We start from the raw sequence: 253032 nt of genomic DNA, 5'->3' as shown, positions 1-253032 counted from the left end.
TGCAGAAAGTGTATTTCAGTTCAAATATGTAACTAATGTTATTGCTTCATAAATTAAACCACAGGCATTGCAAATCTGACTTGATGGTTATGCTGCAATATAATACCTCCTTTTAGAACAGTAAAATAAATAAATACAGGCGTCTCCAATGAGGTTTTACTAAGTAAAAATATATCCCCCAATCTTCAGACTCTCAGTCATGCTTATAGTATAATGGGAATATACACAGCTTAAACTGTCTGACCAGCAGGTGGCATATCCCTACCTGCCAGCAAGCACAAATAAGCAGGAACCACATTATCTACCAGTGCCTTTTCTTCCTGCTGTTGTGAACAGCTGTGACTGATCAGAGTCAGATTTTGTAATTACTTTCATTTTCCTAAAATTTCTTTCCCTCTCTTCTACTTAACGTCTTACTTGAGTCAAATAGAAATAAGATTCTGTTTTAAAAACAATTAATGACACTTATTCTTCAAAGTGCTATGTTTCCTGTAGGGGAGGAAGACTTCTCCTCTATCTAATGTGGGTTCATCCAGCCAGAGAACGAATTAAATTCACATGAGACAGAATAGCAAGAGAAAATTAAACAAAGCTTTATGAGGACCATGGCCCGGGGCCTTTCTTCACAAAGGAAGAAAGGGCACCGAAGAAGTGGGGTGCACAGAATGGTTATATGCCCCCAAACAGGGTGTTTCACATGTGATTGAAATGTCCCTCCCACAATGGTCACAAGATTGTTCTGCTGGCACAGCGCTTGATGGACACAGCAGGAGGCAAGTCTATTGTCTGGAGCTGGGTGGTCACAGGTGAGCACAGCAATCAGTTCCTAGCCTAAGGAAAGATGCTTAATCCTTAAAGAAATGCCAACGTTGGGAGGGGGAGGGAAGTCAGTTACAGGAGGTTACCAGAAAAGCACAATAAAATGCAGATTTAAGTCCTTGCCTTTGGCCTTGATTAAGAGTTTCTAGAGACAGGGTCATCTCCTTTCTTCTTCCTGGTACAGAGAGGGAGACACCTTTACAGATAGAGAGTTCCTTTACAATGTAAATGTCTCCTAACAAAGGGCAAGCAAGTTCCACTCCTCAGAGCCTCCTTCCCTGTCCCAGTTTATCAAAAGCAATCAGCCTCAAACAATTCTCAGGACAAAGAGACATATCTTGGGGTGGCCATTTCCAGGTCTCCATAACTTGCATCTTGAATGTACAGACAACACTCAAAACTCAATAAGAAAACTAACAACTTCACCAAAGATATCAAAATCGCAAATAAATACATGAACAAATGCTCAACATCATTAATTATTAGAAAAGTACAACTTAAAACCACAATGACATACTACCACACACTTATTAGGATGGCTGAAATGAAAGAGATTGACCATATCAAATGTTGACAAGGGTATGGAGCATCTGGAACTCTCACATACTGCTGGTGGGAATATAGAATGATACCGTCACTTTGGAAAACAGTTTGGCGGTTTCTTAAAAGTTAAACATGCACTGACCTTATGATTCAGCCATTCTGCTACTAGCTATTTTGCCAAGATACATAAAACACATGTCCATGCAAATATGTATAAGTGAATATTCACAGCAGCTTTTTTGGTAATGGCCAAAAGTTGTAAACAAAAGATGAATGAATAAACAAATTATGGTATATCCATTCGATGGCATATTAATCAACAAAAAAGGAATGGACAAATCCACCTGGTCTTCCATTTCAAATCTCACTGACAAGTTTTTCTGTACTCTTCAGACTTATCTTCAGTCTGAGAAGAATGATTCTCAATGGTTCTGTTGAACATGCAACTTTCACACAGTTATTTCCATAATTATTCTGTGGCACTTATAATACAGTTTCTGGAGCAATAAGACTTTTATTGTATTGCTGCCTCTGTTTTAACAGAAATTTTATTGCAGAAATTATGATAGAGTCACTATTATGATTCTGAGGATTTCTTTTCAACTCGCTCATAGGATGGAAATTCTTTCCCCCAGGTAGTTTTTATTTTAATACTGCTTTGGATTTTTGAGTGGGGTGTCTTTTGGAATTGTGGTCTGTTTAGGATTTTGTTCAATGGCAGAATGTTTTCTTTTGCTCCCATACATATTGTGGCTGAGAAGTTACCCCTGGCATGTGTAGGGGAGGAAGACGTTTCCTCTACCCAAAGTGGGTTCGTCTGGCTGGAGAACGAATTAAATTCACATGAGACAGAATAGCAAGAGAAAATTAAACAAAGCTTTATGAGGACCATGGCCCAGGGCCTTTCTTCCTGAAGAAAGAAAGGGCACCGAAGAAGTGGGGTGCGCAGAGTGGTTATGTACCCCCAAACAGGGTGTTTCATATATGATTGAAATGTCCCTCCCACAATAGTCACAAGATTGCCCTGTTGGCACAGTGCTTGATGGACACAGCAGGTAGTGGTCTGCTATCTTGGATGGCATAGCAGGAGGCAAGTCTATTGTCTTGAGCTAGGTGGTCACAGGTGAGCGCAGCAGTCAGTTCCTAGCCTGAGGAAAGATGCGTCATCCTGAAGGAAATGCCAATGTTGGGAGGGGGAGGGAAGTCAGTTACAGGAGGTTACCAGAAAAGCACAATAAAATGCAGATTTAAGTCCTTGCCTTTGGCCTTGATTAAGAGTTTCTAGAGACAAGGTCATCCCGTTTCTTCTTCCTGGTACAGAGAGGGAGGCACCTTTACAGATAGAGATTTCCTTTACAATGTAAATGTCTCCTAACAAAGGGCAAGCAAGTTCCACTCCTCAGAGCCTCCTTCCCTGTCCCAGTTTATCAAAAGCAATCGGCCTCAAATAATCATGCCAAAGAGACATATGTTGGGGTGACCAATTCCAGACCCCCACATTTCCCCAAACTCTATACTTTAGCTATTCCACATAATAGGATTATTTGGATCAAGTTAATTTTAAAATCTAAAGAACTGATTCAATCTATAATGTAAAAATCTAATTTGAAAAATTAATTGGCATAAAAATTAATTGAACTTCTTTTTGTAAATTACTTAGAGAAGAAAAGAGATTTTTAATATGCTAGCCAAGGACCCTAGGAAAGAATTAATGAATGTGCTTCAAATGGCCCATGAAATCTATAGAATTATGTACCAGGGACAGTCCAGTGGCATACTGGTTGAGTTCTCTCTGCTTCAGCAGTCTGAGATTCCCAGATTCAGATCACAGGCGTGGACCTGCACACCACTCATCAAGCTGTGCTGTGGTGGCATCCCACATACAAAATAGAGGAAGATTGGCACAGACGTTAGCTTAGAGACAATCTTCTTCAAGCAAAAAGAGGAAGATTGGCAATAGATGTTAGCTCAAGGTGAATCTTCCTTACACACAAAACAAAAGAAAAATTTTTAAAAAATTATGTACAAAATATTGTTTGGAGGAGTGCTTTATCTAAGGAAATGACAACTTTTAATTACTAAATTCTCTAGGACAAGGAGAATATAAACAAAAAAATTATATAGTAGTGGATGTATTTTCTTTAAATTACTGTAAATCCTTATATCAACATAAGTAACACGGACATGTTCTTTTCTCTTGAACATTTCTGGTGTCTCTTTAAATTCTTTTCTTTAGTCTTTCACTAAATGATTTTAATTTTGAGCCAAGTTAATTTCAAGAAGCATGAAGTATTTAGCATTTTCCAACCTTGGGAAGTTCTCACTGATGCCTCCTGTAACAAATATTCAGTAGTTTAAATTTTTTTAACTTGTGTGAAATTTAGCCATCTCTAGATTCTAAGCACAGACCATTTAATTAAAGGTCCTTTTTCAATTTTATTTAAGTAGTCTTCTTGCTTTCTACTCTTTCACACGTATCCAAAATCTTGATTAAAAATAAGATTTTATAAAGCATTTAGAACAAAAAAGCAAATTGAAAAGACCCCCAACAGGAACCCCAAAAATAGCATATAAGAAAATATACATTTAAGTTAGAGAAAAGCCAATCTCATTTTAGGGAAGTAACTTAGACTATCACTAGATGATAATTTTTTTTAACGTCATAGGAGACAGGTTCTTTGTAGGTTTAATTCATATGTGGGAAGGAAATTCCAAGGCTTATATTCAAAGGAAGAATATAACCATGGAAGAATTAAGAAATTCTTGTTGTCAGAAGAAATAACAAAACCTTTTCCTGACCCCACATACCTTTCTGCCTCAGAGGAAGGCTTTAAATCAACAGGTCTTATTATTCAAGTTATTTCATTGCAAGCAACCAAAGCTGCCTTTGGTTGATTTAAGCAGGAACTTAATTAATTAATTAATTGGATCTTGAGTAGCTCCCAGAATCACCAGAAGCTCAGGAGAACCAGTCTCGAAGGCAATGAAGTTAGAAACAATGCCCATAGATCACTCTTTAAAATGAGTCTAATGAGTACACCATCACTTATACCAGTGACTATTAGATGTTGCCCTTGTATTGTTGCTATTACTAGTGTAGGGGCTGGAATTGGCCACCCCAACATATGTCTCTTTGGCATGAGGATTATTTGAGGCTGATTGCTTTTGATAAACTGGGACAGGGAAGGAGGCTTTGAGGAGTGGAACTTGCTTGCCCTTTTTTAGGAGGTATTTACATTGTAAAGGAAATCTCTATCTGTAAAGGTGCCTCCCTCTCTGTACCAGGAAGAAGGAAGGGAATGACCTTCTCTCTAGAAACTCTTAATCAAGGCCAAAGGCAAGGACTTAAAACTGCATTTTATTGTGCTTTTCTGCTAACCTCCTGTAACTGACTTCCCTCCCCCTCCCAACATTGGCATTTCCTTCAGGATTAAGCATCTTTCCTTAGGCTAGGAACTGATTGCTGCACTCCCCTGTCACCACCCAGCTCAAGACAATAGACTTGCCTCCTGCTACGCCCACTGAGATAGCGGACCCATTATCTGCTGTGTCCATCAAGCGCTGTGCCAACAGGGCAATCTTGTGACTATTGTGGGAGGGACATTTCAATCATATGTGAAATATCCTGTTTGGGGGTATATAACCACTCTGTGCACCCCACTTCTTCAGTGCCCTTTCTTCCTTCAGGAAGAAAGGCCCCGGGCCATGGTCCTCATAAAGCTTTGTTTAATTTTCTCTTGCTATTCTGTCTCACGTGAATTTAATTCGTTCTCCAGCCAGACGAACCCACATTTAGGTAGACGAAAAGTCTTCCTCCCCTACACTAGCATTGGCTACTCAATACTGCCCCTAGTACTGCTTGATTATTGTCCCTTGAAAATTGACCTGCATGCAGAACTGTAGCCCAAACTGCCATTTTTGCTATTGTTGTCAACAGTTCTTCCACCTCTACTGCCATGTCTTCACCATTGCCACCATCACCTACACCACTTACACCACTGCCACCACTAGCAAAGAGAAAATATTCCAGTCCTTTTTCTCCTTGGAAACACTAGGCCAAGAGAAAGGGTCCATTCTCTAGATGCCAAGGAGGCTGGGAAAATGAGTATCCAGGGTTTATTGGCATTCATGTTGAGAAATTGGCTACGTCTCCCACCAAAACTCACCAAGTAGGAAGAATCCAAATGTACAAAGGAATAATGGCACTGAGCAGCCAAAAAATATCCACTGAGGTTCTTCTCCTATTAAAACTTCTAAATCTGTACTTGGTTGCATACACCTGTGTGTATGATTACATACAACACATCATAACTATTCCTTGCACATCAAGTACACACTTGTTCTCTCTACCAAGACTTACTAGTTACCACATCCCGTTTCAAGATCTCTAGAGGATGCCCCTTCCTTTTCTTATTCCAGCATAGTCTTGTTTCACTGACCTTTAAAGTATGGACTAATATAAAATAATATGAGAGAGGGGGAGAAAAGAAAGAATGGAAATTAGTTTGTAGTATGTTTGTGTATACACATGACCTTGCAAGGAAAAGAAATGTAGATACAGTCTTCTTTGTATCTACAACTGGTTGGGAGGCTATAGTTGGCATTTATGACCGCCATATCTCATGAATCATCCCGTTTCCTCATTCCTTTTTCCTTCAGCCAAAACCTACTCTGGCCTGAGATCCTTGCCTGTTTTTGGCCTGGCTTCATTTCTTAGAAACCATGCCCTGAAAGTCCTGTCTCTGTAGTATTAGTTTTTAATCCATTTAATGGACATAGAAGCACCAGAGACCTTCTCAGTTCTATCTATACTCCTTTCTGTCCATATTGTATAGTAGTAAATCTGTTTCCTTTTGAGAGTCAGGCTACATCACCCAAGCCAGTTGAGTATTATTGCCTCTCATTAAGTGGCAATAGCAACCTAAAATGCCAGGCAGTAATCTCAGCTTCCCATTCAGTGGAACTGTTACAGTATCTGCAGGGAAAACATTCCTCACTGGGTATACTCAAACCTGTAAACAAGGAAATAGAGTTGTATATATAAGAAGCAAGTGCTGTGACTATGAGAAAAAACACACCATTCAACGAATGAAAAGCATATAAGCCATCCTACGGGAAAGCAGCACAACCTCACAAGAATTTATCTCCCAGCTGGCACTGTAACTGAGTCTTCTTCTGCTCTTTTATAAGACAGATTGCTTCTCAATATTAGGGCATATGGTAAACCCAGGAAATCCCATGCAAACCAGCTCATTGGACCACAAATACGTATCTTCTGAATAGTGACTAACTGAATAGCCTCAAAAAGCCAGATAGGCATCTCTCCAGCTGGTAATCATAGCTTCTAATTCAACAGAACCATTACTGTGTTGACTAGTTGAAAGCATTCCTGCTTTGAGTGCTAATACATCCAAACCTTAATCACTATCATGGAACACTGTATAACATGCTTCTGTCCAAGGAACTTATCTTACAGCAAAAGAAATAGTGAAGTAGAGCCCAGAGACACAGGGACAGGAACCAAACATTGGATCTCAGACCTATGCTCAGACCCATGACGTTATGTAAGCCCCCCAAAAATTAAATACTAACCTAGGAACAGAGGACAGGAAGAGAATAGCTTACATTGATTGAGTTTACTCTAAATTTGCTAGATTAGGTTTTCTCTATTGGCTAGAATAGACACTTGAGACTGAGAGTGAGTTCAGTTGTATAAAAAATAGAATTGTTTTGGGGGACATGAGTTTTATTGTGTGGGAGACTGGAATTGGCCACCCCAAGATATGTCTCTTTGGCATGAGGATTATTTGGGGCTGGTTACTTTTAATAAACTGCAGATAGGAAAGCAACTCTGAAAAGTAGAATTTACTTACCCTTTGTTAAGAGACATTTACATTGTAAAGGAAATCTCCATCTGTAAATGTATCTCCCTCTCTGTACCAGGAAGAAGGGGGGATGACCTTATCTCTAGAAACTCTTAATCAATGCCAGAGGAAGGACTTAAATCTGCATCTTGTTTACTGTACTTGTGCGGTAATCTCCCATGATCAACTCCCCCACTACCCCCAACATCCTCCTTTGCCATTAGCTGAAGATGATATTTAAGGTGGTGGCTTCAGACATTTTGGTGAGTTGCTCAGCTTTCCTGAGCCTCTCTCATGTATATATGTTATAAAGCTTTGTTTAATTTTCTTCTGTTATTCTGTCTCGTGTGAATAATTCATTCTCTGGCCAGAAGAACCCACAATGGATAGAGGAAACGTCTTCCTCCCCTACAATAGAATGAGAAATTTGTCCCTTCTCTATGTTAACAGTTTAGGATATGATGTTTTCTTAACTGAAAAAATTTCACACAATCATGTTCACTTATGTATATTTGGTCAGTTGCAAACACCAAATTTAAATCATCAGCGATTAAAAATCTCCCCCTATATGGAAGAGTCCTACTTAACTTTCACTAGACTGTATGAATTTCTGGAGACCAGGGACCATGTCTTATTCACTTTTTTTACTCTCAGCACCCTTGATAGTACTCTTAGCACAGAATAAATACTCAAAAGTGTTTAATGAATGAATGAATAAAGTAGAGAGGAAACACATTAGCAGAATGATTCTGTTGGTTGTGCAATATCAACAGTGATGAACTGTTCCACCCACCCCATTATCTTACACGCATACCTTTACTCAGTGAAAATTAAGTTGACTACAATTAAGAACACTTCTAAAATTAAACTAAAAGTCAGTAGACTCCCTTTCTGCCTGGTTCCTAAGTAACTCATTGTTAAGAAGTCTGGAATTTAAACCAGAAAATGTAACCTTATGGGCCACTTGGCAGAAAAAGCTAATATCACAAGTCCAGTGTTCTGAAACTGTAGCCAAATGACCCATAAATTCTGAAGCCAGGGACCCACCCACTTCATATCTTCCTTACAAGACGAAATGCAATTTCTTACTTCCTACTTAGATTTTTGGTATTAAGCAGCACTCTGTAACTATGTCTAAAATTAGATGGAAAGAAAAAGCCTTATTCTAAGACTTGCTTTTATTGCAAGATGGTGACTTGAAAATAAGCTTATTCATTGTTCCCTTTTGTGTAGTTCTTACCAAGTAATTGTAGGAAATAACACAAAATATTCTCTCTATTTTGAAAGGCAGGAAATGTTAACACAGAGGATTTACATGGAGAATATGTCTTTAGAAAAATATATTTCCTACTACATTCCATGTTATGACACTTGCTCTAGAGGACCCCATGTAATTGATTCAAGGAACCTAACGAATGAGGAGGAAATTGAGCTAAACTTAATTTTTAAATCAAAAGAGATATTTTTACATGAACTTGTGTTTCTATAGTAACGTACTAAACAGGAGTTAGAGAAACATTGTGTAAGCGCTATACTGGTAGCTGTAGATGACAGGGTATCATGACAAATAATAGATTCAAAATACTGAGTTCTCACCTACATGAAAACGCAAAGGCTTTTTTCCCCCAGAGCCTGTGAGCAACCTACAATTCTCCAAAATAAGTAGACACAGAACATTTAAGAATACGAGAAGTTGGTCTTTAAAGATTGCATTGTTCTAGCTTTCAATGGTATAATTGAACTGAAGTACCACAGGATGTAAATATCAATCACTCCCCCACAACCTCCTTCTTTGTTGCCATTGGAAGTCATTAATTAACACATCTTAGAGATTTTTTATGACTCAGAATCTAAGGAGAATCCTAAAAACTATTGTTTGGTGGTAGGGCTAGGAAAATCCAACAATTGTCATGGCAAGAAACATTAGTAATCCATCCATTTACGGAAAAAAATCTAAACAAGTAATAAATTTGAGTCTTGCCATTAGAGCATTATGAATTTATGGCAAACATCTGCCTATGACATTAGCAGGAAAGTATTACTTCTCTAACCATGAAATTGCCACTTTCAAAAAGTATTTCTAAGGTATTGTAGGTAAATTCAAGTATGGGAGTATCTACATGAAACCAAAAGTTCTAACATTTGTCTTCATAACAGGATCTTGAGAGAGAGATTAAAACTGGAGACTCATATTTAGGAATCCTCTGCCTAAAGCTTGTGGGCACTCTATAAATATTAACTATCAGATTACCTTTGGTGCAAGATCAATATCTATCTCTACTCCCCTTTGGCTTGCACCATTTTCATCATTTGAATTGCCTATGGCCATCTGCCAAAATCTTATCTTTTTATCTGAGATCCAACCTCCTCTATACCTTCCCCAGGGTCTGACACAGACATAGACACAAACACATCTTGGAAGTGTACTCTCAGTTCTTCTAACACTTTACTTTTACATCTTACATGATAATTATCAAGTCTTCAATCTTCCGTTTTAGGTATTTGGATAATTCCTAGGGCCTTCTTCCAGATTAACGATTCTCAAAATTTACAGCATGGATTAAGAATCATTTGGGTCACTTGTAAAAACTTCAAGTTGTCACTCCCACAAATTCTGAGTCAGAAGGTCTGTGGTGAGGCCTTGGAATCTGGCCTCTCAATATGTTCCCTATGTTCAAAGTTTTATTCTTGGTTTCCAAAAATTTCCCTCTGCCTATAGCCAAGTCACAACCTCTTTCTTAAGAACATTCTGGCTATATTCTAGTGGTTTAGAAAATTTCCATAGGTTCCCCAGTCTATCATCTATCATTTTGGCTATATTTGAATATTAGTAAGATCAAATAGGCTGTAACAACAAATAATCCCTCACATGTCAATGACTTAACACAACAAAGTTTTATTTCTCCTTCGTATCACATGATCACATGCCTGTGCAAACTGAGTATCCCACCTCTATATTTCAGGCATGCCATACGAAACATATGACCTACAAATTCTTTACAGTATGGACATATATCACTTATCCGATTTCAGTAGCTAGAACTAATCATACTGCCTCCGAACTTACTGTGAGGGAGATCACGAAATATAGGATGTTTTTGGTGCACTAAGAATCTCTGCCCAAATTAAAATGTCAATGGCTTGGTTTTTCATAATATCCTGCGGCAACTCCAACACAAGATGTCCGAGGGAAGATTCATCAGCATGGTAAGAATCTTGATAGCTATCAGTCCTTGAGCATTTACTAAGTTATTGTGGTTATGTGCAATGCAAGACTAACTTAATTCTTACGCAACCCATGAGGTGGGTTTTATTAGCTGGACTTTTTGAAAGCACTGAAATTTAGGAAGGTGTGGTAATGTGACTTGCCGTAGTACACGAAGCTTGTAGGTTTTGGAGACAGCTATCAAACCAAGCCTGTATCTCTAAAGCTCATTCTCTTCCAGGGATGCTTTGTATTTCCTTGAAAACCACTTACTCCAAGTAGTTTTTATAAGCCAAAATTATTACTCCCCATTGATTGTAGAATACAGGCCAAAGTGTCTTGGCATTGCACATAAAGCCTTTCCTGACTCCATTTTTTTTTTAACTCTCTGGCCTACTCTATCGTAAGTGCATCCTTCTAACAATTTTATTTCAGTGTATTTTGATTGTAGAATACAGTCCAAAGTGTCTTGGCATTGCACATAAAGCCTTTCCTGACTCCATTTTTTTTTTAACACTCTGGCCTACTCTATCGTAAGTGCATCCTTCTAACAATTTTATTTCAGTGTATTTTCATACTAACCCTGAGTTTTTTCTCACTTTAATCATTCTTCCTGCTATTCTCCTTGTCTTATCTAGCTAATTTTCATCTATATGTCAGGTCTTACTTAGACATCACACTTATTTAAAAATATGAAGATATAAAAAAAGAGTTGTAAACATTTAGAGAAAATCAACACTGTGAAAGAGAATCACTAAATTTGGTCAACAAAACAACTAACTTCTGATGGGGGGAAAAGAATGAGCAGAATACTACATTAAAACACATTAAAATAAAGATAAGGTCCTAAAGGAAACTTAAAAGGCTTTATTTTATTACATCCATGAAACATTAATGGATTTTTAGGAAAAAGAGTTTGTGGATATAAAAAATGATTGTTAAAATATAAAAAATTCAACAAATGGACTTAATAGCAATATAAATACAGCTAAAGATTGCATTATTGAGCTGCAAGATGAAGTAATAGAGGGACTTTACCTAGACGGAGAATCAAGGATTGTTTTCCTGGACAAGAGAGAAGCCAATTTGGCACAGATTGTGGAGTGAAGAGAAAATAAGGAAAAATAAGCATCTCTTTTCAAAACTTTGGCTGTAAAGGGGAGGAGACAGTAGAGAAGTCTGAGTTGAGAGATGAAGGATGAGTTGAGATGACACAGTGAGAGGATGGAAGAAGTGTGTTCCAGTGAGCATGAAACACTGGGCCAAAGCCCCACATCAGCCAAGAGGAAGTATTGGATTGTAGCTGTGATACCGGACCAGGTAGGACTGGGCTCCTGGGGCAGACCTGGCCCTTAGTATGGGTTCTTGACCACGTGCAGGAAAGAATTCAAGAGCAGCTCAGGAGAGATTATAAAGGTTATTGAGAGACAAAGCTAGGCTGATTAAAAAGAAAGTAGACTAATGTACGTGAGGAAGGAGAGCAGGCTGGGCTGACCGGGTGGAAATCGACCTACCAGCCCCGAGTGGGGTCTGGGCTGCTGGTTTATAGCAGCTAAAGTGGGGAGTCTGGTTGGAAGCTGGGGACTGGTCAGTCTTTGGGCCAGTCGTTCACATCCTGCAGATCAGGCACCAGGCTTGTGATCAGACCACTGGTTGGCTACCTGGAGTGGTCAGGCATTTGGTCAGGCTCATATCCTGTGATGTTCAGCCACCTGCCTCATGTGTTTCCAGAATGGAGGAGAGTGTGGCCCCTCTTGTTGGTTCAGGAGGCAGCCCAGAGGAAGCTGCATCCTCCCAGAGGAACTGTTTACCCCTCCTATCTCAGCTGGAGTATTTTAAAATGTTGGGAATGGTCTATGAGATGAGACTGGAGAGTTAGAGAGTGACTGGATCAACAGGACGTTATGTTATCTGAACATATGTCCCAGTTTTCTGAGGGTTCCTGGTTTATGTAAATCGTCCTAAAGCATCTAGTAATAGTTGCCCTTCTTGCTTTCAAAAGTGTCACATTTGGGGCAGTAAGGTATATAGTTCCCGTATATAGGTGTGGAGACATGAAATTGGCCACCCCAAGATATGTCTCTTTGGCATGAGGATTATTTGAGGCTGGGTCCTTTGCAGACAGGAAAGCAACAGAAAAGTAGAATTTATTTACCCTTCGTAAGAGATATTTACATTGTAAAGGAAATCTCTATCTGTAAAGGTGCCTCCCTCTCTGTACCAGGAAGAAGGAAGGGAATGACCTTCTCTCTAGAAACTCTTAATCAAGGCCAAAGGCAAGGACTTAAATCTGCATTTTATTGTGCTTGTCTGCTAACCTCCTCTAACTGACTTCCCTCCCCCTCCCAATGTTGGCATTTCTTTAAGGATTAAGCATCTATCCTTAGGCTAGGAACTGATTGCTGTGCTCACTTGTGACCACCCAGCTCCAGACAATAGACTTGCCTCCTGCTGTGTCCATCAAGTGCTGTGCTGGCAGGACAATCTTGTGACTATTATGGGAGGGAAATTTCAATCATATGTGAAACACCCTGTTTGGGGGTACATAACCACGCTACGCACCCCACTTCTTCGGTGCCCTTTCTTTCTTCAGGAAGAAAGGCCCCGGGCCATGGTCCTCATAAAGCTTTGTTTAATTTTCTCTTGCTATTCTGTCTCATGTGAATTTAATTCATTCTCCAGCCTGACGAATCCACTTTGGATAGAGGGAACGTCTTCCTCCCCTACACATGCCAGGGGTAACTTCTCAGCCACAATATGTATGGGAGCAAAAGAAAACATTCTGCCATTGAACAAAATCCTAAACAGACCACAATTCCAAAAGACACCCCACTCAAAAATCCAAAGCAGTATTAAAATAAAAACTACCTGGGGGAAAGAATTTCCATCCTATGAGCGAGTTGAAAAGAAATCCTCAGAATCATAATAGTGACTCTATCATAATTTCTGCAATAAAATTTCTGTTAAAACAGAGGCAGCAATACAATAAAAGTCTTATTGCTCCAGAAACTGTATTATAAGTGTCACAGAATAATTATGGAAATAGCTGTGTGAAAGTTGCGTGTTCAACAGAACCATTGAGAATCATTCTTCTCAGACTGAAGATAAGTCTGAAGAGTACAGAAAAACTTGTCAGTGAGATTTGAAATGGAAGACCAGGTGGATTTGTCCATTCCTTTTTTGTTGATTAATATGCCATCGAATGGATATACCATAATTTGTTTATTCATTCATCTTTTGTTTACAACTTTTGTCCACTACCAAAAAAGCTGCTGTGAATATTCACATATAAATATTTGTATGGACATGTGTTTTATGTATCTTGGCAAAATAGCTAGTAGCAGAATGGCTGAATCACATGGTCAGTGCATGTTTAACTTTTAAGAAACCGCCAAACTGTTTTCCAAAGTGACGGTATCATTCTATATTCCCACCAGCAGTATGTGAGAGTTCCAGATGCTCCATACCCTTGTCAACATTTGATATGGTCAATCTCTTTCATTTCAGCCATCCTAATAAGTGTGTGGTAGTATGTCATTGTGGTTTTAAGTTGTACTTTTCTAATAATTAATGATGTTGAGCATTTGTTCATGTATTTATTTGCGATTTGGATATCTTCTTTGGTGAAGTTGTTAGTTTTCTTACTGAGTTTTGAGTGTTGTCTATACATTCAAGATGCAACTTGTGGAGACCTGGAAATGGCCACCCCAAGATATGTCTCTTTGTCCTGAGAATTGTTTGAGGCTGATTGCTTTTGATAAACTGGGACAGGGAAGGAGGCTCTGAGGAGTGGAACTTGCTTGCCCTTTGTTAGGAGACATTTACATTGTAAAGGAAATCTCTATCTGTAAAGGTGCCTCCCTCTCTGTACCAGAAAGAAGAAAAGAGATGACCTTGTCTCTAGAAACTCTTAATCAAGGCCAAAGGCAAGGACTTAAATCTGCATTTTATTGTGCTTTTCTGGTAACCTCCTGTAACTGACTTCCCTCCCCCTCCCAACGTTGGCATTTCTTTAAGGATTAAGCATGTTTCCTTAGGCTGGGAACTGATTGCTGTGCTCACCTGTGACCACCCAGCTCCAGACATAGACTTGCCTCCTGCTACGCCCACCGAGATAACAGAGCGCTACCTGCTGTCTCCATCAAGTGCTGTGCCGACAGGGCAATCTTGTGACTATTGTGGAAGGGAAATTTCAATCATATGTGAAATATCCTGTTTGGGGGTATATAACCACCCTGTGCACCCCACTTCTTCAGTGCCGTTTCTTCCTTCGGGAAGAAAGGCCCCAGGCCATGGTCCTCATAAAGCTTTGTTTAATTTTCTCTTGCTATTCTGTCTCATGTGAATTTAATTTGTTCTTCGGCCAGAAGAACCTACTTTGGATAGAGGAAATGTCTTCCTCCCCTACAAAGTTATTGATCAGATCCACATTTTGGAAAACATTTTCTTTAGTGGGTGCTTTGTATTTTTCTTTTCTTCACAATATCTTTCAAAGAATAGGAATTTTTAATTTTGATGAAGTCCAATGTATCAATTTGTTATTTATGGATCATGCTTTTGTTGCCATATCTATGAAACCTTGACTAACCAAAGGTCATAAAAATTGTCTCTTTTATTATCTTCTTGAAGTTTTATAATTTTAGGTTTTACATTGAGCTCTATGATACATTTAGGGTAAATTTTTGTATATGGTGTAAGATAAATTAAAATTCATTCTTTTTTCAAGTAAATATCCAGTGGATCCATTTTTAACTTTGATAAATATTACCAGGTTGTTCTCTACAAAGCTTACACCATTTTACACTTTTACCAGCAATGCATGAGGGTGTCTCTCGCAGTTTCACATCCACCAGGAAAAAGTAGTATCTTCATCTATCGTTAAATTGCTTTTTTAAATTATAAGCAAGATTGAGCATCATTTCATATATTTTAGAGCTATTTGTATTTCTTTTCTGTGAACTGTCTATTTCTGTCCTTTGCTCACTGTTTTCTATTGGGTTCTTGGTTATTTTTCTTTTTCTTTTAGGAAATTAATTTAAAATGTTGAATTCAATTTCGTTGCTTTTTTTCAAAAAAAAAAAAAACTTTCAGAGTGTAACACATGAACCCTGAGTTTGTAAAAACTATTTAAAATTTTAACACAGTGACATTCTGTTTTTAAAGGAAGTCTCAAACTACTTGATTAGAAAACTACTGCTGAGTTAAACATGGTACTTTAACATTCAAATCTCCTAATTCACCAAGATAATTTTCAACGACACGGACTGACAAGACCAGCATTTGAAAAGTCCAGAGACACAGTCAGGCCATGTAAATAAGTTGCTTTGACTTAAATAACTAAATGTTTTACTTTCTTTTACTGTCTATGTTTGCAAAACAAAACTACATAAAACAAAAACTTGGCTCCAGTCAAGAAAATATTTGTGGATCTTCAACAGAAGGACTTCCTACTGTGGCTTTCCTTAACAGCATCAACACTATTTAGCAAAACTATCACCTGTGGTAGTTTGGTTCCTCCACATCACAAGGCAAGAATAGTAAGATTTTATGATGTTGAAACTTAAAGATAATTGTTCCTTAGACAGCTCTTGGCAGACGAATTTCACCTAAACAAGAGCTTAATGAATGCCATAAATTATCCTTTTATTAAAGCAGAAACTAAACCTCAGCACATTCTCTTAGAATAAGTAACTCAAGTCCTTCCTTCTAAAGCAAAGTTACAATTTTCGGTGACTGTGAAAAGTTTTCCTCAACATCTAAAAGCCAAAAAGCCCATTTTTTTCCTTTAAACCTTATAGCATTCTAAAAGACTCACTTGGGAAGTATAATGATTTAACTATTTGAACTTGAATAGAAAATACTCCATCTACTGTGACAAATCATGGTAAATTTAACAGCAATTATCATGGTTATGAGAAATACTTTTGTGAATTGCAAAGTTCTGCACAAATCTCTTGGACAGTTAGAGAAAGTTCCTGCAAAACTTTAGCATTTTCACACTAAAATAACTGTTTTCAAGGCTGGGTTATCCCAGAAGAATGTTAATTTCACTGTTATTAAATATTCAAGATTTATATTCTTTTCTCTGTGTGATTTTCTAGTTTCCAACAAAACTTTTATTCTTTTGGATGGCTGCACATTCTAATTGTCCAAGCAGGAAAGAAACCAGAGTAGACTCTGACCACATACTAATTTACACTTATCTTCCCTGCCCTAGGAGAGATCTAAATCAAGTTTGAAAATTAGGTATTAATTCCTCACACATCATGGCCATAAAATGCCAGAGTGGGTTGTTCCTGCGTGAGGTCTCAGCAATGCAACGACTTACTTGGGACCTATTTCTGCACTGATGACTTCTGGAGTAGGGTGGGCTTCATGCTAAAGGTAATGAAGTGGGGCTAGATTGAACTTCCAGGAGCATTTCAGCAGAAGATTCTGAAAGACAGACCTAGAACGATAACTGAAAATCTTTAGAGGACTCTGTAATTCTGGTAACTGCCCAAGAAAGAGAGTGAGGCAACCCATAGTGACAACAAAAAACAAGGCAGTAATGGAACCCATTGGCCTCTTTCTCTTTCAAAGCCTCTTCTTCCTTGTCCTTAGCATATATTCTGGGATCCACACCCCCCGCCCCCCGCATTTATCCAAGTGCTTCTTTCCCATCTGTTTCCTGGTGAGGTCCTCTTTGTCCTCTTTTCCCCGTGGCAGCCCATATCAGACTTGATCCTTATTTTTATTCTTCTTCTTTCCTTTTTCCCTGGAGTATTCACCCAAATGCTTGACTTCAACTACTAACTCTAAGCTATTGACTCCAACCTTGACAATTCTGTCCCCTCACCATAAGCCCCAAATGCCTGTTGGACATTCCACCTGAGTGCCCAGCTCTGGCTTGAAGTCAGTATATAAAAGGAAATTTAGAAACTTTCAACTGCCACTGGCCACGCAGTCTCTGACTCATGTCAGTCAGCGTGCTGGGCGCAGGAGATAATCAGTGAACAAACAAGATGGGTCCCTATGCTTTTGCAGCTCAAAATCTAGCAGGGAAAATAGGTATCAAGGAAATTTTCACACAATAATTATTCTAATTATGATAGTTAAAAGGAAAACATCCTGTGACCTAGTCTATTTTGGGCATTTAAGGAAGGCTCTTGTAGGAGTGAAATATTTTGGACTTCAACATCCTTTTATAAAAACGTTTTCTTTCCTATACTCTTTTGACAAATTTCAGAATTCTTTGGGCCTGCCCTTCCTGATTCCTTTTTGCAAATGGATCTCTTCTGGCAACCTTGAAAAATCAAACTCCCTGAATTAGCAGATTTAGTGAAACACTACGCAGAAGAAACTTTAGATAAATTTGGAGGCTGAAAACATTTATAAAAATTAAGCCCTGTTCTGTGTTTAGTAAGCATGTAAATATGTCCTTGTAAAATTAAGACAGGACATTTTCAAAGTCATCTGGATTTCAAGGAGTGTAGGTTTTATTCTATGAGAGTTCTTAATATTTGCTGGTTATCATTGAATAACCATATTTAAATGAATGTTTATAACTCTAGAAGAAACGTAAACCGCTGTTTTTCCTTGTTAGATAAAAATACCTTAGAATTTCATCTTTGTCTCTTTTCCATGCATAAAATACGTTGTCCTGTCAGATTAATTATTTAAAAGCAATGCAAAGATATTTATTGGACACTTCCATAAGGAAGTGACATTTTAGATAGGCCGTGGGGGATGAATAAGAAGGAGGGTAGGGGGAGGGTGAAAGGGGTAAAGGGGGACATTTGTATGGTGATGGATGGCAACTAGACTTTTGGTGGTGAACCGATGTGGTCTATACAGAAGTTGAAATATAATGATGTACACCCAAAATTTATGTAATGTTATAAACTAACGTTACCTCAATTAAATAAATAAATAAAAAGAAGCTTGAACAAGCAAAGATGGAATTAGGAAGATCTATATGATAAAAGTTTCAAGGAGGAGAGCAGCATGGTAGGTTAGAATGGTTCTGCAAAGGTAGTGTGGCTGAATTACAGGGAATGTGGATCCCCTTTAGTCATACAGGCCATGTAAGTAATTTTAAATTATTACTTGGCATATAGGGAGCACTTCTTGGAATGCTACTTTGGGTAGAAATGTGAGAAAATAGAGCTAGAGAGTTTAAACCATCATCACCAATTTATTATCGTCACCATGAGCACATCCACTACGCTCATTTTAAGTGTTAAGTGCTAAATGAATTATATCCCTTATCTCTAATTTTCACCAACTGTGTATCATAGATGATAGCATCATTTTAAAGAAAGAATACTGAGATTCAGAGATATCTGAGAAGGCTTTGTTGAGAAAGTGACATCTAACTTGGGATCTGAAGAATACATGCTAGCTAGAGAAAGAGGCACGGAGGAATATTCCAGGCAAAGAGGATGGCATAAGTGATTTTGGCAGGAATTTGACAAGACCAGATTAATATTTTATAAAGTGTGTTCTAGCTGCAGAATGGGGAAGAGATTGCAGAAGGGCATGACTGGAAATGGGGAGACAAGCTGGGAGAGTGTAGCATTAGCCCTAGTGAAACTTGGTAGCAAACTGAACTGATGGTGCTGGTGGAGGGGAAGGGAAAGTTGACAAGATTTCAGAAATATTGGAAAGTAGAATGGATCGTCAGCAGGGTCCAGTCGACCTCTTCAGCATAAAAGAAATGTTCTATAATTGCATTACCCAATAGGGTAGCCACTAGCCAAATGTGACCATTGAGCTTTTGAAATGTCACTAATGCAACTGAGAAACTGTATTTTAAATTTTATTTAAGATTAATTAATTTAGATTTCAATAGCCACTTGTGACTTGTGGCTACTCTATTGGACAGGGCAGGATTGGGTAACTTTAGCTTACTCTCCTTTTACATATCCTTGCTCTAATTACAAGGTCTGTTAAGATAACCTCACTCTGTCCAAATTTGCATGCGTCTTCCGTGGTGACTTTAGTCTTCTCAGTACTGTACAGATATATGCAATGCATATTTTTTCTTCTATATTTGCTCATATTTCTAACCTCACCTATCTTGCTCTGTCCTCTCTGATTTATTAGAAACTAACAAGTCCCATATTTCCAGGAAAGTTCTAATGGTTATTTTTTCTCATTAATATATCTTTCCTTGTCAGTCGCATGGTCTTGTCTGTCTGTCCACATGATTTCAAGACAAGTCACTGCTTATTTCTTGCTCTTTCATATTTTTTATTGGGTGATAAGTTGATGTCGGGTCTCACAATAAACTAATATGCTTGAAAGAAGGGGACACATTCTTTGCATTTTCTATATTTCTTCCTCCGCTGCTCAGCATGTCATTAGCAAAGCCATTCTTGAAGACAAATTCTTGCTTACCATTGTGATCCTCCTCATTACAATGTATACTACGAGGTTTCCATTTCCTTATATAGATTTATTTCTTTTCAAACAAAACAAATTTAAAGTACAGGAAAAATTAGATCAGTGGTTTTTTAAAAGTGAGGGATATATGATTATTTTGACCTTAATTGAATTGACTATTGTTAGTGAGTAGTCCCTAAAGATGACTGCTATCAATTCCTTCCCTCCCAGTATGTGCTTGATGCTCCACCCTTTAAGTCACTCAGCCCCCTCCCCTGCCCCATTTGAATTTGGGCTGGCCTTCTGACTTGCTTTGACAAACAGAAACCAGTGGAAGGGAAACCGTGACAGTTCCAGGCCTACCCTTTCAGAAGTGCAGTATCTTCCTCTTTGGCTCTAGGAAAGCCAGTCGCCAGGCTGTGAAGTTCAGGCTAGACTACCGGAAGAGGAGAAACCACAGAGCAGCCACAGAGAGGAAGGGCACTGAGTTGCCAGACATGGTAATGAAGGCTTCTTGACTTTTCCAGGTCAGCCAGCCTCCAGCTGAATGCAGCCATATGCATAACCCCAACTGATACGACATGGAGCAGAACTGCCTGGCCAAGCCATACCTTAATTACTGACCCAAAAAATCATGGAAAAGGGTAAAACCATTGTTGTTTTGAGTGGTTACATTTTGGACTGGTTTGTTACACAGCAATAGATAACTGAAATCCTATCCTTAGAAAGAAAAAACAAGGAGGGGGGCCGGGCCCATGGCCGAGTGGTTAAGTTCCTGTGCTCTGCTTCGGCTGCCAAGGGTTTTGTTGGTTTGGATCCCGGGTGCGGATTGGCATCGCTCATCAGGCCATGCTGAGGTGGTGTCCCACGTACTACAACTAGAAGGGCCCACAACTAAAATATACAACTATGTACTGGGGGGATTTGTGGAGAAAAAGAAAAAAAAAATGAGATTCAGTCATAGTAAGGTAACTAACCTCCGTTTAATTACTTTCCTGATCCACCCGTTCCCCAACCCCCACAAGTTTATGGCATCTCTTTACTGAATAGCCAGTGGTTGAACCAAATGACTCTGCCATAACAGAAAACCAAATATCATTCAAACCAACCCAAGAGCTTCAAAACAGAATTTGAAATATGCTTTTCTGTATGCTTAAATGTTAAGTATGACATTCTGAAAGGGAAAGCATCCTGTATTCGAAAGTGCTCTCTTGAGTGTGAAACTTATTTATCAAACACAGGAAAAAAATTTGCTTGAAAATAGGTTTACCTAAATAGCCATCCAAGATCCCTTAGAAAGGTGTTACTTGATTAAAATATTGGATTTAATGTTCCTGGACATACGTCATGACGTATCTTAATTTTGCTCTTATTTATAATATTTTAAAAGTGATATTTTTTTGACTGGCTTACCTATTGGAAAGGTGATACTTATAAGATTGGTGAGATATTGATTATTTACTCACAAAGGTAACTTTAAGCTAAAGGGATTAGTAATACTATTTTAATGTCTGAAATGATCGAATTTTCTGCAGATTTGATCCACGTTAGGTAAATCATCTCCAACGGTTAGCAAGTCAGTGCTTTGCCACTCATCAAAATGTCTCCCCTCAGCTGTCATTTTCTCATCATTAAACAGCTGATCCATTCTTTGCCATTATGTAAGTTTATTTTATAAGCTATGCCTTCATGGAGCAGGTCAAGTGGCTAAAGTGATTATACAGCTAGCCACAGAAGATAAAAAATAACATAGCTATCTATTTTCTTCAATTTCCCAAGGACATTTTGAAGGTGAGTGTATGGCAATGCTGGTATTTGTGACTTATCTTGCGGTAGAATAGTAGTTGGGTCCAACAGAGCCAATTTTCCACTGATGTAGCTGCAGCCTGAAGAGCTGCTCAGTCCATTACTGTGGATTTCTGCGTGAGCCGATACACCACTTGCCAGATGAGGTAAATGAATTTACAAGGATATGCTCTTTCAGGCTAGTTGATTCTTTTTGACCAGGCTATTTTGTAAATAAATGCTTCTGAAAAATAATGGACAATGCCAATCTCATTTACAAACTGAGGTCTTCTCTAATCTTGTGGAATAATAAGATCTCAGAAATGAAAAGAACTCAATGATTCATTTAGTATCTCTACCCAGTCATGCATCTCCTTGCCAGAGGGAGCATCTAGCACAGCTCCCAGCACACAGTAAACATTCAACTAATGTTTACTGAATCATTGACTTGGTGAATAAGGGCTGCCTACAAATTTTAGTAAATAAAATTAATCTTTGATTTTCAGCACATTCTAAAGTCATTTATATTATTTAAATACACTGTAATAAATGTTAACTTTTTATTAAAACTTCTCCAAAATAAAGGTTTGAAGAAATAGACATGTCATGATTCATATTTACTAGTTTATTAAAAATTATTTTTAAAAATTGTAGTTCTTTATGTATTGTGCTGACTATAGTAACAAAGAGTTTAAATATACTTTAAAAGTTTTGTCATTTAAAGCTTACTTCAATATGATGAACTTACAAAAACTGAACTTGAAAAAAATCAGCAAACTGAAAATAATTTAGTTTCATCGTTCATTAGTTTTCCTAGGGTTGCTGTAACAAATTACCACAAACTGAGTGGCTTAAAACAACAGAAATTTATTCTCTCGTGGTTTTGGAATCAAGGTGTTGGCAGGGCTATGTTCTTCCTAAGGCTCCAGCAAGTTTCTGGTCGTTACCCACAATCCTTGGTTTGTGACAGCATAATTCCAATCTCCGCCTCTTTCTTCATGTGGCTTTCTTCCCTGTGTGGTTGTGTGTCTACAAATCTCTTTTTCCTTTAAGTCCATTGCTGAAAGACATTAAAGAAGACCTGAGTAAATGGAAAGATATATAATGTTCACGGATCAGAAGACTAATTTTGACAAGGCGTCAGCTCTTCTCTAACTGGTCTATAGTATCAATGCACTCGCAAACAATTTCAGTAAGATCTTTTGGTAGACACTGTCAAACTGATTCTAAAATTTATAGGGAAATGTAAAGAATTGAAAATGACAAACGAATTTTTAAAATGATCAAAGTTGAAGATGTTACGTTACCTGATTTCAAGAGTTATTATAAAGCTATAGTAATCAAGACTCTGTGGTATTGGCTTAAAGAAAAATGAATAGATCAATGGAAAGGATAGAGTCCCAAAATGGATTTATATATATGTTCACCATATATATATATGGTGAATGATTTTCAACAAAAATGTAAGGACAAATCAGTGGAAAAAGGCTGGTCTTTTTTTTTTTGAGGAAGGTTAGCCCAGAGCTAATATCCATCACCAATCTTCCTCTTTTTGCTGAGGAAGATTGGCCCTGAGCTAACATCCATGCCCACCTTCCTTTACTTTATATGTGGGACGCGCCTGCCACAGCACGGCTTGATAAGCAGTGCGTAGGTCCGCACCTGGGATCTGAACCAGTGATCAGAGCAGAGAGTGGGAACTGAACTGCTAGGCCATTGCCCGGCCCCTAAGCTGGTCTTTTAAACAAACCATGCTAGAAAAATGTGATATCGATGAGCAACAAAGAGAACTTAGATTTTAAAAAACCTCAAAATAAATCATAGACATAAATGTAAAACCTGAAACTATAAAACTTCTAGAAGAAAACATAGAAGATAATTTTTGTGACATCAGATTAGGCAAAGATTTCTTTGACTCAACATCAACATTGCAATTGATAATAGACAAAGCTGAATAATCGGACTCATCAAAATTAGAAACTTCTGCTCTTTGATAGATAGTTAAGAAAAAGAAAATACAAGTCACAGACTGGCAGAAATTATTCTGTAAACTGTATGTGATAAAAGACTTGCATGCAGAATATATAAAGAGCTCTCAAAATTTAGGAATAATAAAACTAACAACCCAATAAAAATGAGCAAAAGATTTGAACAGTCACTTCATCAAAGAAGATTAACAGATAGTAAATAAGGACATGAAAATATGCTCAACGTCATTAGCCATTAACCCACAATGAGACTCCTAATGACAACATTATTAGTCATTAACCCACTTCTATACACCAATTAGATTGGCTAAAATTTAAAAGACTAACAATAATAAGTGTTGGCAAAGATGTGAAGCAACTGGAACTCACATTGCTGTGGGAACAGAAAATAGTCAAACTATTCTGGAAAACAGTTTTTGTACTTTCTTAAAGGTTAAACACTCACATTCTATGACAGCTAGTCCACTCCTAGATATTTACCCCAAAATAATGACAGCATATGTGCACATAAAGATTTGTACAAAAATGTTCATAGCAGTTTTATTTGTAATAGCCCAAATCTGGAAACAACTAAAATGTCCACTGATGTGCGAACGAGTAAACGATTTGTGGCACATCTATACAATGGACTACAACTCAGCAATAAAAATGGAATGAACTACAGATGCACTCAACAACGTGGATGAATCTCAAAAGAATTTTGCTCAGTGAAGGAAGCCACACAAAAAATAGTACATGTTGTATGATTCCATATATATAATTATAGAAAATGTAACTTTATTTATAGTGATATGAAGAAGATCAGTGGTTGCCTGGACGGTTGTTTTTAGTGGTGAAAGGTGGGGCTGATTACAAGAGACATCTTTTGAAGTGATGGAATGGGTCATTGTTTTGATTGTGGTGACGTCATCACGAGTATATATGCACCAAAATTTATCAAATAGTACACTTTAAATATGTGCAGTTTATTATATATCAATTATAGCTCAATAAAGTGAAAAAATTACTAAGTAAACGTCATATGGGTTGAGTACTATTTTAAAGTCCTCAACTTTTATTTCTACAGTAGGCTTCTATAAAATAAAGGTCTGGTTACCTTAAAAAAAATTCACGTAGGTCTCTTTCCTCAAGTTAATTTTGGGCAGCATAACAGAAATGTCTAGAGTTCTAGGGCATTTTCAAATAGTAATAAACTACAGTTTAATCTGTGATAGGGAAAGAGGAAGAGAAACAGAACCTCTGGACTTAAGGGGTGACAAGTGGTGGGTGGGCAGAACAGGAAAAGAAACCAAGAATGAAAAATTGGAAGTATACTTGGCAGGGGGAAGCCTCAAGCTGCGCCCACACATTTTCGCCCACCGCTTTACAGACTCTCCAGGCAGGTGGCTCCAAGTGGATTAAAATGTTACAGCGTATGGCAGGTCCTCAATCACAAAAACGGGCTCCTTCCTGAGTTGGTCCAGCCAGCTGGAAACTCTGTGCTTGGCGCGTTAAATGAAGGTGGACACTGGCCGCCCTCCCCGCTCTCCTCCTCCGCGGGGCGCCGCGTCCTGTTCTCGGTCGCCCCCTGGTGGCGAGCGCTCGGAGACCCGCAGGCGCAGGGGTGAGGCGGGAGGGCAGGTGCCGGCCACAAAGAGCTCCGCAACCGAGGAGAGCGGCGGGTACCTCCCGCTGCTTTGGCTGCTTCTGCATCCTGGCACCAGTCTGGCTGCCCCGGAATCCAGTTTCCCAAACGCAGCGCTCACTCTGGCTCCTCTCTGCTTCCGTCCGTCCTGTTTCATTCAGGTCTTGCCGGTGGGACTCTGGGTGAGGGAGCTGCGTTCTATGGTTGTGACCTCCAGGTTTCAGGGCAGAACTCCCAAGCTTTTGGAAAGGAGGGGCCGCAGAAGAGCTCCAACTGTAGGAAGATTTCCACTATTAGGAGAACTGAGGGAAGAGGGAAACCCGATGGCTCCCTTAGATCCTAAAGTTCCCCCCCCACCTTAAAGTCCACCCCGCTCCCGCCTTGTCCCATAGATTTATCTGTCACTTTACCATAGCGTGCCGAAGGTTGGAGATCGTCCTCACGTTCCACTTTCCCAACCTTCAAGTGGCCAAGGGAGGTCAGTCCAGAAGCGGGGACTCTGCTCATCTGCCCCAGGGCATAGTGGGAGGGACATCCATGGGCTCCGCGGGTGAGGTGAGGACCAGCGCGGTGGGGAGGCGTGGATTTATGATGGGGGGAGTTAAGAACAGGCAGAGGCGCCCACACCTCCAGCTTCCAGCCCAGGCGAAGAAATTGCCTTACATTCCCGTCCGCACCTGATTGACAGGAGGGGGATGTCGCGGCCCAGGAGGCGGGTGTGGGCGTGTAGAGGCGGAGACAGAACCCAAACCGCACGCCAGGCGGGTCAGGGTTTGCTCTCCTAGACGGTTGGGGTCTAGGTCTGGTGCCACCTACCCAGCCAGGCTGGCCGTGGCTCCGCAGAGCCGGACGCCCAGAGCTAGGAGAGGATCACGGAGCGTCCCCCGCTGGGGCTGCCGCCTGCAAAGAGGGGGCAGGGCAGCCCATAGCCCCGTGCGCCACTTCCCCGGCAGCTTCGGCCGCGGCTGGGACTGGCTCGCCGTTCCCTCGCCGCTCTGCGCGGAGGTCCGCCTCCCCCTCCCTCCGCCTTCCCGCGAGCTGCCTCCGCCTCCTTCTTCTGCCTCCACCCTCCACCCCATCCCCGTCTGTCGGGAGCTGGGCTCTGAGCCCTCAGTCTGCCCGAGCTGTGGATGTGGGCGCCAGACAAGTCCACGGCACCTCCTCCCAAGATGGACAGCCGCTACACCAGCACTGCGGGCATCGGGGACTTGAACCAGCTGAGCGCGGCCATCCCGGCCACGCGGGTGGAGGTGTCCGTGTCCTGCAGGTGAGAACGCAGCCCTTCCCCTCCTTCCTCCTGCCTTCCCATCTGCCGGGTTGATAGCGCTTGGTAAGCGCTCGGCGTACCCCGAGGCTTTGCGCGGGTGAGAAGTTGTGCGAGGAGTGGGGAACACCCCAGTTGTGGGTCTGGAGTCACCCCCGGGTCGAGTGACACGGAGCGGAGAGGGGAAACTAGAAGCGAGAGGTGGGCTACGGGACTGAGATGTCCTCTTTTCGTTTTGGGAAATGCTGTAAAAGTTGCCTGGAGTGTGACTCAGCGGCGGAAACCCCGGCCACCGCCCACTTTACAAGCCCTTTTTCTGTCCTGTCACTTTTCAAGCCCTTTTTCTGAGCTGTATCGTTGGGTGATGACGGGAATCGAAGGGGAAAGCTGTGCCAAAAGCGCTTGTGACCGCTGCGCGCGGAGGCCCGGGACTCCCCCTGCTAGGCGCGTGCAAATCTGCTATTGCCACTGTTGGCTCGAACCTCCGCAGCTTCCTCCACACCCACTTCCTGGACCCATCCAGCTTGCTCTACCCCCACCCTACCGGGCCTTTTGCCTTAAACTTGATAGAGATTTCGGCTCCAGCCCTCTTTGCAGACGAATCGTGCCTTACCTGAAATCTGGGAAGTCACGACTTTCTGCCTGCAAGTAGACACATTTGAGTGCTTATCACAACTCCCTTACCTGACGTTCTTTGGGTCAGTTTACCTGTAAATGAAGCAGCATAATTGCTATATCACAGAAGATTTGGAGAAGGAGATGGGCAGACAACACAAAATTGGTAATGGCAATAGAAGGCAAGGGAGAATTTGAGAATTATAATATTGACTCCAGCGCCTACTCCCTTCTTCACACACTTTGATCTCTCTCGGTAGAAAACTCTGTTCTCACTTGTCCACTTTCGCCCTAAGATTTTTTTAATGCCCTCAAATCCTCCCCTTCCTTTCCTTAGCAAAACTTGCCTTGAAAAAAAATCTAATAAACATGGGTAATCTTCCATGTAAATAAGCCCTGAAGCTTGAAAATGCTGTCACCCCAGTGGTACTTGATTTTGCATTTTCACAAGACGAAGTCTAAAGCCAAAGAAATGAGTTTTGTGTGTGTGTGTGTAAAAATTCAAGCACCCACAACCCTAGCAGAGGTTTTAATTAGGGAATAGGGCCTATCCTTTAGCTATCCTGAAACTACAGTCCATGATTGCTTGCTTCCTCTTGAGGCTGACCTCAGACTCTGAAAACAATAATGCTGATAATGATAGCTGACATCAAGCTCTTGCCTTATTGCGGTCACTGCTTTAAGTGCTGCCTGAGATTTCTTTCTGTCAATTGAACAGGTGGAGCTGTATGGAAAACTCTTTTTAGAAATTAATTTCTAGGCCTTTTTCTTTACTCTGAAGCTGACTTTGGATGCTAGAGGAAGGTTAATTAATATATATGGATAATGCATAGCCAGAAGTCCTACCATAGCGGCATTTTCTAGAATTCTTATCCTCTGCTCAACATCCTCCAAAGTCTAAAGGGCATGTGGCCTGTACGTGGAATGAATATAGAAATGCTGTAAATTAAATCTGAATTTCCCATAAGCTCTTTAGGGATGCTGGGGAAATTATATCTTGGCTGGTCTTTCTGCCAATAGGGTCCACATTTAACTCCCCTTTTTTGGATGCTTGTTTGCTGTGGGTGTGCTGGGAATTCTGAAGTCAGTTGGCTTTAAGCCAGGTTGTTTTAGCTTGCTCCCTCGGACCCTGGAGAGTCGCTTGTTCCAGCCCTTTTTCATATCATTGATTTGGTGTCTTATTTTTAATTTTTAACTGTTCAGATAGAAAAAAATTCCTGAAAGAGAACCCAAGTACTTATACTGTTGAGAATTGAATCTTGTGATCAGAGATGGTGGTCTCCTTTGGCCTTTGACATGAGACCTGGTGACAGATTCTAGCTTTGTGACTTACTCGTGTTGTTACCTTGGAGTAAATTCTTACTGAATCTAAGCTTCTTCATCTCTAAAATGAGGATAATTATGGTATTTACCTTATATGGAGTGTTATCAGATTTTAATAAGAGGATGTCTGAAAAGTGTCATATACAATGTTGACACAAAAGAACATGTTCAAAAGTGTTAGCTATTATTATGATATTAGAAAGGATGTTTATTGAATAAATGTGTTATATATGATTCAGTTATGGAATTCTGTAAATAGTCTGGCTCTTTTGAGCTTCAGTAAAGCAGTTAAAGAAGACAAGGATAGAGGCAGTCTTGGGATACCCTGTTCCCTCTTTCTCTTTCTTCTTTCATGTGCGTAAAGAGCACATTTCCTAGCATGTTCATGGGGATTTCGCATAGCAATAGGGCACCATTGTAGGCTCCTGAGACCTACTATGAGCAAGCAGAGCAAGGAATTCCCTTGCCTTTTCATATCAGAGACCTCTGATGATTTGCTAACACTTAAAAAGCAACTCAGGAATAGAATCCCTTTTGATAAGCTCCTTTCGCTGCCCCCAGTCTCAGACTTTTTAATAACTTTATGCCATTTTCATCGTTATTTTGGGTGAGGTTAGCAAATCAGCAATCGAAGCTTGAAGCTAAATATAATTCATGGAAATCATTTAGTCTATTCATTCATCAAGTGTTTGAGTGTCTTTTATTTGTCTAGCGTTATGCCATTCTCTGTGAGAAAATGTAAAATCTGGTTGGGAGATAAATATTACATGACACGTGATAATGTAGGACTAAATCTAAAGATGAGGTTCATTCATACGGAGGGAAGGGATCATGGTGGAACAAAGTGCTTGGAATAAACTACAGAGAGGAGATGGGGCTCGAGGAGAGACGAGACAGGATGGATGGGCGTGGTTTGCTTTAGAGAAGAGACAGTAGACGTGGAAGTTTTGTTGTGAATACAAACTTGATTGTTAGGGTGACAAATGCACTTTGCTAGCTTTATTGATGTAGAGACAAGCTCCTACTTTTTGACTTCCCTTCAACCCATTGTTTAGCATTTCTTGCATTCATTTTTCTTTATTATGTTAATTCATTGATTTTTAAGTTACTTGGCTTACCCAATTAAAATGTCTATAGCTGAAATGATACCACCTTAGAAACATAAAGTAACATTTCTAACATTCCCATTTTATTCTGAAAACAGATTAATATGGAATGAGGTAAAACCAATGGGAAAAATAATGTACAGTAATCACCTGTTTTCCTTGGGAACTTGGTTTGTTGCGCTATTTCTAACACACTATTTTGATGATTTATGTCTTTTTCTCTGATTGGGAAATTAGCTTATCCATTTAAAAGCAGTGAGAGGATTCTGTATTTCTAGGCTTTGTAGGTTAGCTACCATAGGTCAATCCTTTCATAGCAATAATCCTATAATGGCAATAAAATTAATTTTAAACACTAGTATCTAAGGAAGAATATGAAGTGGACATTTATTGAGTGCCTTCTTTGTGCTAAACATCTTAAAAAGTTCTTCCTGAACGGCCATAACTCTTTTGCCTAATCTCTCACCACTCCTCACACGAATTCGTGACTGAATGTAGTCTAACAGATATGTGCCTTCTACATGCCAAAGATCGTGACAGATAAATGTGGATACTGTCCCAGGGCATGTGCTGTTATCCTGCTGGACCAAGCTCTCTGCCTGTGTGGCTGTGTGCATGTGCTCTCCCTGGCCTGAGCATCCCTTCCTCCCTTCCCCTTCTCTTCCTGATTAGCCTGTGCTCCTTCTTCAAGACTCAGGTCAAGCATCATTTTCTCTCATGACTCCTCTCCCAAGGTGGATTTTGCTGTATTCCCAAAGCCCCTGGTATGTACCAGTATCATAGTTATATTATAATTCTTGGTGTCTGTGTTCTCCTTCAGGACATGTTTTGTCTGTTTCGTGTCCGTGTATTCTGAGCTTCGCACAGAATGTGAGGTAAATAAACGCTGGATGCCATAATTCTCTGAATGAATCATCTGGCAAGGGGAGGGGAGGTTGCCTGTTAAAACATAAACTCCTAGGTGCCCCACAAGATCCACTGCATCAAAATTTGTGGGAGTAAGTCCCAGGAATCTGGACTTTGAACAAGTTTACCATGTGCTAGTTATACCACTAAATTTAAAAATATATATATATGATGGTGAAATGAACAAATCTATGAATAAATCAGTTCTGAACCTAGTGTCATGTGAGTGGTAGAGTCAAAAGTTCCTGTTTGCTTTGGGTAGCACCATTGGTGATCCTTTCTCGTCTTGCACCACCCACCCCAGCATGCCAACAAGATGTTGTCAGGCTCTGCTGGCACTGCTGGCTTCTCAGACCCCATATTATACAAGGATGATGAACTGTCTGTTGGAAATTTTGTAGCAGGCTTTTTTTTAGCATTACCCTACACTCTAAAAATTTTAATCTAGTTTGATGAGCAAATGACTCTGTGACTGTAGTCACTTGGTTTGGATTAGCACTATCTGCCTTAGTAAGGAGTTTGGAGGACACTTTTCAGTGATGTGTGGCAGCTGGCTTAGATGGCATTGAGATAGGAATTTGTGTGCCAGTTATTAAAGGGATTACTAAAAATTGTCATGTAAACCTAAAATTAAATAAATTCTATTAAAAATAAAGTTAAGACACTCAAAGTTCTTACTTCCTAATTATTCTACTACATTTTACCATTATCTATACCCTTTACTATCATCTATGTTCTATCTTTTTAATCTGTGTGGTGAAAACATTATGCAGTTGTGTGCCACTACTCATCTCATTTCAATCCATGGTCAGTGACATCCCATTGGTAGCTTGAAACTGGCCATGCTGGGAATAGTTACACCACGGAAACTGGCAAACACTGCAAATCAGGGTTTGACTTATTGTTTTCTTGTTGTCTGCACTTAAGACATTCTGTGGGAATCAATTGACCCTATGAAATTTACAATAAAAATTATATGTAAATTGTGTGCTCAGCTACGCATACTTTATATCAGTAAAATTTATAATAAATTATGTCCACAGACATATGCATTCCACTTTTTTGGGAGAACTCATTGTTAATCATATTCTTGCACATCATTGTTTATAGGCCTTTTGTGACAGAGAAAGCATTATGCAGACGAAAATGATTGCTGTTAGATGTCACTATTAGAAATGATAGTGTCAAGTTCAGCACTGTCTCTGGTCTTGCTTCTCTGCTGGAATGAGTGGGGTTGTGTGATCTTATAATATGAAAGATTTTGACAGCCTGCAAGTGTATTTTGAACAAAACCGGAAGATGATTGAAATTTTGAAAGTTTTTTACTTTCTTCTCCCTTTCATGTGGTCCTCTCCACATCTTCTTTGTTCTTCTCTTGCTTTGAAGACTTTTTTTCTCTGTTTCTCCATCCACTGGTAGCATATACTTTGCAAGTTTACACGTTATATTTCCAGCTATACTTAGTGATTAACGGACCATCTGGGAAAGCAAATTCAGATCCTAAGAGGGAGAATCTGATTGGTCCAGCGGGAATTGGCCCACTTTGAAGCAGATACCTGTGCTGTTCCGATTATCTGTGGTGAAAGAGAATCAGAGTGTTCAAACACAGCAGTTGGGGGCTCCACCTGGGTCCACTTTGGTTTATCTCTTAGACACAGTTTACCCTTCTGTAGTCAGACAAAAAGTTCAAAGTTAGTCTGTAAATAGGTTTTCAAATGATGTTGCTAACTGATAAATTACGAAATTATTACAAGTGAAGGAAATTAGAAAGCCTGTTATCCTGTTAACAAGGCGTATGATAGGTAAACTGAGAGCAGTCGTGGAATGGCCATAACCCTAATCTTCTGGCTGGGCAGTTCCTGAAGTCCTGAGGTTCAGAACTGCAGTCACCGTGTTATGCTTTTTGGGGCCATATTTGGGTTTGTCCTAGCCCCAGAGTTTCAGAGAAATTTGTTCTAGGGGCGTATCTGGACGGCGATTTTGAACTCTTAATGTGGGAGTCGCCCAGGTATATTTTAGCAGAGAAAAGTTTTACTCAGGTTGTTGTTCCACCAATATTTTGGTCTGCCCTGTGTTTTTTAGCATTTCGGGCCTTGGGATGTGGAGAATGTGAGTCTAGAAGCAATTCACAAAGCAGGGCCCCACGGGAAAGGGTGTTAACAGCTGTGTTCTTTCAGGTACCTTGTTTGTGGCATAACAAGCAGAAGCTCGCGTTCCTTACTGAGTTTACTCAAGGCAGAGAAGAAAAACAGTTCCTCTCAAAGGGGTTTTATTCAGTTGCTAGCCTGTTTTAGAATATAACACTTGCTTGTTAGAGCCAGTTTTGCCTAGGCTGGAAGAGCATGGGTGTGGAACTAGGCCAGTCTACCATTTACTAGCTGTGAAACCTTGGAAAGTTACCTATTCTCTCTGTTCCTCAATTTCTTTATCTGTAAACTGGGAATAATAATAGCCCCCTCCTCTTTTATTTGTTTCAAGAGTTAAATAAATTAATACATCGACATAAGTTAAAACACTGCTTGTCACATTAAGTACTCAGTAATTACAAATGAATATAAACACAAAATAAAAATCACCCACTATTTCCTCAAACTATGAGCATTTAGTTCATTTCTCTCTCATTTATAAGATCATATTTATAGTCATTTCCTCTCTCTCCCTCTGTGTGTGTGTGTCTTTATGTTCTCACATTGTATGATGGGATCATACTATATTCTATACAATTTATCTTCCGTGCTTTTCTGTTACTATTATATCATGAAGATATTGCTGTCATTAGTTTTTGGAAATATAACCTTTTGTGTCTGTACAGTACGCTGGCCTCTGGGTATGCTATATTTGTTTAACTTTTCTATTATTTTCCGAAATTTATTTCAAAAGTTACTATTCAAAATAATGCCACAGATCAGATTATTATTTACAAACGCTTGGTAACGTCTATGATTTTTTTTCCTGAGGCTAGTCTTCTCGAGCTGAAGCTATTAGTAAGCTATCTTCTCAAGGAGATTTTAATAGCTCGTTTTGGTTATTTTGCCCCCCCATTGCTCTTTAAACAAGCAGAGTCAAGTCTACACTACTGGCTGCACCTTTCTAAATACTTTTTTTCCCATGAGAAAGTTGCATTTAAAGATTAATGAGAATTTGGGGCAGTGGAGTCTAACTGCAAGAAAATGGAATTAGGAGTCAGACAGATGTCTTTAAATCCCATTTTTATCCCTTTTTGGATAACTTGGTTCAACTTTTGGAATCTCATTTCCTAATCAGCAGCATGGAAATGTTATAAAAACCAAATTTATGGAATTATTGGGTAGTAAATGAAATTGTCTGTAAAGTGCCTAACGTCCTGTCTGTCATGAGAAAAGCACATGATAGTTGTTAGTCTTATCTCAGTTTCTTATCAGTATATTACTGTGTGACATGCAAGCAACATAGAAGAGAGGACACCTGTACTTTGGACAAATTTACAATCCATTTGGCGAGTCATAGAAATACGCAATGCAAGGTGACAGTTATAAAACTGCACATTAAAGACCATCCATTATAGCCCAGGCTGCAGACCTAAATGTAGAGGGAAGCAGAATAAAACAGAGGTCAGAAGAGTGTGGATTTGGAAATGCATACTCAGTTTCTACAGATTTCACCCCACGGCTTCCCCACGCCAACACACACAATCAGACTGGACTAATGGGGTTTGACAGGTAAGGAGGTAATCTTTAACAACAAAACGTTAGAATGAAACACATTCTAGCACCATCTTGCATCTGACCAATAAAATCAACGTTTAGACAGCTCTTTCATGTCAGACACATGATAAAACAGAAATCCACGTAGAACACCGCACAGGCTGAAGGAGGACAAGCATTTATTGCCAATAATAAAATGAGATGTATTTAAAAGGTGTTTTGCCCCAGTGGCCAATGTTCACTGCCTGACACCCAATACTGTAATATTTTCAAACTTATGACTACCATCAGTATTAATGCCTCTCAGCCAGGGACATTAGCTACCAGGCATTCCTTTTCAAATTGTGAGACATTTTGTCAAGTTTATTCTACAAAGAATAATACTCCAAACATTCAGAGGGAATTATCAGATAACTTCCTGAAACTCTGAAGAAATAAAATATCATTGATAGTCCCTGGGAAATATTTCTATTTATTAGACAGTAAAGCTATTTGAATATAAGCTGTACTAATGAGGCAAGAAACATGACAGCTTTGCACATTGGTTATATATTTTATTTAAATGAATGTCAAAATCTAAATCTATGTGAGGCAATGTGTAAAGCACTTAGCACATGCTAATTCACTCAGTCCTTACAACAATTTTGTAAAACAGGTGATGTTATGTCCCATTTGACAGGTGAGATTGAGGTTCAGAGAGAATTGAAGTAGTTTGGCCTAAGTCACGCATCTAGGAGGTGGTAAGGTTGAGCCCATTTTTGTCTAATTCTTAGGTGTATTTTTCTGACCACTAGCCATATGCTGTCACTCTTCCAGAAGTTCTTTATCTTAGGTTTTAAGGACAGGCTCTTTCCTATCAGTACTGATGTGTTAGCGACTGAAAAGAAGCTACAAAGCTGGGAGACACAATTATAATGGATGATATCAATACTGTCACAAAGCGGGATATAGAATTCTTTTGTGTTTTTTCTGTCTCCAATTGATGAAAGCTGTGGGTAGAACAATTCAGATGAATGGCATAAACTTTAACAATTTGATATTTAATTTCCAAGTATTGATTCTTATCTTTTTTCCACTGCTGAGTTACCTAATGAAGCTGTGGGAAATTAAGTAATGAAAGGACTATTTAACTAGAAATCAGCAGGCAGAGTGAGATGAAAGCTAAATGCTGGAGAAAGGTGATGGACTCGGCAAATTAAAAGTAGAGGAAAATTAATTGAATCGACTATATGACATTTGTATTTGCCATTGGAGTTGAGAATTGACCTCAAGCCCTATTTCAATCCACTGCTTTCTTAATAATGAGGAAGTCATCATTTAACTTGCCAGCTTTTCATTAATACATTCCAGGGTTCCTTTCACCACACATATGTTCTGCAGAATTCCATGTAAATAAAATAATTACTTAGATGTTGAAAATGCCACTACAGTATTCTGACTGGCTGAATTGTGACATGAATTTGTAAAAGTCAGTATTTTCTACTTTGCTAATTAGCTGCTCTCCCTCCCTCACTCTCTCTATGTATAATAAGTAACAAGTGACACATTAATTTTATTAAGAACGATCTCAAATGTCAGAGGGTGTAATGAACCAGATATGATTATAATTGCCATAACTGGTTGAAACCAACACATTTCTCAGCCTTATTTAGCATAATAGTGGTTTTAGAATCATTTTGATAAATTTGTTTCTTACTGGCCACAGGTCCTTATTATTGTGCCATCTCAATGTGTATAACTCTGGTCTCATGTTTCCCAGCTATACAGCCAAGAATATAGGAGAGAAAGAGCTAGTAGAGAGAGAGAGCAAATGAGGGAGACTCTAAGTGATACCTGAGAACTATACCAGAACAATAACTTTATTTGCTAAGCCCATCTAAATTACCTACTATTTTGGACACAGCTTATTATCTGACTTATCTTGATATCTGAACTTTTAAATTAATTGTGGAAGCAGAAACATTAGAAAGTTGATCTCAATTGATTTTTATGCCAGTGGTTTTATCCAAAGCCTCTTTGTAGGCATTGGGAAAAGGAGACATAATCAATATTTAGTTATTAGTGACTGTTTCTCTTAATTGGTAATTAAAATTAGTGAATTTAAAATATCTTTGGAGAGAAGTATGAAATATACTAAGGGAAAGATGATTGATTTTCAAGTCAAGATTTGTCCCATAATTTAAATTAAATGGTTTCAGTGTCTTTGTTTCACTTAAATCGTTTTGCCATTTGAATGTCATTTATGTGACTTCCTGCTGCCTTATGGAATGTGTCCTCAAAGTATAGTGGAAACCCCTGAGCTTTTATTCTGTTTCTGACACTGGCTCTGTGACCTTTGACAGTCCCACCACTTCTCTGGGCACTAGTTCCTATGAAAGGTTGAATCCCTGGTCTGCATGACCTGGATGTGACTAGGGGCTTGATAATGCTATGCTTCTAGAAGCAGGACCTTGAAATAAAATATAAAGATGCTCTGATTTAAGGAAATCTTGTGATCAATCGTCAATGGCCATTTGAAAGCTTAGGCCCTAATTCTAGTGTCTGAGTTTTAAAAGTGATATTAAGGTAGATTATTTCTAATGCCAACCACTTCCTACTTCAAAGTCCTCATTTCGCTTAATAGTCTCTTCCCAAAGGGATGTCAAGTTCTGCTGTTGCTGTTCTAGTTTTTCCTCTTAATAGGGATCTATAGCTAGTTTTCTTCATCCTGAAAAGGAACAGTGTTTGACGTTAATAGGTATCTGTGCCTCTCTTGCAGTTTACTTTTGTATTATGTTACCTTTTTTCCTACCACTCTGTGGCAAATATAGAGCTTATAGTGGAGATGCAAGTGGGTTAGATCTTAAGTGCTGGCTGCCTGAAGTAGTAGCTGGAGGGATTCTCACGGAGCACCTGGGCTTTGTGGGAAAGACGGCTAGAGTTGACTTTTGAAATAAAGTAAACCAATACGATGTGGCGTGAATGCTGTTACTTTTTAATTGTTAGAACCTTTGACTGACTTACCGTGACTGAGCAGTCACTGAAACTTGTCTACACAGCTCTTCAAAGTGTTTGTCACTTCCTTTCCATTCGTGCTGCTGCCATTCTTGTTCAGGAAGTTACTATCCCCTAGACTATTAAAATATTCCCTATGACTCCAGAATTCACTTCCTTGGTCTATTTTTCACATATTGTATAGTTAGCTTCCTAAACAAAGGCTGAATTGTGTGATTTTCTTTTTGCAGAAAGTTTCAGCGTTTCCTCCTTGTTTACAGAATAGAATCCAAGCACCTTAACATGGGGTTCAGCGTCTTTCCTCATCCTGCCCAGACAGCGCCCTCCAGTCTCTGCTCAGACGTGGACCATAGCCAAAGTGGAGCACTTGCTCATCTCCAAATCTCTGGTGTATACTCTCACTTCTCACCATTATTGATGCTTTTGGACAGGCTGAAAAGCCTTCTGCCCACCCCCCTCACATTTCTGAGCCTAGCCTTGGTTGTCAAGATATACCTCACTTACAGCAACCCGTGAGGTTTTCCTAGACTCTTGCAACTGTAATTAATTGTCTCGTCCTTTGAGTTCCCACACCGCATTTCTTGTACTTTTATTTTATTGTGCTTATAATTATTTAGGTTTTTGCTTGTCTTGCTCTCCTACCAACTTTATGAGTGTGCATTTGTTTTATCATTGATTTTCACAAAACCTAGCTGTGTGCTTTGCACATAAAAGGTTTTCAATAAATGTTTGCTGCCTGATGGACAGATTGGAAGGAGGAATCTGGACACCCATGAGTTTGTGTATGTCTACAACCTTAAAAATATTGGTTGATATGCACAGTAAGAGCATTAAAATTACTCACTTTACCATACAATGTAATAAAAATGTAATTATTCAATCTTAGTTTATATAAACATTCAATAAAGTTTTATTTGTGAAGAAATGAGAAACAAATAATTTCAAGTTAACTTACTTTGTCTCTAAGTAGAGCAAAGCTGGTTTTAGAAATAGGCACTTAGTACTTCCTAAATACTGACAGACGGTTTACTTATTTAATCTGGGATGAATACTATGTAAAAAACAAGGAGAGAGAAGTAATAGAATTTGTATGTATGATATCCTAGATAACATTCTTTTTGTTTGTTTGTTTGTTTTGTGAGGAAGATTGGCCCTGAGCGAACATCTGTTGCCAATCTTCGTCTACTTTGAATATGGGATGCTGGTAGAGCATGCCTTGACGAATGATGTGTAGGTCTGTGCCCGGGATCTGAACCTGTGAACCCTGGGCTGCCAAAGCAGAGTGCACAAACTTAACCACCAGGCCAGCTCCTCTTTTCTTTTCTTTTTTTTTTTGCCCTGAGCTAACATCTGTTGCCAGTCTTCCGTTTTTTCTTTTTTTCTCCCCAAAGCCCCAGTGCATAGTTGTATATCCTAGTTGTAAGTCCTTCTAGTTCTTTTATATGGGATGCTGCAAGAACGTGGGTTCATGAACAGTGTGTAGATCCATGCCCAGGATCTGAACTGGTGAACTCCGGGCCGCTGAAGTGGAGTGCGCGAACTTAATGGCTACGCCACCAGGCTGGCCCTCCTACATAACATTCTAAATAGGAAAATAAGTGAACATGTCTTTGACCTAAGGAAGATTTTGTGTTGGGGAAAGATGTTTCTATAAATTACTTTTATGAACTGAACTGATAAAGTCCAGCAAGACATGGTAGTTTCACTTGGGTATAATCTGGGGTAAGAAGAGCTATTGGTGGCCTGGCCGCTTCAAGAAGCAATAGGTTTTTCATCTGCTAACATGCTTTCCCTGTGTATTTGCTCCACCAGTTTTAATTTTGTGCCACAACATGGTAAAACAAAATTTTAGAAAAGCCTATATTCCACTAAACAAAAAGTGTCGAGAATGGGAAAATGGAAAAGGAAACAATACTTTCTGTAGGAAAAGGAAAAAAATAGAATTTATTTTTATGTGCACAAGTGAAAAATGATTGTGTTTATTTAAATCCAGTCACTATCCATAAATCATATCATTTCTTACATTTGCCTTGTTGCCTAAATAATTTCCTAGGTGCTCGTAACACAGCTGAAGTATCTAAGTGCTCATTTGACTACATTTAACCTGAACTATTATGTTCTGCCTGATTACATCCAATCTTTCCAGAGACCCTGACCTCAAGAGTGGTTCTAACTATGTTAGAAAAAACCAAAATTGTAAAGCCACTTTGTTTCAGTGAGGGCAATAAATAGATGAATTAGTTTAATCTGTGGTGGTGGTGATGATGATGATTGACGAATATTTCCAGTGGACGTATAAAATGCTGTGATTTAAAAAATGAAACTATTGAGTGGTTGAATTGCTTTCATCTTGGGGGCATGGTCTAAACCAACTATTCTAAACAAGGGTTGTCATCATCAGAATTACTTCAGGGGTTTTCAAACTACATATTAGTACTCCTGAAATCCCAGTTTGCGTCCCTACAACGAATAAGTCCTCCCCAGCATTTTCTCTATGCTGTCATTATCGAGTGGAATTTCTGCCAGTTGAACCTCAAGCCCTGAGCTTCTGCCTCTTCTACATCGTGTCTTTAACATGGCGAACCACTCTGCTTCTGACCAGATCCAGAGCTGTCTGACTCTTGCAGAGACCATGGCATTAGTTCCTTTACTCTTGAACCTCCCATCTTGCTTTGGCCAACCTCCTCCTCGCTGCCGCAGTTCCTGCACAATGCGCTGCCAGAATGCTGTTCAGAAATGGCAAATACCATCATACTCTTACTCTCTTGTTTAAGACCCGTTAATTTCCTATGAAATAAGTCCCTGGAGATCTTCCAAATCCTGTCCTAGCTTTTCAGCCTCATCTCTTTCTCTCTCCGTCCCATGACGCTCTCCCTCCCCACTGTCCTCTCTAAACTCTAAGCCATTTCAGACCACTTGCATTTCCTGAGAGAACCATGATGCTCATGGCTTCGTCCTCGTGGGAGTAGTTCTGCCTCAGTCATCTCACTTGATAGACTGTAATGATAGTTAGAGCATAACCCTCACTATGAAGACTTTCCCTGATCCTTCAGCTAGAATTGACTATCCCTTCTTTTCTGTATCTGTAATGAATTTATTATATGCGTTCCACATTTTGCTGCACATATTTGTTTACAAATATCTGTCCCCTTATTGGAAAATAAATATTCTAGAGCCAGGAGCCCATGTGTTCATATCACAGTCCCAACATCAAATCCTTTTTCTGTCACTTAGTAACTTCGCGCTTGTTGAATAAACATTTGAAAGTGTATCAGACAATTATTAAATTATAAGTTCCCATAGGACAGGAACTGTGTCTTATTCACCTTTGTATCTGCTTAGTATCTAGTCCAATGTTTTGCATACAGAAAGTGCCTAATAATTATTCATTCAATGTATAGTTGAAGAAAGGAAAGTAGAGCATCCCAGGTGAATGGGAACCATGACTGGAAGGCAGAAATGCAGGGAAGAGCGTCACGTCTGTTCCTGTGTTTATGCCTTCCAGTCATGGTTGGCATGAAAAAAATAAAAAAATATCAGTTGTATAAAGACCGGATGAAGGAGATGTGGCTGAACGATTGCATATGCCTGTTTCACTTCGTTATTTTTTAGGATTCGTATAACTATATGTAGCATGGGTTCACAGTTGCGACTGAGCTGGTGTTATTTTGGACCTTGAGTGTTTTTGAGAGGGGGCAAATTCCTGGTCTAATCATCTGTGACAAGGATAACAGATGCATATTAGAAAATTATTCTCAGTCTCCCTATCTCAGCTGGTCATTTGTGCTTACAAACAAATTTCCTTCCCAGATTAATCCTTCATCTGTTTAAATTGTGTTGTTGATTCTGCAAGGCTCAGATTGCTTTTAGGGACATTTGAATTGTTCAATCATCAGTGACCCAAAGAAATTACAGAAGATATTATTTAAAATCTGGAGGACAAAGCAAAATAGCTATCAACTTGGCCTCACCTTTATAGGCATGTTATTTTTCTCATTGGCATAGCCTATGTATTGATTGATAAATCTTAAAGAGAGCTGACTCAAGACAACCCTGCATATAGATGAAGATTTTCTTTTGAAATCTTGGGCCCAAAGATGCATTACCTCTTCCCCACATAGAAGCAATATGTTGCTCAGTAGCTAAGAGACAGAAACAATTAGAAAGCCTAGTCGTGTGACCAGTAATATATTTTGGGAGTGGTGCTTGGAAGGCAGCAACATCTGAGCTGATGTTGGGCAGAGTTGTGTTAGCCTTCAGCTTTCTGCTTTGTGGTGATTGGTGGACCTGTCACACTCATCAGCTCTTGGTTTTTGGCCAAGTGATTGTCACCTACAGATGCTTCCTGCGTCGACTCTGGGAGAAGTAATAAACCCTGAAAGGCTGCTAATCTAGCTGCTTGTTTAAAATATGTGGAAGCTCATTGTCCACCCTGTTGTTAGCAAGTGAGCTGAAACTGGTTATTGCTTTTAGAGTAGACAGGAGAAGGGATTGAGGAAAATGATGACACGCAATCTCGAATGTTGTAACATGCTCAGGGAAATGTGTAATGTATTAAGGAGCAGAGCACAAATTTAGAGATTGAAAGATCTGGATTTAAACTGCAGCTCCATATAGTACCAACTATGAGAGTTCAGGTAAATTAATTAATCTCTCTGTGCTCTGGTTTATAAATGGGGATGGAAATTCCTTCTCACATACTGTAGTTGCTATGAGGATTGTATGATATAAAATCAAAGTATTTAGCAAGTTCCTGTCACTTAGCAAGGAAATCTTATTTTTAAAATGACATTCAACAGAAATAGTTGGACAACGGTGGATCACATCATGAAGACAGTGGAGGCTCTCTAAAAAAATCTATAATTTAAAAAAAATGCTACACGCTTGTTGTAAAAACACACAAAAAACAAGCCAAACAGCATTGGAAAGGACAAAGGAGAATGTACAAGTCACCCCAATTCCACCCAGTGTTAGATCACACCAACTAGATATCTCTCTGTGCATTTATTTAGATATGTATGCAAGGCGTGTATCCATTAATATCCATGTTATGATGACTTAGATAAGGTGGACACAATTTTTCCTTGGATTGCCCACTTCAGATATTAATACCTGAACCTGGCTTCCTCTCTGCAAGCCTGGTGCCACCTGCCTGGAGAGCAGGAACTCAAATGCACCTCTCTAAGCGAAACATCTCAGCTGCCATGCTGGTAAATCCCTCTTCCTTTCTCTGCTTCCACAGAGCCCTTGCTGCTGTTGTTAAATTGTCACTGTTGACGTGCCGCTGGAAAGTTGCAGTGATGCCCTTTTGCTACAGGGCCTGGCATGTGGTCTTGCTACCTGCTGCCCCCTGGAGCCCTGCTCACTGCCTCGTGGTGCTCATCTCTGTTGACTTACCAGGGTTTTGTGGTTCTCTTCTTGTTTTAGTTTCCCAGAGTCAGCTATGTTCCTGACTCTGACATTTTATCTATTATCTATCATCTACGTAACAATTATATTTTAACTTTAATTACTGTATCATTTCTGTATTGATGTTTCCAATGCATTCATTATCAAATAAGTTCATATTTTCTCTGGGCCTTCTGTAAAGCTTAGAAAGTATTCTTCATGCCAAGATTTTCAAAATAGTATCTTACATTTTCTTCCATTTGTTTCTAATTGGTTCTGGTTGATGTTATATTTTCTGCAATTTACTTTAAAATATTTCAGCAGAGACAGTGTTGTATAGATCTGTTTGTTAGACTGTAAAGTTAAACCTGAAGTATCCTAATCAGGACAAGGTAATCAAGGACATCACCTTGGATGTGATGCAGTGGTATTTGAAGTCTAATCGGGAGTTCACACTCCAGAAGTGGCTACTCTGGACTGTTATACTATCTTTATCCTTGATCAGCTCCAGAGGGTTTTGTAATTACTCTGGATGTCAGAAATGACTTTTTAATTTACTGGTGAAATGTATGGTGATCAGATATGTAGATTGACCACATCACACCACTAGATGGTTATAATAAGACAGACGATAATAAATACTGGAGAGGATATGGGGAAATTGGGACTCTCCTGCGTTGCTGGTGGGAATGTAAAATGGTGCAGCTGCTTTCAGAAACAGTTTGGCAGTTCCTCCAAATGTTAGAGATAGAGTTACCATGTGGCTCAGAAATTCCATTCCTAGGTGTACACCCAAGGGGGATGAAATCACGTGTCCACATAAAAACCTGTATGCAAATGCTCATGGTAGCATTATTGATAACAGCCAAACAGTGGAAACAGCCCAAATATATATCCAATGAACAAAATGTGGTATGTCCATGCAAGGGAATATTATCTGGCAATGAAAAGGAATGAAGTACTGATACTTGTTACAACATGGAAGAACCTTAAAAACGTCATGCTAGGTGAAAGAAACTAGTCACAAAAGACTGTATATTGTATGGCTCCATGATTTGAAATGTCCAGAGTAGGTGAGTACATGAAGACAGAAAGTAGGTTAGTGGCTAACAAGACCTGGCAGAGGTGGAATAGAGAGTGACAGCTAATGGAGACAGGGGGTTTTTGGGGGCACCTGTGATGAAAATGTTCTAAAATTAGATAGTGGTGATAGTTGCACAACTCTGTCAATAAACTATAAAGCACTCAAGTGTACACTTGAAAAGGGTGAATTTTATGGTATGGGAATTATATCTGAGTAAAGCTGTTATAAAACAAGGTATGCAGATTGGCTGGAAATATTGCACAAGTGAACAGGGCATACATACCTAGTGAGTTCTGTGATTATGCCGTTTAGGGCGGGCTCTTGGCCTAAGGACTCCTTGAGTTGGGGGTAGGCGGGGCACGGAGTGTTTAGAGGATTCTCTAGACTGATTTGACCAGAAGGCTAGATGAATCTCGCCACAGAATATTGTCATATCTGCCTTAAGGTGCTGTTCGGAATGCCTGAAAGCACAGAGAACTGGAACTTCTTTAAGCTTATAGAGCACATTGTGTGACTATTTTGGGTCCTGCTTACTAATGAATGTTTGTTTCTTTGGCAGAATTTGGTCTGAGAGTTGCTTTCCTGGTAAACTAGCATTTGGCAGCAAGGTTATAGTGAAAGAGGGCTACATAGCCCTCACACACTTCAGCAATGCAAGGCAGCAGATGACTACCAGAAAGTCCAAATTGGATAGGACAGTTATTAACAGTTGATAAAATTATTGACCTGTGTGTTCTCATCATGCCTTCAATCACTTTACTTAATTGTTTTTTTAATTTTGAAGGCTTTTATTAGTTCATTCTCTTGTCTTTTTCTATGTACAAAATTAAATCTTCTGCAAGTAATGATAATTTAATTTTTCTTTCCAATACTGTCTCATTTTTGTTTTATATCTTATTGCCTAGAACTTCCAAAGTGATGCTGAATGATAACAGTTCATTTCATTTTGTTTTCAATAATGTAGACAAATAGTCAATATGACCAATACAAACATCAAAAATCAATTAAAAATTTACAGAAATGCACCTTAAGCACTTACTATTCTTGTGACTTTGGCCACTTTATTTATCCTCTCTGAATTTTATTGTGTCATCTGGAAAATGGTTTCTGATAATAATTGCTGCTTGTTAGGATTATGGCAAGGGTTAAATGAAATGATTTACTTAAAGTCTCAGCACAGTAGCTGATACTCAGCTCAGTAAATAGACAGTAAGTGCAGAATTTGTGACATAGGTTCGCCTTAGTTAAATGATGGCACATGCTGGAGGGAATAATCGGTTCTACTTGCCCAGGGCACAGGAATGGGAGGCTGAAAGAGGAATTTGTATTTCCAAGCAAGAATGAGTTTGGTGAGGAAATTTAAGGAAAAGGGGATGCTAGGGATAAAATGTGAGTATGGAAATATGAGGCAATATTAGCTTATGAGACTGAAAAAATCTGAAATGTCTGGAGCTGTCTGTGACGTGGAATATGGATAGAGGTACAGCTGGAGAGAAAGCTGGGGTCAGAATGTGGCAGGTTTTTAGGGCTGTTAAGGAGTCTGGAGTTTCTGTAGACAATGGGTTGTACGCAAGGGAGCTGTTTGGCCAGGTTTTGCTATGGAGAACTTTTCTCTTGGAGACCTCTTGACGAATGTACTGAGAGACAGGAGGCAGGAAGCCCAGTTAAGAGCTCTAAGGTCTGGGAGATAGTTGAGACTAGGAAGCAGAAGCCAAAGTGGGGAAGGCATTAGGGGAGAGGGAGAGGGAAGATGGCTCTGGGGTCCGGCCGGAGTCTTGCTTGGAAGAAAGGTGATTTGGACAGTGTTGCTGTGTTAGTTTCCTGTGGCTGTTGTTACAAATTGCTACAAACTTATTGGCTTGAAACACCGGAAATTTATTCTTTCACAGTGCTGGAGGCCAAAAGGTCTGGAATCAGTGTTGCTGGGCTGAAACCAAGGTGTTGGTAGTGCCGCTCTCCCCGTGGAAACTCTAGTGGAGAATTCATCTATTCCTTGCCTTTTCCAGCAGCTGGTGGCTGTGGGCATACTTTGGCTTGTGGCTGCATCACTTTAGTCTTCATGGCCAGAGTCTACAGATCTCTTGGGGCTCTGTTCACATATTGTTTCCTCTGTTTATGTCAAAGCTCCCTCTGCCTTGTTCTTATAAGGATGTATGTGATTGCAGTGAGGGTTCACACCAGGAAAATCTCATTTCAGGATCCTTAATTTAATCATATCTGCAAAGACCTCTTTTTCCTAATAAGGTCACATTTATAGATTCCAGGAATTAGGACGTGATCTGTTTAGGGGACCATTATTCGGCCTTCCATGGTTGCTGTTTACTGAGATAGGAAGTAGAGGAGCTACAACACTGGAGAAAAGATAATGAGATTCGTTTTGTATATGGGTTTTAAGTTTTTAAGACTTGTGTCCTGTTCTCCGTCTCTGTTTATCCTGCCTATTTTGTTAACATAAATGTTATGTTTCTTGGGCCAGCTCCAGGGCTGAGTGGTTAAGTTCACGCGCTCTGCTTCCGTGGCCTGGGGTTTCGCCGGTTCGAGTCCTGGGCGCGGACTTGGAACCGCTTGTCAGCCCATGTTGAGGCGGCGTCCCACATACCACAACTAGAGGGACCTGCGACTAGGATATACAACTATGTACTGGGGCAGGGATTTGGAAAGATAAAGCAGGAAAAAAACCAAAAACAAAGGATTGGCAACAGTTGTTAGCTCAGGTGCCAATCTTTAAAAAGAAATGTTTCTCTTCTCCAGCTGAAATCAAGGGTTGAGTTCTGTACCTTTTTCTGAAAGCCTGCATCACCCTGAGTTAACCCTATCTTACATGAAACCAATGGGTTCTTCCAAATCTGGCATGTCGGATATGTCTGAAAAAGCTTTCCTTTTAGGTAATTTCCAAGAATATCAATCATTGGTGAATTCCTCAGGAGAAACATAAAAGTTTTCATTGTTATTTGTCTTCCCCTCAAGTTTCTTTTCGTATCTAAATTAAGTTCAATCCATGTAAAGGTTGAAACTGTATTTTTACCACTGACCTTTTCAGCTCAACAGTACTACTAAATAAATACTTGAAAAAACCAATTTCAGCAAAAACTGAAAAATAGCAAAGTTTATTTTATTCTCGCTTTTTTTGGAGTAATACGTATCGTGTATGATAAAGTTCTACTTGCATGTCAGGTTATGAGAGGAAGCTGTTGAGCTGACTTTTTAGTTTATTTGCACAACTTCAAATCTGAGAGTCTTTTCTTATTTTCTTGAAAGCCAGATAATCTTAAGTACTTTCCAGTGACCCTCTCCTTCAGAATTACGTGGTATCTTAGATTCTAGCTGACTTTGACTTTTCAGTAAGCTTCAGTTTCAAAATATTTCATCTTTTCATTTCTACAGCTTTTACTTTTTGCCTGTGTACCATCTGTTTTTCCTTGCCATAGAAATTGTAGTTTCAGGAAAAATATTCTTTTCTTCAATTTGTATGCTAAGTTTCCGAGGATAATGTTTGTTTGATGAATAAAATAAAGAATGAATATATGAGTCAGAGAGAATTAAATATTGCATTCAAATCACTTCCAAAGATGGGGTCAATTTCCTTTCAGTTACTCAAAAAAAAAGTTTTGATTTTCTTGTCTTTTTAAAAAAAACTCTGAAAACTGTTTTGTGTATGTGTGTTTTTAGATATATATATTTATTTTGTGTGTCTGTGCATTTAAATACATATATATTTAAAAATACATATGTGTATTTCTTATATATTTTATAAATCCCACTGACATGGAGCTTATTTACAATTCCAGTAAAGCAGTCATTGCCCAGTTTCTTTAGTTAATGGATTACTTATTAGGGCAAAGGCCCTAAATACCACCTTCCTCTTCTACTCTTCTTTGCATGATAAAACATCATACCATACCTAAGGTGTAGAAAACGGACGCTTTTGATTAGGTGCTGAAACCGTTCATTCATTCGCCAGATTCTTGTTGAGCCCTTGCTTCTGTGCAAGCCTGTGCTAGGTTCTGTGGCTGCCTAAGCAATATTTGGTAAAGACCTTGAGGGTGGTCAGTGGTCCTGAGACTATGCTGAATAAGAGGTAAAAGAATGGCCCCTCATAATTTCCTAAATTTTAGTTAAACCCAGAATCATTTTGCTCATAGACATGGAACAATTTTCAGGGGAGATCTTTTAGTGCAGAGGTGTGGTTCTCTGTTTACATGTGGATTATGCTGGACAGTGTTTGTAAAATGATAAGGCGTTGTTTGGCTCTATTTATAGGGTATATTTTTGTTCCTATGGAAAATTAAATAGAACAATTCCACTCCGATATAGCAGGAGAGCCCCTTCAGTGTTGTCTAAGCTCTGCCAGCCACAGTTAGCAGTGCTTTTTGGAACTCCCTTCATACCTTCGTTCTGAAGACTTATTCCCTACAAGTATATTGCATGTTTTACTAAATTAGCACTTTGCAAGGTCACAAATAGTAAAATTGTCTTTACTCTGAAACCGTTACCTTTAAAATTCACAGTGCATACCAAGTAGATTTCCTTTTCCAAATTGCATCTGTGGTAGGATAGTAATATTTACTTCCCTTTTAAAGGATTAAAAAATTCAATGTTTGCTGCGCTAGCGAAGAATAGTGTTCGTCAGGGGGTTTCATTTACCAAGCAGGAAAGAGCAGCTGACCTGCAACTCACTTACAAATCACTTTTACCTTAAATCATTACCTAATCATGTTATTAGAAGTTCTTATTTTCCACTGATAAAGCCTCATTATGTATAATAGAAAAGGATACCTGAATGTTTTAAAAATAAGGTACTTATTTCAAGATATACATTCTTTTAGATTGTTTTAATTATATACACACACCTATAAATTGTTTTTTCCTAGTATATTTTAAAAAATATTTGGGGTAAGAGCTAACCATTGTACCTGATTTTTTTTTTGGTTGTAGCTGAATCAATTTGACTCTGTTTTTAGGTTATTGTTTCTTCTCTCCATAATAAACAGTTATTTTATATACCATCCAATATTACTACTTATTTCTGTGAGTTTGTCTTCCTCGTGAATTTCAGGCTTCTTGAAATAAGGGAACATGTCTTCAATATTTATTGTATCTTCGGTGTGCAACTTAGGTCTTGGGAATAGAGTATTTGCTTGAAAAATACTTGCAGAATTGCACTGAAGTTTAAAGAGAATTGCTGTTTTCTAGTTAGAGAAGGATGAGCCTGAGCCGTACTTTTAAGAGGTTAACTGGCTGTTCTGTATGGGTCTTGGGATGTCAATTGAGAATAAAAACTATAATGGTCAAGAAAACTGTAATATTTTTGTTGGCCACTCTGTGTGCTTCAGTGCTGATAACTCTGTGGGAAGCTATCTTCAAATTGGAAGGTAACTTGTTGGCCACAAAATCAGAGCAGGCAGGGTTATCAGAGGAGCTAAGTGACCACTGTCATCAAGGGAGGGTAGCTTGATGCATCAGTCTCTATTGTAAGGGACCAATATCTGTGAGGGTTCACTAGTAAAGGGGGAGATTCATGGAACCCCTTCTCCTGGATGGTCCAAGAAAGGTGTTATTAAATTCTTGCTTCTCTGCTCTCCTATTTCAGGCTTCATGCAAAATACCTCTTCCGTTAACCCAATATTTCTTCATGCAGGCTACAGTTTAATTGGATGGATCTCAGCTTTAGTGATGCTGTTTCAGTCGTACTCTTTTAAGTCCATAGTCCAGGCATATTAATTGGAATTTGAGGATGAGTAGTTACTAGAACAACTCAGGCAATTCACAGATTAGGTTATTTCTTCAGTTAAATTTTCTAACTCCTACTCTGTATTTTTGCCATAATTTCTTTTCAAGAATTTGCTCTTCCTTGTTTTGGCTACATCTAGATTTACAGAATAGAAAGACACATTCAGGATTTTGAAGTCCAGCATCATGTTATAAAATTATAGGCATAAAGTTATAGGCATAACAGTTAGGAGTAATAGGCTGAAGCAAATGACAACCCCATGGAGGCAAGAGTAGCTTTCCCGTGTAAAAGCTGATGAGGTGTGTGTGTGTGTGTGTGTGTGTGTGTTTATGTGTGAGTGTGTGTGTATTTTTTAAAGTGCCTCATACAGAAAGGAAAGATAGTTTTCTGTGCATAAGTGCAGTTAGATTTGCCCTCCTGTCCTATTTTGTACGCAATATCTCTCTTCATATTGGTCTATGGACAGGAACCCATTTTCTTTTATACTCTAGTGGCTCAACCAATAGGTAAAATGGGAGGCCTTTCACATTTCCAACACTTAGGAAAATAAGTTGTTCCTTCTGGACTTCTCCAGACAGTGTGGCATTTTGTAAAGAACAGAGAAATCAGATTCAGAAGAGTTGACTCCATTGGATTATTCTGTCCTGGGCTGTGTGCTTTTATTCATTGTCTCAATCTCTCTGAGCCTCAGCTTAGTTTCTTTTTTTATAAAATGGCCTTTGCAATAATACCTATCTCATTTTACTTAATGTGAAAGTGCTTTGTTTCTAATAGGATATTGGGAAGGTAAAAATCTTGCATTCCTATCATAAATCTAAACTTTATGATGCATTGTGATAATCACTCATCTTTTGCAGTGTATACAGCATTTAAGAATATTTGCCTTTTCCAAACTTTTAAAATCATATATGTTTGAGTAAAGTAGTCTTTTGGGAATTAATTCTAGTCAGAGATAGCCTATTCTATTATATTCATATGACCAAAATATAACTGAAATTTATTGTCAAACAGCAATGGGAAAGTTAAATTGCAAATTTCAGGACTAAGTTATGAAGAGTTTTATTTTTCATCATGTAAAGGATCTCAGATTTTTGTTTCTTTGTTTTTGACCTTACCGTTATGTCTTATGGATCATAATGGCTGGAAGAAACATTGTGACCAGTGAAGTCTATGATTAAGAATATTTGTCTTTATTGTTGATAGAAATCCATTATTTTATATTTGTGGTTAAAGATTGTAGGTCTTTTTTAGATAAATAAGGCATTGAAATCTCACTGTTTTCTTTTAAATGTGTATATGACAGTTTTTGAATCCCAACCACACTGTAAGGGTTTGCACTATCTCTTTTTGATTTTTATGACCTCTGAAAGAAAGAATTGAATTACATTTTTTTAGGACACTTTATGAGCAAAAGTGGGAGACACAGGGAGGGCTGAAATTTCTACTGAAGTGGAGAACTACCTTCGTAAATATCTATCAAAGTAATTTCTCAAGTGGAAATGCTTTGATTTACTGTTTTTCAACCTTTGCTGGAGTCATAGTGTCTGCTTAAGGGGACAGAAGGATTATTTTAATTTGATTTCTGACTAGTGGTCTTTGAATCTGACTTAATACCAAATCTAAATATGTTTGAAATTTTCTCTTCTTTCTAGGAATATTCCAAGACACAATCTCATGTTTTTTGTCTGTGTTGCATTGTTTTGTTGACTATATTTTTGTTTTCTCACTGTACAGTGATTCCATTTCTCACTGTACAGTGAAGCAGTAACTTTTGAGGACCTGAAATAAGAAAGGATATCAGATTGATAAGGAAAAAGAAGGCCATTCAGACACCAAAGGCAGTACAAATAAATACACATGAGTAAGCAGTCCTGGCGGAGGACTAAGACAGCTTAAACATGAGAGTTTTATAACAAGTATTAAACATGGAAGTGTAATTTAGCTATTATAAATTATTACCAATTAATAGAGGATGAATATGAAGCATAGATTTAACTTTTGGAACCTTCAAGGCATCATTCTAGATAGCCGAATTTTTCAGACAAGGATATAGCTTTAAATGGTCACTTGTTAGGAAAAAAATTAGTTTTAGATGAAAATTTTTCAATAATTGCCTTATTAATCAGAGCATACAGAATTAACTTTTTTTTGATTACTCAGGGTTGTTGTTATGAGCATAAAGTATAAGATTGTAATACTGTCACTGAAGGTAACAGGATACCCCAATATCAGAGGAATCCAGACTTTCACACTTTCTGATTTTCCATTTTTATTCTGTTGTAGATGTGGAAATAGCTCTAAAAAAGAATAAATAGGTGCTGATAATGGTTTCGTAAACCTTTTTAATCTTTTCTTCTATGGAAAAGAATGGTATAACAAGATCTGTACTTTCATCTTAAATTCCCAAACTACAATAGCAACATAAAACTCATCAGGGTTGATGTCACACAAATGTCAATAGATGGTCATTGTATGGACTAATGTGACTGTGGGCTCTGAATCCCAAAGAATTTTGCATTAGTAACTCACAATTCCGGAAACATTCTGATTATCTATATACTCATTAGTCAAGGGATAAAAGGAAACCTAAAACAGTTAATTCTCTCAGAGGGATTTTAACTTTAGAATGTGGAGAGTCTTGTTATCGGCTAACTACCGTGCTGGGCTCAACAGATGAGCCCCCCTGGCTTCTCGAACTCCAGTGATACTCAGTTTGACTAAGTACAAGCAGATCTTTAGCAAACTTTTGTTTAGTCATATGTATGCATATAATATATAGTACATATATAATATATATACACATTTATATATATATTTATATACATCTTTTGGCCTTATATTCCTCTAACATTTTGTGTTCTATTCAACAGAAATCTTCTCGACAGAGACACATTTTCAAAATCTGATCCAAGTAAGTATCTTTTACTTGCTTTTTCAAACAGTCTGCTTATCTTACTTACTTGATTTAGCAAAAATTGTATGAAACTCATAGTTCTTGTTTAAATATTTGTATTAAAACCTAGAAAGCAAGAAGGGGGATGGTCTCAAGCCCTGCCTTCTTATTTACCTGGGCAGTACTTGGTGTAACGAGGGATTTGGTTAGCACTTTGAGAATAAGGTGAAAATCCAGATGACTCCAAAGTAGGACAGTTCACTTTGAAATGACAACCTCGTGGTATGGCCATGTGGTAGAAACTGTATTGGAAAGACAACCATATGCACCATAATTTTAAGTGATTGAGTCGCAGAGTAATACTTTTCCTTTTTTTTGGTAAATAAAAGCAGTATATAAAGGCATTCACAACTGAATGAAATATATAATATCTTCTTGTATGAGCTGAATTTTTTTTTTTTTTTTAGTGAGGAAGATTGGCCTTGAGCTAACATCTGTGCCAGTCTTACTCTGCTTTGTATGCAGGATGCTACCACAGCATTGCTTGACGAGCAGTATTTAGGTCCGTGCTCAGAATCCAAACCCGCAAAACCTAGGCCGCTGAAACTCTTTTGCGAACTTAACCACTATGCCACGGAGCTGGCCCCTGAGCTGAATTTTTTGATTCCTAATTACAGCTAATGAAAATCAGAGGTGACTTGTAAAAGGAAAAAAACAGTTTGAAATAGAAAACAGCAGAATTAATGTATAAATCAGCTAGTGTTTACAAATCTTGTGCTATTTAGAAATTGACACCTGGCAGTCCTCCATCTCTAAAAGTGTGTGAACCAATGTGGTTTAATTACAGGGGAAAGGTTTTGTTAGATGTTAGACGAATTCTTGAGGTAGTCATTGGGGAAAAGGCGTTACAATTGGTGGGTATTAAAAATTCCTGGGGCTTGTTTGACAAATGGTCAGGACGTTTTTTAATCCCTTAATCTTTCCCTCAAACCCTTAATCTCCCCTTTTTCGACTTCCTTTTGTGGTTGACAGGATTTCTTACCTGTTGCAAATTTTAAGGGTGGGAATTGAAAATATGAAATGTAGAGTAACATACTGAAATATTTTAAAGTGTTAAACTATAGTTTTAAAATTTATCTACATCTGTAGTGTAATGTAGATGAAGACGTTAGCAAAGAATTATTATATTTTTTATGTGCCAAGCTCTATGCATATTAAGTTCTGAAGATCTGATATAGTTTGTTTTTTGTTTCTTTACAAAAAATTTTAATCAGTTGATGATTTGCTAGCAATTTTCTTGCAAGAGTAAGGCTAGAAGTTAGGAATTAATTTTGATGTTTTTGGACAGCTGAAAAGTAAATTGTATACACATTCGTATCCGATGTTTATAAAAGACATTTACATGTATTTATTTTTTTCTTCTTTTGTAGTTTGTGTCTTATATGTACAAGGAGTTGGAAATAAAGAGTGGAGAGAGGTAAGAATTAAAATTTTTTAAAAAATGACTGTGCTGGAAGATATGGTATAAGTTAGTATTTGATGAAGATGATACTTTGCTGTTTTTAGTTGTCTTTTTCAACCCGAAGATTGAATTCTTTTTTTCATTTTATGAAAGTAACCTTTGTGTTTGTTTTTAATAATCCTGAATGTTTGGCTGATTTATGACCTTCTTGTGGAATATTCCAGCTTGAAACTTGTACTTTCCTCAGTCAAAAGTAAATTCAATGTGTTGCAATCTATTATGTAAGTAAAATGTGTTGCAATCCTTAGGAAATTGAAGTCTCTGGACTTAATCTCACTTTGAGAGGTCAATGGCTGATTTTCATAAAATACTGCCTTTAAGGGATTTGAAATGTGGTGCTTGATATCACCTATCATCTGCTTTTTGCCACTTAGTAATTTATTTGAAAATAGAGTAGAAACTCAGTTTTCTAATACAAATATACTTTGTTTAGTGAGGCAAAAGCAAGGAGGCAGAATTGTTATTTTCATTAATTTAATTTGTAGTTTGTGTCCCCATTCAAATGGAAGAATGGTTGCTGGAAAAGAAGGGAGCATATTCAAATAATAGACATTTCCCTCTACTTGTAGTTGCTGGTTATCTTAGGAAGCTAGTGCATCATTTTAATGAGGTTACCGTTTCTGGTGAGATTTCCCTAGTGAGATTCGTGCTATTTGTTGCCACAGATTGCTTTATAGTCAGCCATTTTACCTGTGTGTCTCTGTTGTGAGAGAGAGGGTAAGAAGAGATCATTATACTTTATTCTCAAAACTGGGAGAATAAACCAATTCAAAAATTGTCCCTACTGATAGTGTGTCGGTGGGATACCAAGCCCCACTTTTTCCAATCTAACTGCTTCTGCACATTTCCATGTTGTTATCTGATATTTATCTCAAACTCTGCCTATCCAAATGTAAACTCATTATCCTTACCCCATGTCTGCTGCTTCTTTGCTACAAATATGGCTAATAACATCACCAGCCAAAATATCAAACTGCAATTTCTGCTTCCATCCTTGATTTTCTCTCCCACACCTTCCTCATTTAATCAGTTATCCAGTGTTATGAATTCTCTTTCATTAAAATGAAAAAATTTCAGGTGAGCCATCTCCTTTATTCAGACCCATGTTATCTTTTGTCTTCCCTATTACAACGTTCTCCCCTCCAAATCCTTGCCCTTCCGCTCTCTTTTTCCTGTCTAATTATTCCTTTGGTTATTTTCCTAAAAGACATGCTGTCTCTTGTCATTCACTCTAGAGTTCCCTTTCTCAAAGTCTTAGGATGATCCAGTGGAACTGCTGACTGACTTTAGGTGTCAGGCTAGATGGGGCTGAGCATTTACCAGGAGTGCTCAGAAAATAACATTACTTGAGCCACCAATAAAGGAACTGAGATAAGTATCCATAAGGTACAGGACTAGGCATCTGGGCCATTGCAAATCGCTCATGATGAGGCTTTCCTGTTGCCTAAGCAGCAAAATATCAATTTCTTACTTAAGTTACAAGGTCTTCATAATAACGATGACTGACTGTTCTGAGCCCTTTAGTTATATTGACTGATTTAGGTTGCACAACAAACTTAAGAGGTAGCTGCTATTATGATCCTCATTGGACACTTGAGGAAACTGAAGCACAGAAAGCTTAAGTGACTTGACCTAAGTTACACAGTCGTAAATAACAGAGTGGGGATTTCAACGTAGGCCATCTGGCTTCAGAGCCCATGCTATTACACCACCTTGCTCTGCAGAATGCTTATCTCAAGCTTCACAGCCTGGTTTTATTAATGGAAATAAGTTCTATAAATTGATCCTTGGGGCTTTGTTCTTACTTTCCTAAGCTTGTCTGAATGAAGGACAAACAGGAAGAGGAGACCTACTATTTAGGGAAAATGAGATAATATTAAAATAAAACAGAAAACAATATTTTACTTGTTTTTTTTTCTCTTTGAAGGAGTAGACAGTATTAGTAAGAGGGAATAAAAACAAAGTAGAAATTGAGAAAGTGATGAGAAATAGGATCCAGAATTATGTTGAGTGGGTAGAAGCAAATAGATGAAGAAAGAGAGATACCAGTTAAGAGGCAATTTCCATAGATGGTGTTTCAAAAGAATTAAAAGTGTTGAGAGTTAGAGAATGATCTGGAAGAATAGAAAGGAAGTGCCAGATGCCAGAGACAAGCATTTTGGAGCTAAAATCCATTATGTTTAGCAGGTGATTAAACTTCCTGGATAAAGGAAAGGGGTAAAAATATGAAACACACTATATATATATATTTAAATCCCCACACAACCATTTGAGAAAGACAGTTTCCTTATTTTGAGAGCCAGTAAGATGTAGTGGCTAAGGGAGAACACTTGACTTCTCAGTGTCTCTCTTTCCTTATCTGTAATGTGGGGAATGATGGTAATGATTCTAGCTCATATGGTGGTTGTGAGGATTAAATGTGAACCATTGATAACAGTGTCTGGCACATAGTAAGCATGTATGACTAAGGATTCATTGGGAGTCTAGGAGATTAAAAAACTCTTCTAAGGATAACAAAACTAGTAAGTAGCAGGTAAGTAAATTCCTGCATTATAAAATTCTGTAAAATTCATTGCCTAAGCCCAGCAGTTGATGGGAAAATGACCTATGGGATTTACTTGGCCCCAAACCTAATATGAAGCTGTGGTGTTACACAGCTGCTAAAAAGATAATGCAATTTGAGCATGCCTTGATGGATGTGCAGTGCTCACATCAAGGAAGATAATGCTATTATGTTGAGCTATATGTAATTGTCATTTTTGCAGGTCAAAAATGGCTAAATGTTGGCAATTTCATGTGATTCAATCAAATATTGTTGTATGTTAGTCTGGTGGGAGCAAATCTGGAGGGTTGCTTTTCAATTTGAGACCATCAAAATGCCAAGTGTGTATTTAAGGAGGGCTACCATCTTGAAGAAAGGGATAGAAGCGATGCCATATGAGTAAAGGAATGTTTAATTTGAAAAATGCAAAGATTTTGAATAGTCATAATAATTGTCTTCAAACTTTTAAAGTATTTTCACTTAGAAATGGGGGTACACTTACTTGAAGTTGAGACAAAGAAGGAGGAAACAAAGTTTGGCCTAAAGGATGGAGAGACAAAGAGGCATTATATAATCCATTATGAGGAATCCTTTCTGACACTTAGTGTGTCTCACAGCAGAATGGGTTTCTTAGAATTGTGTGTTGGAACTATAGTGGATGCCCTGCCACTGGAATTTATAAACACGAGCTGGACTGATTCATCAGGAAAGAATTTGGACTTGATTGGCTCTAATTTCCTTCAGGTGTGTTATTTTATGATGCTATAGAGTTCACAAGAGTTTTCTAGTAATTTTATCAATTCTTCCAGTTATCTTTACGTATTGAACACTTTTTTATAAGATAATAGCAAAAACCACTCTGACAGTTACTCTCAGGATATTTGGAATCAGACAAGTGAAACAATATTATAGATTATTAATAATTTTAAATATATATACCCATTTATTAATTGGACTTATATTTATTGAGTGACTATTATGTAGATACAGAGGTGGATACAATTTTAAAATAGACACTATTTCTACCTCAAGGAACATACATGTAGTTGGAGAATTTTACCAGCAACTTCAGTGTGTCTATACAACAATTTACTAATTTAGCTATGAACACTATGTCAATAATATAGTGGTTGTGTTTGTATTTGAATTTAGATGCATTCTGTCACAGTATGTAGTAACTAGCCATATAATTTTATGTTCTAGGATGAAATAGTTTTGCAGAGTGAGAAAGAATAAAAAAAGAGCTTCAAATATGTTGGAACAAATGCTCCAAATAAAGGGATAGAAACATTATTTAAAATTAATCTGTAGTTGAAATCTACAATTTTAAAATTATATCTCACACTATTAGAATTACCTGCATAGCTTCAATAAATTCCATCTAATGATTCCAACTTATCAAAAACTCTTGAAGTAATTGATCTTTTAAAACTAAAATGATATTTCAGTGCCTAATGATTTTGGAGCTAGAAATGATACTTAAGTGCTACAAATTATGAAAATATGAAAACCTCTTAGTGGCAAGTGGAAATAGCAAAGTAAGATCCCTCAGGATGCACACTTGATGTTGAGAGGTTCTGAAAATGTTGCAATTAACTTCTTTGAGTTAAATTTTAGTTATCCATGGGTGATCTATTTTGTGAATTACTTTTAAACACTTAAAATTATAGAGTTGATTCTAGATTCCCTAAGTCAGTGTATGATGAAAGCAAGCAAGCTGAAGTTGTTTATAATCTGCAGTGATCATAGTTTGGAGGCAAATCTATTGCCAAATGCTGATTCCTATAGTTTGACATTGTTTCTGCTTCTGCACCATTCCATTGACATTGAGGTATTTTAACATTTATTCATCTCCATACTGAATAATATGTGTATAATATATAAACATATACACACATATTCAGAAAGAGTGAGAAAATTTTTCACGGCTCAGCTTAAATATTAATTTACCTGCTTGTCTTGTCTAACTTTTGCAACTAGAATTTGCTCCATGCATCTTTAAGAGCTCATAACTTCTATATCTTTCTTATGGTCCTGTCACCTTCTACTTTGTGTCATTCAACAAACATTGACTTTTTTTTTTTTGCTGAGGAAGATTAACCCTGAGCTAACATCTGTTGCCAATCTTCCTTTTTTTGCTTGTGGAAGATTTGCCCTGAACTAACATTTGTGCCATTGTTCCTCTATTTTGTATGTGGGTCACTGCCACAGCATGGCTGCCAATGAGTGGTGTAGGTCTGTGCCCGGGAACCGAACCTGGGCTGCCAAAGCAGAGCACGCTGAACTTAATCACTAGGCCGCAGGACTGGCCCCCATTGAGGACATTTTTGTGAATTTATTTTCTTATGTCTTAGCTTCACTTCCTAACTCAGTCCTCCTTAAAAGTCAAGCTCCTGCACCACAGCATTTAGGATAGGGCTTTGTTCTTAGAAGGTGCTCAATTATTATTTGTTGAAAGGATGAATTTGAGGATACCCTCGAATACGTGCACACATTTAACTATCATGGTTTCAGAAGTTATGAGTTGGAAGAATCCCTTTAGATCACTTGGTACAAAGATTGCATTTTTCATACGAGAACATTTGTGTGGGCTGCTACCTAGTTATAAGAGCTCACTGCTTATTTGGCTGCTCTTTATTGTAAGTTTACGTATTTTGGAGATTGAATTACAGCATCCATTGAAAACATGCTGTTCATCTCTTAAAGCTTAGAAGATACTCATTTCAATCTCTCCTTTTTGTTCTATAGAAATATTAGAGTGGAGCATCCTAAGTTATTGATGCAGGAAAGAGGAAGCTCCCACAGTCTGTAGGCGATCACTGTTGCCAAACCTTGAGGGTGCTGCATGGCTATTGACTGTCTTCACTATTGGCTTCCTGCTGCAGAGCACCTGAACATTTTTGTTTGTTTGGTTTTCTTTTCTCTTTTTTAAAAAAGATTTTAATTGCAGTAAACTGCTGAGCATTCACTCAGTAGAGATTGTATGCCTCTAGTAGACATTCGAAGGATTCTCCCTGTATGTATTGTGACTTCCCCACTGCGACTGACTGAGGGGATTGTAACAGAAGACGTTTGATGAACAGACGTGTGGCATGTGGTTGAAAGACCTTTGTAAAACTAATGTAGTCTATGGAGGGTATAGTCAGTCCTAAGGCATTACTGTTTTAGCACAAATAATGTTGTGTATCTCTAAAGAAAATACTGTCTACATTCATTTGATTCCCAATGTGAGCCATCCCAGTTTTGGAAAGAGAACTGCAGGTTGGCCTCGAAGTTTTTCTGTTTAGAAAATAAAATAGTTTTGCAAATATTCCTGGTCATAGATAATTAGAAGCGGTGGCTTAATGTAAGTTTCTCCTAGTTTATAAAGCTAAGTTGAAGTCCATTAGCTCTATCAATATTTTGTGACTGATTGAACAAAAATCACACTTTCAACAGAACTTTGCTCATTCTTAGTTGAGAAACAAATCCAGAATAATTTTGGTCTCTCGAATTATTTTTTCCTGTTCTGTTTTATTTATTTTTTATTTTTTTCAGCTTTGTTGACATATAATTGACATATAACATTATATGAGCTTGCGTACAACATAGTGATTTGATATATGTATATATTGCAAAATGATTACTATAATAAGGCTGTTGAACACACCCATCACCTCACATAGCTTTATTTGTATATACATATATATTATATTCATATATAACTTTTTTGTGATGAGAACTTTTAAAATATGTTCAAATATACAATATAGTATTTTTAACTATAGTCACTATGCTGTACATTACATTCCTAGAACTTGCCTTTATCTTAGAACTGGAAGTTTTTATCCTTTGATCACCCATTTCTCCCACTTCCCACCCCAGGCAACCACCAATCTGTTCTGTTTCTATGAGTAGTTTTCTTAGATTCCACATATGTCAGATCATAGAGTATTTGTCTTTCTCTGACTGACTTATTTCGCTAGCATAATGCCCTCAAGATTCATTCATGTTGTAAATGGCCTAATTTTCTTCTTTTTTATGGCTGTATTTCTATGTTTTTCATATATACCTTTTAATTGAAATGAAACACACCCAAACAAAGGATACAAATCATACAGCACAATGAATTTGTTAGATGTGAACACATCCGTGTAACCACCATCCAGATCAAGAAATAGAACATTACTAGCATCCGGGAGTTCTGATTGTGCCCTTTCCTCCCAAATTAAACTGCCATCCTGACTTCTAGCGCTATAGAGTAACTTTGCCTATTTTTAAGCCTTATATAAATAGAATCATGTGTATATATTTATTTGTGTCTAGTTTCTTACACTCAAAATTATGCTTGTGGGATCCATCCATGCATATGGCAACAGTTCATATTTGTGGCTATCTGGTTTTCTATTTTATGAATATACCCCAATTTATGTATCCATTCTACTCTGGATGGACTTTTGGGTTGTTTCCACTTGTTGAATGTTATAATTAACTGATTAGAACATTCTTGTACATGTCTTTTAGATCTTATAATTATATATTATTGTTGTCTGTACATGTGGCAGTAAAATTTCTGAGCCACAGGGTATGTATATTTTAATCTTTAGTAATACTGCCAAATTATTTTCCAGAATTTTCCATCTGCCATTCTCCTCGCAGTCCATTCTTGCCAGTTCTTTGTGTTGTCAGTCTTTTTAATATTTCCATTCTGGTTAGTGTAAAGATTTCTTGTTTGCATTTTAACTTCCTGGTGAGTAGTGTAGCTGAGCAGCCTTTGGTAGGTCTCATGGCCATTGGGCTATCCTCTTATGAAGTGTTATGTTCAGATGTCCCACCTATTTTTTTTTTATAGACTTTCAGGAGTTATTTATATCTTCAGGACAGGAGTTTTGTTGTTTACATGTCTTGCAAATATCTTCTTCCCTTTTGTAGCATGGCTTTTTAAAAATATTTTATTTTTCCTCTTTTTTTCTCCCCAAAGCTCCCTGGTACATAGTTGTATATTTTTAATTGTGGGTCCTTCTAGTTTTGGCATGTGGTACGCCGCCTCAGCATGGCTTGATGAGTGGTGCCATCTCCGCGCCCAGGATCCAAACCAGCGAAACCCTCGGCTGTCGAAGCATAGCATGCTAACTTAACCATTCAGCCATGGGGCCGGCCCCATGTAACATGGTTTTTTATTCTCTGAACCATATATTTTGGTGAACAGAAGTTCTTAATTTTAATTTAGGTCAACATAGCAATTTATTCCTTTATGATCTGTGCTTTTGTTCTGTTTAAGGAATCTTTGTCATCTGAAGGCCATGATGATGTTCCCAAAATTATGTTCTAGAAGTTTTATTGTTTTAACTTTCTTATTTAGACCCGTAATTCCCCTGGGATTGATTTTTTTAATATGGCTTAAGGGGAAGTTTGCTTTGATTCCATATGGTATCTAATTGACCCAGGAGCATTTATTGAAGAGATTTTCTTTCTCTTCTGTGCATTCCTATCACCTTGGCCATAGAATGACTGTAGATGTGAGCGCTGCCTTCAGGCTTCTATTGTGTCCTATTACTCTGTCTTAATAACTTGTTGTGAGCATTTTGTAGCTTTTTCTTTTTCTTCAAGATTTTCTAGGCTTGACTAGGGAGTCAGCATTTTTTTCCCCTAAAGGACCAGATGTAAATAGGGGTTAGGGGTAAGTATTTTAGGCTTTGCAGTCCCTATGGTCTCTATTGTAGTGTGAAGGCGGCCATAGACAATACACGAATGGTTGATTATGGCTATGCCCCACTGAACCTTAATTAATAAAACAGGAGGCAGGCCAGATTTGGCTCATGGGCCGTAGTTTTCTGAACCCTGTTCTAAGATATTCTTAGCTTTTTACATCTCCATAGAAATTTTAGAATTTGTCTATTTACACACACGCATTATGAGGTTTGAGATTACATTGAAGTCGTAGATCAATTTGAGAGAATGGAAATGTAAAATAGCATGCCTTATAATCCATGATATGGATACTTATTTATTTATTTATGTTTTCTTTAGTTTCTCTGAATAATATTTTATAATTTTATGGAAAGGATCTTATACAACTTTTACTGTATTTACCCCTAGTGATTTCATATTTTTTGATGCTAATGTAACTCATTTCTCATTTCTGTTTATTATTATGGTATATAAAATATCTGTTTATTTTTTGGATAATAACTCTGAAGTGACCTTGCTCAGTTTATTTACTAATAATAGTTTGTGGATTTAAAAATTTTTCTTCATAAACTATAGTGATTCGCACATAAGTTTTAATTTTATCTTTCTAATCATGATATTTATTGTGAAGACAAGTACATCTTATAGAGTGTTGAATAAAAGTGTTGATAGGAGGCATCCTTGTCTTGTTCCTGATCCTAGGGGTAAAATTTTCATGTATTTGCATCTATGAGATATTATATGATTTTTCTTTATTTTGTTAATGTAGTGAATTACATGATTGATTTTCAGTATTAAAACAAATATATTTCTGGAGTAATCCAACTGATTCTTGATATATTATCTTTTAAATATATTGCTTGCTATGCTTTGCTGATATTTATTAGAATTTTGCATTATGTTGTGAGTGATATTGACCTATAAATTTTCTTCCTTGGCATAAACTTGTCGGATTTTGTTGTAGGGATAGGGCAGACCCCATTAAATGTGTTTGAAAGTATTTCCTCTTTTTCTGTTCTCTGAAAGAATAGGTGAAAAATTGATCTTCTGTCTTAGTTAAGTGTTTGGGAGATTTTGCTGCTAAAGCATTCTGAGCCTGGCCGTTTCTTTGTAGGATGTTTTAATTTCAGATTCAATTTCTTTCTTACATATATGTCTACTCTGGATTTCAATTTCCTCTTCTGCCAATTTTGTATCCTCTATTTTTCAAGGAATTTCACCCAAATTCTCAAATTTATTGGTGTAAAGTTGCTTATAATATACTCAAGTTATGTGAAATTTAATTAAAGTAGGATCTGTAACGATGCCCCGCTTTTTACTTTCTGATATTGATTACTTGTATTTTTTCTTTTTTTCCCCCCATGATCCATCTTGATAGAAATTTGTCAGGTTTACTAGTCTTTTCAAAGAATCAACTTTTGCCTCTTTTGGTTATCTCTATTTAGTTTTTAAAAATGTAATTGTTACTGCAATTATCTATATTTTTGCCTACTTTTTAAAAAATTTAATTTGCTGTTCTGTTTCTAAGTTCTTGAGATAGATAACATTTATTGTGTTATTTTTCTTTTCTAATTATGCATTTTAGCCTATAAATTTCCCTTTAAAGAAGCTTTGACTATACCCAGCAAGTTTTGATATGTTATACTTTCATTAGCTTTCAGATTAAAAGTGTTTTTTTTATAATTTTGAAAGTATCTCGCCCTTACAGAAAAGTTGCAAATATAGTATAATTTTTTTCTTTTGAACTATTTGAGAATAAGTTGCCAACATGATGCTTCATAGCACTTACATAAAGGACATTCTACATAACCATAATATAATAATCAGAATCAGGGAATTAACACTGACATATTCCTACCGTCTAATCCTAAGACCCCATTCAAGTTTCAGCAGTTGATCCAATAGTATCCTTTAGCAAATGGATCCCATTCAGTTACCTATTACATTTAGCCGTCTTTTTGTTCTTTTGGGTTTTTTTTGGTCTCTTTTTATCTTGAGTAGTTTCTCAGTCTTTTCTTAACTTGATGACCTTGACACTTTTGATGATGGAATGCCACCTTTGTTGTTGGTGCTGTCCAGTTGAGTCCAACTCCTACTGACCCTGTGTACAGCAGTGCGGAACCCTGCTTGGTGTTTTTGCGCCATCCTCTCATCTTCTGGTGCCATTGGTTAATGAGTATTTGGAGAGATACTTTGACAATATATAAATATCTCCTTCCTCATTAAACTTTTAATATATTCATTTATTTTATAAATGTAGACTCATGGTTTCCTCTTTTAATTCGATGGATTTTCATATGTTACTAGCGTTTATTTTGGAGCTCAAATTGCCCCATATTTGCCCAATGGGAACACCTTCAAACTGGTTTCTGTGTCCTTTGAAAGTTCCCTATCATTCTTTTAGCAGTTCCTCACTTTAGGGCTTTATTCTTTCTCTAGTAATGTTTTTTGCCCTAAATTCTGTTGCATGATATTTGAATAAACTAGCTTTCTTTTGTTTAATATTTGTATAGTTTATCTTTCTCATGAATTTACTTTCAACTTTTCTGTGTTTTTATATGTAAAGTGTGTCTCTTTAAGTAGTAGATAATTTGGCTTAAAAATAAATCTGCGTTTATAATCTCTGTCTTTCATTTGAAATATTTAGATCATTTACAATCAATGTCACTACCAATACGTTTAGGTTTAAATTTACTGTTTTACTGTTTGATTTTATTTTACTCACATATTTTAAATTCTTTGTGTCTCCTTTTTTTCCTTCTTTGGATTTGACTGAATATATTTATTTTCCCCAATATCAGCTTGTTAATTTTACTTTCTTTTATTATTCTTTTGTTAGTTACTGTAAAGATTTCAGCATATAGCCTTGATATTTTAGAATCTGATGTAAATTAGTTTTGTTACAACTTCACGGAAAATACTGATCCTTAAAACATTTTAACTCATTATCTCCACTCCCGTCTTTGGTGCCATTTTTATGAATGTTAATTTTGCATATAATGTAATCACACAAGACATTTTATTATTTTATATCATCAGTAGTCTTTTATATTTTTCATATATTTCCTATCAGGTGCTGTTTGTTTTTTCATGCATTTGTATGTTTCCTTCAAGGATCATTTTTATTCTTTATGAAGAAATCCCTTTAAAATTTCTGTTCACACAGTTTTGCACTTAGACTGTCAATGAATTGTCTCAGTTGTTTTTAGAGGGCAAAGTCTTTTATTTTGCATTTATATTTCTCTTTTGTTTATTGTAAAAAATAGAGAAAACAATATAAAAAATGAAAAACAAAGTGAATTATTATAAGGCAAACGTCCTTGTAACCATTAGCAAGGTCAAGAAATAGAACCTTGACAGCCACCCTAAGAATTCCTTCCATGTGCCCTCCGAATCAGAGCACTTCCTGTTTTCAAAGAGTAATGATGTGTGTGTGTGTGTATTTATGGTTTAATCATCCACGTGTGCATCTCTTGACATTATAGTTTAGTCTTGCACATTGAAAAAAAGACTTGCATGTATTTTGTGTCTGTTTTAATCTACAGCTTTCCCTTCATCCTTTTGTTTTTCTTACAACTTATCTCTTAGAGAGTCTGGACCATCTGACTTATAGTTTCACAGTTGGGGGCTTATTGACTATATGCTTATGATGCAGTTCACTGTTTTTTTTCTGTTGTTTGTATTTCTTCAATTTGACAGATTGAATCAGAAGGTTGATTAGACACAGGTTCAACTCCTTCAGTAAATCTATTGATCGTGGTGTGAACTTTCATTAGGAGGCAAATGATGTCCTGTTTTCACTCTTTTTTGGTGTTAGTAATCATTGATGCTTAGCGCCTAGATTATTGGGAATTTTCACTTATTAGTTGGAATAATATTATCCTATATCAACATTATGAGATCATATTGCCATTGCATGGTTTATTTTCTCTCTTTTAACCTTAATTTAGTCTTAGTTCTATAAGTAGTTCTCACCACTGTTCCATTGTTGATTGTTAACAATCTATGTGTTTTAAATATGAAGAATATAAAATCTTTTGATCACATTTTCTTTCTTTGAGTATATTAAATATGTTATTTCATTTTCTTCTGTCATAAAGCATTTCTATCAAAAAGTCTGATGAAAATCTAATTTTATTTTTCTTTAGGTCATTTGCTAAAGAGTTGTTATTTTTAATATTTGTTTATTCTTTGCTTTGATTTTCTTCATGGACTTCTGTTATCGTGTGTCATATCCTCTTTGCCTGTATTCAATATTTGCTACCTTCTCTTAGCTCTGTTCATCCTCTTTGATTCTTAAAAACAAAAATCTTTCTTTCCAATTACTGATAAGATGTTATTTATTGCGCTCATTTACTCTTATGTCTTTACTAGTTTCTTTCATTTCTAAAATGTTGTTTTATTTTACCTCTATTTCTTCCTTGATTTCTATCACCTCCTTTCTCAGTGTTTCTAATTCTGATTTATGCTGTTCTTTCATGTCTTCTACAATTTTATGTGTTTGGTTCTATATGAAATGCTGCATTACACTTCTGATCTGGTTTTTGAGTTTATCTTTTGGCATGCTTCCATTTCCTGTAGGAAATGTTCTTCTTTTTTCTTTTTCTTTTTTGGTGAGGAAGATTGGCCCTGAGCTAACATCTGTTGCCAATCTTCCTTTTTTAATTTTTTTCCTCCCCAGAGGCCCAGAACATAGTTGTAAACCCTAGTTGTAAGTCATCCTAGTTCCTACATGTGGGATGCTGCCACAGCATGGCCTGATGAGTAGCGTGCAGGTCTGCACCCAGGACCTGAACCTGCGAACCTCTGCTGCTGAAGCAGAGTGCGTGAACTCAACCACTCAGCCATGCGGCCAGCCCCAGAAATGTTCTTTGTTTTAATAGTAACTTTGTATGTAATTGTACCTTGATACCATTAGTTATCCTGAAATTTAAAAAGAATCTGGGTTCAGATAGCTTTTCCAGCTTCACGAAGCTCTTACTTCTGTTCAGTTACAGTCTTCAAAACTATGGCTAATTGTTGCCGAGACTTCCTAGCGTTGCCTCTCTCTCCATTTTTATCTAGACTTTCTCTTTTCTTTGTTAGTGTTTGTTCCAAGCAAAAACTATGCTCACATTAATTAACTTTCCTTCTCCCCAGCATTGGGCCCTTCACCTCTTGGCTGCCCTTGCATCTCTGCAGTACTATCGAACAATAAATTTTTGCATTTTATCTACTTGTTTGGTTCTCAGCAGGAGTGTTGGTTGTCACAAGTGACTCCATTCGAGCTGGAGACAGAAGTCTTCATGCCTGATAATAATTGCTAAATATTTTACAGGAAAAATTAGCAATAACTTGAGGTTTTAGATGACTTTATATTTCTCCAGAGTGGGTTCAGTTTTGCTTATAGGGAGACAGGAAGGCTAGGAAAAATTCACCTTAATTCAGTCAAAGATTTGACTGAATTTAAGCTGAGCTCCATTCCTCCTGAGGATTGATTTTCTGATTCATCTTTACTCCTTGGTGTAGCCCTCTGGGGTTCCAACTCCAAACTTTTGTACCCTTATTTTTTAATCCCTCTTTTTTAAAAAAGAAATTTAAACTTATCAACAAGTGGAAAGAAATATAGAATGAACATGCGTATAACCTTTTGTGGATTTTTAAAAACTTTATCGTCTGCCTCAGCTTGATGAGACTGTGGAAGTCTTTGCTCAGCTTGGTTTCCCTTTATCAAATACAGGACCCTATAGGGCTCCTCTTTTCTCTAGGTTTTTGGTTCCACAACTTATAACTTTTTGTTAGCGCTCTGGTGCCTCCAAAAAGATTATTTTAATATTTTGTTTGACTTTTCTAGTTATTCTCAGAGGAAGGGTTGGTCTGGAACAACCTAATTTGCCATTGGCAGAACTAAAAGTTTGTTCTGACCACTTTGAATTAAAATAATTCTCAGACGGCTTTGCAATGTTTCTATTTTTCTGCAAAATTCTCAATAAAAAATTAAAGTGAATAAAACTCACAAATTAAGCATTGGGAATTTAAGCCTAAAGGTCTATCTTATACAATAATTCCAGGAAGGAGAGAAAGAGTTGTAAAATCTTAAGAAAGACAGTAATAGAATTTAGTAATTCTAAAACAAAAATCTAGGAATTATTGATTTGGAACATTTTAAAGATAATTGATCAAAAGCTAGTTTTGAGTATATGAAATTCATTATTGCCTACTTTTTAATAAATGCAAGTCAATAAGATTTATTGTGCATTTGTGTGTAGAACTACTTTTAAATATTCAAAAACTAGAGTTGGTGTGAATATTTTTCAAGTTTATTTTCAATTCAATTTAGATAATCATCTAAATAAAATAATCTAATTTAAAATAATTGAGTTGATTAAAATAATAATGTGTCCAATTCATTTAAAAAATATTTTGTCTCGCATAAATGAAAATCGAGCTGATACGTGATAAAATTAACCAATATTCCCCAGTGAAGACCTCCTGGATAAATTGAGTCTAGTTTTTTTCTCTTCAACTGGTAAAACATGTCCCTAATCACAGAATTAATAGCAAGCAATGATATAGTAAAGGCAGTTCCTTAAAATATTGTTACTTTTTAAAGTATGATTTACTGTAAAATATTTTAACTAAGGTTTTAAAATACTATAATCTAATTTTAAAAATTGATGGAGTTTAGTCCTTTCTATATTTTATGTGTGACAATTATAGAGATGTGCTCAAGGTGTCCTCTTTTGGATGGCTAATGATTTAGGTTCATTCTTAAAAGTAGAAGATCCTAGAAAGCGAATGAAAGTCCCTTATGTGGAATATTCTGTCTTAACCAAGAATATTAGAAGGAAGTCATTTTACTTCTCTTTCTGTGTGTATATGAACATGTATATCTATATCTAAAGCTACATCTCATTAATCTATAATAATGTAAGACCTAGATAAAGCCTTCAGACTTTTTAATTTGTCTTCTTATAGGTAAGTGAATTTCAGATCATTGATCTGTAAAAAAAATGTCTTGGATATTAAGTTACATGCTGGCATTGTATCTCTTTTCCTCAAAGGAAAAGATCCAAGGATTCTCTGTTAATCCCAATGTTTAACTCCTAAAAGGGAGTGTATAAGAATGTAAATCTTCACTTTTGGTGTTGTGTGTGTGTGCATGTATGCGCCGTTATGCTTGGTATCCTTTAAGTAGGTTGGATATGTATAGTCCTAAACTGAGATTTTTTTAAATTGAATTTATCTTAATATTCTGTCTGTACTACTCAGTTCATATAGTCTTTGTGTCCAATCTCTGGAGACTGTCCTTTGTATATCACTGCTACTAAGATTTATTTCTAATACAATAACTGAAATAAAGATGTGCACTAGTCCAGATGACCTTTTCCCTCCATCACTTTCACTTCAGTTGACAAATGAATATGAGACTGAGTGGTTGTTCTGAGCCTTCACAATACATTAAACCTTTCTGAACATTTTTCTCAAAACAGAGTTCATCTGCTTGGTGCCATAAATAGATGAATGTTCTTTCCAGTACTACTCTTCTGAAGCAGTTTAACAATTAGTTGATTTAGAAATCAGGAGTATTTCAATTCTATCATTTTCTGCAAGATTTGTTCCTAAATTGGAAAAGTAGGTATGTATCCGATTAGCTCAAGCATAAGACAAAGGAAAACTTTCAAAGACTTGATTGTGAATTGTTTTTTATTTTTTGCTTAAAGTTTTACAAGAAACAATTTTTTTATGTTCTAACGAAATTAACAGTTTACATGCTTTTTTCAAATGACTGAGAACTTTCACATTTGGTGAATAAAATAACATTTTTCTATATTTTTCTAATTATGAGATGATGAAACTTAATACCATATAAATATGTGGCAGTGCTTGACTGTCCACATATTTGGATATGTTCATTGTGCCAGGGATTATTGTAATCAGGTTTATAGGTGCTCCTGACAATCCAGTATTGTTGATATTCAGAAAAAGAATTTTTAGGATACAAGTTACAATTTTTTCAAGTGTAACTGTTTTTGGGTGTATACCATCAAAAAATATTATTAATAATTTTTTTCCTCAAAATTTTAATCTTCTCTGATCTGCTAGAATTATGCAACTGTGCATTTTCCAAGGAATTAGAAATTTTTTATTTAGTACTATAAGGCATTAGCTAAGACTTAAATTTCGTTTCATGTCAAAAAGATTAATCACTTGGTTGATAGCTAATATATTCCAGCCTCTGGGAAAGAATGAACATATTTCCCATGAGATGAACTAGTTGTAATGTGTCTGTGGATTTCTTATAATTGCCAGTTTCACTTTTGATAATAGAATGAATTAAAAAACAGAAAAACTGCTGAAAAGTTTTGTTTCTGATTTTAAAAGTAAAACATACTTATTGCCGGAAATTAGGAAAACTTAGAAATACACAATGAAAAAAAACAGTTAGAAGATAATTGCTACGTTCTGGTATAATTTCTTCTATTTTTATCTGTATATCTATAAACTTATATTTTAATCAAAATTGTTATTATATTGTACGTTATCCTTGATTTTTTTTCTGAACAATATATTGCAGATCTCCTTTAGTTAACCATTTGTTCAATTTTGTACAGGTGTAAATCAAACAGATCTGTATGCCTGTACCTTCATGGAGCTTATTGTCTAGTGAGAAAAATATGAAACAAACAAATGAAGTATAATTCCAGAATATAAGTTTTATGAAAGAAGAAAACCAGTTGCTGTGAAGGAGAATAATTTTAGGGGTGGGGGACCAACTTTAGATTGGGTGTTTAGACCCAGAATGCTAACATGTAAGCAGAGGCTTCAGCATGCAAGAATGCGGTCAAGAGTATTCCAGGAAGAAGAAATAGCAGGTGCAAAAGTCATAAGATGGGAAGGGTTTGGTGTGTAAAGGGTTCTAAAAGAGGACCAGCTGCCTGGGGCAAAGAGAAAGAGGGGTTGCTGACCCATGATGAGATTCAGGAGGTAGACAGGGGCCAATTCCTGTAGACCAAAGAAAAGATCTTTTATTCAAAGTACTATGGGAAGCCATTAAAGACTTTCAGGTGGTGAAATTGCATGACCATGTTTACATTTTTCAAAAGATCACTCTGGATGTTATATGCAGGATGAATTTAGAGGGGGAACAAGAGTAGGTAGAGATGTGAGTTAGGAGGCTCTTGAGGTAGTCCATGAGAAATATGAAAACCTGGCATAAAGCTGATGACAGGAGATATGGAGAGAAGATGACAGCTGTGATGTGTGTTGGAGTTGGAATTGACAGTTTATGAGATAGCAAGGGATAGGGTTGGTGGGTTAAAAAGAAGGAGTTGAAAAGGATGACTCCCATTTTTGTCCTAAGGAATCAAGTGGATGGTGGTATCATTTATTGACAAGTGGAAGAGTTGGGGATTGGGGTGGTGGTTGTGGTGTAAAATAAATAGTTAAAGTTTAGACGATAATTCTGAGGGACCTGTAAGACAACCACATGTGTAAGTCAAGAAGACAGTTGTATGCATGAGTCTGTACTCGGGCAGATCTGGGCTGCTGACATACATTTGGAAGTTATCATCATGTAGGTGGGATTTAAAGCCAAAGGAACAGATAACCTAATAGAATAGTGAAGATAGACAGATGAAGACGGCCTCGAACTGTGCTCTGACGATGAGAGATTGCCTGTCTGAGAATCTCAGAAGAAGAGAAAAACAGGGGAGTGTGGCGTCAAAAAGCCAGAGGAGATTGGTTCAGAAGGAAGGAGTGGACAGCTGTGTCAAATGCTGCTGAGCAGTCTGATGTGATAAGGGCCAAAAAGTGACGATTGGATTTAGCAATATGAATCACTGGTGATATCGCCAAAAGCAATTTCAGGGCTACGTGTTGGAAGGCCTATTGTAATACATGGTCATGATTTATAAATGATTAGCTAAAATTTTAATAGCTACATATTAATCTTCACTTGAGATAGCGGAGTCTACTCAGCCACCCATAATGCCCATAATGCTGAAAAGCCAGTGTTCCCAAAGAAACAGGCTTGTAGATATTTTAATCATAGGCGCTGGTGAATTGCTGGCTTGCAGCTCAATGGACCTTTCCCTGGGGAATTTCATTCTGTCTTCTTCCCTCTTAGTGTGAGTTTGGGTAAAATCCGCAAGAGGGGTTTGGGTGCTGGGGAATATGGGAACTGGCTGAGTTTCTCTTTGAGAGTGTTGTGTCTTTGCTAGTTTGGTGCTCTTTGCTCTGGTCTGGAAACCATTTTGCCTCCAGGCAGTAGAAAGGCTGGGTGGGTCCAGGTTCTCTCTGGTTCAGACTTGTACTCTTGACCTCTGCACTACTCTTTTAGCATGTGCGGGCACTGCCAGCCTGTAGTTATTTGGTACGTACTCTTATTCTCATTCCCTTAAAATTAAAAACCATAAATAGGCTCACTCTTGAATCTTGCCAGGGTCTAACAGGTTCTATGCTGAAACAGAGGAGAGTCCTAGAAACAATGTAGATTTTATAGCCAAAAGGACCTAGGTTGGAACCCTCTGCCTCAATTTTCTCATCTATACAGTGGGACTAATAATACCCACTTTGTAGAGTCATGGTAAAGATTTAAAGTAATGTGTGGAAAGTGCTTGGAACAAAAGAAAGTACTCCATAAGTGGTGGCTGTAGTTATTATTATTGTTTGAAGTAAATACTCAATATTTTTGAAATGTTCACTTAGTTACCTGGGTTATGGTTTGTCTATATGATGGTGGTCCCTGATATAAGACAGTGTCCACTGCATAAACCTCTGCAAACTAGTTCTTTTTTGAATAATTAGTTGGCCGTAGCCTGAGTAGATCCTTTGTCTACAGTATTTTGTACCATAGTTTTGTTATCAGAATTTATGTAAACTCATGACCTTCACCTTTTAGTGGATTAGCACAGTTCTTTTATTCCTATTAAAAAGATAGTTTTTCCTTGAACTTTTAATAAAAAGTTGGTTCTCTGATAAGACAGCATGCATAATGCTGGTCAGAAGTAAAGGTTATAATCCCCTCATTAGAATTCCAGGACAGTGGAGGAGAAGAATGTAAGCCAAATACAAAAAAAGAGATGGAAAGTGTGTATTTCTGCTGTGTCTTTGGAAGCAGTACCTGATGGCCTTCCTTCTCATTGAAAGGAAGAAGGACTAGCTGTGGACTTTTGTTTCTTGGTTTTCACTTCCCCGAAGATGGAGAAACTTATTTTTTCTAAGCCAAAGTGCAATACACTAGCTTAAAAACGTGCAAAAATCGTAGGTCCCATTTTGGCTATCTAGATACTGTAAGAATTAAAACAAAACCAAATGATTGAAGTGTGTAATAGATTGTAAGAAAATCCTCCCCAGTGCATGGCTAATAAACTGTTTCACGTAGAGGACTGCTTGGTTGTGAATACCTTGACCCCTCCAATTGTAAGAATATGTGTTGATCTAGTTATACACTAGGTTAGGAAATATATTTGTGATAAATTTAAATTTAATGTAGAAATAGCTTCTTTTGATTAGAAAGAATTTTGGCTTTCAAGTAGGGAGAAGAGGGCCGGAAGTGTTATGGCTTGTTATATGAATTTCCAGATGCTACTTTTATAGTAAATTTGAATGAACTCAGCCCTCATTTTCTGAATTCCTGAGTGAATAAGAGGGATGATTTGATCTCTAAAAATTTTTCTGAAGATCTTTATTTTATCAGGTCATTTGGATATTTATTGCTTACGTTCTCCAGGAAGTGTGTTAAGGCTAAGTACCCTATTGTAATAAGTATGGTAATAAGTAACCAGTGCAAGGCCTGATTTTAACCTCTCTCTCTCTCTTTCTCAACAGTTTGGAAGGACTGAAGTAATTGATAATACTTTAAATCCTGACTTTGTAAGAAAATTTATTCTGGACTACTTTTTTGAAGAAAGAGAGAATCTTCGTTTTGACTTGTAAGTTCTGTTAAAAGTTGCATTTTTAAAAAACTGATTTTTAAAGGCAATTTTCATAACATAAGGCTGGGTCCTATGGTTGCACTGAATACTAGATTATATTGGCAGGAAACCAGATTAATTCTGTGTAGAGTGTGGCCTGAGCACTGTCCCTCACTGCTTTGCCTTTTAGGTTTTTGGCTATATGCTTACTGAAAAATAAGTGAATTATTTAACCAAGTAGAAATGCTGGGTGGTATATATGGACATTCTTTCAAACCATCTTATGCCTCAATGGGTTTCTTAGAAGTTCTGCATATACTCGAAGGTGATCTCATTTACTATCCTGGTTGATGTCTTTCAGATCTTTAAGTTTCTCTTCAGCTGTTTCTTTGTATAGTACGGGGGTCTCTGCCTAACTATGACTTCCTGATATCCCTTCACAGCCTCGTATTTCCAAGATCCAGGATGCTAGAACCAGAATTTTTAAATATTTTTAATATTCTTGTTATTTTGATGCTGAATCAGGCGTATTAAAATATTACTAAGTTCAATTCCCTGTCCACAGAGAATCCTGCTTATAAGATATTAACTATTGAGTTTCTGTTTCACAGAGGAAAACTGTGGTGATTGTTGAAGTATCTGGATATTGTTAAAAGGAAATCTATTGAGAGGGAAAGTATCACATATAGTATGTGCTTAATATATCAAAATAATTAAACAGAGTTTATGAACATCACAAATATTTAAAAAGATCAATGACTTATTATCAATAGCTGAAAACAATAAAGTGTACCATACTGTCACAACTTATAAATATTTTTTGATAACAAAAGCTATCAATATCATATTTGAAAAAAATCATAATTTGCCTCCTAATGTAAAAAGAAAATTCTCTACTGTTAAGAGTCTTTCTCATTTTCCTCTAAAATGTGTGCCGTAAAATAATCTGCAGTATTTCTGTTTTAAAAAGGAAAATCTTATACTAGGCCCTTTACTTCAAGAGTCGTAGGAGTCCTAAGTATTCATTATATTTATAAACAAAATTGATTATGCCCCATTTAGCTTTTATTTCCTTGAAAGCCTTTTCTAAATAATAAAAATGAGGTTCATGAGAAAAAAACTTAAAGTGCAGTGTAATGATTTCCTGAGCATGTTTGCCATGGAAATTGCACATAGTGGTGTTATTTAAAAACAGACTTATAAATCATGTAGAATGTGGTTTCATTCTCGAGACCATTGTTCAGGGCCTTCATAGCAACTGTTTTTAAGAATCTTCCTTCTCCCTCACCCCGGCATAGTACCCCCTTAATTTTTTCCCTCTAGTTTCAGATTTAATTTTATCCTAAAACCAGTCACCATTTCATGAGTCTTTGTTCTCTCTCTCTATTTCCCTTTCTCTCTCCCTTCCTTTCTCATTCATCTGTATTGTTTTCTCTCATTTAAAAGTAATAAATATTTAATTTAAACTTTAAATAATATAGGCACTTAAAATTGAAAGTTCCCTGTTATCCCAGTATGAAAAAAACCATAAAACCACAACCAAAACTGTAAATGACTCCGTGTACATACTGTCATATTTTTTTTTAAAGGTACTCATGTATACGGGAATCTCAACATTTTGAAAATCACAAATATTTTCCTGTTACTTGTATTTTTCAGATATCTTTCTATGCCACTGAATATATATATATAGAGAGAGATTATATGTATATACATATATATATCTCATTCATTTTAATGGTTGCATAGTTCTCCTTTGTTGAAAAAAACTAAATTTATTTAGCCAAGCATTTACTGATGGACAATTTGCCTGATTCTCTTTTTACTATTACATGTAATCCTTCAGGCAGTATCCTTGTATGTAAATTTATTGTAATTTGCTGTTTTGCATTTTCAGAGTATAAATTATTCAGAGTCAGATTTTGGGATGTAAGGATATGGACGAGACTACTCACTCCTTGGTTCTAATCTTTGAGACCAATTTAGAGATCCTCTAGGCCTTGTTAGTTCTCTGAACTCCTTATCTATGTTTTAGCTCTTATTTTTAGAACCATTTCTCTGTTTTGTTTTGGTCACTGTCTGCCAGCAGGCCCCTGTCACCGTCATGAGCAGCTGCTTCTTGACTGTACTCACCCACTTTCCCACACTGTTGTCTCATTTTGGCCCTCCTTGGACTGGTTTCTTAAGTCCACGTCTGTTCATCTTTCTTCACTTGATATTCATAACTATGGCTATTATAGAATTGCGCAGGTAGAATGAAAAGAAAAGAAATGGTGCCCTCAAAAGGATGATAGCAATCAAATGTTAGTCAATAGACCAGTGAGCAAAAATTAAGAGCTGAGCTAGTCATTCTGGAGAGCAGAGGAAGGTAAAGAATTATTTACTTGTACAGAGAGGCTAGTGAGCATGTGCTCATCTCTACTGAAGACGAGGCTATGGAAGCTAATGGATTTTAAGGAGAGACCAGTTCAAGAAATGTAACTCCGCTAAACTCACTGCTGGTTAGTCATTTAAATATTATGTCTTGTTTACCAAATAGCATTTAAGAATCACTTTGATGAACTAATGAGTCCAGACGAGAATATGTTAGGCTAGGGAGGCGCCTGCTACTTACAATATTTGTCAAGCTTCCTAGGTAGGCTTAGGACCAACGAGGGAAGACTTAAACGTAGGAAGGAAATTAGGGCATTGATAGAGCTTAACGCACTTCTCAAGTGTTTGATGATAAATCAGCAATATTGTCTAACTTCACTGTTGGTGTTTCAGGGAATTAAAAAAAGAAAACAAGACTTCAATGCACTGTTGATGGAAATATGGAAGGAAGGAATGATTAGATGGTTTAATATGTTTGTTAATAATGTCTTCATTATTTATAAAGTAAATGAAATAATTAGAGAAGCTCATGAAGTTTGAGGATGAGTATGTAAGTTTTGTAAAGCACAGACAGAAAGAGGTGATTTGTGATAGTAATATTATTACTGTTATTCACAGAGTGTAATAGAATCATTCAGGGTGTGTACCCATATTTAACCTCAGAAACCAAATTTCTGAGGTGGAGCCATCCCATTTTTATAAATGAGAAAACCAAGGCCCAAAAAGTTTAACTAACGTGTTCCAGGGATCTGTGCTTTCCAATAGAATTAAATTTTGCCTGAAATAGTTTATAATTAAATAGTACAAAACCTGAATTTCTAAAATATTATGAAGATTAAAAATAATATCTCAACTAGGGTATTTTTGTTTTTGCCTTGATTATCTAATACTGATGAAAGTATATGTTTGAGGTATTCTACTGCACAATGAATGTAATAATGTAATGAAATATATTCAATCTAAGTAAGCAAATCTAGGAAATTACTCTTCAATTGGAATGGGAACATGTTGTATTATTTTATCTCAGCGTGGCAAGAAAAATAAAGGAACACAACTTAGTGTAGGGAAATTGACATATTTTAACTCCTTCAGCTTTCTCTTTTTTTCTAAGAATTATGGTAATTCTCACAGAAATTGTGTAATGTTCAAAATGTGAAAGCACATTGCAAAATTGAATTAAATATATATCATTTGACTTTGTAAATGTATTTGGTTAATTTCAGAAATTTGATTCATATAACATTGTTTCAATTTTATATGATCTCTGAAAAATTCCAACAATTAGGGCCGGAGAAAGGAACATCTAGAGAAGATTATCAAGAAAAGCAACAAGTATGTTCTCTTAGTGTAGTATTTTTGATACATTTTTAATTAATTCCTTTTGATTTCCCATTTATTAGAATATCACACATAATACTTTTAACCTGTGAAAGCAGAGAGCAGGCTCTCTTTCGTTTTTATTTTTTTACATTGTGATTTTTTTTTTCCAGCGTATCTACCGAAATAAGTGTGGAAAACAGTGTAATTGTTCACTAGTTATGTGTATCTATTATACCTCTGATTAGTTTTTGAAGTTTTTCTTAGCAATGTGTTATTCCTAGGAAAAAATGTTCATTATAGAAAATTTGGAAAATAAAAAAATGGATAAAGTAGGAATAAAATCACCTGTAATCCCAACCTGCATCATCCAGAGAACTCCTGTAAACACTCCAGCATGTTTACAGGAACATGTCTGCTTGAGGGAACAGCAATGCTGAAGAAGACAGTAGTCTAAATTGGCCAACAGAAAGATGTAAATGGTTTTCAGAATTGTTTTGTATTCAGCTAATCTGTCCATTGATTTTACAAAAGTCTAAAAAGCAGTAAAAAAGAAACTTTGAAAGCGTCTGATCTAAACAATTGCGTATCATGGAAGGTTCAAGAAATGGCTTTCAGGAGCTTTTTTATTCAACTTTCAAAGTAGACGGAAAATTATAATGACAGAGAAAGAGTGAAAGAGAGATAGAAAGATAGAAAGAGTGAGAGAATGAGTAAATATGTATTCTTGGCTCCACTGGTCCAAATTCCTGTGAGTTCTGATTAATTCACAGTAATTATTATTATAACTGTGATATGCCTGAGATATATTTTTAAGATTAGTTTATCAGTTGTTAGTCTTAAAATTCTCTTGCCTTTTTGATCTGATGTGTACTGTTTGTTCATCATGCTATGTATATATCACAGATAAAGTCATAAACTTTGGCATTTATTTACTTTATTATAATTATCACCCTAGTAATAGTATGGATACTTCATAAATCATTTTGTTATTACAGTTGAAAACTTTATTATTGGCAGAACAGCTGTACAAAAATGTCTTTGAGTAAGAAGTGTGGGTAGTCATATCATTACACAGTATGTGCTGAAGAATAAGAAAAATGAGATATAGCTGTTTTCACTCTTGGTTTTTTTTTAAGGTGTTCTTTTTGGTGAGGAAGATTGGCCCTGAGCTAACATCTGTTGCCAATCATCCTCTTTTTCTTTTTCTCCCCAAAGTCCCAGTACGTAGTTGTATACCCTAGTTGTAAGTCCTTCCAGCTCCTCTATGTGGGATGCCACCATAACCTGGCTTGATGAGCAGTGTGGAGGTCCGCAGCTGGGATCCGAACCAGTGAACCGTGGGCCACTGAAGCGGAGCGTGCAAACTTAACCACTCGGCCATGGGTCTTGTTTTTCCGTTTAGACCAGAACACCAACAAGGGAGTTACAATTCTAGATTTGACTTAACCTAGCAAATTGTTTTCCTTCTTGATAAATCAAATGGTGATAATCATGAAATGTGTCATTTTATTACAATCTAACTTTCAAGGCTCTCAACACTTTGGTGGAAAGTAAGTTGTTTTATTTCTTCCAGTAACTGTGTCAACACTGTCAAGTCCAGTTTTCTCCATCAGTTAAGGGTTCCCTTAACAATCTCAAGATTTAATTTCATGACTTTTCAGTTACTTTTGTTTATTAGAACTATCCCATTTTGTTAGTTGTTATGTACTCTTCACTAATCTCAAACTTAATCCAAAACTCTTACTTCCTCTCCCCTCAGTTGCAGCTGTTGTCTCAGCTCCTTTCAGGAGAGAAGGGAGGTGGAAGAACAGAAAGACAGGCGAGGAAAGATGTGGGTCTCCTACCTTCTGAATAATCTAGACCTTAGAGGGTACCAGCCTCAGGGGACACTTGTTAAACACCCTGCTTGTCTTCCTCACTGTGGAGGAGGGACTAAAAAGGACATTGTGCCTTGTTCCTCAGCTCTCAGAAGGCTCTTCCTAGGATGGCCTCCTGACAGTTCTCTTCCACTGGCAGCCCCAGGGTGGACCTGCGGGTAGGTTCTGTAGCTGACTGGGGAACCAGATGCTGTCCTCCACTTCTCATGAGCACCCCAGACTTTGGAACGCCCCATCACATGGCTTGGAGGAGTGGAAAGAACCTCCTCCTGTCCCCCAAGAGATAGGGAGTAGCCTGTCACTTTATGAGTAAGCTTTGTGGGGAAGGGTCTGACTCTGATGAGTTTGACTCATCGGAGCTCTGAGCTGAGCATGAGGGAATACTTAGAATCTTTTGTTTTCACCTTTGGGCCTTGGTTGGAATTCCAGAAATACAGGAAAAATTTCAGGCAACATTCATTACCCTCCAATAGAAAACATAATCCTTGGGAACCACTCACATCGGTTACTGCCAATTCAACGTTAGTAAGTTCTACAGCAGGATGAAGTTGCTTACAAAGTTGCCCATAATAAATTAAGGTGTGGTGGGATGCGCCCTCCTTGGGGTAAGCTAGTGAGCTTCCTGCTTTGTTTCCTTAAGGAGGATATGATGCTCATAAACATAGACACACACACACGCACATTTTAACCGTTTAAGATGTAGTGTTTATGTTCTGACCTGTGAGGGTGAGGAGCAGAGTAGTCTTGATATGTTGAGAAAAGTTAGAAGAAAGTTCCATTAAAAGAAAAGTCATGGTAATTTCAAATGCATTATAATCCAACATATTATCTACAGCCTTCAGAGGTATGCTGTAAATTACCTATTTTTGAGATAGTAGCATTAAAAAAACCTTTGTTAAAGACAATGAAAGAGGATTGCATTTGAAAATACTTAAGCTCTTTGTGATGAAAACATAAGCTCTTTTCTTTTTGCTTCTTTGAACTGAAATGAACATACCAGTGTTATTTATCCTCAGTCCACACTAAACCCTTTATAGAAAACAGTTTCCAGGACTGATTCCTGGAAAGGAGCCAGCCTAGTTAGGTTTCACCTTTGATATTGCTACAGTTACGCATTTTCATTTTACACTTAAAAAAAGTTGTCTTGAATAAGAAGTATTTTTTTGTACTAACATCTGTAGGCCTTCAGTAGATGTTGGCAATTTGCTGATGTAAAATTCTGGGTTACTGCTGTTGTGAGTGATCAGAATTCCCTGATGTGGAGAGTACTTTGTATTTCTTCTCAGGCAGGTATTTGCGTCACCAATTTTTTTTTTTTTTTTTGAGGAACATTAGCCCTGAGCTAACATCCACTGCCAATCCTCCTCTCTCTCTCTCTCTTTTTTTTTTGCTGAGGAAGACTGGCCCTGAGCTAACATCTGTGCCCATCTTCCTCTACTTTATATGTGGGATGTCTACCACAGCATGGCTTGCTAAGTGGTGCCATGTCCACACCGGGGATCTGAACCAGTGAACCCCGGGCCACCGAAGTGGAATGTGTGCACTTAACCACTGCGCCACGAGGCTCGCCCCACGTCACCAATTTTAAAGCCAGTTTGTGGTGAACGTTCTTTGCTGGGGAGTAAGTGCACCTCTGTCCAGCATCAGTACACTCCAGCTGTTTCTGTCTATTGTTGATTGAGATGCTTTGTTTCTTTGTGAAAACATTCTTGTCATGTGAGAGGGGTGACTTTAATTAGCCTTAAAGGAAAAGGCAGTTAATTTCTAGTAGGAAGCTATGCACAAGGAATGTGAAAGGAATATGATTTGGGAGAAAGACTGGAGCCAGTACAAATATTTTCCTGTTCAAGAATCCAGCAAATTGAGGTTTATTTTGACTGTTAGCAATTTTTCCATTTCTACAAGTTCTTTAAAATGAGAGGCTAAAGTGATAGCGAGTGATGTTTTCCCAGGATCTCTCCAAGAAATCATTTATTCCCAGTACCAACAGGTCAAAAATAGGACATATGGTAGTCCTATGTAAATACATTTCTCTTTCTGTAAAATCTATAGTTTCCCCAAATCTTGTGATTGGGGAAAAATAATCGCATTACTTTTGCCAAATTTTGAAGTTAACAATAGCATTTAAGATACTAAGTAAGAATTAAAATGTACAGCAGTGACAGACTGTTACCAGCACTTGTTTGTTTTTTAATGGCATCCAGAGAAGAGGAATTTCAGTTTTTAGGGAATTTTGAAGAGTATTAGGATATTATTGAGCATAGAAAACAGAAGTTTTAAACTTGATCTGTTAGGCAGCAGAATCGATGACTGTGAAGATATTAGGACTTCTGTGTAGGTTGTAGAAATAAAAGGACCCAAGGATTGTGAATTCTAGTATTGGCATGTGGGCCACAGTTTATGAGAAACTTCTAAATTTGCTAAGTTTTTCTCCCCATTGGTTTAGTTTTGATTCACTTTTATATTATTTATGTTTTTTGGAAAATACTGATGTTTTTCTCTGGCTGTATTTTATGGAAATAATTTGAATTTTATATTTTAATCTTTTAGGTATGATGTTGATTCAAAGAGTCCCAACTTGTCCAAACATGTAAGTTCATATTTTTATGTTCTTTATGATGATGGCATAATACAAATTATGATATTATGATTTATAATTGAAATTTATGTTGATTTATTAATATTAAAGTTATATGTCCCTACCTTTACATGTAATAATTGTTATAGAAAATAAATAACATTTTTAAAGGACTCTCGAATAACATTTGGAGAAGCTTATTAAAAGAAAGATACCTTCAGGATGTGAAATGCATTAATTTTACTTATTTTTTATTTTTGTGTTTTTAAAGAAATAATGTCCGTGCCCTGGAATGTCCGAAGTTGGGTCAAGGCTAAGCAAGATGAAATAGGGAGCCTGTCGCTTTTAGGGAAGTTTCATTTCTGAGAGAACAGGAAGTGCTTGGGTAAAGGCAGAGTGGTTTTCTATTGAGCTGTCCCTGTAGTTCATGGGCTGAACAATATTTTCTAAGTACCTTCTCATGCCAGTCACCGAGCCAGTTTCTGAGGGTACAGTATGAGCAAGACAGACGTAGAGTCTGTCCTCAAGTCACCTAGTCTCTTTTATTTTTGGGTCCTGATCTTCCCATTCCTCTTTTCTTAAGAGCACTACTCACCAGGCATCAACCCTTACCTGGGGAAGTTTCCAGATTCAGGAGCAGCAGGGGCGGCAGCGCTAGGCAGATAAAGAGGCGGAGGTGGGAAGAGAAGGAAGAGCTTGAGATCCCCTGTCTAAGCACTGAGGGTTCCATCAGTGTCTTTATTGACCTGTGGGATTGGAATTAGGCCAGACCTAGTAGGAAGGGCTGAATGGGGGTGAAAAGAACATTCTGAAAGGGGTTTAACTAGGTTCCAAGTGATCTCTGAGGATCTGGATGTAGAATTGGCAGCTGTGCCAGGGTTGAGGCCGATAGGACTAATGTTTATGCCCAGAGACTCAGGAAGGTGAGATTTTTTTCACTTCTCCAATGTTGTAGCCTATTAACTAGAATGGATGGATATATATTTATCATATATATTTGATTTCCAGTGTAGTTTGGAGAATGTCATTATTCAGAGAAAAGAGGGAATATAAGGCATGATCTCAAGCGAAGAGACTGATTTGGGAAAACTGGAAGCCTGCTAATGGCAGTTAAAAATCATAATTTACTGCTTCTGTCCTTCATTAAAGGACGTATGGTATTTATTTTTGTTATGAAGCATAGTGAAGAATCACTGGAAGAAAAATTCAAAGAAAATCTGTCTGATTGATTTTTCTACAAATTGAAAAAAATTCTATAATAGGCTCATTCCTTCCCAGAAATAAAGTTCATTGTGGTTGCCGTGTCCCCTTCCTTCTCCTCATGATAAGAATTACAGCATTGTGGCTGGACATTAACACTTATTTTCATAGCTTTATATTGGAAGTTTTCCGCATTTCATTGGAAGACTCAGAGGAGAAACCACATTTTCTAGTCAAAATTATTTAGATGCAAGGAAAGAAAATGCGTTCCCTTATCTCACATGTAGGTGGTTTGTTATGGGGATGTAGGAGCATCTCATAAACCTGACATGTGGCTTGCCCTTCTGGTAACTGCAGCTAGAAACAGGCACTTTGGGTTGGGACTGAGACAACTATTTTCTCCATTTTTTTCTTTCTGTGGCCATGTCTTCTTTGCACTATGACTTTTCTCTGAGCTTCTCTTTCTCTCTGAAGACCAAATTTCTCTGTTTATTCATCATTATGCACATAGGAAAAATAACCTCCGTAACCCTGACTAGACATAGTCTTTCAAGCGCCCCCTCTCCCTGAATATAATTTCTGTGTTTCTCAGTTCAAACTGTCCTTCAGAGGGCATAATAACCGGACAATTAAGGACATTAAGGGGTTGGATATTTTGAAGGTGAGTGTGAAGGTGGTAACTTGTGGTTCTTACCAATGTAGTTGCCTTGAGTTCAGGGCAGAGAGTAATATTTGGGATAGGAAGGTACCTCAAACATGATTAACTATATCTTCCTTAATAATCAGTAATAACTATTATACGACATATGTCTTGTAGAAGTCATGAATATACATATCTTGTCAAATATTTTTCTTTTGTAGAATGGCTTTTTTTTTTTTCATAGGAAAACTTCTGTGTCTTCCTCATGGTAAAAATTCTTATCTTGACTCTACCCTCATGATATCTCCTTTACTATCTTCTCATCACCATACTTCTTTACGGAACATCCTGGGTTTCTATTATAACTTCCTTTTCATTCTCTCTTCAACTTATTTTACTGTTTTCTGGTTTTCATTTCTGCTTTAAGTATTCTGACACGGGTTAGTCAAAATTTAATGTCCTCTTTACCTTACTTGACCTCCCCATTATTTCAGACACAATTGACTACTCTATTCTTGAAATACTCACCTCCTCTGACTTCCACGGAAACTTCTCTCTTGCTTCTTTTCCTGCCTTTCTGTTTACTCATTATCTATCATTTTTCAGTTTCTCTTCCTCCTCCTGTCCCTTAATATTAGTGTTTCTCATGGCTATATTTTCAATTTTCATCTCATCTCACTCTATAAGCTCTCCTTGGGAAAACTCAACCATTTCCACACCTTATGCTGATGACTCCAAAGTGTTTATCCCTCTACACACCTTGGCAAACCCACGTCTCCAACTGCTTGTTAGAGATTGACTGGTAGACATTCTGCAAAAGCCTGAAACTCAAATATCTAAAATGTATTGCCTTTTCCATCCCAATTTTGCTCCTCTGCCAGTATTATCTATCTTGAGAATTATCGTCAACACTGGATACTTAGAAAACTATTGTTAACCTCCTTCTTTCTCACATACCACCTCTAGTGAGCCACCAAATTCTGCTCACTCTAGCAAAGAATTTTTTCTCTTCTTTCCTTTCTTGCTGTTACTACTTTAGTTCAGATTCTCATCAACTTTCTCCTAGAGGATTGCATAGCCTCCTATAGTTCCTGAGGTTTATATTAGCTCACATTTTAATGTATTCTTTACATTTCTCTCTGTGTTATATTTCTTAAATAGTTTTAGTAAGCAATGCAAATTAGTTAATAACTGCCTGAGCTTATAAGTAGATAAAGCATGTCAAAAGAGGGAGGAAATGTGTTTCTAAATTGTTACAAGAGTTGTTAGAGATGACTGCCTTGAATTTCTGGTAGAAATTAACAACAACAACAAAAGCCCTTCGTTACTTGAAAGCATCCAAGTACAGATTTTAGGTAAAACGGCATATAACTCATTCAACCCAAAACGAATTCAGGAAGCGTTTGGAACATCAGAAGTACCAATAAACAAGCAGTTCTATTCCCTGAGGGTACGATTCTTTAAAAATATTGTTGTCTACCTGCCAATTTTGCAAAGTGAAATAAAAACTGGAACCTTTTAAGCAAGACTGCTAAGTGCCTGGGTATGCATGTGGAATGCAGGCACTTATCTTTTACAAAAGGGATTTGGTAGCAAGAGAGATTCCTTGAGTGAACAATAATAAATCTTTTTTTTTTTCCATTCTAATTACTGATAGTTTTGAAAGAAACCCCTTTCTTTCAAAGGATGACTGTATTTGGTTTCTAGTACTTAAGGATCTTGGGGCAAATTCTTAAATTTTTTGGAGCATTATGGAAAATGGAGATATAATATAGAACTGTACCTTAGATTTCTAACTTTGCAAATGAATATGAGGGAAGTGGATAAAGGATCAGTGGATCAGTATAACTTTGATTCTATTGGTGTTGGAAAAGTTTTTAGTGGAATAGCATCATACCCCAGGGTGACTTGTGGAATCCAGGGACATATTCCTTTAGAGGATTTATCCATTTTAGGGTTCTTTAAGGAAGCTACTTTACTAAAATATTATCCCCTCAAAGTATTAGATCCTGTGAACAAAATCTGGCATTTTGTTCTCTAAGTTACTGTTGAGCCCACTCATCTTAATGCCGTTAGGAGAACTGCACAGCAGATTTTCATTTGCATAATTTAATTGCATCAGCCAAATCATTAATGAAAAGATTAATAACAGGCTCATAATTGGTGTATTTAGGATTCTACATGGTGTTCTGGACTAGATGACATTGAAACTGTACTTTGTGTACTAAATTTTCATATCCACCCATCCAAAGTGCATTTATGCATTTGATTGCTCTCAAAAAGTACCCACTAAAATTTTTGTTTTAGACTTGTTATTGGCTCATTGGATTATTTTGACCACAAAACATCAGCCTTCCATGAAGTTGTATATGTTCTTTATTATATTTTCTGAATATCATATATATAAACTTCTACATGTAGACTAGTTGCATTTGAAAATTTCATTTGCAAGTTAATTGTTTGGACCATGAAATGCATTTTCTCATAGGAATAGATTTATGTGGGGCAAGATTCTTTCATTAGAATAAAAGCCAATTTAAGCTATATATAACTGAACTGAATTCTAATGTGTATTCATACAGTCAGGCAAGCAATAAATATATTCCAGGCACTGTTCCATTGCTGAGGAAGATAGCAATGAAAGAAAGAAACAAGGTCCTAGTCCTAAAACAGGTTACATTTTGGAGCTGGAAGGTGGAGTGGGCAGATTTATTCAATAAAAACAAACGCAAATAAATGATTAAGATAACTGACTTCATTATAGCACTCGTATTAATAAGATATTGATACTGACAGAGTGACTGATAAAGCATGTTAGCTAGAATCTTAGGTTTCCCTTAACCAGGCAGCTTGATTCTACACCAGGTTTCACCCTGAGTATACTTTTTTTTTAAAGTTTGTCCTTCAGTGTAATTTCCTTTTTTTTTTTTTTTGCTGGGGAGATTCACCCTGAGCTAACACCTGTTGCCAATCTTTCTCTCTCTCTTTTTTTTCTCCTCCCCCAAACCCCAGGATAAAGTTGTATGTTCTAGTTGTAGGTCCTTCTAGTTCTATGTGAGCTGCTACCACAGCATGGCTACTGACAGATGAGTGGTGTGGTTCCGCACCTGGGAACTGAAGCCTGGGTATACTTTATTAAAGAGAAGAAGGGAATATTGAAAATCTAGGGGAAGAGCATTCCAGGCAAAAGGAACAGCAGTGCAAAGACCTTGAGTCAGGAAAGAATTTGGAACGTTGGTGTGACCACCACATATGGAGTATTGTGAATGATGAGGAGAGCAGAATGGAAGAGTTGGGAAAGGTACACAGAATTCAGATGGCGTGGAAATTTGTAGACCATGGTTAAAAAAAAAGTTGGGTTTTTTTATGGATTTCATTGGAGGATGATATGTTCTGATTTATACATTTAAACAACCACTGGCAGCTGAAGTGGAGAATGGGGTTGGGAAACAAGACTGGAATTAAGGAGATTGATGAGAGGTCATTGAGAGGACATGACCACCAGTTGACCCGTGAGCTGGACTCTGGCAATCAGAGGCTTCTCACTCCCTCCCCTGTCTTTGGAATGTCCTTTCTGCCCGCTGTTCCCATAGTCAGAGCCATTTCAAAGACACGGCCTTGAGAGAGTAATGTGTTGTTGAGACCATCTGGACTATATATGTGACTGAACCCCATTAAGGCCTCTGTATAAACTTTTAAGATTCTGGTGGCTGGGGTGGAGATCTACTCATTTTGTGGTCACCCAAGAAAAGGAATTCATATGTAAGTTCCTTTGCTTCTTAAACCTGCCACCTACCCATCTGGAGTGGTCTGCCTCTTTCTTCCGTCTCTGCTTGCCCTCTGTGTGTGGGGGCCAGTTTCAGATTTCCCCTTGGGAATTCCCTCAGTTGCGAACCAACAGAAACCAGTTATAAGGCTGCTGTAATTTGGCTAGGTGAACAATATTTGGTGGGTATAGCCCTTGAAGTAGTAAGAAGTGGTCAGATTTGGAATATATTTTGGTGATATGATTGCTGATGAATTGGATATCAGATGTGAAGATAAGAGAAATTACAATGACTCCTAGGTTATTGGCGAGAACAGCTGGATAAATGATGATACAGTTTATTGCATTGAGTTACATTGGGTAGGAAGAGATTGAGGTGGTGGGGGTGAGGATAGAAATCATAGAAATCAGTGGTTAGAGCAGGTTTATGTTATTTGAGACCCCAGTAAGCCCCATCTGGAGATACTGCCTAGGCCGTGTCTGGAGACTATAGAGACATAGATTTGGGAACCATCAGCTTATATAGAGCTGGAACTCAATAAAGTTATCTAAAACAAAGTATAAAAAAAAGAGAAGAGAATAGGAGAGAACCTTGGGGGAACTTCAGCATTTAGAAATGTAGTGGAAGAAGATTAGCTAGAATTATCCTTTTAAAGGGATGGTCAGGACATGTCACTTTCCAGTTTAGACCCTCCAATGGCTTCCCTCCACACTTAGCACAGAATTCACAGTCCGTCAGGGGCCCTTGGCTCCCTCCTCTCCTTCCATTCCCTTCTTTGCTCATTCTGCTCTAGCCCCACTGACCCTCTTGCTTTTCCTTGAACACCCCAGTATATTCTTATCTCAGGGACTTTGTTTTTGCTTTGTCTCCTACCTGGAATACTTTTGTCCGAAATATTCACATGCGTTTGTCCCTCATATTGTTCAGATTTCTACGAAATTGTCATCTACTGAGAGGCCTTGCCTGACTGCCCTGGATAAAGGAGCTTTCCGTGTTTCCTCTGATGCCTTTTCAATAATAACTTTCTTTTTCTATGTAGCATGTTTTCTGGTCCTAATTAGATGATGAGAGCTAGCCTTCTAAACGTATTCAAGCTGAAGTATTTATGACTGATGCTCTATAAATGGATTATGTTTCTATTTGCATTTTCAATAGAGTCTTATAGAATCTGTCTTAGACTTTGAGAAGGAGATAGGGACAATGTCTGAGGTGGGTTTGATGACGGTATCTTCAGCACTCATTAAGTTACATTATGTGGGATTGTTGCATGTTAAACTGGCTCTTACTCAAGACTTAGTATTTAATAATGATATTGTATGATAGTATTATATTTAATATTATTACTTAATAATGCTATAATATATTTCATATTATTTAATAATAATATTTAGTGAGTTTTCTAGTTATTTGGCCTGTCGGCTCTCTCACCATGTTTACTAGCATATGGAATATTTACTTATTTTCTGTTAGAATCCTACATTTCTCACTTCTTTACTAATGAGAGCTAGTATTCTACAAAATATGATGTGCCTCTGGAAAGTAAATATTTTCCATAGATGTTATATTTGTAAATAGTATAGCTTTGTTTTAAAATCTATTTATTGTATGGTTTACAAGTATTAAATATGTATGTTGTGGATAATTTTTCAAAATTGGCTAATTTCAATCAATGACCACCCACCCACTCATTGCTGAAAACTTAATTTTCACTTAATGTCTTGTTTAACTGTCTTCATTTGGACTCTTAGCAAGCAAAAAATATTGTGAAAATAAAAAATTGTGCTGAGGGAAAAGAAAGAAATTCAGCTTCAGAGTATAATTTTGAAATTGTATTTGTATTTTAACTACTGATGTCTAAGTTTAGAACTTTTTATTAATCTCTTGGAAGTAGGATTGGCATTTTAGGTTTGTAGATCTATCCATCCATTAAAAAGCCATATCTTTGCTTGAAAAAAAAAGTGTTACCGTGTTAAAACTGTGACAAATTAGTTCTACTACAATATTGAATCCAGTTGTTTCATGTTGAGTTTACATTGTACCCAAAATAGCATATAGATGTGCTAACAACCATTAATAAAGTAGGAGTCATTGCTGGAGCAAAGGACAACCATGTTCCATTATTATAAATGATTGCCATTTTAGTATCTAGTGCATAATATAACTAAGTCACACTTTAGTCTTTATAGTTGATGTGATTAGTATGAATTAAATACAGAGGAAGTCAGCAATATTAGCTGGGAGTACTGGCAATAAAATATGAGTAGATAATGCCAACAATAAAATTTCACAGGTAATACAAACTTTCCTCATCAGTTTTTTTCCACATTGTCAAAATATAAAAGCAAGAAATTTTGTATCACTTATTTTCTCTTGCTCTTACTGGCTTAGCATGAATGTGCTTCTAATCAGTTAAATGTTCACAAGATGAGTAGAAGCAATAAATGGAAGCAAATCATGACTCTATCTTATCAAGAAATTGAATGATTAACTCCTAAACAGTTGACTGCACCCAATCACTGTGCTTTATTAAAACTTAGCTATCAATAAGCCTATTTAATGTCTTTTGATTTAAATTATCTATTAATTAGAGATGTTATATTTCAGATACTCATTGATCACTTTATAAGACGAAAAAGCCATTTAAAGATTTTCTTGTAGACCTTTTAGGAGAAAGATGCCACACTATTGAATGCTTATGAGATTGTTTATGATGATGCTAATAATAAACTACATGCATTGATTAGCTTTGTAACAGTATAGAAATCAGAAATTTCACTTACTTTAAATGCCTCTTGGTTCATTATACCATTGTTTTAAAAATGTCTTTCTTTTATATATGTATGCTTATATGTGTACTATAGTCATGCATTGCTTAATGACGAGGATATGTTTCGAGAAATGTGTCCTTAGGTGATTTCATCATTGTACAAACATCATAGAGTGTTCTTAAATCAAGCACAAGAGAAAATGATGCAATGGAGAGATGTGGTAAACACAAAATGTGTGAGGCCGCTGCTGGAGTAACAAGGCATACTGTTTTGCAGTAAACTTTTTTAATAAGTAGAAAGAGTACTGTCTAAAATACCAATAAAAAGTCTAGTATAGGAAATATATAAACCAGTAACATAGTCGTTTATTGTCATTATTATTATGTACTGTACATAATTGTATGTGCTATACTTTTATATGACTGGCATCACAGTAGATTTGTTTACACTAGCATCACCAAAAGCACGTGAGTAGTGCCTAGGACAGCTATGATGTCACTAGGCAATAGGACTTTTTCAGCTCCAATATAATCTTATGGGATCATTCTTGTATATGCAGTCTGTCATTGACTAAAACGACATTGAAATGACTGAAATGTCGTTATGTGGCGCATGACTGTAGTTAACATGTAAGATAAGTTAGTGTATAAGAAACATTTGGATTTTATAATGGCACTCAAAATGAGCATTTGTATTGACCATGAGTATAAAGTGGTTTGGCAAAGGAAATATATAATTTATTCACATAATTATAGTATCTCCTGTATTGGAACCTAGTGACAAGTGGCAAGGTTTGAGTATAGAGTAATATTCTTTTAACCCCAGGGAAGTAGGGAGGAGAAGGGAGGCATATATTTATTAAACGTTTACCATGTTCCAAGCATCTGTTCTAAGTGCTTTGCATACATTATCTTATTAAACACTTTGCTGGGACCGGCTGGTGGCGCAGCGGTTAAGTTCGCACGTTCCGCTTCTCGGTGGCCCGGGGTTCGCTGGTTCAGATCCCGGGTGTGGACATGGCACTGCTTGGCAAAAGCCATGCTGAGGTAGGCATTCCACATATAAAGTAGAGGAAGATGGGCATGGATGTTAGCTCAGGGCCAGTCTTCCTGAGCAAAAAGAGGAGGATTGACAGTAGTTAGCTCAGGGCTAATCTTCCTCAAAATAAATAAATAAATAAATAAATACTTTGTTTAGTTCTCCCAACAATTTAATATGTAGATATTATTTATTATGTCCATTTTATAGATTAGGATACTGAGACAAAGAGACATTAGTAAATGGTTCAGCCAGAATATAAGCACAGGCAGTATAAACCCTCATAATTCTCACTCCTAAAGCATGGGTTATATTGCTTTGCTGAATAAATAAATGTATGTATGTATGTGTGTGTAAAAGATCTTTTAAAAAGGATGCATAGGAATCATTTCTTGCAAGCAAGCAAGCAAACCAACAAACAAAACCAGTTCATTTACTGCAAAATAAATTACCTTTTTATATATGTGGAATTTTTAAAGCACATAGCATAATGTAATTTTCATGAATATAGATAAGTAGCCAGCTACAATATAATATAAAATGTAGATGGATGAAATCAGTAAAAACTGGTATTAAAGAAATAATAAAGTAATAATTTTGAAGAAATTAGAATATTATATTCATGTGTATAGTTTAAGTAGACATTCTCCTGAGTATTAACAAGGAAGAGAACAGAAACATGAATGTGTTTATATAATAGTCAGCTGGAATATGGTGGTATGGCAATGCTTCCCTGGATTTCGATCTGTGTTATGCTAGTAATAAAACTAGATTTAGATTGTTGTGGGAATAATCCAAACGCTTCCTCTGATTTGCTGTTTTTTTAACTACTTATGCAATGTGAAACATATCATTATTATAATGCTTTGTATTGCTATGCTCTCTGCTTTTTTCTTCTTTTCCACTTCTCACTGCTGGGTCTTTCAGCTTTAATACCAGCATATTGGATTCAGGTTAATATTTGGATACTTTTAAAGAGTGGTCGAATGCATCCTAGATACTAAGAATATGGTTTGTGTACATTTAAACACATTATCAAAACTAAGTTCTGTCTGTGTCTTATTTAGATTATAAAGTTGTAATTAACTCATTTAACAAATATTTATTGATCTCCTGATCAGCTTTGGGAAAGCCCAATAGTTAATGTGATTGAATAAATTGAGGGATTTCTCAACTGCCAGCCAGTCGAAGCTAGATTTGGTCTATTTGGTCTATGCGTGTGTTAGAGTTGTGGAAAGGTACCTGGATTTATTACTGGAAATTCTGTTATGACCTAATTATGACTCATCAACTGGAATGCAACATCATAGTAAGAAACAATAAAGCAGTTCATGTTATAGCTAATATTTATTTCTATCTTTATCTAACTATAGACCAAAGTATCTAAAAATATCCTTTAAAGGACACTAATTATATCACTAATTTTGTGTAAAATGCATAGGAAATGTGAATCGTTGGGATGACAAACAAATGGATTCAGTAGAGCTTTCCAAAACAAGGAGTAGTGGACAAATATTATGTTTGATTTTTGCATTGTGAGTAGTAAATGTGTTGCTTGATTGGGAATACACAAACATAGCAGACGTGTAACAACTACATAAATGCCATTAATATTTAGAGGCAAAGTGTGCAATAACTATAGAGACAATGTGTGTAGATGCACACCACATCTTTTTATTGCACATTTTGTTGATTTTATTATTTTAATTTCCTTTTTGGTCCAGAATGATGATATTTGCGTGTTCTCTGTTAATATGTGTCTGCCCTAATATGGATATGCTCAATGCTTCTGTTTGTTTTCTTGAGTAATTATAGCACAGAACAGCTTTTACTGAGACTTATTACTCCATTGGCCAAATCCATTTAATATGTAGTATGTGCACCTGCCCATCAATATCAGTATCTTTATTTTTTCTAGAAAAGCTTTCTAGAATCCCCCATATGTGGTTTTGCTGCTGACTCAGAAGAGCAATGATATATTCCAAAACTTCAGTATTCAGTTCTAACTTTCTTCTGTGAGACTTAGAGAAATTTAGATTATTTTTTAACCTGTAAACCTATTTGTAAAGTCTCTTTTGAAATTGGGAAAGACATGTTATTATTAAGGATATTTAATTTAAATATGTCAGAGCTTTACTTTAAGTACTTTTTACCTACTTTGAAGCAAAGTTTAAAACGATTTGCAGTTTTATGAAGGTATTGTCATTCTGTCAGCCACCAGGTTCCAGATTCAGAGTTATTTTCTGTCTCTCTCTCTTCGTCTCCCCACTGCCCCACCCCCCCACCATGAACAAGTACAGGTTACACCAAATCTTGTCACATTTCTCTGCACTGTTCCCTACCATTTGCTACAACTTTAGTTTGGACCTTAACACTTGGCTTCTTATTAGCTACAATTACCAAGCAAGGGCTCACCATCCAAGGTGCATAAACAGCCTGTTATTACATCAGCCTTTGGGAAAAGAAAAATAGCTTTATTTACAAGATCGATCTGCAAGGAGACAGGAGGCAGATGCTCTCAGATCTGTCTCCCTGATCCAGGGCTTGGGGCAAAATTTATGGGAAGAAGAACTGGGTGGTCTAAAGTGTGGAGATAGATGATTGGAGGTAAGGAGAAGTGAGGTAATTCATCTGTGCAAGCTTCATGAGGTCAAGCTTCATGGCTCTTCGTAGGACTCATGTTCACAAAATGGTGGTGTTAGCATGATCTGAGGGTGCAGTTTTCAGCCCTTTGATATCAGAAGAGTCACTTATCGGGCATTTGCACAGGCCCAGTTGATGGGTTGGTGGTCTCAATCAGCCTGAACTGGACATGGAGTCGTTTTTCAGTTTTGGAAAAACCACTCTTAATTACTCTGTTAAGATGGAGTCAGTTGGACTAGTGCTAGAGGGCCTGTGGTTACACTAGTATCACCTTCTGATTGATCTGGCTTCTGGATTTTTCCTCACTCCTCAGTCCATTCTGCAAATTGGTACCTGAGCAATCTTCTGAATGCACTGTTCTAATGGCATCCCTGCATTGTGGAAGGCTTCCAGTTGCTTCTGATTATCCTGAGGCAACTTTTTTTTGCCTGGCCAAGAGGGCCTTCCACAATCTTGGCTCTTCATCTTCATTTCTGCCCTTTACTTGAGGCCTTCTCTTTTTTCATTGCATTCTTGCCTAAAACTCTGATCTGTTCTCTAGGACTATGTAGGGGAGGAAAAATTATTTTCCCTCTACCCTTTTGGATTCTTGGCTGAGACCCCTCTGTAATAAAAAGGACAGATTAATGGGAGAAAAACAAACAGAAGCTTAATAACATGTGTCTTCTTATATACATGGGAGATACCAAGGAAAACTGAGTAACTCCCCCAAACGGCCCAAGCCATCACCTGAAATACCATCTCCAGCTAAAAACAAAAGAGGTTCTTGGGGGATAGGGAGCCAGTTATGGGAAGTTTTCAAGCAAAGCATAGTGAAGGAGGGTATGGTTGTTGTACAAATTTAAGTCTCTGCCTTCTCTGGTGATAAGAGTTTCTAGAGATTTAGTCATCTTCCTCTTAATGCAGGAGGGAGAACACTCTTACAAACAGAAATTTCCCTTATAAATGTAAACATCTCTTACAGAAGGGCAACTTCTAACTCAGTTTTCAGAGCCTTTTCTGTGTCTGCTGTTTCTTAAAAAAAAATCAGCCTAAAATAATCCTTATGCCAAAGAGGCGTATTTTGGGATGGCAAGTTCTGCTCCCTTGTGACTAGAATGTCCAACTCTCTGCTCTCCATGATCTGATTCCTACCTAGTTCCCAAGGCTTATTTCTTTGGGGGGACATATTTTGCTCATCATCCTAGTCTACAGTGGTATTTTTTCCCCTCATGAGACTTAGAGCACTCTCTCCTTCCCTTTTTTTTCATTGAACAACATAGCTTTTACTTTTGTGATTTTATGCATTTTAAAATATCATTTAGTAAAATCTAAAGCAACATTTTGTTTACTGTCATTCCTCTGTCCATCCTTCTTAGAGTTTCTCCTGGGCCAGGTCACTGTACAATTTAGGGAGATCTGCCACCTTCTCCTTGAGGACAGATTGGAATCACATACGGCTAAACTAGAGAGTGTGTCTCTCCCTGAAACACCTCTGTATTTTCTTGACCCACTTTTCCAGATGGTGTTGGAGCCCTTATTTTATTGGCGTGTGAAGTTGCATTGTATTTATGATATTTAAATTCTTAGGCAGCATATCAATCTAGAATCAGAACATCTGGGTTATTCCTGACTCTGCTAGTTATTGACTGCCTAAAACATGGAAAAATCAACCTCTTAGATGATTGGTTTCTTTATCTGTGAAATGACATATTGATAACAGACTTCACATTTTCCAAGGTTATTCTGAGTCTTGAAAATAAGATTCCTCTACTTGTACGCTAATGAACTTTATAATGTGTTATACTTAACCCATTTTTAGGCACTTCATATATGCTAATATTAACTCATGCAATAACTCATTGAATCCTCAAAACAACTCTGTGAGGGGGAGTAATACATGTTAGAGATGAGGAAACTGGAGAGCTTAATTAATTGCCCAGAGTCACAGGCTGTCAGGGGTGGTACTACAATAGACACCTAGCAGTGTGGCTCTGGACCCTAGTTGTAGCCGTGACATCACACGACCTCTCTGTAAGTAGCACTGATATTTTTAGCCACCTCTGCTCTGTGCTGTCACGGTTTGCCTCTTCAGCCCAAAGCTTAGTAGTTTCACAGACATCCAAAGTCAAATTAAATTGTGACTTCAAATCCTGGAACTTTTTCCCATTTTCATTTTAAGTTAAAAAAGAATAAGAAAAGAAATGCAATATCTAAACACTCAACAAGGCTGCTCTGTTATTAAAAAGATAAAAGGCTGTGCAAACTTAGGGGAGAATCATGTGCTAAAATTAATGCATATTGAGCTCATTTTATTATTGAAAGTTAGAGAATTCAGTATTTCAGCAATGAAAACAATGCAAGTATGATGTACAAAATAGATAGTGTAAAGACAGTTTGGGAAACTATGAGCTTTAATCCTTTTATCTATTGCAGGACTTTCTGGGACAAGTGTTTTGTACATTGGGGGAGATTGTTGGTTCACAGGGAAGTCGCCTGGAAAAGCCGATAGTGTAAGTATCTTTTAATTCAGACGATGAAATGTTAACCCTTCAGCTTCTATCTTGGCAGTTTGGAATTGATGAATACATGGTTGTAGACCAAAAGTGGGTGTTATAATCTCATTTGAGTTTTTTTCTCCCAACAAATAATTTTGACATGTTTGTAAAGGATAATTTCTATTTCCGCTGTTGTATGCCATGCTACAAAATGTTCACAAAATGCAGTGAGCAGATTTAAATAAGAAAATGTGTTGTTTTCCTTTTGGTTGTGCTAGTAAGTCTTAGACTTAGTACTTTTTGCAGAAGATTTTACTCTTTTGGGCCAAGGACTATATGTAGCACTGCCTTTTATACCATATGTTTAATAAATGCATTTTTGGTGATTGAGATTTTAATAATAATTTTTTCTACAAAATCGGTCTGTAAAGACGACAGCAAGTGTGTAAATGTTATGAGAAGGCGGTCACTAAGAATTGCATCTTCCATCTTCACCTTCAATTACTGGGATCATGTTTCGTTTTCAGATCAATTGCATGGGATGATCCAGTTTTCTCCAATTCCAAATAAGACAGAAAACAAACTCTAGATATTTTCCCTAGTTCTTTCTCCTCCTCATCGTCCTTCTTCCTCCCTTGCTAACCTTGATTATATTTGGATTCACTTAACTGTTTATAAAAATCAAAAGATCTAGGGAGAATACTAAGGCATTTGCAGAGCTAACCACAATGTTTAAAAGTTTGGGGAATTTTGAAGTCTATATCTTCACCAATCTTTTAAGAATCTCCAACTCACAAAATAAATGTCGGTCGAAGCTCCACAAATTTGTTCACCTTTGACATCAAACACTTGAATTGGCTAAGGGATCGTTCTCACTTTCCGTATATAAAACGGAACTTCGTACTTAGTGTCTTCAGTGCTGTGCAAGAACTTTGTAGGCTACTAAGAAGTCTATGCATTCTAACTTCGTTTATTTAACTTGATTTTCTCAGAAAATTATTACTGAATGTCAGTTTGAAAACTTTTGCATATCAACTACTTTTTAAACTTTCTTTTCATGTGTAATTTGTTTTCACATGATAGAATTTGGAAGCTTATGATTCAAATATATTTATACCCACTTTAATAAGTAAGAAGTAATTTGTAAAGCAAATATAAATATTTTATTAAGTGTGTATAATTCTTATTGCGTTTTCTAGGCTAGTGACTTAGGCTCATGAGGATTCTTGGAAGATCACTAAATCTACCCTTTTTTTGTTAAAGAAAAGAATCAGTAATATACACAATGCCACCTTAAGGATGCCTTTAATATTCTTCGAGAGAAAACAAAAGCAGTTAAAATAAGGTATTTTTATTTCAGAGCAACAGAATAGAGATTTTTATGGAAGCTGTGCTCATATTTTTAAATTGATAATTTTATTGGAAATTTTTCTCTGGTGTTATTTTCTGCATAAGAGGAAGTCATAACTCTTCTTTCAATAAACTCTTAGATTACATAGAATTTTTCCCAGTGGAAAATCATCATTATATTAGCCTTGATACATGTTAAAAAGTTAATATTATATTGGTTGAGGTATGTGGTAAATAGAATATACTGTGAGATGTGGTCCTTGTTCAGCTGACTCAACAATTCCCACTAGACAAGACCAGCAAAAACAAATTCATGCTAAGGGGTGAAGATAGCTAGAGAAACGGTTGGCAGAATATGCAAATGTTGTAGTATTTGCTGGCAGTCGAGTCATGATCATTTTACATAATCAGAAAGGATGCATTGCCCTTGAGATTTTTCTTAGCTCCTGCTGAGGATGGGGTAGCGTAAATGTTCGGACAACATGGAGCTATTGTAACTACATGTTTTGCTACACCTATAGGATATTTTTTAATTTAGGCAAGCTTACTAAAAGTGTTGATATTATTTCTTTCTTACTGAAAAAGGTACAATTCATTAAATTTTTTGAAGTATATTTAACTAATCTTTTATTCAGCCTTTGATCTTATTGGGCAATCTTTTCAGGCAAATAAACATTAAGAAAAGTGTTTAAAAGTGGGCTTATTGTTTGAGCAGTGGGAGATTTTTATATTTTTCTAAGTAAATTTAGCTAAGCAAGTGTTAATACTAAATGGGTAATGAAACGTAGAGCTTGGCTGTAACAAAAAGGTTGGTACAAAAGAAAGAAAGAAAGAAGAAAACTATAAAAATGGCAGAATGATGGCTTATTACATGGAGGAATTAAAGTGAATACTTGAGATAAAGAGAACAAAGGAAAGAGATGAAAGAGGGAACTCAAATAGGAGATTAATAAAAAAAAGGACAGTGAAATTGAATGCAGTTATTTTGCTAGTGGAAGGATATTTTGGATTTATTAATCAAAGCATTCAGTAATATACTCATGTGCTCTCACCTGAGCAGTTACTCAAACCCAGGTGAACACTGGATTGGAAAAAAAAAAAGCATTTTGTAGTCACCCACCTTCTTGCTTGAGAAAATATTGGCTTTTATTAAAAACTCTAGCTATGAGACAGGTGTGTGTCTAGAGCAAAGGAAATAGGTGTATTTAAGAGCCCGGTCCACTGGGCTAAGCATGCTGTCTTGGGCTCCTGCAAGTTCAAGTGCTTTGAGAGAAGATGCAACTTCTTTTCAAATGGCATTTTACCCCCTTACCTCAACCTCAAATGAAAAGCAATCAAAACCGTTCGTATTTTTTCTTTGAAAAAGCATAATTGGGTTGAGGGTGTGAAATACTGTTTGTGTAGAAGCTTTCTTTGCCCATAATATTGAAGTAGCCCTTTATAGCAGCTGGTTGCTCCATGGATGCTTTCAGATTCCACAGTCATCCCCGCTCAGTGACATCCTTTTCTATGTAGTTGAGGTTTTGAACCAACTTAATGGACAGATGGTGGAGAGAGATGGGAAGGCTGGAAAACAGGGGATATTTCAGTGGAGGAGGGAATGGCTTTAGAAGAAAGGATGGAGCCAGGGAGAACATTGTAGATGATGCCAGGTCAGGGAAGTGTTTTCTTCTTTGACAATAAGCTTGATGACAAATGCATCTTCTAAAGATTTCATGTTTTATCACACAACATATAAAAACAGTGGAATATATGAAAGCATGGCAGAAATGATGAAGAAGTTCATATTGGGGAAATAATATGTATCTAACACTGTAGCCCTTGTATCTCTATCTCGTAGTTCCTTTTACCTCTGCCTGTCCCTCCCCTCCCTAGGGAACCTGCCCTGGCCAGGGCTTAGCTGTCCACTTAAAGATAACATTGTAGGATGGTCCCTCAACATCCGACTATTTTTCATGGTCTGTTTCTCATGGCTGGAGATAGAAATAGAATTTGTGTACTCTCCTGCTACAGCCATTACTTTTGGCAATCTGGTTAAGGAATTAGGAGACTTTCCCTATCTGGATGGCTATAGGCCTCAGAATTGCAGCACAGGACATCTCCTAAGGCAGATAATCCACCCATAATTAATAGAATGGGCTAATCTTGAATTTAAGAAGTCTTTCTGTGTCCCAAATGTTATTTATCTTAAATAGCATTACCCAAGTGATTTAGTGCTTATTTATCAATTTGTTTTAGAATGGAGATTTATTTTCCCATTAGTTTCCCATTTATATTCTAAATTATTCAAAAATATTCTTTTGTTTTCTTCCCTTTAAATGGTCTGGTTTAGATCATTTTCTGTTAAGGTTTCAGAATAATTTGTTCTTAATTGCCTCAGAAGCGGTCTGTTAAAAATGATGGTAACTATAAAATTTAGAGATTTAAAGCAGACATACTAGAGCTTTAAATTATTTATTATTAATCAAGGCTTTGAAAACTAAATTATGTTTATTACAAAGGAAGTGTGGCTTCCTGTATATAACTCATGCCCTATTAAATAATCAGAATTTAAATTTAAACTTGTCTTTATTTTCTGTGCTTCAGTTATTGTTGTCACTTTTAAAAATAGATTTTCTCATTGTATTATGAGAATAGAAATTATTATTTTAAAAATATTTTGTAGGAACTTAGGTGAAATTTTTTGAAATTGATATTCACGAATTTTTAGTCTACTTTTTAATGGCAGCTCAAAATTTTCACAATTTCCAACAGTCTGTTCTGTTGGATTCAAGTTTTGAGCAAATACATTTCTCATATCTTAATTCCATCCTACACTTTGGTCTTTTCCCTAACCCTCCTAAAATGAGTCTTGTGCTGCTTAATTTGTCTGCAGCATTTACTGTGTCTTTCTATGACTCATCGGCTCCTCTCTAAATCGTCCCATTATTATTTAGCATTATACTCACTCAGCAGTGTGTTTTCTCATGCTGTGAGATTGTATCCAATTTTCTGTGTGATGCTGTCAGAGAATCTTGCTTCTTCTATCTTTAGGGATCTCAGTGATGGATTCAGCAAAGCCTTCCAAAATGCTAGAATCAGCACCAGTTTAAAAAAGATTGCTATTCTCTCCTCTGGGAGGAAAGTATTTATTATATTCATCAAGTAATAGACCTGTTTGTTCCCGGTACTCTCATCCAGGTGTGCCTGGTTCTGTATGAAAGGATGGGGCAAAGAGGCAGGGACTGGTGGTGATTAGAAAGAAGATTCTAACTCTGGGAAGGAGTGGGAACTCCCAGGGTAACTGAACCAGCAGCTGTTTTGGCTAAGGGAAAAGATTATGTTCTTTGCAGGCTGGCTACAGCAGCAGCTTGTGATCCAGGCAATCAGTAGTGTGAGAGGATAAAGGGAAGGATGCAAGAGGTATTAGTGAGTGTCCTGACAGGTGTGAAGAGCACAGGGACAGGGACTCAGAGAGGCAGGTGGTAACTGGAAGACCGGCTTGCGGCTGTCTCATAAACATGGGAATCCCAACTCTGACATAGGGTTCAAGGACCAAGCCCTTTGGGTGCTGAAGTTCAACAATGGAAATGGGGGGAGAAGACAAAAATAGAAAGGAAGCTTGGGAATAAGGCAGAAGACTGAAATAGAATATGGCTTGAGGGGGACTTGAGGCTGAGCCTTAAAGGTTGGCTTAAAGATCTGACTCAAATGTTGCCTTATCCTGAAAGCTCTGTGTGTCTGTGAGTGCATGTGGAGGTCACGAGTCAGTGTGAGAAGGAAGAGGAGGAGGAAGAGGGGTGGGAAAATGGTTAGTGTTGAAGGTGAGAAACACATAAACTCACAATAAAGCAGTGCATGTCTTTGTTGTGCAATTTTTTGCATGTGGAAATATAGTCAACTTTGGGGGAAATTTTGACATTCAAAGTCATCCTGACTTTAATAACTTCCCTGAAAATTAGATTGATGTTGTCATGCTCTGGTTTATTTTATTAGAAAGAATATTGAGTTGGGAATCAGAAGAGGATGTTTTTAGTCTCATCTCTGCTACTAGCTTGTTATATATTATTACAAAATTTGTACATCTGTATTATATTTTTATCTCTGTAGGTCACATTTGTATTATGAAGAATTTAGTCTAGAGATAAATAAATAGCCACATAATGGAGTTGGTTGTACATGGACTCTGGGGGCAGTCAGCCCTGGGTTTCTTAATTTATTAGGTGTACAATTTGAGCAAATTGCTTTAAATTCTTTAGCTCCAGTTTCCTCACCTGAAACTTATGAATAATACACTTTTAAAAGAGTCGTTGTAAGAAATAGCAATACTTTATATAATTGTCATGGAGAATACTGGAACTTAATAAACACTCAAATGGTGATTATTGATATTGTGTTGTTATTAAATATAGCCAATATCTTTTAGGAAAGACTTCTTAAATCAAATCACCTAATAATCTTCTCCATCTCCCCTTTCCTCCCTCACTCCCATCCTTCATTCCTGTCTTTCTGTCTGTATTTTTGTCTTTATTTTTCTTAGAGAAGTGTTTAGCTAGGAATTCAGCAAGCTTACATAATGGGTAATTTTGAACTAAACTTGATTACATTTATATAAATTAATTATAAACCAAAGATAAATATTAAAAACTATTTTGTCTCTTTTCAGTATAGAGCTGAACAGTCAAATTGGGGGAGTGAGTTAAATTTCTGCTTTTCATTAGTTTGGGTTTTACAAGCATACCTCCTTTTATTGTGCTTCGCAGGTGTTGCATTTTTACAAATTGAAGGATTGTGGCAATCCTGTGTTCAGCAAGTCTATTGGCACCATTTTTCCAACAGCATTTGCTCACTTTGTGTCTCTGTGTCACATTTTGGTAATTCTTGCAATATTTCAAACATTTCATTATTTATTATATTTGTTATGGTGGACTGTGATCAGTGATCTTTGATGTTACTGTTGTAATTATTTTGGGGCACCATGAACCACACCCGTACAAGACAGCAAACTTAATTGATAAGTGTTGTGTGTGTTCTGACTGCTCCACTGACTGGCTATTCCCCGTCTCTCTCCTTCTCCTTGGGCCTCCCTATTCTCTGACACAACAGTATTGAAATTAGGCCAATTTAATAACCCTACAATGGCCTTGAAGTGTTCAAATGAAAGAGAGAGTTGCACGTCTCTCAGTGTAAATCAAAAGCTAGAAATGATTAAGCTTAGTGAGGAAGGCATGGCGAAAGCCGAGATAGGCTGAAAGCTAGGACTCTTGTGCCAAGCAGTTAGCCAAGTTGTGAATGCAAGGAAACGTTCTTGAAGGAAATTAAAAGTGCTGTTCCAGTGAACACATGAATGATAAGAAAGCGAAACAGCCTTATTGCTGATGTGGAGAAAGTTTTAGTGGTCTGGATAGAAGGTCAAACCAGCCACAACATTCCTTTAAGCCAAAGCTTATTCCAGAGCAAGGCCCTATTAACTCTATTCAATTCTATGAAGGCTGAGAGAGGTGAGGAAGCTGCAGAAGAAAAGTTTGAAGCTAGCAGAGGTTGGTTCATGAGGTATAAGGAGAGAAGCCATCTCCATAACAAAAAAGTGCAAGATGAAGCAGCAGGTGCTGATGTAGAAGCTGCAGCAAGTTACCCAGATCTAGCTGAGATGATTATGAATGGGGCCACACCAAACAACAGATTTTCAGTGTAGACAAAACAGCCTTATATTGGAAGAAGATGCCATCTAGGACTTTCACAGCCACAGAGGAGAAGTCAATGCCTGGCTTTAAAGCTTCAAAGGACAGGCTGACTCTCATGTTAGGGGCTAATACAGCTGATAACTTTAATGCTCATTTACCCTTCTGAAAATCCAGGGCCCTTAAGAATTATGCTAAATCTAGTTTGACTGTGTTCTATAAACCGAACAACAAAACCTCGACAACAGCACATGTGTTTACGACATGGTTTACTGAATATGTTAAGCATACTGTTGAGACCCACTGCTCAGAAAAAAAGATTCCTTTCAAAATATTACTGCTTATTGACAATGCACCTGGGTCACCTAAGAGCTTTGATGGAGATGTGCAATGAGATTAATGTTGTTTTTATGCCTGCTAACACAACATTCATTCTGAAGCTCATGGATCAGGGAGTAATTTTGACTCTCAAGGCTTATTATTTAAGAAATACATTTTGAAAGACTATAGCTGCCATACATAGTGATGCCTCTGATGGATCTGGGCAAAGTAAATTGAAAACCTTCTGGAAAGGATTCACCATTCTATATGCTATTAAGAACATCTGTGATTGAGGGGAAGAGGTCAAAATATCAACATTAACAGGAGTTGGTAAGAAGTTGATTTCAGCTGTCATGGATGACTTCAAGGGGTTCAAGACTTCAGTGGAGGAAGTTACTGCAGGATGTAGAAATAGCAAGAGAACCAGAATTAGAAGTGAAGACTGACAATGTGACTGAATTGCTGCAATCTCATGATGAAACTTGAACAGATGAGGAGTTGCTCCTTATGGATGAGCAAAGAAAGTGGTTTCTTGAGATGGAATCTACTCCTGGTGAAGATACTGTGAAGATTGTTGAAATGACAATAACAAATTTAGAGTATTCCATAAACCTAGTTGATAAAGCGGTGGCAGGCTTTGAGAGAACTGACTGCAGTTTAGAAAGAGTTCTACTGTGGGGAAAATGGTGTCAAACAGCATCGCATGCTACAGAGAAGTCCTTTGTGAAAGGCAGACTCAATCAATGCAGCAAACTTCATTGTCTTATTTTAAGAAGTTGCAGGGGGCCGGCCCTGTGGCTGAGTGGTTAATGTTCCACATAATCCACTTTTGGAGCCCAGGTTCTCAGGTTTGCATCCTGGGTGCAGACCTATTCCACTCATCAGCAATGCTGTGGAGGCATCCCACATACAAAGGAGAGGGAGATTGGCAAAGATGTTAGCTCAGGGCTAATCTTCCTCAACCAAAAAAAAGAGGAGGATTAGCAATGGGTGTTAGCTTAGGGTGAATCTTCCTCACCAAAAAAAGAAAAGGAAAGGGCCATTCAATAAATTAAAATGGAAAAAAAAAAATTGTGCAGCCACCTCAACCTTCAGCAACCACTGCCCTAATCAGTCAGCAGCCATCAACACTGAGGCAAGACCCTCCACCAGCAAAAAGATTATGACTTGCTAAAGGCTCAGATAATGGTTAGAACTTTTTAGCAATAAAGCATTTTTTATTTAAGATACGTTTTTTCAGACATAATGCTGTTGCACACTTAATAGACTATAGTTTAATGTAAACATAACTTTTATACGTACTAGGAAACAAAAAAATTCATGTGACTTACTTTTTTGTGATATTCACTTTATTATGGTGGTGCAGAACTGAACCCACAATATCTCTGAGGTCTGCCTGTATAAGATAGTGTTATTATTTTGTTGGAAATGTCCTGAATTTCTAAAGCATTGGAGCTGTGTTCATATGTAGTTGCAAAATGTAACAAAATGTAATCTAGAGTTCAGTATCAATTAAAAATTATTTTTCTCTCATTTGCAAAGATCACATAGATGTGTATACATATTAGTAATTTTCATATTATCCAACACATTAAAAATTGAGCCATTGATTGCATCTTAGAGAGATGTTAGATGCTTCATGGACTTAGAGTAAGTCTCCAGGAGAGCCCCAAATGAAAAATTGTGCATTCTCCAAAGGCCAAGGGTAGAGGGAATTGTAGTACATTTCCTTATGTATATTGTGCAAGATTGTGAGTCTTCTATATAATGGAAATTTAATAAATGTTAAGCTGGACCACTTTGTTAAATTCATTTGTGGATCTGACCTCATGCTCTGGAAGGATTTGCAGAGATTGAACTGTTTTAACCCAAAAAAGCAGACTGTATACAGCTACAAGCCCCCACCCTTCTCTGCTTTACTCAGGAATTCCAGTGGTTATAGCTATAGGCATATAGGTGAAAAACTCTTCTGAATAGAAAGGCTTGTAAAGGATATGGCCAGTCGTGAGAGAGATATAGGTAAGATAAATAAATTTTTCTCAAAATAGCCCTGTATGTCATCATCAGAGACAAACCCTAGAATGGTAGATCTGTTGTTCTGATTTGAATATTTTTCTGTTCTATGAGGCTTGTGTACGACTAACTCCTTTAGGAACCCCAGTTTAAGAAAGAAAAATAAAAGGCAAAATCATTTTATGTCAGTGTTTACTATATAGACTATATTACTGACTAGATTTGTTTACTTTTCTGTCAGACAGAAGCTGAGTACAGTAGAGGTCTTAGAAATTTTTATTTATTTCTTTTAATTCACTTATTCAACAGATCTTTACTGAGAATACGTTATGGACCAGAAACTGTTAGGGACTAAGTAGACAATTATGAAAACACAGAGTTGTTGCTGTCCTCCTTGAGTTTACCATTTATTCTTTAAATGAATAGTCACACAAATAAATGTAATTACATATTGACATAAACCCTATGAAAATTAGATTACTGACTTCGACCAGAATATATAGGCCATATTTAGTATTTGAATGTTTGTCATAAGTGCATTGGGAAAGTTCATGATTTTTTGTTCAAAGAGGTTCATTCACTTCTGTATGGAGAATGGTTGTGGGTAGTTAACAGAGAGATGAGTACATTAACTACTGTTGGAATAATCCAGTTCAGAGGAGAAGTGGGCTGATTAAAAATACGTTTTGAAGGTTGATTTCACAAAGATTGGTGGTAGGCTGGTAGTCTTGGTTGAAGAAGAAGATTTCAAGAATGACCTTCAGATTTCTTGCACAAGTAACTGAGTAGATACTGTATTCTAAGATGAAGATCATCCATTTCTGGATTTGCCACAAGTGATCATCAGCTTTAGGAGTAGATGAGTCATTCTATCCTTATGTTGTAGATGCTGGTGTTTACCCAGAGTAGAAACCTTTGCAACAATTTTTTTTATTTGCATTTGCCTAAAGTCATTGGGTTAGATTGAAAACTGGTGGAAAATCCTAACCGAAGGAAAGAAATGCTGAGACATGATCCATGTTATTTTGGAGGATGGGTTCTAAATTAAATAGTACCTGCCTTTATGGAATAAACATTCCTAGTTTCACTTAGTTTAAATATCAGATGAGTTTCTAAAGGGTTACCCTTTTTATGGACAATGTTTAGAAATCACATTGGGATAAAATCTTTCAGAGAAACTATAGCTTCCTCTACGGTGAAATTCATTTCTCCTTTGTTCCTTCTCTGCTCTTGTTCGTATATGGCATAATTTGCTGGATTCTTGGATTCAAAATGCAGGCTGCGAATATTAGTTCTATAGTTAAGCAAACTAGTAGGTGAGAAAAGACCTTTATGGGCCAACTTTGGAATAGACACATTGGTCTGAGCTCTAACTCACTGTTGAGATGAATGTTTGGAACAAACATTTGGGGATTGTCTCTGTTCTTGTACTTACACTCAACTGGTTCTTTGTCCTCAAAGCAAGTGGAAAGGGAGCAGTAAATGTTTTTTAAAATAATACTAGCAGCTAACTTGATTGAGTTCTTATAATATGTCAGTCGCTATTCTACCTGCTTTACACATAGTAACTTCTTTAACCCTCAGAGCACCATTATGAGGTAGGTAGAGATTGTTGTCATCCCCGTTCATCAGGAAGAAACTGAGACAAGGACTCAGGAGTAACTAGCTTCAAATAGGGTTGTTTGTTTTGTGAGCCTATATGCTTAAACACAGCACTATATTGCCTTCAATAAATATATATTTATGTACAGCTCTAAAAGAAAATTTAAATTTTTATTCTATTTCATTTTAGTAATACAGAACTATTTACTTAAAAGTCAAGAACATCTCTGGATAGTGAGAAGAGCTTTCAAGGGACATCCATTCTGACTAAGGTCATTTCAAGGATGAGATTCTTTCTCATTATCTTTTACCCACACAGCTCTTCTTCAAGCACAGTCCAGTATCTCACTTTTTCCTGAGATAAATAGTGCTCATCCCTACAAAAGTTTCTGCTTCTTGCATCTATCTTGGGTCATGAACACCCAGCTTCTATGGGCTACTCCAGGCTTCCGTAGGATGTGTGCTGAGATTTTTCTCTTCCCTATGATTACTGAGAAGACAGCAATAACCCTGGAAGTAAAGAGAGGTATAACTTTCCAGTGCCAGCCAGGTATGTCCAGAGGGATTGCAGCTACTCTTTCTGTGGTCAACTAAGATGAACGTACTCTTCTCCAGGGGTAGCATTAAATTTTCTCAGAGCCAAATAATCTAAATAGAAAGACTACTACAAGAAATTTTAAAAATAAATCCATATATAACTTTTTGGAAAAAAGTAAATAAGTATATCAGGGTTTTTTTTGCTGGTCTTCTGGAAAATCATTTTGAGTTCACTGTGTGTTGATAAGTAAACTGCACCATGTTCTCATCCTTCCTGGTCGTTTCTTCCATTTGGTAATGCAGGATGACCTGCCTCCATTTCCCAAAACACAGAGCTCTCTGCTGCCTTCTTCCCTTAGAAAATTCAGGAGAGAGAGAGATTAAACATACTGTTAGTGTTTTTATTTATTTATTTTTATAAGCCTTTGTGAATAATTAGCCTTGATTGGGCTATGGTGCCATTTTAGGTACAGGTAGATTTTCAGCAGGCTGCCCTGAGATTAAATTCTAGTAAATGAAAAATCTCAGTAATCTTTGCAACTCACTGTCTACTTTGATACCAGTCTTGTTTGGCTCCTCCCCATAATCATGGAGGTAGATCAATTGAATCTCAACTATTTCTGCATTTGAGTGAACTCTGAGGAAAGACTCTAAACATGGAGGGCAGTTCAGTAAACTGACATTTCCAAATATATCTATATTCCAACATATATTTTTAGTTATTTGCATGAATGTATTGTTGTTTTAATATAAATACCATTTCGAGCTAACTGAATTGATAGCGTCTCCCAGCATTATGAGGATTCTTTCCTCCTTCCTTCATACTGTTTTTGTTTGTATTAAATTCTCTATTGTCCTTTCTTAAGCAGGTCTACTGAAAAACATAATCAAAGGAATACACAGTAGATGCTCCTGCTCTTTCTTATTATATTAATTCACCTGTGAACATATGTGGGCTCCACAGCATGCTGGAGCAAAGCACCTGAACAGCCTTCTAAAATTCAATCAAGAGGCTGAATCCCACTCCATCCCTTTCTTCATGTAACAATTGTGAGAGGCTTAAAAAGAAACCATTATATCCTCTGTATTGTAGAGACCTGCCTTGTAAATAGTAAGAATTAAATAAATGTTTATTGAACTAAATTTTCCAGAATAATAGTCACACTGTTATGCTTCTTCCTTTTTGTTAAGTACTCTAAGTGTCTCTCCTGCACATTATAACTTTGTGCTTCAGTTTCCCAGAATTTGGAACAGAATTCTTAGATTATAATATCGTTGCTCCATGCGCATTTTACTACATTACAAATGCAAAGTATACTTTTAGTGATATGAGCAACCTAATATTGGATAAATGGGTAGAACTAGTTTATCATAAGCAAAAAAAGTAATTTCTTAAAAATTTTGACATGTGGTATTTAAGAGCTAGGATCACACCATTCTTGTCAATAATTGCTTTCAAAGAAAATCTCAATCTCCAGAGATAATGAGCAGTTTCCTTTGTTTTTATTACTGAAAAACTATGTATCAAATCATTGATTGTACTCATAGTGATTCTGTACCATGATAATAACCATCTTGTTTTCCTTTTAATGTCAACATTTACATTCTAACTATAAAACAAGATCACATTTTATTTAATTGTAGTGTTAAAAATTGCAGAGTAACAGATGGAGTTCTTGATGAGCACAGTGTTTCAAATTTTAAACAAAGGTTATAGTTTCAGTTTTCTGGTATGTGACTTATTTTACCAGTGAACATAGTGTGTTTCCTTTTGTGATCATTGGTTTAATAAAATCTTAGAAATGGCATTTTGTTAATATTTTAGAGATAAAACATTGCATAGAAAGATAAATGCATCAGCTTTGAATGAAATGAATCATTAGTTTTGAAAAAACTGTGCTTGCATGGATCTTTTATCTTTGCCTTTGGAAATGACATAATTTCCTCATGTAATTAGATCTCGAAAGAAAACTAATGTACTAAAAATAAGTTTCTCTCCACTTGAATGTTAGAGTTTTCAATTATTGGGCTGTTTATGTGGCTTTGATTTTTCTTTGTTTAACAAGAAACATTTGATATCTTATGTCAGCAACCCCAGCTATTTGCCTTCTCTGTATCCACACCCATGGATGCACCATAGGGTCATAGCACAGAACCAAATGGTCTGGTGACATCACTGACTCCTGGGCTCTGTCCCCAGTTCCACCTTCAATGCTCTGTGACCCTCTTGGGCACATTTTCCCTGTCTCCTCAGCAGCTTTTCCAAAAGGTTATAAATAACCTTCTTCAAGCTCTCTATCTATCTCCTCTCATCACTCCCAGCCTTTTATTTTTACAACTTTACCTTTGATTCTCAGAGAACATAATGCCAAATAATATTAGTTGCTATATTTGTTATTTAGCACTCTATCGGACTGCATCAAGAACTTTACATATATTATAGCATTTAATCATTCCTCAATCTAGCGAAATAGAGATTATTAGTTAAATTTTGCAAATGTGAGGCTTAAATAAGTTAAATACCTTGCCCAACATCAAGAGAAGAAGTCAGCAGGATGGCTTGTTAAAAATCAGGTTTGGCTCCTTAATCTTTGTTCAGATTTTGTCCACTACAGGTGAGATTCATTTTACCTTTTTCTCTCCTGGCTTAGTTGAGCATATGTTTCTCTTCTTCAGGTAAACAGTTTCCTCCATCTGAGCCCAAATTGCGTGCTACACAGACATCCCGGGGGGCATTGTATATATCTTCAACTTTCTCCCTGCCGTCCCCAAGACGTGCAACTGTGCTTCTACCTTATGCTAGGGCTCTCTCTCCATTCTTCCCATCATGGCAGATAATCTTCAAAGACTCTTCTTGTACAGCTTGTCAACTACCACTCCCTCTTCAACCTATCTTCATAATTCCACTCAAATGGCTTACTTGGGGCCAGATACCTCCTCTGTGCCATATCTAGCAGGTGCTTTCAATTCTCAACTGATTTGGCCTCTCTGTGGTTTGTGTGCTATTGACCACCTCTTCCTTGAAATTCTTCTCCCTTTGTTTTCATGACACCGTCTCTCCTAGTTTTCCTCCTGGATTTCTGGAAGTCTTCCTAGTCTCCTTCACTGGCTGAAGAATGACCTGAAATTGTGTGCAGAATGCTGGGTGACATTTTTCTCCTAGCTTTTATTGAGTCCTAAATGTATCTGTGACTCAACAAAGATTAAGGCCTACAGCCTACACGGTATGTTACTCTGGATGATCTCTTATATAGCCCTAATTTTAACTGTCACCTATATGCCATTGATGCTCACATCTTATATGTGTTTCTCTCCTTGGCTCTAGATGCATACATAGAACAGCCCACTGAACACGGATGTCTCAAAGAAATTGCAAACTGAATATGCCCCAGAAGTGAATTTATCATTTATTTTGTCAAAACTCCCCCTGCTCTGTCCTTTCTCTGTGATAGCATCACTGGACAGTTTTCTAAGCAAGATAGCTGAGAGCCGTATTGCGCTCTTGCTCCCTCTCTCCTTCCTTTCCCAATAAGTAACCAAGTTTTCCGGAATCCCTTGTGCATCTCCACCTCCACTACCCTTGAGCAGCAACCCTTCTTGCTTAGATATTTATGCAATTCTCCCAACCGGGCTTGATGTCTGTAGTTTCAATCGGCGTCAATCCTGTCTGCATGCACCAGCTCCTACTGGTCTTTCTGGAGTCAGATATAAAGTCCAGCCCCTTCCCTTGTTTGAAATCCTCCAATTCTTTCTCATAACCTTTAGGGGAGAAAACTCAACTCTTTGCAATAACACTTGAGACCCAGTTGTGTACTCTAATATTCCCGAACATACGTTATTCTCTGAATGACTTGCATTTCCTTCAGTGGGTCATATTCTCACATTGATCTCTGTGTCTGGAAGGCATTTCTGCACATTGTCCCACTTGCCAGTGTGTACTCACCTTGTTAGACTCAGTTCCTGTCACCTGTGTACAATCTCCTTTATTTCTGCCAGAGTAAGATTGATGTCCCATTTTTGGTGTTCTAGCACACGCGTCTTATTACAGTTATAATATTCATCACATTTTATTGTTACTGCATCAGTATCTGCACCAGTTACAGCATCTTTACTGTGTGTTTATTTGTTTTTCTTCCCACTGAGCTCCTTTAGGCTAGGGACTAAATCTTCTTCAACTTTATTTGTTTCTTTACTACCTAGCAAAATGCCTATAAAAGGGTAAGCACTCAATACATCTTTTTAAAATGATTGTATTACAGAACCCTAGAGAGTACTAGTTGCCATGCCTTGCACGTAAGGTGATAACTCAACAAATATTTGTTGCTTAAATAAGCAAATGTATTTTATTCTGTTTGTATTGCAATTCTGTAAAACTAAGTGATCTATGTATCTAATTTGTTTTGCTTTTTGGACCTATAATTAATATGAAATACAAACTTCTATTTTCACTAGTATTTCACAGTCAAAAAGTCAGTTTGACTATCATTTTCATATATTAGTATCATAAGTTCATGAAATAGGATCATATGAATAATTCATTTTGAGATTAAAGAAGGATTCATACATTAACAAAGAAAAATCATAGTTTCATGTTAGGCTTACCTCTTATATTAAAATCATTAATGTTGATGAATAACAAATTAATTTTTACATGTTTATTTCTGTATCATATAGTTTGCATTTCACTACAGGGCAAGTTTCAGTCAATTATTTGTATAATCTGTTTCCCTACTAAGATCTAAGTCTTTTCCTCTCACAAGGCAAGTATAAACAGAGCTCTCATCTATTAATTATTTAGGTGTTACCAAATTTTAGTGCAATATTACATAAATACTTCATTGTGCCACTGGATAACTTTTTTTGTTGTTTTTTTGGTTTTGGTGAGGAAGATTGTCCCTAAGCTAACATCCACTGCCCATCTTCCTCTTTTTGCTTAAGGAAGATTGTCCCTGAGTTAACATCTGTGCCAGTCTTCCTCTATTTTTTATGTGGGACATGGCCACAGCTCGGCTTGATGAGCGATGTGTATGTCTGCACCCGGGTTCTGAACCCGTGAACCCTGGGCCACCAAAGCAGAATGTGTGAACTTAACCACTGTGCCACCAGGGCAGCTCCTACATTAACTTTTTTTGAATTTAATTTTTAAAAAAGAGTTAGTCCGAACAGTTTACTTTGAGTTGTTCTTACCCCAGTTGAGATAGACTGGTTTATGGTGGAAAAGGTGTTTATTTACCTTCTACCCAGTTAGGAATTAGCTCTTACTAGAGCCTATGTCCCCTCCACTCCTCCTTATAATTTGGGTATTTGTTACCCAAGTACCGCTATTTGTTACCCAAATAGCAGTCAAGACTGGTCCAAACCATATGTCAAGTTGGTAAATTTTTTATTGAAGATTATCCCTTAATTCTATTACCTTTACAGGTAAAACACTTAGAATTCTCATTCTGCCCTTTAGCTGCCTGACCTTCTGTATCATGGACTACCCTTTCATTTCTTTGTCACCTTCCCCTCTCTCCCTGCCCTCAATCAATGAATGCACTGCATCCTGTTATCTTTGGCCCGTTCATCAGAGAGCTAGTACTATAATAAACAAATCAGTGCTAAGGTTGTATTGAAAGTATGCTACTGGTTTAATTTGTTACTCTTCTTGTTGATCCATATTGAGTTATATTATTTAGTTGGGGGCTTCTGAAATCACTCTCATAAATCAAATGCAATTCAATTCAACAAATGCTTAGAGAACATCTAATAAGTGCCAGATGTCTTTAGGTATAATCATGCAGAGATGGCAATGCATAATTCCTCCATCCTGGAACTCACTGCTCTTATGAATGATCCATGTAAACACATAATAACAACTGTAATTTATTGAGTACTTGTTCTGTGCTATGTTTACACACATGTGATATTTAAAACTGCATTATTATCTTGACTTCTCAGAGGAAGAAACTGAGTTTCAAGAAAGTTAAACAACTCATTCAAGGTCAGAGTCATTAATTGATGTACTTGCGATTTAAACTCCCCAACACAATCTCTATGCACTAGGTCTCATTGTAGCCCTATAGGAGTATCTACAAGGTAGAGAGGGAGAGGAGGAATTCACCATAGTTACGGGAGTCAGAGAAGCAGCATCTGAGTTGGGCTTTGAAAAATGAAAAAGAGTTTACCAAGTAAACAGTCTAAGTCTAAGGATGAATCTGAGACCCTGAAAGTTTTAAACCTTGAGAAAGGCTGATAAAGGAGATGTTTTAAGGCAGGAAACTTTATGTTACTGAACACATACCCCTTTGGTGATATGACTTACTGCTTTTAGCTCAGCATATACAGATTAATTTTGTGAAAAATATTAAGCCTGATAGCAGCTTAAGTATGGTTTCGTTTTTCCTGTTTTTTGACTTATATAACTGAAATTATACTATATATTTTTCCATGACTTGAGTTTTTTGCTCAAAATTGTTTGTGAGAACCATCCATGTAATGGGTGATGTGTGAAGCTGTAGTTCATTCTTTTCATTGCTGTGTAGTTATCCATTTCATGAATTACAGATAGATTTACCTTATATTAAATTGATGGACATTTTTTTAGTTTCTTGTGTTTTTTTCTATATAAGTAACGCTGCAATAAAAATAATTATATATCTTTTTATTATATGCCTAGAAATGAAATTCTGGGGTCATAGGATATGTGCAGTAAAGAAGGGAAAATTTTGGCCCCTAGAACCTTTGCTGTGTGATATCACACGCATGGTTATGTACTGTACATGGCAAGAGGAACTTTGCAGATATAATTACAATGAACTAATCAGCTGACCTTAAGATAAGTAGATTATCATGAATTATCTAGATAGTCTCAGTGTAATCACATGAGCCCTTAAAGACAGAAGAGAAAGGGAGAACAAGAAGTCAGAGAGATGCAGCAGATGGAAGTCAAGGAGATTGAACACATGAGCAGTATCTTACCTGCCTTTGCTGTCTTGAACATGTAGGAGACCACATGGAAATCATGAGAAGGAAATGAATTCTGCCATCAAACTAAATGAGCTTGGAAGTTAATGCTCTCCCAGATCCTCTAGATAAGAACCCAGGCTGGTTGACAATTTGATGTGAGCCTTGTGCAGCCCTAAGCAGAGCACCCAGCTGAGCCTGCTGAAATTCTGACTTACAGAACTGTCTGATAATGAGTGGGTGTGTTGTTTTAAGCCATTGAGTTTATGGTAATTTGTTATGGCAGCAATAGGAAACTAATGCATATTTTGGTAGACAGAAGTGGGGTGCTACTATAATAAATACTTTAAAGTATGGAAGATAGATAGAAGACTGCTCCGTGGAGGAGCTTTTTATCTAATGGAGTCCCTATGACATACACAAGAGACCCACAAAGCTCTTGAGAATTTTATCCCAGCAGAAACCCTGTGAGCTTGGACTGAAAGACAGAGAAAGTATAAATGAAAGAAGGCTGTTGGACCCCCCAAATTATACTGGCAATCTCTTGCTACCTTTTATCAAAAAAGAAGAATAACCCAGAGGTTGTAGTGTAAACCATAGAAAACTAGTAGAGTTTGCTCAGCTGGATTTCAAAATCACTTTGGACTGATGATTCATCTTACCTTATATTTTTTCCCCTTTTGGAACAGGAATGCTTTAAGTATTATCCTATGCCTGACCCTTAATTGTATGTTGGGGCAGATAATTTGTTTCTTTAGAGACACAGGTGCCCTGTTGGGAGGAATTGTGCTCCATGATAAATTATACCCAGAGCCTTAACCGCACTTGTTTAGATGATGAGATTTGAAACATTTGAGCTGATAAGATTTAGATGAGATTTTTGAACTGAGTCAGTGTTGTAATGGGATGGAACCTTCGGGGACCTGTGGAGGAGGTGAATGTGTTTTGCTATGGGAGGGCCATGGATCATGGAGGGCCAATGGGTGGACTGGGGTAGGCAAGGTTTGGCTTCTATGACCCTCACATTCTGATGTCATGCCTGTGGTTATGTTATGTTGCATGGCAAAAGGACCTTGGCTGATGTAATTAAAATTATTAATCAGATGACTTTAAGATAGAAAGGTTATCCTAGATTATGTAGGTAAACCCAGTGTAATCTTGTAAGCCCATAAAGGCAAATGCGAATGTCGGAAAGATGCAGCAGAACAGCAAGTCACAGAGACTTGTAGAGTAAGAAGGACTCAGCTCTTTCGTTGCTGGCTTAAAGATTTGGGCGGCCAATGAGAAGGAGTTCAATTCTACTTCCTGACAACTTGAATGATCCTGGAAGCAGATTTTTTCCCAGACAGCTGATTCCTTAATTTTGGCCAGACACTAAGCAGAGTTCCTAGCTGAGCCTGCTGGACTTCTGACCTTCATAACTGTGAAATAGTGAATGGGTGTCTTTTAAGCTGCTAAATGTGTGATAATTTGTTACGGCAGTTACAGGAAAATAATAGAAGTAGCTTCAGAGTTATTAGAAATAAGCAAAGTGTCTTCCAAATGGTCCTACCCAATTTGCTTTTCATGACAGTATAAAAACATTCCACTTGCTTCTACTTCTTGTCAAAACTTGACATTTTTAGAATTTGTTGTTTTTGTCAGTGTGGTATATATTTCAATTAGCATTTCTCTAGTTACCAATGTGGTTGAATATCTTTCCACATATTTAATACCTGTTTGTTTTTCATCTTCTGTAAAATACCTTTCATGATTTTGGCTCATTTTTTCCTTTTAGACTATTTGCCATTTTCTTGCTGATTTTTAAGAGTTCTTACATATTCTTGATACTAATCTTTTGTTGTTTGACTATTTGAAAACATCTTTTCCTAGTTTATGACTTTTTTCTTCTCTTTTTAGTCTGGTGTATTTTGATGAATGGGCATTCTCAATTTTAATGTCAAATTTTCCATCATTTCCTTGCTCATTTGTATTTTTTATCATTAGTTAAAGAAATTCCTCATTATCTTGAGTCACATTTCTTTTTAAAAATTATATATGTTTGCTTCCTGTTTTTAAGTTCTAGATTTAAAAATATTACACAATCTTGTATTCTCAGAATAATTGCTATTAGTAATTGTTGTGTTATTGGTTGTTTGATTAATTTTTTATTTACCATCTTCAACATTTTAAGTGTACAGTTTAGTAGTGTTAAGAATAGTCGTGCTGTTGTGAAACACATCTCCAGAACTTTTTCATCTTTTTATTTTTGTGATTGGCTTATTTCACTTAACGTAATGTCCTCAAGGATCATTCATGTTGTAGCCTATGACAGGATTGCCTTCCTTTTTAAGAATGAATATTATTCTGTTGTATGTATACTTCACATTTTGTTTATCCATTCATCCGTTGATGGACATTTGGATTGCTTCCACCTCTTGACTATTGAGAATAGTGGTGCTATGAACATGGGTGTACAGATAGCTCTTTGACACCTTGCTTTCAATTCTTTTGCATATATAACTGTAAGTGGGATTGCTGGATCATATAGTAGTTCTACTTGTAGTATTTTGAGGAACCTCCATACTACTTTAAAGGCAGTTGCACCATTTTACAATTCCACCAACAGTGCACAAAGGTTCCAATTTCTGCATATCCTCACCAACTCTTGTTATTTTCTGTTTTTTTGATAGTAGCCATCCTAATAGATTTGAGGTGATGTCTCATTGTGGTTTTGATTTGCATTTCTCTTATAATTGGTGATATTGAGCATCTTTTCATCTACTTGACCATTTGTATATCATCTTTGGAGAAATGTCTATTCAAGTCCTTTTCCCATTTTTTTTGTTGGGCTATGTGATTTTTTTTTTGGTTGAGTTGTAGGAATTCTTTATATATATATGTAAACCCCTTATCAGATATTCTAGATGTTAACCCCTTATCAGATATACGATTTGCAAATATATTCTCTCATTCCTTAGATTGCCTTTTCACCCTGTTGATTGTGTTCTATGATGCACACAAGTTTTTAGGGTTGGTATAGTCCCATTTGTCCATTTTTGCTGTGCTTTTGGGGTCATATCCAAGAAATGATTGTCAAGATCAATGTCATGAAGTTTCCCCCCTATATTTTCTTCTGGAAGTTTTATATTTTCAGGTCTTATCTCTCAGACTTTAATCCATTTTGAGTTTATTTTTATGTGTGTATCATTCTTTTCCATGTGGATATACAGTTTTCCCCATACCATTTGTTGAAGAGACTGCTTTTCCTCCTTGAGTGGTCTTGGCAACCTTGTTGAAGATCATATGACCATATATAAGAGGGTTTATTTCTGGGCTCTCTATTGTATTTCAAAAGTCTATTTGTCTGTCTTTATGCCAATGCTACACTGTTTTGATTACTGTAGCTTTGTAATATGTTTTAAAGTCAGAAAGTGTGAGTTCTCCGAACAAAGTTGGATTTTTCAAAATTGTTTTGGCTATTTGAGGTCCTTTGAGATTTCATATGAATTTTAGGATGAATTTTACTATTTATTTCTGAAAAAATTGCCACTGGAAGTTTGATAGAGATTGTGTTGAATCTGTAAATTGTTTTGGGTTGTATGGACATCTTAATAATATTAAGCCTTGCAATCCATGAACACAGGATGTCTTTCCATTTCTTTGTGTCTTCTTTAATGTCTTTCAGCAGTGTTTTATACTTTTTAGTGTAAAAAGTTTCTTACCTCCTTGGTTAGGTTTATTCCTACGTGTTTTATTATTTTTGATGCTATTGTAACTGGAAGTGTTTTATTTCCTTTTTGAGTTGTTCATTGTTAGTGTGTAGAAACACAACTGATTTTTTATGTTGATTTCGTATCTTGCAGCTTTGCTGAATTTGTTTATTAGCTTTAAAAGTTTTTTTTTTAATCTGGAATCTTTAAGATTTTCTACATATAAGATTATGTCATCTGCAAACAGAAATAATTTCACTTCTTCCTTTCCAATTTAGATGCATTTTATTTCCTTTTCTTACCTAATTCTCCTGGCTAGAATTTTCAGTGTGGTGTTGAATACCAGCGGTGAGGGCTGGCAGCTTAGAGTTCATGATCTTAGAGGAAAATCTTTCAATGTTTCACTGTTGAGTATAAGGTTATCTGTAGGCCTTTCATATATGGCTATTATTATATTGAGGTAGTTTCCTTCTATTCCTAGTTTGTTTATTAAGAGTTTTTTTTTTTTTTTTTTTATCATGTAAGGGTGTTGAATCGTGTCAAATGCTTTTTCTGCATTGAGGTGATTTTTGTCCTTTATTCTGTTAATGTAGTATATTAAATTGATTGATTTTAAAATGTTGAGCCATCCTTGCATTCCAGGAATAAGTCCCACTTGGTTGTGGCATATAATTCTTTTAATGTGCTGTTGAATTCAGTTTGCTAGTATTTTATTTAGGATCTTTGCATTAATATTCATCAGGGATGTTGGTCTGTAGTTTACTTGTAGTGTCTTTGTCTGGCTTTGGTACCAGGGTAATGCTGGCCTCACAGAATGAAGTTGGAAGCATTCTTTCCTCTTCAATTTATTCAAAGAGTTTTAGGAAAGTTGACATTAATTGTTTAAATGTTTGGGAGAATTTGCCAGTGAAGCTATATAATCCTGAGCTTTTCTTTCTTGGAAGGTGTTTGATTACTGATTCAGTCTCCTCATTAATTATTGGTCTGCTCAGATTTTCTATTTTTTCATGATTCGTGCTTGATAGATTGTTTGTTTCTAAGAATTTATCTATTTCTTCTAGGCTATCCAATTTGTTGCCCTACACTTGTTCATAGTATTCTCTTATAATCCTTTTTATGTCTGTGACATTGGTTGTAATGTCCCCTCTTTCATTTCTAGTTTTATTTGTTTGAGTGTTCTTTTTTTCCCTAGTGGAGCTAAGATCAATTTTGTTGATCTTTTCAAAAAACTGACTCTTAGTTTCACTGATTTTTTTTGTATTGTTTTTCTATTCTATCAGTTATCTCTGGTCTAATCTATAAATTTTCTTGTTGGCACTGGTTTCACAGGATCTCATATTTTATTATGTTGCATTTTCATTTTCATTTGTTTCAAGGTATTTTCTAATTTTCGTTGTGATTTTTTTCTTTGATCCCTTAGTTGTTTAAGTGTGTGTTAATTTCTACATATTTGTGTATTTTTTCCAATTTTCCCTCTATTATTGATTTCTAATTTCACTCCATTGTGATTGGAGAATATATTTTTTATAGTTTCAAGCATCTTAAATTTGTTAAGACTTGTTTTGTGGCCTAACATGTGATCTCTCCTGGAGAATGTTCCATGTGCACTTCAGAAGAAAGGATATTCTGCTGTTGTTAGATAGAGTGTGCTGTATATATTTTTTAGGTCCAGTTGTCTGTAGTGTTGTTCAGATCCTCTATTCCCTTATTGATCTTCTGTTCAGTTGTTCTATCCATTATTGAAAGTGGAATATTGAAATTTCCTACTGTTATTGTATTGCTCTTATATTATGTTTTATTAACACACTGCTGGATTTTTGTTTAATGCCATTTTGTTTATATTTTTTTGCATATGCAATACTAAACTAGCAGAATCCCATAGGTGTTATTTTTATTATTGTGAAATTTTAAGTATTCTCTCTTTTCCATGATTTCTTCTTTTAATAATGACCTTTTAGACTTAAAATTCACCTTTTGTCATTAATCTCTAACAATTCTTTTTGGCTAGTAAAAGTAAGACATTTTAGTAAATATTCTATGACATAATATCTGGTCAATTTTAGTAAATATTCCATAAGTTAAAGCAAATTTTGAGGAATGAGTAGAAATCACTGAGATGAAAAAAGTTCCTTAAGTGGTTGGTAGGGTGAGTATTCCTGGTGAAGTCAGGGAGAAATGAAACATCTGTTGTGAATTCAGGGAACTAGAAGTGTGGCTCTATTGAAAAGTGGCAGGAAGGATGAAACTAGAGACTGAACAGTGACTGCATTATGAAGGATGTTATGTCCTAATTAATAAATTTGAAATTATTGTAGGATCTATATAGAGCCACTGGAAGATGGAAGGCTTCATGATTAGAATTCATGATCAGATCAATCTGGCACCAATGGAGAGGATAAATTAAAGGAGTACCAGCCTGAGACCAGTTAGGAACAAGAAAACTGCAGTAACCCAAGCAAAGGTATAAAGGTATGAACTAAGGCAGTGGTAGAGGTAAGGAAGAGGTAGTAAGAGATATGGAAAATTGTTGCAGTTAGGAAAAAATCCAACTGCAACAATAAACAAAAAGCAAAACAAACCAAATCAAACAAAAACAAACCACCCAGTCTCTCAAAAGACCATTTGTTCTTCATGTGCTCAATTTTGGAAAGGATTACTCATCTCTAATAGTTCTCTTGAGATATAGCTTCAGCTGTTTTGGGGATGAGTTCTATTATTCTTTCTATGTGTTACAAAATAGAATGGAGGAATACAAGTATGGGAAACTATTTTCAAAATTGATTTTTGGGGGTAACTTTCTATTTTGATATAATTTCAATTACATAGAAAATTTACTAGAGTAGTACCAGAAACTCCTGTATTGCCCTTTACCCAGAATGTTTACTGTCAACAAATGTTAACTTTGTCCTATGTGCTTTATCATGTTCTACCCCACATCCCTTCCTCTCATCCCCCTCTCTCATATTCTAGTTCTTTTTCTTGAACCATATGAGAGTAAGTTGGAGACTCTAAATACTTGAATGTGTATTTCTTAATAAGGGTGTTCTCTGACACAACCACAATATGATGATCAAAATCAGGAAACTTCATAATCATGCAATGATGTTCTCTAACCCACACTCCATATTGAAATTTCAACAACTGTCCTAATAATGTCCTTTATAGCTATTTTTCCCCAGTCTAAAATTTAATCAAGAATCATACATTAAGAGACAGCCCTGATGGTCTAGTGCTTAAAGTTTGGTGCTCTCACAGCTTTGATGGCCCAGGTTCGTTTCCCAGTTGTGGAACCACACCACCCATCTGTCAGTTGCCACTTTATGGCGGTGACTCACATAAAAGGACTATATGGACTTACAACTAGGATATACAGCTGTGCACTGAGGGTTTTTGGAGGAGAAAAAAAAAAGAGGAAGATTGGCAACAAATGTTAGCTCAGGGCAAATCTTTCCCTGCAAGGAAAAAAAAAAAAGAATCATACATTGAATCATACCTACATCATCAAGTCCTGATTTTAGTCTCTTTAACCTAGAATACTTCCTCAGCTTGTATTTTTCTTTTCCTGCTTTGCATTGCTTTTAATAAAATTTGTATTTTAGAATAGGTTTAGATTTACAGAATAGTTGCAAAGATAGTACAGAAAGTTCCTGTATATCCCTCATCCAGTTTCCCCTAATGTTAATGTCTTACGTTACCATGGTACATTTGTCACAACTAGGAAACCAACATCGATACACTAAAATTAACTAAACTCCAGACTTTATTTGAATTTCACTGGTTTTTCCACTAATGTCTTTCTTTCTGTTTCAAAATTCAATTCAGGATACCACATTTCGTTTAGTCATCCTGTCTGCTGGTATCATCTGTTCTGGGATAATTTCATAGTCTTTCCATGTTTTGTATGACCTTAAAAGCTTTGAGGAGTGCTAATCAGATATTTTGTAGAATGTTCCTCAATTTAGGATTGTCTGTTGTTTTTCTCATGGTTATATTGGACTTATGGGTTTGGAGGGGAAGTCCACAAAGGTGAAGTGCCATTCTTATTACACTATATCAGGGGTACATTATATCAACATGGCTTATCACCGGTGATGTTAACCTTGATCACAGGCCAAGTGTTTGACAGGTTAAAGTTGCTCAATGTAATGGTATATTTGTCCTTTTGTAGTACAGTCAGTTCTTGCTTTCTATATTTTGGAACTATAATGTTAGATGCATACAGTATTGAGATTATATCTTCCTAATTAATTGAACCTTTTGTCATTACACAGTAACTATTTCTAGCAATCGTTTTAAATTTAAAATCTGTATGTTTGCTGTTAGTGTGGTACACTGGTTTCATTTGGTTTAGTTTTTTTCCCTTAGTATATCTTTCCATTCTTTTCTCCTGAATTTTCTAAATCCTTAAATTTTGATGTCTATTATAAATAGCTTATGGATGAATTTTATTTTATACAGAATGACAATCTTTGTTTTTAATCTGGAGGATTTAGTTCATCAGTGTGTACCTCCGTAACTGTTCCTTTGGATTTTATTTCTGTCACCTATTTAGTGTTTTTCATCCGCTCTGCCTTTTTTTCTTTGGTTTCTTTTGAATTGGTTGTATTTTTAAAGCATCATTCCACAATTTTCCTTTACTAACCTCTAGATTATAAAGTCCTTAAAAAAATTGTATTTTCCTAGAAATTTTTTAACATATTTACTTAATTTATCAAATTCTATTTACTTTAAAACATCTTTTACTTTCTTCCTGAACAAAGAACATCAGAAGACTTTAAATTCTCACCCTCCTGATTAATGCTATCATTATCATTTATATTTGTTATTTCAGTTTTTAACATTACTATTATTGATTTATGGTCATATTTATTAAGATTTATCTATATTTACCACTTTTATCGTTTCTTCTTTCATCTTAGACTTTCCGTCCGTGATCACTCTCCCTCAGTTTGAAGTCCATCCTTTAGAAATTTCTCAAGCAAGGGTGCTTGGATAGAAATTCACTCAGTTGTTGTTTGTTTGGAGATATCTGTAGTTCATGCTTGTTCTTGAAAGAAATATATACAGTATAAATTCCTAAGGTGACAGTTATTTTCTTTCAAACCATCGAAGATATTTTTTCAGTTGTCTTTCATCTTCCAGTGTTTTTCTGAGGAGTCACCTCTTAGTTTAGTATTCCCATCTTTGTAGGCCATCTGTCTTTTCTCTCTGCTCCTTTGAAGACATGCCTTTCATCACTGGTGATTCGCCATGTCCTTATCATTTGTATTGGTGTAAATTTATTTTTATTTATGCTGCTTGGGATTTATTGAACTTTTTGAATCTAGAAATTGATTTTGTGTTTGTGTGTGTGAGGAAGATTGGCCCTGAGCTAACATCTGTTGCCAGTCTTCCTCTTTTTGCTTGAGGAAGCTTGTTGATGAGCTAACATCTGTGCCTATCCTCCTCTATTTTATATGTGGGATGCCTGCAACAGTGTGGCTTGATAAGCAGTGCTAGGTCTGTGCCTGGCATCCAAACCCGCGAACCCGGGCCACTGAAGCAGAGTGTACAGACTTAACCACTATGCCACTGGGCTGGCCCCTGGAAATTGATTTTTTTAAATCAGTTTTAGAGGTTTCCCAGCCATTCTTTCTTCAAATATTGCATCTCCTCCATTCTTTCTCTTTTTCCTGGACCTCTGATTAGATGTATATTAAAACTTTTGCCTTGATTCTTCATGTCTCCAAACCTCTTTATGATAGTTTCCATGCCTACTCTCTGTGCTGCCTTATGAATAATTTCTTTACATCTGTCTTTCACTTCACTAATTCTTCTCCTATGTCTAATCTGAGATTAAATCCATCCACTGAGGTCTCTCTTTCTATTATTATTTCTAGAAGTTCTATATTTGTTTTTTTCTCCAAATATTCTTGATTATTTTTATAGTCCATTGTAAGTTTCTCATATTTCCATTCTTCTTAAATTTTAGGTACATTATACATACTTACATTTTGCATACTGTGCATAATATTTACAATATTCTAAGTCTGTGTTTGATTCTGCAGCCTGTTGTTTCTGGAGGCTCTAGCACATGGTACATTTTTCCTTCTGTGTTTTGTTTAAAATGCGTTCGTATATATTTTTAAAGTTTAAATTTTTTAACTTTTATTTTGATATGTAGTTTGAAAGCAGACTCTTCCAGAGAGGTTTTGCATTTACCACATACCTGTGATCACTTGAATTCAACTGAATTCTTGATTTTTGTAGCTACCCATGTAGTGGAAATTAAGGCAGCAAGTCTGGTTGAGGTCTCAATTTTTAGGAAACATTTTTTTCTCTTTTGTTCATCACCAAGTTCAAAGGCAAGGATTTATTTTGTAGCCTCCTCCAAAGTGAATGTTTATTTCTAATTCATGTTACAATCAGGCAATATAGACATTGTGATCCACGCTTTATGCTGCAAGTTGGTCATTTATTGAATTCCCTATCTTGTGAGTATCCCCGTTTTTTGTTTCTCGTCTTTATGCCTTAAGGATCCATAAAAACCAGCCCAGTCTCAAACTTCAGAGTTCACCTCTGCTTGTCTTTCTGGCATTCCATCTTCAGCTTCTGATTGGTCCTCACTTTCTTGCCGGGTTATCAGAGCATCTATAAAGACTTCTTTGCAAATTTTATTCAGCATTTTAAAATATTGTCAGGTAGACGTTCATTCAGGGTGTTTAGTTTGACATAATGCTAAAAATGGAAATCTTGTGATTTGCAGTTAGAAAGAAGACCAAAGGTACAGCTGGATTAGAAAAATTAACGGATTAAGGATGTTGGAAGGATGCTAAAAATGATGTATGTAATATTCTAAGAAAAAATGTGCAAGGATAAATTAGTTGATCTCTTAGTCATTAAGACCTGGAGAAAATGGAAGATCCTGACCTGTACAATTACCCTAATGGGGAGTAAAGAGATAGAGGAAACAATGTTTTGTGATAGGCAGTTTCCTGCGCAAGCTATGAGATGGCATTTTTAGCTGAAGACCGAGTGGTGCTCTCCAAAAGAAATTTTAGGACAGGAAGAAAGAAAGGATAGAGCATTTTTAGAGCAAGTATAATTTACATTGGTATATTTACAACTCAGAATATTTTGAACTTCCATTCTTTTACTTTATTCCCAGTCAAGATACTAAGACTCCAATCCTTTATACATGGAGAACAAGGGGTTAAATATTTGTTGTATGCATACTGGCATAGGTTATCGGAGGTGAATTATATTCTTGAGGACAAAAACACTTACTGGGCTCTAATTCCACAACCTATAGTTCTGACGCCAAACAGAAGAGTCTGAACTATGATTTGTGATAGGACGAAAGAAGCATTAGGTTTCCTCTTTGGAAGATTCTCATGGACTTCTCTCTACAGTCCCTCGTGTAAAGCAGGGAACCATGTACGCAGCTTGATTTTCCTAGTGGACTTTTATATTTAACTCTGTTGGTTTACAAGAGGTTTATGTCATGAATTCTGCTCTTATAGAGCTTATAATCTACTTGAGAAAAGAAAGGGTAAAGTATGTGATTGTAACAACGTGGGAATAATTAAATGTTAAGCGTGTGGCACTGACGTTAAGTGCAGTAGGAATGCAAAGAAGACTGAGCTTTGTGTGGGGTTGACTGGGGTAAGGTTTCTTGGAACAAATGGAACTTCATCTCGGGGTATGGAAAATTTGAGGTGGAATAGGGAACAGTTAACACTGTTGGTGTTAAGGTATGTCAGGGTGTGGGAGTGGGCACAAAGAAGAAAGAAGCACAAATAATCAACCATGTTGATGAAAGGGGAAAGACATTGAAAACCAAGTTAGGAGTAGGTTTTAGTCATATAATAGAAAGCTTAGAAACCACGGGAGAAAGTTTTATTATATTTCAGATTGTTATATTATATTACATTACATGTGGTAGACAATATGATGTTATTGAAGACTCTGGGACAGAAGACTGACATATTGAAAGTGATCAAAGTTTAGCTTCATTAAGAAATGTGGACCTATAGGATTATCTCAAAGTTAAAACTGGGAATGTATTTTGTTAGGAAAGAGCCCACTTATTACTAATATGCTCTTTATTTGGTTATATAAAAATAAAATATATAATAGTTTATTATAATACATATAATATTATATTATAAATATATAATATTAGATATAATGTTAATATAAAGTATAATGTATATAAATATATTTTTGTTGTTTTAGAGGAATTCCAGGGAAGAAATGTGGTACAATCATACTTACAGCAGAGGAATTAAACTGTTGCAGGGTGAGTAAATATTTCCTTGGTTTAAAAAGTATTTCCAACAGTTTTTTGAATTGATTTTTCTGAAACTATTCTTCAATGATTAGTTCTTGAGTAATTTTAGCAAAAAATAATTAAAACTGTGTTATATAATTCTATACTCTATAAAATATCATTTTGCATGCTTAGTACCTTATGCAGAGAGACTACATTCTATAGTCCAAAATGGATAATCAGTTATTTCAGCAGTCTTTTTAAAGAATAAAAGTTCTTAAAATAAAACCTAATGTCAGTATAATTTGGGGGGCATTAATATAATGAATCATCAATTGTACAAATCAGTTCAGTCTTGTAAAAATTTTAAAGATTTATGTGTAATACTGAAGGAACATTTCTGTTGACTTGACTTGAGCCTTTGTGCATAACAGACTTGTTTTTCCGTAGTTCTAATTGAATAAATTCAGAATTTATATAGGGTCCCATCTTTTATTAGCTTGGGAAGCCCACCTTTGAAGAAAGGACCAGCTACTAATCCAGCTAGGTTAATGACGGCGTAGAGTGCATAGTCAGTATTTTTAGAAAACTGCTATTTTTATATGTGATTTGCTGATACAGCCATTGACTCACAGTCAGTGATTTCACTGTCATCCAGAAATGAGGTGATACCTGTGACACTCCACACTGGAAGTAGTGATGGCTTGCTGAATCTGAAGTCAACATTATCTATTTAACGTGGCCCAGCGGATCCCTGGGAATTGTTATTTCTGGGGGAAAAAAAGTTAACCCTAGATTGTATCTCTAGGACTCTTTATTTTCACCTTTTGGTTCATGATTTTAGGAGCAAAAGCTTCCAAAGAATACCAAAAACTTAATACTCTGATATTGGCCACAGTTTTCATATGGAGAGCTATTATTTATTATCTGAGTTTGTAACTTTAATCTCTAAAGATTTTTTTTTTTTACAGATAATTACTATGACTTTATATACATGATATATTTCTGAACTGCTCTGTTTCACTTTCCATATGTGCAGGGGAAACCAAAAGCCAAAAATGTGAACCAGTCACTAGAATATTTTAAAAAATTCTCCTAGCTGATAATAGATTATGATAACATTAAATTTGAAAATATAATGTATATGAAAGCACTTTATGTGTACTAAAAATGCCTTACAAAAAACAGTACAATTATTTAATTGCAGAAATAATACTTACCGTCCTATTTTTTAGTTAAAATGGCACACTGAATTCTTTTAATTATGTCATCTAATCATCTTTTTTACTTCTTATCTCTGAATTTGTATGTGTATGATAATATATATTTTGTGTAATGAGGGAGGAGAGAGAAAATGAAGTTCAAGGTCAATAAGATACATGTTCTTTATTCTACTTTGTCAAATCTTGACATTATCATGATTTTGTGTAAATATGCCAATGAACACATTATTATTAGTTCTGTTTCAAAATAGAACTAAGACACCAAGGGCATAGATTGAGTATGTCCAGGCTGCATCTTAAATATCTTCCACTTTCAATTCTACTGTTTTGCTTGGAAGAACGGGAAAATTCTTCCAAAGCTTCCTTAGCGATCTAGAGGCAGTTTTACTCTTTCTACTACTAAAGCTTTCAGAACATCTGGAATTGTCTTTTAATAAGTAAACACATGTCTCATACTTAGAAATTATAACTCTGTTTTAAAAATTGTTTAGAATCTTGATTGAACTTCGCTTGTGTATCCTATGTTCTGATTCTTACCTATAACCTTATTGATAATCAGCATCATTAAGATGTATAAACCTTGAAATAATATTATGATGCTAGTATAGTAGAAGAAACAGGTATATTCAAAGCAACGTTCATAGTTATTTCAGAAGAGACAATGCCTTTTAAATGTACATTTTAAGGTGCTTTAAAAATATCAGGCATTGTCATTTGGAGTTTTGATCAAAATAATTTTATTTTACATTAAAAATCATACAAATTGACATTTTGTCTTCTTTAAAACTTATTGTCAGTTATTAACTTGAGCATAAGCTTTGGAATCAGGACACCTAAATTTCCGTTCTGTCTCTTTCATGATTCAGCTGAGTGAGGATATGTATGTTCTTGGAGCTTTACTTGCTGCGTTTGTTAAGTGCCAAATGTCTTAATACCTCCTCAGATGGTTACTTTGCAGAATAAAAAAGGAGCAACATTTGAAAGTTGTGTAAATTGTGAATTTATACAAATGTTTCTTTTTAGTGTGATAATCCTGATTATCTCAACCTAGTATTACATATTTTATTTCAAATGCAACTTTTGTAACATATCTAGTCAAATGCCAGAGTAAGAATTAATGTAATTTTGAGGTCATATTAGGAATATTTCTGCACTCAGTATTTCAAAAGTAGCTTGAAATTATCCAGAAATCATATTTTTCATTCTTATCAATTGATGGATTGATTCAACAATGTTCACAAAATGTATAATGTGCTAGTCCCTGGAATGAATGCTTAGAATACAGTGGTGAGAAAAAACAGTAACAAACAACCCTGATCCTCGTCTTTAATGAGCACGTAGTTTGTGGGGAAGACAGACATTAATCAGATGCAGGTAAACATGTCACGGTATGGACTAAGTGATCAACTATGAGAGAGTACCATGGAGAATCTAATTTATATTGGGGAGGGGGTCACTGCAGATCTCTTTGAGAAAATGACATTTAAGTTTAGCCCTAAGGAACGGTTTGCCAGCCAAAGGGTAAGAGTTCCAGCAGAGCACGCAGCTTGTATAAGGTGCTAAAGAGGGAAAGGAGTGTGTCTGGTGTGTGATAGCAAGGGGCTTGGAAAAGGGTATGATTGGGGCAAAACTTTGCCAAGTGAAGGTGGAAAAGGCTGCTCAGAGCCTGTTTGGTGTTGGATTTTGTAGACCATGGTAATGATTCTGTGTTTATGCTAAATGCAAGGGAAAGCCTTGAAGCATTATGAACAACATTCTTTCTTTCCTGTTTTAAGAACTTTACTCTGTCTGCTGAATGGAGAATGGATAGGATAGGTCCAAGAGTGAACGAAGGAGAAAGGAATAAATGCCCCTGTGTGTGTCCAGAGGAGAGAAGAGGTTGGCTTGGACTAAGGTGGTGCCGGAGTAGCTGGAGTGAAGATTTGGGAAATGTTTTAGAGGTAGAATGATGCAACTTGATGAGGATTGGATAAAGGGTCAGGAAAAGGGAGGAGTCAAGGACAGCTTCCTTGAGTACTTCGGGTGGATGACAAACCACTACTTGAGCTGGGAAAATGGCAAGAGAAGCAAGTTAGACTTGAACTTGTTAGAAGTATCTGTGAAACGTTCACGTGTTTTTCTGCACTAGGAAGTTTGTTGTGCTTGTGTGGAGTATTGGAGAAAGATATTAAAATTTCTCTCAGGTGGCATTAAGCATAAGAGATTTTTAAAAAACTGCAATGATGCTTGTATAGTTCTAAAAGTAAGTAAATGCTTGGTTTTTCCCCAGAAATTAGATTTCTTTTGTGCTCAATGCAGATGGAATCTCTGCTAAGTAATTAACTTGGGCAATTGCAAAAAAGATTTTCCCCAAGTTTATATAATTTGGTGCATTGAGAGAAATCTTTATTTTAATCAGTTATTCATTTTGCCAGCCTTCAGCAGTATACTTAGAAAAATTACAATTTGGTATTACATTTACCTGTGATCTTATAAAAAATGCATGTTTTCATAATATTTAATCTCTTTGAAGTTTTGTTCACAGTCAATTTGAAATACACACATTGTAGTAATCTATTATGCATTTTAAGTATATCAGAATGATTTTTTGTAGTTTGCGTTTTGGTCCAGGTGCTTTGGGAGAATGTCTTCAAGGAATGATTTTTCTCTTGGCAAGAACAGTATCCTTGTCTCAGGTGCTTAGAAAACGATTCTCTCCTGAGGGCATTTTAATATATGTGAAGGTGAAAGGATATTCAAAACAAAACAAAAAAACAAAACCAGTCCTTCTCCATTTTTCCCTGATTTTATGTTGGATTGTCAGAGTGACTCTCTTACTGCTTTCTTAAAGATAGTATAGAAATTTTGATCTTTAAACCACAAATTTGAGTAGTGATGATGGTTGAGAGGTTGGAGGTGATAATGATGTCCATATTGTCCTTGTCTTGGTTCTTTTAATTTTCTTTAAAATGTGTGTTGTCACTGTGCCTGTCTAGAAGCACATTTCCTGCTCTGTAATGAGTATTCCTCTGGCAGAAGTTATCGCATCTAGTGCTAAAGAACAAAGTAAAATGACACTCTACCAATGCTTTTGAAAACCAGAAATCTAGAGTGAGAACTTTGAGGGTAGAGATATGTCTTGCTCATCTCTCTCCTCCCAGATTCTAGCCGCATATTGCTTGAGAAATTTCTGCTAAGTAGATAAATGAATGAATGAAAAAGAGAGATAGCATCTTCTGTTGTCTAGTGTACTGGAATTACTCAGGAAATAATAAGAATTTTAGACAGATTCTTAGTAAGTATTGCTGGACTCTGCAAAATAAAGAAGCAGTGAATAAGAGTGTGTCTTTTTAGGCATTGTTGACATTGTCACCAGATAGTATTTAAAACTGTGACCTCTGGATTTAGTCTGAATTACTTTGACCTTCCACCTATTCCAAAATTCTCAGCCTCTCCTTTTAGTCAAAAAATCAAACAAACGCAGAATACTGATTTTAATTTTTAAATTACTGTATATTTTCTACCTTTCAAAAATCTTATCCCATGTAATTGAATAGTGTTTTACTTCCTTGATTTATGATACCCCAGCTTGTTTACCTTTAAGCTAAACCATGTAGATAATGAGTGCTTCAGTATATAAATTGATGAAAATCATTGGTTTTGCATAATAATTAACATACCAATATGCAATTTAAATTACAGACGAAAATGAAAGTGCCTTAGTTTTCTTGATGCCCAGTTATCGAAATTATTTTTAAATGTAGGTATTGCGACATTATGGTACACTTGTGTATTGTTAAGAAGGAACCTTTTTTCCCCTCTAGATTGCAAACTGTGTGGTTAGTCTGGGTCTGTCTTGTGTCTCATCTAATCATCTAATATATCTCAAAATTTAATATATGGTAGGTATATAGTAGATGCTTAGTAAATAGTTCCTGAGGAATTAAGAAAACACTTAAGTTCCAAAATGTCTGCTTGAATAATTGGAGATGTGAATGAAGATGTTGTACTGTAATGTTGGATACCTGAAGTCATCCAGCATTTTATGTTGTCTGGAATTCTCTCACACTTGGCTGTTTGCATTAAAATGGCAAATTTGTTTTCTTGTCAAGTCTTGCTTGTGATTTGCAGTTTCTAGTTATTTATAACCCAGGTTTTGAGCTATTTTATTAATTTTGTTTGTAGGATGCTGTTCTGATGCAATTTTGTGCGAACAAATTGGACAAGAAAGATTTCTTTGGAAAATCAGATCCTTTTCTTGTATTTTATCGAAGTAATGAAGATGGCAGGTAGATATATCTTTTATGCATTTTAACTCTTTGGTAAGGAAGATACTTGAATTATTATTTTTTTCTCAGAGAAGCCCATTAAATTGATAAACAGAGTAGAATAGTTTGGTATTTTAAAATTTTATTTGATTTTACATCTCAATAATAATGTATAACTTTATAAGCATTTTATGTTTTGTTTGATATTTCAAATGAATGATTTTCAGCTTCATAGAAACCGTTCCTCTTTACTTTTCCTAAAATTATAATATTGCTTTAATAGTATGAAGAAATTGTATTTTTGCAGAAAGCTAAAATGCGAAACTGATGTATTTTGTTGTAGAATTGAACTCAAACCACTTTCTTGGATAAAGATATGGATTTTGTGGGTTGCTTTTTATACTACAGGTTTTTTTTTTCAGTAATATCTAAGTCTAACATTATATAAAATTTTTCATTGCATTCTAGTAATTTGGATATTTTTATCAGTCATGGTTACATTGGTTTCTGAATGGTTTGAAATCTTATCCATAGGTTATAGAGCATAATTTAGTACATGTGACTCTACCATTAAATATGTTTTATTATTGTTTTCTGTGATTCTTATTGTACGTCAGTATTCATGGGAAAGTTTAGTGGTTAAACTTATGGGCTAAGGTCCTGTTGCCTATGTTTCCATCATAATACTGCTACATAATAGCTATGGGACCATAGGCAAGTTTTTCTAACCTGTGTGAAACTCAGTTTCCTCATCTGTAAAATGGTCTAATAGTCATAGCTACCTCACAGGGTGTTTGAGAGTACTAAATGAGTTACTGCACAAAAATTATTTAGAAGCTTGCCTAACACATAAGAGGATTAGCTATTATTATTATTATCTTATAGTATAATGTTTCTTTTTTGTTTTCCTTAACTATGCATAATAAAATATTAGCTAAAGAGGAAATATCATTTGGAGATTAAAAATGAGGGTAATAGAATGAAAAAAATGGTTACTCTGCTACCCTTATAAATGAAACTATACACGTTAATGTTATGTAATATGTGTATAAAATGTTACATAAAAATAGAAAGTTTGCTATTTAAAGTGAATATACTTGGCAGTGTAAAATGATGCTTTACTTAATGTGCAATTTTTGTTGATGCAGCTACTGGGCAACTGTTGGCTATTTTTGTTGTAGTGTCATATTATTGGATTTTACATATTTCCCTTCTATTTTGGTGGTAAAAATGTCAGTAGCTTTGGTATCTGAACACTGATTTTATCCATATGAAAAATATTGGACAGTGAAGAAAATAATATTTGCTACTTATTTCAAAGGTAGAGGAAAACTGAAGAATAATTCAAAATTTGTTGAATCACAATGCTCTTATTTTCCTCCTGTCTGAACTACTTGTTTCCTGACTTTTCTATTTTTATTCTTATTAATTTTTTTTATTTATTAAGATTAGTTGTACGATTGTAGAATATCACTCTATTACACATTCACTGCTACTGGTGAGAGTTATGTTACAAAAATTTATTATGCTTGTAAATGTGATACTAACTTATGCATTAAATGAAATCTAAATAGTAAGAGAAAAGTACAACTAATCCAAAAATCTCAAATCATTTTAAAACAGCTATTGCTAAAATTTGGTGAGTCTTATTTCAGAAAACTTTCCACTTATATTTACACACAGAAAACTAGTTCACCAGCTAGATCCAAATATATATATTAAGGCACATGTATTAGTGTATTTATATATGTATGTGTGTGTTTTGTTTTGATGAGTTTGAATGAGTGAAAATGCTTTTACTCCTCACTTTTTATCTGTAAGTCTCCATTTGTACCTGCAAAGATTTTAGTTTTATTTTTATCATTTATTTGCTTGTGGAGCTATTTCAAAAATTGCTTGTTGCCTTGTGTGTTTGAGGCTCATTTTATAAGAAAGAGTAAAACTTAATTTCTACCAGAAGCGTTAATAGAAAACCTCAATAATATATGATTATAAATTCATATTTTCTTGCTTTCACATTTAGTTAGTAATACGACCAGATGCATAATAAGGTAATAATTTCCCTTTGGAATAGCTGTTTTTTGGGGTAAATGGCTTCATTTAAAGTATTTTAATACAGGTTATTTAGTAAAATATTTTTCCTGTAATACGTACATACATATGCACTTATATTTATATAGCAATACTTCTGAATGTTGGAGAGCTACATCAGACTGCTGGCAGAATTTTCACTAGTTCCACTAGTGCTGGAATTACTAGTGGGATTTTGTGGTCTATATCACATCTAATGCGTTACAAGTGAGAATGATTAATGGAAGACAGATGACTACCTGGCTCATAAATAGCTCACTAAGAAGATGAGTCATTTTCTTAAGACAAGTGTCAAAGTATTGAATTACTGTGGCTATAACAGGGGTATAACAGAAGTTTTGACTTAATCATAAACAAAGAGATTGTTGAGCATGTTGGTTTGAAGATGGTCGGTTGGTTTGTGTGTGTGTGTGTGTGTGTGTCTCTCTCTCTTTGTCTTTCTATCTAGAGATTATCTATCTAGCTGTCTATCTGTATCTATCACCATACCAAAGACTTTCTATATATTAGAATATGATACCAGAGAAGAAAAGCAAGCCCATTTGTAGATCTTTAAGAATGTAAAGTATTATATTATGAAAGAGTCAGATGCCTGTTTTTAAAACAAAATATGTAATTTTGTCCCTATGAATTTTTCTTAACCATTTTTGTGTACATTTGCCTTTTCTCATTTGATTTGCTGTTTTTTCCCTGCTGACTTCTCCCTTATCCTCTTGGCTTTTCTTGCCTCTACTTTAGATATCTTGATGTCCTTTTCCAGTCTTCTCTTTCTGTCTTTTCTTTTCATGCCTTTTGCCCCCAGTGGTTCGTAATTGCTTCAGGCGAGTCAATTCTGAGCACATTTGACCACAGATACATTTTCTTGAGCTCTGTCAACTTAGTAACAGGAGTTTCTTTAGATGGGTGATGATACTCCAGGAAGGGAATGGCACTAATGCCGTTAGTCTTGTAATGAATACTTGATCCCTTTATATGACATTTCTATTTGATCTCTTAATAGAAACAAACTCTTCTTGCCTGAGAGGAGGAAAATGGACTCGAAAGCTTTTCAAAATGAGAATATTTTCTCGTAGTGATTAGGTGCAGCGTGTCACTATGGTAATTATGTAATATTCTCACGTTCAGGATTGTTAGAGAGTTCCTGCGTCTGGAACACTTCATGACTAAGGTCTTGATGAGGGCTGGGTTTAGTTATTGTTCTAACCAAGAGCATTATGAATGTTTTATAGCTCACGAACTGCTGCATAAATTTACGTTAGGCAGGAACATTTCCAGGACCTGATTGGTGTCTAGAGATTGAATGTTTTGTTGGAAACAACACTGGAATTTGAATTAGAAAGCTAAGTCTAAAGCTCTGTGGATTCTACCCCTTAATGCGTATTCTTGAATTGCTATCTTCCTTCCCTGCAGGAATTCTTTATATATATATATATATATATATCTAGCCAACAGTTTAGATAAACAAAGAACCATACACTGAGTGATCTCACTTATAAATTCATGATGTTAATCTTAAATGGGCCCTTGGAGATCCCCAGGAATCCTACTCCTTTTCCTCAATCCATCAACTTTTCCTCCCTCCCAGACACTTGAGTACTTCTCTCCTTTTCCTTCTTTGCTGATGATCATGCTTTGTAATTCACAAGAAAATGGAAACAATTGGAGAACTTTCTCATGGCTCATCATAACATTTACCCATGTACTCTGCCTTCACGAATTTTCCTGCCAAATGACTATCTTTGCTCCCAGGGCCAACTTCTCCGTTGATGCCCTGGATCCCATTCACTTTCATCTTCTAAGGACATTGCTCCAGGCTTTCTCCCCTTACTCTCACACATCACAAATTGTTTCCTCTCTGTTGGATCTTTTCCTTTGGCATGCAACCTTACTGTTATTTCTTCCATCTTGGAAAAAAACGAAAAAGTAACAAAACTTTTTTCACTTGACTAATCTTTTTGCTTGACTAATCTTTCTCCTTAAGCGACTCCCAATTTCTCTCCTTATCTTTACAGCTAAACTTCTCAAAAATGTTGTTTATACACTCCCCCTCAGTTTCTCTTCTCTTTCTTAAACCCATTTCAGTGAGGTTTTTGTCCCCAACACTCCAACAAAACTGCTCTTCTCAGGGTTACCGATGACCTTCATATTCTTTGTGACTCATGGATATTTTTCACTTTATCAATATGTCATCACAATTTTTATAGAGATTATTTACGAAGCATCTTTAGGATTTATTGAATTTGCAGAAGATCGTTTTTGGTAAACTTATTGCAAAATCTCATTGCTTTATATTACAGCGAGCTAATCTTTAAAGTTTTAAAACCAGAAACTTCATCTTATTAAATGATATAGCAGCAATAGAGGGACTGACGACATTTATTCTGTACAAAAAAAGAGAAGAATGACTTCTGAAACAATATTTCATAATTGAATCATGAGCATAACTGGAAACCTTTTTTTTTTCAGCTTTACAATTTGTCATAAAACAGAAGTTGTCAAAAACACTCTAAATCCTGTATGGCAAGCATTCAAGATCTCAGTCAGAGCATTGTGTAATGGTGATTATGACAGGTAAAATAAATGGGACCTTTTCTGAGAGTTTTGAATATGCACTGTATCCCATATTCATCGTATCCAATAATCTAAGTGGAACTTTTTTTTATTAAAGTAGCTTCTTTACCTGTGTAAATATGTATTTACAAAAACATGGATGATTTATTCAGAATTTAAAAAATAACTTTGTTTTTAATCCCTGATGATTTGGGGAAGAGGGATAATTTAGCTAATTAAAATTTGGTTAAACTGACTGATTTTACAAGAACTAAAATGTGCAAGGTGCTAAAAGTATGTTGGATATTAGTTTATCTTAACATATTATTCAAAAATCATTCCAGGATTTTTGTGGCTTCAAGGTTTTCATTTGGTGTTAGCTTTCTAGAGGGGAATAAGTAAATATATAACAGATAGATGACCTTGACCATTAATGCCATCAACCCTGACATACTCTTGAAAATGCTATTGGCATCATTGCTCTCATGGTTACTGAATCATGAAAGTTCTAGAGATGTGAAACAGGGAGATTCTAGTGTTTTACAAGTAGGTGGGTGAGTTGGCCCTGAAGATATTCCCACAAAATACCTGAAAATTTCTTAATATCAAAGTTTTTTCCTTTTTCTTATGAAAGTTTATCATAAGGTTATAATTAAAAACCCCTACACACCCCAAAAGAAAAACAAATATGTAGAAAGTAAAAACACAATCTCTTTGTTATTTTATTTATTTTGTTACTTGTATGTTAGAAAAGTGTGAATTTATTCTGTGTACTAATATCATAGAAGGAACTATTGATTGCCAATATGTCATTAAATTTACTTTAAAATTTATCTTGCCACTTGACTGTCATTTTATTCATTTCAAAAGACCATAACTTTACTTAACTGGACTCATTCTTTTTCTAAGAAAGTCGTTCTTATAATGTGGTTCCTGATTAGCAGCATCAGCATCACCTGGTTAACCTTGTTGAAATTCAGATTCTTAGGCCCCAAGCAGGCCGACTGAACCAGGAACTCTGGGCATGAAGTCCAACAGCCTGTGTTTTGACAAGCCCTCCATGTAATTCTGATGCTGAGTCTGGGAAATCCTGCTCTAACAGAATGGTTTTCAAGAGAAGTAGTTGCATAGCTCCCTATTGAGGAGCTCCGTCAAACCCCACAGGCTTCTCCCATAATCTTTCCCTACTCCCTTTAAAGAATCAATCCAGATTTTGGAAACGTATTTTAAGATAAATTGAAATATGGTAATAAAATTAGCAAAATTAACTTCAAACTATTTTGTAAACCTATGAGCATACAGTATTTTATCTAAGAAAATCTGCAACTTATTTTTGAATTCTCAATCATATGTTATTTTGACCTTACTGAGTGACTTTACTCTGTGTGTGTTTTCCCCGTGGACAGAACAATCAAAGTGGAGGTGTACGACTGGGATCGAGATGGGAGGTAAGACGTTGTCTTTTCTTTTATTCTTGTTCTTGAAACTTACTCTGCTTTAAGAAGCAAGTATACTGAAATGACCACATTTTTTAATTTTAATGTTCAGGGTGCAAATTTTGTCTTATTTTTTCAAATGTTACTGAGGAGTTTCCATGACATTTTAAGAATGAATGTAATTTTCTCAACTTGGAGAATTAAATAGAGGTCTTCCTCATTTCCAGTAACATAGTCAACATTTTCAGGCTGGACCTGATGATTTCTCATTATGTACAGCTTAAGGTGTCTTGTTTCATAGCTGTAGAGTAGTGATTCTCAAATTTCTGTATCACATGCTTTCAAAGATTCCTATAACCTGGCTATCCAATATGATTCATGGGAATACTACTGAGTACCCCACCACCAAAAAAAAAAAAAGAAAGACGCTTCACAAACAAATAAGGAAACAAAACTCTAGAATTATGTCTGGTGATTTCCAATACAAATAGTCGTTCTGAGCTCCAAAATCATGGTCTCCCTCTGTATCTCACGGCAGATGTTAAAGACTGAAAGAGAGGGAGCATGCTGCTTTTCATTTTTCTTCTTTAAGTATTTTTCCACTGTTCCTACTGTTTTAAGTAGGATTGATATTGAGGTGTTTTTAAATGATGTCAAGCTAAGGGACCCACAAATGTTCAAATCTCGCCTTGCCCTAGATAACTGCCTCTCCGGGTGGTTCCTGAAGACACTGATTACAGAGGCCAAAGGACAATGACGAGCGGGAAAGCAAAGGGCACCCAGTTTTACTTGCCTAATGCCCTGTACTTCAGTGAGCTCAGAGCTCACTGGTAAATGGAGCTGAAGCAGGAGGTTAAAGCTCAAGATCTTGGCAAGCCTGGCCGTGCTCTCTGTGTTTTGTGTAAGCCAGCAGCCAAGCTCGAAGGGATGAGAGTGTCTGGATACCTGAGCACTCCTGTTAATGCAGAAACAAGTTTGATCAAGAAGCCTGGCCTGTCCCAAGGGGGCAGCGCCCCTCATCCCTTCTGCTACGTGGGTAGGCTGATGCCTAATTGGAAAGCCACACACAACCACGTATATGACTTTTGCCCATAGGCTCATTTGCACACATGGTCCAGTAGGTATCCTGAAATTTGACCCAATTAGTGTTTTCTCCTTTTCAAGGAGTGATAAGGGGGATGGAAAAAGAGGTAGAGATATTTATTACTCCACATGTCAGCTATCACCAAATAACTGATGTCAATTTTCAGGTTATATCGCAAACATGCTGGTGCTAAAGCATCCTAACACTGTTGGAAGTTTATTCTTAAAGACAATCTGTATTATCACTGAGCTTTACATTTCTGCCAGGTTATTCATTTAATTAATTTTTTATTTAGATTTCCTTTCCAAGAATTCTGCATGCACTCTGGAGAAATCTCAGTAGAAAACCTTATGTTTTCCCACAGGGACTTACGCTCCATTGCTTCGTTAAACTTTATTCACTGAGGAAATGAGTTTTGCTCCTCAGAATAAATAGAAAAAAAAATAATGCCAATCTGAGTAAAGCAGGACTTTGCGCCCTGTATCATTTACCCTGTTTTAAATTTTAATTGAGAATGGGCAGAAGTGGTGACCTTTCCCTAGTAATTTCAGGAAATTGGGGAAAGGCTTTTAATTTGGCCACTTAGAAATGAGGGGTGTAAATTTAGGTTTCATTTATATCCATGACCATTTTATCCCAAATTTTTGGAAATTGTAGATATTTTATCGTCTTGTTCGGAAGGTGAGTTTTACTGTTGGCTGCAGTCTACTTCTGAGCCACAAAAACTTTGAATAGCTTTGGGGATCAGAATTACTTTGGCATTTAATTATCCTTTTCTTTGATGTTGGAGTTTTGTGCATTCCTATCCGGGATATAGTTTATTCACTGTTTCCAGTGTGCCAGGTATTCTCTAAGCATTTTTCATGTTATTTCTCATTTAACTTTCACAATAAGAGATAGGTACTGTATTAATATCATTTTACAGATAAAGAAACCAAGGCAAAGAAATAACATGCCTAAGGTCACACAGCTAATAAATGGTGGAGCCAGGACCGGAACCCTGGTAGTGTGCTTCCAACAGTGTGCTCGTAACTTCATTGTTTTATTGTTGTTAGTGCTGTCGGGTCGATCCTCACCCCTAGGCACCCTGTGTACAGCACAATGAACCCTGCCCAGTCCTTTTGTGCCATCCTCTCACCTACCGGCGCTACATCAGACAATGCTCTGCTGCTATTCATAGGTTTTCATGGCCCATTTTTTCTGAAGTAAGTGACCAGGTCTTTCTTCCTAGTTTTAGTCTGCAAGCTCTGCTGAAACCTGTCCACCATGGGCAACCCTGCTGCTATTTGAAATACTGGTGGCATAGCTTTCAGCATCACAGCAATATGCAGCTGCCACAGCATGACAGCCAACAGATGGGTGGTGTGGTTCCCTGACCAGGAAATGAACTTGGGCTGCAGCAGTGAGAGCGCCAAATCTAAACCGCTAGACGACCAGGGCTGGCTCATAACTAATCACTACATTGCTGTAGCAGTATAATTGTAAATTCTGGCATTTAAATAAAAGCCTTCAACCTGGACATTAGTCTCTTACTCTATGATTCTTTGGTAATTAAGAAGAATGCAAGGGCTACTTAAGAAACCTTTTAGCAGAAGTATGTTATTACCTGAGATTTTATATTATCTGCAAAAGTGGATGAAGCATCCCTAAGTAGCAAGACTTATGTAACACAAAGTTAGGTAGAGAGAAATGAGTATTATAGATTAAAAAAAAATCCTAATGGACATCAAAAGGGACAATGAAATGTATAAAAGAGCTGTATTAGATTATGAGAATGAGAGCTAGCATGAGAGCAAGAGAAAGTGAAAGAGAGTAGAGATAGAAAAAGAGAGAGAGAGAGTCAAGGAAAGGTACTTTAGGAAATGTAGTTAAAAGAAGTGAAGGATTCGAGTCGCTAGATTGGGGAGATATTTTTCAATAAAAAATGATGATTTCCTTTGAGATACCAATTTCAAAGGAAAGAAAATATTTAGATATTGAGATTTTGTCAGCTCATGTTGTCCTGGATCATCAACTGTTTGGGAGGGAAGGTTGTTGTTGGTGGATCCAATGATGATGTATTTTTAAATTTCACTTTAATATACCATCATTAACAGCATATTCAAAAGAAGCTTGAGTAGTTCAAGACTGTTTCACAATAAACGGGGTGAAGCTGGGAGGGGAAAAATGGTTAGGGGGAACTTTAAATATTCCCTAGAAATGAATTAGATGATTACTACAATAGTTGGGTGAATGTATTGTAATTTTATAAGTGGTCTAATAACTTTTTAATGTTGGGGTAAAATGTTCTTTCTTTAATCCAAAATATAGATCTATATTTTAATATAAAAAATTTCAGTGTGTAATTCTATATAATCCACGTGCACTAAAGCAGCCTTTTTCAATGTTTGCAAAATTATCATGTTAAAATCATAATTAAATAATTCTTGATAACTCTTTCAACTAAATAATATTATTTATGAAATTTGAAAGGCGTATTAGTCTCCAATAAAAACGACGCATAAAAGCTATAAAATCCAGATATTAGTTTTATAATGCAATAATAATAGTCACTTGGTGGGTTGTTATACAAGTTGATATTCCAGCTTGTGGTTATGCGTGGTTTAATAACATATGGTTCTTATATTTTTACATGTACTTTTCTTTATCTGACATAATTTCCTAAGGTAGTTGTTTTTCCCTTAAATCAGAGTGAACATGATATGACACTCCTTATATTTCATGATACAATGTAATCATCAGCAGAAACTGTTTTCTATTTCTTGTTTGTCCTCCTGTCATCTTTAATGTTTGTCGTAAATCCTGTATATGTATCATTTTTTGAATTCCATATCTAGATTGAGAACTTTTGATTCCTCTTTTTAGAAAAGATGATTTTCTCAGTGGATTCCCTCCCCTTTTTTTGACAACTAGACTGGCATTGTCCAATAGAAATACAATGTGAGTCCCATATGTAATTTAAAATTTTCTAGTGATAACATTAAAAAGCAAGAATAAACCAGTGAAATTGATTAATAATATTTTTTACTTAATCTTATATACATAAAATGTCATGTTAATATGGAATCAACATAAAAATTATTAATGAGAAACTTTACATTTTTATATAAATGTAAGAAAAAAATGTAAAGACCAAGTCTTTGAAATCTGGTATATATTTTATGCTTACAATACATCTCAATTGAGACTGGCTACATTTCAAGTGCCCTGTAGCAAAGCCTGGTTGGTGGTTACCATATTGGGCAGCACCATGTAGAGGTTAATGAGGTTCATATAATATCACCATAAGTAACTTGGTATCACTTATTTGTTTTATTTTTAAATCAGTTTTATTTGTCTGCATTTAATAGAAGTTTGGAATTGCCCCGTTATAAAGTGGGGAAAAACTGGTCAGACATCTGTATTATTTTGTGTGTAAATTTAACCATAGGAAATCAATAAAGTAATCTGATCTGTCAATCTAGAGAGACTATTTCAGTCAAAAATTCCAGTGAAAAATGCTTGACAGGATTACTTGTTTACAATTGAGATGATAATGATACTCAGATTAGGAACTTCACGAAGTAGTGTGATCTTGGGTCAGAAATCTGACAGTATATTTGACTCAATTCATCAACTTGAAATTAACTCTGTAATGAACATCTCGTGCGTCTAGGAGGCATATAAAAATGTGGTAATACTGTTGGGCAAGTAAGCAGTTGACATTAAAATGGGTATCCTGAGCTAATCCAAGATAGAAGAAATATAGTCATTTGTCCTTTTTGATCTAAACACATTGGCAATGGATGGTCTGAGAGTGCAGGGCCTTGCTTGACCTTGATATGAATAGTCAGTTTAAAGGTACTTAATTTTCAACTAGTTAAATCACTTTATCAAAATCATCCCCCTAATTTCCACCATTTCTTCAAGGGACATGAAGGAAGAATATTAAAACCTCATTCTAACAATTGAAAAGCTGAAGTGCTGAGAAACTGACTTGTCTGGGTTACAAAGCAATCAGTAGTGGTATCTTGGAAAAGCTTCAATTGCTTGCAGTCGCTTCAGCTGACTTTGTAGCTTAAGTTAAAATTCAGGGAGCATTAGCGGAACAGTTCTGCATTAAAACCATGTGACTCTCATGTGGGACTGATTGTAAATGGGCCACCAAGTAGATCGCTGTCTCCCAGAAAATGATGATTTGATGAAAAGACTGAGCTAGTGAACTGCCAATCATAAAATTCACCGTTTGAAGTCTGCTGAACAGGGAGAGTAAAAGTTCGTTATTACCAGTCTGCGTTTTTTCAAATGTAGTCATTTTAAATAAGGATACTTATTATAAGTAAGTGCAAACATCCTTTAACTGTGGAATGCTATACAAATGCTATTATTTTCTAGTATGTTACCTTTGAAGACAATATTTGATAATGCATTTGATGTCTTCCTTCTCTGATTATGTGTCATCATGGTGTGAAATAAGTGATTCTTGGTCCAGTGCTTTACTTGAGAACTTTCTTGTAAGTTGTCAAAGACATTATAACTCATTTAGGAGGAGCATGTGTAAACCTTTTATATTTTACTCATTTATTTTAAATTTCCTCACTTATTCTAATTAATCTTTCTCTAACAATCGCTGTCTGTTTGCTTGCGGTTAACCCTGAATGTCCTAAATGTAGACACGGTAGAAAAGATTTAGCCTTTGCTTGTTCCACTACCTGTCACTTCTTTGAGACTTTTAGAAAAGGTTGATAAACAGAATTTCATAATCTACTTATTATTTACTAACATACTATTTTTTCTTCCACCTACTATAAATTTAGGTATTAATTTTTTTCACATGTAGCTTGTAGGGTTTTTTTGTTCCTTTTTCCCTTCAATCTATAATTCTTGCCCTCATGAGAGACTGATTTAATTATGTATATATTCGATACTTAAAGTGGTAATCAATTTTTTTACTTCTGCATGTCTTTATTTGTGGAATTCCAATAGAAATTCTGTAGTTTTGGAGGAAATTATCATTGAGAATTTATTATGTGCCAAACAGTTTGCAGGTGATGTGTCTTACCAAAAAACTCCAATCATTGTAACAACAATATTTTAATTTTCCTTAATATTTTTTTATATCCTTCTGCTTACCTTGAATGATTTTGCATTCTTTCAGATCTATATTTCAAGGAAAAAAGCTTTCTCGCATCTTCATTAAAATTTTAAGGAAAATTATGTAAACCTTTCATACTGGCCCTTTACTAAAAGATATTTGCAGGATCGACTTTTGGGAAGTAGCATTCTAGCCAATTTTGACCAACTGGCATTCCAGAGATTGCCCCCTACTCTTCCCTCACCATGGATTTGCTTAGATAGCCTCAAAACTTTGAAAGCCCTTCTGTGTTCATTTTTGCCTCTTGTTTTTCTGTTCTGGCCCAATTTAAATGCTATCAGTTATCTGAAAGCTTTCCTTATACATCTAAATTCATTTAATCCCTCTCTCCTGTGTGTTGTGTTTACCCTTTAGGAATGTTTATTAGCATATCTAACCTATGTGACTTATATTGTTTGTTTCTGCTTTATCTTTTTTTTAAAATTTTATTGAGGAAGATTAGCCCTGAGCTTAACCGCTGCACCACCAGGCCAGCCCCTCTGCTTTATCTTTAATATTAAGTTGTAAACTCCCTGAGGGTTAAGGACTGTGTTTTGTCTTATTCCTCACAGTGTAGATTACAGGGACTTTACGGTAGTAGCTTCTTGCTGTGTTATTTCAATATTACAGGAGAGATTATTTGAAATGACTCTGTCGTCTTTCTAGTGAGCACTCAATCCTCCATCATTGCTTGTTATTTGTCTCCTCATTTCCACCCTTTACTTGAAATTGTGGAATTACCTTGAATAGTATTCGAGCTTTGATTTCTCTAGTGAGCCTTCAGGCAGTAATTAATTCAGCTGTCATTTTCTGTCTTTTTTTTTTTTTTACCACTTGCAGACATCTTAGATTTTATATTCATGTAGCTATGATCTTCTTGTCATACAGATTAATTATTTTTTCTGCTTTATTCTGTGTTCAAATACTGATGATTCTGACTCAACAGCAGAATTATCAAATTCAAATCAACAAATACATTTGCATCGTAAATTTTGATTTTTGGTCACTGTACTGAAAATAGTTTTTACAATGTGACTTAGGGAAAGAGAAAAGAAGACAGAGCTAAAGAAAGCCTGAATCATAGTAAGGGAAGAAACAGAATTTACAGAGTTTACATAGTCATAGAAATAGAAGCAAGGGAACTTAGAGAAAGCACTGTCGAGAATAGGACAAAATCTTCTAGCGAGCTCTGCAATGAGGGCAAATGGGTGGAGCTGAGGTTTTATAAATGTGTCAGAAAAGATGTGGGTTATAAGTCCACCTTTCCAAAATAAATCAGTTTATATCTCCAGTGTCACCATTGCTGAATTAGAGTTCACTCCTTGGCATAGAAAAAGAACTCGAGTTATCTGAATATGTTACTTTTCAATTTGGTCTGCAGACGTAATTTAGTATTAAAATCTGTCGCTCTCAGAACCCAACATTCTACAGTAACTCAGGTTGAGACCGAGCAGGGAAGTAGGCTGTTTGTTCAAGAGCAATGAAGCTTCTACTTTACAATAAGAATAGGAAGAATGGTAAATTGGGAAATAACCACTTGAGCGTTTTGTATGATTTGAAATAATTTATGTAAAAGATTCAAACTAACCTAAGAATTAATCAAAACTCACACCATTGACCAAAATAATTTCCATGTAAATGGAGAAAATAAAACTCAAAGAAAAGAAAATAGAAGACTATGAAATAATCTCTGAATTTGGAAGGGATTTCTAAACATAATAAGAGATGGAGCTAAAGGATCTATTTTTAAAATAAATTTTGTAAGTCAATTATAATGTAAAATAGAAAAGTGCACAAATCATAAATATGCAGCTCAGTGCATTTTAGCAAATTGAATATACCACGTACATTCAGCACACACGCAGCTTTATGAGCACTGCAGGAGCCATTCTCTTTCCTCTCTCGTTCGTTATTTCCCCTCCTGCGAAGGAACCACTTTCCTGACTTTTATCATCAGAGTTTGGTGTTGCCTGTTTTTGAATTTTATGTAAACGGAATCGCATAGTAGGTACTTTTTGGTGTCTGGCTTTCCTTAACATTGTTTGTGAGATCTGTTCCTGTTGTTACATGTGATTTGTTCATATCAATTTCTTTAGTGTGTTCTGCTGATGAATAAGCTATGATCTATCTATTCCTTCTACTATTGATGGATATTTGTTTTTTTTCCCCTATTATTATTATGATTAATGCTACATGGAAGTATCTGTGTATGTCTTCTGGTTATATATGGTAAAATTCATTCTAATTGGATATATACCTAGAAGCAGGTCATGGATGTGCATAGGTTTAGTTTTAGTAGATACTGACAAACACTTTCCCAACGTGATTTTGCCAATTTACTGTACTACCAGGACTGTATGAGAGTTCTAGTTACTCTATATTCTTGCCAACATTTGGATCCAATTTTTAAATTTTAACCATTCTTGTGGGTAGCTCATTGTGTATATCTATCTCATTTTGTATATCCCTCATGACCAATCAGGTTGAACCTCTTTCATAAGTTTATTGGCCATTTGCTGAAGTCCATAGATTTAAATACTTTAGATATATAGATTTTACATACATTAAAGCTTTGTAGATAAAAATATCATATATTTAAAAGGTAAAAGAATATTGGAAAGTAAATGGCTATATAGATACTAAACATAAGATTTCTGTGGTATATAAAGAGCTCTAGTATAATAATAAGAATGTCCACATCCAATTACAAAGGTGCAAAGACTTTAGCAATTTACCGAAGAAACCCAAATGGTGAAAAAATGTGAAAAAATTCAAGTTTATTAGTAATCAACAAAAAAACAGGTAAAAATTAAAACATACAGCTTTATATATAACAAATAACATATGACTTTTTAAACTAAATGGCAAGTATTTTAAAATATATAAATCAGTGCTGTTCAGAGTGAATTGAGGTAGTTATTTTCATATTTTTAAGGGATTATAAATGAATACAAATTTGGGGAAACCAATTTGGTTATATGTATTAATATCCTTTAAAATACCTCTATGATTTTTATCTACTAATTTCACTCCCAAGAATCTGTTCTAGGGGCCAGCCCAGTGGCGCAGAGGTTAAGTTCGCACATTTTGCTTCCGAGGCCCAGGGTTCACCAGTTCGGATCCCGGGTGCAGACCTACACACTGCTTGTCAAGCCATCTGTGACAGGCATCCCATATATAAAGTAGAGGACAATGGGTGTGGATGTTAGCTCAGGGTCAGTCTTCCTCAGCAAAAAGAGGAGGATTGGTGGCAGATATTAGCTCAGGGCTAATCTTTCTCAAAAAAAATAATAAAATAAAATTTAAAAAATAATCTATTCTAAGGTAATTATCAGAAAACTGAAAAAGAAGATTTATACTAAAAATTTATGATAGAGCAACATAAATTAATTTCCAAATTAAAATGTGAAACATCTATCACAAACAATATTATATGTCTATAATAACATCGTTCTCTGGGAATGCTTAATTATTTGGGGATATGCTTTTAATAAAATGACAAGTGAAAAATTCAGAGTGCTTTATGTCAGTACTACCCAATAGAAATTTTATATGAGTCACATACTTGTGGAAGCCACATTAAAAAAGTAAAGAATCAGGTGAAATTAATTTTAGTAATATATTTTACTTAAATCAATATAGCTGAAATATTACTATTTCAACATGATTGATATAATGATTATTAACAAGATATTTTGTTTTTTAATGTACTGAGTCTTTGAAATACAGTATGTATTTTACATACTCACAGCTAACCTCAATTCATGCTAGCCACATTTTCAGGTACTCGGGAACTACCTGTGGCTGATATCTCCCTTATTGTGCAGTGCAGCTTTCTACACAGTATCTAGGACATCTTTTAAAATATGTAAATGGAAAAGATACATTAACCATCAGAAAGGTTTTCTCTGAGGTTAGGTACCCTTTTAAATTATTTTTTTATGCATTTCTGTATTCTCAAAAGTTTTACCATGAGCTCTTAAAAGTAGATTAAGAGAAAAAGATGGCAACCAAATGTCTAGAAACATTGACATTATAAATAAGTCAGTTTGACGTCATAACTCTCCAGTTCCACAGTGTGACTAGAGAGCTCAACTTGTAATCCAGTTTGTAACTCTTGACCTGTGGGATTGGGAGATGATTAAGAAAACAAGCAGAGGCTGCCTTGGGAGAGAGAGGCACAATAGGGGATAAGTAACAACACTGCAAAGGTTCTATCTGGAAAATCTTTGGCAGTAGCTAAAAATATTGGTAATAGTAGCTTGATTAGCTGATAGTAGAGAACATGGTATCTTATTACTGAATCAGAATCTATTATTTCCTTTAAAGTAAATGCAGAAAATCTTGTTGCTTGTGAGAAGCATGGAAAGATCAGATGAGTGGGATTCTGTATTCCAAGAATAGAGGCTTAGAGTTAAGTGTGAATGAGGGGGGAAAAGATAAACTGACTCACAGATCACGCATTTGTACCGAGTTTCCAATTCATCTTTATAGAAACTATTTTTCCTCATTCATTTAATATATATTATACTTTCGTCTTATTAGTTCAAGAGACAAAAACATCTAAGTCATATGCAAACACAATCTGTATTTTGTGTATATGAGATTCTAGATCCGGTTTTAAAGTTGAGCAGTAACAAAGAGGAAACTATTAATTGCACTTTATTCTCCATATAATTAAGGTAACACCTGCTTTACTGGTGATGATTTTCATTCAAGTTCCTATTAGCATCTCCATGGGTCCTTAGTTTTTGTCCTTAAAATGAAAACCTTTCTGTTTCTGTTATATTTAAAACATTCAAGAGTAATTTCTTTTAAAGATGCTTTTAGCCAAGGAACAGTCTCCTGATGAAAGAAAGCAGAGTTTTCAATACCATTTTGAGAGACTGACACTTGTGTAGAAAAGATATTCAGTCATTCAACTCTGAAGCAACCCAGCATTGTTTGGTTTTGTCATTTTTGTTATCTCATGGCATATGGCATCCTTTGGACTATCTTACAAGTTTGTAATTTTGTAAAAAATTAGTCTGAAAAAAACTCTACAGCTTACGTATATTATAACATGCATGAGAAATGTGTTGAGATTTCCAAAGAAAAAAATACAAAGCCTTTCTCTCTTCCCCATTCATGGTAATCGTTTTTAACCACCAAGTTACTGGATAAAATATTGCATTGATTAACATATTTGTGACTTCAGGTAATTTTACCACGTGTATCCCCAAAGATTTTTGATCCGTGTTCAAAAGTTTTCCCTTTGCTTATATTGAAGAATATTTTGCACATCTCTGTAATGATCTTAAGTGACATTTCCATTCTATGAAATAGAAAATCTTGACCTTTTTCTGTAATCGATAGTAAAATGTATTGAAATTTTCTCACTTATTGCCAGAAACATTGTGGACCATTTACTGCAGTGGTCTCAACTGGAGGCACGCATGAGAAACAACTGGAGAGCTTTTCTCAGAATATCATCTCTCCAGACACCGCTTCAGTAGGCTTGAGATGCAGTTTAAATGTGAATTTTTTGAAAAAACTCCCCAGGTCATCCTGCTGTAGATTTGGGTTGAGAGCTGTTGTTAGAATTCTCAGATCCCGTGAATAGTTGACAATGAAAAATGTGCATCAGTGATGGAAATAGGGGATTAGGGAGTTGCTAACTTGTCAGTTTTGGGGGATAGAGATGGATATGATGGACTTAGTTTTGGACTTGGCAAATTTAGAATCCTAATATCAGCGTTTACTTAGTTTTAATGAGGAGACTCCCAAATGCAAACCTAGTGGATGGTTTCAATCAGGCAATACCAGAATTCATGATGACCTCATGCCGGAGGAATGAAAACATTTCAGATCACATCAACCTATTTCTGTTGTGCCTTCTCACACAAGACTCAGCTCTCTCTTCCTAACAGATACACGTGGTTCCCAAACCTGGCTAGGTTTTACCCTGCTTCTCTTTATCTCTTCCAAGATGCATCACTAAAGACTTTGCCGTTCACTGTATTTCCTTTACTTTTTCCTACCCCTAGTTCCTCTTTTTAAAATTATATGTCCCAGTGGAGATGTGTATCAGACTATTAGAAATATTACACTAGGGAATTGGAAAGAAGCTGGAGTAAATGTTAAGGGTATAAATTGGGGAATCTTCTACTTAGAAGTTCTATTTGAAATAATAGACTAGAATGTGGTGGCTTAAGGAGAACTTTGGGAGAAACTTTAGCAGAACTGGCCATAAAGTTCTTCCTATTTAAATGAAACTTCTGGATGCGATGAAGACTTTCCGCTAGTATTGAGGCTTGTCCTTTACACAGTAGGGTGATTTTTGGTGTGTAATGGTCACCCACTATTTTCTCTGTGATTCTAAACACCAAGACGATTTGAGGTTTTGTGTTCTCAACATGTGTTGTGTAGCTGTACAATATTTGTCAATCACCTATTAGTGTTCCAAATACCCATAAAACTAAGCTTAGTAACAACGAAGTCCTGGAAAAAACAGTTTGTTAAAATTTAGCAAGCGAGAAGTTCACTACAGACTTGAATTTACCAAATACCTTTGCTTTGTAATAATTTTAATATTCCATTTAAAATGGCTAGTCAGAGAGAAAGAATGGGAATGGGAAAGAGAGACTATTGTGGTGTGGTCTTTTTGTTATATAAATTGCTTTTATAGAATAGCTTGGTAATCCAATTTCGTGATCACTCATTATGAGAGTTTTAAATTTAATTTGATAATTGGAATGTGTAAAAAAGCAATTTTACACATTTCCTCTCAATTTTCAAAAAAAAAATCCCAATAAGGAATATTATTAGTCTTCCTTTTTCCCTTTTAGATATGAAAATTAAGGCTCAGAATTTGGAAATGACTCATCTATTTTACGTGACTATTAAGTAGTCATTGGCTTTCAAACCGAATTATTCTCTGTCATAACTGTCTTTCTAAGCACTGCTTTTATCTCCCATCATCCTTTGCAACTTCGCTTAGGAAAAATGGAACATGATATTCAGAAGTCCTAAACCTTTTTTTGAAACACAAGTTCTTATCTTTAGTGTTAGATAATGACTATAGTAGACATAACCTGACAGAATTAAAACAAGACAAAAATATATTTTAGACGTTTATTCATGTTACAGTTAAATCATGCTTAGAAAGGAAAATTTTATAGTTGCTGATCTGGAGGAAAACTGAGACACATAGAATATTGTCACTACCAATGGAGCTTTGGTAAATATTCAAATATATTTGAGTGCTAGTGCTATTTTTTAAATCTTTTTGACCAGATGACTGTTCCGTGCCTATCTACTGTGAGTAAAAGCTGAGCTCCGGAATGATATTTCGTGTCCTAAATTTTGATTTGCTGCTCTCCTCCATCAACCATTTCTACTCTATTTTGTATACCTAAGCTCTAGTGTTCAACTATGGCATTCTGAGTTCCAGCCTGCTTGGGTGCACAATTTTGATACTTATAATTTCTAACTTCTGTCTATACATGCAAGCTGAAGAGGGAAAACAAAGCCTTCAAAATAGTTTTGTTTGAAATATACAGATAATTGTATATTTGAATTATCTAAGTAATTGCCTTAATTATCCGCTTCATTAGAAATGGAAGGCACAACTTTCTTTTGTGTGTACATTTCATAACATTTTGAATCATTTCTGTATTATAGTTTAAATCAGATAATAACATCTACATTAAGATTTATGCTACTAAAAATAAACAGCATTTTAGTATTAGTCTAACACCACATAAAATTTACATCTTTGGCATTGCACCAAATTTGACACCATCAAAGAACATCTGAGACTAAGCCATTCTTTTGCATTTTTCTTATCTGTTCTCTGTATATATTAAACAGATGAAATGTAATCATTTGGCATTAAGGTTGATTTAGAGGAAATACTCAGTAACTGTTTTCTGACTACTAAGTAATATCCTTAAAAAGAACTAGGTATTTTTTGTGTGCATGTGAGGAAGATTGGCCCTGAGCTAACATTTGTTGCTAGTCTTCCTCTATTTGATGTGGGATGCTGCCATAGCATGGCTTGATCAGCAGCGCTAGGTCCACGCCTGGGATCCGAACCTGTGAACCCTGGGCTGCCAAAGTGGAGTGTGGGAACCCCAATACTATGGCACTGGGCTGGCCCCTAGATATTTTTTTGGTACCACAAAGTCTCCTATGATTAATACTTATTATATAATGTTTCTAAGGTTATCAAAATAATCTGGAGTTTTAGATTTTCAGGTTAATTATATATATATAGTTATAACACAAATGGCATGTTTAATTACAATTGTATATACTATGCTAAGAGGTGTTGCAGAATTACTGGCAACCTTTTCCAGAAACCAAATCTTCTAAATCTCCTGATCCATACACTCTTGAAATAAAACGTTGCAAACATATAAAAGTATATGAATATTTACAGATTGTTCTACTTAAGTTGCTTGGTTTACTAGTATTATTCTGTGATTATAACTCTAGGATAGAGATGTAAACTTATATTTTTTAGCCTCAATTTGTAATTTTGTGTATAGATAGAACAAAGTAAACATACAAGCAAGGAAAGAAATTTCCAATGTGCCATTTTCCCTATGTTTATGTTTAAAGTGAATTCACAATTGAAGTGTTTATTTAGATCTATAGAAAAATATCCTTTTATTTCAGTCTTCACATATTCACAATGCTTATTTGAACTCATTACCATCTAAACAGTTCTTTAGTGTTATTTTTCCTAAAAGTATGGAATAAGATATTTAATATGTCGAAAAGAATCTACCAGGAGGCAGCCCCAGTTGCCTAGTTGTTAAGTTCAGCATGCTCTGCTTTGGTGGCCTGAGTTCGATTCCCAGGCATGGACCTACACCACTGTGTTAGTGGCCATGCTGTGCTGTGCTGGTGGTCCACATACTAAAACATAGAGGAAGATTGGCACAAATGTTAGCTCAGGGCGAATCTTCCTCAGGAAAAAAAAAAAGAATCTACCATATGTACTTTAGATCACATGCTAATATACTTGCATGTAGTAGAGCATAGTCTAAATGAGTAAGCCAATTGAACATATGTATTATAAATTTGTATTTTAATCTCTAAAATTAATTTTAATATATATTGAGATTAGGGCTACATTTATGGCCATTTTCTAAGATAGTACCTTTCTTCCAAAATCTTAAAACATATTTCTGGTGGCTTGTTCAGAACGACTCAAATTAATCAACTCAACTTCTTTTGAAGTGAAGTGGAAAACGTATTTTACGGATAGGAGGGATGAAAAAATTTTGCTACAAAGCCTAATGACTTACCCAAAGTCAGTAGAACCCAAAGGTAGAACAAATAGGCAGAGATTATTTTTGTTGGGTTGCGTGGATATTTTTTTCATTTACACTAGAAAATTCACAGATTTTTATAATGTGTTTTAAGGACAAGCTTCCTACTATGCTTGTTATTAAAAAGGAAGTGCCTCTTCAAATAGGTGTTATCCCATCTAAGCAGCCTGAACATTAACGCATTCGGTACTTTTAATTCTTTGATTAATGTCTTAGATTTGTGTCTCTTGGGAACTCAGTAATTCTGAAATGTTGCTTCATAGTCTCCTGGAACCTCATTTGGTTAAAAACATACGAATTTATCAAAGCTTGTAACAACAAAAAACTTCTGTGAAATTCCCTATTTCCATATTTTAATACTTTGAAGATATTTACATTGTTAAAACCATTATCATGAAAGTAACACCCCTCAAAAACACATAAAAAGTTGTTAAAGCCTCTCAAAATACCTAAAAAGTCTGCTTCTCTTTAAGTAGTGTAAGAAAATAATTTTCTTTTGAGAAGTGAAAAGAGTAATCATATAGGAATTCAAAGAAAACCTTACAAATCTTGAATGTTGACAAGCAGTTATTACTTTTTATGTTAATGTAAAAGTAAGCACACAACTCCCAGAGGCTAAAATTCTTTCAGATCTGAAAGTTCTGAGCTGCCAAGTGAGATCTCTGTAAAGGATGACAGTAAACTCTGTCAACTCTAAATGTGAAATTTCACCAAAGTGAGATGATTATTTTTAAAATTTGTAACGTGCATATTTTTCACTAAGAATGCCTTGTCTCTACACAGCACAAAATAAAAGTAAATTTTTTTAATTACTTGGGTTTTTTTGAGATAAATATTCTAGGCAATTTGGTGGGAGCTGGGATGACTGGTTTTTGGATTTGAATTATCTCAATTGTCTATACATATTAAAAACTACAACAGCAATAATTCACATAACTTTGCACTGGGTAGACACACCTTTTCTTTGGCTTGTAAGTCTAAAACCTTGACAATGATAAATGAAAGCCCTTCAAAATGCGTTTTTCCCCATATAGTTGAAAGAATTTCAATAACAAATTTACTTTAATGTCTCCCTCTTTATGACTTAGCCTTTGCAGTTGATCCCTGTTGCCCTTTTTGGAGTCCCTCAGTCTGTCAGGAAGATAATGGACAGTATGGAGACCAGTTGCTAGACAGAGCATGGAAACTGGTACCCGGCTCCACAGGCAAGGATGGCAAGGGAGCTAGAACACTTACAGTGTCTTTTGGCAACTCTGGCACTACTGTGGGAAGTGGGATTCCTACTCAGAGTGGAGAGGATACACCAGAGGCCCATAAGGGATTGTTCACCATTAAAAAGACCCTAACCTTGGGTAGCAGTGGACTATAGTGTGCAATTTGCCAACTTTTGCTACTTCAGGCTGGGAGTTTTGTGTCGTATAGATGTTCGTGTGTGTGTGTGAGAGAGGTTGTGAGTTACTCCTGTCAGATTTTTTTCCCTCGTGCTTTCTTATCAAAATATGAACCTTGGTTCGAGAAGTGGTAGAATTCCTCTGGTCCAGCCTTAATCATTGTGAAAAAGTGAGACAAATTAAGATGATATTATTTCTTGAATGACATACAATGGTAGTGAAAGTTTAAAGAGAATAAAGAAAGCTAGCAATATAATATCAAATCTAGATAGATGAGTAGAGAGATTTATCTGTGAACTCAGGCAACTTTGAGTGAAAAAAGTATTTATACTTATAAATATACTAATATGCCAATCTATATTCAGCACTACCCTAGAAATGTACCATGTAAATAAACGATTTATAAAGTCATATGATGCATAGCTAAAATAAAATTTTTTAACACTATGAATTAATTTTTCTTCTTATGACAGTTTTTTAAAAAATTTCTAAATAAAGGTATCTGCTATTAATATGTTGGAAAAGAAGTAATTACTTTGAATTGTATTTATTTGACTATAGCCCAATGACAGAGAAGAATAGAGATTTAGTGTCCAATTTTTTTTAACTTTTGTCCTTTGGCCAACATTAAATTTATCATTATTTTATGCTAATCTTGCATCTGTGTCTTTTTTGTTGTTGTTTTGCTTATTTTAATAATATTAATTATTATTATTAATTCTCATTAGTCTGAAATAAATAGCACTCGTTGGCTGATAGTTTAAATTTTGGAAACAGGATACTGAATCACTTAGCCTGTAATCTCTAGAGATTAATGTTCAAGCTAAAAGCTAGTATTCAATCACTTTGAAATTATAGAGGAAAAAATATGTGACATAGATGACATAAATATTTAAAAATCCATGATATTGGAGAAGATTTTTAACTTCAGACAGTACCTCAGTTAACTTTCTAGTTCATATAACCTAGAAAAATATCCAAAGATCCTGGCTGGCTAAGGAAACTCCATCCTACCTTTCAGTAGATTAAATTGCATTGTGAAACTATTGCTGGGTAAAAGCTATTTTATATTAAGAGTTTTTGGCTTTAAATAAGGTATGCTTTTTATTTGATCAGGCAGATTTTAATATGAAGAGCAGGTTTTACTCGAAAATATTTTGATGCATTAAGATTAGTAGAGTCAATAGAAAAGAATTAAAGGTAATTATATAAGAAAAGTTAGACTTTATGTGTAGTTAAATTTACATTATGTCCAAGAGATACACTTGTAATTTAAATAACCTAACATTATAAATATACTTTAAAAATATGTCTGTGTAGGCATACAATTTTCGCTTAAATGTCATAAATCATCATATAGAACATTTCCTTTATTATGGCAGATATCATTTGCTATATCAATGTAAACCACATTAACAACATTGTCTTTATTTTAGAAAATGTGATTTGTCTGAATCTTTAGGGAGATAAATAAATAAGGGAAAATAATAGACAAAATATTCAGTAATAATAGGTGAAAAACAAACATTAAAATGTATGATTATGCAGATGTAATATTATATATTATTATATAAAATTTTATATATATTATACTCAAAAGGACAATGGAACTTATTTTTTATATATATATATATATATATGGTATTTATATCTTTTGAAATTTCTATCTGTATTAGAAATGGATGAAAGAGCAGGTATGGATAAGACTGATAAAATTGGCCTGTTTCTGCTGCTGAATTGTTACTATTTGAGAATGGTTATATCTATTTCCCTCTTGGAGGCCCAGAAGTATTATTGTAATCTACAGAGGGAGCAAAGAAGTTGTAAACCTCATGAAATTATTTAAAACTTCAACAAAGCTGGAGATAGATGATCACTTCTGCATTGAATACATTCTTATAGATGTTATGTATGATAATTTCTACCAGTAAAAACATAAACCAGAACTTTATGAAGAAAAAAATTACTTTTCTTGGAATGTTCTTATAATCTGTGTTTACTGGGGCCATTAATTAAGAATCATGATAGTTCTGTAGATTTAGATATAAACCAGCTCATAATCTAGGAATATTTAAAGGTCACATTTCTGGACTTCTTAAAGGAAACTAAATTCTCCATCAGGACTTGAGGACATTACAAGGAAAAACAAGACTTTATTTTGTTGAAATTTTTAAATAGAACAACTTTCTTCTTCTCCCCAAAGCCCCCCAGTGCGTAATTGTATATTCTAGTTGTAAGTCCTTCTAGTTGTGCTATGTGGGACGCTGCCTCAGCATGGCCTGATGAGTGGTGCTAGGTCCGCGTCCAGGATCTGAACCAGTAAAACCCTGGACCACCCAAAGCAGAGAGCTCGAACTTAACCACTCAGCCACAGGGCCAACCCCTAGAACCACCTCCTTTAAGAATCAATGAAAGCTGATATTATCTCATTTAAAAAAAATCATTCTTGGAGCCAGCCCCGTGGTGCAGTGGTTAAGTTCACATGTTCCACTTCAGCGGCCTGGGGTTTGCTGGTTCAGATCCCGGCTGCAGACCTACTCACTGCTTGTCAAGCCATGCTGTGGCAGGCGTCCCACATATAAGGTAGAGGAAGATGGGCATACATGTTAGCTCAGGGCCAGTCTTCCTCAGCAAAAGGAGGATTGGTGGCAGATGTTAGCTCAGGGCTAATCTTCCTCAAAGAAAAAAAAATTCTTAGGTGCTGAAAAGTTGTGGCAAAGTCAAAGGCTTTGACTGGAAGAAAAGCAAAGAAAATTAGGAAAATCCTACACAGCTGATATATTGTTTTCTGGACTTAATGAAAACTTTTTGTGGCCATTGTGGGAAATCACAAGTCCCATGTACATTCTACTTGGAATTATGGAGTTAGTGGCTTGGTTTCAGTCACCGCTGGAAAAGCATTGCTGCTTTCTTCCTACAAATACAGTTTTGAAGAGTAAAAATGTCTGCAACCTATCCTTTGAATTAGGGTCACCATAACTACACTTCAATTAAAAGCATCTGTCATTTTTATAACCACTCATTCTCTTGCCATTTTCATAAATCTTGCTGTGTTTACTGAGATTGGAACACATTAGTCAAGATAGAGGAACGTGGGAAATGATTATGTTGAAATACAAACGGAGCAGATAATAGCTGGGGCTATTGTTCCCATAGGAAAGATCATGCCAGAGTTTTGTGCTGAAATCTTATCAACATCTCAATTAGAGAATTTGTCTTTAATATATAATTTGTTTACAAATCCTCATTTGAGATATCCTTCAATATACACCTGAAACCCATCAAACGGTGTTGTACTCCAAAGAGCCATGCCTAATGAATTAAGCATTCTTCACCAGAGCCGTACAAGGCACAGATGTGTGTGTAGCTCCAAAATATCAATTCATAAGCCTATTATATCTTCCCAAGTTATTTTGATTAAAGCTTGTTTAAAACTACGTATATGGGTGTCTGGAGTCATATTCTTAATAATCAGAAAAATATATTTTAGTAATGTCTTTTTTAAGGAGTTAAACGCCTCTCAGAGTGAATCAAATGAATTCTCTGGGTTTATTTTCAAAACAGTAAATAGGCGTTGCCTCCAATCTTTAAGTGAAGACATAAGGATGTCAAAGTTGACTGACTTACTCAAGACCACGTAGCGATAGAGAAAGGGATGAGATGAATTCAGTATGTATTTGCCATTTATACACGTTATGTGCAAAATTAGTTTAATGACTACAAGGAAAATAAGCATCATCTGTTGTGCCCGAGGCTTGGTGGCCTTTAGGAAAATCATCAGAAATGCCAACAAAAAGCAATATTCTCTACGGTTTTTTCCTATGCCTTTTGTGTAATTATGTGGATTCATTTCTGTGGGAAAAACAACAGTTGTCTGCATTACTCTCAGAGTTGTTTTAAGGAGAGAGAGAGTAGCAGTATTAATATGTTTGGCACTTATGCCGTTCTTTCGGACTAAATATAATCGATGTGAGGCAAAATTGTTAAATTACTGGCAAGGTAAGATCACAGCATGACTGTGACATTAACTTGAGTAAATTTGTAACATTGACCAGTGCTCATTGGGTACCAGGCACTGAGGTCCATGCTGCGACTACTGAGATGAATTTATCACCTTTCTTACCTTCAAGTAGGGGAAAAGCTAGAGGGGAGATTATGTAAACAACAGGTATAATACAATACAGGAAATGTGATGATAGAGACTGAGGACTTCTTGAGAGCAAAGAGGGAGGGCATGAAACAGGAAAGGCTTCTTGTAGGAAATAGCTAATCTGTAGAGTAAAAGATAAGTGATGCAGGGGAAGCAGGTGCCAAAAGTAGGGGAGGATGGACAGGTTTGTTCAATAGGGACTAGTGGCTGTCTTACAGTTTTCCGATGTAAATGAGAGTATACATAATACCCGTTTTCCACTATTAATAGAGCTTAGAAATGATTCTAATATGCAGATTTTATTCAACGATTTAATCGCTTTACTCAAATGAGACATTTTGGAGCCAAACTACTAGCTATAATATTAATCAATTTGCTCCAAGTATCTATTTATTTCCTCAGATTTGAAAGAACATATATAAATTATAAAAAATCATGGAAAAAATTAGAGATGCAAACAGACACAAATGAGATAAACAGCCCTGGAGTAAACTTTATTTTGTAAATGTGGTCAGAGAGCTTGAGACTTAAAGAGTAATTATTTTACTTACAATTAAATTAACAGGAAATAGCAAAGCAGCATTATTGAATCACAAGGAAGTTGTTGGTTGTGATTTATTATCAAAGTACTTTCCATCATGTTCCTCTGTATAGTGAGAATTGTATCAATATTATGGTATTGACAATCATAAACAGATAGAAATATGACAGAAAATTAAATTTTCTTTCTTTTGATCTAATAGAATCTAGGAATAGGTCATAGGGAGAAAGAATTATAAGAATAAATCAGTGAAAACCATCTTTACTACTTTTTTAAAATACTTATCTATGACTTAATATACAGTATTTGAAGTACAACAGGTTACAAAAGAAACTATAAAAACCTCCATGTGTTCCAGGAGATCCATAACAAAATTGACCTGTGAACCTATCCACTTATCCACCTAAATTCTTCAGATTTCTTCTTGAGACTTAGCACCTTATATCTAGTCATGGCTATTTTATTGCTGTCTCTACACAATGCCTTGTGTTTATGACCTTTTGACAAATTCTCACTTCTTGATCATCCATTTCTCTGGATCTGAACAGATACAAAGATGTATTTTCTTTATCTCACAGAAATGTTGTTTTGGATGCTGAAATGTAATTTGTGACTCACTTAATACGTTTTGCCCTCTGCAACCAAAGATAGCATTGCATTTATAAGACGTGCAAATGCAGCGTTTTGTTCAAAATAATCATCTCGAATGTGATTCAGAATGGGGAGCAACTTATTCATTCTTTTATTTATTTGTGTCCTGTCTTATTCTGAAAAGGATCCAAGGAAGCTCATAGGAATGCATGTAATAACACATGGTGAACTAAACTCTGAGGAAATTAAAGCAAAGAGGGAATAGAAGTAAGATATCCCGAAAAGTCTGCAGAGGACAGCACATCGTGAAGACATATCCTACTAGAGATGGGCCACAAATTTGGCTTAAGCTCTCTGACAACTAACTCAGAACAGAAAATCTCCATTTTATGACAAACAAGGTCTTTTCAGAGTAGGAAACACAAATGATTAGCACAGACTCTTAGCATGAAGAACAAAGAGAATTGTACCCCATTGTTCATCACTCAATTCTGTAGAGTAACAAATTTAACAGGAACAAAGCAGAACCAAATCTCGAAGAACTGCTTCTTAGAAAGTTCCACAATGACTTCAACATGGGCATGTCAATGTGCAGTTGAGCAAACCTCACCAGTGCAGTTGGGTCCAGATTTGCCAGTGTGTTGGGACGGCCTTATCCAGACGGATGTATTACGTAATTGAGTAATTGCATTTACTTGAGACCAGTAAATATTGCTTCTCTCTACCAAGTTTTTGACTAGTGTTGCATAGCAAGAATTTAATCTTAACACTAAGAGCTGAACATTGAATTTAAACAATTAACCAAAGGAGGGTAGGATTTGCACAGTAGGAAAACTACCACAAGGGCTTAAATGATCCAGGTATTTTCTAACGCCTCTATGTTAGGTTTCCACCACTAGTGTGGTAAGCTCTGATTATATAAGGCTTGCCCACACATCAGTATCAAAGTGTTATGTTTAAAGTTCTCTAATAGAACCTTTTATCTCAGTGATTATTACTTATGATATCTGAAACACGCATAGCAGTGGAGGAGGATAGATTCTAAACAGAATTTCCATAACTCAGAGTTCGTAAGATTGCAGTGAAAGATATCACAGTTATGAGCTTGCACTTGTAAGATCAAAGGGAGTTATTTCATTTATGAGAAATGTATAGCATTAAAGTATTGTTCTGTAATTTTTCCCATGTAACTTGAAAGATGAATGCTAGGGGTTTGGGTTCATAAATACAAATGTATTTATCACAGTCTTCAATCCTCTTTCCTTTTACCATTTTCTTGTGTGTAGATCTGCTTCTGAAAGTTAGCTCTACAAGAGGTCAAGGTGATACTGGTGTAAAGAATGCCCCAGACAGACTACTGTGATATATCATCAAGATCTTTGCAATAAGGGAGAACTGGGAAGCTGGATATCTAAACAAGCTATATCAATTTTTAAAAAACATTTCTTATTGCAAAAACTCTACTAAAATTAACAGCAGCTAGTTTTTTCTTTGAAATCCCATCTTTAGAAACCAATCTTTTGGTTGGCTAGACACAACTTATTTGTTGCTTGTTACTGATCATCATGTCTATGGAAGGTTCTGTAGATTTTAGTGATTCACAGTTAAGCATAAACCTGCATGGGGTTTTGGGTAAATATCCATTTTTTACGGTAATGAACACCTTGCATTTCCAAAGCGAACGGGCCAAGCTTAAATTCGGTGATACAAATAGCAGTGACATCCCTTATATTTGTTAGCTTCTACAATCTTTATCTTCTTCTGATGTGTGTCACATTTCACCATTGCACTGAATACCAGAATTTTGCACTTATTTCTCAGTGGTGTGTGTTCAACCTAGTGTTGGCCATTAAATTAGTGTAGAGTGGTAGAATACAAGTCCTCTCTAAAGTGCAGAATGCATAAAATGTTTTTTACAGTTGCATAGGTCAACCTCATAATCACATTGATAAGGACTTTATAGTGAGAACTAACACATCCTCACTCAATCCTTACCCCTCTCCACCTAAACTGAAAAGACACCTGTAGAAGTTCTGCTTTCTGATAAGGCATGATGATTGCTCTAAGGTAAAGAAATTCAGAGTAGCCATATTGGTATTAGCAATGTACCTTTAAATTATTATTATTATTGAAAACAAGGTTTGGTGACTATGATCCATGTTAACATGGGATACCCTTTTAAAAATGGTGTCCTGCTACATCCTGATCAGAGTAATGTTTGAAGATTTTGTGTATTATATATTTGTGATTATTGACATGGATAATAACAAATTTTTGAGTGTCTTAAACTTTCATCCTACACTTGATCTTAGCCAAAAGGCTAAGAAGCGGTTAAACTTTCATCCTAATAAATAGTTAATCATTTGGATAACATAGATGATGAAATATTTTTGAGATATGAGTTATTAAAACTAATATACCTATTTTAAATATTAATATTGGTGGGATAAATTAAATATTGTTTGAATACTAATAAAATGTAATTTTCGAATATACGTAATTTTGAACTAAAGAACAATGAAGAATTATGCATGTCTCTTTTAAATTATCATGTTATTGTTATGTTTATAACATCAAGCGTTTTTTCATGATTAAACTATACATTTCTAAAAAGCCTTAAAATATAATTGACAAATGTGTGAAAGTTAATACTGTATATATTTTTTCCCCTTAACTTTAGTCATGATTTCATTGGAGAATTTACAACAAGCTACAGGGAACTTTCTAGAGGGCAATCACAATTCAACGTATATGAGGTAAGAGGAATTTTATTTTATTATTATTTCCCTCTGGAATAAGTAAATTTATGCTAGAAAAGTATAGATTCTGCAAAGGTTAATTGCCAAAGTTTAACTAAGTACTAATATATGTGAGAATCTTTAAACTTTTTGAGCAGACATTTATGAGATTAAATGATATTGCTTCTCTTCAACTCACACAGTCTTTTAAATCTACTTTGAGAAATTTGAAAATTCTTGCCTATGAAACTTTTCCTTATTTCAAAAAAATCAATATGGATGCAATTTATTTTTCCTTAAGCTTCAGCCTTTACGTTTTGCCTTCCTACCAACCTCTTCCCTCAACGCTTTTTTAATAAAAAGAGAACAACTTACGTTTTAGTCGTGTCAACATAGTGTTTTAAAATGAGCTGTGGTTTGCTTGGTGTGTTTGAAGACCTTCACTGTGTTTAGTTAAAGACTGAAGAGAATGCAAAGGGATGAGTCAGTCATTAGAGAAATCTAAGTTACTAAAGCAAACACACTAGTTGTAGAAACTAGTCTGCCTTAAACCTACCTTGCCAGTTAACTACCGGATATGTGTTGAGCATACCTGGTATGTTTCAGCACTGTTAATCCTTGAGTTATGTCATCTGTACATTCTATGTAATTTTTTTTATTTAATATGCATTGCTAGTAAAGGAGCTTATCTCAGGATTTAATCTTTCCTGCCAGATTGACACTAAAATTAACCTCTTTTAAGTTAAGAGTAGAAGAATCTCATTCTTCTGCCACCTTCTTACTGGGCTGAAGCAATTTTAGTCCATGAATTTACTCATTTATTAACTTATAAATAAAATATTTATTACATTCACACTCTAATAGGCCCCGGGGATACAGAGATGAATAAAAATTTCGGTGTCTAATGGGAGAGACAGACACACGAAATATGTTTAGTGTATCTTGACATGTGCTATATATAGTTAGATGCTTAGTGGACTATGAGATACTGCAGAGAAGGCATCAGCCTCAGCCCACGAAAGCTTCCCAGGCAGAGACAAAGATGGAGGAATGAATCAATTTTTCTATCTGGATCTTTCAAGGAAGAAATATTAATAAGGCTCTCTAAACAGGCAATGAAAGTCCTATAAGATAGGTTATAATTCTCTAGATGCCTGTTTTCTCTGCCTACTTTTGAGGCTGAGAAGGAACAACACTTGCTTACCAGTCCTCCTTGCACTTAGGACTCATTTACTGCCTTTACTGCCAGTCACGCCATCACCCTCCAGAGATCAACCACTTTGAGTTTCCTTTGCTTTCATAATGTCTCCCGCTTTTTGGCTCTCTCCTACCCAGCAAAGCTTGCTCAATGAGAAGCCTGGTGCCACATCTGATGGGATGACAAAGAAGCTTAGTAAAAATTATTCTTTATAAAATACCCTGCATGGATATTTGTGCCATAGCTTCAAATAAATATGAATGTTTTCTTATTATATATATTATCAATAGAAGAGATAAGTCTGAGGAAAATCTGGGAGACCATTATGTATTATGTACAAGTAATTTTTAGGATTTCAATGGACAGCTCATAATCCAATACGTTGGAAATTTCATTTTCTGCACACATGCAGGGGATTCAGTTTGGTCGAGGCAACCATGGAAATTTCAGCCATTATTCTTTCAAATATTCTTTCTGCTCCTTTCTCTGTCCCTTCTCCTTTTGATACTCTCATTCTGAATATGTTGTTAGGCTTGATTGTGTCCCACAGGTCTCTTAGGCTCTGTTCCTATTTTTTTCTTTATTTTTCTTTTTGTTCCTTAAACTAGAAAATCTCAATTGACCAAGCTTCAAGATCACTGATTATTTCTTCTTCCAGCTCAAATGTTCTGTTAAACCCCCTCAGTGAATTTTTCATTTCAGTTATTGTGCTTTTCAAGTTGAGAATTTCTATTTGGTTCTTTCTTATAATTTTGATCTACTTATTGATTTTTCTATTTGGTGAGACGTTGTTTCATTCTTTAATTCTTTATACATAGTTTTCTTTAGTTCTTTAAACATGTTTACAATAGCTAATTTAAAGATTTTGCCAAATAAATCCCACATCTGCAAGTTCTCAGAGATAGTTTTGCTTTTTTCCAATGTATGGGTGATGTCTTGTATTTTTTTGTTGTTGTTGACTGCTGGAAATTTTTAAAAATACAATGTAGTAACACTGGAGATCGGATCCTCTGCCTTCCCCAAGGTTTATTGTTGTTGCTCTTTGTTTAGTGACTTTCCTGGACTAATTCTGTAAAGTGTGTTTTCTTTGTTATGTGGGCCACTGAAGTCTTTGCCTGGTTAGCTAGTGGTCAGCACATGAGTTGATGTTGGTGCATCCCTTGTATGGTCCAACAGTGTGAAACTCTGCCTTGGTTTTCACTTGCTGTGTAAGTAGACTCAAGGTCAACCAGAGATGAAGGATTAGGGCTTCCTCAAGGGCTCTCCTGGCCATGCTCACAGTCCTGCACAAGCACTTGGCCTTCTAGATCCCCAGCCATACGCTTGAGCTTTTAAAAGCCCCCTACAGCTTTACACACTGGTTTTGGCAGATAAAGACCTTCTTCTGTTGTTCTCTGGGGCTGCTGGGATTGCCTCCAGAATTTCAGTAGTGCTGGGTTGGAGCTGGTTTTGAGGCTGTTGCTAGGTCTGCAGTGTGGTCCATGGTTGACATGCTTATTAGCGGGAATTCAAGTGGGTGTGGATTATGTCTGGTCCCTGGGTGGATGAGACCAGCTACAGTACCTTGTTTAGTAGGATGGCAGTAGGCCAAGGTCTTCGGGGTGCACAATGAGTCCTCAGTTAGCCAGCTTATTACTAAGTGCATGGATGGGTGTGGCTGCTACCGGAGCCCTAGGAGGACTCCTGCCTGATGACTGGATGGGTCCCTGAGTAGGCAAGACTGTTCCTGGACCGCAGCTGAGAGGGGCTGAAATTAAGCCCCAGGTGGCTTTAGACCTGGCTCTGGAGGCACAGATGGGCGTAGCTCCCACTAGTCTGTGGGTGGGCTGGACTGCTTCCTGACTGAGGTTGGAGGGGCTGGAGCCAAATAAGTATGGGCTATTTCAGGATCTTCTGAGGTGCAGACATGGGTGTGTCCTGGCGGGTCCCCATGCTGGCAGGACTGCTCACAGACTGTGGCTGGGAGGGGCTGGAACTGTGTATAGGGCCCTTTCAAGATCTCCAGGGGTACAGACAAGAATGTCTCCCGCTGGGTCCTTGGGCCAACATTACTGCTCATGGACTGTGGCTGGGAGGGGCTGGGGTTGAGTGTAAGGCCCTTTCAGGATCTCTGGCATTACAGACAGGAGTGTTTCCCCACTGGGACCCTGACCTACAGGACTGTTGGTGGACTGTGGCTGTGAGGGGGCTGGAGCTGCATACAGGGCTCTTTCAGGATCTCCAGGAGTGTGGACAGGCGTGTCTCCTGCCGGATTCATGTGCCCGCAGGCCTTCAGACTCATCTGCAATCTCTGTGTGTTTGCTCTCTGCTCCAGCCAACCTGGCCCAATTGCTTTTTCCTCTTTCTAGAATATTGTATTTGTCTATTCCTTTTTATTGGAGTCCTAGTTTAAATTAATACATTGCAGTTCAAATAATATTTATTCATAAATTCTGTCATCTTTCCTTGTCAAAATGCTTCCTTTCTATTTTGGGTTGAGATGTGCTGAAGGATCCTCTCTGAAGGCACTTAGGTGTTCTATTTATCCTATTAGATTGACAGGTTTTACTCATCTTTGTATTCCTTCTATCCTCCAGTATCTTGTGCAATGTGAGAATGCAATAATGTTTCCTCATGGGATAAAGAGTCAAAAACTCCATCTTATGTCCGCAAACCAGACCTTTACCAATTATTTGGTAGCTTGGGGGTCTAGTGAAAATTACTACCATTATAAAGCAATAGTTAGGTCGATAGAGCCTTTAAATATTTACATATTTGAGTAATTTGCTATTTTAGTGTATATAATCTAATAAAAAATGTTATATCTCTTGGATATATTTTTCTATAGCAACTATAGGTTTTCCACAAAGCAATCAGTATTGTTTAGGACCTTGAATATTAAAGGTGTCTCTCACATGAGGAAGATGCATATGGGTAGCGTAATCAATGCATAAAATGATTGAGAAGAATATTACTGAAAAAAAGATTTTTTTTTAAAGAAAATGATCACTAGTAACTTTTGCAGAGAAGTTTTGGCTGAATGACAGTCCACGAGTCCTATGAAAGGCGTTTATAAGTGAATAAATGCATAACAAGTGAAGGCACTATGTTATATTTCAGTATGAGACTTAACCATTCTACTTGTTTTCTCTGCTTTTTAAGGTGGTGAATCCCAAAAAGAAAGGAAAAAAGAAAAAATATATTAATTCGGGAACAGTAAGTCAAATTTTATGTTATTCATTCAGGATTCAAATAAATATTTTTAAAAATTTACATTTTTAATCTGAATAGAAGCAACTATACTGAGCTAGTTCACTTGGGATTTTAATATGAAGGTATAGAATAGAAAAATTAACTTGCTATGGGGATGGTTGAAATGGAGAATACCTTATAGGCGGTAGTGACCCAGCTTCCTGCAGGTCCTCTGAAGGGTTATTTGGCCTCTGAGGAAAGCTGAAATTTTCTTATAAATTCTTCATTCAGTGAAATGACACTAGAGAGAACCAGGTAGACAGGAAAAAGTTGAAGTGGTAATAAGAAATACTACATTTTTATAGGCTACACTTAACTATTAAGACTCATTTTATGAGATATGAAAGTGCTCATTTATAGTGCATTAAAATTTACAACTCTGTGGCAATGTGGACTAAATCAGTGCAAGAGTGTGTAAAGGTTTCTTAAAATTGTGAAAATTCAAAATCATCCTATTTTGACACAAAATATACTGAAGATTTTATCCAAAGATTAACTCTCCTTGGGAGAAGCAAAATCTAAGTTCTCTCTAATTTCTTAAAGATTTCTATAAAGCAAGACTCTTAAAATATTAGATGGCCTCATTACAGGACTGTGACAAAAACACACATTTCTTCTTATATAGCTTAGCTCATTGATTTTGATTTTTTTGATTTTAACCATTTTCCAGCTCCCTTTTATCTTTCCTTTCATCTAAATTGGGAAGTATCACAGTGTCCTTGTAGATAATTTTCATGCTGTTCTTCAAAGGAAATAAACTGACCGTAGAAAGGAGTTGGTTAATTTTTTTTCACCCCTTTCCTTCTGATAATTTTAGATGTTAAGGACAACCAGTCCTAGCAGATTTTAATAAACAGTAATATCTTTATTGATTTTCAAAATGCTAGGAAATATGATTTTCTCTCTAATAGTTAGAAAAAAGTTCTTTTGGGGTTGCAATTAGTATTAGCAGGTAATTCTGCCTTGTTTTTCTTTTCTTTTTTCCAGGTAACCTTACTCTCTTTTTTGGTAGAAACAGAAGTTTCATTCCTTGACTATATTAAGGGAGGGTAAGTTATTCTCTGAAATTGTTTCATTGCTTAGCTTTTCTTTCAATATGTGTAGCAAATGTTACCACTAGGTAATAGGCAACCGAAATGATGACCTTTATTATATTTCGATGGCAGACCTATTGCACTTTCGTTTCAGACCTATAGAGGTAAACTTATATACCAAGAGCTATTACTTTTGGGGAAAATTGTAACTTTTCTTTGAGCAAGAGAAAAAACTTTATGGTGTTAGTGATAGTTGTAGATAAAGCTATTATATGCACTTCCATAGCACATTTTCATTTGCCTAACACATGGGACTTTTTAGGTGCACTTTTTGTTATTTTTAAAGTAGAAGAAAAGCTTGAGGGCTTGTCGTAAATGTATATTCCAGCTCCAGAATAGTAAAGAATGTATCTCGTCATAAAATCATAACGCAGAAACTGGGGGTGAATAGTCATTTAGTTACTCCCTAGGCTTCCAGGCAGGAATGCAGTTCAGAGAAAAGTGATTGTTGTAACCATTTTTGAAATTTTCCACAGTCCAGACAGCCTGTTTTGGTAATGTACTGTGGATTCTTATACTCTTGTAAATAGGGAGGTTTTCTCAATTTTGTTCCTATTTTTAACCTAGTTGCTCATGTTTTTTACCTAACCAAGCATCTATGGAGATTAAAACAATCATTCATTACCATGCAGTCGAAAATGTCCACATATTCTAATTTATTTGCTATCGTCTTGTGTTTACAATATACGGAAATGGTGACAGGCAAATTTGAATGCGTTTAGTAACTTCATGACAGATAACAGCAGAGATATCACTCATGTATCTCTTCCTAATTATGATTCAGCAAATTTTTTTTTTCAATACTGATTCACTGATAGAATGTCGTCAAGCCAGAGAAAGGGATGAGGAAATGAAGGAGCCAAAAGAACAGAGATAGTTTCCCCAGAAACAGAAAGCTTGCCTGTTTTTGCTGTTAGTTAAGGAAACAAAACAAGCAAGAAGTATACTTGCCTAAGGGGGGAATCTCTGCTATATATGGGCATCTTGCAACCTGCCATCTGGCTACACAGATTCAAAAGCTATGGTGGTGGTTTCAGTAAAGTTAAAGGAAAATGTCCTAAGTAGAAAAATGTTTGCCAACTCCTTTAAGTATGTTAATATCTATGCATATTTTTTATCTTTAGAAGATAGGAAAATACACAGTTGAATTTGTCATAAAAAATAGATTCCTGTATAGATAATCAAGCTCTTTAGTAGCTGTAGACACTAGTTGATAAAGAGAGATGGTAAGACAGTGGACATCCCTTAGCATACTCTTTTTTGTTTTTCTTGAAAAAGGTTGACTTTGAGCTAACATCTGCTACCAATCCTCCCCTTTTTGCTTGAGGAAGATTGTCGCTGAGCTAGCATCTGTTCCAATCTTCCTCTACTTTGTATGTGAGATGCCACCACAGCATGGCTTGATGAGTGGTATGTAGGTCAGTGCCCAGTATCTGCACCAGCGAACCCTGGGTTGCCAAAGCAGAGCGTGCGAACTTTAACCACTACACAACCAGGCTGCCCCAGTGTACTCTTTATGAACTTAAAAAGAAAGAGCCTGATACGCCTGGTTATAGTTTGCATGTTGAGGTAATGATTTGAAGTTTTAAAATATTATAAATTCCTTTCAGTTTTGTTTTGCATTTTTTTTGTTTTGCTTTGTGTGCATGTGAAGCGTGTGTGTGTGTATGAGAGAAATACCCAATATATTTTGTCAGCAGTGCAAATCTGGTAATATATTGATGTGAGTCTATCAGTAAAAGACATTTTCAGAATTTGTTACCAATAAATCACCTTTATTGGTTGTTCACATTTTCTTTGTGAGAATTCTTAGGGCTAGTTAGAACAAACTGGGCTGTATAGTACCTAGAACAGTGACAGTCTTGACTATATCACATTGTCATATTTTTCTGCTGCTTGCAACCTCCAAGAATCTTTTTTTTGTTTTTGCGTACACACTTCCTTCTTAGAGCACTGCCCGGGCTGGCAGAAATGCTAGCGACCTTTCTCTGCCAGAAGGCGGTGTATAAATGGAACCCCAACCCATTAGTTACACTTTGTTCCAATCCTGGCTTCCCAAGATGTTTATAAGAACCCATTTTTTATTTACAAATGGGGCCTGGGGAAACAGAGTTTGAACTTCATTACGTAATTAATGTAAAGTATTAATTTCTGTGTGACCGTATTATCTGAAAAGGATATGAAAAATATCATCTACATGTAATACATTATTTTAATATGAATATGTATGTAATAAATGTATTTGTCTAAGTATATTCCAATTACACATTTACCTCTTATTTATCACTATTTGTAATATTTATAATACCGAGTTATTAATATATTGTCCTTTCTGATAATGAAATCCAAATGGACAAGCAAAATAATTATTATGTTATGTGTATTTCTGTGTCTTTGCTCTTAAGGACTTGTTATAAGCAATTGGACACAAAATTTCAATTCTGACTTTTGTTAATCATATGGTGAGGTGATCCGGCTCTATCATGGCACTCCGCATGCTATATAATGACAGGCAAAATCATTTCTTATATCCACACTTCAATTTCCTGTAGTTCACATGAGTCTATGTAATTCTACAGAAACTGTAAAATGATTTTTTTTTTTACATTTTTCCTGTTTACATTTACCTGTAAAATGATGTCATTCAACCAGATCTTCCAACTCTTTCATGGCCTTCATGATATCTTATTTTTCTTCCCTCTGAAGTTATTGTTTATATTCCTACAAAAGACTTTCTCACCTGTTGACTTCCTACACAGTGTAATTTGCACATAATAGTTAACATCTGCCGACCACTTCTCATGTGTCAGGCCCTGAGCTAAGTGCCTCAAGGGAATTAACTCTACTTATCTCTCCATGGACCCCTTTTCCCTTCTGCTCACTCCCTTTCTCCTTCTGCCTCTTTCACATCGATAATTTTCTGTTTTTCTGAAAGCAATTAAAATGAAGTTCATTTTCTTGTTGTGCAGTTAACTTTCAGTCTTTGTATAATATTTACCATCTAATTGCTGCCGGTCAAAAATACAGTTTCGGGGCCAGGCCGGCCCGGTGGCACAGCAGTTAAGTGTGCACATTCTGCTTTGGCTGCCTGGGGTTCACCGGTTCGGATCCCAGGTGCGGACGTGGCACCACTGGGCAAGCCACGCTGTGGTGTAGGCATCCCACGTATAAAGTAGAGGAAGATGGGCACAGATGTTAGCTCAGGGCCAGGCTTCCTCAGCAGAGAAAATAGAGGAGGATTGGCAGCAGTTAGCTCAGGGCTAATCTTCCTCAAAAGAAAAAAAATAGAGTTTCATTTACATAGCCTGAGGGAAACTGATGCTTTGGCATGCAGAATACCTAAGAATTTTATTATTAGATATTTATGAAGATTTAAACTTTATTTAACTGTGTGTTATGGGGATTATCAGTGAATACTTCATAAACTCTCAATTATAAGAATGAAGAGTAGAGTTTCATGTTCCTATCTTTCTTTCTTAAAAATTTCTACTGGTATGAAAATAACAAATCATAGCAATTTGAAATGGAGAGCACCAATATGAAAACCAATGTGGAAATGTAGCTACAAACATCTATTCCTAATATTTTAATAAATTATTTTTATTTTTCTTGATCGATTTCCTATCGATGTTTTTCACCTGTTTTAGACATTGTAAGTCTTCTGGGCTTCCTGCCCTTGCTGTTAAGAAATCTCAACCTCCAAGTAGATAAATGAACTGCAATGATGGAACATCATATTAAAAGCAGACACTAATTACACTACATTTCTGAATTGCAGAATAGAATATAATGAGCTACACTCATTTCAATTAGAATTAATTATAATAATTGACAATTAATTATGTATAGTTTCGATAATGGCTATTAAATCTCTTGTGAAAAACATCAGTCAGAATTTCTAGTCTCTTGCACTAACGAAATTCTGAAAACTGTTAAACACAGTTCTGAAAACTGTAAAGTTCATAGTAATTTTTTTCTGAAACCACAGAATACTTTTGTTTTATTTTATTAGTGTTTTATTTTCAGGATTTGAGGAAAGAAGTATTATATCTGCCAATATTTAATGTAAATGTGTGTATTTGTATTTCACATTATAAACATAAAAGATGAGATGGTAAAAAGTTAGGTAAAATAATTTATTTTGAAGCTAGAATCACCTGTAATCATATTCCCTAGAGATAATTACTGTTAGAAATTTGTTTATTCCCAGACTCACGTCATTATTTTTTATGAGTGTGATCAAACCATGCACAATATTCTATGATGTGTATTTCATCATTAACTATGTTGCATATATATTTCCGTGTCAGAACTTATATATCTACCTTATTTTAGCAGTTTTCCATTGTATGGATGTACATAATTTAGTTTAAAAATCTCTTGTTGATACACACTGTAGCCGTGCCCGTTTTATTTTCCTATTATAAACAAGACTGCAGTGTCAGTCTCTGGTGCATACCTTTTTGTGCACTTCATTAAGCATGTCCACAGGGTCACTTCCTAGAAATAGTGTTGTAGGTTTAAATAGTATTTATATTTTACAATTTGTTAGATATTTCTAAATTGTGTTGCTGAAAGGATAATAATAATAATTTCCACTTCTAACACTTGTGTCTGAAAGTTTGCCGTATCCTTACCCTTATTGAATAGCATCACTCCTTTTTCAATTTTGCTAATTTAATAGGTAAATATTATAAATCGTTGTCGGTTTTTAATCTGTGAAACCTGTTTATTAGCCACTGTGATGTCCTTTGTAAAAGCCCCTATTTAACCAGCTGTGTCTTTGGGGACACAGATTTCAGAACCCTTATTTTTGCTTTTCCTCTGCTCCTCCTTCCCCCGTCTCACCAAAAGGATTGAGTATTTTCACCTGAGGACAGATGACAGGTAGCTGGGAGCTACATCCTTTAGTGTGGTCGACTTTTCAACTAAACTTCTCCAATATTCAGATCTTAGTCTTTGATACTCCTCTTCACTACACATCTAAAGAGACTCTTCTTAATTTAACCATGTGTCCTTATGTTTTGCCCTGTGATTACACTGAAGAAGAACAATAAAATAAACTAATACTTTGGGTTGCAATCAGCCAAACAATCTCAAGTAGTATTTTGAGGTGATATTAGTACATCTGGAGATTTGTGAAATTATCAAGGTTAGCTTTTTTGAAGAGATGCTCCACCCTATTTCTTAAAAACTGTGATATTTCAGAATCAATTGGAACAAAGTATTGAATTCAGTTTGGTTTTTATAATAAATGCTAGTAACTACTCACTTTTAACTTAAAATACCAAAACATCAGCATTTATTCCCAGTATTTGTGGATTGGTTTGTTGCTAACTTGGGTGAGCATCATTGTTGCTAACTTGAGTGATATCAGTTCAGGTACTAACTCACCATGCCCCTTCTAGAGAAATTATTGTTGAGTTATGCTTATGCTGAATCTTGATTGACAAATAAAGCTGGAAGTCTTCAAAAAGGGTGAAAAATCATCAGATGAAATATCAGTAACGAAAATTAAATTGGTACTCTGACTAGCTATAAGCTACCCGAAGTACAATTGGTTGAGATTTTTCTGTGTTCATTGTGTTTTCTGCATTAATTTTATAAACCATTTCCCTTTTGCCGGGTGTATGGGAGCATGAGACTAGAGAAAGGGGGCAGGACAAGTGACTAATGTGGAACATGGTGGGCTCACACACTGTGATTAAACACTTAGAAAGAAATTCTTGAAATGCACTTTAAAATTTCATCTCCCTTCTTTCATCTCACAAAAAGGAATTGAATAGAAAGTTGTAAAAATGTTATTTTTTTCCTCATGAATCTGAGTAGAAATTATGCAGAGTTAAGAATGAACACATTTAAATATTAAAATTGTTTTCATTGTCATTTAATATCTTCCCCTTCAAAGGAACGTCTTTATGGACTTAATTCTTAGTATTGGGTAGTCTAGGCTTCCATTACTTTAGTCGTTATTGATGTAGATATTTACATGAAAATATAACCTTGATTGTTTGTGAAACCGTATTGTTAGCTTATTACTTTTCATTCATTGTCTCAATGCCTAAAGCACTGCGTTTAGCTGCCGTAGACAGGTTTATGGATTCAGGTACACGGTGAGCAGATGAGACACAGCATTCTAAATCAGCCAAGATCCAATTTTTATGCAAATATGCTGTGAAATAAAAATCTAATTTTTAGGGCTTTTTTCGTGATGCAGCACTGTGCTTTTCCTGGAGCACAAGATGCATTTTATGACTTGAGGTGGTAGAGTTTTATTTTCTAGATAGAAGAACAATATTCTACAAAGGAGATCTTACTATAGAGTAATAAAAACTGATTGCCTCTTCTCGATTATTGACTTTGGGGTTATTATTTTTAGTCATACTCTGTACATTTATCCCTGTGGTTATTTTGTTTCTTTGTACTCCTTAAGAAATAATTTCAATATTAAAAGTGTGATATAATTGGTACCTAAAGATGTTTATTCAGTAATCCTTAATCTGCGGCATTGAATATCCCATTTATCATTGATAAGGACCATGTCAGATTCATTTAAAATCAGAAACTGCTCTGAAATCTAAGATACTCCTTTAGAGCAACAGCATCATTTTTATAACTATTATTATTTGTGAAATAAGTTTATTGACCTCTACAGATTTGGAGAATATATACTTCCATATTCCCAACAGCTCATACTGTAAGTATCTGAAGGCAGAATCATAAATTTCAGTTGGGTTTTGCCCAGGCTTCAGTCCTCTGTGACTTCAAGTCTGTGTGAAACTCTTCATTCCACCACTAATGTGACCAGGGAACAAATATCTATAAAGTTTTCCACATCTCTTTGACTGGCAGATGAACCTGGGAAACAGATCAAAAATTCTGGTCACACGGAGTGCCTCTAAGCTACCAGAGTATCGTGTCAACCCAAAACCCTGCTCTACGCTTTTATCAGAAAATTGAGTGTATTACAAACTTGCAGGCCTACAGACTGTCATTTTCCTCCTCTGAAGAAAGCCCAGTCTCTCATCCCGCTGATCCCAATGAGCTACACAAGTTCCTACCACTTATATTCAGTGATTGCTAGTTTCCCGGGGTGTCCTTTTAATTGTCTATTTGTATGACATCTTCTCAAAGGGACAGGCAATTTTAAAATATTTTTGTAGAGCTGAACACAAAGTAGCTGCTGAATAAGTATAGATTAATTAGAAAGCGATTTTAAGCCCAGCTTTCCACACTTTTCCCCAAATCTCTTAGCATAATGAAACATTATAAACCCATAGGACTTTTAAACAAGAACGTGACAATTCAGTGAACTGGATTACAAACCCCCATGTCTCTCTCTCTCAGATTTTATCATCTTGTGACCTTCCTCTTTCCACATCTCATACCACATTCACCAAACAACACAGGTGGACCAGGCTTTTTGGGATAAGAACAAATGCTTTTGTGTTCCCTCTGCCAGAAATTATCTCAACTTAACTGTATATCTGGGTTTCAGTGACTTGGAGGAAAGCCAAGATCAAGATTAGAAGCATGAACTGCTTGTTTTCCTCACATCTTAATAAAAAGGGAGCATGAGAGAAAGTAGTCGGGGAGATGCTAAGTGGGCAAGTTCTGGGAAAGAATCAAAAAATAAGAGGTAAATGTTTGGCAGAACATCAAGTCAGTTGCAAAGAAGTGGTTGCTGATAATTGAGGCAGTACATAGTAGTGGCCAAGAATTTGGGTTCTGGCATTAACTGCCTGGTTCGAATCCTAGATCTGCCTCTTGCTAGCATAACCCGTTTCCATTTTTATGAAATCGTAATAAAAATAAAAATGACAATCTCGGGCAGGCCCCGTGGCAGAGTGGTTAAGTTCACGCACTCCGCTTTGGCGGCCCAGGGTTTCGCTGGTTCAGATCCTAGATGTAGACATGTCACCGCTCATCAGGCCATGCTGAGGTGGCGTCCCACATGCCACAACTAGAACGACCCACAACTAAAATATACAACTGTGTACTAGGGGATTTGGGGAGAAAAAGCAGGGAAAAAAAATAGATTCACAACAGTTGTTAGCTCAGGTGCCAATCTTAAAAAAAAAATTCTCACAGAATGGCTATGTGGGTGACATGGCATGTAGTTAGCCTTCAGTAAAGGCTAGCTATCATTTTTCTGAATAATCTGAATTTGTTTAAAGTTCCAGTATGTCTTATTTCATTTGTACATCATAATATTGTTGGTGATAATTGTCCTAGTTATCAGAGACAGAGAGAGAAAAAGATATCTTCAAACTTAAAAAGTCAATAAAAGTCATTTTTTTGTAGTACAATTCTCTTTGGAGGATAATGCCAGGACATTCCTTCCATTCCAGTCGATCTTCACCCAACTCTTGACCCTGAATCTAAAACTTGTCTGAAATTATAGATCAAAGGTTTATATCCCACTCAAAAGAAATAAAAAGTCTTAGAATAAAATAAAGAGCTACCTACCTATTGAAGCTCATTTTAAAGGCTAAAATGGGCTTCTCGATACTGCTTCTTCTAAAGGTGAGTGGAATATCTGTAAGTCCAGTTATCAACAAGCCCCATAAGGATTTCTTCCCTTAAAATACTTAAAGCAAGTGCAGTGATGCTGTAAAATGTTTGCCTTCGTTTTATGAAATCGGTGACATTTTACTGGAAATGTTGCCTCAGGGAGCACATCCTGCCAGAACATGCAACACTATAAGGTTCTTTTTTTGCCTAATCCAATTTCTTATTTGAAAACTGAATATACGTGTCTAAGATTTTTTATAATGCTTCTTGTGGCACACAAGTGTTTTGTATCCATCAAATCAGTGGAGAGCAAAACTCTGCAGTGCTGAATGAGGATAAATCTAATAAAAATAAAGCCATTCTGCCTTCTATAAATATATTCACATAGAGTATTATTGTATCTAAACTAAACTCATCTAAACTAAGATTTAGAAAACAAACTTTTACAAATATTAAGACTCATAAACATTGTTTTGGTTATGCTTGATTCTAGTTTTTGTACGTATAAAATGCATACTTGAAAAGTCTAAAGATAGCCAGTTATATGCTTTAAGATTGTGATTTGAGGGGCTGGCCCTGTGGCCAAGTCGTTAAGTTCACACACTCTGCTGCAGCGGCCCAGGGTTTCACTGGTTCAGATCCTGGGCACGGACGTGGCATTGCTCGTCAAGCCATGCTGAGGCAGCATCCCACATGCCACAAGTAGAAGGACCTGCCGCTAAGATATACAACTATGTACTGGGGAGATTTGGGGAGATAAAGCAGAAAAAAAAATTGAAAAACAGATTGTGATTTAATTGCCACCTTTTGTTATTTGTCAAATGATTTTTTTGGAGCTATTCATTTCAAAGTCAAAGGAAACTGCATGTATCCTTCATCATCGGAACTGATGTTCATTTCGCCAAAATATTGACAATCTATTTTGCATCGAGCATTTTGTTAGTTATGTTTCGTGATCAGAATGTGTGCTTTTAACTATATTGTCACTAAAATAGTTTCTCTCTGGTGGGCAATTGAAAGGTTGGGGGCTGGGGGAAGGAGAAACAGTGTGAAACAAACAAGGATGGCTTACCAAAGGCAAGTTGTGGTAGGATGGGCGGGTTTATCACCGACATTGCTTAGAATTGCTGGTGTGTGGTGATATTAAAACCTAGACTGTATATTAGTAGATTACGTTATTGTTTTGAAGTTATCTACAGACAGTGGGCCTCCTACCGCCTACACCGATTGGAGATTCATTGTCTTATCCTTGACACACCACTAACAAACACTATGGGAAGAATTAATGAAAAAAAAACCACATATTAATGTAAAGAGAAAACTGGCCTTTCTGACCTAACAGAGGAAAAGATTAATATGAATGAGAAGATGACGTGGGTTGCTCAAGAGATTTGTCCTCCAGCATGCAGAATATTTGGTATGTGCGGGTGCTTCAGGGTTTTATTTCTAGTAACTAGAGGACTTCAAAGTAGCTATCCTCTCTTTATCACAGGAGACAATTGAGACTCAAAGACTTGGTAATTTTGCAAAGGAGTCAACTAACTAGCTAGTTGTGATTCTGGGATGCAAACTCCAATCTTTCTGGGACTGGCTCGGTGGCACAGTGGTTAAGTTCACGTGTTCCGCTTCGGCGGCCCGGGGTTCCCCGGTTCGGATCCCGGGTGTGGACATGGCACCACTTGGCACACCATGCTGCAGCAGGCGTCCCACATATAAAATAGAGGAAGATGGGCACGGATGTTAGCTCAGGGCCAGGCTTCCTCAGCAAAAAGAGGAGGATTGGTGGCAGATGTTAGCTCAGGGCTAATCTCCCTCAAAAAACAAAAATTAAAATTAAAAAAAAGAAAAAAGTTCATAATCTTTCTCCGAGACATCATTGCCTCTTCAGCACCTACCTCATTTTAAATGAGATTCTATTGGATAGTGCTTCTATTTTTGTTTTGGGGGTTATTTTTTATTTTATTTGTTTTGATTATGGCACTTATGAGATATTTTCTAAACTAATCGTTTCCAAAAAGGTTGGCCATCTTTCATACCTTTCGTAATAAGGAGTTATTGAACTGCAGGAAGATCAGCCTGCCTCCTTGTGAAGTTGTGCTTTGGAACAACCTTGTATTAAAAAAAATAGTGAAATCAGTCTTCAGAGTCTGGAGAAGGCGCAAAGGTCTGTTAATTGATGGATACTGGATTTAATGAGGACCAAGAATGTTCGCATCAACAGCTGAAGAATCACATCACTTACCTTCAGTTTCTTATTCTTCTTACTTTTGACATTTCATGGATCCCCTAGAAATCTAGAATGTTGGCAAGGATATAGAGGAAAATAAGGCAGGGGCCAAAGCTTACAATTACTTCATTAGAGGGATTTTTCTTTTTTTGAGGAAGTACCCAGAAAACACCTTCTAACAAGGTTAGATATTCTATTCCTGGTACAGTTTTGGGTAGGTCAGGTTGGGACCTTAGTAGCTGGTGTTAAGGAAAGGAAATATGACATGGGAGGGTCAGATTCTGAGAAATAACCTGAAACTCTGGTAGATCCAGAAATTTGATAAGCACTGCACACCTCTAGTTTTCAAAAAAGTATGCTAAACTTGGGTCTCCAAAAACTAGCATCAATAATGGTGATAATAATCATGACAATTATTTATTGAGTGCCTACTAAGGACAGATGCTTTTCTAGTCCTCACAGCAACAATCCAAGGAAAGCTTATTATCTTTAACTTATTACAAACGAGGTATAGAGAGGTTAAATAGCTTTTCCAAGATCACATTGCAAGTAGGTGAAAGTACTTATATTTGAATTTGTCTTTGTGCATCTCAAAGCCTGCCTTCATTCTAGCAGATCTCACTTGTTGAGGGCAGTTCCTCCTGTGAGTAGTTTATGGATGTGGAAAGCAGGAATTTTGAAGATGCAGCAAAATTTTGAATCAGACAGCCATCTGTGTTGTCATTCAGGTAGTTGAACTACTTTTAAGAAAGGAGGAAAAGATAAGGTGGAAAAAGATTGAAGATTTAGCCAGTGGTGAGCTCAGGTCAAGAAGGATTAGGTTGATAATAGTGCTTGAGGCAAGTGAACCACAGGTTCAGGGAAGGTTCCAGAACCCATGTGTGGCCTAGAGTACATGTCAGTAAATCAAGGCAGAAGCGTAGTCTTGGTGCCAGCGTGGCAAGAATGAGAGGGATAGTAGAGTTGGATGGGCATCTTAACTACATTTTTGGGTTCTACATTCCAACAGCTAGTGGATCTGAATCTGCATTTGTCAAGATTAATTTAAAGAAGGGTGGAGAAAAGTTCATCTTTCATGTTGCTAATATTCAATTTGTACAACTGAACAGAATTTGAAATTGGAAAGAAAGTAAAACAATCCTTCTGCAAACTCCCATCACAGTTATTAGTTCTCAATAATTAATTCGTAATGATAGCTATAGAAAAGTTATCTAAGATGGTATTACTCTTTGTGTGTGTGTCTGTGTGCGTATGTATGTGTATGTGTAGTTCTCTTTGACATGCACATATATACTTGTTTTCTGTGGATCTTTGTGTGCTAGTTAAATCTTCCTTCTTGGCATCTGATTTATCTGACATTCACATCTTTTAAAAAGGTGGCAGAATTGGGGCTGGCCCCGTGGCCGAGTGGTTAAGTTCGCGCGCTCTGCTGCAGGCGGCCCAGTGTTTCGTTGGTTCCAATCCTGGGCGCGGACATGGCACTGCTCATCAAACCACGCTGAGGCAGCGTCCCACATGCCACAACTAGAAGGACCCACAACGAAGAATATACAACTATGTACTGGGGGTCTTTGGGGAGAAAAAGGAAAAAAATAAAATCTTTAAAAAAAAAAATTTTAAAAAGGTGGCAGAATAAAACAGGGACATTTTCCAAGTATATATTTTAGCAGTACTAGGATGTATGCATTGGGAAGTCTCACGTGATGTCACTACTAACTCATGAAATTTGGCAGGCATGCCTTTTTTCTATTCTAGAATATAGAACTCCTTTCTGAGTTTCTTGAAATCCTGCTCTTTCTTGTCTGCTTCTAAAACATAAAATGACAGCCAAAGTAATGCTTGCTAAGCAAAATGTTTTGAGGATTTATATGTGATAGTTTTATGAATATTCTGTCAGAAGACATCTTGTGTCAATTCAGATGTTTTGCTTTGACACGATTGATTTTTTTTTTCTGTAACATTAGACTTCAAGCAATATTAAACCCAAAGTAAATAAATAAAAAACACAAAACAGGAACAGGGTTACTGATGAAGATGTTTTATTTGATTTCCTTTTAGGACATAAATCACTTATCAAAGTCTTCAATAAATCTGTCTTATAGCCTAAGGTTATAGTATTGCTAACAACTTTCTTTAAAACTTTTACTAGTTAATATTTTCAAAATTCATAGAATGTGACACTGTAGGGTAAGTATACATTATAATATGAATAGAACTCTTAGGAATCATGGGAATGAACAGCTGGTATCCACAGTAAATGCACAATTGAGTTATAGGCTGTGCTATTATGAATTCAATGATAAACTGCTGTGCTGTTTTGTCGTTGTTTTTAATAGTAGAAAGCTGGAATTGTAAGTTCTAACAGTTCAAGGATAGTGTTTAGTCTGCTCCCATTTTCTGTTTGTCACTTAACATAGTGCTGGGCAATCAGAAGATGCTCAATAAATGATTGTTGAATTGCAGTTTTTTAAATGGAAAAATCCAAATGGTGTGATAATAGGCTAAAGGACCATCACAAGCATGAAATGTTTTCCATAATGAGCCATCATATTTCCCTTCTGGTTTGAATACTGCTGATTCAAAACAGTAAAGGAGTGAGATTCTTTCTGACACGCAGAATAAGGCAAAGAATTCATCAAACCTCAAAATCAATCAACCACTAGATATGCATCAAGGATTCTGTTTTACTTGAGATTCTCTGTTGCACCATGATTACCAATTGGTCTTAGTTATCATTTAGTGCTAATTGCACCAATCTTTCATACTTAGTCTTGGAGGGTCCTAGGCTTCAAAGCTTCAAAGATACTCTTGGTGCTGCCTTCCTTCCCCTCCTCCCACCACTCCCTTCCCTCCTTCCTTTTCTTCTTTCCTTCCTTCCATCCTTCCTTCCTTCTTTCCTTCCCTCCTTCCTTCCCTCCTTTCCTTTTTCCTCACTTCCTTCCCTCTTTCTTTTCTCTTCTTTTCTTTACACTTCACTTTTTTGTAGCTAATCTACTTGGTTTTGTAGTTTAGTTTGTTTAGCTAACTAGAGATTTCAGTAAGGTAGTTTAATAACAAATATCTTCTTTCTCTTTTTTCATTCTTGTGTGCAGTATAGTTCTTTGGTTAGTAGCCATACCTTTGCTTTGTAGCTTTGCTAGGCACAATTTTAGCTTTGAAATGACCTCTGTGTCTCTAATTATTGAACTAATTCTAATTATCCAATTAATGCTTCTAAGAAGTTGGTGGTTATGCTATATATCCTGGGCTAGCCTGGAGAGCGTATTAGAAACAATTAAAAATGAATGCATTCACTCACTCAATAAATACAGTGATGTTCCAATGTGTGGAAAGTATTGTGCAGACATTGTTATAAGAGAGAGTTGATCAAGGCATGGTGTCTATCCCTACAACCTAAGGGAGATTGATCTAAAGACTAAACTCCTAAACTGACCTTTATGATGTGCTAAAACATATGTTCCTGAAGCTCAAAGTTATTTATTCATTCCTAGGGAGGTTTCATTTGAATAAAATAACGTAGAAAGGCATTTATACCCATAACTTTGTCATTATGTATTTAATAACATACTTGATAGAAGGACAAATTTGCTCAAGCATGAGAATTTGTGCTGGCATCTTTATCATTAAGGATCTCTGTGTAGTATCATTTTTAGGTTTGTAACATAGTAATCGCTATCCTTTATTGAGTTCTTAATACAGCCAGGCAGTTTACAAATAGTTACTTGTAGAAATAGAGCAGTATAGAGTTTATGAATATGACTTGAGGTTAGATGTGAATTCAAATTCTAATACTGGTATTTATTACTCATGTGGAAAGTTATTCAATTTTGTGAGCATAGATTTCTTTGTCTGTAAAAGGAGAATAAGAGTATCGTCTTTTAAAAATTATGTGGTTAATTGATGTAAGCTATGTAAAAACACATTATATGTAATGTAACGAGTATGTATATAATGTGTTATATGTATATAATATTTCATGTAGTTTTTCTATCAGCCCTTGCTTTATTATTGTGTTCCAGGCACCTGCCCCCTGAGAGTTTTGAAACTTGGCTAATGTCAGCAACTGGGTTGCTGGGATTTAAACCTTGTTCTTTCAGACACAAAAGCTATTCCCTTTCTAATACACCAGCCACACTACCCTGTATTACTGTTCTCTCCTTAGCAGCAGAATGACAAAGCAATATGCTGATGGTGTCTGTTCTTTTCAGTTCCTCAAAGGAATCTATTATCTCAAAATGTTCTCCCAAATGTCTCACTATATTCTTCTTCTAAAAGTTTTTAACTCATTTTGGCTCATACTGGTTGGTGTTATACTCCAAATTAGCCTATATTCTTAACCTATAAACCTAATTTCTACTCTGAGGAATAAAATTACTATATAGCTATAAAGAGAATCTATATTAGTTTTTGTTAAATGTAAAGCACAAAAGGTTGTTCATTTCTTAGGAAAAAAAATGTATGAATTTGTTTCAATACCCAAATAGTTCTAAGGGTCTTTTAAGCTGAATTTTTAGACAAAGAAGGAAATAGTACTATACTTTATACTAAGAGAACTCCAAGGGACTCTATGCTGTAGTGCCCATCATCATCATCTTCATCATCATCATCACCATTTTAACAACAATTCCAGACTCTGAACTATGAAATCAATTGTGCAGTATGCCAAAAGTAATTCGTTACTAAAGATAGTCTAAGTGCTCACTTTTTCAAATGATTTACCATTTAAATTAAAAATTATCTTTTAAACCAGATGTGATTGCAGTTTATCCCAGTAATCAGATCATTGTCACTTATTTGTGTTTTTATGACCTCTTTGGTGAAAAAGAGGTGGAATTACGTATAGAAAGAGTCACAGGTCTATGCAAAGGAGTGAATTTTTATTTGAATACCACCTCTTTGGTTTCTATCAGAAAAAAAGTAATAACCCAACAAAACAACTTTTGGCAACTACCATATGCTGAAAATTTCAAGTGTATGTATATAACCAATTTCATCTATATAAATATTTATCTATCTCTATAAACACACACATACACACAGGAAGGCTGTGAGCACTGAGGGATAGATGGGTATCTAAAATATTATGCCTTTCTGAAGAAAACAGAAGAAAATCCTGTGTTTTCAGGACTGTTGGAAAGAATTACATAGTTTAAGGAATGATATTATTAGAGATGATTTTAGCTATGTCACACTTTTAAGGGCATGATAATTTCACATTGACTACAGAATAGTTTTGAAATCAATAATAAATGCTGACATTAGAGACTGGCAAATAATTATTTGCAATTTGACTTCTTCATTATGAACCCCTCACTTAGTTATTGTGCTCCCGTATAGGAAGCATTTTTATTCCGGACACTTTATTTTTCATTTTACAGTCGTGTGATTGTAAGGTATTTTGCCAAGTTCTTACCCTGTAAAACTGCCTATCTGATGCTACCAAGTGTGAACTGTACCATAGTTGCTATTAATAACATTTAAGAAAATTAGTGATATTAAAAAATATAACAGATGGAAAGCAAACTCCTTTCTATGAGGTTATTTAATTATTAATGATTCTTATTTACTTATATTCTAGAACGCAAATCAATTTCACGGTGGCTATAGATTTTACAGCATCGAATGGTGAGTATTATGACTATCCCCTAATAAAAATTATCAGCAATTAAGTGAAAAATAAGTATATATTTTCATGAGGTTAGATCTTTTATTCCTACAATTTCATGTAAAATTCAGATAATTTCTGTTTTCTTTTTAATACTATGAAATAGTTTAGGTATAAGAAAGACTACAAGAAATACAGCATAAGTGCATAATAGTCCCCTTCAAATTTATTAAGTATTAAAATATTCTCATTTTTGCTTCACATATCTTTTAAAATTTTAGATCTAGTTAAGCTTATTGTGTACCCCTACTCCATTTCTTTTACCCCCCCTTCTCCATGCGTAGCTATAATTCTGAAATGTGTCTAGTTATACTCCTCATTTTTATAGTACTTTTGTGTATATTAAACTATATAAGTGAAATTCAAGTACATGTATTTTATGTAACTTGCTTCATTTTTACTTGATTATTTATTTTTAAGAATTACTCATGTTAACACATTTATATTTAAATTAATTCAGGGGGACTGTCATACAGTACCCTATGTGTGGATATTCATAATTTGTGTATCAAACATTTTAAGGAAGAAAAGACTGGGCTTTTAATTTTATTTTGAAGTAACATTGTTTCAAATGGAGCAATCTAAAATATAGAAGAGGACAGAACACTTCCAAGTTCATTCTATGAGGTCAGTATTACCTGGATACCTAAACCAGACAAAGACAGCATAAGAAAAGAAAAACTAAAGGTCAATATCTTTTATGTACTGCATATAAAAACTCTCAACAAAATATTAACAAACTGAATCCAGCAACATATGAAGAGAATTATATGCCCTGACCATGTAGAATTTATCCCAGGAATGCATGGTTGGCTGAGTATTCAAAAATAAAGTAACATTATGCACCATATCAATAGAAGAAAATGTGAAAACCACATGATCATCTCAATTGATGCAGAAAAAGCCTTCAACAAAGTCCAAAACACTTTCATTATAAAAACACTTAATAAACTAGGAATAGAAGTTGACTTACTAACCTTGTGAAGGGAAAATATGAAACACCCATGCTAATATCATACTGAAGGGTGAAAAGGTGGATGCTTTCCCCCAAAGATGACGAATAGGACCAGAATCTCTGCTCTTGTCACTTCTCTTCAACATTGTACAGGAAGTCGTGGCCAGAGCAATTAAAGAAAAGAAAAGATATCCAGATTGAAAAGGAAGGAGTAAAACTATTTCATTTGCAGATGACATAATCTTATATATGGGAAAATATAAGGAATCCACTAAAAATCTAGGTGAACTAGTAAATGAGTTCAGCAAGACTGAAGGATAGAAGATCAAGATATAAAAATCAGTTATTTTTCTATACCCTTCCAATGAACAATCTGAAAATGAAATTAAGAAAACAGTTCCATTTACAATAGTATCAAAAGGAATACAATACTTAGGAATAAAGTTAACAAACTAGTGCAAGACATACTCTAAAAACTATATTTTGAAAAAATTGAAAGAAACTGAAGATCTAAATAAGTGGAAATATGTGCCATGTTCATGGATTGAAAATTCAACATTGTTAAGATGGCAGTATTTCTCAAAGTGATAGACAAATTCAATGCAATCTCTATCAAAATCTGAAAGGCCTCTTTTTAAGAAAAGAATAACTAACCCAAAAATTCATATGGAATTTCAAAGGACCCAGAAGAGCCAAAGCAGACTTGAAAAAAAAGAACAAAGTAAGAAGAGTCACACCTCCCATTTTTGAAACTTATTACAAAGCAGCAGTAATGAAGACAGTGTGATGCTGGCTTAAAGATAGATATTTGGATCAATAAAGTAGGATTGAGATTCCAGAAATAAACCTATGTGTCTAAGCTTAACTAATTTTGAGAAGGGTGGCAAGACAATTCAATGGGGATAGAATAGTCTTTTCAACAAATGGTGCTGGGACAACTAGAAAGCCATATGCAAAAGAATAAAGTTGGACCCTTACCTCACATCATATACAAAGTTCATGTGAAATAGATCAAAGACCTAAAAGTAAGGGCTAAAATAATAAAACTCTTTGAAGAAAACAAGGATACATCTTCATAACCTTGGGTTTGGCAATTAATTCTTAGAAATGACACCAAAAACATGAGCAACAAAAGAAGGAAACAGATAAATTGAACTCCATCAAAATTAAACCTTTTATGCTTCACAGGGCACTATTAACAAAGTGAAAGGACAAACCTCAGAATGGGAAAAAAATATTAGCAAATCATATATCTCATAGGGGACATATCTAGAATGTATAAAGAACTCTGTTAACTCAATAAGAAGACAAATAATCCAAGTAAAAAACGGAATAGACACTTTTGCAAAGAAGAAATACAAATGACCAATAAACACATGAAAAGGTACTTGGCATACTTAGGCATCAGGAAATGCAGATCAAAACCATCATGAGATACTATTTCACACCCACTAGGATGGCTATAATCCAAAAGTCCGATAACAGCAAGTGTGCGTGAGGATGTGGAGAAATTATAACCTTCATACACTGCTGGTGAGAATGTAAAATGGTGTAGCCACTTTGGAAAAAACTTTGGCAACTCCTCAAGTTGTTAAACATAGAGTTACCATATGACCAGCAATTCCACTCCTAGATAGATACGCAAGAGAGGCGAAAACATAGGTCCATACAGAAACGTATACACAAAATGTTTATCGCAGCACAATAGCTAAATTGTAGAAGCAACCCAAACGTCCATCAACTGATAAATGGATGAACAAAATATGGTATATTCATACAGTGGTGGAATGCTATTCAGCAATAAACAAGAATAAACTATGAAGTGCTGACACATGCTATAACATAGATGAACCTTGAAATCGTTATGCTAAGTGAAAGAAGCTAGTCACTAAAGACCACATATTATGTGATTCTATTCATGTGAAATGTCCAGAATAGGCAAATTAATAGAGACGGAAAGTAGATTAGTCATCATTTAGGGCTGGGGCAGATGGAGTGATAAGGGAGTGATAGTTCATAAGTATGGGGTTTCTTTTTGAGGTGATGAAAATGTTCTAAAGTTGGCTGTAGTGATTGTTATACGTATCTGTGAATATACCAAAAGTCATTGAACTGTACATTTTAAATGGGTGAATTGTAAGTTATGTGAATTATATCTCAATAAAGCTTTTTAAAAAAGAATCTATTCATGTGATTTTTTACAAAGGCATAGTGTACCTCTAAAACAAAATCAGATATAGTTTGATAATATTCAGGATTTAAAATATTACAAAATCCTTAAGTAAAGAATTATAGTTATGAGTAAGGACTATAGAATCTGACTGCCTAGATCATATTCTAGTTTACCAATTATTGCTGTGTGATTTGAGCAAGTTATTTAATCTAAAAAATGGGTATAATAAAAGTACCCATGTCATAAGCTTGTTGAAAACAGATTAAGTGAGATATGAAGTAAGGTGTTCAATACATGCTAGATTCCCTGCTATTATAATAATAATTATTATTCACTGGGCCGCAACATTATCAACCTACTACAAGGTCATTCTTCATATGTATTGTTGCAGAGACAGAGGTGGTACAAACATGGTCCCAGATTCAAGGAATTGACTATGAATTTGGCAGTTTTTTAGTTGCCAGATTTTGTGATGCAGAACTCAAGAGCCTTGATAGTAGGAGAGGAAGGACGCTAAGGGCTGGCACAAACAAGGAGGGTTGTCTGGTGCGTGTGAGACATAAGCTGGAGGAGAAGAAAGTGAATTTCGGGACAGGGTGGCAACTTGACAGGTAGAGTTGGGAAGGAAGATGCCATTAGTGGTACAGTGAAGAGACTGGTCTGGATGAAGATGCTGGAAAGAGCTAGGCAACATCTTCGAATGGGTAAGATGAGGCCCTGCTATGCATGATAGGCTAAGATGTTTAGACATGCTGGGGTATTAGTGGCATTTTTACTTTAACATTAAGTTATGGTTTTCTTAGTGAAATAGAGTTAGTTGCCATATTGTAATCCGTTAGGTAACAACTCTTCTTATATTTGAGAGTTGTGTTAAATAACCGCTTAGTCAAGTGATGGTTTTGCTTATCTGTGGCTCCAATGGGCTTTTGACCAAGTGGCAAAATCCCTGCTTTAGAAGGAAATGTCAAAGAAAAATTGCACCAGAGAAATTAAATAGGCGAGGAAGACAGTATTCAGTACTATTGCAATAGAGATCGAAGCTATAGCAATTCAAGAGAGATATTGCACTCAACTCCTCCAAAACAAAAGGGGAGAGGGTTTTGAAGTGCTGTGGTCAATTAGTGAAAAAGTCCTGGGGGACAGTAGAGGGGAGATTGGTCTGTGTGTTCACGCCATCTGTGTTCCCTAATTAGCATTTAATGAGGTTCAGTTCCTACCCTCCCACAGAGCCTGGGAGATAGGAGTGCTATTATTCTTGATGATGACATTTCAAAGGGAGGGCTCCCAGGTCCTAGACATTCCTGGGTTGTAGAAGATTTGAGATACATCTCAAAGGATTTACAATTGCAAGTTTTCTAAAGTAAATGCTCGAAGAAAAGGGATGTCAGGGGCCTATAGTCAGGAGAAAACTTTCTACAGTTTAGTCAAGCTGAGGGGCACGTTAAGACCTTCTTGGTCAGAAGACACTTTTTTAGAAATTGTGTCATGTGGAACCAGCCCTTGGATGCTGGTAACCCTTTGGAAATATAAATGCATTTACACAATAAATTATTTTTAGACCAAAAATGTGCTGGGTTTAATTATATGTATTATAAACCAAGGGGAGATCTCTCCTTTATTTTGTTTCTCTTTCAATCTCAAGCGCTTATTATTATTGTTTTTCCTAATCAGAAAAGAACTATGCCCTGAGGCTTTCCTTCTCCAGGCAGTGTTTTAATGTAGAATTGAGCATTATGTGCTGTTGCAAGTCCCATTTAACTTTCCATTTTCACTTAAGAAATAAATGGACTTTCAGGCTGCCTTTGTGCTGGTGATTAGGGCAACTCAATGTGAATCTCAATGTGTCTGAGTGATAGCACATATATTACTTTCTCTCAAATTCATCTCTATTCTAATGCAGCATCCTACATAGTATAAGCATATTGAAAATTCAGAACCTTGTGGATGACCCAGACAATAATAACTGTAGCAGTTAAACCTTACATTTCTATGGTACTTTATTATTTTTAGTCATTTCCGCACGTATAATCTCATTGGTGCTCCCAGTAAACACTGTGGTAGGATTTATTGCAGGCAGTTTATAGATGTTGTCCTGCAAATGGCAAGACTCAACTTTGAGACCTCTGCTTCCTAGCTTAATGTCTAGTGAGAAACTAAATAATTTTTCAGATCTAGACATTTAAACAGCTTGAATTTGAAAATCACTGTGCTCTTCTTTTTTCAGTAAGTTGTGATATTTCTCAAATATCCAATTTATGTTTGTGATACAATTTGAGGAAGGCCTCATACTTATTGAAGTCCATTAAATCGTTTGGGTCCTCTGATTATAGGCATATAGATTCAAGCTAAAGTCACATTTTTTGAAAAAATAAAGATGACAATAAAATAAGATTAACGAAGTCTTTTGTACTTCTTCTGGAACCGAAACTCAAGAATAGCCTGTGGCATTGACAGTGAGGAATAATTTCTTTAAATATCTGCATATGCTTTGGTTTATCTTTGGGAAACTTTCTGTGAGTCTGATAGAATGTAACAAATATTTCTCTGTTAATATCCATCCAGAAAGAAACTGTTTGATACACTGTGAATGTAGGCAGAAAAGCATAATTTTAAATATTTCATTCTGAAGTAGATATTAAGAAAAATGTTGTCGAAAAGAGTACATCCTTAGCATGATCTCTCATGTGTGGAATGTTTTTTCTGTCATCAGGCAATCCTGCCCAGCCCACTTCTCTCCACTACATGAATCCTTACCAACTGAATGCCTATGGTATGGCGCTGAAAGCGGTGGGAGAAATCGTTCAAGATTATGACAGTGATAAAATGTTCCCAGCTTTAGGTTTTGGTGCAAAACTGCCTCCAGATGGAAGGATATCTCATGAGTTTGCTTTGGTAAGAATATATCACAAGGGTTTGATATTTTGAAAAAATAACCTGTCAGATCTTTGAATATTGGTTGGCTGCTTATGCTTTAGTCAGTCATGTAGCAAGGTTTTTTGACTGTAGACTCAGCTCAATACTGGTAAATGATTGATTTAGGAGTGTGATATTAATGGGAAAAAAAGACAGCTAAATAGATTAGCAATAAATCTACTTAAAGTACCTCTGATTTATAAAAAGGAGATCTCTTATTATTATCTATTACTGCCTAACAAACCTCCCTAAAACCTCCAGGCGTAAACCAACACCATTCAATTATGTTCGTGATTTGTGGGTTAGAAATTTGAGCAGAATACAATGGGGGATGGTGCGTTTCTTCCGAATGTCTGGGGCCTCACCTGGGATGGCTTGATTGGCTACAGGTGGCTGGAATTGTTTGACTGGAGCCATTTATCTGGGCTTCATTCTGGCTGTCAGTTGAATACCTCAGTTCTTCTCGATGTCCTTGTCTTCTGGGACACTAGCATGTCCTCTAATATGGCTTCTTTGCTCAGGTCTGATGCCCGAGCTGAGATAGCTGAAATAGCTGGGTTGCCTGGACATCTCCCCCTCATTCTACATACAACCTGTCCACGTGGTTTTCATGGGCTTCATCACAATATGGTGGTCTCATGGTAGTCAGATTGCTGGCATGGCAGCCAGCTTCCCCAGAGTGAGTATTCTAAAAGGCGGGGACAGAGGCTACCGAGTTCTTTATACCATAGCCTGGCAAATCCCAGAATGCTGCTTCTGCCACATTCTCTTCGTCAAGTGAGTCACTAAGGCCAGTCCAGTTTCAAGGTAGGGGAAGTAACCTTCACCTCTCAATGGGAGGCGTATCAAAGAATGTGTGGCTGTCCATAACCTACCATCTTCTAAAACGATATTTCAAATTTAAAGGACTAGTTACAGCTGGAATGAATTTTTTCAAATGTGAAGCAACACTTATGGCTATAATTAATTATGATTCAATATAATGGAATGGATGTGAATGAAATAAATATTTCTCTAGTTAATGTTTAATTTACATAGGTCTACTTCCATAATGTATGGTTACAGATAAGCAGTGTGCTGCAGTCTACCTTCAAAATAAACTCCACACAGATAATGCTTGTAGCCCCAGGCAGCCTTAGTCTTGCTTATACCTTCTGATAAAAATAAGGGGAATGATTAGCTATCATTTTGGAAAAAATTTAGCTTTTCCTAATAGAAATGCCTCCCTAGCCTACCCTCTATGTTGTAAAAGGTAAACTGTCCTATCACCAATACTTTTTAGGTCTTTGTTTGTTGTTTTTATTATTACGAAAGCAATGTGTGGTCATTATAGGGATTTGTTTTTTAAGTTCTGCAAGCAAGATAGACAAAAATATCAACTGTTTATTGAGTAATTACTGAGTATCGAGCTCAGTACTTTACACTTGTTTCCTTCTGTAATCTTCATAAAATCCCTGCGTGGTAGACATATCATGGCTATCACATTCACCAGTCTGGCAAGTGCCACTCATGTGACTACAGAAAGAAGTGTGCACTCAGGAGTTATATGCCTCAGCTCAGAGGCCCAGAGGTCAGCCAGGGTTCCATGGGACTTGAACCCAGATCAATCTTATTTTAAAATCCATTCTCCTAACCACCACCAAACCACATTTTATAAAAGTACCTGCAATGCTCCCTCTCCAAAATGTGCTTTATTAACATCATGATGTATATGCGTATACATATATATATATATACACACACACGCACTTCCAGAAGCTTTTAAGTGATTAGATTTCATCTTCCTTAAATGTATTTTAAGAGCAGTATTTTTGCATTTTTATTTCTATACTTGCTTTTCTTTCTTTGTTTTTTTTTTCCTGCTTTATCTCCCCCCAATCCCCTGGTACATAGCTGTATATCTTAGTTGCAGGTCCTTCTAGTTGTGGCATGTGCGATGCTGCCTCTACGTGGCCTGACGAGCGGTGCCATGTCCACGCCCAGGATCCGAACCAGTGAAACCCTGGGCCACCACAGCGGAGCGCTAGAACTTAACCACTTGGCCATGGGGCCGGCCCCTATACTTGCTTTTCTATTTCATCACCCGTACAGTTTCAGGAAAGGCTGCTGAAGGGTTTAATTCTTTCTTCCATAAGAGAACCCACATGCCACACTCCCAATGTCATATAAAAATAAATATCTGTTGGGATTTTGTTGTGTCTTAGAGAATTAAAATCTCTCAGAAACTTACAAGACCATGAAAATCACTCATGTGATCCTCAGTCTTAAATACCTCAGGAAAAAGGTCATGAGCTATTTTAAAGCCTAAGAAAAGGAATGATTATGTTAAACTAAAGGAGGTTTATTAATTTTCCTTCCATAAGTTTCTTCTTACCCTCATGTATGATTTTTTTTTCCTTTTTGTCTCCCTCTAATCCTCGCCTTCTCTGCTTTTCTTACTTCCACATTCATTCCTTTTAACCAAACCTATGCAAATATCTACTGGTAAGGAAGAATTTTTTTTTAATTATTTGCATCTTAAACAATTCTTTGAACTCAACTCAAGTAGTTTTAGGATAGAGATCTTACCCTTTTAAATTTATGAAAAGTAGTCTCCCAAGTTGATGATGAAAACGATGATGATAGTGATGATAATGCCTCAAATTTAATATTACCTAAAGATTATATTATTTTAATTTTTTTCAAAGCACTTTTGTTTTCTTGGTTAAGTAAGACAGATAAGGGTTAACTAGGTCTTCAATGAGACAGTATTTGATTTGATTTCTGCTCAAGTGTTCTGTGTTAACCTCCTCCTAAATAAGTGTAATACACATTTCTATAGGTGCCGAAAATGGCAAATATGCAAACTTCAGTCCCATGTCAATCTGGCAATTAATGTACTACCTAATGTTAACAAACCCTCATACTTGCATGATGAGAATTTGTGATATATATTCACAACTATTAATTTATTTTTCACACCAAGTTCAAACAATCTTTTAGATAGCAAGGGAGGCCTTTTAAAAAATTAAATCCTGGTTGTTGAGTTTTGGGCTAGAGCAAATGTTGAAATTGAGCTTTGCTCAATCAAAACGGTATCAGGAAAACCCCAGCTTTTCATGTGAAGGATGTATAAGGACAGATAGAGTAGGAACAGAAAAGAAAATGGAAAAGGAAAGGGAAAAGGTCCTGGAATCACCACTTTAGCACTTCTGGTTGTGAAAAGAGTAAGTCACTGCTCTCCTCTCATTGTGATTCTTGATGCTCCTTTTGGTGGTGTTATCACTAAAAACACCATACATAGTGGAGGGCTTTAGAGGAGGTATTTCTAGTGGGCATGTGGCCAGTGACCCTTAAAAGAAGGTCTTCTGCATCCATCAGTAGAGAAATGCTGCATCTGTCCAAGTGGTTTCTCCCACTAAATATCTAAAAGCACTTGCATACTTTTCACTTATTTTGGCATTTATAGAAATCTGTACAATTTAATATGCACGTGCATGCCTTTTCTTCCAACTAGATGCTAGCAATTTGGTAACCAAGGGTCTTTAGCACTGTATGCATAAAACAGAAGCTCAATAGATGTTTATTTATTGAATAAAAGGGAGACGTCTCTCAGCTTTTCCCCACAGTAAGCAATCTCTGGGCAGTAACAGATACATTTCAAAGATTAAGGCAACAGCTCCTCACAGCTTCTCTTCAGCATTTTGTAGGCCTGTTAGCTCTGCTGAAAAGTGTTACAGGCTGTAGGCAGTGACAGGGACGATAGGCTTCTCTCCCAAAACTGAATCTAAATCCCTGGTACAATCCCCCAGGGAGCCAGATGGAGAGAAAAATGAGGAGAGCTGGACGTTTCCCACTTACATCTGCGTGGTGGGGTCATTGCTCATTCATTTTAAATTCTGTTCTTTAGACCTTCTATGTGTTCTAGAAATTAACAATCAGTATTTGATAAATGGGAAAGGTTGTTGATTAAGAGGAAAATATAGGGCATCCATTGCCCTCTTCATTAATAAACAAGAAAATGGAAGGCACTTACTTTCAAAAACATCTTGTGTTTTACTTGTGTACTAGATCCACACATAAGCCTATTTTAATTTGTTTTAACAAGCAAAAAGTAATTTCCTGCATAATTATTTTAAGAAATTAGTTTTTAGAAAGACTTAAAAATCTATTTATAACTCGTTACAACTTTGCCATTAAGAGGAAAATCTCATTTTAATAGTTGTAAATGATTGAAAAGAATCCTGATGTAATACAAAGCATGTATTTGAAAGAATGTATAATTTTATGTGATAAAGCATTCTTATCATCCAAGGCATATGAGGAAATCCTAGAACAATTTATTACGGAATTAGGACTAAGGCAGAAATCAGTGCTTTAAATATTCCACAATGATGAATAGAATATCTAATGAATATCTTTCCACTAAGATAAATGACGTGGTGAGAAAAATGGTGACCTTGTTGTAATCTCAATTCTAGAGGAATAGAGGAGATATACAGTCTTATAGAGATGGAAACTCCCAGTCCAAATGTTAAAATGATCAAAAACTAGCTCAGAACTACCCTGGTTTGTAATTGTTCCCTTAAGGCAGATATATAATACATTCTTATTTGCCCAAAATCAATAATGAGTTTTAATTTTAATTAGCTTCATACTTTATCAAGGGAAAAGAACATTGTAAAATTTTATTTAAAAGAAGGTAAATAGGTCAGTTCAGATTAACATCAAAACCAACCATAAACTGCTTTATGTTAAATGTTAAACTTTTACATTTTAATTTCAGTCAATTGATGTAACCAATTTTGCAATACAAAGAGTTCTTTTATTATTTTTATGTTTTAAAAAATTTATGTGAGGGTTAATTAATAAAAAGTTTGAAGAAAAGACAAAATTAAAAGGAAAAAGCGGGTATAAATCCCTCTCTCACAAATGAAAACATTGAAGTAGTTGATAACTTCTGGCTTAGTTTTCTAAAATTCCGGTCTTTCAAAATGCTTAGGATTTCATAACATGGTGGCCTGGTGGTGGTGAAGACATGGGGCTTTGGAATTAGACTCCGTGGGTTCCAATTGTAGCTTTCTCACTGGTGGTGTGTGACTTTGGGCACAATATCTAAGCTCTCAGTGCCTCAGTTTCTTCATCTGTAAAGTGGAGATAATGATAGTACTTTATCTACTTTTTTAGGATTGTTCTAAAAATTACATAATGTGAATAAATATTTTAATATAATGCTTTGTGTATAGAACTTGACAAACTTAATTATAAATTGCCAGTCACTTGTGATTGTTCAGGTGAAAACATACATGCTAAAATGATTGTTAATTATGTTAACAATCCTTAGTGTTTTAAAATATATCTACACATTTTTGTATATCCCCCCTCTTGCAGAGGGGCGGCCTGATTCCCTTTCCCTTAAGTGTGGACTGTACTTAGTGACTGATTTCTAGCAAATAGATTAAAGTAGAAGTAATGGTATGCGACTTATGAGACTGGTTCATAAAAGGCATTGGGGCCTCCTCCTTGCTCTCTCTCTTGGATTGCTCCTTCAGTGCAAGTTAGCTGCCATGTTGTGAGAACACTCAAGCAGCTCTATGCAGAGTTCATGTTGGTCCCCTGGCAGCAGCCGTTTAAGTGAGACTTGGAATCAGATCCTCCAACTTTGGTCAAGCTTTCAGATGACTGCATCTAGGTTAGCATCTTGACTACAAGCTCTAGAGAGATCCTGAGCAAGAACCACCAGGCTAAGCTGCTCCTGGATTCCTGACACCCCAAAAATGGGTGAGATAATAAATGTTTTAAGCTGCTAACTTTGGGGATAATTTGCTACGTAGCAATAGATAACTAATACACTGCCCGTTTGTGTTATTTGTGGAATCTGAACTAGAAGGATTAAACCCAATAATAACAAAGGATTCAAGGTACAAAAATCTAGCCTAGGTCTTCAGCTTTAAAGTTACCCTTAAGGATGCCATCTCCAGGATAGGAATCCCCTTGGTAGCAAGCTCCGTTTCCCTTGAACAACGTGGATATGTTCCTTTGATTTTTTTTCCTTTTAGCTTGCCTTGGTATTTCTCACACCAAATTACATTCCCTCTGCCACTTCTCTAGTTGGGGTTATCAACTGAGGTGTGAAAATATGCATGTGGCAGATATTTTACATTTTTGCTTCTATAAGGTAAAATTGTTTGAATTGATAGCATTTATTTTTTTTCCTGATTTTAATACATATCACTGCAGAAAACATGGAAAATATAGAATAGTTTAAAGAATGAAATAAAAGTCACCAATTATATAACCACCGAGAGGTAACCACTGTTAATATTTTGTTTACTTCTTTTCAGGATTTTCATATGTTCATATCTATGTGTACACAGACCTTTGTAAAATTAAAACAGTATTAATTATAAAGTGTTGTGGTGGTATTCAGCTTCTCAAGATTATTTAGAATTTTCTCCTGTCCTTTTTGGGAAGAGTATCCTTTTTTAATGATTGCACATTATATCAACATGTCACAATCTATGTAATATATTGCAATCTATTGTTGACCACTTTATTTATTTATTTAACTTTTTGCTATTATAAATATATAAATGAGTGTTCTTCCAAAAACTGTATGGATATCAATGTGTATTATTCTCTTTTTCAGTTGATCTTTAGACACTATTAAATTTTTTGCTGTTTTTTGCCTGTAACTTTCTACAGAATGGGAACCCTCAAAACCCCTACTGTGATGGCATTGAGGGGGTCATGGAGGCTTATTATAGGAGTCTGAAATCCGTGCAACTGTATGGGCCAACCAACTTTGCTCCTGTAATTAATCATGTAGCAAGGTAAGTGGAAGTAAACAAGATATTTATTCTAGTGTACCAGGCCACAGTGAAATCGTAACATTATTGCTAGCGTGACTCCACAGATGAAAGTTTTCTTCTAATTCACCTCCAAGAAAGTGAGGAAAAAGATATACAGTAGAAAGACTCTCCATTGAACTATCATGATACTTTGCTAAGAACTTTTACATCAAAATCTCAAGCAAAGGGGCCGGCCCAATGGCATAGTGGTTAAGTTCAGTTTGTTCCGCTTTGGTTGCCTGTGTTCACAGGTTCAAATCCCGGGCAGTGACCTACTCCACTGGTCAAGCCAGGCTGTGGTGGCGATCCACATACAAAACAGAGGAAGATTGGCACAGATGTTAGCTCAGGGCCATTCTTCCTCACCAAAAAACCTCTCAAGTGAAGAAACATACACTGGATTATGTTAAGACCTGTATTTGTTCAACCATGGAAAATGTGAATTTTTTTCTGAAAAGGCACCTATGAGAGCAATAACAAGATTGATCATGATCTCAGCTGTGTAAATCATTTACGTCTAATATTACATTCCATAGTAGCACAGAGATATTAAAAGACTGAATTCCAGGAAGATGACTGAAGACTTTCAGTGATATATAGGGCACATTATTTTAACCTCTCTGAAATTAATGTAATAGCTAATTTTAGAAATTCCCAGAGCTCTACCTGTATATAGTACATAGTATTGAGATCAGAATATAATTGCTTATGACTCCAAATACGTGTTCTGAAAAAACTTTAAGGTGTAAAAATCTGTATATGCTTACTTATTTTTTTCATTGGAGCATAAATAAATTAGACATCACTTTAAAAATCTCTGAAAGCTTGGCTTGACCTAGTTGCAAATGCTATGAAACCCTGCCTTATTTTAGATAATCAAAAAACCATCGCTCTTGTATCTCATCTTCTTCTGAATATGTAGCCAGAACGTGAAGAAATACGGCATTTGGATCAGTTTATCAATGTACACAGGCAGTATGAAACCTCAGTTCTCTGTTTGAAGGTTCTGGTACTTTACTGTCTCCCTATTGGACATCATCAACAACTTAAATGTGTTCTACTTTTCATTATCTGGGACATGGACAAGATGCTAAAATACCCCTGCACCCGGAGCTGACCCCAGTGGAAGTCTCCTGTGGAAATCCACCTCGGGTTGACAGTGATACATTGATGATCATTCTCTGAGTGTGACCCTTTAGCTCAGGTTTTTCAAATAATTTCATCCACAATCTGTACTAAGCTATGAATTTTATGTCTCAACTCTGTGCACACATAACTAGAAAAAGATTATTTATGAAATTATATTTATCCTTATCTCATATTTTCTCTTTATTTCTAAGGTGTTCTGTTATTTTCAATTCCTTTTTCTAATGCAGGTCTTGACCCACAAATTGATTTCTGAATCCAGTAATGGGTCATTACTTGTAGTTTGAAAAACACATCCTAGCCTTTTGCATTAGCCTATATTAGTAGTGTTACCTGTATTCTATTTTCCTAGTTTTTTGATGGCTGTCAAATAATATTAGTGTAAGATAAATTATAGTTGGCTCTCACTCTCTCTCACATACTAACATACAGATCACTGTTTTTTATAAAAAGAGAAAAATGATAGGGCTTATTTTGTGTGAACTCATGCTAATTATTATAAATGTTCTTATCAATGCATACCAATTAATTTGCTATTTTTTGTCTTGGTACATCTCTACTGTAAAAGTTATGTTTTTAGATAAAATTTCTAGGTGCATTTCTAGACACCATTTAAAACTACACACTCCACACTCTTCTATTACCATTTTTTATGTTTTGTCCAGCTTTTTAAAATTCTCAAATATAGAGGTAGTTGCCAACTAACACCTCTAGACTACTTGAAAATAATTCATGATCTAATAATTCTGTACTATTATTTTTTTAATGAGAAAAAATAAGAAACACAGTAAGATATGGCTTTTTTGGTGATCATCTTGTCCTTCCAATACAATTTGAATATCTCTTATTGTGAGTCTATATAAGAAATGCCTTTCTCCTTTCTTTTATCTTTGAGTTATGTTTAATTTTATTTCCAAGCTTTTATTAAGATAGGGAATTTGTATCTGACCCAAAATTATCATCCAAGAAATTTATCAACTAAAAGACAAGCTATTATTTGTTTCTAAATTAAAAGAAGTGCCTTAGTTACAGTGCGTATGACCTCTATTTATATAAACTCCTTGTGCATTTTGTGACTCTTAAATGCATTTCAACGGTACTTCACCATGCCCATGTATAGGAGGTAAGTACTCAACAGGTATCTAATAAATGGATTCTGTCAATGTTAAGATATTTGTCATTAAAACTTACTTTTTGCAAAGTCAAAAGCAAATACATGTTCATATTTTTTTATTTGCTTGAATTTTTTCCCCTTAAAAAGTGTGTTTTCTATATTGGTAAAAGCTTAGTTATTTATAATAGTTTTCTACAAACATTTTGAAGAATACTTATTGTTTTTCTTTTTAAGAATAATAATTTTAAGCACATGCTCATTTTTAGAACTGAGATCTATGTGGTAAGACTATTGACTTTTGAGAAAATATTAATGAGAGAACAATATTGTGAAATAGCCAAGACCCAAGGCGTCAACTTTATGAAACTTGAAGGTTTTATGTGCTATTCTGAGCCTTTCCAACCCCTTTCCTCTAATTTCCTGCTTTTCCAGTCCTTGATTCACAGAGCTGTAGGGGAACAGCCTTTCAAGTGATGTAGAAAATCCTGCTCAACATCCGTTGATGCCTTGTCACAAATTTAAGCCCAAACACTTTAGTTTGGTATTCAAGAACTTCCAATATCCAACTACCACCCACTCATCCAACCTCATTTCCCTCCACATTCTCCCAAATGTACTGCACTTCAGTCGTAGAGACTTGCTACTTCTTCTGGTCTATGGTGTCATTCCATGTCTACTTCTATCACAGCACTTACTAATTTGCTCTTACTCCATTGTTACATCTAGATCTTTTCTACATTAAAGACAGGAATTTTGACTTAAGCATATATATCTAAGAATATAATGCACAATACTTTGCATGTACCAAGAAATCCACACCTGTTTTTTCAATCGAATTTTCTGTACCCCATACATTTTAATAAGCGAGGTTATAATATTAATGCTAATGCCTAGTCAACCCTAACGACCTGTGGAAAGTGTGATTGTGATTGATACCTACTATGTCAGTCAGGGTTTTCCAGAGAAACAGAACCAATAGGATATATAAATATAGATATATAGATAGATTTATTTTAAAGAATTGGCTCATGTGATGGTAGGGGCTGGTAAGTCAGAAATTTGTAAGGCAAGCTGGCAGGTTGGAAACTCAGGCAGGATTTGATATTGTTAGTCTTGAGTCAGAATTCTTTTTTCTCTGAGAAACTAGTTTTTGTTAAGGCCCTCAACTGACTGGATGAAGCTCACCCACGTTATCAAAGATAATCTCATTTACTTAGTTATCCAATTGTAGACGTTAACTATACCTACAAAATGTGGTCACAACACCACCTTGATCAGCATTTGACTAAATAACTGGATATCATAGCCTAGCCACCTTGGCACATAAGAGTAACCACTACAACAGGCACCAAAAGAGAAGGGTATTACCATTATGCTGTAAGTAGAAAACAAATTTAAAATCAGAGAAATACTTTCAGATCCTTCCTTATATAAACTAATAATATACGTAATTTCTACAACACTCTGTTTAAATCTCATTGATTAATTACAGTTGGAAAAAAATGTTAAGTGAGTCATGTGTTTATGATTAAGTGGTTTGACTAAAAGAGAGGTTTACTCATCCCCTGACTGATCTAGGTTTACTCTTGAATATGGCAATTATAATTTTTATATTCCTGTTGAGATCACTTTTTCAAAGATTTTTTTTCATCTAAAATTCTACCTCAGTAATTTCAAGTTATTTGAAATACATTTTGTTGGTATATTTTATCTGCTTATTACTTCAAAAATAAAAGTAGTACACCAATGAAAATGTCAATTATCTTTTCAGGCTATCTTGAAAATTTCACTATTTTTTTCACTTAAGCGATATTCCTTGTTTCTTAACTATTAATCATTTCTTTGCTGTGCCTAACCAGTTACTTGTTTTGAGGCTGTCACATTTCAGTTTTTAAGAGGGATCTGTCAATTTCTAACTATTGGCTAGACTTTTGTATTTTTTTCGTTTTTTTTTTTCTGATCTTAAGAAAGTTCCAGGATCCAGATAATGAGCTAAAATTAATTTTCATTTTTCAGGAGATAACATTTCTTTATTTTAGAATTTCTATAACTAACTTTTAAAATTAATCTAAATGATGTGTTATATTTTGTCTCTTCTATCTGTATGATTAATAATAATAAAATCAAAACCATAATCATTATTTAGCCTATGATTTATCTTAGGCAATATGCTCAGTGCTATGACATGGATTATTTTTAATCATCAACAACTCTTAGAGGTAACAGTAGTGTTATTATTCCTACTTTACTGATGATGAAATAAATATGTAGAGTGGCCATTTGTGGTGGAGCTAAAATTCCAAACAGAATAATCTGATTCCAAATCACTTTGTTATGGTGCCTTGAATACTTAAGCCTTTTTATCTCAGCTCCAGAGGTAAAGACACACAAAAGAAAGTGCAAGAAAACTACCTATCGTGTATACAGTTGATCACTTCATTACACTGACAAAAGTAGTTTGAGTAGCAATTTAGTAACATAAAAATTACTTTGTATTGAAATATTTAAATGGATCCCTTCATTTATTATTAAGAAGATTTCATTCATTGTGTATGTCAAAATTAAACTACTTAAGTAAAACATTCCTTAGTCAGTTTCTTATCTCGTCTTGTCGCCCTCTCTATTCTTGTGAACTAATAATGAGCTGAAAGAATATTCCATAAATCTGAGCCAACCTTTTATGAACTTTTATAGAAACAACCCCAGAAACTTATTTGACAAAGACTCCAAAGAAATGTGCTTGAATTCTAAAATTCTGACAAAGTTAACTTCTCCCTCAGATTTGTCATAGTGATATTAAAATATAAATTATAGATTGCCCATATTGGAAAAAAGACAGTTGGCGGGCTTTTAGTAATGTGTTTTAATTATGCAATTTACAAAAACATTTATCATTAGGTTCCTTTAAGAAGTAAGCTTCTTCAGTACCTTTAAAACATAATTTGAATCTGCAAGTTATATATCAGTGTTACCTCCTTGAAGAAGGGTTGAAATGTGATCAGCCTCTGTTTTCTCCTTCATACATTTCTGTAGCATTTTAATTATTTTATCATAAATATATCACACTTTTAAAATACGCTAAATTAGAAGAAATAGTTGTACCAAATATACTTTTGTTTGAAATTTTGATTTACGTGCAAAGTGCAATGATATGCCAATGTGTAGAGCAAATGCCATAGGAGCAATGAATAATTTAAAAAGATTAATTTATGGTGCTGATGGTGATCAAGACTAAAATGGATTGAATAGTTCTTATGTCAAATGTAATTTATTTTCAAATTAGTGTGTCTAACGATAGTGAGAGCCATACAATAAACTCATGTATCTTTCTACAGCATTAATTTTCCTCAGAGTTAAGAAATATAAAGCATTAATACAAGCACATATTTATTATAAAGTAAAATGAAAAATGTCTATGAATTTTTAAGATCAAACAACAAACTTTAGAGAAATTCCCAGTTTACTATATCTGCTTCAGGTTCCATCCCTACTTCTCTTGGTAGTATGAATATATTCTCCTCTTCTCTTAGGTATACTTCCTGATGAATCAAAAGAAAACCAAAATGTAAATGGATTAAACTCACCACTCAAGACATAGAGTGGCTGAATGGATTAAAAAACAAGACCTAACTATGTGTTGTCTAGAAGAGGCTTAACTTAGATTTAAGGACATGCATAAGCTGAAGATGAAGAAGTGAAACAAAGTTATTCATGCAAATGATAACCAAAAGAGAGCAGGCAGAAGTGGCTATACTTAGACAAAATAGACTTTAAGTCAAAAACTGTCACATGGGACAAAGAAGGTCATTACATAATGATAAAAAGGGTCAATTTATGTGATATTTATATTATTCAGCCTTATAAAAGAAGATCCTACTATTTGCAACAACATGGATGAACCGGGAGTATGTTACGTTAGGTGAAATGAGCTAGACACCAAAAGAAAAAACCCTGCATAATCTCAATTATATGTGGAATTTTTAAAAGTTAAATACGTTGAAGCAGAGAGTAGAATGATGGTTATAAGGAGCAGTGAGGTAGGGGAAATGGGGAAAGGTTGGTCAAAGGGTATAAAGTTGCATTATGTAGGGTGAATAATCTAGAGATTTATTGAATGATGACTATAGTTAATACTGTATTGAATACTGGAAATTTACTAACAGTAAATTTCAGGTGCTCTCATCACACAAAAAAATATATGCTATGTGAGGAGATGAATATTGATTAGTTTGACTGTAGTAATCATTTCATTATGTATGTCAAATCTTCATGTTGTACTCCTTAATTGTATACAATTTTTTTTTTTTTTTTTTTTTTTTGGTGAGGAAGATTGGCCCTGAGCTAACATCTGTTGCCAATCTTCCTTTATTTTATGTGGGATGGTGCCACAACATGGCTTGACAAGTCATGCTAGGTCCATGCCTGGGATCCAAACCTGTGAACCCTGGGCCACCAAAGCAGAATGCACAGACTTAACTACTACGCCACTAGACTGGCCCCTAAATATATACAACTTTTATTAAAAAGAATAAAACTTTTTTTTTTTTAAAGATTTTATTTTTTCCTTTTTCTCCCCAAAGCCCCTGGTACGTAGTTGTATATTCTTCGTTGTGGGTTCCTCTAGTTGTGGTATGTGGGACGCTGCCTCAGCGTGGTTTGATGAGCAGTGCCATGTCCGCGCCCAGGATTTGAACCAACGAAACACTGGGCCGCCTGCAGCGGAGCGCGCGAACTTAACCACTCGGCCACGGGGCAGCCCCCAAGAATAAAACTTTTTAAAGGGTCAGTTCAACAGGAAGATACAATAATTATAAATATGAATGCACCCAACATCAAAGCACTTAAATACGTAAAGCAAAAGTTGACGTTTCTGAAGGGAGAAATAGACAGCAATACAATAATATTAGAAGACATCAATACCCCACTTTCAATAATGGATAGATCATCCAGATAGAAAATCAATAGGGAAATACCAAACTTGAGCCACACTATAGACCAACTGGACCTAACAGATGTATACAGAACATTCCACTGAACAGCAGTGCAATATGCATTCTTTTCAAGTGCACTTGGAACATTCTCTAGGATAGATCTCATGCTAGGTTATAAAACAAGTCTTAACAAATTTAAGAAGATTGAAGTCATTCCAAGTATCTTTTCTGGCCACAATGGAAAAAAACTAGAAATCAATAACCAAAAGAAATCAGGAAAACTGACAAATGAAAATTAACATTGGGTCAAAAAAGAAATCAAAAGGGAAATTAGAAAATGTCTTGAGACAAATGAAAATGAAAACACGACACGCCAAAACTTATGGGATACAGCAAAAGCAGTACTAAGAGAGAAGTTTATAGTGATAAACACCACATTTTTAAAAAGAGGAAAAATCTCAAATAACCCAACTTTACACCTCAAGGAACTTGAAAAAGAAGAGCAAACTACGCACAAGTTACCAGAAGGAAGGAAATAATACAGAGCAGAAATAAATTAAATAGAGAATAGAAAAACAATAGAAAAAATTTGATGAAACTAAGAGTTGGGTTTTTGAAAAGATAAACAAAATCAACAAATCATTAGCTAAATTAAGAAAAAAAGAGAAAAGACTCAAAATCAGAAATGAAAGAGGAGATATTACAACTGATGTCACAGAAATAAAAAATATCATAAGGGACTATTATAAACAATTGTGCTCCACCAAATTGGGCAACTTAGAAGAAACGGATAAATTCCTAGAAACATACACCTCCCAAGAATGAATCAAGAAGAAACAGAAAGCCTGCACAGACCAATAACAAATAAGGAGATTGAATCAATAATTGAAAGACTCCCAACAAAAAAAGAGTCCAGGACAAGATGGCTACACAGGTGAATTCAAACAAACATTTAAAGAAGAATTAATACCAATCCTTCTTAAACTCTTTCAAAAAAAATAGAGAGGGAACACTTCCAGACTCATTTTATGAGGCCAGCATCACCTTGATACCAAATCCAGACAAAGACACCACAAGAAAAGAGCAATACAGACCAACATCCCTGATGAATATGGATGCAAAAATCCTTCACTAAGTATTAGCAAACTGAATACAATAGCACGTTAAAGAATCATGCACTGTGAACAAGGTTTTATCCCTGAGATGCAAGGATGGTTCAACATATGCAAATCAATAAATGTGATATACCACATTAAGAGAATGAAGGATAAAAACCACATGATCGTCTCAAGAGATACAGAAAAAGCATTTGACAAAATTCAACACCCTTTCATGATAAAAAAAAAACCTCTCAATAAATTAGGTACAGAATAAACTTACCTCAACATAACAAAGGCTATTTATGGAAAACTCACAGCTAACATCATACTCAATAGTATGACACTGAAAGCTTTTCCTCTAAGACCTAGAACAAGGCAAGGATGCCCACTCTCTCACTTCTATTGAGCATAGTACTGGAAGATGTAGCCAGAGCAATTAGGCAAATACAAGAAGAAAAAGCCATACAAATTGGAAAGGAAGAAGTAAAATTGTCTCTGTTTGTAGATGACATTGATCTTAAACGTAGAAAACTCTAAAGACAAAAAATACAAAACACCTGTTAGAACTAGTAAATGAGTTCAGTAAAGTTTCAAAATACATAATTTACATACAAAAAATCAGTTGTTTCTATACACTAACAACAAACTATCTAAAAAGGAACTTAAGAAGACAGTCACATGTGCAGTAGCACCAAAAAGAATAAAACACTTGGGAATAAACTTAAGCAAGGAATTGAAAGACTTTTACATTGAAAACTATAAAATGTTGATGAAAGAAATTAAAGCAGACACAAATAAAGACATCCCGTGCTCGTGGATTGGGAGAATTAATGTTGTTAAGTGTCCATACTACCTAACTGTTCTACAAATTCAATGCAATCCCTATCAAAGTCCCAATGGCATTTTTTGCAGAAATAGAAAATTTGTATGGAACCACAAGAGACCCCAAATAGCCAAAGCAATCTGGAGCGAAAATAACAAAGCTGGAGGCATCACACTGCCTGATTTAAAACTATACTACAAAGTTACAATAATCAAAACTGCAAGGTACTAACATAAAAACAGGCATATAGACCAATGGAACAGAAGAGAGAGCCCAGAAATAAACCTGGACATATACCATCAACTGATCTTTGACAAGTGTGCCAAGAATACACAAAGGGGAAAAGCTAATATCTTGAATAAGTGGTTTTAAGAAAACTGGATATTCATATGCAAAAGAATGAAATTGGACTCTTATCTTACACCACTCACAAAAATTAACTCAAAGTAGATTAAAGACCTGAAACCGTGAAACTCCTAGAAGAAAACATAGGGAAAAAACTTCTTCACATTAGTCTTGACAGTGATTTCTTGTGCATGATGCAAAAACCACAAGCAGTAAAAGCAAAAATAGATAAGTGGAATTACATCAAACTGCAAAGCTTCTGCACAGTAAAGGAAACCATCAACAAAATGTAAAGGAAACCTAAGGAATGTGAGAAAATATTTGTGAACTATATAGCTGATAAACTGTTAATTCCAAAAATGCGCAAAGAACTCCTACAACTCAATAGCAAAAAGCAAATACCTGATTTAAAAATGGGCAAAGGACTTGAATAGACATTTCTCCAAAGAAGACATTCAAATAGTCAACAGGGATATGTAAAGATTCTTGATATTGTTAATGATCAGGGAAATGCAAACCAAAGTGACAATGAGCTATCACTTCACACCTGTTAGGATGGCTGTTATCAAAAAATCAAAAGATAGCAAGTATTAGGGCTGGCCTGGTGGTATAGTGGTTGAGTTTGTGCGCTCTGCTTTGGCAGCCCAGGGTTCGTGGGTTCAGATCCCAGGTGCAGACCTACACACTGCTCATCAAGCCATACTGTAACAGCCTCCCACATGCAAAATAGAGGAAGATTGGCATGGATGTTATCTCAGTGACAATCTTCCTTAAGCAGAAAGAGGAAGACTGACAACAGATGTTAGCTCAGGGCCACTCTTCCTCACACACACAAAAATCCAGATATAAAAGATAGTAAATTCATGAGCTCTGCCCTACAACATAGTGCCTATAGTAAGGTGTTGGGCACTTAAAAATTTGTTAAGAGGGTAGATTTCATGTTATGTGTTCTTACCACACACACACACACAAAAGGACACAAACTTTTGGAGGTGATGGATATGTTTATTACCTTGATTGTTTTGATGGTAACACAAATGTATACACATGCCCGAAGTCACCAAATTGTATACGTTAATTATGTACGGTTTTTTGTATACCAATTGTACCTTAATAAAGCTGGAGAAAAAAAGACATACTAACAACAACTGAGACTTTCTCCATGGGTAACCAGAAGTATTGAAAGAGAAATAAAAGTAAATACAAAACAAAGAATGAAAGAAAGAAAATCAGACAGTTAAGCCACTTGAGGTGGTGTTTACAAGGTTGCATAATACTCAGCTTTTCATATTGTTTTTGTATCTGGTAGAAATTTACCATTTTAAGAGAATCATTGGGTAAGAAAAGCATAAAAGCTATACTATTGTACTTATAGAAGCTCTTTCTCACTACTATTTTTAGCCTTCTGTTAATCACATGAAATATAAAACCCTATATTTCTGAAGTATAGTGAGTAAGAAATGCTTTTTAAAAAAATGAGTGTTTAAAAATTAAAAAATTAATTCATGAGGGAGATAATCAGACTTCTTAAGAAAAAAATTAAGCGTAAAAGAAGAGAATATGCTTATATATTCTTGGATAGGATTGGATTCTTTTCCTTGATTGTGCTGCCATCAAATTAATAAAAATTCCTTAATGTCCAAGATTAATTGTTCAATATTGTGGTGGAAATATTTTTGACCATATGTTGTGGAATCAGTTCAATGTTATCTTTAAATGTGTGAACATGCCACTTACTGTATTCTCTTCACCAATCTATGAAATTACCAGTCATTTTATTAGCAGCACAAGCAGTGGTTAGTTTCTGTAGTCTATGGTTCTTGTTCATACGGTTGTTAACTCTGCTCTCCAAAAAATATGTTTTGCCCTGACATGTGCTGTTGGTGTGTTCCCGACCTGTTCGAACTTGATCCCTTAGGGTCTTTCAGGTTGTGAAGGAATCTTATTGGCCAGTCAATGGAAGTTTTCTTGAACCCAAATGTTCTATGATTTACTTGAAGATTCTTACAAAGTAGATACACCAAAGTCTTCCTGTTGAACTCTCTATCTCCTGAGGGCACCATAATGCTCCCTCATTACTGGATATGAATTGCATATTATTATGTACTAAAAATCATAAAAGTTATCCTCTTTGAGAATATAATCTAGATACCCAGAGTGTAGAATGTGATGGGTAAAAGAGATATAATAACATATGACATATTTGTTAAATTCCCTTCTAAATTACTGAGTATCATTTGGTAAGAATTCTGATCAACTACTTCAGGTGCTGGAATTCTTCGTATTACATACCTAATTTTTGTCTTTGTTCTAACTCTTCCCATCTTCCATCAATTTAACATGTATTAAGAACTTGAATTATGGATGTGGCAAAAAGCATCTCTTCCATTGCATTTTTCTAAATTCAGGTGAAATCCACATAACCTAAAAGTCAACTTTTTTAAAGTGTACAATTCAGTGACATTTAGCACATTGAGTGTTGTGCAACCCTCACCTCTATCTAGTACCAAAACAAAAAGCATTTTTGATTATTGCTCCTACTGGTAGAATTGTATTTTATACTGAGTATCATACATGAAATTTCTTTATTCGTTCAGTAATACAAAGGCATATTATTATCTCAATTTTAAAGGTAAGAAAATAAAGCTTTGTTTAATTAATGTACTGAAGATCATGCGTATAATTTGTTGCTTAGCCAGGGTGTCTATTTCAAAAAGCTATATCCATTTCTTTGTGCTAAACATACTGTCATCCAGCTCATCTTTTATTAGTGAATGAAATTCTAAGCAGCCAGGCATTTCTGGGTGCTGGTATGTAGTAATGTTTCTGTTATTCTAGTTACTATTTCAGAAAAACGTATATTTGAAAGTTTGCATAATATAAGCTCCTAACGTGTTTAAATATTTTCTTGAAATTAAGAGGTTTGTTGACTATTCCAAATTATATTTAGCAACCATCAAATAGAGAGAAACTGTTTTATTTTCTGTGGTATTCCTTACCTTTTTGTTGCCTTTCAGATATGCCTCTTCCGTAAAGGATGGCTCCCAGTATTTTGTGCTCCTGATTGTGACCGATGGTGTTATCTCGGATATGGCTCAAACCAAGGAGTCCATAGTTAACGTGAGTGGCGGTCATTCAGTCTTGGGCTGGCTAAGTGACAGCATGTTGCTACTGAGGTTGAGACCACAGTCTACTTTAGTTGACTTAACAGAGAAACAAATTGTCCACTCCTTTGCAGCCGATTGCATTCTTAACCTTATCCAGACAACTCACGTTATACCATTGACCCATAAGGGCCAAGCTAAAGGATGTGGATAATTGAGTTGTAACAAAATTATTTCCAGAAAAAAATAAATAAGATAAGATAATAGCATTATCTTCTTGTGCATGAGTGTATTTATCTCTGTTAGTTTGACGTTCCTGTACCCAATCTTAGGATTTGTACAATCTTAATATTTACATTTCAGTTACCAGAGAACTGTGCTGCCTCATTCCTATTTCTGTAGAACTGGATAGGAACTGGGCTTGATTCAAAAACCATTCTCCTCATTATAATTCCTAGTTATGTGTTTATTTCTTATGATTATTGATTATCTTCTTTATTAGACTATAATCTATAAAATCTATATTTACTAGATGGTAATTATAAAATTATCTGTTTTTACTTACCTTTCTATGTCCAGGTTTGGCACAAAGTAGACACTTAATAAAAATGGGTAGCATGAATGAATTGTTTATCATAATTCATAATTATTAATAGCATAAAGGAAATATAATTAGCTGCTTGCTGTGAGAAAAAATAATTACATGTGGGGAAAACATCAAATGCTTTATAGACATATACTTAGAGAAAACAAACATAAAAAGTAGGAGAGGTAAAGACTTACACAATTATTTATTTATTATTTTTTAACTAGACACACTTGGGTTGAATTTATCTTGATTTTCTTTATATTCTGGTCAGTGACATTAGTGTGTACTTTAAAATGTGGACTCAATAATTTAGGTTTAAGCTAATAGGACATGATGCACTAAGGAACAATTATTCATAATTCAATGACATTAATAGCTGAAGATGTGGTTGCTATAGTGTTCCATCTATACGTTGCTGGATCTCACATTCTTACCATTAAATTATTTAAAGTGATGATATCATTTTAGTGTTACATATGATGGAAAAATATGCTATAACATCAAATATTCAGTATTCCTCACAATCCCGTGGATATTTAATACATAACTAATCATATTAATAATAACTTTCTGTAATTATCATTGGTATTCACTCATTTACAATGGAAATTGCTTTTCCTAACCCTGGGTATAAATGAGATAGAGTAAGGTGCTCCTGTTTCACAAATATTGTACCTTTTTTCCCCTTGAGAAACTGAAAGATTTTTGAGAGGAGAGAGAACATGAAAAAAGAGACCAAAGATACCCAAAGTCAGCTTAGGAAGATTTTGGCTGAGAATAGCAAGTGAGAGCAGATGCTCCACACTTTTTACTGTTTTATCTTACCTGAGGCTGCTCATTCCCAAAGAATGTCCTACTGACTTCGTCTATGTACTGAGTTCAGAAAGGATAAAAGTGGAATCAAGTATATTACTGTGTTAATTTTAAATATGTTCAAAACTATTTTAATGAACATCTGTGAAAAAATATCAAATAAAACTCAGGATATTATTTTCTTCTTAATTCTTAATTCTTTTCTTAAGAACTCAATTTCTTAATTGTGAACTAATTGTGTGTTTTCCTTGAAGGCTTCAAAACTTCCAATGTCAATAATTATAGTAGGTGTTGGCCCAGCGGAATTTGATGGTGAGTAAGAAAATTTCAATAGTATTCCTTGGCAGCTTATTAAATCTGATGCATCATACTGTTAGGTTTCTATCACTCTTTTTTGCATGTAAGAATGTGAGTGTGCATGTGGATTTGTATGGAATGCCCATGTACACACTGACATAAATATAGATCTCACAATGAGGTCTGTTAAGGGTGAGCAAATTAAAAGATTGCCCTCTAAGTAGGACATTATCTCTCTGGTGTAGATTAATTCAACATGGAGCTTTCCGTTTCATTAGAGATGGTTTGTACCTCAAAATCGTATTTCTTAAGACAGAGTGATAAATTGAGTTTTTGTTCCCAAGGCAAAACACACACTGGGTTCACTAGAAACCTTTAAGGATGAGTGCTAAATTAATAAACCATTAGGTTGTGAATAGAAATGTTAACACAAGCATAATACACTACTTTAGTGAATTTCCAGACCCTGGCTAGTTGCTAGACGTTAGTTTTATAATTGTGTAAATTCTGTTAAGTGAAAGAGCAAAGTAAAATGAAAATGGAACTGACCATCTGAGATTTAATGAGACTTTATATAATTATGCTAAATTGACTTTCTACTCAGTTTTCTGTTTGGGCCAGGCCTTGTTCAAATGCCAATTAAGTGACAGGTGTTTGTGTAACTAGAGATCTGGATAAACTTCTTTAAGGACATGTTTCTAGTCATCTGGTGAATTCCTTTAAGAGAGCTCTATGCTAGACAGCAACTGCATGACCACATAACATTCACCTGGTTCAGGTGTTTTTGCGCTGACAAAGATAGTTTATTTAGCTTGGGACTTTGGAAATGAGAATTATTTTAGAATATGTGGAACAACCTTTGGTACATTACAGGTTGGTTTTGGCACATAGGTGGCTAGTTATAGAGTGATCATCGCTGGGATGGTTCTCATTTAACCACCAGTGCCTCCTCCATGAGCACGGTGTAGATCAGTCCATCTCGGGTGAAGCACCATAGGCAGTCATATTGCTGACCTTGGAAATTCCTTCGTTTGATTCTGTGCTTGGCTGGTCACCCTGTGCATCATTATCATCTTCCAGTTTCTAAAGCAAAAGTCCTTTAGCTCTGACTGCTGCTGCCTCTGCTAATATTTTCTCTGTCTCTGAATATTGGCCTCTGTTTGCACTGTACTTCAGGCATGAACTTGAGCCACCTCTCTGGAGTCAGGAAAGCTGACACATCTTTCTTATTAACGTTTCGTGCACTTGATCATCTGCATTAATCAGTGATAGACTGCAATTCAGAAACTTCACCAGTTGCTAGGTTAACATAACTCAGGCTTTCTTCTTTGGCTACTAATTTGCTTTTGCCTTGCAAGGATGCAGCCCTCATTGAGTACATCTCAGGTCTCCCAAACTCCTATGGAAGTCCACCGTTAGGTGATGACCTCAGAGACGGGAAATCTCGGTCACTTGTTCTTCATGAGCCGCCACGCGTACCACATGAAGACAGAGCTGTGGATCCTTCCTGGTGTATATTTCTGGTCATATATTTCTATTCAGAGCAGCAGGCCCAGCTATTTGGGTATTACCCTCACTCAACTGCCATGGCTATTTATTTTCTTCATGTCTTTTTGTTCCCAATGAATTATTTATTAGGGTTTTGAGGTATGATCATTCATCATTTCCTTCTCTGACTTCCTGAACTAGCTGGGGAAAAAAAATGCAGGAATCACTCAGACAGAGACCAGAGTATAAACTTTATTACTAGCAATGCAGAATTGGAGAATTTTGGTTAACCTGTTCACAGAATCAGACTTCTCACACTTTTTTCCCCCCGAGACTAAATGACCTCACCCTCATCTCCAGGCCTCCTCCATTCGGGGGCAGAGCCTTGCCTAGTAAGCATGCCGTAGGAAGAACTGCCTTCAACCTGAGGATAGGCTGCTCCAAAAGAGAGAGAATCAAGGTCAGTGCTTTCTCCTGATCTTAATAATCCCATGAATCATCCTCTTTCCATGCAGAAAGATAAGTAAACATTATAGACAAAGAGAGAAGTTGCCTTCCCAGGAGAATTTCCTCCTGGGAATTAGGGTGAAACTTTCCTCCAGCAAACACATCAACAAGGAATTAGGCTCCTGCACCACCTGGTGTCTTTCACCATGATGGAAGTTTGTTAGGAGAGAAAATCTTCCAGGCTCCGTACTAGAAAGTGGACTATTCCACTAGGAGACAATAGATGCTTCTCTAAAGTTTTTTTCTTTCTTTCTTCTCAAAACACATCCCTTCTCTCCATGGCTATGAAGAAAAGGACAGAATACTCATAGTTAATATAGAAAATCACTGATTTACATTCAAATTGCTGCTCTCCTATCAGAAGAGCCTTTCTCTTGCACCTCCAAATCTACCATAGAGTAAGTTTATATATCACACATGTAAACTGACATAGGAAAAGACTGAAAGAAAACTTGATTTTTTATTTTATTTTTTGTTTTTGAGGAAGATTGGTCCTGAGCTATCTGCTGCCAATCCTCCTCTTTTTTGCTTGAGGAAGACTGTCACTGAGCTAACATCTGTGCCAGTCTTACTCTATTTTTTATGTGGGATGCTGCCACAGCATGACTTGATGAGCAAGGTGTAGGTCCATGCCTGGGATCCAAACCCATAAACCCTGGGCTGCCAAAGCAGAGTGCGCAAACGTAACCACTATGCCACCAGGTGGCCCTAAAACTTGCAGATTTTATCAGTTAACCACCTAAATCCAACATCTACACGTTTTTAACCAGAAAGACATTATTTGCATGGAGAGGAAAGGCAACATTTTGCTATTCATTCTTTGAAGGTAGAGGAAATAGGAATAAACTATGAGATTAAGGAGTATTCAAATTTCTTATTTCTGTATTTTAATAAGAACAATTTAAAACTTTCTGTACAATTTTCCCCTAATGATATTTTCACTTCTCTATGAAGCAACTTCATCAAGAGAAAGATTTTTCAAGGCAGGATTTCTTTACCCTGAAAAGGCAAAAGTCAAATTAAAGTAGCATCTAGCTATCTGCTTTGAACTGAGTCAGGAGAAGAGGGAAAATAGGAGTCCTAACTTCATTGTGTCTCCCATGGCTAGGAAGAAGTGCAGGTCTGTCTCTCATACACCTTGTTCCAAGGAGAGGTACTAGTGGGGAACTGTGGCTTTCAATCGTAGGTTCCTTGGTGGACCAGATGATCTGAAAACTTGAAGGGTGAATGTCACCCTTCCACCGCTTACGCACCATTTCTCTTCTTCTTGCTCTCTAAAGGGTAGCCTCCAGTTCTTGGGATGTGCAGCCTTTTAACACAAAAGACATGCTCAACAGTGGGAGTTATTTTATGGGATCTCATTCTGATACATTATTGTCTAATCGACTGTCACTTTTCTTTAATTGGAATGAAACACTCACAAAGACCAAGGGAGAATATAGGGAATTGTGGGAGATGAGACCCAGATTATCATCTAATTCTTGTTTTTCATTTTAGAGTGAGTGTAAGGTAATCATTATGAGTTATTAGCAAATTCGATAATAAAGGAGAAGTTTCTGAAATTTCTGGCATGTCGTTATCAATGTATATTTATGTCTCAAAGTAATATGGAAATTTTGAAAACAAACCTAGACTGAAAAGAGGAATTAACTCTTGGAAATATTTGAGCATAATGAATTCTCTTATTTTCATTCCTAATAAGTAGGGGATAAAAAGTAGGTCTTCTGTTTTGACTAAGTTAATTACTTAATTATTGGTCATATGCACATTTTGCTAAATTATGACATATAATGTATATCTAAGCAAATTATTGAGTGGTGGCTATCAATTATGTGTACTAGCAATGCTTCAGCCGAGACATTGACTCACAAAGATGTGCAGAAAAGTAAAACTGAAAACAATGTTTTTAACCCACATGCATTATCCAAGCACTGAAGAAAATAACAGAAAGGTGAGGATTGTATTCCAATTGAGCAATATTTTTTGGCAGGTGAAGAGGAAAACATTATAATCACAAGTGGCTCTCTGGAGTCTGGTGAATGTCATGTGTATAAAAAATGAATTATCAGTAATAGAATTATACTTTAAGCACAGATTAGCATTCCTCATGTAATTAATTATTTAGAGAATTCTCACTGAAAATTTAATAAACTCTAGAAAATGTTCTTAATTGCATCATAACATTACTGTATCACCAGCTGTCCCATTATATCACAGAACTCTCAAATACCAGCTGATCTCTCTAAGGTTGAAATTATTTCTTAACCAACAAAGAAATCATACTTTACTTCAGAAAAAAATCATACTTCATCCAATCAATATAAGGGCAGAGCCAATTCCTGTTTGTTTTTAAATCTATTTATAAAATGGAAATTGGGCAATATGGATATATAGCTTTGTAGTTTTGATGAGAATAAGGTTCAAGTTATTACTGGAAATTCTGTGATGATTAGTGCCAAGTTTCCTAAATTAGAAAGAAAAAATTAAAATCAAATGGATTAGCATCATTTGCCCAATCGGTCATGTTAAGCATGTAATCTAGAATTGAGAACCCCAAGGATGGAGAGATGTCCCTAAAGACTTCTCTACTGGGTTGGCTGTCATCTTTCCGAGGGTCACATGAAGTGTTGGCTTGCTTGCTTCACTTATAAAATTTGCACTCAGTCAAGTTTTGTGGGAGAAATGACTGAAGAGATGATGGGATCACTAAGCTTTCTGCCTTTGCAGAGGACATATTGCTACTTCATACATCTTGATTTCCTTATTGCCTACATTGCTTTAGTCTATATTGTCGATATTGCTATATTGTCTATATTTAGTCTATATTTAGTCTATATTGCTAAAGTGCACTGGATAAACAATCCTATTTTATTTTCAAGCAATGATCGAATTGGATGGAGATGATGTAAGAGTTTCCTCCAGAGGAAAATATGCTGAAAGGGACATTGTGCAGGTAAGAAATTTAATGGAAATTATTTATTTTGTTCATTGTGAAGAGCCTGGTTAGCTCAGATTTGTAAATACACAAATTGAAATCAAGAGTCACAGGTTCTGTTTGATTTACTTGGTTGATTCTCTATGAGATGCATGTTAAGTAACAGGGCCTAGAATAAGGACCCAATTACTTCCCCTGTACTTTGAGTTCACTACATACAAAACAGAAATGTTGATGTGTCTTTTCTTACTTTATTATTACCAGAAAATATTACTGAGATCTTTAGTAAAATTAAAGGCTAAAAACATAATTTTTGTTGTTGTTGTTGAGGAAAACTCACCCTGAGTTAACATCTGTTGCCAATCTTCCTCTTCCTGCTTGAGGAAGATTTGCCCCAAGCTGACAGTCTCCCTCTGTTTTGTATGTGGGTCGCTGCCACAGCATGGCTACCTAGTGGCTTAGGTCCATGTGCGGGAACTGAATCCAGCTGCCAAAGCGGAGCAGGCCAAACTTGGGACCAGCCCCATAAAGGGCTTTTTAATGATGCTTATCTGTTCATTATTTAGTCCTCAACAAAAACTAAATATATTCTAAGACAGCTGATGCATAATCAGAGTAAGTAAACTTAGTAGGAAAAAAAGGCAAAAATGTAGATATTTTCTTATTTCCCCTATAGATTATGGTTAGAAAAGTGGAGAAATAGATCTTAAAATTATATATAAATATATAAATTATATATAAAATATGTAAGCTATATATAATCATATATAAATAATGCATAACAATATAGCAGTATACAAAACATATATAATATGTATAATAAAGTATAATAATATATATTATATATATGATTCACAATTTTATTAGAATGAAGAAAAATACTTAAATACAACCTACTATTCCAGGAGCAAATACAAAGAAAAGAATCAATAACCAATATAATTAAAATTTATAATTGAAAGCAAGGAGTTAATTCAACTAAATTTCTGCATACTTCACAGTCACCTTATCCTTTAGGATGTCAAAAGGGAAGAAAGACTTTGAAGTACACCTTTTGAAATAGGAAAGGGAACAAGTTCTCAGTACCATTTAAGCATATGGTATAAAAGTTTTGGAGGTGCAAATAATTAACTTCAATATTATCTCCTAAATGATAACCTATACATTCACACGTAATACAGTTATTAAGAGAATTTAATTTGGAATCCAACAGAATTTGGCTCAAATCCTGGATTGTCCATTGTGATAATTTGGACAACCTTCTAAATTTCCGTGTTCTGGCATTGTTGTAAAGATTAAATGAGATAATGTATATAAAATACATTCCTGAAATAGAACTCAGTAAAATACAATAAAAAAAGATTAAAATAATTTGAAGAAGAAAATAATATAAAATAATCTGTAAATATGATAAACCAAAGATTAATGTTGATAAAGATTTAAAAAAGCATTGTTCTTCATCAGTCTGCAAAATTAAAGTTTTTTAAAGTAATTTTATTGGGATTATAATGGTTTATAACATTGTGTCATTTTGGGTGTACCTTATTGTTTATCAATTCCTGAATATACTTCATCATGCTCACCCCTAGTAGTCTAATTTTTATCCATCACCATAAATATGTGCCCCTTTGTCCCTTTCCACCCACCCCCGAACCCCTTCCCCTCTGTTAACCACTAATCTGTATTTGTTATCTTCCACATATGAGTGAAATCATGCAGTATTTGTCTTTCTCTGTCTGGCTTATTTCACTTAACATCATACACTCAAGGTCCATCCATGTTGTTGCAAATGGGACAATTTTGTCTTTTTATGGCTGAGTAGTATTCCATTGTATATATACACCACATCTTCTTTATCCATTCATTGGTAGTAGGGCACTAGGGTTGCTTCCACATCTTCACTATTGTGAATAATGCTGCAGTGAACATAGGGGTGCATAAGTCTCTTTGTTTTGTTAATTTCAAGTTCTTTGGATAAATACCCAGTAGTGAGATAGCTGGATTGTATGGTATTTCTAGTTTTAATTTTGTGAGAAGTCTGCATACTGTTTTCCATAGTGGCTGCACCAGTTTGCATTCCCGCCAGCAGTGTATGAGCCTTCCCTTTTCTTCACATCCTCTCTAACATTTGTTGTTTTTATGTTGTGGTAGTTATAGCCGTTCTGACTGGTGTAAGGTGATATCTCATGTAGTTTTGATTTGCATTTCCTTAATAATTAGTGATGTTGAGCATCATTTCATGTGCCTGTTAGCTATCTGTATATCTTCCTTGGGAAAATGTCTGTTCACGTCCTCTGCCCATTTTTTCATCTGGCTGTTTGGTTTTCTTTTCTTGAATTGTATGAGTTCTTTATATATTTTGGAGATCAACCCCTTGTCTGATGAATGATCTGCAAGTATTTTCTTCTAGTTGGTGGGTTGTCTTTCCATTTTGTTCATGGTTTCCTTTGCTTTGCAAAAGTTTTCTAGTCTGATGTAGTCCCGTTTGTTAACTTTGTCTTTTGTTTCCCTTGTCTGAGTAGACATGGTATTCGAAAAGATGTGGTTAAGACCAATGTCAAGGAGTGTACTGCTTATATTTTCTTCTAGGAGTTTTATGGTTTCAGCTCTTATGTTCAAATCTTTAATCTATTTTGAGTTAATTTTTGTGTATGGTGCAAAATAATAGTCTACTTTCATTCTTTTGCATGTGGCTGTTCAGTTTTCCCAACACCATTTATTCAAGAGACTTTCTTTCTTCATTGTATATTCTTGGCTCTTTTGTCAAAGATTAACTGTCCATAGATGTGTGGTTTTCTTTCAGGGCTTTCAGTTCTCATCCATTGATCTGTTTGTCTGTTTTTGTGCTAGTACCATACTTTTCTGATTACTATAGCTTTGTAGTATGTTTTGAAGTCAAGGATTGTGATGCCTCCAGCTTTGTCTTTATTTTTCAGGGTTGCTTTGGCTATTCAAGGTCTTTTGTTGTTCCATATAAATTTTTGTATTCTTTGTTCTATTTCTGTGAATATTGTCCTTGGGATTCTGATTGGGATTGCATTGAATCTGTAGATTGCTTTGGGTAGTATGGACATTTTAACTGTGTTTATTCTTCCAACCCATGAACATGGAATATCTTCCCATTTCTTTATGTCTTCCTCAATTTCTTTTAATAATGTCTTATAGTTTTCAGTGTACATGTTTTTCACCTCTTTGGTTAAGTGTATTCCCAGGTATTTTATTCTTTTTCTTGCAATTGTAAATGGGATTATATTCTTGATTTCTCTTTCTGCTAGTTCATTGTTAGTACATAGGAATGCAACTGATTTTTTTGGATTGATTTTGTACCCTGAAACTTCACTGTAGTTGTTGATTATTTCTAATAGTTTTCTGGTGGATTCTTTGAGTTTTCTGTATATAGAATCATGTCATCTGCAAATAGCAAAAGTTTCACTTCTTCCTTTCCAATTTGGATTTCTTTTTGTCTTTTTCTTACCTAATTGCTCTGGCCAATACATCCAGTGCCATGTTGAATAGGAGTGGCAAGAGTGGGCACCCTTGTCTCATTCCTGTTCTCAGAGGGATGGCTTTCAGTTTTTCACCATTAAGTATGATATTGGCTTGGATTTGTCAAATTATGTTGAGGTATTTTCCTTCTATACCTATTTTATTGAGAGTTTTTATCATAAATGGATGTTGGATCTTGTCAAATGCTTTCTCTGTATCTATTGAGATGATTGTGTGATTTCTCATTTTGTTAATGTAGTATATCACATTGATTAATTCGCAGATGTTGAAACATCCCTGCATCCCTGGAATAAATCCCACTTGATCATAGTGTACGATCCTTTTAATGTATTGCTGTGTTCAGTTTGCCAATATTTTGTTGAGGATTTTTCCATCTATGTTCATCAGTGATATTGGCCTATAGTTTTCCTTCTTTGTGTTGTCCTTGTCTGGTTTTAGTGTCAGGGTAATGTTGGCCTCATAGAATGTGTTAGGAAGCATTCCATGTTCTTCAATTTTTCATAATAGTTTGACAAGGATAGGTACTATATCTTCTTTGAATGTTTGGTAGAATTCTCCAGAGAAGCCATCTGGCCCTGGATTTTTGTTTTATGGGAGATTTTTCATTACTGTTTCAATCTCTGTACTTGTGATTGGTCTGTTCAGATTCTGTATTTCTTATTGATTCAGTTTTGAAAGGTTGTATGAGTCTAGGAATTAATCCATTTCTTCTAGGTTATCGAATTTGTGGGCATACAGTTTTAAGTAGTATTCTCTTATAATCCTTTGTATTTCTGCAGTACCTGTTGTAATTTCTCCTCTTTCATGTATAACTTTATTTGAGGCTTCTCTTTTTATTGGTGAGTCTGGCTAAGGGCTTTTCAATTTTGTTTATCTTTCAAAGAACCAGCTCTTATTTTCATTAATCCTTTTTACTGTCTTTTATGTCTTTATTTCATTTATTTCTGCTCTTTTATCATTTCCCTCCTTCTGTTGACTTTGGGCTTTGTTTCTTCTTCTTTTTCTAGCTCTGTTCAGTGCATTTTAAGATTACTTATTTCAGATTTTTCTTCCTTGTTGAGGTGGACCTGTATTGCTATGAATTTTCCTCTTATGACTGCTTTTGCTGCATCCCGTAAGATTTAGTATGTTGTATTTGCATTTTTGTTTGTCTACAGGTATTTTTTAGTTTACCCTTTGATTTATTCAGTGATCCAATTGTTCAATAGCATGTCGTTTAGTCTCCACATATTTCTGACTTTCCAAGATTTTTTTCTTGTGCTTGATTTCTATCTTCATAGCATTGTGGTCATAAAAGATGGTTGGGATGATTTCAATCTTCTTAAATTTATTGAGGCTTGCCTTGTTTACCACCAGATGGTCTATCTCTTTGAGAATGATCCATGTGTACTTGAGAAGAATGTATATTCTACTGCTTTCAGATGGAATGTTCTGTATCTATCTATTTAGTCCATCTGGTCAAGTCTTTCATTTAAATCAACTATTTTCTTGTTGACTTTATGTCTGGATGATCTGTCCATTGATGTGAGTGGGGTGTTGTGGTCCCCTTTTGCATTGCTGTTAATTTCTCCCATTAGGTCTGTTAATAATTGCTTTATGTACTTTGGTGCCCCTGTGTTAGGTGCATATATATTAATAAATATTGTGTCCTCTGGGTGAAATGTCATTTTTATCATTATATACTGCCCCTCTTTGTCTCTCATTGTCTTTTTTAACTTGAAATCTGCTCTGTCTGATAAAAGTATGGCAACGCCTGCTTTATTTTGGTGGCCATTAGCTTGGAGTATTGTCTTCCACCCCTTCAGTCTAAGCCTATGTTTGTCCTTGGAGCTGAGATGCGTTTCCAGGAGGCAGCATATTGTTGGGTCTTATTTTTTAATCCATCCAGCTATTCTGTGTCTTTTGATTGGAAAATTCAATCCATTTACATTTAGAGTGATTATTGATATATGAGGGCTTAATACTGCCATTTTATCTCTTGTTTTCTGGTTGTTCTATGTTTCCATTGTTTCTCTTCCTTTGTATTTCTGACTGCCATTTCATTTTGGTGGTTTTCTGAGGGGGATTTCTCAGTTTTCCCTCTTTTTGTGAATTGTGGCTCTGGTCTAATTTTTTCTTTTTGAGGAAGATTAGCCCTGAGCTAACTACTGCCAATCCTCCTCTTTTTGCTGAGGAAGACTGGCCCTGAGCTAACATCTATGCCCATCTTCCTCCACCTTGTGTGTGGAACACCTACCACAACATGGCTTTTGCCAAGCGGTGCCCATGTCCACACTCAGGATCTGAACTGGCTAACCCCAGGCCACTGAGAAGTGGAACGTGTGCACTTAACTGCTGCACCACCAGGCAAGCCCCATGCTCTAATTTTTTGTTTAGTGGTTACCATGAGGATTGTATGAAAGATATTGGAGATTAGATAGTCCATTTTCTCATAGCCTCTTATCTCCGTTAACCTAAGCACGTTTCTTCCCTTTCCTCTCCCCTTCTGAGTAATTGCTGTTACAAATTGTTCTGTTTTTAATTTTGTGAGTTTGTGGCTAAGTTGAAGTGTTTATCATTACTTTTGATGCTTTCTTTCCCTTTATCTTTTAAGTTATAATTGGGTCTTTGCCTCCCTACTCTGGTAGAGAGCTGCAGGTTTCTGATCATGTCTGTCTATTTATCTTCTGGATCAGAGCTTTGTAGACTTTTGCCTTTTTGTTGCTGGTGTGAGGGCATCTTTAATTATTCCTTGTAGGGGAGATCTAGTGGTGATGAACTCACTCAGCTTTTGTTTATCTGGGAAAGCTTTTATTTTTCCATCATATCTGAAGGAAAGTTTCGCTGGATAGAGTATTCTTGGCTGAAAGTTTTTGTCTTTCAGTATTTTGAATATGTCATTCCATTCTCTCCTACCCTGTAGGGTTTCTGCCAAGAAATCTGCTGAAAGCCTGGTATGGTTCCCTTTGTAGGTTATTTTCTTCTGCCTTTCTGCTCCTAATATTTTTTCTTTATCAGTAACGTCTGCTATTTTTACTATTATATGCCTTGGAGAAGGTCTTCTAGGATTGATGAAGTTGGGCATTCTAATAGCTTCATTTATTTGTAAATCCTGAACCATCTCCAGGTTTGGAATGTTCTCAGCAATTATTTCTTTGAACAAACTCTCTTCTCCTTTTTCCCTCTCTTCTCCCTCTCAAGTACCTATAATCCTTATGTTGCTTTTCCTAATTGAGTTGGATGTTTCTTGAAGAATTCCTTCATTTTTCAAAAATCTTATCTCTGTCTCCTCCTCCTCCTGTTGAATTTCTACATTTTTATCCTCTAGAAGACTAATTCTTTCCTCCATAAGATCCGTTCTATTTCTGAATGATTCTAGATTATTTTTTATTTTATTAATTGTGTTTTTCATATCCAGAACTTCTGCTTGATTTTTTTTTATAGTTTCAATCTCTTTGGTGGACAGATTCATTTTATTGCTGAGCTCCTTGAATTGTCTTTCTGTTTTCTTATAAGTCGTTGAGTTTCCTTATGAAAGCTATTTTGAATTCTCTGTCATTTAGCTTGTAAATTTCTGTGTCTTCAGGGTTGGTTTCTGGAGAATTGTCCTTTTCCTTCTGGTCTGAATTGTTGCTGCAGTTTCTCATGGTGCTTGATGAACTAATCTTTTGTTGGGGCATTTGTCGCATTCTTAGGATGCAGATTCCACCTGTTACCGCTAGGGGGAAACAGGAGCAGAGTTTCTGGTGCCACCCTGTCTGCTGGAGGCTGTAGGGGTATTATGGGTGCTTGTCCCGGACTGGGATGTGTTCAGGCGCTTGTGTGGACTGTGCTTGGCAGGTGGGGATTCCTTTCTGGACAGAGTTAGTAACACTCTCTGGCGCCTCAGGGGCATTATGAACTCCCCCTCCCCACCAGGAAGGTGATCACCAGTAAGCTAAAAGCTGCCACTGCCTCTTCCCACAGCCACTGGTACACATTCCCTCTTTCAGGGCTCAGCAGCACTATGAACACTCAAGTGTGTGGGGCCTGGGCTGTGTTCCCCCCAGCATGTACGTCTGCTGCAGCCTTTACTTGAGGTCCATGGGGCCACTGTGCTTGGGGGGTTGGGCTTCCTCACTGGGACCTGGGCTAGGGCCACTCCTTGACACTGCAGGGGCACAATGAACTCCCTCTCCCCACCAGGAAGGTGAACCCAAGCGGGCTCAAGGCTGCTGTGCCTCTTCCCACAGCAGCCCAGGACACATTCCCACTTTGAGGGCTCAGCAGCATTATGAGCGCTCACTTGGGCCTGGAGTGTGCTTGCCCCAGTGTGTAGATCTGCTGCAATCTCTGTTTATGGTCCATGGGGCTGCTGAACTTGGTGGGCGGAGATTCCTCACTGAGACCTGGGCTAGGGCCGCTCCTTGGTGGCACAGGGGCATGATTGGCTCCCCCTCCTCACCAGGAGAATGAAAGCAATCATGAGCGCAGGCAAAGGTTGCTGCCACCTCCTCCTACAGTTGGCCCAGTGTGTGTTCCCACTTTCGGATTGCTTGCGTGCCAGGCTGGAAAGCATTCATGTGTGTTCACAGGGCTACAAGGGGAGAGCAGGTCATGCTCACCACTCTCTGCCACTTCCCAGGGTGTCAGTTCATCCATCCTCAGGTGTATAGCTGTGTATGTCTCTCAGGCATCCTGTTGGGCTTCCTCCATTAGTCAGTAAATGTACATTTAGTTGTAATTCAAAAGAGGGAGAAACAAAGGGAACAACTCACTCCACCATGTTGCTGATGTCAATCCCAAAATTAAATTTTAAAATAGAAATATCTGTATGACAGTTTTTTTTAAAAAAATTAAATATTATTTAAGTTTTTTAGCCTAACGTTTTTGGTAAAGTAAAAAGCACACACACATGAATGATTAGGTTAAAAGTAGCTGAGAGGTGCTGGCCTGGTGGCATAGTGGTTAAGTTCACACACACCACTTCAGTGGCCCCACGTTCATGGGTTCAGATCCCAGAACCTACACACCATTCATCAAGCCATGCTGTGGTGGTGTCCCACATATAAAGTGGGAGAAGATTGGCACAGATACTAGCCCAGGGACAGTCTTCCTCAAGCAAAAAAAGAAAAAAGCAGCTGAGAAAGGGAACATGTTGATGTCGTCATCTGTTTAAGAATCCCACTGTGTTTTGTTTTCATAATTAGACACATGATTATTCAACTTAACCTCATTAGCATAATTATAGGTCCAAGTAATTACACTTCATCTAAAAGCTCTCCATAATGTCTGCCTCACAGTTTCCAAAAAATCAAATTACTGGAGAGAAGTATGAATGTGAAGTCCTTTAGAATGTGTTATGTTGCTGTTATAATGCATTTTTACAAAATTAACAGAGACACCCCATATCTCATAGAGTCATCTAAATGATGCTTATGGGAAACTTGGTATTACTTTCTCCTTTAAGAGATAGTTAAGATTGCTCACGTCATTAAGGTTTCCTTTAAAAGGACTGATATGTTAGTGACAACCAACAGTCATACCTATTAGCATTTATAAAATGAAAATGCCCTTGATCATGAAAGTATTTAGCCTCTCAGTGGATATACTACATTGGACAGATTATTGAGATAGGACCCAGATCTATGAAATTATATTGTTGTCCCTCTGATCTTGAACAAGTCAATAAATTTCTCTGAGCCTTTATTTCATTATCTCTAGACTTTAAATTCTTTCATCTCTGCTCTTTCTATGCTGTTTTGAGTCTCAGAGGAAGTAGCACATGAAAATACTTTAATATTTAGCAGTATAAGAGATATATTAGTATAATTGTATGTTTCTTCACCTTGAAGGTCAGAGTCCTTGAGATCAGTCTATCACCATAAAGCGACAGTGGGATCCTCAATGATTTTGAAGGTACCTGGGGCTATAGCTGAACACTCAAGAGATTCTAACACATAAAGTTGAACTGAAAGAGTGATTGGATATTACAGATACCAAATAGGAAATTAAAATTTCCCCAGAGAATTAGTAGCCTCCTGAATGAAAATGACATCTTGAGTTACACGCCTCCTTTTAGTTAAGGAGATTTGACGCACCCTTTTCAAATTTCATGGAAAAGTTCCTAAATGGTGGTTGGTCTTTTAAAAACAGTAAGCAAGATAATCGTATATCACATTGTGTTGAAGAAGAATTAGCATCCTCTCTCTTACCTTAAGTCAGGTTTTAAAAACATTCCACCATCACATTTTCCAGGTTCTACCATCCACTAAAATGTTCTCAAAATGAGTTATTTTCAAGAGTGGAAATAATCTTGAATACTTAGAATATTGGGGTTGCAAGGGCACACCAAAGATAACATTGTCAATCTCCCCATCGTCAGAAAATATCAAAGCCATTGTAATCAATGCTGTAAACACTGCTGGCTAAGCTATTATCAGAAAATTGGGTCTTTTTAGGTTCTCTTACTTTTTTGCTACTTTTGATGTCTTACATCTTGAAGCTAACTGCATTAATGCACTGCAAGTGAAACCTCAGTTTCTTAAATGGACAAACAAAAGCCTAAGCCTGCAAAATAATAACAAAGCCTAAGGTAGCTGAGTTTCAGCAGAAAGTTGAGGGTAGTAAATGGGGTTTTCATTATTATGTCAAATCTTAAGTGGCATCCAACTTCTTCATATAATAATGATGTTTAATCATGTATTAGGTCCTTAATATACTAGGCAGGCTAAGAGCTATAGCGTTACTTCCCTCTATCCTTAATTGAGTGTTAAGACAGGTACTTTGATTACCACATTTTACAAAAGAGGATAGAAGTTTAATTCCTATTGTCAATAGTCACATAACTAGTAAGAAGTGGAGTCAGGATTTAATCTTAAAATATCTGATTCTAAAATTCTTAAGAAATGTTCTGTATAACTTTGATCTAAAACCCAAGCATAACATTTAAGAATCTTCATGACCTGACCCCAATTTTCCTCTTTAACTAAACATTCGCACACACGCATGCGCACACACTGTCTAGACAAATAAGACTACTAACGGTCTTTATATCACACATTTGTATTGTTTTGGCTCTTATTTTCTCCTGTTTTACCTGGAATACTCTTTCTCTTCATCTGTGCCAATTAAGATCCTACATTTTGAAATTTCCCACTCTACAGCCTTTCGCAAAGCCCTCTCTCCACACACCTAAACTAATTTCTCCTTTCTTTCACTTTATTCACATATCACTCTCTAACTTCCTGAAAATACTGGACACTTTTTGCCTGATAGTAACTTATAAATAAGGAAACTGAGTCCCAAGATGGGATGTTAAAAAACTTGGGAAAAATTCTTTAAGTCATAAATTGGTAGATCCAAATTTCTAACAGAGTTCTGATTCTAAAACTCATGGTGTCTCTGTTATAATACACCTATTCTCCCAAACGGTAAAATTCTAATGAAGATTATTAGGATCTGTTTTCCTTTTCATAATACTGTAGTGGTTAATATGACAGAGTCAGATCAATTTGGGTTTAAATAATGACTCTGATATTTATAACTGCCTAATCTTGGGTAAGTTAATTAAACTCTCTAAGTTTCGGTTTCCTCTTCTATAAATTCAAAATATGGATAAAGTGCTTACAAAAATTAAATGAGATATTATACTGTCTTTTAGCAGAAGGCCTCCCACCCACCAGTTGCTCAATAAATGGATTAATGTCAGTATCAGTTATTATTATTAGTTACTACATTGGCATAGTCTGGTGGGAAGGCATTTTTATGTCACTATTTCATAGTAGCTGTACCTTGACATGAGACACTGTAGTCAGCCTTATATGTGATTATATTCGTTGCCTCAAGATTCAATCTCATATGACTATAGTATAAGCAGTAAGCAGGATGAGATCCTGTGGTTGTTATTCTAAATGTTAAATGAGTTATTTTCATAAATCAATATATGCGGAAGGTTTTCTCCACGTTTGTTTGTGTTGTGGATTGGCCATTGTGTATAGTGCAATGTCATTTCTCCTGGCTGCATGCAGCTGCTGGCCAACCTATCATTTCCTTAAAAATTATATTTAAATCATATTTTCCATTAAAAGGAGAATAATAACCTTGAAGGCTTAGACTTGAAAATGGCTAATGGAGCTCCGCACAGTAGGAACAATCAAGTAAAATTGAGCAGAACAGCAACTAAAAGCCTATTTGCCCAAACTGATTCAAACTTGTTTTCATAAATAGGCAAGGCCAGCCGCCAGAGCAGCCATGTGGAACATTTTCCTTGTACTGAATAGATGCTAAAAAAAAAAAAAAAGATGTAGAGTATCAAAGATATAGCACATTTCTATGAACAGAGTGCATTTATTGGTATTCTTCATAGGAATGAGATAAATTAGTGCAAAGTGAAAATTGATTTATTCCTCTAAACTGAACATTTTAAGGGGCCAGGTTAAATTGTGGCAGGAGTCAGTGATCAACAAGTGCTCACAAATGCCTGGGCCTTATTCTGAACAGGAGGTCCTCAGAGATCAGAGACCAAAGATCAGAAATGGGCAATTAAAAGAGACAATAAACACAGTGGTCTGAGGAGTTGAGTGGAAAACTGGTTGTAGAAGGATATTGAACAGTTGTCCAAGAAGAAACGGGGCATATTTTGTCATGAAAACTGTAAGATTCTACATTAATAAGCAGCAAAGGAGATGAAGTCACTTCCCGTTTTCATCTCTCACTGAGGAGAGTAGCTGTTGACATAACCGAAGAGATGAATGTTCCTTTGGAAAAAGTTTAGATAATTTAGGTTAATGAGTAGAAAGTTCTCAACATGTTTTTGTCTACTCCCAAAACACATGTGGGATGGGGTGTACTCATCTTGATAACAGTAACTTGCTATGACAGTGATTCTTAATCCAGGGCTGGGGGGGAGCAAAGTCCCTTAACACTCAAGGGGCATAGCAGGATCTGTGCCCCTACTTAACAACCTTAAGTTAAATGTGATATATATTTGCCTGCTTGGCTGAAAACTAAGATTTCTTTTACCCATTATTTATAAACATATTTTAAAGATGAGTAGAACTACATGTATGGTGAGAACAGTGATTGTGAATCTTAGTTTTGACATTCCAGAGTATCACAACATTCTTTAAAATGAATTTTAATTTGCTTCAATAAAATAAATTAGGACATCTTATAGCATTTGCTGGAAAGGTGAAACAACGGGTGTTGTAAAATAACAGAAAGGCCAGGAATTACTGTGTTAGATTACGACATTGGTATTGTACCTAAATTTGAAAGAGATAAAATTGATAAGAATATTTAATTTTTAATATTAATGTAAATAAAAAACTATTAAAAATAGATCATATTTATATTGAATATATAAATGTATAAAGGCATAAATGGATGAATAGTCATAGTAATGATGAATGACAGCTATGACATATAGTATATATTATGAGTTGGACACTGTTTTAAGCACTTTATATGTTAACATTTAATTCAACAACCTAATGAAGTAGGTATTATTATCATTATACTCATTTTATGGAAGAGGAAACTGAGGCAAAGAGTGGAAAGTAACTTGTCCAAGATTGTGCAGGTAATAAGCAGCAGAACCAGCCTCTGAACCTGGGAAATCTAATTGCAGAGTTTGTACAAATAGGGGTAAAAAAGATAAATGAGTTTAATGTCCATGGTGTAGGAGGAAGATAAAGAATCAAATGAACATATTAGAGCAAAGCTAAGCAAAGGAAAGACACAAGCAGGTGGGAGCTCCCCTTTCCCTAGAGAAGTGTCAACTGTTTGCCAGAGGTGCTGTCATTTCCCTGAAATGTAGGTATTAGCCACAGATTTTTGAAAAACTGAACTCTGTTAAAAAAAAAATAGTTTAAAAGATAATTACACATTTACTAACTGTACCAACATTACTCAATGTTTATTTTTAAAATACTATGCCTTTTAAAATACACATGAAATAAACTACAGCTACAATTAGATATCTTTTGCTCATTAATCCCTAACTATGTTGATTCCTATTTTCTCATTTTTCTAATTAGAGTTTCAGAGTGAAAAATAAACCTTAACTTTTTTGGCACCTCTTTGGTTTTTTGTCAAAAATGTCAAGACGTGTGCAAAGTTAGATAATATGACTTCAAGAAAGTTCACGTCCGCCTAGTTCTCTCCTCAGCTGAAGATTATATTCGCTCTGTTAGCTTTTTCTTACCCTTACTTAGCTACCTCCAGGGCTAAGGGAAAGATTTGTCACCTTCCTATCACACTTTTCTAAAAGCTGTGCTGAGTTTCCTCCTGTCAGCAAGACAGATAGGGTGAAATGAGAGTCGTAGAGGTATGCTTCTGCCTACAGTGAGTCTTATTTTAAAAAGAAAGGAGTGATTTTCAGCTCTTCCTTACAAGAGCCTGCTCTTACTGCATGAAAGGCATTACACCTGCTATTTGATTTCTTAAAATGTTAACTTGCCAACCTGGCCATTTTAAAGCCTACTTCTTAATAACAGTTGTTTTCTGAAAGCACATCTTGATAAATGCTTAAATCAAAAGTAAGTTTTTCGAAATAAATTGTGTTTACAGTTGTGTTACAGTATGAGATGGAAATGTGCTCTCTCTCCAGAGGAAAGAAAGTGATTTAGTTCAAACGTTTAAATATTATACTTTAGAAATTGTTCGACATCTTAGAATGTCTTCACTGTGTCTTTTCTCTAAGACCTAAAATTACTGTGTTCCCAAACTATCACAACATTAACAGTTCCCATCATGTCTCTAAGGGGAAATTGAACTAATGATCTCCAATAGCACAATGGTTATTAACTTAAGTAACCATTATAAATGAGAATGAAATCAGGCAATCTATTGCCAGAGTATTTGGTATTGAGCTGATAAGGGCTCTCACATAATTGCTTATATAGAGATATAGCAATCATTTTTATATGATATAAAAATAAGAATGATGATACCTCAATAAAAAATATACCAAAATCTCACGCTGAGTGCTTTCTTTCTTTTGCCTTTCCACATAACATAAGGAAAACCAACATTTGGGGCAAGACTCAATGTACTCAATGAATATTTCAGGTTCCTAGTAATATGAACTGTGTGGGTTTTCTATTCATTGTCCATGTGAGCTGATGTTCTGTTAGTGCCATTGAGTCGATTCTGACTCCTGGTGACCCTGTGTGCAGCACAGCTGTACATCGCCCAGTCTTTTAGCTTCATCCTCTCACCTTCTGGCACTATATCAGTCATTGGTCTGCTGCTAGTCATAGGGTTTTCATGGCCAATTTTTTTGGAAGTTGGTGGCCAAGTCCTTCTTTCTAGTCTGTCTTAGTCTGGAAGCTTCACCAAAACCTGTCCACCATGGGTGACCTTGGCCAGTATTTGAAATGCCGGTGGCATAGCTTTCAGCATCACAGCAACACGCAGCAGCCACAGTATGACAATGGTTCACTAACTGGAAACAAACCCAGGCCTCAGCAGTGAGAGCAGCAAATCTTAACCACTAGACCACCAGGGCTGGTCCTTGATGTTCTAGTAACAATTAAAAATACTTATGTGTTTAGGGCTCTTTAACAACACACACTATTTTTTTCTTTTTACCCTGCATTGGGTAATATTTCCACGTTGAAAGCTGAATTAGTCATCTATTAACTCCGTTTGACAAGAAACTGAGCCCTGAAGAGGTTCAGTGCTCCATCCTATTGGGAGTCAGGCTAGGTACAGAACTCAAAACTGCAGAACACACGTAGCAACACAGTGGGCTTATCAGGACCAGGAGATAGGAGTTTTTGGAGGAAAACAACACAGAAAACGATTACATACCTTTTAGATAAAGTGCATATTGGAAAGGTTTGGTCACTGTTATCCCTATTTGTAATGAATCAAATATTTTTAAAATACATCGTAATTGTTATCCATCTCACCATTATCCTGGGCTCCTCTGATTCTGCTGCAATTAAACCTTTACCTCTGCTGATATTTGTGTCTATTAAATAGCATGCTAAAGTCTGTGAAATAACTTTCTTTCACCTTTGTTTTAGTTCGTGCCATTCAGGGATTATATTGACAGAAGCGGAAACCACATCCTGAGCATGGCTAGATTGGCTAAAGATGTCCTCGCTGAGATCCCTGAGCAGTTTCTCTCCTACATGAGGGCCCGAGGAATCAAGCCATCACCTGCGCCTCCGCCGTACACCCCGCCTACACATGTGTTACAGACTCAAATATGACTGTGCTCCGAAATGCTAACGTTAACTACACATCTCTTATAACTGCTGAGTCTTCTTTGCTCCTGGTGCTCTGTCATGAACCAGGGAATGAGAAACTTTTCTCGGTTGGGTTTCAGCAGTACTGGTTAATATGCTTTCTTGGATCCAAAATTAATTCTCCTCCTAAACCAAAACTGTAAATATGGTTGTTGCATGGGCAACAGAAAAGTTGTTTAAATGCTTGAAGCAAAATATGGATGTCTTCTCTGAATCTTTAACTTTTTTTTTTTGGACAGAAACAGCTAATTTCCAATGTATTGTTGGGAAAAAGCACAAACTATGTTTTTAACTCAAATATTGTCCTCGACTGCTGTGTATATAGGAAGGCAGTCTGTTTATCAATGTTTACATGTTACTACTTTTTAAATTTCAATACTTTTATAAATGTTCTTAAGAATAAGGGTTTTGAATATTGAATCCTATGTCTTCTAAATTGCAATAGCTATCATCACAAGAGCAATATCTCTTTGAATGACTGTCTGGACAAATACCATTGCAAACAAGGGAAAGGAAAGATGCTTTCATATTTCTCAGTAAGTGAATTGTCTTACAAAGCTCCATCTGCTTAGGAATCAGTTTCTCTGCACTGTTTGCCAAGTATGGGAGTTTAAGCTGAGCAGATGTGGATCCTGTAAGAACATGCATCTTTCATGGTGTTTGGGTTCTAAATTTAGACTGCAGTCAGTTTATGTTTTGTAATGCTAAGTAGAAATAATAAAAAGTCAAACATCGTGAACTGTAAATGCACAGAAAATACTTTGTGTAAAAAGTAGCGTCTTTATATTATAATGCTATTTAGAAAGACTAAAACCCAGAATATTTAACTGTGAACTATGTAGCAGAAGTTTTCAACTTTTTATTCCATTCTACCTTGTCGAGATATTTTAATTCAAAGGGATACTGGCTCTCTTGATTTGGATTCCTTGTAATCACCTTTCCACATTGCCACGCAGGGTGCACAGGCTGGAAGTTTTTGTGAAATTCCCAGTTAAATACACAACCATGTGACTTAGTGCACAACACATTTGTGAAATGATCTACTCCTCTATCCTGATCTGCCTGTCCACAATTAATTGTAAAGAGTTTTTGCATGTACAGTTTTTACAAGAATTACAGTTTTGTGACGTTGTGTCTAAACTTAAGCATTTCTTTAGAACAAATGGCCTTAAATTCTCACAGAATTCCTGGAAATGATTGTGAATTGCCTTCAAATAATAGAAAAGTGTATTTATTTTTTTCTTTTGTGTCAACAATGTAACTGCTTTATAATATTTTTCCTTACTTATACCCTATTTACTACTTGATTTATTTCTACTGTATGTTGTTCTCTTTGTCCCAAGTTGACTTAGGGTGACTTTTATAAGCATGAAACTATTTTACTGAAAAGAAAAATATATACATCCACATATCTAACAGTATCAATGTTATATAATTATGTAATATTAAATTGTCCATTTTTAAGTATGTATTAAAATCTTTAAAAAGGATAACTGTTTGCTCTGTAAATTTTATGTATGAATGACATGGAGTCTGATGATTTCTTTATTGATCTTAAATATTTATGTCAGTATAGTTTATTAACCTACAGATTTTTTATTTACCTTCATTCATCAGTCCAAAAAACCAAAATAAATAAGATCAATATTCTTTCCTGCTTGTCAAAAACATCAGTTATTTTTCCTTGAACTGATCAGAGAAAATGAGAGATGTATACTTTCTTATCTAATAAGTGTGTGTCCAAACCCAGTGGGGGTAGATGGCTAAGCTACAAATCTTATCCTTTGTATGGCTGAGAATAATCATCAGAAACATATGTGATGTTAATTCTCTATGTAAGATTAGAAAATACCTAGTCTTTTCTCTTCGTTGCATAAATGAAGAAACCAAGACTGAAGGGGTTGAATGATTTATCCAAGACTATATAGCTCATTACCATTGCAAAACTACTTAGATTTTGTGAGTTGCCATTAGGGGCTATGCAATGCAAAGTCTCAGAGACATATTCCATAAACACAAATGCATGTCAATAGTTGCACGTACAAACTAGGTATCTGGAGTATTTAGACATGAAAGTAATGAGAAACAAGAAAGGTATGTATTGAGAGAAGAGTGAGAGCTCCAAGTCATCAAAGCTGCAGCAGAAAGTGGACTATGACTGGGCACCCTCAAGAACCCTGGAGGATGTCTTATCTGTCTTATGGTGTCTCGTCTCTGTAATCCAATTTTCTCCCTCTCTGATGAAAATGATTTTAACTCCAGGATGAACCCTCAGCCTTCTCTTCAAGTATCTCCATCACCTGGTCTCACCCAGTTATATAATATCAATTCCCATCGCTTCCCAAATGCATATTAAAATTATCCAGACTTGTCTCATCACTTTTCTCCAACCAATCTGAGTTCCTTTGGAAACTCGGGCATAGTTCATACTCTTTCCTTCCATCAGGCTCTCTCCTTAGGCCTCCACCTAGCATCTTCTAGCTCCAGCCCCAACTCCTCTTGATCATGTTCTTTTAAGACGTCAGCTACCAATAATCAGTACTTTCTATGAAGTCATCTTTGCATTGCATTTTAGCAGATTTGTTACCTCATATTACTTATAAACTATTTTTCTTTGTCTAGGTCATCTTGTCTCCCCAACACCAGGGAGTATGATTTAATGGCAACTGGATATAGGTAAATTTTAAAAGCTTCCCAGTTTACTGTGATGTGTGAGCAGGGTCTCTGCCTGCTGCCATTAAAGAGCATGGGATGACTCCATCACTGCTTTTAAAATTCCCTCTCCCAGCATGTAATAGGGGGAGAAAAGAAGAGGTGGATATAATTGTGAATGGTGTTTTATGTGTGGGAGTAGGGCTGGAGTAAACATTATTTTATTCTTCAGACTTAATGAAGATAATTAGGTGGACTCGTGTACTTTTTTTAATACTGTGTCTTATCATCAGCTTAGGATGTAAAGAGATTTCTCTCAAAAGGATGAGGTTGATGTGGTTATTTCTCAATGGACCACCAACTGCCAAAGATTTTTCTGAAGAGTGTGCCTTTTCCTTTCAACATGTGTGCATTTTAACTGTTATGCCTTTGTGTTACTTTTTTTTTTTTTTTGAGGAAGATCAGCCCTGAGCTAACTGCTGCCAATACTCCTCTTTTTGCTGAGGAAGCCTGGCCCTGAGCTAACATCTGTGCCCATCTTCCTCTACTGTATTATATATGGGACGCCTACCACAGCATGGCTTTTTGCCAAGCGGTGCCATGTCCGCACCCGGGATCCAAACCGGCGAACCCCAGACCTCCGAGAAGCAGAACATGTGCACTTAACCGCTGCGCCACCAGGCCGGTCCCACCTTTGTGTTACTTATATCTGTAACTGACACAAAATGGTAGTACACTTAATAAAAACTCAAAGACTAATTTCTGTCATTAGCACAAATTAGGTACACTTCCTAATAAAGAAACAGAGCTGAGGATCAAATTAGTTTCCTTTGAGTGCCTGTGGTATCATTTAGTAAAGACTGAAAGGGTGGAAATCTATTTGTAACATGTACATGTGTACGGAGATTTCCCATCAGTATGTCACAGATAGTTTAGAGTCATCTTGCAGTTGGCTTACAGGTGTACCCTTTGGGGTATTGGGGGTTCCCAGCCTCCAGCATCGTCTTATGCTAACTTCAGGATGTTTTACAAATATTCCTTTTTTAAATGTATATCTTGACTGAAAAAGTCAGGAAAGCCCTGCCTTACAGAGATTATTTCTCAAATAATCTTTGCTTATGATAGGTTCCACCTTTAATTTTTTTTTTACTTAGATACCCTAGTATATTTATACTACAGTTAAGCTGGAATAATGTTCCATATGCAACTCCATGACAAATCTACTGTGGAAAGCAAGGCCTGGAGGAATGAGCTGTGAGTGTCCTCATGAGAATCTCAAGTTTACGTCAATCGTGCACATCTTTTTACATTGCGCTAGAATTTCTGAGAAAACTTTCTTGCCTTTTCTATCATTGTATTTACAAACATTCTGCCACTCACCGAAAGAATGGATTCCTTAATACGTATCACCAGATGACCCACAGGACATGGAAGCATAAAAATCAAAGGGATTCAAAGTTGATGGTTATTTCCCTCAGAAGAAACACAATTCTAGATGACTTCCCCTCCTCCTCAGCTTTGCTGTGCCCCTCCCCATCTTCCCACCAAATATCCCTCCATTTGCTCTGCTGATCCCTGAAAATCATCTAACGACAGGCAAACCCTTTCATTCCACAAAAATATAGGGAGGTGCTGAGATGAAAGACATGGAACTTTTAAGAATTAATAAGCACAATTTTAGAAACATACTGATGTACTTATTTGCACCAAGACTTTTTTTCCCCAAAGATTGGCACCTGAGCTAACATCTGTTGCCAGTCTTCTTCTTTTTTTTTTCTTCTTCTCCCCAAAGCCCCCCCAGTACATAGTTGTATATTCTACTTGTTGGTCCTTCTGGTTCCGCTATTTGGGATGCCACCTCAGCATGGCTTGATGAGCGGTACTAGGTCCATGCCCAGGATCTGAACCCGTGAAGCCCTGAGTGTTTGAACTTAACCACTTGGCCACTGGGCCAGCCCCAAGACGTTTTTTGTAAAAGGCTTTTCCTCATCAGATCTTTTCTTAAGATGTGATTTTGATGAGGGAAGACTTGGTACATCGTGACCAGACAAATGCTGGGAAGGACTTCCTTTGAAGATATGAAAGGGGAACAAGAGAACCAACAACTACAAGCTGGAGCTATGCTTATCACTCTTTTCATAGATGATCATCCTAGCAACATTCACATCTCAGAGTTCAAATTTCACAACTAAAGTAAGGAGCCACCAAATAGAAGTATTTGTCAATAGAGAGTAGGGTAAATTCCCCATAAAAAAATTATTTTTCTTTAAATAGATGTGACCAGCAACAATCATTTTACTGTATGGAAATATTTATTTGTAATTAAACAGAATTTACTAACATAATACGCAGGAGTTTCCAAGTATATTGTTTGTAGTAAAATTATTACCTAAAGACATGCGAGTTCTAATTCATATCACGGAGCTCTGAACAGTTTGAGAGGAAGCGTCTTCAAACATCACAAGGCAGGGTTGTTGCTTTCTTCATGCTCTGTCAAGCCACCCCCAACCCCGTCTGCCATTGCTCTTACTTCCTGGCCCTTGGAGATGCTCTGGATGTTGAAATCTAAGAGAAGGATGACCACCGAGCTCTTCCTGTGGAAAGAGCGAAAGCCAACTGATCTAAAGATTTGCTCATTTAGTTTTAAAGCAACAGTGGCCATGATCTCATGATTTTCCCATCACAAAGTTATTCACTAATTTAATATCCATGAAACAGGCCTGCTGGGCATTCCTAATGTATTTAGATAAGCTGATTTCCTACAGATAGGATTTGCTATTAGTCAAATAGGTGGATATCATTGACCTTACAACTTAGGAGGAAGGATGAAGGAAGGAATATGCTAAGGGTTGCCTTAAAAATAGCCCCCTTTCAGAGATCTTCCTTGCCTTACAAAATAAGTTAATTAATACAAGTGATAAGACTGGGTCAGTAATTTTGACAGAGAACAACCAGTTTGATAACTCTTACAATTTCCACAAGATAATTCTGACAAGAAACAATAAAGCATCCATCAAATCTTTTAAAAAATATTTTATTTTGAATCTCCTTAAAATCAATAAAATGATTTCACTATTTCATCATTTTCAACAATAGCAAAAGGCGTATTCTATAGTATAGAGAAAGACAAATTTGGCCCATGCTTTGGATAATTCTGCACCTGAAGTTTTAAAAGAAAGTGGGGGATCCCTGAGAAAACAAAGTGACAGTCACTAAAAACTCCTTAGGTTTCATCAAGAACAAAGTTTCAAGTCCCTATACAAACAGAGCTAACAAAAACATCTATGATATAAGTTAGCAAATTCTGAGTTAGGTCATCAAATGGCAATCTGGCAAGATAAAGAATTACAAGTACTTTTAGTTATTCATTTATTTTCTGAGGATATATGGTAGTTTTAAATCAATGAGTTGAAATCTAAACTGAAAGGATTTTGGGGCCGGCCCGGTGGCACAGCAGTTAAGTGCACACGTTCCACTTCAGTGGCCCGGGTTTCGATGGTTCAGGTCCCAGGTGCAGACATGGCACCGCTTGGCAAGCCACACAGTGGTAGGTGTCCCACATATAAAGTAGAGGAAGATGGGCACAGATGTTAGCTCAGGGCCAGCCTTCCTCAGCAAAAAGAGGAGGATCGGCAGCAGTTAGCTCAGGGCTAATCTTCCTCAAAAAAAAAAAAAATATAATAAAAAAATAAACTTAAGTGATTTATGTGTGCTTCGCCTCTTCTATAGGCTGGTTATAAAATTGCTAGAAGATTCACCAGAAGGAGTGTAACTCATTACCATGCTGTATGTTAGAGTCAAAAGACCTGAATTTCCATCTTAGCTGTCTGATTTTTGAAAAATATCCAAATCTAATTTTTTTTTTTTTTTGGTGAGAAAGATTGGCCCTGAGCTAACATCTGTGCCAGTCTTCCTCTACTTTATATGTGGGACACTGCCATAGCATGGCTTGATGAGTGGTGTGTAGGTCTGTGCCCACAATCTGAACCCACGGAACCTGGGCCACCAAAGCACAGCACAAGAACTTACCACTATGCCACTGGGCCAGCTCTCCAAATCTAATTTTTATCATCCATATCATGAGGTGATATTTATAAAAGTCCTTAAAGCACTATTCTTCTGTGGTTCTCTCGATGATAGAAGTCATTTTAATTGGAGCACACCCTGAAGCTTGGCCCTGTATGAGCCTGATGGGAGGAGGTTCTTGAATGAGCTTGATGAAGTGAGCTATCAAAGAGCCTCCTGAGAGATTGGTCAGCAAGTGAAAAATCTCAGCTTCTCATTTAAAAAGGCAGGTTATTAGCTTGGCCATGACTCTAAGTCAGTCGCATATTCTCGCTGTTCTTCTCTTTGCCTGAGAACCTGGAGGATGTGGCAAAGATAAGAGAAAAGCCCAGTCCCGTTGCTCCATGAAGTTCTTTGAATTTATTTGTATGTGACCTCACGCCTGTGTCCCTGCTTTTATCCTCCCATCTTTTACCGCATTTTTAATCACTCATTTGTTGTCTGTATTTCAGGTTTGTTCATGAACTCCATGATAACAGAAAGCAGGCAACTCTCGTTCTCTCTTCCAACTGTAACACATAATACAGGACCTAGCTTTTAGTAGGTCATCAATTGAATTATTGCAAGTGAATTGAATCAAAAGATGGATCAAAAGAATGTTACATTAATGACTTAATATTTTAAGATAAGCCTGAATTTCCAGGTATCCAGACTGAGAGAGATCGGTAAACCTTAAAACAGCACCAAACCTCACCTTTCCCACGTTTATTTATCCCTCCCCTAAGCCAGCACTGTGAAAGGGAACGAACAGCCATCACAGCCTCCCTCTCTCCACCTGCTCGTGGGGCTAATTAGCAGTAAAATGGTCAAAAGGCAGGCAGGCAGCAGCAGAGAAGAGATTAATGAAGCTCTGTCAATCTGATAGTCACAGGTCCGGACTCAGGATGGTCTGAAAAGAAAATATGCACAAGATGCCAGCACCTTATATTATTTCTGCTTTCAAATTTCTTGTGACCAAGCATGCTAAATAAAAGAAAGCAAAACAAAACTTTTAAAGTCTGTTTTAAGTGTTACCCAAAGTTCGGTCTCTGAACCCGATGCCAATCCAAATGACGAGAACAGAATCTTGAGTGAAAAGGAAAGACAGCTTCACTTTGCCAGGCAGAGGGAGCAAAACAAGGGCTAGTGCCTCAAGAATTCCTAGCTCCCCATTAAGAAACGGGTAGGAGCTTTTACTCGGGGGTTTTAGGTAAGGGAGTGGGGCATGCAGCTTTGGCCGGCAGTCTGCATTTGGCCTCGTGGGGCTATTTGCGGGGCGAGAGAAGAGAATTACAGACGAGTGTCCTTGGCTCTTTATCTCTGTGGCGGATGGTGGACTCCTCTGGGAAGCTTCGGTTTCTTGATATTCTCTGGACGTCAGTTTCTCTGTAAGAGGACTTCAAGGTCCTGTGATTAGCTGCAGCTTTAGTGGGAGCCCAGCTTGAGGTCATCTGGGTGTTAACAATTTCTAACTCCAATTTGGTCGTAAAGCTCAGGGAATCAGAGGTTAAAGAAGCAAATATTTATATGACTGTAACTAAAGAAGCAGGGAACAGGGATGAATGCTTTTTAACCCCGTATATGCTGGGTTCAATGTGGGGGAACCGACATCAGGGCTGGTCTTAATTAAGGGCCTGTAACATAAGCATGTTGGCCTACATTCTACCTTAAAAATGAAAGCAGCAGGAATTCATATTTTAGGAACTGGAAAAGCATACCGTGTCCTTCCCTTTGCATTTTATCCATGTTTTGTGTATTTCCAAGTGGATTGTGCATGCGTGTGTGTGGGGAGGGGTGACTCCCTGCCTTCACTCATGCATGTACCTGCATCTATGTGTACCCAACAGTAAATGTGGGGGTGCAAAGAAGGGCATTGGTGCAGAAGAAATGGCAGTGCCTTACAAGCATTTACTGCCTTTCCAGGTGCTGATTATCTATCCTGGGGAATGTATTCCCAGCCTGTACAGAATGTGGACAAGAACACAGAAGGTTAGGACTTTGCAACTGCATTCATAATAGGACAGGTTGACTTGCAAATCCTACTGTGCTGATATTTATGACTATGAATGTGTTCCTGCATCCTCTGCTTAGCAACAAGGGAGAAGGATTTAATGAATATGAATTTGGCTGTGGGGAAGAAATGTGGAGGACTGTAGTTACTACCTAGTGGTATTTTAGCTCAGAATTCCACCCACCATTTGGTAAGAGTGAATTCCATTTAACTTTCTAAGAAGGAATGAATAAATACTGCAAATCTTACCTGTATCCTCCATTAGATAATCTACTTCCTATAACTATTTCCTAAACAATAGCGACGACTTTGGTTTAGCATTTAATCACTTAGAAAGCGCTATCTCACATGTAACCTCTGTCTACACCTGTCAAAACGCTGCTCACCCTCCAAACTTCGGCTCAAATGCAGCTTTCCATCAAAGCTTTGCTGCATTTCCTAGATTACTAGGAATCAGTGCCTCTTTTTCTCAGGGCTGTGTGTAGGTATTCTGCTCTGCCTCTCCAGGGGCAGGCGATGCTTGCAGTGGAGACCTCTTACTGCTGTGACACTGTGGGGGGCCGATCTGCCTGTCTGGGCTTCATTAACAGAAAGCCCATTTGCCCAAAGATGTGAGTCACATTCTCCAGTGTAACCTTTGCCAGAGATAAAGCTAACGCTTTGTCTCCCATCTGCTTTCCTCCCTTGTCCTGTTTCTCATTGCTTCAGAGATGGGAGTGACTTATCCAGCCTCTCAATAACCCCAACAGTCTCCCAACGAGTCCCCTGCCTGCACTGTTATTCATTGTCCTGCATGGCTCTGCACAGCCACCCCGACAGGGATTCTCCCATCTTGCAGGAGAGAATCCACAATTCTTAGTTTGTGTCCTCCCCTAAAGGGGAACCTGAGACAAAGACTGGGGAGCATGTAGTTTATTAGGCAGATAATCTCCCTGAGTGGGAGTGAGGGACTTGGGAGAGGGACGGGAAGAGGAAAACTCATTATAGGGGTATATTGTCAAAGTCATTGAAGGCAACACGGCTCCCTCCTGCCTCCAAACTTCTGAGGATCATATAGAATGCTTCTCAGGATCATCTACCTGGAAACGGATGAGGAGAACTATTTCTGTGTAAGCTCCCATCTCCTATCGCTTAGAGTGGCCTGCACTTCTGGGCTGCTCACATGGGCTTGAGGAATGGGCTTCTCCAGCACCCATGGCATTGGAGCCTTTCCAGGGTGGAAAGTTAAAGACATGCAGTGCATGCTGGAGGTCAGACGTTGTCCGCAGAGGGTGAGTTGAAACCTGCATTAAGCCAGCCATGGCTGAAATGAGTCTGGGGCTAAGAGAATGAGCTGAGTCATCAGAAGCATATGAAACATAGGTCCTTGAAAGCCCAAATTGAGCTGGTACAGCCTGTGCTTCCAGCCTCACATCCTGCCACTTCTCCTTCCCACATGAAACACAACCTGTATTAAAGTGCTTGCCGTTCTACAAATATACCCCATTCCATGCTAGTCCTTCTACATTCTCACTCCTGCTCATCTTCCAACGCTCTGCTTAGGGAGCTCTATGTACTTGTCCCTATTCACACATTAAATACCATGATACTTATTTATACTATACAACTTTTAATTGAAGTACAATATACTTAAAAAGTGCAAAAATCATAAGCACATTGCTTGATGCAGCTTCACAAGATGAACATATCTATGTAACCACCATGCAGGTCAAAAATATAACATTACCAGCACTCCTTTTTTTGCCCCATCAAAATCACAGACTCTTCCTCAACGTCCCCACAATCTTGACTTTTATCACTGTAGGTTATTTTTATCTTTTTTTTTTTTCCAAAATGTATATAAGTGGAATTATACAATTTGTGCTCATTTGTATTATTTCTTTCATCCAATATCTTGTTTGTAAGATTTCTCCAAGTATCTGTGCATAGGAGTTTTTAAAATTCTGTGTTGTTCCATTGTATTCATATATCATCATTTGGTTTTCTTTCTTTTTCGATGGACATCGGATTATTTTAAGCTTTGGAACGTAATGAAGAAAGCTTTATGACTAATATTGTACGTGATTTTTGATACAAATATGCATCCATTTCTCCTGGGCTTATGCCTAGGAATGCTTCATGACTTAAAGTTTACTTGGTCTGAAATTAGTATAGCTAAGCTAGTCTGCTTTTGCTTAGTACTCTTGTGGCCTATCTTTTTTCCATTCTATACTTTCAGTCTTTCTCAACCCTATATTTAAGATTTCTCTTTTGGTAGCAGCATTTACTTGGATTTATATTTCTGCTTCTCCAGGAACAGGCTTTGAATTTACAGTGGGGGGACCTACCTGGGGTAGTGCTATGAATGAGTCAATCTCTCCGATGCTGAGGGTGAGTATTAGAGAGCCCTTCTGCCAGAAGTCACATTCTCCAGCAGGACTGATAACTTTATCAATGATAAGGCTACAGCTAGAGTTGCCAGATAAATACATCATGTTCAGTTAAATTTGAATTTCAGATAAACAACGAATAATATTTTAGTATAGGTATGTTCTAAACATCATATGGGACATACTTATACTAAAACATTATTCGTTGTTTATCTGAAATGCAGGTTTAAGTGAGTGTCCTGTATTTTTCCTTGCCAAATCTGGCGACCTTTGCTGCATCCTGTCTGACAGTCAATTTCTCACATGGCTCTGCACAGCCGTTCCTGGCTGGGGTTCTCCCCACCTTGCAGAATAGAACCCCAAATTCTTAGTTGGTCTTCTCCTAAAGCAGAGCCTAAGACAAAGATTTGGGTGCAAAAAAAAGACAAAAATTTGCTCCACTCATATTATGTTCTGTTTTTTCTCCTTACTCGACTTGTCTTGATTAATCAAGTATTTTTTGCTATTTCACAATAAAATTACCAGGCTGTTAGCTTCTTAGTTATATATTCTTTTACTCTTCTTTTAATGTTACTAATGTTACAATACTAATACGTATTGTGATTTATTAGGTACTAGAGAAATTAGCTCTTACACCACATCCCCGATAATGATAGGATTGTAGACTATTTTAACTCTGAATTTTTGTGATTTTGTTGAAATATATTTTAATTCTACATATATGTTAAACTTCATAAAATACCATGATTAATTTTGTACAGTTACTATTAATTTATCCTTACCCACATATCTTCTCTATTTTTCTTCGGTAGTTTCTACATTTCATTATTTCTGTCTGAGATAATTTTCCTTTTGCTTAAGAACTCTCTTTACTTTTTCTATTCTTTTTTTTTAGGAAGATTAGCCCTGAGCTCACATCCATGCCCATCTTCCTCTACTTTATATGTGGGACGCCTGCCATAGCATGGCTTGACAAGCGTCCTCACTGAAGATCCAAACTGGTGAATCCCGAGCCGCCTAAGTGGAATATGCGAACTTAACTGCTGTGCCACCGGGCCGGCCCCTACTTTTTCTTTTGTTGAGAGTCTACTGCTGACAATTTTTGTTTTTCTGGAAAGCTGTTTATTTTGCATTCACTTTTGATGGATATCTTCTCTGTGAAAAAGTTTTAGATTGACATTGACATTTCTTTTTTTGTTCTGCACCTTAAAGTTGTCATTCCATTGTCTTCTTACTTCCATTGTTAAGAAATCAACTCTCTAGGACTTAGAGTTTATCTTTAAAGGTAATGTGCCTTCCTCTCCCTACAACAGGATATTTTTTGTTTTTGGCATTCAGTAATTTTACTACGATGTACTTAAGTGTGGTTTTCCTTTTCTTTTTATTTGGGTCTGAAGAGCTTTTTGAAATTGTGGATTGATATTTTTGATAAATTTTGAAAAATTTTCAGTGATTATCCTCTTAAATATTGCTTTTGCATCATTTCTCTTTCTTCCCTTCTGGGATTTCAGCTACATGCCCTATAAATTATTATACATTTTTAAAGTATATTCCATCTATCTTTCTCTGTGCTTCAGCTGGATATTTTCCATTAACCTATTTTCCATTTCATTAATCTTCTCTTGACTCCAATATCCTATTAAACTTATCTATTAAATTCTCAATTTTGATTATAGTCGTGAGTTGCTTAATGATGGGGATAAGTTCTGAGAAAAGTGTCATTAGGTGACTTCATCGTTGTGTGATCATAGAGTGTACTTACACAAACCAAGATGGTATAGCCTCCTACACACCTAGGCTATATGGTACTGATCTTATGAGACTACCGTCTTATACGCAGTCTGTCATTAACCAAACCATTGTTATGGGCACATGACTGTATTGTATTTTTTACTTCCATTTGATTACATATTATGAATTTCAGTTCTTTAATGAAAATTTCCATCATCTTTTCTATTTTTTTAGCATATTAACCACACTTATTTTAAAGTTTATTTCTGATAACTTCAATATCTGGGATGTTGAAGGATCTATTTACATATATTTTTTAGTCACTTGCCCTGTTTCTTGGTTTGCCTAGTAATTTTTATTTAATACTTGAAGCATGTCTGGAAAAATTATAGGATTTCTAGAAAATTTGTTTGTTTCTCCTATAGAATATTCCCCCTACCTTCCTACAGACAGGCGAATGGATTACATGGGGTGGACCACCTTACTCCAATCACGGCCTGAGCTGTTTCCAGGGAAGAGAGCACACTCCGTTAGGTTATTCTACCTCTGCTTCACCCTTGCTTCTAAGTACACCTTTGCAAAGGTTCTAAATAAGACTGTAGGGTGTTTACTAGGTTCTCTCCTTTATGGTAGCTCTAAACTCTAAGTTTATTTTCTAGCTCCATGAGATTGCTTACATCTTGGCTGGATTCACTCTTTCTTAGCAGCTGATCTTAGCATTTTGGCTTAACTTCTATCCCCACCCCTCCAAGACAAGAATTAGCAAATACTGCAAATGAAAAAAATCAGTGCAGGACGTTGAGCTTAACTAAATGAGCATCCCTTCTCTCCCAAGACCTTGGACCTTCTTGGGTCCTCAGCTTTGGCATCATTGCCTCTTGCACCCTTTCCCTAATCCTTCAGGGTGGTATCTGACAGTATCCTGGGCTGAGAATCCCTACTGAAGCCACCTACTAGACTTCCAATAAGTTTCTCTCTCTCTTTCTCATCCTCTTCTTCCCTCCTCCTCCGTTTCTTCCTCTTCCTCCTCCTCCTTCCACTTCTCCTCCCCCTCCTTCCTATTCCTTCTCCTCCTCTTCTTTGGCTTTTCTAGGTATGTTTGTTTTGTGTGTGAAAGTATTGGTTTGTCACAAGCTCCTTAATCTTAGAAATGGAAGATCCTAGAATTATTAACATGTTTGTATTCCCCACTATAATGAAAGTTTCCTAAAGACAAATAATATGCCCTTTTCATGATGATTAAATTAAATTTGCTGAATGAGAAAGAGCTGATCTTTATCTGAACATTGTTTAAAGAGAGAGGAAGTAAGAAGACTGAAGTTGTAAGAAACGAAATTGACTAACAGGCATCCATCTGACTTTAGAGCAATAGTAGAGTCAATGTTCAACATTAATTCATTTGTTTAAATATTTATCCAATTTCATAGTACTGTGTGATGGTCAAACATAGGACAGGAAAAACAGGTCTCGCACAGGTGTGATGGAATCTGAAATCAGAGAATATGAATGAAAATTCATTTTCTTCTTCTTCCTCCTTGGTGTAAACCAAACATGGAGCATTTCAAGATCTGCATTCTGTTCATCTTTCTAGCCATTTACTTTTCTCTCTCCCAGCGTCAGTACATGTGCTTTAGCCACACTGAACTCCTTGCTGTGTCTCAGGGGAGTCATGGTCTCTTTTATTTGTAGGCCCATTCACATTCTCCACTCTCCTTCTCCTAGTTAATTCCTTTCTTTCTTCAGGTCTCACTTCAAACACCATTTCCCTGAGGATCTTTCCCTGATCCTCTGAGGCTGGGAAAGGCGTCCTTTGTGTATGCTCCCGCGGTGTCCAGTGCTCAGTATTCCTTTTCACAACTGTGTTTGTCACTCTCATATTTTCTCAGTTATAGGTCAGTTTTCCTCATCATACTGTGAGCCTCATGAGGACAGTGACTCCATATTGGTGTTGACGATTCACAGCCAGCACAGAGCCAGGTACACATTCAGTACTCAATAAACACATGTTAAACCAAACTGAATGTCCAGTGAGTTGAAACTATAGAAATAGTCTAGAACCATAGGCATAAAATTTAACTCAAAGAAAAATTTTTAATATCTCACCCATTTCACAAACTTTCCCAGGCAAAGCGTAAAGCTCAACAACTTCACACTGTCCTGATCTCTTTTTGATATATGCGGCATCGCAAATAGCTTCACAGACTGTTTCTTTTCCTGTCTTACAATGAGAATCATTCCTCCAGTCTCAAAGTAAAGCAGCAAGACAGAGAGATATTATTTTCTGGCACAAAATATCATCATAGACTGGAGAAAAATAGCTCTGAAAGCCTCAAGCTGTTTTCAGTGGTTGATGTTTCTTCATCCTCTGATTAAATAAACTAATAAATAAACCTACCTTCTTGAGCTTGATCTGCTTTGCCTTATGCCTAAGCGCCACCCCCCACCTCGCCATTTCCATGGTAGCAATATGAAGGACCAACCAACCATTTTAGTGACTTCAGTAAATTCTTGTTTGCTTTCTGTCTGATAATGTCATTGCTTTGGTTACTGTTTCCTGGATAATTTAATAAAATCTCAAGAAACCATCTTCCAGAACATTACAATGTTCTCATTCCTGTTTAAAGATTGGCTCTGCAATCACCTATATTCCATTAAATATTGGAAGAAACTAATGTGTAAATATGGTATGTAGAGCTATTTTATGCAGTTCCAGAAAAAATCAGGATTAGTTGTAAAGTTACAAGAAAGAATATTTTTATCAATATGAGAAATTTTAAAAAATAGAATCCTTCAACTGCAGAGTGGTTTGACCTGGGAGACAGCAAATCTTCTCTTACTGATCTATTTAACAGCAGAGCTGGATGCCCTCTTGGAGGTGTCATAGAAAGTTTGTAGCAATACATTTTTATAAGATAACCTGAAAGTTTTAATTCAAATAAAGTTTCTTTGTTATTATTTCTCTTAAGTCATCATTCTTCTAACATGATGCTTATAATATATATATGATACTATAGTATATTAAGTGCAATGAAGAAAATAAACTAAGCGATATGATAGAAAGTGTTTGGGTGCTTATTTTAGATTGAACAGTCAGGAGGTCAAGTGAATCTGAAGGCAAAGAATCAGCTGCAAGCTCTAGGAGAGAAGAACATTTCACAAAGAGGAAACAGCTAGCAAAAAGGCCCTGAGGAGGGAACAAGTAGATCAGAAAAAAGGCCATTTTGGCAAGAGCCTAGGGAGCAAGGGCAGGGGTGGTACAGAAGGGGGCGGGGAAGGAGAACAGAGTCTCACGACCCAGTTTCAGAGAGTCATGAAACACCTTGATATGTTCGGGAAGATTTGATGTCACACTCTTCATATCTCCTCTTTGATCCTTCTCCAAACCACGTCTCTTGGGTTCAACTTTGCCTACAGGTACTACTGTCTCTCTGAGGTTAGAGTGGTTTCTTTCTGCAGCCAATTAATGGAACTGCCATATGCCAAAGTTGCTCAGTGTCCTGTTGCAGAGTGCATGAAAATGCCTTCTTTCCTGTATTGTGGTATATTGTATTAAATTGTGCTACATTCCCTATTGTCTCAAAACCTGCTCTTTGGGTCCCTCTATATAAATCCAATTATTTCATTCAAAAATATTTTAGTCAACAAGTATCTATTTAGTGCCTAATGTATACCAGGCAAAAAGCCACTGGGCATGAAGGGAATGTGGGAATGGAAGAAACAACAAATCTGTGGTAACATATACCAGGTTGGAGTCAGAATCACGGGTCCCTGTGCTAACACATTGTTACGTGAAAAATCTGGTTATTTCTGGCTGCTTCTTCCTCCAGAACGATTTTCCTGAAGTAGATGTCACATTTCCTCCTACAACTAGACTTTAGTGGTTCAATCCACCCATCACCAGGTAACCTCAGATGGTTTGAGCCCAGTGGTAGACACGGCCTAGGCTTAATTTGATATACTCTTACCTTACTCTGTTTATTAAAGGTCTCAAACTTATTGATTTTTCCAAATAATAAACTTAACAAAACATGACAATGTTCTAAAACTGGATTGTGATGATAGCTGCACAACTCTTTTAGCTTTACTAAATCAATGAATTTTCTTGTATAGAAAATATCTTCAGCAAGACTGTTTTTTAAAAATCACTCACTCTGATCCATGAGAGCCAACATTCTAAGAGAGATTACTCTAAAAGAATTATCTCATTTTTTATTTGAAGTCTCAATTACTTTAGATAATGTAAAACATCACTTGTTCCATAAGTCTTGTCTCACGTAATTTGCTGCCTGTCTTCCTGACCACTTTCATAGGACTTTCAACAACAAACTTTTGGCTAATAAATTTCTGAAAGTTATAGCAGCTCACCCAAACTCCCTCTTTAATCCACTACTCTTCTCTTTTCTTTTCTTTTCTTTTGTGGGGGGAGGAAGATTGGCCCTGAGCTAACATCCATTGCAAATCTTCCTCTGTTTTATGTGGGATGCTGCCACAGGATAGCTTGACCAGGGGTGCTAGGCCCATGCCCAGGATCTGAACCTCCAGCCGCTGAAGCAGAGCATGTGAACTCAACCGCTATGCCACTGGGCTGGCCCCTAATCCACTACTCTTATAATGGGATAATTGTGTAATGAATTCATTACAAGTCTCCAAAAAGAAGCATTGGCTGGAGTTTTTGGGTAGGACCCTGGCAAAGAGAGCTTTATGCTAGCCTACGTTCAGGGGCAGCAGAGGTTAGGAAACAAGGTGAAATTGAAATGGAGATTAAAATACACCTATTAAGTTAAAAAATATGAAGTATATTATGTTAAAAAATAAGGAAGTGTATCAAGATAAGTTGGCTGGGTTGTTGCTTGGTCCATAGTGAACAATCACTGATGACTATTTTTCCTATATTGATATATTAGCCACTCCACATAATTGTACAGTTCTTGGTAATTCTTTATTACTTTTCACTGGTTTTCTAAACAACTTAAGTGTATCCCTTTATTTTAAAATAAAGAGAAATAGAAATAAAGAAAACTAAAATAACGAAAGAAAAAGATATGGGATTTATCATATTTTCATACATTTTCCTGTTCATTCTAATTCACTTTCAGCCAGTTTTTCCTGCTATTGTTGTCTGAGAAAGTTTTCATAAAATTTTAAATTTCATAACTTGCATGAGGAAATGCATGAAATTATTAAAGAGCGTTGTTTGAATAAGCATATACCCTATAATGAAGGCAATTAGCATCATTTCAATATATAATCCTCCATGATTGTGAAAGAGTCTCATTGTCTCTCAGCTAGATATTCTATGAAGCCAAGGCCTCACTACTTCAGGTATTTGTGTTGCAAGATAGCTGTAGCAGAAAATAATTGTGTCTGGACGTGTTCCACATTGGCGAAGAAATTTGAATGACCCACTAAAACCCCAATATACTTTTAGTTATCTTTTTCTCACCGTCTGAGATTAACAACAAGATCACAGGGCATTTGCTAGGGATTAAGGCCTAATAGCAGTTTCTGGCAAATCAGCTTCAAATCATTGACTTCGGCTACTTATTACACTCTAGGCTGCAGTCCAAAGACTGCTTTTCAAATATATATATATATATCTCTACACATATATATATGTTTTTACATTTTGTCTTCCCATTGTTAAGACTTTTCTTTCTTTTTTGGAGCATAGATCTGCTCTACTGTCAGAATGATTCGTACTGATGCTTTGTATACGCTTCTCTTTAGTTAAGATTTGTCATTCATCAAATGTGACCTAACCAGGTTATTATATTTGGTGGATCTTTGCAAGCACAATTCTCCATCTCCTCAGAACCAGCTGCTGCCAATTCATGTCTGACCGCCAACTTTCATAATATGCCAACTGGATTAGGTGACCTCTCTGCTTAAAATCCTTCAATAATTCCCCATCGCTTTCAGGATAAAATGTAAACCTCTTTGCTTGGCATACCAGGCTCTTAATAATATGCCTGATTCCTACCTGCTGCTTCGGCTCGTTTCCCGCTATCCTCCCCGCACACCTTTGTTTTCATCCTTTGGAACTTTCCATAGTTCCTTTGGACATCATGCTTGTGAGCCCTCAGTTTTCTCATTTTAGAATTTTCATTCTTCTCACTCCCCCCTTCTTTGTCGAATTAACTCTTAATACCAAAACATAGCTTTTTTTCTGCCATTCTTCTTCTGTACATTCTTGATCACAGTGTTTGTGACACAGTGCTGTCATTGTGGAGTTAGTGGTTGTTCTCTTCTCAGAACACTTCTGCTTTTTGAGAGAAAATAACAAGTATTGTTTTTCTTTAAAGCCCACATCCTAGCAGTGTTTGTTCATAATGAGTATGCAATGAATGGTTGTCAAATAAATGAAGGATGGACAAGGGATATTTGCTGTGCTTGGCACAATTAATCAAACTAACACAGCTTGTCAGCAATTTTATGGGGTGAAAATCTTGACAGTCATTCTAAAGTCTTAGAAAATAATTCTAATGGCTTTAACTAAATCTGCATTTTCCATGCGCCTTATAGCTATAGCCATTCTCTCCCCTATAAAAAATAGCTCAAATCTCCTTCCTTTCATGTGTCCCAGTTTCTCATCATGCTATAGAAAACTTCTTAGTTTTAAACAACTTTTGAAACATAGAATCCTGGAGTGAACTAGAAGTTGTTAAGTAGTCATGTGTTAAACTATACTTTATTTCATAAACTATACTTTATTTTATCCTTGAATAGGATCATTCATTTTTTAAATTCCACGATGGCTTATTGAGTACCTAACCAATATCAAGCCCTGACTGGGCTTCTGAATCTATTCAAGATTCAGAATCCATATAGATTGGACGACTTGTCACAATGAGGCATACTTTATATGGTGCCCTGAATTTGACAGAGCAATTAAATTGATCTCTATAGCCACATGGCAATGATTTTTTCCATCTGCATATGCAGAGGACTCACTCTTAAATTACTAGGTGGGGAAATGATCAACAGAGGCTCCATTAACATTCAACATCCATTACCCATGAAAAAAATTCTGCTTTAAATGTTTTTCGATTAAAATTCAATTTGCCATGAGATTTTTTGCACATATTATGCAGTCTCTGCTTTGGAAGGGCTCTAAACAGGAGGATGTATCTAAATAATGTCCTGATCATGGAAATCAACAATGTATGAA

At 36.2% G+C, this 253032-nt stretch overlaps 1 protein-coding gene and 1 long non-coding RNA gene across 3 annotated transcripts; one reads left to right on the top strand and one right to left on the bottom strand.

Annotated features, from left to right (window-relative positions):
- Positions 1-22429: 22429 nt before the first annotated feature.
- LOC138924675 (uncharacterized) lies at positions 22430-25744 on the bottom strand. Of its 2 annotated transcripts, XR_011439733.1 has the most exons (3): positions 25605-25744; positions 24667-25467; positions 22430-22642 (listed from the first exon to the last, which is right to left on the bottom strand). It is a non-coding gene; the product is annotated as an uncharacterized lncRNA (long non-coding RNA). The 2 variants fall into 2 exon arrangements; XR_011439732.1 differs by lacking the exon at positions 22430-22642 and having other exon boundaries at positions 24084-25467.
- On the top strand, positions 25462-234550 carry CPNE8 (copine 8). Its single transcript, XM_001503265.6, has 20 exons — positions 25462-26461; positions 52159-52199; positions 53612-53658; positions 73727-73830; positions 81933-81972; positions 96432-96508; positions 126831-126894; positions 132252-132355; positions 136892-136996; positions 138382-138423; positions 163282-163357; positions 167680-167733; positions 168757-168818; positions 185183-185229; positions 191108-191289; positions 197995-198122; positions 210617-210719; positions 212360-212417; positions 217277-217350; positions 232833-234550. The coding sequence occupies exons 1-20, from the start codon at positions 26325-26327 to the stop codon at positions 233019-233021; spliced, it is 1734 nt and encodes a 577-aa protein (XP_001503315.3). The 5' UTR covers positions 25462-26324; the 3' UTR covers positions 233022-234550.
- The last annotated feature ends 18482 nt before the right edge of the window (positions 234551-253032 follow it).

The sequence above is a fragment of the Equus caballus genome, chromosome 6 (assembly GCF_041296265.1).
Source record: "Equus caballus isolate H_3958 breed thoroughbred chromosome 6, TB-T2T, whole genome shotgun sequence".
Classification (NCBI taxonomy): Eukaryota; Metazoa; Chordata; class Mammalia; order Perissodactyla; family Equidae; genus Equus; species Equus caballus.
This window is presented reverse-complemented; position numbering and strand designations above follow the sequence as displayed.

Excerpts from the sequence above, each read along its gene's own strand:
- CPNE8 (XM_001503265.6), top strand. The coding sequence starts at position 26,325 with ATGTGGGCGCCAGACAAGTCCACGGCACCTCCTCCCAAGATGGACAGC. Across the intron at positions 168,819-185,182 it reads CTTGACTATATTAAGGGAGG|AACGCAAATCAATTTCACGG; the intron begins GTAAGTTATTCT and ends CTTATATTCTAG. Across the intron at positions 198,123-210,616 it reads GTAATTAATCATGTAGCAAG|ATATGCCTCTTCCGTAAAGG; the intron begins GTAAGTGGAAGT and ends GTTGCCTTTCAG.